The 241,890-nt window shown below is 50.8% G+C and overlaps 6 protein-coding genes and 1 long non-coding RNA gene across 36 annotated transcripts; 5 read left to right on the top strand and 2 right to left on the bottom strand.

The window, feature by feature from the left end:
* Positions 1 to 8,685: 8,685 nt before the first annotated feature.
* Positions 8,686 to 31,866, top strand: LOC125329279 (prosaposin). 9 transcript variants are annotated; one of them, XM_048310998.1, is made up of 17 exons: positions 8,686 to 8,841; positions 18,364 to 18,497; positions 19,509 to 19,583; positions 20,274 to 20,399; positions 20,655 to 20,849; positions 21,568 to 21,711; positions 22,231 to 22,287; positions 23,387 to 23,395; positions 24,470 to 24,538; positions 24,999 to 25,112; positions 25,877 to 25,972; positions 26,171 to 26,357; positions 26,507 to 26,658; positions 26,822 to 26,863; positions 28,307 to 28,387; positions 28,927 to 29,034; positions 29,566 to 31,866. In XM_048310998.1, exons 1-17 carry the CDS (start codon positions 8,787 to 8,789, stop codon positions 29,599 to 29,601), a joined length of 1,680 nt encoding a protein of 559 aa, XP_048166955.1. In that variant the 5' UTR covers positions 8,686 to 8,786; the 3' UTR covers positions 29,602 to 31,866. The 9 variants fall into 9 exon arrangements, with proteins under 9 accessions (XP_048166955.1, XP_048166956.1, XP_048166958.1 ...); XM_048310999.1 differs by having other exon boundaries at positions 23,390 to 23,395; XM_048311001.1 differs by lacking the exon at positions 26,822 to 26,863.
* A 618-nt stretch (positions 31,867 to 32,484) lies between these two features.
* Positions 32,485 to 40,262, top strand: LOC125329280 (prosaposin-like). Of its 4 annotated transcripts, none has more exons than XM_048311008.1 (15): positions 32,485 to 32,619; positions 35,765 to 35,889; positions 36,159 to 36,236; positions 36,323 to 36,448; positions 36,650 to 36,844; positions 37,351 to 37,494; positions 37,748 to 37,804; positions 38,041 to 38,049; positions 38,135 to 38,242; positions 38,453 to 38,539; positions 38,636 to 38,819; positions 38,897 to 39,066; positions 39,146 to 39,226; positions 39,372 to 39,479; positions 39,568 to 40,262. In XM_048311008.1, the coding sequence occupies exons 1-15, from the start codon at positions 32,559 to 32,561 to the stop codon at positions 39,601 to 39,603; spliced, it is 1,569 nt and encodes a 522-aa protein (XP_048166965.1). In that variant the 5' UTR covers positions 32,485 to 32,558; the 3' UTR covers positions 39,604 to 40,262. The 4 variants fall into 4 exon arrangements, with proteins under 4 accessions (XP_048166965.1, XP_048166967.1, XP_048166968.1 ...); XM_048311010.1 differs by having other exon boundaries at positions 38,044 to 38,049; XM_048311009.1 differs by having other exon boundaries at positions 32,486 to 32,619; positions 36,162 to 36,236.
* Positions 40,263 to 40,476: 214 nt separating this feature from the next.
* Positions 40,477 to 222,782, bottom strand: CDH23 (cadherin related 23). 14 transcript variants are annotated; one of them, XM_048310997.1, is made up of 69 exons: positions 222,254 to 222,414; positions 212,884 to 212,958; positions 209,521 to 209,598; positions 182,955 to 183,097; positions 180,046 to 180,093; positions 179,757 to 179,849; positions 147,185 to 147,379; positions 143,733 to 143,861; positions 137,031 to 137,109; positions 127,973 to 128,085; positions 125,835 to 126,023; positions 117,369 to 117,518; positions 116,412 to 116,570; positions 101,905 to 101,969; positions 101,143 to 101,380; positions 100,504 to 100,609; positions 100,275 to 100,402; positions 97,213 to 97,285; positions 96,841 to 96,957; positions 96,386 to 96,498; positions 94,233 to 94,340; positions 92,866 to 93,055; positions 91,924 to 92,069; positions 91,391 to 91,610; positions 90,392 to 90,544; positions 89,253 to 89,366; positions 87,915 to 88,063; positions 80,555 to 80,615; positions 79,538 to 79,686; positions 78,400 to 78,535; positions 77,827 to 78,215; positions 77,633 to 77,734; positions 77,082 to 77,084; positions 75,881 to 76,030; positions 75,004 to 75,132; positions 74,766 to 74,894; positions 73,592 to 73,819; positions 57,978 to 58,199; positions 57,776 to 57,895; positions 55,802 to 55,982; positions 54,838 to 54,971; positions 54,397 to 54,606; positions 54,145 to 54,252; positions 53,583 to 53,685; positions 52,620 to 52,745; positions 52,332 to 52,535; positions 51,652 to 52,110; positions 50,711 to 50,827; positions 49,928 to 50,152; positions 49,675 to 49,844; positions 49,263 to 49,400; positions 48,988 to 49,107; positions 48,395 to 48,572; positions 47,456 to 47,667; positions 46,730 to 46,924; positions 46,315 to 46,425; positions 46,002 to 46,131; positions 45,579 to 45,842; positions 45,293 to 45,454; positions 44,925 to 45,181; positions 44,569 to 44,666; positions 44,363 to 44,483; positions 44,111 to 44,190; positions 43,884 to 43,924; positions 43,519 to 43,579; positions 43,009 to 43,138; positions 42,804 to 42,926; positions 42,517 to 42,630; positions 40,477 to 41,604 (listed from the first exon to the last, which is right to left on the bottom strand). In XM_048310997.1, exons 2-69 carry the CDS (start codon positions 212,951 to 212,953, stop codon positions 41,278 to 41,280), a joined length of 10,083 nt encoding a protein of 3,360 aa, XP_048166954.1. In that variant the 5' UTR covers positions 212,954 to 212,958; positions 222,254 to 222,414; the 3' UTR covers positions 40,477 to 41,277. The 14 variants fall into 14 exon arrangements, with proteins under 14 accessions (XP_048166954.1, XP_048166941.1, XP_048166942.1 ...); XM_048310984.1 differs by lacking the exons at positions 42,517 to 42,630; positions 222,254 to 222,414 and adding an exon at positions 222,646 to 222,782 and having other exon boundaries at positions 52,620 to 52,955; XM_048310985.1 differs by lacking the exons at positions 42,517 to 42,630; positions 222,254 to 222,414 and adding an exon at positions 222,528 to 222,581 and having other exon boundaries at positions 52,620 to 52,955.
* VSIR (V-set immunoregulatory receptor) lies at positions 59,858 to 70,306 on the top strand. Of its 2 annotated transcripts, none has more exons than XM_048311012.1 (7): positions 59,858 to 59,941; positions 64,563 to 65,021; positions 65,722 to 65,769; positions 67,051 to 67,158; positions 68,674 to 68,701; positions 69,160 to 69,347; positions 69,592 to 70,306. In XM_048311012.1, exons 1-7 carry the CDS (start codon positions 59,878 to 59,880, stop codon positions 69,627 to 69,629), a joined length of 933 nt encoding a protein of 310 aa, XP_048166969.1. In that variant the 5' UTR covers positions 59,858 to 59,877; the 3' UTR covers positions 69,630 to 70,306. The 2 variants fall into 2 exon arrangements, with proteins under 2 accessions (XP_048166969.1, XP_048166970.1); XM_048311013.1 differs by having other exon boundaries at positions 69,163 to 69,347.
* Positions 80,266 to 104,820, top strand: LOC125329284. Its single transcript, XR_007205119.1, has 4 exons — positions 80,266 to 80,357; positions 92,374 to 92,381; positions 95,734 to 95,743; positions 104,810 to 104,820. It is a non-coding gene; the product is annotated as an uncharacterized LOC125329284 (long non-coding RNA).
* Positions 82,781 to 125,840, top strand: C8H10orf105 (chromosome 8 C10orf105 homolog). Of its 5 annotated transcripts, XR_007205117.1 has the most exons (5): positions 82,793 to 82,957; positions 99,578 to 99,691; positions 108,497 to 108,633; positions 117,264 to 117,491; positions 124,037 to 125,840. XR_007205117.1 is itself a non-coding variant. In XM_048311016.1 (2 exons), the coding sequence occupies exon 2, from the start codon at positions 85,762 to 85,764 to the stop codon at positions 86,176 to 86,178; it is 417 nt and encodes a 138-aa protein (XP_048166973.1). In that variant the 5' UTR covers positions 82,781 to 82,957; positions 85,551 to 85,761; the 3' UTR covers positions 86,179 to 86,863. The 5 variants fall into 5 exon arrangements, 3 of the variants coding, with proteins under 3 accessions (XP_048166973.1, XP_048166972.1, XP_048166974.1); XR_007205118.1 differs by lacking the exon at positions 108,497 to 108,633; XM_048311016.1 differs by lacking the exons at positions 99,578 to 99,691; positions 108,497 to 108,633; positions 117,264 to 117,491; positions 124,037 to 125,840 and adding an exon at positions 85,551 to 86,863 and having other exon boundaries at positions 82,781 to 82,957.
* An 8,685-nt stretch (positions 222,783 to 231,467) lies between the features above and the next one.
* Positions 231,468 to 239,290, bottom strand: SLC29A3 (solute carrier family 29 member 3). Its single transcript, XM_048311850.1, has 6 exons — positions 239,259 to 239,290; positions 238,039 to 238,299; positions 235,123 to 235,205; positions 234,400 to 234,626; positions 233,287 to 233,449; positions 231,468 to 232,729 (listed from the first exon to the last, which is right to left on the bottom strand). Exons 2-6 carry the CDS (start codon positions 238,285 to 238,287, stop codon positions 232,060 to 232,062), a joined length of 1,392 nt encoding a protein of 463 aa, XP_048167807.1. The 5' UTR covers positions 238,288 to 238,299; positions 239,259 to 239,290; the 3' UTR covers positions 231,468 to 232,059.
* Between the last annotated feature and the right edge of the window lie 2,600 nt (positions 239,291 to 241,890).

Here is a 241,890-nt window from a genome sequence, read left to right on the forward strand (position 1 = left end):
GTGCAGCTTATTTCCTTGCCCTAATGTGTTATTTGTATCTCATCTTTTTGTTGCCCTGCAATTTCATGAGGTGCTTAAATCCACCTAATGCAGGGGAAGCACCATCCTGTGCTCTCTTTCTGTCCCTGACACATGTTCTCTCTCCCTCCCTTTGTGTCACCTGCAGTAATACGAGCCTGTAATCTTATATTTTATTGTCTTTCCTTTGCAAAGGGAGAGTTTGGAGTTGGATCCCCCTGATCCTCCTGATCTAGCTGGATCAGGAGCTGATCAGGGCTACTCAGGGTCAGTCTGTCCCTCGGCAGGGAAGCAGTAGGAGCGCGTGGCCAGGGCGTGACAGACAGCAGAGGAGCCCCTTCCAGCATCAGCTCAGGCATGCTCAGTTCCACTGTGAACACCACACAGAAGCCCCTGGGTGGCTTCTGACGATCCCCTAACAGTCATGCTGTGGCCTTGTGGGTCTGTTTACAAAGGGAAGATAACATCTCTGCCTGGAGACCTTTCTGGCTTGTCGATAACCAAACCCGAACTCCTTTACACACAATGAGGGCACCAGGATCTTTGGAGCCTTACTCATAACAGAGAAGGGCCTTTCCAAAGAAGAATCTGAAACAAAAACACCGAGCAGATAAAGAACAGAGAACCAGTATCTGCCCAGAAGCCTGGGGAGTTCAGTGGGACGTCCAGAGGGTCAGCCAAGCCCTGCAGCTGGACCTCTGGAAGATCCACCTCTAGGAAATGGCACTGCTACATCCTGGCAGCCTGGAAAAATGGAACATGCTTCTCCACCTCTTGGCTGCTCTAGTCATGGTGGGCCTCATTTGAAAGGTGTGTTGTGGAAGCAGAGACGGTGTGTGACACAGGGCAGGACCCTCCTGGTATAGAACCCATAGGTCTCAGGGAGAGAGCAGGATGAGGTCCACCGAGGAGATAATCTGCTTTGTGTGACACCTGCAGGAGGAACCACTGCTGCCAGCAGGGAGGCTGTCACTGGAACAGCTGTTCAGAGAAAGCTAGGGAAACCCAGACACTTCTACTAGCAGTCACTACAAATTCCACACATCTTCTGGTTGCCCCAGGCAGCAACAGGAAAACTAAAGAAGAGCAAAACCTATTTGCTTTCTAAGCTTCCCTGTGAAACAGGAGCAGCTCAAACCTGGTTTTTTAATGGAAAAAGCAGTTTCCAAATCTCTTGGGGATAATTAAATCCCATTTGCAGATCTGTTAGCAAGGTCAGAACATGGCTCTGGGCCTTGTCCCACTAAAGCAGCATAGAGAGAGATCAGCTGCAGCTGAGCATGAGAAGTACAACCTGAGGGGAAGCAGCTGCTGGGTAAGTTTTAAAAGGCAGTTGCAATAGCCTAGTGAGGGGAAATGGGGATGGTTTTTTTTCAGCAGGTTTGTGGTAGGTGCCTGAGATGTCTTGGGTCAGTTTCTCTCCCTGCCCTTACACAAGTGCTGGGTGTGACCCAGTGTGTTAGACCAGGAATGCCATTTCCTGCTCTTGATAAGAGTGGGTTTTTGCCTTTTTTTTCCTCCTCTCTGTTCCATGGGCTCAGCCATCCTTTTGCTCTGCAGCTGATTGAGTTGCAGTGCCAAAGGCTGAATGCTAACTCCTACGCCTCTCTGCCCTTCCCCAGGGAAGGATAAGAAGGGTTTTGTTTCTCTTTTGACATTCACCATGGCAAACAAGGCTCGGCAGAATAGTGAGTTTTGCTCCAGCTGTTTCCTGGCAGTAGCTGAGTTTGTGTGGGTACATGATGCTGACTTTCTCAAGGCCAGGATTTACAAACTGAGGGTTAAAATAAGCCTCTATTGAACTTTTTTTTTTTTTTTTCTGTGAAGAGCAAGTGTAAAGACACACATCAGGCAATAATCATGGAAATTGTGATTACCATGGAAAACCAGGCTGCAGGCTGCCACTGTGATTGCCATGGAAAACCAGGCTGCCAATACCATACTGCCCATGGAATTCATAAAGCATCTCTATTACCTGTTTTGAGGAGATGTTCCAATGTTTCCCCAGCTGCTGCTGGGTGAACAGTGGGAAGGACACAGGAAAGGAGGCTGCTGGCAGGGAATCTTCTTGTGAAATCCACAGGTGTTGAATTGTAGCCGTTTGCCTTCCTCGTGCCACTATCCTGGTGGTTTTTTTCCCTGGAGTGAAACATGCTTTTGCTTTATGAAGTTGGAAGGTGAGGAAACCCTAGAAGAGGCTCAGGAAGTTTGCTGTGGGATGCCTGTCAGACTTGGAGCAAGCAAGGGATGAACACCACACTGGGCAACTTGCTCCCAGCTGTTAAAATCCCAGGCTTAGCTGGGACAGTGGAAGAGAGAGGTTAAGTCTCTGGCTGTATTTTTACCCTTTTGTAAAAGAGGGCAGATATTCAGATGCCCACGACTCTGGGCATGGGTTGTGCCTACTGGTATGATGAAGAAAGACCTTGTGGTGAGAGCCACAGTAGCTGTACTTGCCACTTCCCCCTGTGGTCTTGTGACTTTGATTAATCCCAACCCGTGCCACTTTTGGCCACAGTGGTTGGCTGCTGCTGCAAGCCTCATTGAAATCCACAGCCTGGCTTAGAAATCCTGGGCCATGAGTGTGCAGTTGAGGCGAGATCATGTGTGACGAGGTGCTTGCCTGGTGCTTTTTGTGACCCAAAAAAAGAATTGTAGACCTTGCAATAGCACAGAAAGCAGTAATCCCTGCCTGACTTCGCAGGCTGTTTTTTAAGATTTTGGACTACGTGATCTTCCTGTCCTATTCCTTCTCTCTTTCCTACACATCAGCTATCAGCTCACAGATTTTTGAGGACAGTTTACTTGGGCTTTTATTTCCAGTCCAAACTCTTCTGTTTTGTACCTTCTTCCCCAAATAATAGGTTCTATTTAGTGCCTTCCTTTTTGTTTTGGATAATGAAGGAAGAGAAAGCAAATATTTCAACAGAGAAAGAAACTGAAGAAAGTCTGGGGGGTGGGTGTGTTTCCTCAGCCTGGTTCCTTACAGCAGCTCTTGTAGCTGTTCTCTGCCAGCTCTTATTTCTCCTGCAAAATCTGTAATTCTTTGTGCTTTTCCTTGAAGCCGTAGCTCCTGGAGTCCTGTGATTATCTAATCACTTCTGTGTGAGCCCAAATGAGTCACAGCAGATGGAAAACACTGGATGGCAATAACCTCCACTGCTGAAAAAGCCCTTAGAGCTTCCAAGTGTAATCCTCAAAAACCTGCAAAGCAGAGAGCAAATAAAAGGAACTCAGCCCCATATTTTGTAAACGTTTTTTGGTTCTGGCAGGCAAGTTTTGCCCATTTCTGTCTGGCAATGCTAAAAGCAAAGCTTTGGTGTTTGGAGCTGCCAGTCCTGTGTTGAGAGCTGAGCCTAAAGGCAATGGACAGGTTAAGGAGGAAATGGAAGATGAGGATATTCTCCACTCCACACCAAAAGTAACAGTGAAAGAGAGACCCTACACACACGGGGTCCCCACCCATGCACTCGCCATCCCCATTTGGGTTAAGGGCAAGGCCTGGCTGTGCCGTTTGGTATTTGTTTTGGAAAATGCCTGCCCTGCCTGGCATCTTGGATAGAGATGAAACACTAAATACACCTTCTGGAAAGCAGCTCTTCCATGGATAGACGAGCTGCAAAGACCTGGCTGCTCTATGAAATGGTGGTGAGCTTCAATGCAATGGCACAATGTGACGGAGGGAGGGAGGGCAGCACCAGGCAGGAATAGATATAGGCACTCTTCTGTTCCTCCCTATTTTTTTAAATGCAGAAATCCTATAAAACATCAAGCCTGCTCCTCTTATTGGAGAGGATCTCAGTTCCCAGTAAGAAGCCCAAGTCATCAGCTTTGGATCTTTATGGGCAAACCAGGAACCAAAAGAAGTACTGCTTCCTGGGAGCTGCTGGGGAGCTGCTTCTCTGCTGTAGTATGAATGGGAACTAAAGACATCCTAAAATCTTCTTTTTCTTGGTCAGGCTTTATATTTTTGGTATTTCTGAAGTATGTTTTAAAATCTGTTATACATTTTCCTTTGTTTTCTTCCTGGATAACCTAGATGTGTAGTTCCAATTTTTTTTTTTGGGGGGGGGGGGGGGTTGGGTAAATAGGATTTACAGAAACATATTACTTTACATTTATAAAAAGAAACCCTCCTTCAAAGGTTGTGGCAGAGATTTATCTGGCTGCAATCTTACTGCTTATGACCCTGACAAGATGACACAATGGGAGCAGTAATGGAATTCTGCATCTTGGTGCATATCCTTTAAAACATTGATGAGGTGGTGCTGCACTGTTGATTCCCTTGTATTTAGGCGGAATCATCTGCCTTTCTGGCAACTCTGTTGTTATTCCAGATCTTGCTAGAGCTGGTCAGTAATCCTGGTTCATGAGGGCAAAGCATTTATGGCTGCTGACACTCTTTGTGTTGATCTACTTGGTTTGAAGTACCAGTTGCGGTTTGCCTTGAAATAGGAGTTTAATCCCAGTAAGTAGTACCTAAAATGCTGAGGAAACCTGGAAACAAACCACAGCTTATAACTAAAATGCACAACTTGTATTGGCTGACAAAGGAAATACTGAAATGAGAATTAGCTGCAGTGATTTGGGGTTTTATGTTATGCTTTGCTTGGAAAATCCAGTGTACTTGATGGGAGCCCTTTAGATAATTAAGTTGTGGCTGAGCTGAACATGGGAAGGAATGCGGCCTGTGACTGTGCCAGTGTTAATTGAGAGCTCTGCTGTGGCACAGCTGCCAAAGGGGGATGGTCCTCGATGCTTTCACCCCACGCTGTGCCACGGGCCTTCAGACAGTGAACTGGATCCAGGCCAAAAACTGCCTCGAGAGAGGAAGGGATCACTCCTAAAGGCAGATCAATCACTGGGCCCAGCAGTGTGTGGTTGTTTTTTGGCTGATGCCAGGGGCCCAGAGGCTGGAAATGTGTAGGGTCATAGACTCACAGCATGGTTTGGGTTGGAAGGGACCTGGAAGGCCATTTTGTTCCATCCCTGCCATGGGCAGGGACATCTTCCACTGGACCAGGTTGCTCCAAGCCCTGTCCAGCCTGGCCTGGGACACTTCCAGGGATGGGGCAGCCACAGCTTCCCTGGGCAGCCCCTTACCAGGGCCTCACACCTTCACAGGGAAGAATTTCTTCCTCATATCTCACCCAAACCTACTGTCTTTAAGTTTGAAGCTGCTGTAGTCCTGCTCTTATAGCCCAGCTGTCTCATCACATGATGCTCTCTGCATCCTGGGATGATTCAGGCCCTGATCCAGTCAAGCACCATCTGTTTCTGTGGGCCAGGGTGGTGTTTTTTGGTAGTTTCTTTTTTGTGTGTGTGCCAGGAGGAGTGGGACGTGTCCCACCTGCCCTGGCTGCTGCTGGTGTTGCCAAGCTGCAGCTCTGCCCTTGGATGCAGTCCCTGCAGCACTGCCATCCCATTTGGAAAATGCTCTGATGCTTTCTGCTCTGGGAAGAATGTCAGAGCAGGAGCTATTTCTCTGCAGCCTGTTAGTGATGAGGAAGGGTGGGTGAGTGTGTGGGTGCCTGTCTCCACTCCAGCGGGACCCACAAGCCAAACTATCTGGTGAATCACCGGGAGGCTGGTCTTGGGCTGGAATAAACTTCAAACATGTCCAAAGATCTGCATGAGGCTGTCAGGCTGTAATTTGTGGCTGGCTTTGCTTCTCTTCCTCCTCCTGCTGCAGTCGGAAATGCAAAATCGTTTGAAAGCCAGGCTGCTGCGGAAAATGCCTCTCTTTATTTATTTCACTTGTTTTGGTTTTTTTCTTTTGCAAAGAGAACACTTCTGCAGAGCTGGCTGCAGCTGCAAAACCAGAGCCTGCAGGGGCCTCTGGCTGGCCTCCCGGGATTGCCAAACAGAGATTCCTCATGTGCCCCACTTATGCAAAGCACAGAATTGGGCGCCAGGAGGGCAAGGTGACGTGGAAGGAATTAGTGTGCTGTAGGCACGACAAAACTGAGCATCAAAACCAGCCCAGGCTCTGGTGCCAGCCCGGTCCAACTGGTTGGTAGGGAAGGCAGCTGGAAAGTGAGTCATGTTTTTAGCTACAGGAAAGTCCCTCACTTGGCTGCAACTTTCCGAGCCCTTCCTACTCACTTTCTCTATGCAGAGCATGTGCCTCCCAGAAAATGGGACTAAAAATCAAGTTTAGGCTGGGGAAGGCCTTCTCCCTCAGCCACAGCCAAGTGACTCAACTGTGTGTCACTACAGACAAGCCATGATCCTTCCTGAGAAGCCTCATCTGGCACCTCATCTGGGGGGGTTTATCTTCAGGAAAACCCCCAAATCTCAGCAGAAGCTCAGCAAAAGAAGAAGGTGGTAGGCAGACGGTGGCTGCAGCTCACGCCCTCAGTGCCAGGTCTTGGCTCACATCTGTGAGCTGGACCTGGTCCAACAGGCTGAGATATCCTTGGGAGTTTCCCACTCTTCCAAACATCCATGGCAGACAGCTAGTGCTTGAACTCTTGATGCCATTTTATTTTGTTTAATCCCATTTTTAAGTGAGGAAACTAACAGGCACTATGGCTAGACCGGGAAAGCTAAGTCATGAAGACAATTTGTTATTGCCAAATATTATATTCTGTGTGCTCGAGAGAGAAAAAAAGGCCCCAAATCAATGGGAATTGGCAAAGCTCCAGGAAAACCTGAGCTAGCCTGAAATTATAACAGATTGGGGGTAGAACTTGCTAGCTCTACGCTAGTTCTTCCTTCCCCCTGTCCTTCAGCTCTCAGAAGAAAAACACTCTGCCTGCTGAAATAGCTCTTCTGTTCCAGACAGTCTTACTTAACCTCCTTTTAAATATTCTTCACAAAGCTCTTTTTTTCGGTGTGTGTTTTCCTAGGTTAGTAGCTGACTGCTGGTTGGAAAGTTGAGGTGCCTCGTCAACACTTTATGTGCACTCCTGAGATAAGGGCAGCACACAGAGCCCTGCCTAGACAAGGTGGCTTTAGAGCCAGAGTAAAGGTTGCTTGTTTAGTCTGGCCAAAATTGGGGGTGGCTTTCTGCCTCATTGATTCAGTCTGGGTGCACCTGGCTCCAGTTTGGGAATTACCTAAGAACCTGGCACCCGATGGCAGCGATAGCAGAGGCTCTGGAGGTTCCAAATGAAGCTGTGCTGACTTGTGGAGGGGCAAAGGCCTGCGTAAGCATCAAGTTCTCCTGATGTGGTTTGTGAAGAAAATCACGGTAACTGTGAATTCTTAGCCTGGCTTTTAAAGGGTCCTTATAAGAAAAGGAGAAATGTGCATTACGCTGTTTGGAATAGCCTGGCAAAGTGAAACAGAACAGATCCACTTCCTCCTAATCCTCATGCTGCAAGTAAACCTTAAATATTATCAAAATGCTATCAAGTCTGGTCCTTGAAAAATGAACATGTAGGTAAGGACCTAACAAGGTAATAACGTGTGTGCCCTCAGATGAAGGGCTGTACCTGGAAGATCCCCAATGAACCAGGCAGGATAAGCCTGGCAGAGGGCAAGCTCTTTGGATGGGATAAGTTTGTGCTGTGCTCAGGCCACAGGGGATGCCCAATCCCCCAGGCTGTGGGAAGCGTTATCGAGGACCCTTCTTCCAGCTACAGCAAGCCTTGAGTGTGGGTTTAGAAGAAGAGGGGAGCTGGTCTGGCAGCTCTGCCTAGTCGTGGGGAGCCCATGAGGGATCTGCTCTGTCCCTTGGCTGAGTTGGTTCAGTTTGCTGATTCAGTCAGGAAAACGCTGCCTTTTTTTTTTTTTTTTTTCCTTTCTCCTTTCTGGGTTAGTTTGTTTTTCCATTTAGCTGTATCAGTGCAAGGGGCACAGCAGGAGTAAGAGGCTGGGAGATAGCAAGTGAGTGAATTCAGGCTGTTGTTCTTAATTGTGCTTTTAATTGCTGTTCATTTGGACCACAGGGATGCCTGGCTGCCCTGTGACAATGGGGAGCCTTCCCTGCAGGACAATGAAATGAACAGCATTCCCATTGCCTCCCAAGCAAGATGGGACGCCCGTGAGTTGGAAGTGCTGTGGTGGCAGATGCCCAGCAGGATGTTTGGTTGTGTGGAGACCTCACAGCACATCCTGCTATCTGAAGGAGGCCACAGGGAAGCTGGGGAGGGACTCTTCATCAGCAATTGTAGTGACAGGACAAGGCGGAATGGGTACAATTTGAATGAGAGGTAATTTAGGTTGGATATTAGGAAGAAACTTTATTACTGTAGGGGCAGTGAGGCACTGGCAGAGGCTGCACAGGGAGGTTGTGGATGTGCCATCCCTGGAACTGTTCAAGCCCAGGTGGGATACAGCCTTGACCAACCTGGTCCAGTGGGAGGCCCACGGCAGGGGGTTGGAAAAGGTCCATTCCAACCCCTTAACACTACGTCTCCATGTTGGTGTGTGCCTCAATGAGATGCTGCCAGCCTGGCAGGTCTATGTGCGGGGACTCCTGCCTTGGGGACTTCCACTGCCTCAGGGCAGAGCCCGTGGAGGCAAAAATCGCCTTGAAGGCTTTTCTTTTTTCCGGCCTAACACCGCCGTCTCCAGTAGCGGGGGCTCGCAGAGGGCTCCGGGGAGCCGCAGCTCCGGCCTTCAGAACACAGACCCAACGCCGCCATTTTGCGCTCCCCCGAGACGCCCCCACACGCCCCCGCCCCTCGCCGCTGTCCCGCCAGTGCGCGTGCGCGGGAGGCGGGGCGGTGTGCGCGCGTGCGCGCCCCCGCCCCTATATAAGGGTGGGAGCGGCCGGCGCCGGCGGCGCCGCATTGCAGACGGATAACGAAGCGGTGATTATGGCGCGGCCGCTGATCCTCGGGCTCCTCAGCCTCCTTGGGCTCCTGGCCGCCGGTGAGCACTGCCCTCCGCCTTCCGAGCTCCTTCCCCGTCAGCTGAGCCCCGGCGGGCTCGAGGAGAGGTTCTCTGAGCGCCCAGCGGGACGAGGGCAGCGCGGAGGGGGGAAGGCCGATCCTAATGCTGTTTGTATTCCCTCAACAGGACCCGCTCCCAGATCCGAAACAGAGGAAGCAGCGATGAGGGAGGGTGGTGGGAGTGGGGCTTTCAAGGGCGCCTTCGGGATGGCTGTGGTGGAAATGCTGTGTTTGGGGGGGGCGGGTCGCCCAAAAATAGCCCCAGGGAGAAGCGGGGAGTCCCCTTGAGGATCCGGCCATTCCCGCTGCTGGTAGGGAAATGACTTCCCGATGGCACGAATCGGGCAGCTCAGACCCCAGGTTGGTGGGGACAATTGGGAGGGACTGTTTTTCCTGCCAGCAGCGGTGTTTATCTCCGTCACTTCAGGGATAGATGGCTGCTAATCCTCTTGCAGATGGTGGGAGGTTGCCTTTGCTGTTGTGTTTTTGCATTAGGAGCTCCTGCTCCATATGGAAAATTCCACTGATTCTGCTGCTCGCTGCCTCGGTACCTGTTGTTGCTGAGGTGAAAATGATGGGAAGAATAGATGATACTCTCCCTTTAGCTGTAGGATTAGAGGTTAGAACATGCGATGCTTGTGTTTTGTACATTGCAGAAACTTGACAGAGGTATGGAAATGGTTCATAGTCTGATGAGTGGTAATACACCTTTAGGTTGTGGGGTGGAATAGCCAGAACCCCCAAAATGTAAGGATGTGATGTACACAGTTACTTGGCGAATTTTCTTCTAAATAAGATTATTTTAATCTTAGAGCTTATTTGCTTACAAGTTTAACCTGCGGCATTTCTAAAAGCAACCAAGAGAAAAAGCCCAACTGGCTGTTTAAAGGCCACAGGAGTAACCAGCTGGCATAGCACAGTAAATGACCCTATGAAATTTTTCATGATTGTACTTTACCGTAGTTTTAATGTCATGAAATCATAGAATGGCCTGGGTTGGAAGGGATCTTAAAGGTCATGTAGTTCCAACTGCCTGCTGAGGACAGGGACACTTTCCCCTAGATACACTGATAATATTTAATATGCTGATACGTGGGCTGTTTAATGGATTATCTCAGACTTTTCAGTCAGGAAGCAAGAAAGCAAATGCCAGCTTTCAATCTGCATGGGTATCTGCTTTAATAGTGTCTTTTGAGTCTGCTCTACACTGGGTTAGCTGCCATCAGTTACCACTCCTGGGACTGTTTCTAAATCGCTGAAATCATTGCAGTTTCTTGTGCTTTGGAAATGAAAAGGCTTCACCTTGAAGTATCCACCAGCTTTCCCTTTAGTGTATTTAGGGAAATTGTAATGAGAAACCAGTTCAGCAATGAGAGTTTGCTTGGCCTACATGTTAAAGGCATGGTATGCAGCTGAGGGTAGCAGGAGACTAGTCAGGCCTGTTTTTCCTTAGGAAGTCGCTCTTTTAACACAAATAAACAGCTGTCTTTTTTCACCAGGGTTCTGTTATGAGTGCTAATTGCCTCACCTACCATGCAGATTTTCCTGAAGATTTTGCTGTGACTACCCGAAACACCGTTTTCGTCTGCTGAGCTCGCTAATTAGCTGTATAAAAATTCAGCCACCCTTGTCAGATCCTAATGGAGTCACTTGGCTGCCTTACAGGCCGTGAGGGTTTTTGGTTGACCTACTTACAGAGCTTCTGTGCATCTTCCCTTTAAGGGAGATACAGAGGAATTAAAGCAGGCTGTACAGGTCCTGGCACCTCCGGACTACTGATGCGCACTCTGATTATTCCGTGTCTTTGAGGCCAGGGAAGGAGGAGGAAGGCTGGCTGTGCTGTTAAAGTGGGACTCAGTTTCTCTTTAACTGAATATTTCCCCCCTTTTCCTAAATTAAGTTAAGCTGGGAGTGGAAAGTAAAAACTTTGAGGATATGATTTTTTCCACATCCACCCTCCCCTAAAATAGTAGACTTAAAACCTTGTAAGGAAGGAAGATTCAAGTTAATGTGTATGTTCTCTAGGAAACACTGGTCAGAACATCTGGGGACAGGAAATTTGTAGGCTGAGTTAGCCTGTCTTGGATTTTCTTGAGGGTGTGAATGAAGCAGATAATTGGACTGTGTTCTGTAGTTTGCAGGCTTGTTCTGCTATCAGTGTGGTTTCTAACAAAGAAAGCCAGGCTGCAGCCCACTGCTGCAGATTAAATTAGAAGAGTGGAGGGTGTCTTGTATCAGCAGTGGTGTGTCCAGCAGGACCAGGGCAGTGACTGTCCCCCTGTGCTGGACACTGCTGAGGCTTCACCTCAAATCTTGTGTCCAGTTCTGGGTCTTCACTACAAGGACACTGAGGTGCTGGAGCATGTCCAGAGAAGGGAACGGAGCTGGGGAAGGGTCTGGAGGGTAAGTCCAGTGAGGAGCAGCTGAGGGAGCTGGGAAAGGGGCTCAGCCTGGAGAAAAGGAGGCTCGGGGGGCCCTTCTCACTCTCTGCAACTCCCTGACAGGAGCAGGGAGCCAGGTGGGGGTCAGGCTCTGCTCCCAAGGAACAAGTGACAAGCTGTGCCCAGGGGAGGTTAAGGTTGGAAATAAGGAGAAATTCCTTCTTGGAAAGGGTTGTCAGGCCCTGAAATGGGCTACCCAGGGAGGTGGTGGTGTCACCATCTTTGGAGGTATTCAAGAAACATCTGGACCTGGCACTCAGTGCTCTGGTTTGGATGGCAAGGTGGTGACTGGTCACAGGTCGAACTTGATGATTTTAGAGGTATTTTCCAACCTAAATGGGGCTGTGATTATATAAAAATAAAACCTGTGTTTTGTTGGAGGAGTAACTGGATACGAGGCACTGTCAGGCCATCACATACCGTAGCAGGTGCTTTGATAGCACACCAGTCATGTGCCCTGTGCAAACCTGCCCTTGCACAATCCCCTCCTTGTTTGCTGGGGAGGTATAAATAGAAAGGGTTGCTGTTGGTTGTGTCTGGAGGAGCTGCGCCAGCCGTTCTGCCTGCTCCCAGTCACGCTGGGCTGAGTGCTCCATTGGAGCCGCAGAGCTGCCTGAGCCCAGTGCGGCCTTTCTGCACTCCTGATTTGTGCTGTTTGTGCACCAGAAAGGAGCTGTTCTGGGAGCCTCCGAACACTGAGATGATGTGGAGGCTGGAGCAAGAGAGAGGGAGCTTGTCAGCAAAACTGGATCTGTCACCTGATGTCAGCTGAAGCTTCCCAGGAGGCTGGACTGTGGCTATTTCAGGGAAGGCTTTTCTGGTATAAAGTGCAGGGACATTTTGATTTTGTATCTGTGGGGGAAGCAGGACCAATTACTGCTGCTTGCCATGGGTTTTTGTTTCAGTATCTCATGTAGATCTGATTCTTCGGAGCAGGTTGGGGCAATGCCTTAGAACTCTGTGACATAAAAAGAGAGAATTTATTTTTTCTGAAAGGATTTACTCACTTTGTTTTATTTTTTTTCTTTATGGAGCAGCTTTTAAATGCAATTCATTTGCTGCTATTAAAATATCAGAGTTGCTTTTGCAATTTAAAAAGGCTACGTTGACGTGTGTGTATATATTTCAGGGCAGTGCCTCTATGTATATGGTCATGGGGCAGTGTTTGGTTTCAGCTGCTAGATAGCAGATTTTCCCAGTCTTTGTGCTGTGGATATGTTTGTCTGGTGAAAAGGGGCTGTTAAATACAGGATTGCTGCAGAGACTCACATGAAATCTGTCCCCTGCATCCCTGCAAAAAAACCCTCAGAACAAAAGCAGAAAGAATGGAGATGGACAACAAGTATGCCCAAAACATTTTTGTGTATTTCTTCAGGGATCTGCTGCTACTCATAACTTTGGGAATATCTTAGCATACTGTATGGGACCACTTACTCCTGATGACTACCAGGTGCCCTAGAACATCCACTTCTCTTCTGGATTCTGCCGTAGAAAATCTCAGGCAGAAGTCAGGCCTTGCTTGGCAACATACGGCCAACTTGGAGATTATTCTCTTGCAACCTTTGTAGTTACCTGGGACAATTCACTGGGCCAGTAGAGGTGATTTTACTGTCCCACCTCATCCAGTTCTCTGCTCTCTGTAACTTCATTGTGATTGCTTGTACCTACACAAACTGCTTCTCTTGCCATGCTTCTGGTGAGGGAAGCAAGGGAGCACCTGAGGTAGAGGCAGTGTCCCAAAATGAGAATGAGCTCCCCACTTTGGGGAGGACCCTGGTTGTGGTGTTAACTCCAAATTAATTTCTTGCCCATCACTCTAGTTAGAAATGTTTCAGGCTTGGTTTTTTGTCAGTAGATACTGGACAGGAAGACTCATTTTTAACTGGAATGCTGGTAACACTAGCCACATTTCCTCCAGTTTTCCTTCAAATTGCCTGTAATCCCTCAAATGTTATGGTCACTTTTACTGCCTCATTAATCCAGACGCATAGAGTAGCCCTTTGGCAAGAGTCACTGGTGTGTGATGCAGTTATGACTTCTGAAGTTTTACTATTAACTGACCAGAGAGGCTGTGAAGTATTGGGCCCTTCAGATAACTTTAGGTTGGGGTCACTCCTTCACTTCTTGACACTTTGTAAGCTTCAGTGAAGAGAGGTTGATCCCTCTTGACTTCTTTAACTTAAACACGCTTTGCTTTTGCAAGTATCAAAGGACGTGGGGAAAAGTCAGTAACTAACAGAGCCCAGATGGCAGAGGCTGATGCATTCACTTGGTGTTTGGTGTCTCTGGGAGATAATGAACGACTTTTTTTAACATTGCAAGTAGGACAGCCTGAGAATAACATCCCTCCTGATGAATAGGTTAATACACTTGGACAAGTTGGACTGTCACAAAAGCGTAAGAGTTGACAGCACCCCAAATGATCTTCACATTTTACTTCAATCCATTGAGTTGAACAGCAGCTCAGCACTTTCCTTGAGGTTTTTTTTTCCAAATTACAGGTTAATTTGTCTGTAACCAAGGGTTTTTCTAGCAGTTTGGTTTGGAGGAGGCTGGAGTCTTCAGGTTGAATTTCTCTGTGTTCTGGATGGTAGTTTTCTAGTTCATCCTTTGGCTCTTTAAGGTATCTGGTCTGGGTCCTTAGAATCCCTGTTCACTGATGCTTATATAAGGTGTTAACTTTAAGTCTCATTTGTAGCTTCAGGGCAGCTTTGGAGGGGATTTCTTGGGATGTTTTTCTGAGAATCTAAGGGAAAACGTTCTGACTGGCTCTCCGTGGAAGAAGAGTGACACAAATGCTTGAGGGAAGGGAAGGTGATTTCCAAGAAAGGTAATTGCCTAGCAGTTTTCCTGTAGCTGTCCTTGCAGAATGATAATCCAGACATTATAAGCTTCCTTTTAGGTCCCTGTTTCCTGGAGAGGAGTGGAGAACTGAGCTGTGCTTTCACATGCAAGGCTCTATAAGCCAAGTGGAAAAGGTGATATTTTCTGAGGGTCCATCACCTCTACTTCTCAAATTTGTGTCTGTGTGTTAGGATAAACTTGGTAAAGCAAAGGCTGTTTTTCCTTAAATTGAAGAAGCTACATCTGAAGTGGTTCAAGCAGGGAGAAACCAGTGAAAAGGACAAGTAAAGAAACACCTTGGCCTTCACAGATAAACTTGTTTGATGCTCTAAAAATAGTGGCTTGCAAGAACTTCAGGAAACAGGGGGGACAGGTCTTGGTGGGCATGACATGTGACTGTTGAGAGCTAATCTACAGAGAAAGGAGAAATCTATTAAAAAATAGATGACCTTAGATAAGGAAGAATATATAAAATAGAGATGCTAGAGATAACAAAGGAAGTAATTCTCTTGGGTTTTTCCATCAAGCATTGAGAACTCTGTGAGGTAACTGATGGTGCTTTGCTTTCTCTTGGGTTACTGCTGTGCTGGGGATGTGACGTACCATGTTAAAGTATTGCTCCTTTTGTAGCTAAGGCTATTTGGAGGGAAGAGTTAAAACTCAAAACTATTTGTTCTGAGGCAGCACAAGGTCTTAACACACTTCACTGGCATGTTTGCTTTTGTTGTAATATAAGTTAATATAGGAGGGAAAAATTCTGTTTCACAGTTAAATAGGAGAACAAGCTAAAAGGGAAAAAATGGTAAAGAGTAAAGAGTTTCCATCTATTCTTTTCTGAACCTGCAAGATCTGAATTAATGCTGCCTTTTTTTAGCTTTGTTTTTGTTTTTCCCAGAATGTTCAGAAAAGGAGGGTGGATTTTGTTGCAATGAAGGTGCATCCTTTCATATTAGATACAATATTTCAAACAAAAGTACTTCCACATATTACAGAACAAACTAATAAAAGTTTAACTGACTTTGAAGTAACTGTGGAAGGTGTCAGAAAAGAAGCCGTGATTAGTGTGCATCATCTTTATTCTGTAGTTGCTCTAAAATGTGCCAACCATGTGTGGCCTTAACAAGCAGATTTGCTTAGTCACTGTGTGACTGGAAAGTTCTGTACTGAAAACATAAAATTTAGAGTTGTCTTTTCAGAAGAAAAGAACTTTGCCATGTCCTTTGCAGCAGAAAGGGCACTGCTGTTCCATCATTTTCTGTTTTCTCTAGGTAAGTTCATCTTGTAGGTTCATCCTGTGGTGTAGCTGATTCAGGTTTCTTGAATCTGTTGGCTTTTTTGACAGAAAGGTCAGGAGGTATAGTGGCATTTCCTCTTGCTCTGATGTTGTGCAGGAGTGAGGACTTTAAATAATACCAGTGGGAAAGTGTTTGGAGTGCGCACTTCCATCCTAAAACAGTTTTTAGTCACTGGCTTACTTCTTCTGCCTCTTAATCCCTGTTATTTTCAAGTTCTTGTAAGATTGTCTTTGGTCCTCTCTAGAGGATGGCAGATAGAATTAGTGTCCTTATTGTCAAATTTGAGGTGACTGTGTGTCCAGTGGCACTGCTTTGAGCAGAATCTGAACAAAGTGTTGCTGTTTACACCCCTTCTGAGAAAATACTTCTTTTTCAGGGTGGTGAGATGTAGTGCAGGGAAACAGTGCAGTCAGAGGCATGAATAGTCAATGCACTGTCAAAAATCAATCTAATTTTAAGACTTTTTCTTTTCCTTCTTGTGAACAAGTTGGAGCATTGTGACTGTGTGAGCATCTGATACAGAAGCCATGCAACAGGAAATTTGTGAAAGACACACAGCCAACAAAGCTGATAAGTAAAAATAAATCTGAAGCACAGTATTTTTTAAATGCACTTAATAATGACCTGTTGCTAAGGCTGTGAGGAAGAAGGAACAATACATTGTTCTGAAGCTGGTACAGATCTGAAAAGTCATACAGTGACAGGATCTTAAAAGTAAAAAAGCAAACAAAACCAGAGAGCTCACTAAGAGCCTGATCAAACCAGTGCAAGTGACAGCATGAATGCCTCCATTTGGCTTTTAACACTCTCCTAAATCAAGAGTTTGATAAACTGCTTGGAATAACTATTACTGGAGTTGTATAGTTCAGTTTTGTAGTCTATAGTATGCTTCAATGTAGGGGGGGGGGGGGGTAATTGTCTTTTGATAAAGGCATACGTTAAAAGCTGTACTTGTAAACAGTTGGGAACCCTTAATTCCACTGTTTAAAGTCCAAGTCTTGATTGACTTTATTCAGAGCTCGGCTCTGCCTTCCAGAGCCTTCCTACCACTGTTCAATGCCAGTATCTGAAAGGGAAGAATAACTTTCCCTCAACCAAGTGTATTCTTGTTAATTGTCACTCTGCCAGAGCTGACAGCTCTTTGGCTGGCCAGTCTGACTTTGAAAATTAACTATTCTTAGTGCTTGCAGATCAATAATGCTGGAGTTTAGAATAGACTGTAAATACTTTGCTAACCATACATTATTAAAAGCTTTGAAGTCTTACTCGTGCATTCTCCCAAGCAATACCAGTGTACTGTACTGCTCAAGAATAATATGCAATGAAGGCTTTTGGCTGGGAAGAGAGGGTGGCAAGCATCAAGCTCTTGTGTAAAAGATTAGGCGTGCAAAGCACATTTTTCTTAAAATGAATGGGTCATTCCTCTGAAATCCAGTATAAACAGGCTTTATAAATCAACAGCTGAGAAGGCTACAGAATGCCACCTATAAAGCAGTGTTTCTCTGGCTGTTTGATGAGTGGTGGCCATGTACCTTCTAGATGCACTGGTAATTCAGCTTTAAATCAATCCTCTAACTGCCTAGAACAAGACATGAGAAATGGAAAAGTGATTATTCATCTGTTGTAACCTTATTAGAAGCTTCACAGGAATGAAACAGCTTAAATCCTGCCTCGTGGTGGACAGTGTAATTTGCCAGGGTTTTGTAATGTGTGTTGATGTAAAGATAACAACACCTGTACAGCTAATAGGTTTGAACAGGTTCGGTTTATATTTTGTTTTGGGTTTTTTTTTTTTTATTTTTATAAACTTTGGCAGCAGTGCCTTGTAGGCTTGGATCATGGTGGGTTTCTTTGGAGCCTGTCTGCTGGAGCCTTTCAGGAGTTGTTTCTTGATTGGTTAGTACAATGTAGGGCATTGTCTCCTGAAGATACAGAGCTTACTGACAGATAGGATGGTTTCAGAAACTGGTAGAAATTGGGTGTCAGGTCCAGACAGCATAATTAAAAAAAAGAAGCTTGGAAAGTCAGTGAAAATGTGCATTTGATTCACTTGTCCTACTGATTACTCATAGTGCAGATATTTTACAATTCTTTACCAGGACTGTCCAGTAAAGGTGTGCTGTGTCTTACTTGAAAACTTTATAGGTTGCAGGGCAGTCCCACATGGGATGGGAGGTAATGTCCAAAAAAGGACTGGTACATTTTTTCACCCCCACAGATTTTTCTGTACACAGTTGAAGGCCTGACCAAGAGAAAAAAAGGAAGTGTAAGTAGGTTTAGTAGGTTTGATAACTATGATAGAACATTCCTTAAGAGCATTCTTAAAGCTTTCTGTTTATGGTCAGTGTTTTGGTCTGTACCTGCTCTTAAGTCTTCCATGCAATATGCACATTGTTGTGGCTCCTAATCTAATTTCTGCCCTCACTCTCTAACTTGCTGTGTGAGAACAGGATGGTTCATGTGGGAGGAGGAATGCAGACAGCAATTGCAAGCTGGTTCAGAGTTGAAGTGACAGTAGGACAGGAGAACAGGGAGGTTGTAGCTTTGGGAATCAGCTGAGGAATAGATTTCTGTAATGAGCAGTTTTTCTGTTTCAAGTCATCTGGTAGTTCTTGTGTGCTAAGCAAAGTGAGGTTTTCTATTTTCGGGATTTTAAAAATTTTTTTTACAAAAGGTGGATGATGGGGGAAGGGACTGCTGAGGTGCTGAGACTTGGGCACTTCATGAAGGAAGTTCAACTGTTGTGGCTTTTCTAGTTTTTTTTTCTTTGAATCTCTAATCAGAGTTTGGGATGCGTAAAAAATTGCTGGATTGAAATGTGCTTAAAAAGATTAATAAACAGGTGGTTGTACTGCTTACTTTGCAGTGGGAATCATCCAAGCACGCAGCTGGAAAGGTTGATTCTGTTTCTCTCTCTGGCAGCCGTGGCAAGCCCTGTCCTGTGGCAGAAGGAATGTGTGAAGGGGCCGGAGGTGTGGTGCCAGAGCATTCGCACCGCGTCGCAGTGCGGGGCGGTGAAACACTGCCAGCAGAATGTCTGGAACAAGCCTGCCGTGGTAAGTGTCAACCTCTGAGACCTCCCAGGCCCACCTGGGGCTGAGGTGGCTGGTTTCCATATGCTGAGGAAGATTTCTCAAAGCCTCTGATTGGAGTTAAGTGCTACATCTGACTCTGTCATTTGGGTGCTAGATAAACGTTGCTTTTCACTGCTCTGTCTTGCACAACTTGTCTGCTGACTTCTCCCGTGACCTGTTGTACAATCACCCAGCAATGTATGGAATGGAGCTTGTGGATTTCACTTGTTCCTCTTTATTACTGGCTCCTAATTCATAGGAATCTTTTCCGAACTTGAGCAATTACTATGAAAAAAGCTGTGGATTTCTTTAGGTCTTTCTCAAAGGTCACAATTCCCAGAAAGATGCAGCATATGCTAAATTATGAAAGTCATGACAGTAAATAGTAGTACCAATATTACATTTAGTGCAGCTTTTCAAGTTGCATTTGCACTAAATGTGAGGGCTGCTTTACTAGATGTAGCTGTAGTTTGGGTATTGTTTCACAGTTTTCTAGGGGAGAAAAAGGTGTTTTACTCACAGATGCATTCAGTCCACATTGGCTGTGTCTGTGCAGAGGTACTTCAGTTTAAGGAAAAACAGGGGAAGGGAGGAATGTCAGAGCACCATTACAATGATTGAAGCTGCCTGAAATGTTCTAAGATTACTAGCAAGTATGAATGCACTGAAGAAAATGGTAAAAGAAGAAGGTGTCTTGGGGCAATCAACTATATTATACTTCAAGGGACTGGGACAAGGTGAAATGAGCAAGTGGTAGCATGCCAGCTTTTTCATACAGTGTTGGTTTACTGAAGAAACTGGAGCTAGACATGCTTGAAATAGCCTCACTCTTTGTTTAAAAATACCTTTTCCCACCCTGGCCTCAACCAGTATTTCTTCCTTAACTTAATTCCAAATCTGTTTGTTCTTTTTGTTGTTCTTTAGAGTTGTTCACACACTTCTCTTACAGGCAGTTAATTCTTTCTCCAAGTAACTTTCTGCTTTGCTCTCCAGAGCAGTATTCCCTGTGACTTGTGTAAGGAGCTTGTGACGGTGGCTGGCAAGGTTTTGAAGGATAATGGCACTGAGGTAAGCAGAGCTCCTTTTCTCCTCACCCCAAAACACTATTTGGTTTCAAGATCTCGTGGTGAGGGGGTGGAAGAGTAGTCTGTTTTCCTAACATAAGCAGCAGATGTTGAAAGTGCATGAGGAAAAGGCTTTTAAACAGCCTTTATTGGTTTAGAAATTAGCACATTCTAGAGCCTCCCATGCCTTAACACATCTGTGATTGACTGTAGATGCTTAATAAAATTGTTCTTGTGCCAGTGGGGCAGCAGTCTTAAAAGATAGGGCACTGCAGTCTGTAGGAGTGAGTGGTTAACCAAGTGAGTAAACCAAGCGGCCTTCATTTTGTTTTCTGAGCACTGCTTCCCTTTTTCTTTTGTCAACCTGTGAGTTCTTTGGATAAACAAGTCATGGTCCCACGAGCCCATAAGTTCACTTTCTGCTCTTAAATGTAAATGTTTGGTTCTGGTGAGGCTGGACTGTGCAGGCCACACAAGCAGTGTTACATGTTTTTTCTGTGGCAGGGTCTCATTGAAGGTCCAGAACTGGGGAAAATATGTCTATAGTGTAGAACCTGATTCTAGTTTTGCTTGTTCCTACCTGGACCTACCTGAGTCTGAGGAACTAGTTTCAGGCTTTGTATTGAGCATTTTGGGAATGGAAGGAGCATTTGAGAGAGAGATAATCTATCTATGCTCACCGCATCTTTCATAGGACGAGATCCGCTCTTACTTGGAAAAGACGTGCGAGTTTCTTCCTGACCCAGGCCTGGTCTCTGAGTGCAAAGAAATTGTGGATTCCTACCTTCCAGTTATCATGGATATGATCAAGGAAGAGCTTGTAAGTAGATAACAATTTTCAGCTGTTGGTATTAAAAGTTGTGCTCCTGTTGATGCCCAAATTTCTCTTCTGCGTAAGATTGTGCATAGGATCTTTCAATCCTGTGTGGATCACTGGTAGTATTAGTTTGAAGCCTGCTTCCTTGCTGTGAAATGTTTTCCCTGTCTTACCATGTTTCAGCTGAATGACTCTCTACTCTGAGCTTTAAAAGTGGCATCAGTTTGGAGCTTTATGTGTGTATCTTGTCTCCCCTAGGATAAACCTGAGGTTGTGTGCAGTGCCCTCGCTCTGTGCCAGTCCCTTCAGAAGCACCTTGCAGCAATGAAGCTCCAGAAGCAGCTCCAGACCAATAAGATCCCAGAGCTGGATTTCTCTGAACTGGCATCCCCGTTCATGGCTAACGTGCCTCTTCTCCTTTACCCTCAGGACAAGCCCAAGCAGAAGCTTAAGGTAAGGGTGCCAGGGCTGTTCCAGTGTGGACCATATGTATAATCTCGGATTAAGTTCTACAGTCTGTAAAGGCAAGTCTTGTGCTGTGCTGTTGCCATCCAGGACTGTGGTAATCAAGCAGGTCTTGCTGGAAACAATTTCTTCTGAGAGAAAGCTTGGCACCAGGGTTCAAAGGAAGAACAACTCTTCTCATATTTTGAGCAACCTGCTAGCTGTGCCCCTCAGGGGATGCATTTGTCTCTGAATGTAGAGGTGACAGACTGGATTGGAAAAGAGCAAATAGTTGACAAAGGGGGAATAGATGAGGCAATGAACTTGGGTGCAGAGGCTGAGTGTTGACAGCAAGCCGGGGTGTGGGAGTTGAGCAGTGACTGGATTGAGAACAAGCTGCTGTGGGTGGAGCAGATAAGAACTGTGCTGGATTTAGAAACCTCCCCACTGTGGTCTGTAACAAAACCAAGAGATTTGAAGATTGGGTATCTTAACTGTTACCTCTACTTTGAAGCCAGGTAGGTACCTAATCTCCATCTAGTGGCTGGTGCACACACCAGCAGTAGCTTGTCTCCCTACTAGCTCAAGCTTCAAAGTATTCTACAGGGTGTTTATTAAGGTTTGCATATTGCTCAGAATAGCTTGTAAAACTTGGTAGTAACAGAAGCATCTAAAACATGTCATGTGAAGTTATGTCAACTTCAGTTTCCTTTCACTCTTTGTCCAGGCGAGTGGGGATGTGTGCCAAGATTGCATTCAGCTGGTCACTGATGTTCAGGAAGCTGTGAAGACAAACTCCTCTTTTGTAAAGTCTTTGGTTGCTCATGCCAAGGAGGAGTGTGACCGTTTGGGACCAGGGATGTCCGATATGGTAAACTGTCCTTTTTTGTTGAACAATTCTGTTCCGGTAAGCAAACATAAAATAGTTTGCTCAGTGCCTTAATCCCCTGATCATATTCTCTATTTAATATCACAAAGGAGACTCTGATGCATGTGTTAACACAGTAGAACAATAACACTAAAATTGTAAACTTAATGGTCAGGAAAGTTGGGTGGGGTGTGTGGGACTGGAGAGGAGGAGGAAGACTCCAGATTGCTTTTAGCCATTAAAGGCCTTTTTCACAAAAATGGTCTGGCTGGGTAATGTGGTCGTATCAATGAGGGGGAGGGCTCTTTGACCTGAGAGGAAGAGAAAAGGCTAAGCAGTTAACTGTGCAGCAGTTTAGTAACCTGCAATGCCATTTTGTATTTGGGACAAGCTCTGAAAGACCTGTTGTTATGAAGTAGAACAGGTAAATTAATACCTTGAGATGTATTAGAAAATTCCAGATGAACTCTACAGCATGAGTGGTTTGATAGTCACAAGACTTTCTTTTCCCAATTCCTGCAGTGCAAGACCTACATCTCTGAGTATTCTGACTTGGCCATCCAGATGATGATGCACATGGTAAGATCAGCAGAGTGTAATATTTGCTCTCAATTAATTTTTCTGGCTTATGTAGCTGGCTTCTTTGGGAACAGGAAATATGCACTGCAATAAAACTTTGGGGAGAGCCCTTGCTCTGTAAGTCTTGGTGTTAATGCTTTGAACTTGGTGTTTGAATAATAATTTCAGTTTCAAGATGCTTTCTTCAGCACTTTTCTTTCCATTTTATAACCACTTCTGCACTGCAAAAGGCACTTTAATCCTTTGAAATGTGAAGATACATTACACATGTTCCTTTATATTCTTTTATCTCAGTCCTGTACTTACATCACTTCCCCCTCCCCCAAATACTGTGTTAAGGATATTAGAGTTGTCTTTGTCACAGTTTTGCAAAATTGGCTCACGTGTTAGAGATAAGGTGTCTCCTGGAAGCAAGGCTAAACATCCTTCTGGAATTGCTGTCTCTGGGCTCTTGGCAGGAGCCATGCAAAGTGAGTGGTACCTTCTGCAGCAACATGCATTTACCTCTGACCACCTCGATAGCACCTCTTTATCCAGAGAGCTGAGGGCCTTTAAAAAAAGAGCTTAGCCTTTCCTTAGAGAATGCAGTCCCTAGATGCCACAGGTGACACAACAAATTACAGGTGAGTTTCTGAGTAGAATATGTGGCTGACTTGAACCTGAAGTTGGCAACATAGTGGCCTATTTTGTTTCCAGTTGCTAAAGGCTACTTAGAAGCTCATTGTGTTTCTTAAACATTCTGGGGGGAAGTCAATCTTTGTTCCAGCAGCACTAAGTTTCTCATTTTAAGCATTGCAGTGCAGTGTGTTGTTAATGCCTGAAATTGGAATATGACTACACCTTGTATGCATCTAAGTGTTGTCCGGCCTCTTCGGAGGTAGTCTTGCATTAATAACTGCAAATGAATAATGCTGGTTAGCACTGTGCAATTAAATGTGAGTTGCTCTAGCTGAGGATCTTTGGGGTGGGGACTGTGTCATATTCCATTATCTTCGTGGAAAGAATTTATGCAGTTCCAAGTGCTTGACATGTTTTTTTCTCTTAACTGTTATCTTAATTTCTCCTTTCTTCCTCTGTCTCCAATCTCCCCTGTCAACAGAAGGATCAGGTAGGTGAGCAACTTGCCTGTGGTGGTAGCCTGCTTGTAGTTCACCCTTTGCTCTTAAAGAGCTTGTGGTTCACTTCTTGCTCTCTTAGCTGTACACATGGTGTGATTGTACTCAGTGCTGACAGATACAAGGGATATTTATGTGATTAAAACAGAGAAAGACTGTAGGCTTCATCCGGTGCATCAGTCCTACTTCCAGCTCCAGATACCACTTTGTGCTACTAAGATTTCAACTTGATTATGCCTTGGCCAGTAGACCAGAAAATATCCTCCCTGTTATAGAAGAAGGATAGATGTGGAAAAAGCATGCCAGTGGCTCCTGTCAGCTGCTGGTTTGAAGTCTGGGCTCAAAAGGGCTTGGAGCAAAGCTGTCCCCAGGTCTTTCCTTGGTTAACCTTTAAATCCAGAACAGTGGTATAGATGTTTGAAGTATATGAATTGAAAAGATGAAGGCTTCCTGGAGCAATTTGGGCTTTTAATTTAACCTGTCCTGTGAGACCTTGTGTCTGTCATGTCTCTGTGAGAGAACATGTGTGTATGTGGGTGTTGCTGTAACATTAATACCTGGAACTGCTTCTGACAATGCATGAACCAAAGGGCTTGATTTAGGGGTGCTGCCTGGAGTAGTCTGAAGCAGCACAGTATCTCTGGTGTGCTGCTTTTGCCTGTGCATGAGATTGTGGCATGATTTATTAATATTAACTCTAGGATAAGCCTCTGCTGTAAGAAGCTTGTGACAGGTGAGATGTGATCTTCTGATTACCTATAGGACCAAGGGTGTCTTTTTCTAGCTTAAGTAGACTTTAGGTGGGAAAATTCAAGTTTTGTGTCTCTCTCACTTTGCGTATCCTCCTCAGAGCAGTTTGCCTCGTATCTGGCATTTCTTTGTGCATTTAGCAATGTATGTTTCAAAAAAGAAGTGCATGAGGAGTGTGTTTCTTTGAGAAAGACTTAGCCTTTCTAATGACTGATACTGTTTGCTCTTTTACTGTGAGAAGAACATGTGAAGTTCAGTTGTTGCAGTACAAATGGTTAGGCTTGAGTTTTAACAAGCTCAACTTTTGTTTCTTGTAGGCTGTGTTCAGTAATGCAAGAAACTGTTTCTGTTTGCAGAATGTGATGTTTCTGGCAGCTTTAAAGAAGGTAGTTTGTGGATGAGGAAAGAGGTTCTTTCTTCTTAGGCATTTCTTTCAGCTTTTGGGTGAACTCTGAAGTCAGGATAATTGACGTCTCCTGTGATTACTTAAAGCTGGGGAGCAGCTTTGTGGATGCAGGTCTGATGTGATGCTGCTGGTGGCTTGTTTTGGTGTTGGTAGCTCTTAAGTCAGCTCCTTTCAAAGGGCGTGGGTAGTGTGGCTCATGGGACGTGGTTTTTTAAATGGGGGTTTTAACCTCTTCCTCTTTAACAGGAACTGCTAAATTTCATCCAGTAGCTGTCCTGCCTATAACCTTACCAAATGCTTTGGCAATACTTGAAGTAGAAGTAGTCATGAAACTTCTAGTTGTGTTGGAGCCTTTTAAAATTTAGAGCCCTGCTCACAGGCTCTGTAGAAAGGGCAGAGACTTCTAGACTTTTAAAAATTCCTTGTACATCTCTTTTCAGCAACCAAAGGACATTTGTGCCATGGTTGGGTTCTGTTCTTCTGTGGAATCTGTTCCCCTTCAGCCTCTGGTGCCAGCTCACGTGGTTCATGAGGTGAAAATGGAAACTGTGGAGGTAAGATGGGGTTTTTGTACTTTGCTTTCCTTTTTGCTTTAGTGTAACAAACTCAGTGAAACAGAAAAAGATGAGCTTTTATGCACAGAATAATCCAAGTCTTCCTGCATATAAATTCCTGGCCTTTTCTTGTTTCTGATGCTGATTTTTGAAGTAGGAAAGCTGATGATTTGTTTCAAAACCAAAGCTACAAGGTAATGCTTCAGGATTGAAAGGGGAACTCTTGTTCCAGCAGTTCTGAGTGACACCTTAAATGTAAATTCTTAGTTTGAGTTTTGCTCTTTGTTTGGAGTAATACTTTGATCACTTTTAAAAATGGGGCAGCACTCTCTATATGCAGATGGGTGATCAGGGTCAGAATGCTGAAGCTCTTGAGTTTGAAGAAGCACCTTGTCTTCTCCAAAGTTTTTTTTGTGAACAGGAGGATGTCTCAATTCTAGGAAATGTTGTCCTCCATTAAGGTATTGTAAAAACCACTATATATTTCCCTTGATTTCTGTCTCTGTGGGATTGCTTATTTCTTTGTGTCTACTAAATTCAACTCCTTATGTAGCCTGGGGGTTGTAGTCTTGAAATTGGTCATACAAAAGGCCTGTTCATTCAGACAGGCTTTTTGCTGAGACCTTTGAGGTTGGCTTTGGGTTCTGTGTGACCTTTTGAATACAGCCCAAACTGAGCAGTTAGGTGAATGCTGTTAGGAATTGTCCCTGTCAAGTGGGGTCCATTGCTGCTGTATTGTTTGTGTATTTCTTCTGTGTACTCAGAAAGCCGTAGTTCAAGAGAAGACTTTTTCTCTGTGTGAAATCTGTGAGACCATGGTGAAAGAAGTGACTGGCCTCTTGGAGAGCAACAAGACAGAGGTGTGTGAGTTGGTGGGCATGGTACCCCTTCCTAGGCTTTGGCTGAGATGGGGCCGTACTGAAGGGGGAAGGAAAGTTAATTTTATTGCCTGTTTTCACAACAGCAAAATTTCTGTCCTGGGTGGGACAAAAAAAGATACGCTTATGAACTGAGTCAAATTTCTCTCCCTCATTTACTCCTCCTCCCCTGTACTTCAGGAGGAGATTGTGCATGAGATGGAGGTGGTCTGCCGCCTGTTCCCGGGAAGTGTCAAGGACCAGTGCAAGGACTTCATCGAGGTCTATGGCCAGGCTGTGATTGACATGCTCTTGGAGGCAACAAATCCTGAAGCTGTGTGTGCCATGCTGAAATGCTGTGCAGCTGGCAAGCTTCCCCAGCAGCCAGGTGGGTGATGAGGGGTCTGTGGTGTTCAGAATGAGCTGGTTCAGCTATGATGAGCTCTCTCTTGAGGACACTGCAGATACTGCCTCTTTTCTTCTCTTTGGGGGAACTACCCAAGCACTGATGTTTGGTTTGGTTTTTATTTTTCTCAGTTGTAGTGAAACCTGCAGGTGGCTTCTGTGATATTTGTAAGATGGTGGTGGCTTATGCAGACAAAGAGCTAGAGAAGAATGCCACGACAGCTGAAATCGAAGCGTTGCTGGAAAAAGTCTGTCACTTCCTGCCAGAGTCTGTCAGTGATCAGGTAAGGTGTTTGTGCAGGAGGCAGACTAAAAAGCCATGGTCTTGGTGGTTGGGAACTGTCTCTGTTGAGTTGTTTGGTTTGCATAGGTCCTAACAGTGACAATTATGCTTAACTTCATTTTCTGAGTGTTTTACCTGACAGTCTGTCTACATGCTAATTTTAGGTTCGTCTCTCAAGTGTGTCTGCTTCTGCTATAAATGTCCAGGTATCCTAACAGAGGTCTCTGTGTTTGGCCAAATGCCTTGTCCGTGGCTAGAGACAAACTGTCCACAGGTGCAGCTGGGACTGGCTTGTGTCCGGCAACCTGACCCTTCACAGATTTTTCCCTTTACTAGTTAGCACCAAAGCATAACAACTTCTCCTGTGCTATAGAGCAAATAAAAAAGGGGGAAAAGGCTTGATCTGAGGCAGCTGAATGACCTTGCTGTGTGGCAGTCTGCCTTCCAGTCAGGAAAAGGCAGATGGAAATAAACAGAAGGATGAAACACAGAATCCTGGAATGGTTTGGGTTGGAAGGGACCTTAAAGACTAATTCCAACCCCCCTGCCATAGGCAGGGACATCTTGCAGAGTATTTGGGAAAACTAGAGAGCAGCTTCTCTTGCTGGTTTTTTAACAGCCTTCTCTGCTAAAGACTGGGAGGAGTTTGGGGTGCAGGGGGTTAGGTTTGCTCAGTTCTCATCCTTGGGAGTTGGCAGTCCTTTGAATAGATGTCTGCTTTTAAGGGCCTGAATTGACTGGCTGGATTGTTGGACTAATTTGCAGTCAGGAAAAGTTTGCCTGGAAATCCTCTGAGGACAGTGGGTGGGAACAGTTGAAGGTTTGTTGTTTTTTTTTTCTCAACACTCTTCCTGTTCAGGGGATTAATGAAGTAATTGGAAGTAGGCTGCTGTAATTTCAGTGGGACACCTGTTAGACCACTGATACCAAGATTTACCTGAAAATCTTATTATGTGGCTGCTGAGTGTCAGCAAGTGGCAACTGCTTGTAAGTTTACTGGGGATAGAATATAGAGGCTTGAAGCAGCTGTGGAACAGCTCTTCCTGCTGTGAGGCTGTTTAATAGCTGTGGTTGGTTTATTAATTGATGCCATTCGTCTCTGCTGAGAGTGGCAGCATCTTCCTTAGCTCTGACGGTGGCCTTTCCACTAGAGGGAGAGAGGCTGTTCCTGGCAGAAAGTGCTCCTGGTGCTGCCTGGTCTGAGGGAATGAATAGCTTGAGTCCAAGTGCTTAGGAGTCCTTGCTACTGTCCTGCTCAGGATGTTTGTCTCCAGCTGGTTCCGTGTGCTTTCCTCTTGAGACAGGAGTGATCTCATGATCAGAGATGAAGCTTTGCAGTCAAAGCTTCTCCTGCTTGGTTCTTTTCCCAAAGCCTGTCCTGTTTGGTTCTTTTCCTTGTGATCCCTTCTCTCCTCATAACCTGTCTGCAGGCAGCTGCAGGCAGGTAGGAGCTAGCAAAAAACAATGTAGTTGTGTGATTAGTGCCTGACTCCTTTGCTGTCTGCAGAGCTCAAGCCTCTGCTGTATCCTTGTGGAGTGTGTCCTTGGGGTGTTCGGGGTAGCATGCAGGCATGCCTGCTGCAGACCACGTATTCCTCTGCTTTCAGAGGCTCCAACGGAAGAATCTCTCACCCTGTGTTTTGTTACAGTGTGTGCAGTTTGTGGAACAGTATGAACCCGTGGTTGTGCAACTCTTGGCAGAGGTGATGGATCCCACTTTTGTTTGCACTGTGAGTATTGCATTTGGTTTTATTGAGTGCAGGCTCTGATACAGTCCTGCCTACTGTCCTGGGTGCCTTTCAGTGCCCAGCATGCAGAAACTCCGCTGGAATCAAAATCAGCACGCTGAATGCTTAGAGCAAGCCCCTTGAGCAAGGCCTGGGGCGTACTGCCTGGCCTGACTGCCAGCCTAGCACAAGGAAGGGCAGAAGGAGAGAGCTGCCAGTGGTTATCCACTGCTGAGGTTCAGTGACAGGGTGTTGTGATGTGCCCTAAGTGTGGTGGGAGGTAAAGTGACATTTCCTGAGAAAGGTCCCTCTCTGTAAGACCTGTTTTTCAAAACTTGATATGAAGAAGTTGCAGTAACTTAATTCTCCCCTGCTTTGTGGCTGCCGGTTCAGCTGCAGGTGTGACCTCAGTGAGAGCTCTGGCAGCTCCTGCTCCTGTGCAGCTTCCACACTCACTCTCAGGTGGAAGCTCATACATAAGGCTGGACTGGAGATCTCTTGGTGCAATTAGAAAGATGCTGACTGTGCTGCTCTTTTCCCAGAAACTCGGAGTCTGTGAGTCAACTAAAGAGCCTCTCCTGGGGAATGATGCCTGTGTCTGGGGTCCAGGCTACTGGTGTAAGAACATGGACACTGCTGCTCAGTGCAACGTACGTAAAGCAGGGTTCTGCCTCCAGTTTCCTATTGATCTTTGACAGCTCCTTCTGAGCTTCTTTTGGCTTCTACCACACTTTGAAGTGGATGAATTCCAGTTGAAAAAATAACCAAATGGGTACTAGTTTGATTAAAAGGTGTTTCATAGCTCTTAGCTTTCCTCTTCTTTTTGTATCCCCCACCTGTCTGCTAGTATTTCAGAATCTATAGTAAGGCACAGTGTCAGCTTTATATTTAGTTAGTGTTCCTGCAGCCAACAGACCATGTCACAATCTCTCATCAGGCTCTAAAAATTGGCTTCCAGTATTGCTTTTTCTGCCAGGCCTTAATGGCTAAGGGTCATCAGCCTTTTCTGAAAGCTCCTGGCTGGTGGGACCAAGGATGTTATTTATTCTAATCCTCTTTGAAATCACTTACTTTAAGAAAAACATATTTACTCCCAAGATCTTGGCTCAGGATAAGGTGTTGAACTGCTTGTTTGCAAACTGGCTTTTTTCCACTAATATCAGCTGTTTCTTCCCCTTTAGGCTGTTGATCACTGCAAACGTCATGTGTGGAACTAGAAGAAGAATTTCCAGTTCTGAAGGTTTGCCATGGCTCTTAGGAAATGTGGGCTGAGGTTGGCGGAGAGCTGTATCTCACCTGTCCCTCCTCTCTGCCTCATTAACAATTTGACCTTCAAGTTCCTTTGTTGTAACTCTTCTGTAGCAGTGCTGCTGTTGAAGGATCAGATCTTCATCGTTGACTTAACAAAGATATTCCCGATTGTACAGTTTAACTCATTATGCTCCTAAAAATAGTCAGTGTGTTGTAGATTTTTTTTTTTTTAAATCAGTAGGCTGACGTGGTTTTTTTATGTGCTGGGAACAATGACAGAGATGATGACATGAGACAAGGCTCTTATATTTTAATTTTAAAAAAAGAACAAGGTAGCAACTAAACTTTCAAATGTCTTTCTGTAGGCAGCATTGGGAAGATTTTATATGCTTTGCATTTTTAACATCTGGCTGGAATGTTTCTTTTCTATGTATGGGAACTCTAAGGGATAATGTTGAATCTGGAAATCCTTTCAGCTGGAATTTTCAAAGCTCTACAGATGCAGAGGAGGGGGCTTTGTGTGCCCAGCTAGCTTTCAAAGTAACTGGTACTTTAAAAGATGCATTTGAGTGATCACGCTTGTGGCTCATGGTGTTGTTATAGCTAAGGAAAACCCTCCCTCAGCCTTTGATCACATCCTTCTGATTTCCTTGGACTACTTGGTCTCAGCATGGGTGTTCTGCTGCCAAGCCCTGTCCAGCGGGATGTCAGTCTCCTGAAGCATGCTGGCATACCTGAGGAATGACTCTGTTTTTTCTTATCCTAGTTGCTCAATTCTGCTTAGTCTTGCAGCTTCCCACAGGCAGCCAGCTGGGTGCTGAGGAGGAAGCGTGAGCTGTCACTGGAAGATGGAGGAGGATCAAGTCAGCAGGAGCTGGGAATATGTCAAAGGGAGTTCAGCATTGAGGGCAGAATTTTTGGAAAAACGGGTTTTATTGTAAACTGTTCGTTCCTTGATGTGCTTTTTTTCTCACAGCATATTTCAGTCATCTGAAACTTGTGAGGTGCTGTGAGGTCTGGGGGCACCTCCCCCTGCTACCCACCCACTCTCACTGACACCCTTCTGAGTAACTGGAGGTATGAGTTGTTATCCAGAGTTCCCATTTCTGTTGGGAAGTGCAGCAAGCAGAGATGGCAGGTGGTAGGAGCACTAAAGTAGGTATTTGAAGCTCTGCTGGCACACCTGACAGCCTGCCTTTCAGACCTCTCTGAAATTCCACTGAAATGGCCTGAAATCCCAAAAAACAGCCTTCAAGGCAGACTGCTACCCTGGGAACATGGCAGGCCCTTGATGTGAAGGGTCCTTGGGAGTGAGAATCCTGCTTGTATTCCTTGGGATGGGCCTTGCATTGGGTGTGCACACTGATCACATTAATCCCCACAACAGAGGCACCGAAGTAGCTCTGAGGAGACCTTGGGAAGGAGCAGCTGGGCAGATGTGGAGCTTTGAAAATTCCAGTCCTGTTCAGAAAGATGCTGGTAACTCCTGCTGTTCCTGTGGTGTGTGGGGCATGCAGGAGCTTCCCTAACAACGCTGTAGCAGCAAGTAGAGTATTTTTCCTTGGAAAACCACGGGACTGCTGGTTTTTGGTTGATCTGTGTACATACTAAAAGCCTGGGCAGTGCTAACACATGGCAGCAGAGGTTGGTCTCTCCTGTTTCCTGAATGCTGAAGCACTCATGGCTTTAAACAAGAGGAGAAAAAAGGAAAATTTCTGCTAAAGACATAAAATACCTGCAGCTTTCTGTCCTGACAGGCTTGTGCAGTGGTTCTGGTGGTGTATCCCAGCTGGGGTAGATAGAGCAGATAGGAAATGGGCTCTGTTCTTTTGGCATCACTGCCCTGGAGGGACGGGCTGTGTTACACCACGGTACAGAGGGTGGCATGTGGTGTTTTAAACTGGATGGCGTGGATCTTTCTTGGGGGCAGGTGGAGCTGCACTGACAACTTGGCAGGGTGGGAAGGTTTTATTTTCTTGGGGTTTTTAGCAGGATTCATGCTGGTGACCTGCTGGGCAAGGCAAACCAGGGGAAGTCCTGTGCTGCTGCTTGGGAGTCCCTTTAGTTTTTTCCCTTCCTGTGGACTGTGGCACCTGACCTGCTTGAGTCATGCTGGGGGGACACGTGCAGTTGCTTTCTAAAGAACATTGTCTTGATTTTTTCTTTTTTTTTTTTTTTTTTTTGCACAAAAGCTTCCTTAATGAACAATAAAAACTTCTGTAAACCGGTAAGTTCTTGTGTTTCATTTTTTTCATTGGCAAAGGATCTTGTTGATGTTCCCTGTGGCTGCAGGGCCAAGAGAAGGCACATCCCAAGGTGTCACTGGGAATCTGGGACTGAATGGATTTAGGTTCCAATTAAGCTGCGTGTCCCATCAAGCCTTTGTTCTGCTCAGCATGGTTGCAGGTGGAAGAGGCTTGTCTGGGATTGCTGCTGCTCTCTTCCCTGGACAAACACAACGCCTGGTGTGAGGCAACAGCCCTGTGTTGCAATTGCTGCCTTGCGCAGGCCAGAGGGACTTCTTGATACCGGCCTTCCCTGCTGACTTGCATTTAACGTGGCTTCCCTTGTGTCCTCATTCCTTGCTTGATTTCAAATAAAACATAAAAATGTCTTTTAAAGGCAGGGCACGTGGTGATGTCACATGGCTCCAGCACAGTTTTCCCTGTCCCTGCCTGCCCTCTGCAGCCAGGTTAGTGTTGAGCAGCAGGTTCTGGGCTGCTTCTGACCTCCTGGGAATACCTGCCTGGCTCAGGTCCCTCCCTCCCTGGTGCTGATTTTATAATCAAGGCATAAAGTGAGGGGTGTGGTAATTGCCCTGCGTAGGTGTGGGTTCTCACTGCTGCTCCCAGCCCATCCAAGATTCCTCAGTCTGGGAGCAGCATAGGAGAGGAACCAGCCACTGAGGACTCTTAGGAGCGGCATGGAGAGCAAATGGAGTGGCTTGGTGCTGATCATTTCTGTGTGCCTGGGCTCCTACCAAGGTAAGGCCAGGCCTGGGGGTAGGTAGGATGTGGAGAGCCCAGAAAACCCTGCTGAATCCCAAAACTATTCTCAGCTTTGGTGTCTTATGCTCCATAATGTGCTTCCTCATTCCTCTGGTGTTGGAGTTGGGCAGAGGAGAGCTTGGGGGAAGGTGGCACCAATGGCTGCTTTACCACCTGGATATGAGTGTTGGAACTTAGGCCCTTAAAGGTGATCTCAGGGCAAAAAGGGGTTTGCTCCCTCCCTTCTCTGGGATTCAGGCACAGCTGGTGCTGTGCTGGGGCATGGAAGGAGGAAGCCAGTTGCTGGGGGTGTCTGCAGTGGTGCAGGAGAGGGGCTGCTCTCTCTGCTGCCCTTGGTACTGGGGCCTGGCTGCCAACGTGTGAGCTTGGGGAAGCCACTTGGTTGTCACAACAGAGTGACGACGCTGCCACCTGAAGCTGCCCTTTTCCTGATGGTCCTCAGAGGAGATGCAGGAGCAGGAAGTTGCCTCTGCTGTGGTTTGCTGAGCTCTGGGAAGGGTGATGGGGTGATGTGCTCTACTCACCTCAGGAGCCCTCTTCAAAATCGGGACTTGGGTCTCTGTGAGCGAATCCTGCTGCAGGCAAAGCTCTGCTGCTGTCCCTTAGTCATGCCCCTGCCCATCCCCAGGAAACAAGCTGGGAAAGGCCTGTTTCTAACCTCTGGTCCTCCCTTGAGGCCAAATCGCTGTGTTTTGAGGAAATCTTCCCCAGAATAAGTGGAGCCCTGCTGTTGTAAGGATATCCCCCATGTTTAAGAGTGAAGAGCCCCCCTTGCACCCCAGTTACCCCAGGCTTGGTTCACTGGGTTCCTCTGACGTGACCTGCCCAGGCTTTGTGGTGGAGGACTTGTGAGTGCGCACGCGTGGCCCGGGGTGGGGGGACGTGTCCAGGTGTTGCAGCCAGCAGCAGGCAGAGCAGGAAAGTTCACCTGCGCTCGGCACGTCCAGCCTGGGGTGACGCCTGCCCTGGGAGCCGGCAAGGGCTTGGCTGCACGGCACGGGGGTGCTGCGGGACGGGGGACCCTGCAAGCCTTGGAGAAGGATTTGGGAGCTGGGAAGAGTGTATTTATGGTTCTTGCTGTAACAAGGGGTTTGCGCCAGGCCGGGAATTGGGGCGCTGGGGCCCACGCTGCCACCCCCGGGGTTTACGTCACAACCGGCTCGCCAGGCTCTGCCGGCTCGGCCGGGGCGCTCCGAGACTCCATGGAATGCCAGCAGAGCCCTGCCAGAGCTGGAGCTCGGTGCTGGATCCCCCCTGAGCAAAGCCCACCCCATCCCCCGGGCCTGGCAGACCGGAATAGGGCAGTTGTGGCTGGCCTGGGACCACAGTGGCACGGGAGCATCCCTGCCTCGCTCCTTTTGCTAAAAATGGCATCATCTAATAACCCTGCTGCCTGTGTGCCTGACAGCATGAGGTGGCTCCGGCACGGCTTTGAAACGTGTAGGAGAGCTCACGAGACACCAGTTGCCGCAGTTGCTTGCCCCGTGGCAGTGGTTTCCATTGGGGGAAGCTCCCCCTGCTCTCAGCTGTTGGGAGTTATGATTAGTCCTAATTACCTTCTGGCCCAGCACTTGATGCGTGAGTTTCAGCTTGAGCAGGGCGAGGAGCAAGCGCTGAGCTGAGGAGTTCTGTGAGCCAGGAAAGTTCAGGACCAAACCACCCGTGTCTTCTAGATCCCCCGATCCCCCTCTGGGGTCCGGGCTCCAACACAGGGCTGTGAGAAATGCTGGGGGACCGGCTCAGAAAAAAAAAAATGCTGTGGGGTTGTTGTCTCCCATCTCCTTGGTTTTGGTGCTGCCCCTTAGTGTCTCTTCTGACTTGCCATTCCTGTTTGCCCTGATGCTGGGGCCAGGGTTGAAAACATAAATATATACCTCTCAGCTGATGTGGCGAGCTCGGCATCGCGCAGCTGGGGAGGTGTGTGGGAAGCCTGGGAAAGCGGGGGGACTCGCCCTGCCCCGCGGCTCACCTGTCCCAGTGCTGCCGTCAGCTCGATGGGGAAATCGGGGCTGAAACACGACCCGGCACCCTCCGAGCTGCGCCAGCGCTTTTGGGGGCAGCCGGGACTGGTGAGGGGCTTGGGACCCCTCTCCCCACAACCTCCGGCTCAGGGGACTTTCCAGGGTGGCCCTGGGCACCTCACGCTGCCGTCTCATGGATGAGCTGGAGGCGTTGCCAAAATCCAGCATGCAGGGAAAGCAGCTTTTGGGGAGAAACCTGATAAGGGCAGGGTTGGGTGGAAGGAGCAGTTTCTACCTTTGGCTTTATTCCTGCTCTGCAAAATCATAGACAGGGCTGGGGGATAAAAGCTGGATGCAAACGCTTGGAGCGGGGAGGGTTGTGGTTTGCTTAGAAACGCCTCTTGCAAGAGGGTCTGCAGCAGGGTCTGCCTGTCCCTCTGCTCGGGTGCTGCTCCCTATATACCCCCAAATTCCCGGAGCGCCTCCCAGCCAAAGCAAGGCAGCGAAGGGCTTGGGTTGTGTCCTCTCCCCGCCTCCTCCCCATCCGCATCCTGGGTGGGCACAGTTCCCGGTGGAAACGAACACTCGCCCCAGCAAAAACGAGTCCTGACACACCAAGGTGACAATTAAAGCGCTGCTCTTGCGCCACGCCACCGCGCTGCCGGGGCGGGCCATGCCGCGGCTGCCGTGCCGGGGATTTACAGTCAGGAGAAAATGCTGTCGTGGGGAGGAAATAAAACCAAAAGAACCCCACCAAAAGTGGGGTTGCTCAATCGTTGCCGGGAGCCGTGGCGTGACTATCCGGCTGCCGTGCGGGGCTGAGCGCCGGCGCCCCGGGTTTGCAAGATTTATTGCTGCTTTTATAAGCAGCCGCCTCTGCAGCGTGTCAGAGGGTGCCGTGAGGTTGAGGATGAGACCCAAATTCCCTCTTTGCTTCTGACCCTGTGACATCCCATTGAAAAAGCTGGCTGCCTGGCAAAGCCAGCCTTAAAAAATCATTTATAAACGAAACAACCTCCGCCACCACTTTGGGAGCTGAGGTGGAATCACAGCGGGAGGGTGAGGAGCATCACCCCTAGCTCACTGCGGTGCAGATAGGGAGGTTAGTTTGGTGTCTTGGGGTGCCTCGTGGGCTGACCGTCTCCTCTCCCCTCTCACAGCCGGGGCCAGCCCCCTCCACGAGTGTGGCAAGCGGCCGGAGGACTGGTGCCGCGACGTGGCGACCGCGGCTAAGTGCGGGGCACTGGAGCTCTGCCAGCTCACCGTGTGGGACCGGGCCCTGGGGGTAACAGTGCTGGGAGCAGGGAATGCGGGGGGCTGCGGGAGAAGTGCCCATCTGCCCCAGAACATGGAGATGGCAGGAGAATCCCAGCCTGCCCACCCCAGCATCTGGCGCCCTCAGGCAGCGACATATCTGCAGAGTAAATGGCAAAAATCAATTGGGTGCCCCGGGACGTTCCCAAGTGCCCCGTGGTGGGGTGGAGGATTGGGATCTCGAGAGCAAGTGGTGGGTCTGGGTGCTGTGACAGCATCCCCACATGTCCCCTCTCTCAGCAGAAGGGGATCCCCTGTCACCTGTGCCAGGTGGCGGTCTCTGTGGTGGGCAAGATCCTGCAGGACAACTGCACCGAGGTGGGTCTCAGTAGGAAGGGGATGTGGGGCTGGTGTTCCTCCCCACCAACACCACTGAGGCCCTGAACACTCTCTCTGTCACCCAGGAAAAGCTGCGGCTCTTCTTGGATAAGAAATGCCAGTACCTGCCCTTCCAGGACTGGTCTGTCAAGTGCAAGAGGATGGTGGACACTGGCATCCTCGTGCTCGTCCAGCTGGGCAAGCAAGTGCTGGTAATGCAGGGGAAGCCCCTAGGTTTGCATTTCTCCGTGGTTTGGGATGTCTTAGGGGCTTGCAGAGCAAAGGATGCTCCTGGAGCCTGGGACAAAGCATCTGAAGGATGTGATGGAGATGGAAATGACCTGGGGCGGGTGGAGGTGGTGGGTGTGATGGGGCAGATGCAGCCTCAAGCCCCCACCCCTCTGCTCCCCCAGTCGGAACCAAAGGTGGTGTGTGGGACCATCAAGTTGTGCCAGCCCCGGAACAGACCCACGGAGAGCTTGAAGTATGAGAAGCTACCACCAGCTGCCACAGGCCCCACCCAGGACTTCGCCGACCTGATCGCCCCCTTCATGGCCAACGTGCCCCTCCTGCTCCATCCCCAGGACCTGCCTCACGGCGAGGCCCAGGTACTGTGGCACGGACAGGAATGGTGCTGATCATGGAATCATGGAACGCTTTGGGTGGGAAGGGACCTTACAGATCATCTCATTCCAAACCCCTGCCACAGACAGGGAATGTGCCCAGGTTGCCCCAAGCTCCATCCGAGCTGGCCTTGGACACTTCCAGGGATGGGTCAGGCATAGCTTCTCTGGGCAACCTGTGCCAGTGTCTTAATGCTGCTCAGGGATGAAAATCCCCTAAAAGCATCGCCTACTTAATAACAATTAAAGAAAGCCCCGAGAATTTCTGTGGAGCTGAAATAACTTCTGGTTTTGGGGGTGTCACCAGTTTGGGGGGATATTCCAGGATGCAGGAGGGAACCAGAGAGATGCTGGTCAAAGTGCTGCCCCAAATTGCAGCCAGTATTTAAATCCCAGCCCTGCAAATGCAGGTATTGGGGAGGGGGGGAGGGGGGCAGTGTTTGATTTTATTTTGAGGGTACCAATGTGTCCCTGCCCTTGTTATCCTGCAGGAGATGGAAGAGGTGTGTGGGCACTGCCTGCAGCTGGTGACAGCCGTGCAGCTGGAGCTGAGGGCCAACACTGCCTTCACCTGGGCACTGGTGGGCCATGCCAAGCGGGTGTGCGAGACCCTGACACCCGACCTGGCACAGCGGGTGAGGGGGCCAGCAGGGAATCACACAAGGGTTTGGGCTGGAAGGGGCCTTAAAGACAATGTCATTCCACCCCCTGCCATGGGCAGGGACACCTTCCACTGGACCAGGTTGCTCCAAGCCCTGTCCAGTCTGGCCTTGAACACTTCCTGGCATGGGCCCTCTTCTCCTCCTCGATGGGAGCATCTTTTGCAGATGCCTGCCCAGGTGGGGGGCGTCCACTGTCGGGCACTGAGGCCGTGTCTCCCTCCCGCAGTGCAAGCGCTCCCTGGCCGAGTACACAGACACGGCTGCCCAGCTGCTGCGCTACATGGTAAGAGGGTGGGGGCTCCCCGGGGGTGCCAGGGGAGAGTGGGTGCTAGCTGGGGGGCTGAATGGCACAGCCAAGGGGCCTCATCAGCAAATGCTCCTTTTTTTTAAAGTTAAACTCACTGCATTATATTCCTACAAAATTTAAATGTTTTTCCCTCCTTCTCTCTGGCTTGCAACTGCTGTAATTATATTTTATGTTGATTTTTTCTTGCCATTTTCTGGTCCCTCCACTGGTAGCAGGCTGAGGTAAGTGAGACCCATGCCCTGACGGGCTGAAATTCCCCTCCATGGGGGACAATGCCCACCTTATTCGGGATGTTTCTCTCCCCAGGACCCGATGGAGCTGTGTGGCCAGCTGGGACTCTGCGCCTCCACCTCGGCACTGCCCCTCCACACGCTGCTCACAGAGAAGGTGACGCAGGTCCTGAGCATGCTGGGGGTAAGTGGGCCCCCCCCCCGCCCCCCCTCCAGTTCTGCTGTGATCCTTAAAATCCAAATCTTGTGAAGAGGGAGCCTTATTTTGTATTTTATTTCCTCAAGCATCTCCATTTATCCAAGGGGGAATGCCTTACATGGGGGGTGATGGTGGAATAGGATGAGGGTGGCTCTGGGGGGGCTCGGCATGCATCCCACCACCTTGTCCCGACAGGACAGGGTGGGGAGCACTCCACTGTGTGACGTGTGCCAGTTCACCGTGAAGACAGTCGAGAGCCTCCTGGAGAACAACGTGACAGAGGTGACCACTGCTGCAGTCTGGGGCTGGGGGGGCTGGGACAGGGGACAAAGGGGCAGCAAGGAGCCAGCGTTTCCCTCTTCTGCTTTGTGCCGGCAGGAGCAACTGGTGAATGACATCGAGAAGGTGTGTTACATGCTGCCCCACAGCGTCATCGGGCAGTGCAAGGACTTCGTCAACTCCTACGGCAAAGCCGTGGTGATCATGCTGCTGGAGGCCACCGACCCCGCGGCCGTCTGCACCATGCTGCGCTGCTGCCCCCGCAGCGGGGACGCCCAGCCCGGTGAGCTGGCACCCAGCACGGGGCCCCGGGGAGCAGGGTGTCCCCTCCGCTGGGTGCTGACAGCCCGTGTCCTCCAGGGGCTGCCTCGCTGGAGCAGCTGGCGGTGAGCGCGGGCGCCTTCTGCAACGTCTGCCAGATCGTCGTCACCTACTTCGACAACGAGCTGCTGAAGAACGAGACGCTGGAGGAGCTGGGCGAGGTGCTGGAGAAGGGCTGCGCGATGCTGCCCACGCCGCTCACCAGCAAGGTGAGCTGAGGGGGCACACCCAGCCCGGCGGGGACACCCCCGACACCCCCGCCGGGCTCACCCCCTCTCTCCCTCCCAGTGCGAGGCGCTCGTGTTGCAGTACGAGCCGGCGGCCGTGCGGCTCTTCGTGCAGATGATGGACCCCACCTTCGTCTGCACCGTAAGTGTCCTCGTCCCTGGGGCGGCCTGGACCAAGATGGGCATCTTTTGTCCAAGCCTCGGGGCTGGGGGAGGGGCAGGGTGACCAGAGGCTGCTCATGGAGGTTTTCTTCCTCCTCCTCCCACCCTTTTCCTTCACAATGCAGAAAATCAGAGCCTGCGACTCAGGCAAGGAGGATCTCCTGGGCTCGGCCCCCTGTGTCTGGGGCCCGCAATACTGGTGCAAGAACATGGCCACGGCGGTCGAGTGTAATGTAAGTGCCGGTCGTGTCCCCTCCCTGGGCCGGCAGGGTGCCGGGGGTCCCTGTGTCCCACCGCCACCCCGCCCCGTTCCTCCTGCAGGCCGTCGCACACTGCCGGCGTCACGTGTGGAACTAGGAGCCATCTCCTCTGCTGGCTGGACTTGCTCTGCCGTTTGGTTCGGGATCCTGGCTCCCTTCCCTTGGGATATGCCTGCACTCACAGACGGCAATGGCAGGAGCCAACCGGCCTCATCGCGCCGGCAGGGCTGCAGGGAACCCCAGCGCCCTCGGCCACTTACTCTTCCACTCCTGGGGCTTGGATTTCCAAATCAGGTTAAGGGACTCGTTAGTATTTTCAGGACTGGGGATTCAGCCCTGACATCTCTCAGGGTAACTGCAAAATCCCCATGCCCACCTCTGTCCCCATCTCTATCCCCATCCCCATCCCCAATACCATCTCGACCTTTCCATCCCACCCTGAACCACTCGTAAGGCCCAGATCCAGCAACGTGGATCTGTCCCTGTGGGCTGGGCTGGGTTCTGCTGCCCAAACGCCGGCCCCCCACTCCTGGCTGGTGGCAGCCTCACCTGAACAGAAAATGAATGAGTTTGGGTGCAAGGATTTCCTTTCACACCCCCCTCCCTGCTGGAGGTCCTGTGCTGATCCAGCCGTGGTGGTGAGGGCAGCGGGGTGCTGGGTCATCACCCCCGCCCTATCAGGGGGATGCCTGCAGTGCCTGGTCCTGAGTGTGCACGGGAGCATCCCATCACAAATAAACTCTTCCCGTGAGCCTGGCTGGCTATGTCCTTCCTCCTTGTGCTCGGGCTGCAATGGGGGTGCGGGCAAACCAGGAGGACATTTAATGCTTCCCCCAAAATCCAAGGGGCAGCAACACCCAGGGTGGCATCTCGTGAAGGTGATGGGGTTGAAGGATGAATTAAAAGAGAGTTTTCTCTTCCGAAGGGGGTTTGGGTGTGATGGATCCGGGGAGGAAGGACAACAGACAGGTTACCCAAAGCCATAGACAGTGTATTTCTGAGTCCCGTAACAGACCGTGCCCAACACTCTCCACAAGGTTACGACTGGAAACAAACCCCCGAACAAACAAACCCAAATGCAAGAGAGAAGGGGAAAGAAAAGGGCAACAAAAGACACACACGAGCACTCCACATCCAGAAGCCCCAGTTATTGTTAGTCTCTTTCAACATCGCAAGTAGTTTTGGTAAAGCCAGTGAAATGGAGGAATGTCTTTGGGTTGTTTTTTTTTTCTTTTTAATTTGTTGGGTCTTTCCTTACTGGAAAGGTGACGTTAATGCCAAAAGGACTCGGTCTCTCCCCATGCTTCTCCGGCTGTCCCCATGCCCGTGGTTGAGGTGTGACAGCTGCTTGTCCCCAGCCTGTGCCCAGGGATGCTGTGGCAGCACATCATCCGCATCCTCACTGCACCTTCCCCCGTCCAGTCTGGACTCATCAGATTCATTTAGCTTTTCTTTTCCTTTTTTTTTTTTTTAGAAAAAAAAACTTTTTTTTTTTTTTTAATAAGAAAAATAAAAAAAAATTTAATGGTTTCATGGATAAATGACAGGTGAGTAAAAGCATTCCGGTCCTGAGAGCCCTCTCCCGGGGCCAAGCTCTCCAAGGCTGCCAGAGTGATCTGCACCAGGTAGCCTGGACTCCTTCTGCAGGGGAAGAGGGGGCCAAGCACCAGTCTCGGGCTGCCCCTGGCCCCCACCACGGCCCCCCCGGTCTGTGCTTCATCCCCGCCGGCCCTGGCTTGCCTAGAGGAGCACCAGCAAGCACCACCGCTCGTCATAACTCGGTGATCTCCAGAGGGCTCTCCATGATCACCTCCCGCATCTTGTGCAGGGGGGTGGACTTGGCCGACTCGGTGCGGGCATTGTGGTCGCTGTAGCCCCCGCAGTCGGCGGTCAGAGTCTCCAGCGAGCGACCCAGCACCTTCTGGTCGTCCTCGGGCAGGCTGTTGAGGTCGGAGGCGAGCAGCGTGCCCGTGCTGCCATGCACCATGTGGATGCCATCGGGACCTTTCAGCTCCACCGGTTGCTTGTGTCGGAAGCGCAGGCTGCCCTGGCTGGGACTACGCTCCTCCTCCTCGTCCTCCAGCTCCTTCTGGATCAGCTGCAAAAGAGCCATGGAGTAAGGAATTACCACTGTGGCCATAGCAGCTCCTGGCTTCCGTGACTCCTGCAATGCTGGAGTCCAGTGGAGGGAAGGACTCTCCTCTTCTGAAGCACTCTCAGAGCGTGGTGATGAGGATCACCAAGAGATGACCTCCAGCTGGATCACTCTATTTTTGGGTGGATGCCCTGGCTCAGGCACCAGCTACCAGCTAGGTGATGGGTCCTGCAGCTGCCCCCAGAGTGGCCAAGGAGGAGTTTGGACCCGGGCTGGAATTTGGGGTTGTGTGAGGGTGGAGGAGCAGGAGGCAGACAGGGACAGAAGATGAAGAAAGGCTGGATGGGGCTGGAGGGGAATAAGGGCATAGACAGATGGAGGGCAGAAGGGTTGAAAGGCATCTCCTATCCCACTGCTCTCCTCTGCTCTCTTTGCCCCTTGTTTTGCCCCCTATGAAGGGTAGAAAGCCACAGGAGGAATCACTTCTCCCCATACCAGCCCTTCTGCACCAACACCCTCCAATCAGAGGAGCAGAAGGAAGGAAAGATGATCCCTCACAGCTTTGGCCAGCCTTGGCAGAAATGGGAGCTGATGAAGAGAGTCCACCCTACAAAGAGGGATGTCCTCCCCTGGGGTCAGAAAGACCAAGGGAGAAAGTGCTGCTGATGCTCAGAGGAAACACGGAGAGTCACTGTGGGGCATCAGCAGCCTGGAAAACCAGTGAAAAAACAGCAGTGGGAACCAGTGGAAAACCAACATTGGCTCATTTTGACCAAGCAGAGAGTGGAGGGAGCACCGTGTGAGAGGGACCAAGAGTGGCCACAGGGAGCGACCACAGCCTGTGGGGCCAGGAAGACACACTGCATCCCAGAGGGCACGGCAAGCATCTCCCCACGCCCATGCACACCCCTCTACCTCCGAGACTGAGGAGCGGTCCCCCTGACTGGCGGTGGCCTTATGCACCATCCGCTGGGCAAAGAGCTTTTTCAAGCGCATGTAATCATCCAGGACCACCTTCAGGAGAGTGCCCTGGGTGGAGGGGGAGAGACTGTGGGTTAACCAAGGGAGATGGTTTGATTAGAGGGAGGCCAGCCTCGTCCTGGCATTTTGTGAAGCGACATCACCCTCTGGCACTGTGAACTTGGAAGGTGTACCTGTAAGAGAAGACCCCTTGGTGGAGGATGCCTGCCCTCAAAACTCACCTTGATGGGTCCCTCCCGCATGATCTGCCCCAGCTTGGCAATGTTGTCGTACTCCTGGATGGCTGCCCGCAGGTAGCGGTCATCCTCGGGCTTGGCGGCGGAGGGCTCTCTCCCGAAGGTGCCCTGCAGGAGGAGAGAGCGGCTCAGGAGGTGCTGTGGGTGACAGGTGCGGGGACACGATGTCCTGGCGGGGGCCGTGTCTCACGTGGGTGCGGGCAGGGCTGTTCCAGAGGTCGGTGATCTCGCTCAGGTTCTCTGGCAGGTCGTCCTCGTGCTCCGCCTGTGCCGCCAGCTCCATATTCCTGCAGAAGGGGTCCAGCCACACCGGGTTGGCCCTGCCCAGGGGGAGGAACTGCCATCAGCGCAGGCAAAGAGTGGCATTATCCCTAACGCCATCTGGAGCCTGGATGCTGAGGTTGCACTGCCTCCTCCTGCCCTGTGCAGGTATGAATTTGGCTGCTCTGGATCCAGATACGTGTCAAAACATGCCCGTCATCTCTGCTTACCCCAAACCTGGCCAGGATTGGCACAGATGGAGTCACAGGAGAAAGACCAAGATTTTTTAGCTTAGAAAGCTCTCAGAGCAAGCACGTGTCCCAGGGCCAGTCATGCTCCATGCAGAGCAGAGCAGAGCAGAGCAGAGAGACATCACGGCTCCACAACACAGGCATCCCTCTCTCGGGAGCAGCCTCCAACCCCAGGGGGTGGCACTCACCCATCAAAAGAGTACTTGTTGGTGTTTGGCATGTCCATAATGTCCATGAAGCCTCTGTTCCCTGCAAAAGGCAGGGATGGGAGTTACAGGGGGACACGTTGGTGGGCTGAGCAGCAAACCATGGGGTGACACTTCTTTATCAGGGAGGGATAAAGAGCAACCAGAAAGAGAGTGACAAACATGCTGGGATGTGGCTGATCATGCAGCGCCTGATGCTGCGAAAAGCCTCCCACCACCACACCTTGCTGGGCAGGATCACTTCTGATATACACCCCACGATATCCCCCATGTCTCCCTGTGACCCTCCTCTGTGCTCTCCATGCACCCCACTCTCCCACACAGCTGGGACACCCCAAACTGCTCACCAGTGGAGCCAGCCACGATGGCTTTCAATTTCCTTTTGTGCCTGCAAAAGAAACAGCCACTCAGGGAGGGAAATAAGGAAGATGCTGGAAAGGAGGACACACAGATTTGCAATAACCCTTCATAGGTATACCCCCGTGTTAAATAAGGCTGGGAGCTTGGAGGGGAGAGGTACTATCAGTATTAAAACCATGCATTTTGGAGGGGATAGGCAGAGAGAGTTACTCACACTGTCCGATAGTACCAGTTCATGAGGATGAAGAGCATGGCAGCCAGGAAGAGCAGGACGGCCAGCACGATGATTGCCATCTAGGAGAGACAGAGGCGTGGTGGAAACCTCGGGCATGGAGCCAGCACCCACTGGTGGGCACATGCCCAAAGTTATGTGGGTGGAACATCTCGCCAGTTACTGACCAGTCCCCATGGGAAGGAACACCACCCCACCTGCGAGCAGCACCTCCAACCCCAGATGGACCCATACCTGCAGAGCTGAGAGGTCATCTGGTGCCCGGGCAGTAATGGCAGGCTGCACATCCAGCACGTTGTAGTTCCTGAAGAGATTCCTCAGCTGCTCCTTGTTCTCGTCTATCATCTGAATAACCCTGGGAAGAGAAGGGTTGCTTGGGCACCTTGACATTATTGAGGGTCCTGAGGGAGCTGGGCCGGGTGGGGGGCCAGGGGACGTACCGCTCCACATCCAGGATGCGGTTGGTCTCCCTGTTTACCACATGGATCAGCAGCTCTGTCTGGGCAAAGTTCACCCGGCCTTTCTTGTCAACATGGAACTGGGGAGAGACAGCAAGGTCTCCAGTGTGGGAGAGGAGTCTCCTCCTGAGCATGCTCCAAGGTGTACTTGCGTGGCAAGAGACCCTCAAGCACCAATCTGGACCCCTTCAGTACACCCCAACCTGGAGTGTATTCGTCACCTTCTGAGCCCAGGAGTGTCTACGGTTATCCAGGCAGGATTCCCCCAAAAGAGACTTCCCAAGTAGCATCTGGAAGGTTGCCTACCCCTCAAAGCAACGTCCAAAGAGGATGGTTACCTGCACATCATCTGTGTTGACGATGGCACCTGTGATGTTGGAGAGCAGGCTGATGAACTCCTCCTCAAACTGCCTGACCTTGTCAGGGATCTCATTGATGATGATTTTGACCCTCTGGTCATCCCGCAGGATGTAAATCCCCACAATGGCCGTGTCGTTGTGGCCCACCAGGTCAGAGGCCATAATGTCCACCACAAAGTAGCCGGGGTTATAGGCCGTGAAGAGGTCGAAGGTTCGCAGGATGCCATCAAGAGTTCCTGGGGAATGGATGGTCACATGCCTGGGATTAGTGACCCCAGCCATGGGGACAGCTTTGGCCGTATCTCTGCCCAAGACGCCATGCTCCCGGCAGCAGGCTGGGCACTCACCGATGCTGAAGATGTTGGCCACCTCCTCGGAGTCGTTGGAGTGCTGCTTGATGTAGCGAATGCCCAGGATGTTGTACAGGACCAGGCTGTTATTGCCCACATCGGCGTCCACTGCGACCACTCTGATCAGCTCCGACCCCACCTTGGCATCAGTGGCAACCCCTTTGAGGGAGAGATGGGAAAGGGACCTGGGGCGAGGCTGGCTCTCGCTGCCCCATCATCCTGCTGGATTTTCCTGGAAGTATCTCTGTCTCCTGGTGCCCCCCCAGCCCCTGGCACCCCTTACCCGCTGTGTACTCCGACTTGGTGAACTGGGGGGACTGGTCATTGATGTCATCCAGGAAGATCCGCACCTCCTGAAGTGTCAGGTCCCCACTGAGGTCCCAGAACTGGGCTCTCCCCGCCTGCTGGTCCCGGGGAGGGGACCAGTTCCTCTGGCTGGATGCTTTTACAATGATTGAGTGGTACGGCTCCTTCTCCCGGTCCAGGTCCCGCAAGACCTTCAGCTTCCCCTCTCGGCTCAGCTGAAAATTGCTCTCCTGGTTCCCAGCTGGGTGCAGAAGGGGGTCCCCAGTTAGGCCCCTTTGGGCTTGGCACTTCCGAAATGCCACCTTGCCCATTGAGAAGGGCAGAGGGGCAGTGAGGAGATGAAGAAAATCCTGGGTGAGGGGTGTGTGGAGGGACACAGAGCTGCCATCTCCACACCCACCTGCTATGAAGTAGTAGACAATGGCGTTGGAGCCCTCATCCGCGTCCACTGCACCAGTGACATTCCCCACCACAGTGCCTGGCCGCGAGTGCTCGGGGACAGAGAGTGCCTGGTACTGGGGACTATCCCTCTGCCAGAGACCCCAGAGAAAGGAATGTTAGGAGCACTGAGGTTGCTTTAAATAAAAGCAGACAGATCCCATGGTGCTGCCCACCATGGTGATGCCCAGGGCTGCATGCTCCATCACATGTGCTCACTGGCATACCCATCCCTGCATCCCCTGCATCCCACCCCCTTCACTCTGGTGCCTTACAGGTGGCCTGAGGAAGATGGGTTCATTGTCATCGATGTCATCGAGTGCTACCTGCAGGGGCTGCATGGTCTCGTAGGGTGGCTGGCCCTGGTCACAAGCCACGATGATCAGCTGGGGAGAGAGGCAAAAGGGCTGTCCTGGGCAAAACCACACACACTGGGAGACATCACTGAGGCAGGGACAGAGAGGACAGCTGGATGGTGGACGATTTTGGGGGGATTTAACAGGGAATTGGGTGTTGGCTTACCAGGATGCAACCCCCCTATAACACTTGATAACCACCCAGTTCCTGCTAAGGTGTGGTACCTCCACAACTGTGTCAGCCGACCCCATCCTCACCACATCACTTGCATCCCACCAGCCCCATGCTGGACCCACAGCCTCAAGGCCTGCCCCGGCCCCCTGCCCAGCTCACGTTGTACACTGCCTGCTTCTCCCGGTCCAGCCGCATGGCCGTCTGGATCAGCCCACTGACAGAATCGATGCTGAAATACTCCCAGTCCTTGTTCCCTGCCCCAGTTTTCAGCAGGTTGTAGAGCACCACTCCGTTGAGACCCTCGTCTTTGTCTGTGGCATAGACCTCGTAGACGTTGGACCGCAGGGGGATCTCCTGCTTGCACACACACAGCCCTTCAGCCTTGGCACTGCATGCAAACCCCTGCTCCCCCTGCCCCTCCAGACCCCTTGGTCCAAAATCCCTTGGGTTTGGAGGTCAGCAAGCTCCCACTACCCAAACCCAACATGGGGCTGGCAACATTGAGCCATGATTCCCTTTGGCCTGGTGGCTGGGGACTGGCTGAATCAAGCCTGGCTTCCCAGAAAGAGGAAACATCTTAAATGTCAGCATTTCCAGCCCATGTTTATAAACATGCTCTGCACGCACCACACACGGATTGTTTACTAACTCTGAGTGCTGCTGGGGTTTCTGTTCCCCAAATCTGCCCCACCACCCTGCTCGCATGTATGGAGAGAAGCTGTTTTTGAGTGTCCAGCCCCATGAACCAAACCTTGCCAAATGCTAAATCAAGGCCTTGTTCCATCCCCAGTGGAGATGGAGTTTGGATTTTGCTGCTGATAGGCAGGAGTGCTCCTGAATACACTTTCAACATGCCATGACCCTGCTTGCTCCCAAGGGATTTACCTCCTTGATGTGCAGGATAGTGCCATTGGGTGGGCGGATGAAGACGGGGCGGTTGTCATTGATGTCGATGACCTCGATGTGAAGCATGGTGGTCCCCCAAAGAGGGGGATGCCCCTTGTCTGTGGCCACCACAGTCAGGTTGAACCTCTCATAGGACTGCAGGCGCCGCCGGGATGTGACAAGCCCGGAGTCTTTATTGATCTTGAAAGCCTCTGGGGACAGAAAAAAAACCCCAGATCTCTGGCTCAGGACACTTCGCGCCAGATAAATTATAATTAAAAATGAGTATACCAGCTGAAGTGCACCCCTCACTGGTGGGAAATCCCTGTCAAGGATGATGGAGTGGAGCTGGTGCCTGAGGCCAGGAGTGTGGATGGTCTCAGGGTTTTCATGCCATCCCAGCCCACTGCCACATCCTTGTCTCTGGGCTCTACTCCCTGGTTACCCCTGTCTGTGTTTCACTCCTGCCCAGGCTGGCATAGTGGAGCCAGAGGAGTCCATGTGTCTCAGGAAAATGAATGTTCTGCCATTCCCCTCTATATGCTGGCTTTTGCCTGATTTCCATGATTTCTCCATGTGCAGATATACTGGATTTCAGGCACTATCACTACCCACCCACACCTTTGCCCTTCAAAGCCTTCACCTAAAGCAGGCAGTGAGCTTGCTGCAAGACACACCGGTGTACATAGAAAGTCCTGCTGCGGTGGGGAAGACAAGAGCATAAGCCAAGGCTGGGCTTCAGGATGAAGTCAGGCAAAGTCCTAACACCCCATGAGGAACTGGGAACTGCAGAGCAATAGCAAAAGCTCCACGCTTTCAGTATTGCTCCCAGGAGCCGAAACCAGCCGCCCGAGATGGGCTGTAGGCTTGGTGCCTGCCTACTCCTCCCTCTTCATAACCTTCCTCCCTGGGGAAGAGCCCCCTGCCCCCAGCACCTACCTGCTCCAGGACCCTCGATGCTGTAGGTCACCACGCCATTGTCCCCTTCGTCCAGGTCGGTGGCACTCATGGTGATCACTGACGTCCCCGCTGGCTCATTCTCATAGACGCTGGTGCTGAACTGGCTCTTGCTGAACTGGGGCCTTACATCGTTGATGTCCAGGACTGTGATCAGCACCTTCGACAAAGCACAGCCAGCTGGGTGGTGTGGGGCTGGGGAAGGCTGGGCAGGCCCTGGGGCCTCACCCCTGCTGTGACCTTCAGCTCTGTTGCTGGAGCAACTTCCTGCTATTTGTTTCAGCTCCACCAGCTGAATTCCTGCCTCCAACAATGGGGGCCGCCGTGGCTGGGGCACCCATTGATGCCACAGCACTTGCAGACAACAGCATCACCCTTCCCTGCCCCTCCTGCTGACGTGCTGCCCCTGTGGCACAAAGTACCCTGCACCATTCACCCCACAGCTCCTGGCATCATCTGCTCTTCCTTCTGCCTAATTGCCCCCCAGTCCAGCCACTGGGGAGGAAAGGTGGAGCTTTAACACCTTCTTGCTGGTGACCAGCACACAAGGGGTGGTGGGAGGAGGAGAGCCCTACCTGCACCGAGTTCTCCCGACGGTTGCTGGAGACATCTCCAGGGTTGTCTCTGGCCACGGCTGTCAGTGTGTAGCGATCCTTCTTTTCCCGGTCCAGGGCTGACAGGATGTAGATGTCACCCTGCAGCACACAGAGACCTTCAGGTGGACCTCGTCTGGAAGAGCTGGTACTCAAGAAGGGGCAGAAGGTGAGGTGTGGGAGCAAGGCACAATCTGGGACCATTTCAGCCTCCCCTCTCTTTCCCTGCTCTGTTCCAGCCTTGGTTGGCTCCTTACCGTGTTGGGATTTATACCAAACTTGCCCTCTCCATCGCTCAGGCTGTACTGGATGAGAGCAAACTGCCCGGAATCTGCATCGGTGGCCATGACCCTCACGATGACCGTACCCAATGGCACATCCTCAAAGACAGCTTTCTGCAACAAAGGGAGCAAGCAGGACTGGTTCATCCTGTGCTGTTTCAGTGGGCAGTAACCAAGGGCACAGGGTGGCACCCAGGGCTGGGCACAGCCAGACCCCCAATAAGGTTCTGGCACAGAGCGCATGGCAGGGTTGACTACCTTCAAATGGTTCAAGCACAGGCAGAGGGAAGAGAAGGTGTCCCTGGAGAACCCCCAGCTCTGTGCCTGTCCTCACCAGGCAGGTACTGCCCAGCCCCACAGAGAGAGTGTATTTAACAGCCCAGTTCACCTGGTAGGATGGTTGACTGAAAACAGGGTTGTTGTCATTGATGTCCACGATCTGGAGGTACACGGGGATCTCAGCCGATCTGCGGGGAGAGCCATTGTCGGAGGCTCGGATGGTGAAGTTCAGCCACTGCACCTCCTCATAGTCCACTGTCCTGTTGGCCACAACCTTCCCTAGAGGATGGCAGACCCTGAAATGAGAAACCTGCCCCAGGTCACCAACCTGCCCCAGATACCCACCTCCCCAGGCCACCAACCTGCCGATGGGTCTTCCAGACAGGCGTAACCTTCTGGAGAGAGGTTCAGCAGCTCATAGGTGATCTGCCCATTGGCACCTTTGTCTGGGTCCACCGCTGAGATGGAGATGAGTGTGGTGCCCTGCGTGGCTCCCTCCAGGATCCTCTCAGTGAAATAGGTGACCCCGAAGGGGCGGAAGCGGGGTGTGTTGTCATTGACGTCCAAGACGTTGACTGTCAGCTTGGCTGTGGCCATGGTAGAGACCACAGGGGGAGAGAAGAGAAGGAGAACAAGTGACAGATGAGAAGGAAGGTTGGGAAGAAGGAGGGCTGTAAAGACACAATTGTGAAACTCCAGGAGAGCCAACTGGTGCTAGTTCATCACAAAAAATTGCAATATTCCCCAAAGCCACTATGCCTGGAGCATGCTACGGGTGTCCCTATGCCGCTGTGGGACACCTACTCCTGTTCTTTGTGTGTCTTCTCACACAGGAGCCTGAATTTACCCATAGCAGGGTGGCAAGATATGATAGGAATGGTAATGAAGAAATGAGTGTAAGGTTATGGGCACACAGCCCTTTTCACACACACTGTAGCCCTGGGATGTCTGGGACATTCTCTAAAGCTCAGGGGAGAACCTGAACCTGATGGGAGCTGGTCTAGGACTGGTCCCACTGGAAATGCTGCTGGTCAGGATGGAGAGGAACGTGGGAGAGCTGCTGATTATCCAGAAGCTGCAGTGGTGCCTGGGAAGGGCTGTGCCAGTCCCTGTCCCCACACTGCCTGGGCAGAGCCCACCCTTACCGTTGGGCACGCTGACTGAGCGGTCGATGACTTCGCTGGCATTGTCATGGACAGAGATGGTGACCTCGTAGGTGGCCACTAGTTCACGGTTGAGGGGAGTTTTGATCTTCACAGCTCCTGTGAACCCCAAAATACGGATGTCACAGGCTGCCCCCTTCGAGGACCCTGGGCAGGGCCGTGTGTACCAGCCAACTGCTGCACCCTGTGCCATGCTTGTTCTTCTGCCTCTCCAAAGGCTGACTGAGGAAAACACTCAAGAGCTATAGGAAGAAACAACTGTTCTCCCCCCGCTCTCCATCTCCTGCCTTCCTGCCTGTTCCACACAGCCTCAGCTGGGTAAGGGTTCTGGTTGTGCATCCAAGAGGGGTCTGGAAGCTGCTGTTGCTGTTCCCTTGCACAACCCCATCCACCTGAGCTCAGCATCTCTAATAACCTTGTCCTGTATACTTTCCAACAAGGGCCTTTTTCTTTCCTGGATCAGCTTTCTGCTTCCAAAAGAGATGCAGAGAGCTCCTGGCCCTCCTTCCCCAAAGGAGCCCACCACCTACCCCAGAGTGCCTGCCTTGCTCCCCCAGTGAGGGTGCTTGGGTCCAGTCTGCCAAGGCTGAGCAGCCCCTGGCCCGCAACAGAGGCCATCTCTGCCAATGGAGATGGGTGAGATGGAGGGAGATGACGGGTGGCACGGAGAGAGAAATGAGCACAGACACAGAGACAAACCTGGCAGGCTGAGAGCCAGAGAAGAAAGCAAAGGTAAGTCAGTCAGACAGGTAAGAGAAGACAGGGCAGGGTGAGACAGGGCAGCTGGAGGAGGACAGTGGGGAGGCAGGAAAGGAGCATCACCTCCCTATACCTTGGTCACCTACCTCCAGGCAGAGAAGAAGCAGAAGCAGAAATGAGGAGAGGGGTCCACACGGCCTGTGCCACCCTTCCTGCTCTCCTACCTGTCCTAAAATCCACAGTGAACGCTCCTTGCTGTTCGGGCACCAGCGCATCCGTGTCATCGCGGGCCACGATCCCCAGCAAGTAGTACTCCAGGCGAGGGTGGAGGTCCCTGTCAATGGCGGTCACCTCGGCCACCACGGTGCCAGGGGGAGCCGACTCGGGGATGCTGACAGTCTGGATGGGGTTGATGAACTCGGGCCGGCAGTCATTGATGTCGTCGATGACGATGCTGATGGTGGCGGTGCCCGAGAGTGCCGGGGTGCCCTGGTCCACGGCCACCACCGTCAGCCGGTAGGCATCGCGCTCCTCCCGGTCGATGGTGATGTTGGCCACGCGGATCACCCCTGTGGTGGCATCAATCAGGAACCTGTCCTGGCCACCACCCTCAATACGGTAATCCAGCTGCTGGTTGAGGCCACTGTCAGCATCTGTGGCTGTCACCTGGAGGACGGAGAAGCCTGGAAAGGTGGGACACAGCCCTCTCAAGCGAGGGTTGGACGGCAGCAGTAACAAGCCCTCGGTCCCAAGGCAAATACCATGAAGCAACATGGGCAGCCTCAATTCCCAGATTTTCCCTTTGACCCCATCCTGGTCAACTGTGTCATTGGGAGCTGGATCTTCACAGTCCCAAGGGGACACCCAGGTCACCCCATTTCCCACTCTCACATCCAGTCCTGACCTGGGGGGCTGTTCTCCAACAGCCGTGCCGTGATGGATGCCGGCTGGAAGATAGGGCGGTTGTCATTGTCATCCAGGATGGTCACTGCCAGGCTGGCAGTGCTATTCAGCCCTCCCACATCACAAGCCACCAGCGTGAACTCCAGATGAGGGTCCAGCAAAGCCTCTCGGTCTATTGCACCACCAGGCTTCACCGAAACCACACCTGGAGAAGGAGAAAAGCCTGGTGGCAGAACACATCGAGACCTGGTGGCCCTGAGCTGGAGACAGAGCAGCTGAGCAACCCCACCTGTCTTGTTGTTGATAACAAAGAGGTTCAGGGATGCCTTCAGGAGCTGGTAGGTCACCACGGCATTGCTGCCCTGGTCAGCATCCAGAGCTAGGATGGGTCCATTGAGCATTGTGACCGGTGTCCCTGGATGAGATGACAAAAGCATTAGGGAGGGTGGCAGTCCCCTGTGGGGCCTCCCGTTCCCCTCCCACCCTGGTGACACATGAGGGACAGCAATGAATGGATGGAGGAGGTGACAGAGTGGGGCCTTGCGGGGTACGAGGCACTGGGGGGTGGCTGCTGCAGCCTTGCAGACGGACTCGCGAGGCCCAGGAGAGGTGGTGGGACATCCAGCTAAAAGCAAACAGACACATCCATCAGATGGGTGGCACCGGCATCCTGCCACCGAGGGTGTCACCTGGAGACACCCAAACCCTTTTCTTGAGATGTTGCTCAATGGCAGGACGGGATACCTAAGGTCTTGGAGCAGGGAGCAATTTAAATGGCAGGAAGGCAAACAAAATAAAAAGAATAGTGTTTTTAGCTCTTTGTGTGGGAAATGTCTACCTGACCAAGCTGGATGTTTTTAAAAATCTCTAAGCCCGGAGCAAGGCAGTTCCAGGTGATGGAGAGATGGCAGTCCCTCCTCTTCAGGGATATTGGGCAGGTGGGTGCCCTCAAGGCTGCCCCCAGGGCTCCACACAGCCCACGGGCACCTGTTGCAGCTGAGCAATTCCCAAATGGGGCCGATTTCTGTCCTGTGCCAGGAATGATTTCCACAAGCAGCATGGACCAAAGCTACAGTCTCCTTAAGGCTGATCAAGGCACAAACTCCTCAAACTCAGTGTCCCTGTCCCACTGAACTGCAGCCCTGTCCTGCTCAACGTCCTGTCTCCTTCACCATGGCCAGGAAACACCTCCCCTCATCCAGCCCTGAAGGCAGCCTCCAGGAGCCACATAAGGGAGTGAAGAGAGACCTACCAGGGGGTGAATTCTCCATCACCTCAGCCTGGTAGGAGCTCTGGGTGAAGAGGGGGCGGTTGTCGTTCTCATCTGCTATGGAAATGACCAGCAGGTCAAAATCCTAAAGGAAAATTGGGACAAGAGGGTGATGACCATAATGTCCTTTCCTTGAGCTCACCTTCCCCCTCTCCCATCTCTAGTCAAAGCTGCATTCCCTGGACCACCCTTGAAGGTGTGCAGGGACCCTCACCCTGAGGCAGTCAGCCAAAGGATGCTCCACTATCACTGTGGTTGTCCAGCTCCCCAGCCCAACATTGTCCCACCTTCCATGACATCCACTGCTGTTGCATGGAGTCAACAAATGACTTTGGGCTTGCCCTAGACCCTACTGAGCCTGTTCTCTGCTGGGGATGGGGCTGAAGCCCCCTCCTTGTGATCCCCAGGTCCCTTCCGGGGACGGGGTTGCTATCGGAAACACTGTGGGTAAAGGCACTGCTTGTTTTTGGCCATGGCAGGAACCCCCTTTTCCACCTGCCCTCCTGTCTGCACCACTGGAGGTCCCGGCAGTGTCCGTAATTACCCGCCTGGCATTGCGTATGTTCTCGGGGTTGTCCTTCACCGTGATGGTCAGCCTGTACTCGGCCACCCGCTCCCTGTCCAGCGGGTGGTTCACGTACACAGTGCCACTCTACCAGGAAAAACAAGGGAGAAAACACCACATGGGATGTGAGGAATGCTTCCCCTAGGGCATCTCCTGCCAGGGCAAGGATGCCAGACAGCACACCTGCGTTCCCACCCTCCTTATCCCAGCATCCCACCCCCCAGGCCGTACGGTGCTGTTGATGTAGAAGGCATTCTCTGTGTTCCCTGCTGTTATGTCGAAGGTCAGGAGGGCGTTGGGGCCCTGGTCCGCGTCCCGGGCAAGGACACGGGTGACAAAGCTGGAGACAGCGGCGTTCTCACTGAGGGTGAGGTTCATTGGAAGGTTCAGGAGCACAGGGTCGTTGTCATTGATGTCCAGCACACGGACACCCACAAGGATCTGCCAGGGGAACAAGCAGGGCAGGCATGTGGCACTTATTTACACCCCTCCCATCCTTTCCTCGCACTCCCCAGGCAAGAGGTGGGCTTTCCCACTCAGCCCAGTATGGAAAGGCCTAGGGACAAGGAGAAGGAGGTGGAGGAGAGGAGAATGAAGCCAGAGACCAGAGGGAAGGAACTGAGCATGGGGGACGGCAGGTCACAGCCCCCCGCGCCAGCCTGGGGGACTCACCGTGGAGCTGAGGGGAGGCACTCCCCGGTCCCGGGCGGCGATGGTGAGGTTGTAGAAGGGGATGTTCTCACGATCCAGCTCGGCATCCTTCCGCACTCGCAGCTCTCCTTCCACCGGGGAGATGACAAATTCCCCTGCCGGAGACAGCAGGGCCCTGGCTCTCACTGTGCCTTGGCTCCCCAAGGGAGTGGCTTGTCTGGGAGCTAGGGCACCGTGCCAGGTCTGGAGACAAACTCATGTCCTGTTACTGCAGATATAGGAGGATTGTGACAGCTGGGGACTGTGCTGGATGCACCCCCAGGAACCAGAAGGAGCAGGGGATGGAGTGAGTGGCCAATTAAGAGGTGTCTGTCCTCGTTTTCTGGGCCTTTCTGGAAGATGCCAACAGCCCCTCCATGCCCTGGGATGGCATGGACACAGCATAGACCCCCCACGAGCTGAAGGGCCTCGTCCTGCTTGTTCTGGCAAAGCTTTGCAGTGGGGTCAGCTGGGAGATGTGATCGGGCTCTGCCTTCCAGATTCCCACCACCCCCTTCACAGGGGGACGGCCAGATGTTCCCACGGTTAGGGATGGCCCCCGCTCCTCTGCCATCTGCACCAGGGTGCTGGTGGAGCTGTGAGTGCTGGTGAGCAACTTGGTCCCCAAACACCCTTCAAACCCCACAGGGACTCAGGGACAGGGCTCAGTTTCTCTTTCTGTGCTTTGGTTTTTTTGCCTTTTTGATTTCTTTTTGCCTTTATTGTTTAGCAGATTTCCCCCTTCCCTCCACAAGTCCCAGCCGCCCCCTGTCCAGGCATGAACAGGTTAAGTTTCCTGTTGCTCAAAACAGGATTTCCTGGTGTCGACAGGCTGAGCAGGAAGGGAGGATGGCTTTTCTAAAGCGCTTCCTCCTTGCGCTCCTGCAAGCCAGGCTCTTCCATGGGGCGGCCAGTGGGAGAGGCAATGCCCTGTGTCCCCACTCACCGAGGGGGTCCCCGGCAATGATGCTGTATTCCACTTGTCCACTGGGTCCTGAGTCCCCGTCATGGGCCAGGAAAGTCCAGACACGAGGGCCGGGCTGCCCCTCGGTGACATCGAAGGGACCCTCGTAGGGCCGTGGGAAGGTGGGACAGTTGTCGTTGATGTCATTGAGGTTCACCAGCACCTGAGGTCAGGGTGAGAAGGATGAGAGTTGTGAGAGGAGAGGGATGGAAGGGGAAGACCACCCCGCTGGCCATGAGCATGGGAAGCCATGGATGGGTGACATTGGCAAAATACCTCCTGTATTTCTAGCTTTTCTGGGTTCACCAGACATCCAACTCACAGCTCAGAGATTCAAACTCGGTTATTCCTGACCACAGCCATCCTACAGCCACACTACAGAGCTCCAGCTGCACACTGCTAAACCCCTGAGCCATACACCATGGTGGGGAACTCAGTGCAAAAAGCCCACTGTCCTCCACATTCATGTCCAAGCAGGACAGACAAAACCACAGACATGAGTTAGGAGACACCTGATCTCTGCAGCACCTGCACACTTGCTCACTCCTTTTCCTCCAACAAATAATTCCTAATGCTGAGCAAACTTCAAAAAATTGGCATGTTGCATCCTTGTTCCAACAAAACCACTGCCACCAATGGTGGTACTGATGGTTTTGAGAAGGACACTGGAAATGAGGAATTTTCTGACCTCCTGGCTTAAAGAATAGTGAAATCCATGAGATGGGCATTTGTTGCTGGTTAAATCTAATCTTTACAGAGAGTTTATCCAAATTTCTGTTTCCTAGCAGTAGAGAAAACAAACACTGGCACGTCTTATCAGGATGATGGACTTGCCATCACTGGGGATCTCAAATAATCCCTCAACCTCCTCCTAAAAGCTGTGTTTTCATACATTGCTGGCACAAACTCCTTGGGCAGTGGAGGGAGGGTGTTTCCTATCTTTTCTGGCTTTGGTGCTTGTTGCTGAAGGGGTTTCCAAGTTCATGTCTCTGCTTGAGCCAAGTGCAGGGGAAGCTCTGCCTTCACCTGCAGCACATGGCAGCTGCTGCCTTCGCTGCCTGCAGTTGAACCCCGGGTCTGTCCTGGGCCGGGAAGTCATCACCAGTAGTATCAGATGCCCAAATCTGAAGGCTTCACCTTTTCCCAAGCATGAGTCCCACTGCCAGGCTTGTGAGGACAGATTTATCCATAGAAATCTCCCACACTGGTAATCCCACTTTCCTTCAGTTTTTCTTTTTTTTCCCCTTCACACACAAGAACTTATCTCCTTTTGGGGGATTACAGAACCTGTGGCTCAATATCAGGGTGAGGTACAATGGTCCACGGCAACCGAGACAGAAGATTTAACCCATCCCTGACACCTGCAGACCACCAAATCAATCTCGGCATGTGGCACAATTTATCAAGTCACAAAAATAATCAGTGTACTCAATTTCTGCAAAATATTTTCTTTGGAGCTGCTCGCCTGCCCTCCCCAGTCTTTGAGCAGTGCACTAAGTTCAGGTCAATGAGGCCCAGGGAGAAGAGAAAGAGCTTTAAATAACCTCCTTACAAGAAGGGAAAAAGGAATTTTAAAAGCACATAAATAACCACAGAAGATAAAGATTAAGCTGAAATTAATGCTATAGCAATGCTTTACTACCTGCTGTCCCTTCAAGCAAGAAGAACCGAGGCCATCTCAAGAAAACATAATGCAACTTAAAAGGAGTTCCAGGAATTTCTCTATGTCTTTGCAGGACCTAACAACTGGGCTGATTAACCCGTAAGTGTCCATTGTGCATGACCCTGTTTTGAAACCCCCCTGAGGGAGCAAAGTGACAGCAACTGGGCAAACCGGCCACAGCTGGGAAAAGCAACTGGTGACCACTGGGAAGGAGATGTGAAACTGCTCACAGAGCAAGAACTCCTTGACCCTAAAAAGGCCACAGTGTCGCAACCCCCCCATCAGCTCCTTACTGTGGTGGTCGACGTCAGCCGGCGCGAGACAATGGGGCACTGGTCGGTGGCGGTGACGATCAAGGTGTAGCGCCCGTGGCTGATCTCGTAGTCCAGCTCCTTCATCGTGCGGATCTCCCCCTGCAAGGACAGGGGAGAGCAGCTGGGAGTGAAGGGAGCAGGACAGGGACACGTCTGGAATGGGGCCGGTATCTGTACTGACCGTGGTGTTGTCAATGTGGAAGGTACCCAAGATGTTGCCTTCGGTGATGCCATAGGCCACCGTGCCATTGGGTCCCTCATCCTGATCCAGGGCGTGCACAGTGACCAGGGTGGCGTTGAGTGTGGAGGGACCTTCATCGAGGGTCACCTCGTACAGCTGCTGCCGGAAGGTGGGAGCACTGTCGTTCTCATCCAGGATGGTGACATACACCGTGGTGGTGGCCTGTGGGACATGGGACATCACGTTAGACACTGTGGAGGCATTTGCTGGGCAGTCTCTGGAGCTGGCTGGGGAAGGCTGGATCTGTCAAGGCCAATGACCAACACAGGCTCAACAGTGCCAAGAGACAAAAACAGAGTGCAGGGTTCCAAATGAAATGAGCCGCGGCAGCAAACACACTTCCAGGTAACGGCTGGGTACAGAGATAAACGTACTGAGATTAAATCACACCCTTGTTCCCAAGCAAATCATGTCTCTATGGGGTCCCTCCTCTTTTCACAGTTTACTATTGCTGGCAACACCAGGGAGCAGCCCATGGCACAGGGAAAACCAGAGGCTGAACCCCACTGTGCCTCCCTGCCTTTGGAGGAGGCACGTGTGAGTCCTTGCCTAGCCACTGGGAACACTGTGGCTGCTATTAACAAGTGTGGCAATATGGATGGAAAATACCTGGAGATGACGCTGCCACAGCTCAGGGGAGGAACAAAACCGAGCACCTTGGACAACTGGACTGACCTCCCACAGTCCCACCATCTCCCTGCTCACCACAATGTCACTGCTGGTCAGGCTCAGCCAGATCTGAGCCTCTTCCAGCTGTCCCTGGCTCTGCACAGGCACCTGGATGTCCTGGCTGTCTTCTGCAGGTGTCACCCCACCTGGGGATGGGGAGGTGACAATGGCACAGCACTCTGCCTAAGGGCTCAGCACAGACGTGGGGGCTTGGGACAATAAACCATTTTCTTGGAGTCTCTGGACTTCATCCTACACCTTCCCCAAGCAACACACTTCTTCCAGCCAGCCAAGGGTTACATTTTTGGCAGGAGCATCACAGCCTTGTTTGCTGTAAAACCACAATGCCACACGGTAATTAGGTACTTTTCAATTTCCCTGCACGCTCCAGATTCAGAGCAGGCAAGCAGCAAAGTTTCCTGTGGTTTGCAAAAACTCCCCGTGTCTGCGGGCTCCACTTTCCAGGGAACGCTGACTGGAAATGAGGCAGCTCTCAGCTGCAGCCAGAGATTTTGTTGATGCCTTAGGAATTTGAAGAGAAGCTCCCAGAGGAGTTATGTGTCAGACCATGGGGCTGCTTTGCTATTTCAGGGCAGAGTGTAAATGGGCTGTGGGAGGAGATGTTTTGCTCCCATTTTTTGGGGGAAAGCTCCGTTTCCTTTTCCAAGCCAGCATTGTTCTGAGTTACGCTTCCCTGTACCTGCCTCCCGTTCATCCCAGGAGAGGTTCTGCCTCCTTAATCCTCACAAACACGGGAAAAACAGTCCTTGCAAGTAAAGTAATTACAACCAGGCCCAAGGAATCAGCTCCTGCTGGGAAAGGGATGGAGACCAGCACCCGCAAGTCCCTTGGCACGGCGAGCATCCCGCTAAGCACCCCAAAAATGCAGGCAGGAGGACCAGCTGGTTCTACGTGAGGCTGTAAGGGAAGAAACCCAGCAAACGCAACCACTGCCCGAAGAGGTGGGGTCCGAAGTGATTCCCACCCGCGGGTGCTCCCGCCCGCAGCTCCCTGCAGCCTCTCACCTCCGGGGGGTGCTCGCCGTTCTCTCCAGCGCTGCGCGACATCGCAATGAAATTTCCTGTGTGTGCAAGTCCGGCTGTCGCTGCGGGGCTGCTCAGAGCGTGCAGTGGCTCCGCAGAGGCCACCTCTCCGCGGTCACCCCGCCACCATGGGGGCAGCGTCCCCCCGAACCGGGCTGCTCCTGGCTGCCCTCTGCCTGCTCGCTTCCCACGGTAAGCTCCAGGTCGCTTTCCTCTCCTCCCTGAGCGGAGAAACTCTCCTCACTGGGGCACCGTGTTCGCCTGCCCGGGGCTGTGTCGCGGCACAAGGAATTAGGGGTGTTTGGGGCGTTATTTATTCTCTTCCCCTGTGATTCTGGTGTGTGGGGGATCAAGCCAGTGTTTCACACGGTGCTAGTTGTGCTGGGGTAAAGGGACCACAGGGGAACTGCTGTTCTAAAACTCTGAGACTGTTTTTTTCTTTCTTCCTCTGCTTTGATCTAACATGCGTGGAAGGAAAGCAGCCCCCTGTCCCCGCCAGCCTCCCGCTGGAGACCCCCGGCTGGAAAAGCTGCTCCGTTCCCGCACGGCACTTTTCCCTGGCACTGCGGGGGTCCCCGGCTGTGCCACGGCGAGAAGATCCTTCCAACAGCCCTGGGGGAGCGGAGAGAGGGGATTTGTGCGAGCGGGGCTGGGATGCCCTCTCTAAGGATGCTGCGCTCCGCCGGGATGTGCCTGGCAGCTTCTCCGGGTGGGCAACCAGCCGTGGCCAGGGCCACTGTGAGTGGCTGCCGAGTTCCCCTTCCTCGGAGTGAGCGCTTCCCAGTGCTGGAAGCTCGCTGGCTGCTTATCAGGGGGATGCTTTGGGAGGGGGCTGCTTCGGGAGGGGGCTGCTTCATGCCTGACTCCGCACCAGCCCTGGCAGGCAGCGTTTCCGTTCGGGGCTCCGGGGCCAGGCGGTGAAACAGGGGCGGTGGCATTAAAACCGCGGTTCGGCTCTGGACGACTCAGAAAAGGAAGCTGGGACGGACCATGATCCCTCCCTGCCCTGCGCAGGCAGAAGGTGGGCATCGGGCTTGGCTTCACCCTCTCTCCCGGGACAAAGTGACTGCCTCCATGATTTCTGCCAGCGCATCTCCAGGAAGAAAAGATGCCCAAAGATGCCCCACTGCAATGGGGCCGGAGGTCCCTTCTCTCCTATGGGACAGCAAGGCTGGTGTGGATTGAACCACGTTTTGCTTCTCCTCTGAGTCTCGGCATCAGGGAGCAATTCCCAGCATCTCTACTGGGATTTCAGTTATTTCATTTATGCATCTGGGGTGCTGGGACTGAACTTCAGGCCTTCTGCAATGCAACAAGCTTGGATGCTGATGTTCAACGTGAGACTGGTGCCAGAGGAACCAAGCTTTGTGCAACCCTGTGCCTGCCAAAACTTTCTGAAGCCCTGGCTAATTTTGGCAGGGACTGATGGAGAAGTAGCCCTTGGAGACATCCAGCTTGGGGATGCTGGCAGCAAGGTGGATGAGGAAGTGGCTCCTCTTCACCCAAAGGATGGCAGCTCAGCTGGGCTTTCCAAAATCACATCCCAGGTGCTGTCCCTGGGCCAGGGCTGTGCTGGAAGACGAGCAAGGCAGGACCCTTCCAGTGGGAGCAGCGGCTCCCAGCTGCTCCCTCCACTGCCGGGATGATGGGTACCCCCACTGCTGGAAAGCCATTTGGCTCCTGGGGTGCAGGAGATGAGGGCTATTAACATGTCTCAGGCATCTTCAGCAAGTTTTTCGCTCCTCTTTCTCTTGTGCTTGAAGTACTCCTGCAGAGCTGTGGATGGCCCTGCACATCTCACCTGGATGATAACGCTGAAGCATAATGACAGCACAGTGATGATGGGGCTTGTGGCACTTTGATGTGAGCCTGTTACAAGAACTCCCAGAAGAGGAAAAAAGCAGAGCTCCTTGCTCCACCTCTATCCAGCAGCCCCTCCTCTGCAACAGGTGAGCCCCTCCAAAGGCTCCATCCCCTGCTCCCTGCTGACTTCCTTGGAGTGGAAAGAGGTGGCCTGATGTGGAAGCCATTTCTGTCAAGCACAGGAGTGCAGATCAAACATCTGCTTGCTAGGGTGAGGGACTAAACTTAAGAGAAGCAGCCAGCAGAGGCTTTTGGACACTGACCCAGAATTCGGTGTAAATCCTGATTTATTTAAGCTGCTGGTCGGCGAAGTAGCACAGGTTTCTGCACTTTCTTGTGTTTCTGTTTTGTCTGAAAGCAGAGTTCCCAGGTGTCAAGAGAGGCAGTGATGCCAGCGCTGGGATGTACCGACACTGCACTGGGCTCTGCGCCACACTGATGCAACACCACTGGCTGAAGTTACTGAGGTGCCAAAGAGGAAAAGGGGCACTTTTGGCACCTGCTTGAGACCTCCTCTGTCTTGACCAGATGGTGACAAGACAACAGCTCTCAGCTCAGCCCTCAACTGGTCCAACCAGCTGGAGATGTGCAGAGATGGGCATCTGGCTTTATTCTGGCATTTGCCAGCAGCTCTGACTTCAAAGGGAAGTCCTTCAGTTGGGGTGTGGATGGAGCCAAGCCTGGGCTGTGGGCATTGAAGAAACCCAGGAGATTAGGATCCATGGGCTTTAGTATAAAGACACCACCAGAAGATGTTTCCTCTGGGCTCCATCTGGCATTCAGCATGCATTTGAAGCCTCGGTAATCTTGGGGAGGGAGCACCAGCTGCCCTGGCACTGCTCTGGGTTGTACCGTGCCTTGCCAGCTGCTTTCTCCTCCAATCAATGGCTTTTGAGAGCCTTCCCCCGCTCCAGAGAAGGAAGGGAAGCCTGTACTGCCAAAGGCTGCACACATGTTAACCTCTGCCCCTCCCCGAAAGCGTGGGCTGTGCTGACTTTCCATCCAGACGGTTCCCATCAAGCTCCGGAGGTGGAGGCTGGATGGTGTAGCAAGGCAGAGCTTTGCAAACTGCGCGGGGATGAGTGGGACGGCCCTACTTCTTTTGAGGGGGGTGCATGGAAAACAAAAGACTCCTGAAGACACTTTTGGAAGGTGTTGGAAGTGTGGCTTCCTCCAATAGAGCCCTGGCTTCCCTTCCTCTGGCTCCCAGGAGACCCCCGATGTGAATGGGGCACTTCCCCTTGCAGCAGGTATTGAGAAACACATCTGAGGTGCCTTTTGTGTTCAGTGCTTTGGCAAGGAGGTGGGGGATCTACTCTGCTGCCTGCAGAACCCATGCAGGCTGGCCATGCATCCTGGCCCCAGCAGCACCCAAGGAGAGGAAGAAGCCAGGGCTCGAAAACAAGACTGAAAGAGGCAGTGCTGAGCTCAGGCCCTGCAAACCTATGCCGCAGAGCAGCTCCGGGGACGTGCTGCTGCACGTGCTGTGGGGAGCAGGAAGCAATTAGCTGGAGTGGTCAGGCAAAGGTCACGCCATCCCTGACTCTGGGGACTCCTTGGCACTGTGGGCTCCAGAGCAGGGAGTGCAATGGGGCAGATCTCCTTCCCAAAGCCTCCCTCTCCCTGCAGAGCACCCTCAGGCAGGGACTCAGGGGCTTCATGGCTGCTCTTGCACCATCATGTAAGAGACAGAGATAACCACGAGGGGTGCAAGGCACGTTTTTGGTTTCACTCTCTCCAGCAGAGCCCCGTGCCAGGGAGGTGACACAGTGACTCTACTCCCGGGAGGAGGATGCTCTCCGGGTGGCCCAGCAATGGGGAGCCTCTGGCCCGGCTGCATGCTTGCGGGCAGCCACATCACTCCGTGCCTGTGATTGACACCCTCTTGATACAGCAAGTGAAAAACCTCAAAGTGAAACGTGGCGGAGCTAATGGCACAACAGGATGTTACCAAAATAAAAAAGCATCTTGTCCTTACAACATCTTCTCTGCTGCAAACCAGCCCCAGAAACCTCTTTTCCACAGTAATTTAAAGTAAATAAACCCAGAATCTGCTTTTTCTCCAGCTTTTGAAGTGACGTTTGCACTTCGGCAAAAATGAAGGAGTGGCAGGGCCAGAGCACCAAAACCTCTCCTGTCTTTGCACTTTTCCCTCCCCTCAGGCACAGCTCCCCTCACCCACCAGTGCCCCTCACCCGTGTGCTGGGAAAAGACCAGCAATGCTGCTGTGTGCCCCTTGCTCCCACTTCTGCCAGGGCTCCTGTCCACATTCCAGAATTTCTTTCTGAAAATTGTTTTCATTTCCAGCAGCTCCTAACTGTCAGCATCAGCCAGTTCCCCCTTCTCCTCCCCGGGGGCTGAAGAACAAGGAGGGTGGGACCTGCTCCCTGCCTCATCTGTGGGAGAAGGGGGGGGGCACTGCTCCTCCTAGAACTTTTCTGTTTGTTTTTGCTCCTTTTATTTTTTTGCAGCTGCCTCAGCAGTGCTTGTGTTTCCTCCTTCCTCATGAAGGAGGAAACAGAACCTGCTACCTTGCTTCTCCTCATCCTCTGCATGCTTTGCCTCCCTGCCCCACACCTCTGCTGGCCCCAGAGAAGCTTCTGCCTCCCTGCTGCTGATATTTAAAGCATGTCTCTCCTCCAGAGTTGATTTCTAGGGTGAAGTTGTGCTCCCAGCCCCGCTACAGAACCCTGGAATGATTTGGGTTAGAAGGGACATAAAGACCGTCTAGTTTCAACACCTTCCACTAGAGCAGGTTGTTCAGAGCACCATCCAAGCTGGCCTTGTACACTTCCAGGAATGGGGCAGCCACAGTTTTTCAGGGCACCCTGTGCCAGGGCCTCACCACCCTTTGCCGACATCGGTGGTGGGTTTGCAGTGCTTGTTTGGGGAGTTTTGCTACAAACTCAGGGTAAACATAGGCTCTGACTCAGTGCCTTCTCCCCGGCAGGAGGGGCAGCAGCTTTCCTGATCACCACCCCGTACTCGCTCTGCGTCTGCCCCGAGGGCCAGAACGTCACCCTGACCTGCCGGATCAGCGGCCCCCTGGCCGAGCGCCACGACCTGCTGTACAAAACCTGGTACTTCAGCAGCACGGGGGACCAGAGCTGCTCCGACAAGCGGCACATCCGCAACGTCACCGAGAAGGAGCTGCACCACGACCTCAGCAGGCACCACGAACTGCCGGGCAACAGCTCCCAAAAATCCCCCCTCAGGCGGCAAAGCAGCCACCACGGTGTGGAGTTTGTCCCTGACCACCACGGCGCCTTCCACATCGTGGTGATGAACCTGACGCTGCAGGACAGTGGGAATTACTGCTGTTACGCCGTGGAGCTCAGGCGGGAAGGTCACAGCAAGCCCCACACCAGGCAGGTGGCTCACGGCTTCGTGGAGCTGCAGATCCAGCAAGGTGAGGGGGACAAGGGGAGCCCCTGCCAGCCCTGCATCCATGGCAGGGCAAAGTGCCAGAGAAAGGGTGGTGGGGGATGCAGCACTGGGGCTGGGGAGGCAGCGTGTGCTGATGCTGGAAGTGCAGGGCATGTTCCAGAAGGCAAAGAGCAGCAGATGTTGAAGGTTTGGATTGGAGCTAGAGAGCAATGAAACATTAAAAAAAAAAAAAAGAAAAAGCTTAGCAACTCAAGGGGCTGGAATGCAATAAAATCCATGGTACATAGTTTCACTGATCTTCATCAACCTTTTACTGGCAGAGAGGAAAACAAGCCTCAACTTAAAAGGAGCTGGCTGGTGGTGCAAGCCTGAGTGAGGGCTCACAGATAACCTTGGGACAGCAGCCCAGTGGGAGAGGCATGAGGGAGGGGAAGGCGTCTCCTGGCCTTGATTTGCAGCATTAGATAGCTTTTCTTTTAAAAAAAACTATAAAAAAATAGAGGCTGCATGGCCAGGGATGGGCCCTGCTGCCATGGGGAAAAGGGGCTTGCAGCAGGGATCTCAGTGAACACTTCCCAGGATTAAACTCCTGCTTTGGGGTGCTCTGGGATGATATTCTCAATACCAGGGAGAAAAGGCAAGGACATCGAGCAGGTTGGGAGTTCTGTGGGACCTGAGGGAACCCCCCAAGGTGTAAGACGCTTTTCTGTTCTCTTCTGCAGGCAAAGGGGAACTTCAAAACTGCACATTTCATACTGCCACCAGCAAAGGTAAAGGGAAAAAACCCTCTTTCCAATGTCCTGCTCACCATCCTGGCCCAAGCATTCCCTAGGGATCACAGCAAACACACCAGTGTCCAGATGCAACCTCACAGACAGGTGTTGGGAGGGTGGTTTCCAGTGCTGTTCCAACAGGGTGTGCATCACAGGTGCCTCCTCAGGCTAAGGAGAGCCTTCTTCAGCCCATCACCTGGACATGACTGTCCTGAAGCCCATGGAGATCATTCACCCTGTTGTTCTAAAGCACCTGAACTCCGTCCCAAAACAGAGTCAGGGAATTAGCGGCCGCTGCCACGAGAAGATGGGAAGGGACAGAAAGATAAAGAGTTGCAGGCACCTCTTGCTACACCCCAAGCCTAGGCCACCTCTGCCTCGAGCAGGGGAAACCCAAATCTTGCTTGAGTGCTCAGACAATGTGGGGCTCCCCCAGAGCTGTGTCTAGACATGGAGATGCCCACACTTCACTTTGCAGCTGGTTTCTTGCTGGGTCGCTCTGTCTACCCCCCTTTGCTGGCTGCTAAATGGGCAGATTTGGCTAAAATTATTTTGCAGCTTGCCCAGACAAGGGAAACAGTTCCTGGTCCCCATGAGCTGTGCTTCCTGTCCCTAACCCTCAGTCTCAAGTGCTGGGACACCCTGCCCTGTCAGGAAAAAAGGAGAAAAAAAGCCCCCTCCTAAAATGCAGACACATGGGGCAAGAAGCTGCTTCCTCAGATGTGCAGGAGAGGAGCTGAACCTGCCCTTGATTTAAGAAGCTCTCAACCTCACCATGAGCCATCCCACAGGGACCTTGATGGCCATAGATGTGCCTGCAGACTGCCAGCCTTTCTGGGAGCCTCTGTGGGTGACATTCTCCAGGGACACATTAATCAGCAGAGGCTGTGGGTACCAAGCCCTTTGATGCCCGAGCACCTGGAGGCTGGCAGTGGGTCAGAGTCAGTGCTCCAAAGTTGCTGGGAGCCTTTATCAGGGCTTCTCTCCTCATATTTAGAAGACCAAAGACCTTGGGATGTCCTGCAGCAATGAAGGACTTTGGTCTAGGTTCTAAAAGGATGCCTCAGAGCTTATCTCCACAGCTGGCAGTGCACCCCAGTGTGAATCCCGTGTGTGTGGGAGCCACATGCATCGTCTCTGAGGCAACATGGGGCTGCCCTGTGCTGGACTTGATCTTTAAGGTCTCTTCCGTCCTAAACAATCCTGTGATTTTGGCTTGGGGAAGCCAAGGAAAGGGAAGGTGAACGGAGGGTTCATCTCTGCCCTCTTCTGTTGCAGATATCACGGCTGCCACACTGGCCACAGGCACCTGCATCGTGGGCATCCTCTGCCTGCCCCTCATCCTGCTCCTCATTTACAAGCAGCGACAAGCTGTCAGCAGCAGACGTATGTACCAGGACACCCACCTCATCTCCTGGCCTGTACTAGCCTTGCAAGGCTGGGATGGGATGTGCCCCACTAGGATCAGCTGCTTCAGCTGCCCTAAGTCCCATGGGTGTGCTGTAAGGTGGCCCCCAAAGACAGGTCCCTGCCAGGTGCTTCCTAGAGAGCTGTCCTGGGAAGGACCAGGCATGCCTGCAGGCTGCTGGTGAGGAGTGTGGGATATGAGGGGACACCAGCAGCGTGCTGGAGGCACTGAGACTGTGAAGATGCTCCCTGCTGAACCCTTCCCTCCACATCCACTGTGAGAGCCATCTCATTTACTCATCTCTCCCTTCACTGCACACCTGAAGTAGAAGCTTTGCCTTCTAAGTGATTGAAAAGCATTTTTAGCACTTTTTCTCCCCCTCATCTTTAAAAAGACCCCTGACATGTCCATGGCCACAGAACTGCAGCAAGCCAGGTCTCCCCTCCGCTGCCCCAGCTCTGGAATATCAGGCTGTGCTGAGGCATAGCAGGCTGACAGCTCCTGCCCATGCTTGGCTCCCAGAGACTTCGGTAATTAAGCGGAAAGGGGCACCACCTTAACTGGCAGAGCCATTTCATCAGCCCTTGGGCAAGCGGGGGCCCTGCGGTTTCCCTCTCCCAGCCTGGTGGGCAGCTGTGCGGCTCTGAGGAAACCTTTGGAGAAGTGGTTTTTGCAGCAGCAGCAGGCACAGTGCCAGCCACAAGAATGGGAACTGTGCTTTCGACAGCCATCCCCTTCACGCACCCATTTAGCAGTGGCTGGGCTGCAGCTCCCACCTCCATTGCAAAGAATCACCTGGAGGCTGCTTCACCCCAGAGGGGAGTCAAAATCCAGGGCGGGGTTGCCTCTCAGTTACCATGGACCAGGTTATTTCCACAAAGCACTTTTCTTTGGCACAGTTTGGGCCAAAATTCGAGCACCTCAGCTCAGGGTGATTGCCATACAGGTGTCCAGCAGAGCCCAGTAACACTCCATTACTGTTACTGGGCTGTGGGATCTGCTGCGGCTAAGGGCATGAGGGAATACCTACCACGGTGCTGCTCAGCCAAACGCAGGGGCAGCCAAGTGCCCAGTGGTGTTTTGCAGAGCCCCAGGAGGGTGCCACAGGTGGGTGGTGGGTGCATCCAGGCACGAGTGGGCCCAGACTGCAGCCTGGGTGCTGCAGCTGCACCTCACTTCACCCCATGCCTGCAGAAGTATCTCTTCCCCTTCTTTGGAGGGTAAGAGACACTCAATGGTCTCTTGAGTGAGAGACCACAATTGGTCTCAATGTGGGAGGAAGCTGGGCTGGGGAGTGAACAAGGTGGGAGAGGGCAGGGATGCAGAGAAGGAGGTTTGGGAGCGAAGCAGAGAGCTGAAGAAGTGGATGAGGAAGGGAGGAATGCAGAGAGAGAGGAGGAAGTGCAGGTGGATAAGACACCAGAACACAGCACTGGGCCTGACGCTAGGCCTTGTGCTGCCGGCACTCACCCCAAACGTTTTGTCTTTGGCAGGTGCCCATGAGCTTGTCAGGATGGATAGGTAAGGAAACACACGTGCTCCCAGCTGCCCCTGCCTCCTCACCTGCTCTCTCTGCCTGCATCTCAGACCCTACAAGGGTCTTGCCCTTTCCTCCTTCCCTTTAAAGCTGGCACATATCCTCAGCCCGGCAGAGCGAAAGGGGTGCTGGTGTCACCCATGCCCTGAGTCCTTTCCCTTTCTGGGAAATCGCTTTTTCTCTTCCCTCTCTCCAAGTCGGAAGTGCCTCCTTCTGTTTTGCCTGTGTCAAGGGCCTGCATCTCCCTGCACCCCCGGAGAGCCTGAAACCACTTTGGCTGAACTTTCCCTGCTGCACTGGGCTCCCTGTTTGCTCTCAGCTGAGGTGCCACCACCTGAACCTGCTCCCCGCCCTGCTTGGCTGTTCCCAGTGCTCAGCCAAACCCCTGGGGATAAAAAAAGGCTCCTGAGATAAAAGTGCAAATGCCTCTCCTGTCCCACAGCAGCGCCCAGGGCATTGAAAACCCCGTGTTCGAGGCGGTGCCGTCGGCGAGTGTGGAGCCCCGGCCCCGGCCCCAGCTCTCCTATGTGGCCAGCAGGCTGCCCTCTGAGTCCGGCCGGCATCTGCTCTCGGAGCCCAACACCCCCCTGTCACCCCCTGGTCCCGGGGACTGCTTCTTCCCGACCCTGGGTGAGTGATGGGCAATGCTGAGCCCCTGTGAGACCGCAGGAGAGGTGGGGAGGAAAGGGGAAGGTGAGGGGTTAAATATCAGTGACACACTTTGTGTTGTGTGGGACATCAAGTCCCATGGCTTAAAAGAGGAGAAGGACCTAAACTCTCTGTTTTCCATGCAAAAGTAGCGTTTGGCCACTTCCTGAAATAATATCCCTTCAGCTGTAGGCTGGACTAATACCCCTGGTCTGCCCTTTTCCAGATCCTGTTCCCGACTCACCAAATTCCTTGAAAGCCTAAAGACCCCAGAGGAAGCCACATCCTGCAGACCACACCATGCTCACCAAGACAATACACCCCAGAGGGTGGCAGGGCCAGGGGCAGCAAAGCCTTAAGAAATGAAGCTGTGTGCAGGATCCCTGCCCTTGTCTCCCATCCTGCCACTGCCCTGGGACTGGAAGTGAACCTCTCTTCCTCGGATTTCAATTTTTAACTACCTGTTTCCTTGGATAAGTGCATGGCTCTGTACTGCTCACATTTTACAGACTAGCTGAAAAGTTGAGGATGTGGAGATGGAAGGATGTTGTGCACCTGCAGACTTCCCTGAGGATTAACTTATTGCCAGGGTTTAAGCTCTGCAACATCAACACATTTCTGGATCCTTGACTGAACATCCTCTCTGGGAGTGGATGGTAAAATATTTTATTCAGCATGGAACAAAACAGGATCACCAGCCAACCTTGTACTACCTTTCTCTTTGCAAAACAGGAAGGGGAGAGGCTCCCTGCTGCCACCAGAGCCTTCTTTCCTTACCAGCCTTTTAAAATGGCCATGGACTTGTGATGCTGCTGCCTTTTCAGCAGGACACATGTTGGGAGGAGCCTTATTTCTGCTGCAGTTTTATCCTTGGCTTGGGATCAGGGCACTTTATCTTTCTGTTTGTTTCACTATCAGTGCTGATTAAAAGGAAAAAAGGATGTTTATGGTTTTAGTTTGTTTTTTGGTTTTTTTTAAATGCCTGTCATTTAGGAAGTTCATCTGGAGGATTTTGGAGGATGTTCCTGTGAGGTGGCCAAGAACTCCTGTGGAGAGGTGGAGGCACAGGGGGCACAGTGGGAAATGCTACAGATGGCTTCTCCTGGCCCTCCTGGGGCCAGCACAGCCAGAGCAGCCAGCGCTGGGGCCACTGTGAGAGGACTCTCTGATGCCCTGGGGGACGTGGGTGCTCTTGCAGCATCTGAACACAGCACCTGGCATTGCTTATCCAAAAGAAGCTACAGCTCCAGCGTGACTCAGCCCCAGTGATGATATCAAAACTTGTGGCAGACGCTGTTACTCATTGTTTTGGGTTTTTTTCTTGTTTCTCTTTTTGTTGTAAAGTGGGCAAAAAAATGGCCACGAGACAAACATAAACATTTGTCATAGCAAAACAGTGAGCAGTGTCAGACCTGAGCTTTAGCTGTACCAGGCAGCGCGGCCAGACAGAGCATCCCCGGCAGCACATGAATTTCCACACGGCATGGCTGGATGAAACAGCATTTGCCTCTGGAATGGGGTGGGGACGCCCTGGGCTGCTGCAGGGTATTTTTAATCCAGTGCTGGCTTTAGCAGGAGCAACCTCAAGGTGGTTCAGGGATGAAGGAGAAGCCAGCACCCACACCCCCATGTACCACAGCTGTAACTTCCTGAGCGCAGGACTCGTGCTTTATTGCCATCCATGGCTCAGCCCCTTCCCGGCTTTGCTGGGGAATCTCACCCGGTGCCTCCAGCACTTCCTTCTCCCTGTCCCAGCAGCTCCAGCTGGAAAGGCACGCCAGGGTTTTTCCTGCCTGCAGGTCTTAACGGCTTTGAAACCCTGTCCAAGTCCCTCTGTTCCCTAACAAATGCACTGTTTGAGGACAGAACGAAGCTTTGTTGGAAACAGGTTTTTCTCTGTGCAGCAGGAATCCCATTTTTCGGGATGGCTGGCACTGCAGGCAGAGCTAAGCTGAGCAGCCACGCTCTCTGCCAGAGGCTCTGGTGTGGCATGCTGGGGCACTGAGTGGCATCAGTTTTCCCACCAGAAGGAAAACTAAAGATTCTAGGAGACAGAAGAAATGGCTTCCCAGGCTTCCACACATTCTGGAGTAGGGAGTCCTGGCGTGGGGTGCTGGCACCCCACCCTGGCCCCCACTACCATGGAGAAGGTGACACAGATGCTCGTGGTGAAGGTGACCCACCTGCAAGACCAACATCTGGGCAGTGAGGATCCACGCTGCCTTGCTGGAGCCACCAGTGCCTGGGGCTGCGGGTGCCAGGAGGATCCCTGTCCCAGTTCATTGGGGTACTGCAGCTTCCTTGGGCAGACCTTCCTGCTGCTGCAGGAAGCATCCCGACCACTCTGGAGCAGGGCAAACCCTTGGAGAGGTGCAGCTGCTGGCTTGCACCAGGGTCAGACAGCTCCCAGGTGACTCCTGCAATTCCCACACACCTTCCAGTTGTAGCTCACCACCCTGTGAAGGTTTTTTCTCCTGTGATGCTTTTTTATGAAAATATTTTCCTTTTAGCAGCAGCATTTTGTCCTTTTGTTCCTGCATTTCCAGCTCCCAGGAGAATCCTCTCAGCCAGTCTTCCCTGCTCCCTTGCTGTCGTGGGTATCCCAGATCACCATTTCCAAGTGAGGACTTCATAGTCCTCTCAGCTCTGTCTCCTCTGCCTCTCCCACACAGAGAAGGCCAAATCTTGAAGCCCATGGATGGATGTACAAATTACAAACAATCATCCCCTTTTGTGCATGGTTGCATCAGCCTGGACCTACTTGTGAAAGCAGAGTTTCTGGCAGGCAGCAAGCCCCTGACAGACATAATTTCCCCACCCAGGCATGAGGCCAGCAGGCACCCAGTGATATGCCGGACAGCCTTTCACAAGACCTGAGTGTCCTCCAGCTCTGAAAAGGGCCAAAGCTCTTCTCTGCACTCAGGAATTGGGTCACTGGGCACTTTGTGTCGCTGGGATTTGGATTGTTGCTGCTGGCATAATGTGTGCTTGTGACATGGTGGGCACACAGCAGAGCCTCTGGGGACAGGCAGGGCTGCTGGGACACCGCCTTGGCAGCGTGAAGCGATAAGCTGTGCCATTTGTCCTCACTGGCACCAGGAAGGGAAGAGGGCATTGCCATGGCAATGGGATTTGCCAGCTCAGCACACGGCATTCCTCAGCACACCAGGATCGGTGATGGGGACTAGGAGAAGCTGGTGGCATCATGTGCTGCAGTCACATGAAGCTGCCTTCTCTCATTTTGGGGTAAGAGACTTATCTTGGTTTAAGCTTCAGTGACAATACAACTAATGGAAAAGATGGTGTGCAGAAGCTGGAGTGTGAACTAACCAGGAGGGAGGAGCTGAGAGTGCAAAGCCTGAAGTGAGAATCACAGTTTGCACTGCTGGCTGTGACCTGTTTCATCACAATGTAGAGCAGGGCTTTGCAGACAGAGCTCCGTTGGCAGAGCAGAGAGATAGTGACAGATAGCAGGTGGAGGTGGGGGACAGGAAGGATGGCAGTGTCATGAAAGGCATCAGCCCACTCACCATTTGTGCACGTGGGTGCTGACTCACCTCTCTACAGAGACGTGGGGTTAGAAGGGACTCAGAGCTGGAAAATGCCCCACATGGTATTTGCTCTTTTGACTCTCCCATGCCAGAGTCATCCTCAGGGGCACAAATAATGAGCCAAACAAGACAGTCACTTCCCCAGGTCATGGGACAATGGGTGGGGCCTCATATCAACCCCCTTTCAGTCTGAAGCCATTCCCCCCCTTGTCCTGTCACTCCAGGCCCTTGTCAAAATCACCAGAGCTCTTCTCACTGACCACATAAGGACCACAGCAGACACATGTGTCAATGGTGAATGGAACTGTGGTTGAGCTGCTGCTCCAGCCACTCCCCGTGCTGAGGTGGGTGGGCAATGTCTGGAGACCTTCCAGACCCAGCACCTGCAGAGCCTGTGAGCAGGGCAGCAGCAGCCAGCACACTTCCCCATATTTTTGGCATTTGGAGGTGGGAGATAAGGCCTGCTGAACGACTGCAAGGGAGGGTCCTGCAAGACCAGGCACTGAAGTAGCCTCTGAACCAAATCTGTGCACAGCAGGTTTGGACCCCGAGTCACAGAAACATCACACCCTGTGCCTTTTCTCCCCTTTCACGTTCCACACTCGATGCCAAGTTCACTCCCACAGGGCTACCCAGCCCCTTCTTGCCCCTGAAAGGACCATTTTGGTGGCTCACCGACAGGGAGGGGGTGCCCTCGTCCTCCACAGTGACCACAAGGCTGTAGAAGCTCTGGCGCTCGCGGTCCGGCGGGGAGGGCCGGGTGGCGATTTCGCCGGTAACACGGTCCATGCGGAACGTCAGGTCCTCATTCCCATGGGTGATGTAGTAGGAGAGGACACTGTTGAGGCCGATGTCCCGGTCGGTGGCACGCACCTGGGCCACCGCCGTGCCACCGCCGACATTCTGCGGGGTGAGCAGCAGAGATACGTGACGTAAATCCCACAAGCCTCATCACATATAAAATACCTAATTAATAATGTAATTTTAATATAGAGAGGGCACTGAGGTGCTTGAGGCTCCAAACTCACTGTTCCAACACCCAGCAGCTCAGCAGAAACCTGCACATTAGGTCTTATCTAGTCTGGCACAGCCTGGAAGAGCATCAAACCCAGAGTGTGTGCAAAGGTGAAGGCTGTGTAATGGACCTGGAGCTCAGCTAATTATTTTTGGATAGTCCCATTATGGGGGAAATCAAAACAGAAATTCTGTTCTTCAACCTGCTCTGAACATGTATTAAATAGATAAGAAAACCCTAACAGGGCAATATCCTTAATGCTAAGCTATAAATTATGAGCAGCAGTTCCTCACAGCTAAGTGGCACTGGCTATTACTCATATTTCATTTTTCATCACCAAATTGAGAATCCCCCCCTGCCTCAGTCCAGGAATTAAACTGTCAGGAAATAAGTCGTCGTTTTTCATGCCTGATTGTGTTTTATTGCTTTATTATCTAGCCCTTGCTAAGCTGCTTCCTGAAAGCCATTCCTATTCTGCACTGCGCCGTCTCTTTTGTCACTTTGGTGGCATTTCCATGGGTGTGTAGCCACTTCTCCTTCCGGCTGGTCCCTGCAGCCTCACAGGCTTAAGTTGCTTGTAGAGCTTTTTTCTACCCCAAAACTAGGAGTACATCACCAGTGTGGGCTTTCAAGGGGTTGCCAAGCCTTACAACACCCAAGGTGAGGATGGCAAGGGGCCATCAACCATCAAATGACCAAAGATGAGGTTTGCAAGGGGTCACTAATGCTTAAATGACCCAAAGTGATGTTTTCAAGGGACACTCCGTTGTCCCCACCTGGCTTGTGGTCAGACTTCACCCTGGGAGGACAGAAGGAGAGGAGCTGGGTGCTCACCTCGCTTACGCTCACGTTGTAGCCGAAAGGGCTGTCGATGACAGGGGGGTTGTCATTGACATCAAGGATGTTCACTTGCAGAGTGTGCTCCTTCCTCCGGGGAGGAACGCCGCCATCTGACGCTTGGATCTGCAGTTGGGGGGCGAAAAAAGCTATTTTGAAGCTCACACATCCACGAAAACAGCCTCGGTGCTCAAACCAGAAGCCCAAGGGGTGAGAGGGCTGGTTTGGTGCTGACCCGTAAGGTGTAGTGATCCAGCAGCTCCCGGTCCAGCGGCCGTGCCACGAACACCTCGCCGTATGTGTTGTTGGTGGTACGGATCTCAAAGGCCCGGCCGATATTCCCTGATGTCAGCAAGAAAGTCACCTGGAAACATCACAGGGAAAGAAAAACAGGCAGGCAGAGTGATGCTGAGGAGGAAGGAGAGAAAGGAGACTGTACAAAAATAAATCCAGCATCCCCTCAAGATGTCTCAGCTTTTGAAAAGGCCCAATGTAGTGGGATCCACAGGTGTGCTGTCTTACTGCAGCCACCCCAAAGCTAACAGGGCCAACCCCCGTCGCAGCCACAGCTCCTATGCTGCCAGCAATTTTTGTTATTGGGGTGATAGGACTTCATTAATGCTCATCTGCAGGGTAATGAAAATAACAAATGCCAGAGAGCTTCCTGCTCAGCCTGCCAAGGACTTTGCTGCTGGCCCCCACGGTGGGAGAGGCCACAGCTGGTTTTCAGATTGCCGGGCTCCTTTTGACACTTGTCCCACAGAGCTCTTTGCCCCAGACAGCCCAAGGACAATGTTTTTCTTCTGCTGCTGCACGCCTTGACTGAGGATTGCTGGTACTCACTGCACAACCCCCCACAAAACCACTGGCATTAATGACCAGAGTTTGCTCTCACGGGGGTGCAGAGGAGAAGGGGTTGGGAGGATGCTGGCAGGGGTATTTCTGTGTCAGTGAAACACTACCATGGGCAGCTCTAAGACTGCTGTGCCAACCTCATGGAAGTTGGAAGGGACCCACAAGGATCGTCGAGTCCATCTCCTGGCCCTGCATAGGAAAACCCCAGGAATCATACCATGTGCCTGAGAGCATCGTCCAAATGTCTCCCTCCCTACCTGCCCGTTCCTGCCTGCATCTGGATCTCGGGCCAGGACCAGGGCCACCCTCTTGCCCACGGCGCTGTCTTCAGCCACGCTGACGGACGAGTCAGAGGTGATGTCGAACTGGGGGCTGTTGTCGTTCTCATCCAGGACTGTGATGGTCACCTGTGGAGGAGGCATGGGGCTCAGGGCATGGACAGGAGCAAGACCCCTGCCCACCTGGCATTGACACCCCAGCACCCCGGCATGCCATCAACACACCACACCCCTCCGAGGTGCCAACAGTGTGTCATGCATCCCCTGTGGGAATGATGCAGCTGTTTGAGCCCAGGAGCTGAAGTTACATCCCTGCCTGCGAAGGAGAATGAGGAGGAGGAGGGATGCTTTGAGGCTAGAGAAACAGCACAAGGCTGTAGTTCTCAAGCAGTGTATTTTTTTGTGGAACATCCTCTGGTTTCTATCCTCCAAATAGCCGGGCACAGAGCAGCTCAGGCTGCTGCAGGGTGACCCTTTCCTGCTAAACTTTTCACAAGCAGTGATTTCATCCATGCTCACAGCAACTGGGTGAGGCAGGATTTGCTTTAAAGCTCAATGGGCACAAAGATGGCAGAGCTGAGGGTGTTTAACTCAGACAAGGGAAGCTGGGTGTGGAGGAGGCCTGAGCTCCCTCCTGGAAAAAGACTCACGAGCACGAGATACTCGAAGGGGACCTGGCTACCTTGGCCACAATTAGGCAGAGGAAATGCTCTCATCGAGTTTGTAATCAAAGTGCTGCAAGGGAACGCAGAAATGAGAGAGGAAGAGCCTTTCTGTTCCCAGGGATTTATTTATGGGTGCTCCAAGCTCCCAGGTGCGGCCAGGCTGAATGTGACAACATCCCGGGAGGAAGCTGGGGAGCGAGTTGTGCACCCTGGGGTGATGCAGTTATTGTTGCTGCTGAATTAAAAACAGAGAGCCAGGAGCAGGGAGAGCTCATTCAGCCACTGCAGCAGATCCGGCAGCTGCTGTCCCAAATGCCAGATAAGGGAGCCGGGATTCTGCTTGCCAGCAGCAGGGTGGCTCACGGGGCTGTCCCACGTCCTGGAGGGTGGCAGGGAGGCTGGTGCTGGTGGGACAGGGCTTCAGACCTCCACCCCAGTCTCTCCCTGCAGCTCAGTGTGGAACTTGGGATGGGTTCCGGTCCCCAAGGTGACACCAGCACAACGAACATGCTTACCTTCTGTTGGAGGAAAGCAGAGGAAGAAACAGAACACAAACAATGAGGAGTTAGTGGGGGATGAGGAAATGTGGGTTAACCCTGCATCCTACCACAGCAGCACCAAGGGTCATGGGTACCCCTGTGCAGCAATTTGGAGGCTCCTCTGTTGGGGCATCCCTTTGTTTTTTTCTAGATAAGGTTGGCATATCTGCCCCTTACCCTGGGAGAGGTTCAGACAAGAGCACAGCGCTGTGTGGAGAGCAGAGCCACTGGCACCCATGGGGTGGCCCTGCACCCGGCACAGAAATGCAAATCACCCCCTGCCCAGCTGCCTGTGAAACTGCTAAATATAACCCTCTTAAACACAAGTCACAGTGAAGTATTTCAAGGCCCCTAAATTTACCTCCCTCGAAACTGTTTATCAGGCTTTCCCCCAAATCAGGGTTTCTGGACCCTGGAAACTGGAGCAGAGAGCTCAGCTAGGACACGCTGTCCCATGCCAGAGGTGGGAGAGGTGGGTGATCTGAGGTTGACAGTGGATGGTGAGGAAGCTGGGATAATCTACTCACCACTGTGGAGTCAATCTTTGGTCCTCCATCATCAGCCACCACTGTCAAGGTGTAGAAATCCCCTTTCTCTCGATCCACCTGGCCTTTGACTGTGATCACACCCTGACAAGGATGAACAACAGCTGTGCTGGCCACCAAAACCAGAGCTCACAGTGCACAACCAAGCCAGGAGGGACCATGCTGAGGCTACTTACGGTGATCCCATTGATTTTGAAGAGGGAGAGTGCTTGGGGGTTGGTGTTGGGGTCGAACTTGTAGGTGATCTGATTGAGGTTGTCGATGGAACGAGCCTGGACACGGAGAACCTCAGAGCCCAGGGGGATGTTCTCCATGATCACGGCCTCATAGCTGCTGTTGGAGAACTGAACAGCCTCATCCAGCTCGTTCAGCAGGCTGACGTACACGCTGCAGAAGCCCTGGTTGTTGGGGGGCGCTTGGTCTGTGGCAGAGACATTCATCAGGTAGCTGGTTTTGGTCTCATAGTCCAGGTAGTCTATGGTTGTGATGAGGCCCGTGCTCTCGTCGATCTCAAACTTCCCTTCTGCGCCTGACACGATTTTGTAGTTCACCAGGCCCCCGTTCCCTGGGGAGGGAGCAGGAACCGTGATGCTGGCTGGACCAAGCACCCTGAAGAGGCAGGCACCACTGATGCCTACCCCCAGCAGAGCCCATCCCACTGGGTTTCAGCCCAGCCAAGCCAGAATCCGCGCAGTGGCTGATCTCGCCAATCTCCCCCACACCGGGTGTTTCTCACCCCCCCTTCCCACCTGTGTCTCGGTCAGTGGCACGGACCACTGCCACCGAGGTCCCTATTCCTGCTGTCTCTCGCAGCCCCAGGCGGTTGTACTGGCGCTGGGTGAACACCGGCACCTCGTCATTGACGTCTTCCACGTACACAATCACCTGGGAAGGCCCGGAGAAACCATGCGTGAGCTGGGCAAGCTTGGGAAACATACCCGTCATGGTACTCATGGAGAAACACTGCAGGGTGTTCAAAGCCAGGCTGGACAGGGCTTGGAGCAACCTGGGGTAGTGGAAGGTGTCCCTGACAACGGCAGGGAGTTGGGACTAGGGGAGCTTTAAGGTCCCTTCCAACCCAACCCATTCCATGGTCCTGTGATAATCTCTTCTTCAAACACCATGTGATGGAGAGTGAACACAAACAGTTTAACATCACAGATTTAAACAAGCTCTGTGGTCGGAGTGAGTCAGTCTTCCCTGGTGGGAGGGAGGTACACTGGGTACATTAATTCCTCCATCCTCTGGGATCCCCTGATCAAATCCTTGGAGACCTCACAACACAGAAACGCTGGCGACTTGGTGGGAAATTTTGCTCTAAGTTCAGTGGGTCGAGCTGCTGTTTCCCCAGGGAGCACACTTCCTTCTCCTGGGTTACTGCTTGCTGCTGGTGCTGGGGGCACTTTGCACTCAGCCAGAGCCCACCCCACCACTGGGTCTAAAAATAGACGTAGCTGGAGGGCTGGGCTTGCGGAAACCGTGAGAAGCTGGTGTGCCGCAGCTAAAGACTGTCACCACTGGGTCCTGGATAATTTAAATAGTGCCTGGACAGGACACATGGTTTTCAACAGGCTGAGGCTCAGCTCTTCTTCCCAGCAGCAGAGCCAAATCTCACCAAGTGAGCAGGACTCCCTCTGAGTGACTGCTGCACCACTTAGCAGCCTAATGGCACCAAAATGTCACAGAAAAAAAGAAAAATTAACCAACCCCCCCACCAACAAGCTCTTCTCTACCCATGAGCAGCCCCCAGAGATTTCCCATCAGCATTTCCATGCCAGATCTTTCTAATTTCCTGTACAACTTCAAGGGCTGGAAAGGACCAAACATCCCAAATATTTTGCACTAACTGCTCTGCTGTGCAGCCCGTGGTGGCTGTGAGGTCCTTACCCGCACGGAGCTCCTCATGGGTCCCTGCTCCGTGTTGTAGGCCTCCACCTCCAGCACGTGGGAGGAGTTCTGCTCCCTGTCGAGGTGCCGCACACCTCGCATCACCAGCCCCGTGCTGGGATTGATGCGGAAGTGGTTGTGCTCATTTCCTGGTGGAGGGGAGAAAATGAGAGGGATGTGCCCGCTGCCTGTACATCCATCCTGGTGACACACTGAGCCCTCCCTGGGGAGGGTTTTTAGAGGGAGATTATTGAGCAAAACTTCAGCCCCATCACTGCTGGCTACATCAGTCTCAGCTACATCAGTGTTTGGCCCTGGGTCAGGCCAGGAGGAACTATGGAATCTCATCAAATAAGAAAAATGTGGACGTGTTGGAGTGAGTCCAGAGGAGGCCACAAAGATGCTCTGAGAGCTGGAGCAATTCTGCTCTGGATCCAGGCTGGGAGAGCTGGGAGTGTTCAGCCTGGAGAAGGTTCTGGGGAAACCTTAGAGCCTCTTCCAGTGCCTAAAGGGGATCCAGGAGAGCTGGAGAGGGACTTGGGACAAAAGCCTGGAGGGACAGGACAAGGGGAAATGGCTTCAAACAGAAAGAGGGCAGGGTTAGATGGGATACTGGAAAGAAATTCTTCCCTGTGAGGGTGGGGAGGCCCTGGCACAGGGTGCCCAGAGAAGCTGTGGCTGCCCCTGGATCCCTGGAAGTGTCCCAGGCCAGGTTGGAGGGACTTGGAGCACCCTGGTCTAGTGGAAGGTGTCCCTGCCCATGGTAGGAGGATGGAACAAGGTGAGCTTTAAAGTCACTTCCAACCCAAACAATTCTGTGGTTTTAGGATTCTATCTAGTTGTCCATCAATGACAAATCATCCCCTGTCAATGAGCCCTAAAGGTGAAATTTTGCTTAGGTCTGGGAGAAATGGTTCTGTGGGCTGAAAAGTGCAAAATGATGGAGAGCACAACCTGCTGGGGCTGGGCAGAGCCTGGGACAAACTCCCCGATGCATGAAGGGGCACCCGGACTTACCCTTGACAATCCTGTACCACACTCTCCCATTAATGCCTTCGTCCGCATCAGTGGCTTTCACCTTCATGAGAAAAGCAGAGGAGGAGAGGTGAAGGGCAGAGAATTCCAGACTAGGACTAGTCCTCCCGCCCTGCCAAAGCTGGACATCCTGCTCCTCCAGCTGAGCTGAGGAGCTTACCAAATACAATCCCAAGTAAGTTACTCTCCCCTCATCACCCGACAGCAGGGATAGCGGGCTTTGGAGTGCTCGGCTGCCACCTTAGCTGCTAAATTGAGGTGGGAGCTGAGCCTGAGGACCACACCACAAATCCCACGGGTCTGTGTGCTGGAGGAATGCCTCCATCAACCCTGCATTCCAACGCTTGTCCCAGTGGCAATGCCACCAGGGATGGAGCCTTGCCGGGATAATTCGAGCTGGGCAGGGGGAGCTGCTCCCGTGTCTGGTGGGCACGAAGCATCCTGGTGAGTCACCCAAGCAGCAGCACATGGAAAAATTAGCAAAGGAAACGTGAATGCAACCAGCTTAGTGTGGTGCACTCAGCACTGAGCTGAGTCCTCCTGAGCCCCCGAGCAGGGGTGGGAGCACCCCTTGGTTGCGATGCACTGCAGAGTTCTGGCATGGACTATGTCTGCCATTCGCCCCAGGAAAACCAAGGCACGGGTCCCCTCTGGTGTCACTGAACAAGACTGCAGTGCTTGCCCTAAAGCCCCAGCCAGCAGTTGGCAGCTGGGAAGCAGGACCTGGCGGTGACCAGCAGGGCCAGGGCTTCCAGTCCAGCTGGCACCGAGCCGCTGCATCTTCTCTCAGCAAAACCCACTCCCCACAAAGCGCCCAAAGCTCGACTGCAGCGTGGCCGCTCGCGAGTCACCAGGGTGAGGGTGTGGGGAATGCCTGAGCCTTTATTCACTGCCTGCTTCCCTCTGCAAGGCATCTTCTGCCTCATCTTCTTCCTACAATTTTATCCAGCAGGTTTTTTTTCTGCAGAAAACTTGTGCTGGAAGGAGGAGAGGTTGCTGCAAAGGATGCACGTGCAGTGGGAAGAGTGAGGGCTTTCACCCCCGCCCCACACAACACTCACAGGAGTCAGAGATGCTCCTCTGCGGTTTTGAGATACCTTGAACTGCTCTTGCTCCCCTCCACCAAGCCCCCCTGCATCAGCAGAAAACCTGGAAAATACTGACTTCTATCTGGATTTCTCATTCCTGTGCCCACACATGCTGTTTTCCTCTGCCCCAGACCAGTTCCTATCTTGCTTGTGGCTTACTCCACGTTTCACCATGGACCCAGGCACCTCCCTTTCACAGTGCGGAGCTCTCCCTCCCAAACCATCTCTTTCACCCGCTGGGCTCCCTGAGGCAGAGCTGGGCTGTCTCCTCTCCTGTGGGATGGATGGACCCCACAGCAGCAGGCAAGCGATGCCCAGGCAGACCAGCTGCCTTGGCATGGCACAGGAAAAAGCTATCATGTAGCCAGAGGAGGAAAAACAAAGGGATGGGAGGCAAACCTCTGCAGCTTTTTGTGACATTCCTTGCCCCACTATGCCCAGGAGAATGCATTTCAGGATGAGCCAATTGCACCTTGCAAACACCCCTTGGGCCATCCTCTTCCCAGCTCACCCCAAGCATGAAGCTCTGGTCCATAAACTAGGTGATATGAGTCAGCCCAGGCATTTGTTTTTTATTAAAAATCAGTAGTTTGCATTAAAGCAACATGTGCTCCTGCCACCCTGCAGCCTAAGGAAAGCACGGCTGCTGCTGGTTTGACCCGCTGTGGTCCCAAAGGAAAGGTGGTACTTTGACAGACTGTCCCAAAGTCGGGACAACAATGGCACTGGAGTGCAAGCAGTGGGAGAAAAGCTCTTTCTGCTGCAGGTGGAAGGCACCATGTGCAGCTGAGCTGAGCTCCAGCCTATTTTATCCCTCTGCTATAGAGTGGGCTGCAGGCACAGCCAGCCTGTCACAGCCCCCTTTCAACCCCCCTCCAAGCTACTGGAAAGGTGTCAGAAAAGGATGAGGAGGGGCAATAAAACAATGGGGGGAAAGTAGATTTTCTGGGAAAAGGGGGGGCAGGCATGTGGAGGGCAGGTGCCACCCCTCCCATCACAGGGGGCTCAGCCCACGACCATTCAGTCATCCTACAGGGACAAATCCTGGGGAAACACATCCCAGGGGGCTCAACCCCCAGCAAGGGACACAGCTCTGGGGCACCGCAGCGCTGGCAAAGCCCGGGAAGGGGCTCAGGGCCCCTCGGCTTTGGTCGCTCAGGCTGTCCCCAGCCTGGTGCCACCTCTGTCCCACCCTCCCCAAAGGGAGGAGGGGGCTGGCAGCCGGCAGAGCGCCGAGGGAGAGGCGGCAAGGCGGGAGTGCGGGAGGCAGAGCCCGGGCTCGGCCGGCTGGTGAGAGGTAGGGAGCCCAAACCCCGCGGCAAAGCCGCTGTCGGCCCCTTAGGTCACCCCAAGGGGTGAGACGGAGCCCCCCGGCTGCAGAGCTGCTGCCCTCAGCCTGGGGAAAGGGCTGAAAGTGGGTGGGGATGCAAAGTTTGCGTGGGCGTGAGGTCAGGCATCCATTCCCAGTCGCGTTGCTCTGTCTCTCCCAAGGAAGGGAGAGAGGGAAAGCCCTGTGGATGCAGCTCCGCCATTTAACAGTGAGGGTGACAGGGAGCAGCAGCACTCGGAGCCCTCTGCTCCTGGAACCCAACCATCTGGGTCAGGAAGCCGGGTGTTTCGTACTGTCCAGCATTTCCTCCTCCTGCAGGTGGGTGGAAAGACTTAGTACTTTGGGAAAAGCTAGGGAGCTTCAGGAAAAGTGTTGCTAAGCAAGATAGGGAGGGGTATGAGAGCTGCTTTTCATGGGAGCTGTGTCACAGGCAGTGCCTGAAAACAGCCTTTTCTATGCGGGAGTTTGAAGAAAGGGAGGGAGAGCATATGGAAAAACTCCTGCCAAACTAGGCAGCCGGGCCAGGCCAGGGAGCAGTGCCTGGTTCTGGGCAGAATAACCTTCTCTGCTGCTTATGCATGAGAATCATTTTTTCTTCTTCCTTTCCACCTTTCTCAGGGACATTTTACCTTTTGCAATTTCTCTTTTTCCCCTCTGATCCTCATCTGCTTCGTGGCCAGTGCTGGGTCCCAAGTGCTCATGGGGATGTGTCATGTTTGGAGCTGATCAGGCACGGATGTCCCTTCTGGAGGGCATTTCCAGGGTGGGCAAATCTCTTATTAACCCGCCAGGGTGAAGAATATGGGGCCTGGGTGGGAGAGTGATGCTGGGATGGGGCAATGCTGTGAAAGCCCAGACCTTCCCTGAACGCCCAGCTCTGCCAGCTGAGCTGGGTGTGAGGAGAAGCTGGATGGGAAGCAAGAGGAGAACAGAGCATGGCTGGAAAAGCCTGGGAAAACACCAGTGTGATCCCTCCTGATGGGTTTCTACGGAACACTGTCAAGTGAATTTAAAAGACAAACTCTGCAGCCATGACCGAGGGAGCAAGAACAGCCTGAAGGAATTGTCCACGCCTCTTGGCTGGCTCTTAAGGAACAACATAAAGTCACCAAGCTGAACACACGCAGTCCGTAAATGCCAGCATTAAGGTAGCCGTGGAAACCTTGATTCAGGCTGCCTTTGGTGTGGAACACACTGCAGCCCTGCCTGCTGGTTTCTGTGCCTGGACAGCACAGAGGAGCTTGTCCATGGAGCAGGGGGTCCTTGGGATTGCTGCTTTGCTCCCAAAGCTGAGGGGAAGGGATGGAGCTAGTTAAGGATAAAAAAATACTTTTGAGGTGAAGAGAGGGGAAAACCTCACTTTGGAGGAGGTGACAAGAAGCCCAGTCCCTGGGACTGCCTGCAATACACACAGGGATTCACCCTCTCAAACACTGACCCAGTTGTTTTTGCACTTCCCATTTTCCAGGCACAGACCTGGCTCAGACCCATGGAAACAGCACCATCTCCCCAAAGACTCCCAAGCTATGAGCAGGTTAATACAACCTTAGTGATTAAAACCATGCCACTGATGTCTTTTCTCCACTTTTTGGAATGTTTTATGGTGACTGTTTGGCTGCTGCCTTACACACACCTTGTGTGTGTGACTTTGGCATGGCGGCTGCAAGAGCAGACCCAGAGACCCTGGCAGTCCCTGCAGCCCTCCCTTTCCCCTCCTAAGATCTTAGTTTTAGATTGGCTCAATCCAAATCCAAGTTTACCAGGAGATTGCCCAGCCACAGAGAAGTTACACAGCTCTCCCACATCTCTGCAGGAAAGTCACCATAATAAAGCTTTACCTCCAGCGTACGGAGTGGAGCACCAAGGGCATTGCAGAGGGTTGGCACAAACAGGATTTCCCCAGCCTTCATCTCTTTATCTCCATCTGGAGAGATGCCAGCCTCTGGCACAGCCTGTCTGTGCCTGGGGGGGTGCATGTGAGCAAAAAAATGGGTGCAAGCTGCTCTTGGGAGGATTGACCCAGCAGTGAAAGGAGAGGACAGTCTCCACCAGGTGTTAGGTTAGAGCTCTCACTGCTGACACTTTGGGAAGCTGGTTTGCATCACCTGTGACATGTCTGAGCCTGAAAGCAGGTCAGCAAAACGCCTGACATGAGGATTTTTGGCACAAGCAGGGTGAGGGTGTTACACTTCACCCCTGCAAAACAATAAAGACAGTGCTAGTACAATACCACAGCTTGTACAATACTACAGCTTATCGGGGTACAGGCTCAACCAACTATCCAATTTCTTTGGGGGAATAATCACAAAACCCCCAAATGACAGCCAATTCAACAAGCCCACATTTCTGGGGAATAGAGAAGAACCAAACCTCAGCAGCCTGGGGGGAGGATTTTGAACTTTCTGTAGTACATGAATATTTATTTCTTCCAGAAAATCTTCATGCAACATGTGTGTGCTCCCTGAAGGTGTCCTCCCAGGGGCCATGGTACCACATGTAAATAGCGGTAGATTTCTTTGCCAGGTGGTTTTGCACTTCACTTCAGGGTGATACTTTGCAGGTGTCAATGCCACCACCTCTGTGCTTTGCCTCCTGGCAAAGCAGATGGAGACCTCCTGTCCCCCTGTGTCACTGAAAACATGGCTGGGAGAATCCTGGACATCAAGGCATGACAAGCATCCATCAGTTTAACCAGAGGGTGGCTGGCTGTCCAGCTTCCACGGGGTAATCACCTGTGCCACTTCTCTGTATCACCTTGCACTGCAGGGAAGATGAGCACAGCGGACGCTGGCAACGGGACCTCTCCCACCCGGCCTCTCCTTAGGCTTCTGGTTTCCACCACGGAGCCGGTCCCACCCAGTGCTGCATCCCCTGAGGTGACAGACTGGATGCCCATCATCGTCGGGCTCACCTGCATCTTCCTTGTCCTGGCCACCTTCCTCATCTTTGTCACCCTCTGCAAGCCAGCGGCTCTGGGCCGGTCCCTCTCTGGCCCCCAGGAGTGCCTGCCCCACCACCCCATGGATGCCAGCGAGCCCCAGCTGAGGCTCTGGAAGCATCTGGGCTCCCGGAGGTGCTCCATCAGCAGCTTCAGGAGGAGCCAGCTAGTGTCTCAGAGCCAGCTTGCCTGTCCCAGAAGCTTCTCCACCAGCCAGGACTGGGACATCATGGAGTCCACCAAAATGTGATCTTGCCCTGCTACTCATTCCCAAGCTTTTGGCTCAGTTCCCTTCTCAAGCATCCCTTGGTATCCTGGGCAATGCGGCAGAGACCCTTTGAGCAACTCATTTCCAGGCAGTGGCTCTGTGAGGAGACAGGAGGTTTTGCAATGTCAGGTTCCCAAATGCTTTCCAGGTTACTGCTTCCTGCCAGGGAAAGTGGAGGCATCCAAACTACACCCAGGCACACCCACCACCGGGCAGTCCAAAAAGATCCTGCTGCTTCATTTTTTTTGGAAAACATTATGCAAGTTGTGCTCCACCTGAACAAACAGCCTGCAAGGGAGCGGGAGAAACCTGGCTACCTAAAGAGAGGCATCCCAGAGCAAACCTGCTCCATAAAAAGCAATCCTCAGTGGAGACTTCCCCACAAGCTGTACTCCAGAGCAGGTGGAAGGAGGCTCGTGTCCCCACGTGCTGCCTGGTCCCTGTCACGCCCCTCCCCACACAGTCAGCTGTGGGTTGCTGTGGTCAGTGCATTCCCATTCCTGCTGTCTGGCCCTGGTCTGCCTGGTTGAGGGAGAAAGGGATGGGGAAACATACAGAAATCCTCCTGCTGCCCTGGGGATGTGGGGATGCACTTGAAGGGAGAGACCTTCTGTACAAATGGTTCACACTGAAGGTGTAAATTAAACTAAAGCCAAGTGATGGCTCATTTCTGTTTCTCTTTGATGTTGTTCTGTGCAAAACCAACTTCCTCCAAATACCTCCCCTCCTTTGCCACGGACTTCCAAGGACATCCCCCTCTTTTGGGAAGGTTCTAAGAACAGGCACTTTGATGCCACTCAGACTCAAGTTCCCTCCATCCTTCGATTTGCCAAATCGGCTCAGTTTTAGGAGTCCCATGCAAGGGACACACCTCCATCCTGGGATTGCAGGCTGATGCCTGATCCCAGAGACATCATGTACACCGTGCCACGGCACAACAGGTGATGGATGAGGAACCACAGGATTCCTTGGGGACCGGCTGCCCCAGCAGACACAGGGCTCCCCGCAAACCTTTGTTGCAGGAGGCAAAAGGCTCCTTTCTTCTCTGCCGGTGACTCATCCTGCCTGCCACAGCCAGGGACAAAGCCGCCCCTTTCCCTGTGCCGGGAGAGGTATTGAAGGCAGGAGGAGCCTTCCCAGGGCCCTCTGCAAAGAGCCTTTGGTGCCCGCTCCAGAAGAGCCCTGGGTTTGAAGGGATGCTGGAAGGCCCCAGAGCCCGTGTGAATGCCCACATTCATTCGGAGCTCACTGAGCCATTCAGCTCTGCCCACTGCTCCCTCAAAGAGGAACAAAAATGAAAGCAAAGTCCAAATGCTTTTCTCCCTCTCCAAGGGTTTTCCCCCCCTCGCCGAGCATCTCTTTGCAGGCACTCTTCTCCCTCCCTATGGAGATCTCTGTTTGGGAGGAGGGAGAACGCAGAGAGGTAGCCAAAGTGGCCTCGCCAGCACAGGGTTTGGCTCTTCTCCTCTCACCCCCTGCAGAAAAGGGGTGAATTCCTTAATTTTTCCTTGTTCTTTGCTGCCTTCTCCCTGGCACTCACAGCCTGGACTAGCAGAGGAGTGGATGAGCGAGAGCACATCTCTCCCTGCCCCGGGGGAACAGACCACTGACAGAGAGAGACAATCTCTGTCCTGGGCTTCCAGCAGCTCACGGTCAGGGCACAGTTAGTGGGGGACTCCAATCTCCCAGCCCAGGGTCCCAGGGGAAGAGCCACATGCCTGCACTATGCTGCTGGCAGCTGGGATGTCCTCGGGAACACTGACTTCATAGCTGCTCTGCAGGAAGATGGGTCTGTTGTCGTTGACATCCAGGACAGTCACGTACACGGTGGCAGTCCCGGTGCGCCGGTTCCCGGTGGGGCCATTGTCTGCAGGGAGAGAAAGGTGAGGGAGGGAGGTTCAGTCACCTCCTCCTTGCACAGGTGGTGCTCAGCCCATGGCTGCTGAAATAACAGGATCAAGATTTCTAAACCAAAACACTTCATCTTTTTGCAGCTTTCAAATCCTACATTGAACCATGGGTTTTTAGGGGTTTTTTTCCCTTCCTATTCCAAAAGAAAAAGGAAAAGCCAAACCACCCCAAGCTCTCCCATGGAGCCAAGTGAGGCTGGAAGTGCAACTAGTCATTATAGAGGATTTGCAATTCCATATACCAAGTGAAGGGACTGCTGGAGGCCAAGGATTTGGGAGATGAAGACAGCCTGATGAGTTTTCCGTAGCTGCAGCTCAGCTCACAGTCAAAGAGCACCCGGATGGGTTGATGTTCAGTTGACAAGGACATGGCAGCACAGCTCTTGGATTTGCCAGGAAGGATGAGGCACTGGGAAGCATGGATTTTTCAACACGCCTGTTTTGCAGGGAGCGCTAAACCCACCCATCTGGAGGCTGTGGGATCTGGGAAAACACAGGCAGTGTGATCCCCATTGGAGGGGCAGAACAGACCCTGTGGCCCTTGGGATCCAGTCCTGTGTGCCTAGGCAGTGCGGCATCCCTGCACAGCCCCTGTGGCACCTGCAATGCTGTGCCCCCAACATTTCTGTCCAGGCCACTTATTTCTCCTTTCAAAAGGGATATCCAAGTCATCTGTGAACAGGCACATCATTATAAAGCTCTGGGGATGACAGCCAAGCTGAGTTTGGCACACGGGCCCTCTGCCTGTGCCAGGAGGCTCAGGGTCAATCAGCAGCCACAGAGCCAAGGGCTGGCATGGCATGAGGGGAACAATGCTGTGGCATTGGCATTTTTGGGTGGAGGGCTGCCCTGGACAGTGTGGAGCCTCTCAGGAACAGGAGGCCTTGCCTTCCCCAGGTGAAAGGGAGAGCCCTGGGGCTGGGCAAACTTGAGAGGTGAATATCCCATCTGCAAGAGTCATGACGGAACCAGGACATATTAATTCACGTGGGCTGTGTAATGTTAACACCAAGCACAGGCTCAGGTTTGTAGAGTACCTTGGAGGTTGCTGCCCCTCTGACACACCTGCAAGGGAGCTTGACACGTGCACGGCCACCACATGTGGCTGTGTGGCACTTTCCCACAGGATCCCTGGGAAATCCTTACCGATGGCCTCTAGGATCAGTGTGTAGGATGCCACGGTCTCCCTGTCCAGACTCACGACTGTCCTGACCACCCCGTCCCTGAAGCCGACGCTGAATTTGCCATCCTGGTTCCCACCTGCAGCAAAGGACAAATAGAATAGAAACTTGGAATGGTTTGGGTTGGGAGGGACCTTAAAGGTCATCTTGTTCCAACACCCTGCCATGGGCAGGGACACCTTTCACTAGACCAGGTTGCTCCAAGCCCTATCTAACCTGACCTTTAACACTTCCAGGGATGAAGCATCCACAACTTCCCTGGGCAGCTTGTTCCACCCTTTCAGTGAAGAAATTTTTCCCAATATCTAATCTGAACGTTCCCTGGTGCAACTTGAGACCATTTCCTTGGATTCTGCAGCCTGGGCATGGCATCAGCCCAGCTGTGCAAGGATAGTTTTGTGTCTTATCCCGGGCAGAGCACCTTTCCCTCTGCCTCACGGCACAGGAAAAATCCAATGGCCCTAGGAAAAGCTGAATCATGTAAGAGCCAGACAATTTTCTGAATGCTTTGGAAGCAAACTGGGGTATCTTTGCATGTGAGCTGTGGTACCTGTGGGACAACATACCCCGTTTCACATGGGGAGAGGTCGGAGGGGCCATGACATGAAACACCAGGCTGCTATTGTGGGAAAAATTACTTTCTGGTGACCCTTCTGTTTTTACCCTCTTCCTGAGGGCTCAATGTGCAGTTTGCAAGTCAAACAGTGGCCAGGGGATTCCCCAGCCTCCTGCTGCAGGTGCTGCAGCTGCGGAGTGAGCTGGACACTGCCCAGGTGGCACTGCTGCCCACCCAACCCCACCTGCCCATGGGGATACAAAAATGCCCCAAAATTCCATTTATGGCTTCCAACCATAAACACTCGTGAATGCCACCCCAGCCCTTGCTCCCTAGCTGTGTTCTGCACATCCTCATGCTTTTATAGGGATGCTGGGCGTCAGCAGAGTGGTCAGCACGGTGGGGAGCCAAGCGGGGTTGTTCAGCAGAGGGCGATGCCAGACAAGGTTTGGAGGGGCTGGGAAAGGCAGCGCTGACACCCTGCCCAAGGTCTGGGGCAGCCTGTGCCTTCCTGCACCCAAAGCTCCCGTTCTGCATGGGGCTCTCACCTGTGATGAAGTAGCTGAGCTCAGCGTTCAGCCCGACGTCGGCATCCGTGCAGTTGAGCCGGACCACTTTGAAATCCCGGGCCACGTTCTCGGGCAGGGACACGTTGTAGATGGCTGGGAAGAAGGTGGGGTTCTCGTCGTTCACGTCCAGAACTGAAAAGGAGGAGCAGAGCTAAGTGTCCTGCCAGGGCTGCCCCTCCTGCAGACGCCAGGCTGATTCTGCTGTGCTCCCAAACCTCCTGCCTCCTGCTCTCAGCATCCCAGGGAATGCTCTGCCTGACTCTCCCTGCCATTTGTGCAGTGAGGGTGCCACCAGAGTGGCTGTAGGCTGTATTTTGTTGTCTCTGATACACACAGATCACACTCCTCACAGCCAAAAAACCATTACATCACTGAAAATTCAAGTTAGTATTTTCACCAAGCCTGTTTCCATCCCTATTCAAAGGAAAATCTGGGGCTTAAATATAAGCTCAGTATTTCCTGGGGCATGGCAGAGAGCTCTGAAGGTATAGGACCAAGAACTTCTTTTCCAAACTCAGGCCTGAGGACAATCCAGGGTCAGTTTATTTCCAGATGACACTTATCCTTTTTCAGCACTAGGCTTGCATGAAGCCAGTAAATAGCAAGGCATTAAATTAAAGACAGGCCATGCAATAAGGCTCCAGCTCTGAACTGGGATTGCGTGGGCTGTCCAGACACGCAGCTGATGGGAATCACATGCTGAAGCAAAAGAAAAAGCAACACTGGGGATGGGGGAATGCAGAAAAAACAACAGAGAATTTGGGGGCCCTGCCAGAAACACCACGTTTTCCCCATCTCTGCAGTGTGTTGATAGCAGACACAAAGCCTGTGGGGATGGGAGCCATCCCTATGTCCTGTTGTTCACAAAGCCAGACAGGATCCTGTTTTCAGGCCTCAGTGTGTCTCTCACAGAAACTGCATTTCCTGCAGTGAGGTGTCCTTGTCACTGAGGGACCGGAGGGCTCTCGGTGCACCCACCTTTGACAGTGAGGGTGCTGGTGGAGCTCTTGGCGGGCGCGCCGGTATCGCTGGCCACCACCCGCAGGTAATACTCAGGGATCCTCTCCCTGTCCAGCACGGCCGTGGAGGTGACCAGCCCACTGGTGCTGTTGATGAGGAAATCCATGCGGGGCATCCCCACCTGCATGCGGTATGACACCTGCCCGTTGGGGCCCTCGTCCAGGTCGATGGCCACTACCTGGTGGGGAGAGCACCCTGATCATCTCCTGGCAATGGAAGTCACGGTACATAAACCCCAAGTGCCTTTGTCCCCAGGGATGCTGGGATGAAATGGCCCTCCCTGCTGGGAGTGAGCCCATGGAGTAAAGATGCACAACCCCTTCTGCATCCCCCCAGTTCCATTGCTAGAGGATGGCAAAGAGGAGGAGATGGAGAGGATGGAGAAGAGGGAGAGGAGGGAGAGGATGCACGGCTAGCCCGCTTTGCAGAAGCAATGGCAGTGACAGCAGCAGCTCCCAGCGTGAGGAATGGCAGCAACGGGACACGCTCACCTGGAAGACAGAGGAGCCTGCGGGAAGGCCCTCGGCAATCTCAGCAACAAAGGGCAGGTTCTGGAAAGTGGGGTCATTGTCATTCAGGTCCAGCAGGTTGACAAAAACTGTGGCACTGCTGGTGGCTCTCAGGGGTGGCCTCCCACCTGCAGAGGAATGGGGTCTCAAGGTTAACACTTGAGGTGCTTCCACCCGTTTCTCCTAAAAAGGAGCCCTCACCCCCTATGCAGACAGTAGTGCAGGATGGGGTGATGGCCCTGATTTGTCATGGATGATCTGCCAGTAATGGACAATTAGACAGAATCCTGGAATGGTTTGGGTTGGAAGGGACCTTACAGATAATCTACTTCCAACCCTCTGCCATGGGCAGGGACACCTTCCACTGGACCAGGTTGCTCAGGGCCCCGTCCAACCTGGGCTGGGACACTTTCAGGGATGGGGCAGACACAGCTTCTCTGGTCTGGGCACCCTGTTCCACCACCTTCTGAGTAAAGAATTTCCTCCCAACATCTAATCTCAAGCTCTCCTCTTTTGGTTTAAAACCGTTCCCCTTTGTCCTACCACTATCTGAAAATAAAAAACTATCTTCATATATCTACCTTTTTTCCTAAGAAGTTCCCCTGGTGTACTATTTCCAGAGAAAAACCCATCAGCTCTGCTTCCCTCACCTGCTCAATTGATTTTCTGGGATGCCAATGGAGCAAGGCTGATGGGAGGGAGAGTTCCTGCCTCCCAGACTTATTGTCAGGGTTGCTACATGAATGACTGCACTCACGTTTTGAGGGGTTTCTGGTTTGTTTTAACAGCAGGTTTAAAGCTACTCCCATTTGTTAACGTCAGAAACACGCTCAAAACAGGAGAACAGAAAATAGAAGAGACACTGTCATAAAGGCAAAATCAGGCTGGGGAAGTGAAAACAATCAGTGTGGGATGGAAGCTTACAGTCAGTGACAGACACCACGATCCTGCGCATGAGCTGGGCCTCCTGGGCATTGGGATTCTCCCGGTCCAGCAGCACGCCCGTGGTGCGGATCTTGCCCGTGGTGCTGTTGAGGCTGTAGAACTTGTTGGGGGGCCGGATGCTGTACACCACCGTGCCATTCTCCCCCAGGTCCGGGTCAACAGCCACCACCTGCCAAGGGGGAACAGCACAAAATTACAGCAGAGTGCTGGGAATTAATTCCTGCGGGCAGTCCCTCCAGAGATTCGCCCGTGTTAAGCTTGGCCTCCCTGCACCAGCAGAAGCAAGAAGTTCTCCCTCCATCCAGTTCTGTATTTCCATGATATTTGTAGGGATTTTGCACCCTCAAGACCTCTGCTGTGATGTTAAATCTCCCCAAAACTGGCCTGTGAGCACAGGAGGTAATGGCATGGCAAGACACAAACATGCAGCAATCAAACTGGATTTTCCTTCTTTTGAATAAAACCAGCTAAGAAACGAGGACCCTTCAGAAAAATAAAATAAATAGGACAAAGAGGCCAACTGAGGAACTTGTGCTGCCACATCAGGGATGCTGAGAATAATTCCTTGGTGGAGTTCTCCTCCATGCCAGATATTCTGTGCTTTATTGTTCTCCCTGTGATGTTTTTAATTACAGGGGACATTTACATTAAAAAAACACCCCGATTTCATTGCCCTCATAACTTCCCCAGCTCCCGCTGCTTGTCCTGCAGCTGAATTTACATCAGATCGGTGACAAAATAATTATTTTCCCAGCAACTAATTGGGATGACAAAGGCAAGATGACTTCAAGCTGGCGCTGAGCAGCAGGGCTGAAGTAGACAAAACCACTGTGCTCTGGCTCAGGCAGCACTGCCAGACCCTTCTCCTCCTTCAAAAATCTCTCTTTTTTTTTTGCAGCCTTCCTTCTTATATGATTTTGTGGATTCTCTTCACTTTTCCCTCATTTATTTTCCATTTTGTTCCCATCATTTTTCTCTCGGTGTGATGGAATAGAAGCCTCCCCCCCTCCTTCTCTTTTATTTCACCAGAGGGACTTGAAAGGCTGTAAATCAAAGTCTTTCAGAGAGGTCCTTGAAGGAGGTCGCAGGCGAGGCTAAGAAAAGGAGGATTTGGCCAAAATCCACACAATTTGGAGAGGAAAAAAAATATCCCAGCAGGGAGAAGGAACACAGGGGATGGTCAGCAGCAGGGAGGCTCAGGAGTAAGCTTGTAAATGGAATTCTGCAAGGTGGTGCTGGACTGAAGGTGACACAGGTGACACCAGTTAGGAGGTGACACCCATCTGGAGGTGACCCCCTGCTCCAGCCAATCCTTTCGTACAGCCATCACCTTGCCTCACACATACCGTGGTGACGTCTGAGTTGGGGGGAGTCATTTCCACCAGGTTAATGAAGTATGGCTCATCCTTCCAGGTGGGGTAGTTGTCATTGATGTCCAGCAGTGTGATGTTCACCTGTGAGAGTGCAAGGAAGCAAAGCTGCTTCAGGAGGTACAGCTTCCTGAGGTGTGGAATGTCCCCTGGATGTACCCAACACGTGTTTCAGGCCATGCCCGAGTCACCATCCCTCAAGGGATTTAAAAGATGTGAAGCTGTGGCACTTGGGGACACAGGTTAGTGCTGGGCTTGGCAGCGCTGAGGGAATGGCTGGACCTGATCATCTTAGAAACCTTTTCCAACCTAAATTATTCCAGGGTTTTGTGATTCTGTGTTCACCCTCCAGAGAGAAACCTTGCAAAAAATCAACATCCTGAAACTTCACAGCCAAGGCTCCCTGGCATAGCCAAACTGGGTTTTGCTCCTGTGTACCTATCAGAGTTAAGAACTACCACATGGCACAAGGTGTGTCTTCAAGCAGCTCCTTCACGGGAAGGGGAATGAAAATCAGTGGGAATGTGGCAGGAAAGGAAGGAAAAATCTGACTGACTGGCAAAAAGCAACAGAAAAAAAAAGAATAAATGAGAAAGCAGGAGAGAGTATGGTAACAGGGAGTGGGAGGTGTGAAGACAAGAGCAGGGGCAAGGATGGTGCCCTGAAGTGTTACCTGTCTTCATTTCCAGTGTGACAAATGGCACCTCAGTGACAGCAGTGAGCCTGTGGGATGCATTCTGCTACCTGGGAGTCTCTCACCTCCTCACAGCACTCGTTTCACCCCAGCCTGCAGGTGTCTGAGGGAAGCAGGGGGTCCCAGTGGAGCTTTTCCTGGGATCTTCTCTGCTCCCAAGCCACTGTGTCCCGCTGTCACACCAGGCTGAGCTGCTGGTGCCACCCCGTGGTAGAAGAGGCCACTCTGGACACCACAGTCTCCAGGGACAAGCCAAGGCAGCACGGTGGTCCCTGAGGAAGGTTGCTGACCCCCGCTACTCTGAGCAGCCCAGGTGCTTTACATCACCTGGGGACCTTGCAAGGTCCCTGAATGGATGTTTACTCCCGATCAAAAATGATTATTTTGAGTGCCAGGTGTATATCCCAAGGACAAACTTACTCAGCTCCCCTCATCTCACTGAGTTTTAATATTCTTTAACATTTTAGGAATCAGGAGTCATTTTTTTCTCCCCTTGTTTTGCCTTTTAACAAGGCTGTTAGGAGAACATAATCCCATCTGGAGCCCCAGAGGAGATGTCAGCATTCCACAGGCCATGCTGGTGCCCGGCCAAGGCCATCACATGTCTCTGGGAGGCTCCATAGGGAGCTTCCAGTCTGCTACCACAGACCGCCTGATGGTCCTTGGCAGGAGAGACAATTACTTTAGGGATATTCCTCAGCACAACCACAAATTTTTCTGCATCGCCCTGTGTTGTGTGGGACATCTCTCCTGCAACCCAACCAAGCATCCCAGGAGCAGGAGAACCCAAATGGTATGAAATGTCCAAAGAAATGTGATGCCATGAATGGTGAGAGAATCATGGAATAGTTAAGGTTGGAAAAGACCTTTAAGATCATCAAGTCCATCAGGGATGGATCCTTGGCTTTTGACCTCCTGATACTTCTGAAGAGTTTTACAAATGCTTTGCCAACAATGGGGTTCCCTGAGGCCTACAAAGGGCAAGGCAAAGCACGAGGCTTCAACCTGCAGCTCCACCAGAACCTTCCCAGGAGCACAGGCATTCCAGACCGGCTGGAAACCCCTGACCCAGGCAGCACGTGAACAGACTAAGAAATAACTAAGCGTACTGGCAGGCTCTCCAAGTAAGCCCCTTCTCAAAAGGAACAAAGGGAGCTGAACAAAGAGAGCTGTTCTGCAGGTGAAATAGGACTCATTACCACATCCACAGGCTCTGGAAAGTCAAGTGGCTCCTGTGTGACTGGTTTTCCAGGAAAGCAAGCTGATTTCAAGGTCTACACCACCTTGAAATTGTTGGTCCTTGTGAGCAGCAACGGGGGTAGCGCAGAGGGCAGGGACCATTGTGTGCTCTTCGCACAGGGAAAATGAAACACTGCAGCTCTCCACAATCCCGGCACCAGTGGCTTGAGGAGATGGAAATTCCTCCCACACTCACCATAGCAATGCCTGTCTTCTGATGGTGCCCCACGCCTCCATCCACTGCCCGGACTATGAGGATGTACTCAGATTTGGCCTCCCGGTCTAGCAAAGATGTTGTTGTGATTTCTCCTGCAGCCACAGGAGATGACAAGGTTAAAAAAGAAACACTTAAAACCAATGTCAGGACAGTCCACAAATGGGCCCTTTTTTAAATTCAAATAGATGGACCTTGGCAGCTTCTTAACTAACAGGAACCTTCATGGCCAAGCCTTTTCTTAGGCTCGAGAGCTGAGTTGCCATGGATGCCTCTGCTGAAGCTCCCAGGGTGACTGAGCAAGTGGTGGTGGCTGAAATCTGGTGAACCGCCTAAATCGTGGGTCTCCTAAGTAGGCTGACTGGAGGAGACGAGGGAAGGGTGGGGGTGGAAAAGGGAGCTGAAAGGAAAAGGGCAGAGCATGTCCAGAGGCTCACCTGAGCGAGCATTGATCCGAAAGTGCGAGGAGCCTTCCAGGGAGTAGATGATCGACTCCTGCCCGTACTCCCTGGACCGGTCCATGTCCGTGGCATTGAGAAACAGCACTGTGGCTCCTTGGGGAAGGCAGAAATGACAACTGGGATGAGCCAGAACTGCCCTGTGCCCCCACAGTGCTCCTGCAGATCTCCCAGCCAAGGGGTCCCTTCTCCTGCACACGCACAGTGTGGCCAAACTCCCAGACTCCACAGCTATGAGACTTTATCAGGCTTTATTGGCCCAAAAAGGGCCAATCACCCACCCCACTCTGGCTGTAAAATACCCAGGGCCCTCCTGGGAGCCCAGAAAAGGCGAAGGGGTGTGCCCTGTACCTGCCATAATGTCCTCCATGATGGTTATCACATAGGAGGCCTTGCTGAACATGGGGGGATTGTCATTTTCATCCTGAAGCAAAGAGAAGGTCGAGAGGCTGGTTGGGAAAAAGGCAAAATGGTCAAGTAGCTGCAAAAGTCTGGTATGGGGATGGTCCTGGGCATCTGCATCTTAAGGTGTGACCAGTTCATGATGCCAGTGAGGGGAAGGTGGCCCTGGGGGGAAGGCACGGGGCACTGAGCACAGGGTTTCGCTGTAGAGGCAGCTGAGGTTGAGGTGAGATGATTGATTGTCAGTGACTCTGCTGAGCCCTGCAGCGGGGATGGTACCGACTACTCCACCACCTCATCACCCAGCACAGGGCTGAGGAACCACTACCACTGACAGAGGAGCATCTTCTGAGCTGCTCCTGACTCTACCACAAGCCTGGGAAGCCTCAGGCACCACATGAAGCACCACAGCATCATGCATAGATCTGTTCCTCCCTCCCTGCAGTACAGGGGTGGCTTAGTGTTCCAGGTCATCCTGGCCACAAGGCCATGAGACAAATTGGACCAGGGGAGCTGCTGAGCTTTGGATGCCTTCCCTCCAGAGGAGGAATGCTGTGGGTGTTTGCAGAGAGGGCAGCCGCAGCATTTTTGAGGGGGAAGCTGCATCCTGATGTTCTCCCTCCAAGCCTGTCTCTGCCAGTGACCATGGCCATCTTGGAGAAACCAAGTAGGAGCAATTGCTTGAAACATCCCTCAAAACAGATTTTGGACTGGTTTAAAGCTCCCTCCAGGGGGCTTTAAATGCTGTTTAAACATTGTTAAGAATCTTCCCTAAATGAACCAAACCCAACTGCCTATGGAGGGAAGAACAGAGCTGCCAGGCCATCAAAACACTGTTACGGACCTTCCCATTTCCCTGGGGCTGCTCTGGAAACGTTTTCTACCTTGAGACCACTGATGGACCTCAGCTGCTCCTGCTGCCACCGAACTTGAGATTTGAAGCAATTTCACGTGCCAACGATGCCCATCGTGCTGCAATTAAATTGCCAGCCCCTCCTTTCCCTTCTGGAAGCAGGTGGTCTTTAATCAGCTTTTGCGTCACTCAGCTTTCCCAGCGCCTCCTCTGAGGGTAATGAGGAAATTGCTGCCTGTCCCAGTGATGTCCTCACCATCCCTCCTCCTCCTCCTCCTCCCAGGGATGGGTGGGGGTCATCCAGGGCAAACCGAGGAGGCCTGGGCAGGTTAGAGGCAATGGAGAGGTTGAGTGTGCATCCACATGCAGCTGGATGGGGCTGAGCTGTGCTGTGCTCCAGCTGGGTGGACACGAGCCAGAGCAGATGCTGTGTTGTGTCATTAATGTTCCTGAGATCATCAGGCCATGCTCAGCAAGGCCACGGCCCGGCAAGCATGGTCCCAAGGACCCGGGGTTTGCTTCTGGCTGGCTCTCCATCTGGCCTGAGCTGGACTGCACCTGCCTTCTACTTGAGAAGGACATTTCCCACTTCAGCAACAGGAGCTCCAAAGCTCCCCAGGGCACCTGCAGCAATGTCAGACAGAATCCAGCACTCTTCCACTCCCACAAAAGAGGTTACTCACCTAACCAGCTAAAACCAGCTTCCTGTGTCCTCCTGACCCTCAGCCTTCCTCCCTACAACCTCACCCTCAGACAGCCATTGTATCATAGAATTTTAGAATGGACTGGGTTGGACGGGACCTTAAATCTCACCTTGTTCCAACCCTCTGCCGTGGGCAGGGACACCTTCCACTATCCCAGGGTGCTCAGGGTCCCATCCAACCTGGCCTTGAACACTTCCAGGGACGGGGCAGCCACAGCTTCTCTGGGCACCCTGTGCCAGGGCCTCCCCACACTCCAGGGAAGACTTTCTTCCTAATATCCAACCTAAACCTCCCCTCTCCTCCAGTTTGAAGCTGATTCCCCTTGTCCTATCACTCCCCGCCGTCTCCAAGGATGCTGAGAGTGGCAGATGCTCACACTAAGCACACAACCCCTCTCCTCCAGGCACAGGCATGCCGTGAGTTGCCGGCTCATCGCTCTGAGCAGGGCGTCAGTGGCAGGGAGTGAGGCAGAAACTTATTAGCGGTGCTATTTCCTGGGATCCTGGCGCGGCGCGCACTATTAGTTCTGACTCGGCGACTCCCTCTACAAAAGCGTATTGTCCCCTAATGGGAAATCTACAAGGCGAGTTTGACTTCTTTATTAAAAACCAACAACCAAAGGATGAAAAAAAATTACCTCCCTCCACACTCGCTCTGGTTCTGCCTTCTCACAGCTCTTGTTCCTCAAGTGCTGTCACAAAACACTTCCCCCTCATTTTCTTCCTAGTCTTTGGCTTTTATTTCTTTTCTTTTGCAGCTGAGAGAAATTCCCTTTGGTTGAGAGTGGGAAAAGTGACAGCTGCTTAAACCCTGCCAGCATACAGACCCAACACGGGGAGATGACCCACTGAAGTGTGGTCTTGAAAAAGAGGTTATTTATGCTGTCAAAAGCACAGTGTGGAAAGGATGTATTTAACCACCACTAATTCCCTGGGCATTACCCTGTTCCCCCTCTCTTGAGCACAGTGAGGGATCTGAAGGAGAGACATGCTCATGGGACTTCATTCCCATCCTAGAGTATCGTTGGCTTTATCTCCTTCACCTTCCCAGACTGACACTGCCATCAGCCCAGCATAGATCCCACAGCTGCGAGACTGACATGTTATCAACCAAACTGTCTCCATCACTGATACCTCCCTCCAGACTTCCTCAAACCACAATGTGCCTCAAAGTGACATGCCGATCTGATCTTCCTGAGGAATGCTGTGATGCTTTGTGTCTCCCAGCAGGAACCCCTCCTCCAGAGGGATTTCCACACCAGTCCTGCTCTGCTCCTCGCCCCGTGGTTAGCTGTGGCATGACACATGCATGACACATATACGAGACATGTGCAATCCACACATCCACATCCATGGGGTGGGATAGTCTTGCTGGGCTATTGAAGAATTAATAGCACTGCTATGGAGCAATTCCAGGGAAACACAAGAGAAATGTCAGGCACTGACTGTACTTACAAACACCTCGATGGTGACGGGGACGGTGCTGTTGAGCGGTGGGTTGCCGGCATCCTTGGCCATCACTGTCAGGTAGATGACCCCGTTGGCTACTTGCTCATAGTCCAGGGGGTGGTTCACGCTGATCACTGGAAGGATGCACAGTGGGGGGGTCAGGGGAGCACTCATGCACTGAGCAGGATGCGGGCATGCTCAGGGGCAGCCCTGTGGTGCCAGGATCAGCACTTACCTCCGTACCCTTCCGACACCATGATGTCGAAGTAGTCACGGAAGGCAGACGCCTGTACGATGCTGTAGGAGATCTGGTTGTTTGGAGGGGAGTCCTCATCAGATGCCTAGGGTGTGAGCAGAGGGAATACATGGGCATGGGAGCTGTGCCAGGGAAAGAGCTGAGGGGATGGGAGCTGCAGGAGACTGGAAAAGTGATGGAGGGAGGTGTGCCCATCAGGGGCCCCGAGGGGGTCTGTACACCAGCCTGCTCTCACCTGCTTCTCTCGTGCAAGAAGGAAACTGATGTGACCTGCTTTGGAAGATATTTGTTAAACCCATCAGAGGCACTGATCATTTTAAATGGACAGAGGGAGGTTTAGATTGGATACTAGGTAGAAATTCTCCCCTGTGAGGGTGGTGAGGCCGTGGCATAGGGTGCCCAAAGAAGCTGTGGCTGCCCCATCCCTGGAAGTGTCCAAGGCCAGGTTGGATGGAGATTGGAGATACCTGATCTTGTGGAAGGTGTTCCTGGCCATGGCAAGGGGTTGGAACTGGCTGAGCTCTAAGGTACCTTGCAACCCAAACCATTCTGTGATTCTATCCCACTCCTGTCTCCCTGCTGCACACCCCAAGCCGAGGAGTCACTCCAGTCCCTCACCCGGAGCCGGACCACCTGGGTGACAGAAGGCTCATTCTCCCGCAGGGCCCCCAGATAGGCCTCCTTCTGGAAGGTGGGGACATTGTCATTGATGTCAAGGATGTTGATCCTGACACGCCCTGTTGTCTCCTCCCCGCCGCCGTCCCGGGCAATGACGGTCAGGGTGTAGCGCTGTGTGGTCTCGAAGTCCAGCCGAGCTGTTAGGAGGATCACACCCGTGTCCTTGTCCAGGGAGAAACTGAGGGGACAGCAAAGGAAGGGCAAAAAGCCTTGGTGACCACACAGTGGAGATGGAGAGGCAGCAGCCTGACAGCGTGAAGTTCACGATGCTTTTCTGAGGGATATTAGGTCCCAGAACACTTTGAAGAGCTCTGCACAGCTGAGCAGTGAGAAACCCTCAGTGCTGCTCCACAGGCAGAGGAAATGGGTGCAGAGGCCCCCAGATCTGTTCTTCTGGGCAGCCCAGGTATATTCCCCAACTTTCCACGACAGGTGTGGCTCCAGGGCTGGCAACTCACTGCGAAACCATTTACTGGTCTCAAGCAATGCTGGCACCTGCAGGTCCCAACTCAGCAAAACAATTAAACATGCTGAGCATCAGGCACGTGCTGAACACACCCCTCTGGGAGACAGCATAGACAGGGGTTCATAGGGCATCTCACAGATAGGACATAACCAGTGCCTTTAAGTGCCCTGTGACTGCCTAGTGAGGTTAGAAGAGGATTTTGGAGGATCAAACTCCTGCCAGTCAGTCACACTTACCGGTCAGGGTCATCACTGAAGAAATAACTGACTTTCCCATATGAGCCCACATCATTGTCAGTTGCCTGGAAAATATAAAAGCTAATTAATAAATGAAGGTATTTATGGAAATGTTGCATTGAACACACGACTGCAGACCTTGTGTGCTGCCATTTATCCCCCAAGAGCCGCAGGGCTGGGGCTGTTTGCGCTCCCCTGCTCATCGCTGACTCCCAGCCTGCTCTAGCTAACAGCCCTCCACCAACATTCCTCAGCATTGCTCCCAAAACCTTTGGCACTGGGAAACATTACACCTACTCATTTTCCTGACACATTAAGCTAACCTGGGAAGCACACCTGAAATAAAGTCTCCATGGATAATTCTTGAGGGCCACCCATCCTGTCCCCATGAAGGCAGAAAGCTGGGACTCCACAGCCACAGCTTGTATCCTTCCCTGTGCATTCTAGAGCTGAGCTGGTTTTGCATGGCCTGGTTTTTGGTAGCGGAGGGGGGGGGGGGGCACAGAGGTGGCTCCTGTGGGAAGCTGCTGGAAGCTTCCACCATGTCCAGCAGAGCCAATACTCTCATCCAGAGATGGCTCTGAAGATGGACACGCTGCTGGCCAAAGCTGGGCCAATTAGAGAGGTTGGTAACGCTTCGGTGATAACAGATTTAAGACTTGACTTCTCTCTCTTCTCTCATTTCTGAGAAGAAAACCTCGGGTGATGAACTGACCAAACCCCCACCCCCTGTTCCCCTGTGCTGTCAGTGGGAAGGAGGGAGGAGTTGGGGGAAAAGGTGTTTTTATGGGCTTTACTTCTCATTACCCTCCTCTGATTTTGTACTCACTTGGTACTTCTAAGTTGAGCCTGTTTTGCCCTAGGAGTGTTTTCTTCCAGTCTTTATCTCACTAATCCTTCATTAATTTTTTTTTTCCCCTTCTCTGCCCAGCTGTAGCAGGGGAGGGTAGGTGAGCAGGTGTCGTGGGTGCCTGGTGTTCAGCCAGTGTCAAACCATGACAAGAGTAGAGAAATAAAAACCTACTGCATTTCAGAATGGCCCCCCAGGCTAAAATACAGATCTGGAAAAGCAAGGAAAGTGATTTCAATCTTGCTTTCCACAAGGACAACCCTTCTGGGGGTGCAGTCTGCTGCATTCCCGTGGATGGAGTGGCTCAGGATGCTGTGGGATGCACCTACTCCACCGGCAGCTGCCAGAGCTGCAGCAGGCTGGTCATGGCTAAATGACCAGCACCTTCTGGGGAAGGTGTTCACAACTCACTGTGTCAGCTCTGGATGAGCAAGGCAAGATTTATTTGTGTTTTAAAGTCTTTGCTCTAATGAATATATGAAATATGCATCAGTGGCGGCAGGAAAAAGGAGCAGAAAATTTTATTTTTAGGTGAGGAAAGTGGAATGCAATACCCAAAATATCCTTTTTCTCCCCCAGTATATTTTCTAAATTGAGTCCTGTCTGGATTAGTTAGAGACCAACAGGTCTGTGAAGAAGCAGGGTCAAAGACACATTTTATGTCCAGATACTGGCAAAAGGCTGTATTTTAGGAGTGGCATGGAACACAGCCTGTTCCTGAAACCTTCCTGATTTATTGATGGCCTTGATTACCCTTGACAGTGGAGTAGGAGCTTGAGCACAGCTTTGCCCCCATGTGCTGCTCACCTGCCACACCACGGGGTGACAGAGAGCAAAAGGCATGAAAAACACATAGGATTATTTAAGTTTTTCTCCCCAAACATTTTCCCAGCCTGAGCAGTGAACTCCTGCTGCTTGACGCCAGCCGAAGGGTGCTCTGGTGGATCCAGCCTTCCAGACCTACTGATTTTGCTGATTTTCCTCTCCACTGCTATGATGTGATTTCCTTTCCGTGGGCATTGGAATTGCATTCAGTAAAATGGAATAAACCTGTGGAAATCTGCCTGGAGAGGTGCCCAGAGACCGAGCAGCACCCACTCCTGGGGGACAAGTCCCTCTGGGGTATGTCTTCCCCCTCAGAGGACATCCATGGAGGTGTTCCGCCCCAGGCAGAGCCTGGCAACTTTTCCGTATGGAAACACCTGGAGAGAAGGGGGGGTCAACCCACCATCTGCCCACCCCAGCCAATTCATACTGGGTTTAATCCCCCATCCTAGCACCTGCCACCAGCTCCTTTTTTGGGTCCTCTCTTCCCAAAATCCTTGAGCGCTTTGAGCACCCTCAGCACTGCCAGCCCTCAACCTCCAGCCAGGATGTCTCCTATCCCTTATTTCTGTGCCCACAACTGCTGTGAATCCCTTGGTCCCATTAATTCCGAAGTGGCTGGTGCGAGAGCAGAGCCCAGAAAAGCATTTTCCATGCACCTGGATGGGCTGGTGATGAGATAATGATTTACAGGGGGTCTGACAGTACCAGAAAGCACGGGCAAAATGAATTCACTTCATTTGGCCCCATACAATTGCACTCCTAAGTGCTTATTGCAGTGACAGACAACACTGGGAAAGTGTAATTTTCTTCTGACGAGAAAAAAAAAAAAAGATAGTGAAGGAGGAAGGTTAAAAGAAGGTTAGTGAGGAGGGAATGGGAGCCCTGGGGAGAGGGGAGCCAGGAGGGTGGCTGGACCACAAGCTGTGAAGACATCGAAAGTGCCAGTGAGGCAAAAAGCCCTTCTCCCAAGGAGCCAGGAGGATGACAGCCTGACTCTGCCCCATCCACCACCTCGCCAGCCGGGCTAATTAATGCCCCTGATTTATACCAGGGGAGGTGGAAGGTGAGGCCGGCTGGATGGCTTTGCTGGCAACTGAACATCATGGAGATAATGCTGGGCAATGGAGCAGGTTAGTTGAGCGTGACAGAGAACATGCAAAAAAAAGCCAAACCATGCACGCTCAGCATATTTAATTTGGGATCTTTGCCTGCTTCTGAATTACCAAGCTTTTTCCCCTCTAAGGGTAAAAAGGATGCTCAGCTGCTCAAGCCCCTGGGGAGGCGACACACACTCGCTTTGCAGAGCGACGCCACGGGCTCCCAGGGAGCACACGCCTGCAGAACACCCCAAGTCCCCCCGAGCTGTCAGCAATCCCTGGGTACCAGCTGTTTTCCTGTGGCTTTTCCCCACCACTGACTGGTTTTCCCTGCCAGCATGCAAGCATCCATTCCCACAGCCCGGGGAGGAAAGGCATCTGGCTGGAAGTTTCTTGGGGTTCCACCTGGAGAAGCAATCAAATGGCTTTTACGGCTCTCCTCTCCTGCCCAGAATATTAAAGCGGGATTTGCCCACTGGAGCCTGCAAAAGGGCAGGATGAAAACGCAGGTCCACATCTGTACTTTTATGAGCTGTCACCACCGCAGACCATTTCTAAAAAATCCCACATTTGTGCAGTTAAACTCTGGGAGAGTGGCAAGAAGAGGAAGCCTGGATAACCCAAAGGATTAATTTACTGAGCTGCAGCACGGCGTGGGCACCCAGCACATGAATCACACAAAAATACCCACAGCCCAGCTCTCCATCCATCTGCATCCCCCAAGCACAAATATTTGGGGTGTCTCCTTTTGTCCCACCAAGGGCCATCACATTCACCCTTCCCCACCCGCAGGCCGGCAGAGCCGGAGACAAAAGCAAGGAGCTGGCGAGCGGTTCTGCTCTCGTGGGCAAATCTGCAGGAAAGGGCATGTCGTCCAATTTGTTCGGGAAACAATAGCAATGTTTGACATGTCATCAGGATTGATGGAGCAGAAATTTACATGGGAGAATTCCGTTTTAAACAGCTCCATGGAGCTTCACCCGGTAATGGTTTAGACATTCATCATCCGCCAGACCCACTCAACGACTCCTTAAACTGCCGGAGATTAACTCTACTCACAGCAGCTTCAGGGAGCACGGCAGGAGGAGTCGGCAAGGGCTTAAAGAACCAAGAAGAGCCCTTCGAGGTGGCTCAGATCCCCCACGGAGCCCCTGGGATGGCAGTCCTCCCCCCAAAACTGTCAGACGGGGATGAACAGCTAGAAGTTGGTTGCAGGGGTGAGCAGAGTGCATTGGAATGATGATCAGGGCTGCCAGGTCCTGCCTGGCTGAATAGCCAAACCCTTCCCACCTTTCCCTCAGCACGGTGCTGCCGGAGCAGGTCCCAGCTCTGTTTGTTCTCCTTTGCCCTCTTTGTTTTCCCTCCCTCACATGCACAAAGCAGGAAATAAAAATTGATGGGGAACAAATTGCTTTGGCCAGGAGCTCTCTGCTTAAAAGAGTCGTGGCAGGAAAGCAATTACAGGACGTCAAAAAGCTGTCAGGGTACCAGAGTGACCGGGCAGAGCCTCGTCCCTGCCTGCTCCTCTGGCTTGCTCCAACAAGATGCCTAGGGCTTGGGAAAGCAAACAGAAGGAGGATTCCCATATGCTTCCTAGCTTTTTTCGGTTTTCTAGGAAAGTGAGGCAGATGCAGTTGCTGCTTGGGGCTGACTGGGCAGCCACGGGCTGCTCAGACTGGTACAAGAATTCCAAGGTGGGGAGCCATGCCCTGGCATCCTACTGATTTTTGGAGCCACCAAAACCTGCATGTGTTAACTAGGCAGCCATCCAAACATCCCTTCCTCAAGGCAACCTTCAGGTCCCAGGGGAATAACAGCTAATTGCTGGGAGCCCTGGGATTGGGATTTGATTTGCGATTTGGGGGAGACAAATGTGAAGGACCAAAGGCTTCCATGAGATGCAATCACTGGGCCGCGAAAGTGGAATGCAAAACCAATGGAAAAACCTATTTAAAGTTATTATTGAATGACTTTAGTCGGAAAACAGCTCTATTGTCGGCATTGCCCGGCCCGGCCGCGTTCTTTCCCAGGCTTTTAAAGAGGCGGCCCGGTGGGAGGCGGCAATCAGGCGCGAGCAGAGCCGGTGGCTGGCCGGCCCTGGAGCCCAGCGGCTCCGGTGATTAGCTGGGAGAGAGCGGGGCGGGAGCGGGAGCGGGGAATCCGCCGCTGCCACCACTTCCCCAGCAGCTCCAAACCCTGCCCGGAGCCAAGGAGCTCAATCGGCGCTAATGACCCCAGAGGGCTGCACTGAACCTGGCTGGGGGGGAAAAAATAGTCAATCAACCCCCCTGGGAATGGCAGAGCTTTTCCCCACCTCTTCTGCCAGCCACCAGGGAAAACAAGAGCCTCCCTGATTGTGTTTTATAACAGCAGCCCCTGCAACACCAGCTCCAATCCAGCAAGGTTAACACTTGCCTAGGCAGCCATGATTTAGCGGGCAGTGATTTACTGTAGCCAGGCTGTTGGAATGACTGGAGACAGGGCTTTAAAACACCAGGTGACAGAAGATGGGCCCAAAAGTGAAATAAACAGGCTTTACCAGCGTGGGTTTTCACTGGTGACACCCAAGACCATTTAAATGCCCACCTCGGTGGGTTTTACTGGAGCTGGGTGCAAGTCCTCCACTAATGAACTGCAGTGATTTCATATTCTCCTGTTGTCCCCCTAAACGGCAAGTGGCACATCTGAGCGATTAAATAACCCCACAACTGCCTGGCTTGACATCTCAATCACTTTGCTGTTGGGTCTCTAATGAATTTTACAGCCCAGCAAAATGGAAGAAATCATGGTCAAAGTCTGGTGGAAGAAATATAAATCCTCAATGATCTCTAAAGTGTTTGCAAGAGCTCTGGGAAGCCAGTCATGCCACCCACCATCTGCAACTCCACCTCATCCAGGAGAGAGGCCCAGCAGGCAGAGGGGGGATAAAAACAAAGGAGGAGGGATGAGCTGTACAAGTCCTTGCCAGGAGATGGACATGAACATGTTGCATCCCAGCCTGGAGAAAGGGAATGGCAAAGCCCAGCTGATTTGCACATCTAATGGCTCCCGAATGCCCAGCTCAGGTAAATTACCCTCCCCTTCACACCCAAGGTCAGCCTGTCAGCAGCACCAGGGGCAGCTCAAGGTCATCTGTCCAGGGGTGACATCGTAACAGCGTCACTCAGCCAACAGCATCCGCTGGGTGCTGATTCCCATGGGAGCCTTTTGCTCGAGGAAACACAGCCTTGGATGCTTTGGGAGAGATGTGGGGGCTGAGGGCAGCTTCAAAAACAGATTAAAATCCCAGAAGTGTTGGCTCTATTGGAACTTCGCAGGTGTAAAAGCATGAGGAGTCTGGGAGAGGATGTATCAAGGTGAAGACAGCGATGGCCCTAAAGAACTGTTGAGAAGGAAGTGTGAGGACAGGGTGTTCACATGGCAAAGAGCATCACCTTGGAAAAATTCTCCCTTGAACTCCCAGCCACATCCCAAATCGCCAGGCAAAGCCAGCAGCAAAGGAAAACCACCCAACCCTGTCTCCTGCTGGGAACACTGGGAGGCATGGGGGGGAATCCTGCTGCCTGGTTTGTGCTTCACATGATGCAATTTGGACAGGAGCAGGTCTGCATTTGCTCCCTGATTTTCTTTCCCATCTCACGGGCTGAATTGTTGGGGTTTTCTTCTTTTTTTTTGGTTGGGCAGGGGGAAGGGGCCTGGCTGTGATTTTGTTTTGTTTTCCTGCCTCCTGCTCTCACTTTGCATTTTTCCTGACAGCTCCATCAGGACAGCGAGCGGCTGCACAAGCTGCAATAAGTGTCTCTCTCTCTCTCCACAGCGCTTGGGCTGTCATGATTCCCATTCCACCCCATTTCGGTCTCACGGATTGATATTTAGATTAAAGAGATAAACACAGCCAAAGAGCACTGGGCCCTGACAGAAAGATGAGGACTTCAGATCTGTCAATCATGCCTGGTAACTCCCTCCTCCCCTTCCCTTTATTTACAGAGCTAGCTTGATAAGAATATTTAATGGGAACAAGGAGTGCAAGCATATTTTTATACTTGTAAAAACCCAAGGAGCATGCAGGAAGAAGCCAAGCCATTCATGTTTAACTTTCCAGGCAATTTGGAATCGTCTGCTTTGATTATTTAACTCTTTACTGTTTCATGTGTTTGCAGTTTTCCTCTCCTCTTGCAGATAAAGGACTCAATTTTCTTTTAAGCGGTAGGGAAATTGGAAGAGATTTTGTTCTGCTTAAGCACAGCTGGAGACAGAGCACTGGGGAGGGGGGGATTGAGACCAACAAGATCAATTAAGATGCTGACAGGGAGGGAGAGCTGTGTGGGCCACGGGTGGGAAGAAGGGCTGGAAGGAGGTACGAAATCCAGGCTTGAAGGACATCAGAAATGTCCAACTGAGAGTTCTCCAGCCTCCATGAGCTGCTGCTGAGCCATGCTTTCATATTCCCACCAGTGCCCTCTGAATGCCCTCCTGCTTTCTTAGATCCTCTCCCCATGTGTGAGCCTCTGCAACACCCAGGTTGCCCCAGACATTTGGCTGGTAGTCCCCAGTTACCACCACCCTGTCCATTCCTCCTCTGCAGCAAGGACTTTCCCAGACATCTTCCATTCACTTAAAGCAGATGGAAAGGATGGGGCTGGCCTGGGAGTCCTCCCAATGTTTCCCCATCCCGTACTTCCCCAACGCATGCAAGAAGGTAGAGGAGGTGCAAGTTACTCCTAAAGTAGGTGGGGTGGGTAACTCCCTGCAGAGCAGGACATAAACTCAACCCCCTGAGCAAAATATAGAGGGTCAGTCAGCTGAACAAGGTTGAGAAGTCCTGTGCTGTCCTCAAGGTAGCATCAGGGAAAGCTGTCCTGCTGACCACCATGAGATGATGGGCTGCACCATTCTCTGCTCCTAATGCTGGGAGAGCACCCCAGGTGCCACCAAAGGGACAGGGGATGGTTTATCCCACACTGATTCCCCATGGAAGATCCCTTGGTGCCTTTCTATCCATCCATTGATTTGCAAGGTACTTCCCCACCTTGCTCCCTGCCCTCAATGGCTGTGTCCTTCTTCCATGCAACCTTCCCAAAATCAGGAGCAGTGTAGGTTTTCCCTTGATGCTGGTCCACATAGTCACCATCACCATGGGAGAGAGAAACACAGCTCAGGCTGGGTCCCTCACCCACCAGCATCTCAGAGCTGCAGCCTCTACTACTGCCTTTGATCTCCGACTGCTTCTGCCCCTCTGTGTTCATTTCTTCTCCAAGAAAAAGGGGAAGGAAAAGCTTTGGAGATCCCCAAGAAACAACAGACAGTGACAGCTCCACAGCTGTTGGGGGATAGTGAGTGCCCTTGGCCAAGGGGATGGCAGGATGTAGGGTGGGGTGAATGCTGAAGGCAACCAAAGGAACCCCCAAAGGCTTGCAAAGCCTCATCCCACCCTCCTCAGGACTTGGAGTTGGACAAACCCAGAGGGATGCAACTCTCTGGGCATCCCACAGTTGCTCTGGGCTAGCTGCAAAGCAGCGTGATGGGATGCGGGAGCCCACAGACCACGGCATCATCCCTCCCAAACTCAAAGGCTGATGGCTGATTGGGAAAGTGATTTGCATCCTAAATAGCTGTTTATTGATGTCTGCAACTCTCCTTGCCAGGGTGGGGAAAGTACATTATTACTTTCTTGTTGACTGGCGTTTACAGCTGGCTGGAAAGAAGGGGAAAGAAAATCAGGCCGGGATTGATTTTCCCATCCCTGACACGAGGCCAAAGAGAGATCGAAGCAGCAGAAGAAAACTGACAGCTGGGTGGTAAAGGAGAGGAACTTTGCCAACCAAATTAAAGGTTGATTTAATGAGGAGAGTAATGGAAGGTTAATTAGTGCATTTACTTCATTAGGTTCTTACTAACAAGGCTTCTCCTGAGGAAGTGCAGTGGCAGGGAGGGTGAGGATGAGAATCCAGGTGAATGGATATGTTGGGGACGATGTTCAGGGAGGGGACAACCCATGGAGGGTAGGAGAAAGGGACTCCGTAGGAGTGGGAGCCCTTATGTATATATATATACTGAATCCACACACATATGTAAGAATACACAGGCTAATGCATTTGCCAAAAAGACAGGGAGACCATCTCTTCACCTCCTCCATCAAATAATCTGAAAATTTTAATCCAGATTTCATTAAAAAACAGGGAAAATAGTGGGGTTTTTTACACACAAGATCGCCTTAGAGATTCAGGTTATCAAGCCCCAAGGGAACACAGTGCTTATTTTACCTGCCTTGCCACATATCACAAGATACAGAAAATCATTCCTGTGCCAAAATCAATGCCTGTTGGTTGATTCAGGCACCACAGTTTATAATCTGAGGGCTGTTGGAGATGCTCACACTATTCCTGAGGGTCTCCAAAAGATAACTCTGGAAAGCCCGCTAGCAGCTTGCCCGAAAGTATAGAGAGTGTGTGTGTGTGTGTGTGTGTGTGTGTGTGTGTGTGTGTGTGTGTGTGTGTGAATACTTAGAGCTCTGAAAAGTCTCCACATCCCTTTCAGACTTCTTGAGGGTGGTTGTTGTGAGGAGAAACCCAACCCCATTTCAGAGGTGTTTCAGGGTAAGACAAGGCAGAGAGCATAACCTCACAGGGATGTGGGAGGAGGAGATCCCACAGAGAAGGAAGTCATTAACTCAGAGAGGATTTGGGACAAATAGTTACACAAACCATCCCAGAGAGGTGTTGAAGTGATTTCCAAAGCATGGCTCATCTGATCCATACCTGATCTGGCTGGAGTCAGGAAGAGCTGGCAGGAGAGGATCAGGAACAGCAGAGGCTAATGCCTGCTGGGAGATGCTTGTGTGGGGCCTGAAGGAGGGCAAGTGGGCAATTCATTCCCTGCAAGCCCCTCTGTGTCTCCCTGTCTTCATCCCAGCCATTTTCCAGGGCAGGAGAGCAGGAAGGGGGCAGGCAGCACCTCCCAGCTCACTGCTGCTTGCCAGCCAGTTGATGAGCCCACAGCCACTGATCCCAGCCTGTGCAGCCAAGCCAGACCAGGGCAAATAAAGCAGAGAGGAGGGATCACGGAGCTAGGATTACTTTCCACACTTCCCTGGAGAACCATTTTTCTCCAGACCCTTCAAGGCAAATCAAATGCATTGTTGTGTTAAAAACAAGTTACTCTTGGTTTGTTTGGGCTTTAATGATTTTGGTTATCGGAGCTTTTCAGGAGGACTTTGCTGTGCAGATCTGTAGTGTACGAGGAGCTTAAGGAGATCTCCCGCCCCTTAATTCCCGCCTCCTGCTGCGTTGTCTTAGGCCCCTTCCCCATTCTCCAGGTCTAGCACATACATCAGCAACTGGAGCATGGCTTTTGGAGGCCCTTGGCAGCTGCTGGCAAAGCAGCAGTGTCGGAAGGCAGGTCTGGAGGGACATTGTGCTCTCTGCTGTCACACCCTGCAGCTTTGCAGTGAGGCAGAAGCCTGAGATGGCACAGGCTCAGTGTGACAGGCGTGAACACAGGTTGGCACCTGAGCTTCCCAGCCAAGCATCACCCAAGGGACAGGAGGGGATGCTGGGCTGAACTCCCCCTCCTCTCCCTGTTGGAGGGAGCTCACTGGAAGCTGGGCTGGGTCTTGATGACCCCAGAAACAAGGCCATGTTTATGTAGCTTCTTCCACCCAAAAAAAGCTTCCCAGCTGAAAGCTCCATCCTGCTCTCTCTGTGGGGCAAGGTGTCACAGAAGAGCTCCTCAGGGGAGCCCCACCAGAGCAAGCCCGGGGGACTGCTTCCAAACGCTCCAGGCATAGGAGAGGAAGGAGCAGAGACCTGGGCAACAACGTCTGATGCCAGACCAGCATCAGTCCCCTTCACAGCCCCTAGGCATGGGGCCCTCAGACTTCCCTTTCTTCTCCTGTTCCAGCTGAGGTGCTAAAGGAGGGCTTGTCAAGCAGTGACACTACAGCTGCTGGCAATGAGGCGGCCTGGAGCAGGATGGAGAGTAACAGGTTTTCCTGCCTCTGGACTCAAGGACCTGAGGATTAGCAGAAGGTGTCCCTGCCCACAGCACTGGAGCTGGAATTAGATGATCTTTAAGGTGCCTGCAAACCCAAAGCATTCTATGGCTCTGATCACAGCTACAGCTGGACACAGCCACTCATCCCCCCTAGCAGGGTCCTTCCCCAGAGCTTCCTACCACAGAGCCCCGAGTCCCCTGCCCCGAGCCACAGCAGGCACCACACCTCACCGCACCTCTGCAGGGTCTATCCTTCAGCCTGCTCCCGCTATTAGGAAAGCCAGCACCCACCAAAAGCCACCAGGCAGGCAGGACCTGGTGGGAGTATCAGATCTCCAGTTAATTCAGGGTGCAGTGTATGTTCTTGCTGCCTCGTTCCTGGAAGGCATGAAGTTATACTGGCTGCCTGGTTGCTCAAGAAGTGTGAAATTCTTTCTCTGACCTTTTCTGTTATGTTATTAAAAGGCTTCATGGCCAGTTGTTTCAGTAAAAAAAATAGTATTTCAATATCTGCTAGTAGCTGGGGCAGAACTGGCCCATCTCTTCAGGCTGAGCTCTGCTCACCTCCCTGCTTTGCTCCAGCCTCACAGAAGCTGTTTGCTGCTGTGTGGGACCTCCAAGCCTTTCCAGCCTGCCTTTCCTGGCACAGCAGTCTGGGGCATGGAAAAAATGAAGTTTGCATGGAGAGAGGTCTCTAACAACTGCAGAGCCCTGGACAGGCTGCTTGTTCTTCAGTCATCATGGACATGCGATGGACACGTAACTCCAAACAACCACAATTTATGTGACCTGGAAACTTTGGCTGGAGTAAGGAGCCTTTCACACTGGTCTCTGCAAAAGCAGGAATCTCTGGCCTAAGGGGATTATCACATGTATAAACAATCATGGAATCATTAAGGCCGGAAAAGGCCTCTGAGATCATCAAGTCCAACCATGAACCCAGCACTGCCAAGCTCACCATGCACCCACGGCCCTAAACACCATGTCTATGTGTTTTTTGAACACTTCCAAGGATGGTGTCCCCACCACTTCCCTGGGCAGCCTGTTCCAATGCCTGACCACCCTTTTCACTGAAGAAGTTTTTCCTAATATCCAATGTAAACCTCCCCTGGCACAACTTGAAGCTGTTTCCTCTTGTCCTGTCACTGTCTAACTGAGAAGAGAGCCCAACCCCCACCTGGGTGCCCCCTCCTGTCAGGGAGTTGTGCAGAGCCAGAAGGTCCCCCTGAGCATCCTTTTCTCCAGGCTGAGCCTCCCCAGTTCCCTCAGTTGGTCCTCATGTTCCAAGAGCATGGAGGCAGGAGAGTGCCTTGGGGTACATTATGGGCCCCCTGTACAGGGCAGGAGCTGTTCCCACAGAGCCTGGACTCTCCAGATGTTCTTGTGCAAGCAAATGACCACCTGAGTCTAAACAATAAATGCCTTTCAGGGACAGAATTAAACAGACAGATGGATGGATAGGGAGATGGAGGGAATGCTAAGCAGAGAGCAAACAAAATCTTAGAGGGTGAACAAGGTTGTGCCATGCGAGGGAAGAGGCTGAGGTTTGACCAGGAATCCACGGATCCGAGCCCACGCATCCCTGGGCAAAGGGAAAGAGGCAGGGAGTGGAGAGCAGGCAGCAGCTCTGGGTCCCCGCTGGGTGCCTGCACTTGGGGTTGTTTTACAGTTGATTTATACGTGTAACAGGCAATGCTTCTCTGCTCTCACTGACATTAGGAGCTGAAATGCTGTAGAAACAAATGGCCATTTGTCACTGCAAATGAAGTCTACTTGCTCCTTCCTTTTGCCTTTCCCTTTCAGCTGGCCAAGCTGAGGGCAGCCTGGAGAGGGTGGCATTGAGGAGAGCCTTTCCCCTCGCCTACACACACCCCATCAGGCACAGCCAAGGGGGGACAGCCAGGATGCACTCACTGGAAGATGGGCAAACAGCCCAGGGACTTTTGGGCTGTTGGGAGCAACTTGTCCTCCTTCCCCAGAACATTGGGCTAGGCAGAAGATCAGCGACCTCCCCTTGCCTCAGCTCCCGTGGTTTTAGCTGCTTGTCTTCCTGCCAGGAAGGTGCTGCAGGCACTGCTCTGTCCTGCCAGCTGTGCCTGGCCATCTCCAGCAGCAGCTGGCACGAAGCCTCCTGCCACCCTTCAGCAACCACTCACCCAGCCCACGCACTCCCCTGTTCATCCCAATCCCACAAGCCACCTGAGTTATCCTTAGCACCCTGAACCCCACTGTCTCTCCAAACGTGCACTTATTTGCGCAAAGAAGCACAAAAAGGGCAGCCAGCAGAAGTCTCCTTTCATGAGGATGTCATCCAGCAGCCATCAAAGAAGTGGGCATGCCATGTGGCTGGCCAGGCTTTCTCCAAAACCCCATCCCTAATGCCTATGCATCAACATCCAGGAAGACTTCTCGAGCAAGTGGAAAAGAAGGAAGAAAAGAAAAGGAGGAATTTATTAGCAAGGAAACCAGGCTTTTTTTCTGCAGTATGTGGGACAGGTGGAGAGACATGGCGCAGACGGGCAGCGACCAGAGGGCTGCAGCTCAAAGGCAAGCGGCCGCAGCAGGAGGAGCTGGTACTTTATGAGGGTTGTTAAAAGTTTGGGATCAGCTGGGAGGGCAATTTGGATTTCAGTGCTAATTGCATCCATTCTGATTTATCATAGAAGATTCAACTCCTGGCATTTTGCGTTCGCTCTGAAATGCTGGCATAGCTGGAAGTTGGGGAAAGAGGAGACGCAGTAACAATCTCATTGTTTAGTGTCTGACGGCCTGACTAGCTAAGCATCTGCTTGAAATATTAATAACTGTCAGATGGGAACAGCTCGGGGGCTCTATACAGTTTCACACCATCTGTTTGTAAAGTAAACACACTTACACATAGGCACATACACCCAACTCCTTTGTCCAGGCTTTTATCCTCTGAGTGGGCATTCCTGCACAGATGGGAGACCAGGGGCTGTGCCTCGGGAGAGCAGGGGGACAAGGAGGGGGCAGGAGGGCAGCTGGAGGAAATTCATTGGAGAGGGAGCCAAGCAAACTCATTGATGACTAATGGTAGTGGTAGTGACACACCCAAAGTGTAGTGGGGGTTTGGTGCTCCCTGCTGTGATGTTCCCTGTCCCAAAGGGGCTTTGATGGCTATTCCAATCGTATTTCAGCACAGGGTTTTGTTGTGGTTCTTGCTCCGCCCCACACTGGCACTGACATCGCTCTCATGCACCAGGAAATGTGTCTTCTCCATGAGGATTCCAACCAACCCACAGAGGAGGAAACGAGCCCTATGGAAATGCCCCTTGCTATCACCACCACCTCTGCCTGCCTCTGTTCAGCTGCCAGCCATGTAATACCATGCTCTGCTAAACAGAGCCATTCCCCTCCTTTTCCATCCTTCGCCCTTTTAATGGCTTGACCGACCTCGGTTTGGTTGAGGAAGATGATGCTTCCAAAGAGAGCAGTGAGAAAAGCCACACCAGGGGGATCGTGACCACTGGGATCAGTATCTGCAGATGAAATGCAGTGCAGGACTCTCTTTGAATTCCTGGTAAGGTAGGAAACACATGCACATCTCCCAGAGAACAGGAAAGGTCAAGGCATCTGCTCCAAAAGCCCGTGAGAAGGCTACACCCCACCACCAGCATCTCCTAATGCTCCCTTCCCAGGCTACCGCTTGGTGAGGGACACCACAGAGCCAACACATGTGCCAAGGACTCAGCAAAGGGAGCTGGGATGCTCCTACTCACGTGGACCTGGAGGACAGTGGTGCCCACGGTGGCGTTCTCGAAGAGGCTGACATTGTAGAGGACCTTGCTGAACACGGGCCGGTTGTCGTTCTCATTGATGAGGTTGATTTTCACCCGCGCAAAGCCGACGTGGTCCGGGATGCTCTCATTTGCGAAGAGCTGAGCAAAATGGGAAGGCAAGGGGAGGGTTGGAGACACTGGGAAGCTTGGGAGAGTTGCCTATCCTTCTTTAGTGGAGAAAACAAGGCTCTCCTCAGCTCCCTCACCAGCTGAGCCAGCTCAAGACAAACCACCAACAAAGCTGGAGCAGGAGGATGCGGAGGGTTTTGGCACCTGATAGGTGCTCTTACAACGAAGTTTTATGCTCTGTGAAGCTTTTATGGCCCTTCTCTGCTTAAGCTCTTGCAGCTGAGCCTTTGGATGTTGGAAAGAGAAAGTGCAGAGCAGATCTCTTCCCCACCTCCTTCTTTATTATAATTTCCCATTTTTTGGCTGTTTTGTAGTGTTCTGCTGTTTCATAGTGGGGATTATCATAGAATGGCTTGGGTTGGGAGGGACCTTTAACGGCCAGCTAGTCCAACCCCCTGCCATGGGCAGGGACATCTTCCACTAGACCAAGTTGCTCAGAGCCCCATCCAACTTGACCCTGAGTATTTCCAGCAATGGGACATCCACTGCCTCTATGGGTAACCATAGAGGTAACCATATGGGTTATGCTGTTCCAGCGTTTCACCACCCCCATGGAAAAAACCTTCTTCCTTACACCTAATTTAAATCAACCATCAAAAGCCATCCCCCCTTGTCCTATTTCAACAGGCCTGGCTGAAAAATTTGTCCCCATCTTTCTCCTAGGCCCTCTTCAAATACTGGACGAGAGAGAGGAAGATGGTTAATGGTCACTCCTAAGTCACATTGAAAACCATGGCCGTCCCACAGAGCCCAGGGGTGCAACCTTACCGAAAATTCATAGCGAGGAATGGTCTCGAAGTCCAGCGGCACTGCCACGCGGACACGGATGTCTGCCTTCCCCTGGATGGAGGTCGGCGAGATGATGAAGTGGTTGGAGTTGTTGCCCACCAGGTAAACCTCAAAAACACTGTTGGGTCCCTGGGAAGAGAAAGAGCTAGGCTGGTGTTTTATACAAAATCCACATGCACATGAGAGGATCATCCCAGGTCATCTCTGGGATGACCCCGCACGGCACACAGAGGAGAAGTCCCTTTTGCTGGTTGAAGGTTCACACACCACACAGGGTGTCACACACTGGGATTTCACTGCCTCGGGGGGGGCACAGCGTGGGTGCCTCTCTCATGCAGAAGGCTCTTTCCAGTAAGGCAGCTCAAACTGGGAACTGGAAAAACTCCTCCTCTTCCAAGCTCCTCCTCTTGCAAAGCAGCAAGGCCACCAACACACCGGTAACTTTCAGAGCCGTGCCCTGATCACGGCCCTCTTGCCAGAGCACGGCCCAGCAGAGCACATGAAAAGCAAGCTCAGAAGCTGCCAGAGATGAATTTCCAATTTTCCCTGGATGACCTCCCTCCTATCAGAAAAAGTGGCCAATTAAATGCACGAAGGGGCGCTAATAGCAAAAGCTGCCTAAGTGTGACCGCTGAGAGTGGGTGACATGAGCAGAATCTCTGCCTTGCCCTTCTCCTCGCACACCTCCATGCAATTGGTGGAGCTGAGGACACACTGAGCATCTCCCAGTGGAGCCCCACAGCAGGAGCAAGCCCCAAGGGTACCCACAGAACCACACAAGGGCACCCAGTGTCTCAAGAGCCCAGCAGTGCTCTGCTGGTGGATGGTGGGAGCATCTCAGGGTAGACTGGCACCTTCCACGAGCTGTTTTAGTGCCAAACTAGGAAGTGAGGGATGCCCCCGACACCTCAGACACACCCCTGGGAGGGAGGGAGCAGAGGATACAGAGAATGGCAGAAGGAAGCATTACTTCCCAAGCTGTTTTGTACCCTATCCTCAAGGATGTTGATTTACAACAAATGACCATTTTCCACTAGTGACAAAAAGCTGCTTCATTGAGGAATTTCTGCCTGTCTCTGCTGCCGAGCCCTCAGGATCTCTCCCAGGGCCTGTGCCATCCCTGCAGTACACGAAAGCACCTTTTGTGGCAGCGAGATGCGAGGGATTTTCTTGGAAGCCAGAGAAGAGCGAGTTTGTTGGAGGCATGAGATAAAAGTTGAAACATCAAAAGAAATCCAAGTATTTGCAGGAAGAGAGTCAGGTGGATTAATTCCCCTCTAGCTGGGGAAGGAGATCAGCTCCAGATACCCACTATCCCTAATTAGCAGCCCCTCAAGTGCCTTAGTCTCCCCATGTGAGGTCTGGAGAAGGGGGATACAGCTGCCTCTCGGGAGGGCTGCTGCGAGCTGCCATTTATATATTTATTCAGTTATTTATTTTTTTGCCTCGGCCCCCATGCTGCTTTCCTTGCTCCTGGTTCCCGGAGCTTGCGAGCCCCCTGCAGATGCCTGAAAGCAAATCTGAATATTTAAATTGTTATCAGCTGCCCAGCAGAAGGGCCTGGCTAAGCCCAGCTCACAGCAAGGACCCCCCACTCCAGAGGAAGCCACAGGGAGCTGCTTACATTTCCCTCACCCCTCCCTACCTGCTCTTGCCACCCAGAGCAAACAATGGATTTGAAATGTGATTGGGAAGAGGAAAAACAAGCTGCATCTCCGGGCTCTCAAAGGTCCTGGTGTGCAGTGATCACAGCCAAGCATCATTTCCTTGCAGTGCCAAGGATGAGGATGAGGATGTTATCAGCGACCTGCTTTACGTGCTCATTCCCCTCTCCATCCCCTGACCTCCCAGCTCCTGCACAGCTCGAGTTTTTCCCCCGCCACTGCAAAAAAACTGAGTCCTTTGCCTTCCTTTAGAGCCACAAATTAAGGAGCAGCCTGCCAAAGCTCAGCAACCTTACAGTAATAAACCTGTCTCCTTCCAAAACAAACCGATCCATAAAAAACAGGTATTGGAGGGAAGTTTGCTATTGCCCAATGCTGGGATGCAGCCACACATTTTCCAGCTCCTCTCATCCCACGCCAGCACTCGGAGCTCGCCCTCGCTGTGGCTCGAGGCTGCTGCCTGCTGCCTCCTTCCCGGCAATCAAAACTGTCAGCCAGTGCCGCAACCAACAGAAATTTCATGTCAATTCAGCTAAAAGACAATTGGAGCTGCAGTTGGGCATAATTACAGCTTTGTTCTCCACGTGTGTATTCCTCGGAGCGTGTAATCAGAGCTGCGCTGCGGCCCCGCTGCCACATCAACCGCACACCCATACCCTGCTTCCAAAAAAGCCACCACTGGCTGATCACGTGGCATTTTTGGACAATTTGTGACAGGCCCGTTTGCCAGCCCCATGTGCCTGATATCCCTCTGAAATTCCAGGGGGAGAACCCTAGGCACAGGTGGGACTGGCAGGTAAGGGCAAAAGCTCAGGTGTGAGTTGCCAGCAGGTGGGTACAGGTATCACTCCAGAGGTCTGAAGCTTCGGGTTGGACGCACTCATGCACCTGCTGTGAATCATGCCCAAAAATCTGCTCTCCCAGCTTGCAATCCACACTTGCATGGCAGAGCTCACCAAGAATCAGGAAACTCCTTCTCCCATCAGGAGGCTGAGGCAGCCACATCAGCTGTTTCAGCTGAGACTGAGGATGGATCATCATTTTTATTGCTGCTTTTTCACCCACTTTCACCTGCTGGCTTCATCCATCACTTCTGCTCCCACCCAGCCCCTTCTTCATGGGAGCACACCCGGAAATGTTTCAGGAATTATTCCACCTTCCAGCAGTCACAGCAAATATTTAGCATCACTTACCAAGGGCTACAGAAGAAAACAAATTAAAAAAATATAATCCAAATCCCTAGACAAGCAGACAACCCTTCCTCAACCACACTATTCCCTGAGGTGCGTGGGTAGGTTGATTTCCTGCAGTCATTTTCAGCACAAAGTGAACTAGATTTGGAAAAAGCAGCCTGGGAATCCTCAGTTTTGTTCTTTTCACGCTGCCTCAGTACAGGTCTGCCTTTGGGTCCCTCGGTGCAATTTGCTTTCCCTGCCTTCCTGAAGCACAAAATCCAGTGCAACTCCAGCTTTCCTCCCAGTCACTTTCTAGGCATGGGCTATTACCTACAACAAGCTATGGAGGTTTTAATATTCCTCATTCTGGGAAGTCTACAAAGAAAGGAAAGAGGTGAGAGTTCAGGAGTGGAGGTGAAGGAAGGGGGAAGAAGAAATTGGTGGTTTTTTGAGAGCAATTAGTGCCTTTTTGTTGGGCTTGGATAACTTACACCTGGTTCTAGTGAGTCACACACAAATAACGCTTAATCCCTGCTTTGAGAAGACAAGACATGAAGGGGGTTATTCCCTATGCCCATTTCAAAGCATTTAACTTAGAACAGCCCTCTGGGTGTTGCCTGCCTCTCTCCCACGGCCCAGCCAGCTTGGACTCCCAGCACCCCTCTCCCACCCAGTGCCAGTAACCCTTTTGAGGGCTCACTGGGCACTGGCGCTTGTCCCCTGCATCCCTAAGGAACTCACCGGGCTGGCGGGCAATGCAGGATGCCTGGAGCAAAATGCTCCCCGACCCTTCTGATCCTCCTCCCCATGCCAGCAGCCCTATTCTCCCATCTTTTTGTCCATCCTAAGTGTCAGTCCTTGCCCGTTCCCTCCCTCCTGGAGGAGTTTTCTCCTTCCCCGCTCTCCCCAGGTTATCTGCTGAATTCCACACACGCCTGCACAGACGGGATCAATCCGAGGCTGCCTCGCCTTCAGCTTATCTCTGCTCCAAATGATTGATTTTCCCTCTTTAAGGGTAATTTGCTGGTGAATTCCATGTATTGCAAAAACCCCTGTGAAATCTAATTCAGCCCGACTGGCAGCTGGCACTTTTGGGAGAGAATACTTGTGCGCCGTCAATTCCCCTTTACAGTTTCTTGCCATGTAGATCATATTTATAGTGCTTGTGCCTGTCATATGCATATATATGCCCTGGATGATTCATATATTGCCACCTGCACATGCATGGGCACACAGGATATCCTGATGGGGGTCACTGGTGGAGCTCTGTGCAACAAAGAGAGCGTATTCCCATGGCCCAGATTTTCCTTGTTTTAAATTCCCCATTTACCTTCCTCGATATGCTTATTTTAGAGAATTGTTTCAAAATGATTTTGAAATGTCAGGCCATCATAGTGGTGCTTCAGACAGCCTCTGCCCTTTTCTTCCTCTTCACTCAACTGTGTCGAGGAAAATGAAGTGGAAGTCATGGTGAGAGAGCTGGTTTCCCTGGCATGCCCTGGGAGAGCAGGCTGCTGCTTCCCTTAACATGCATCCATGGATCTTGGAGCCACAGGAAGTGGGGGATGACCGGAAGGATACCCTGCCCCTTTTCCTGGATGGCCAAACCCTTGCCTTCTCCCTGTGACCAAGCCACCAGGTATAGTGTTGGGGTCCCTCCCCCGCCATGGAGCCCTGGGAGAGGGGCCCTGAGGGCACAGACACGGGGTTTCCCTGTCCCTGCTCAGCCTCGTTCCCATTGGTTGGTTTGTGTTCCCTGCGCGGGCAGAAGGACCCTTGGTCCCGTGACTGGAACAGTTCCTGGGCAGAGCTCCGGTCATGCGGCTGGAGAAATAAACATCTCTGAAACATCTAGCAAGAATCTGTCTGTCCATATATATTTCCTTTCCACGGGACACCTGGTTTGGTATATGCGTGTTGCAGTATCCCCACTGCAACAGTATAGAACACCAGCATATCCAAAAAGGACAGCCATGTCCCCCAAATCAGCCAGCCCAGGAGCAGATGAGCCCTCTGAATTATCACCAACCTGTTCCACAGCTCAGGGCTCCAGTTCTCAACCTGGAAACAAACTTTGCTGTAAAAGCAGGTAAGTCAATGCTTTAATCTTCTGCCTCATACACAGGATTTATTCCTCCCTGCTGAACTACCACAATGTGAATGAGAGGAGAACCCAACCACAGCGCGGGGGTGACCAGTTGAGTGTAGGCTCAGTCTAAACACTGGGGAACTTCAATGGATTTTCATAAACAGCTCTTGAATGGCTTGGGAAAGCTGTTCAAGTGTCTGCTCTCTATCTGGCAGGGAGAGGAACTCAGCTGCACAGCAATTAATGCTTTTTTCTCTTCCACTAAGTCCTAGAGAATGCAGAAAGGAAAACCAGCACACCTGGTTGAACACCTCTTGGCTGCACCCCAAATCCACATGTGGGGCCACCTCAGCTCAACCCGGTTGCATCCCTCTTGAGAAGCTCCCCATTCCACCTTGCACCCCCAGCCAGCTCCTCCTGGAGCAAGACCATGGCCACATCTGGGGGATGGAAGCTGGGAGTTTGCAGGGGCTAGACTCCAAGGAAGGGCTTCTCCTTGGAGACACTCACTTGGGTACCTTGTCTGAGAGATTAATGCCAGCCAAGCTGCAGAAAGGCACTTACAACACAGAGGGAAATCCAAGCACAGGCTTTCAGTGTGGTCTTGTGTGCCTCGGAAATGCATTTTTAAGTGCTTTGCTGAATTGTTTAATCTGACTCCTTCCAAAAGCCATCATTTCAGTTTGTGCAAAACACACCAGAAGAAAGAAAGACCAAAAACCCCACAGTTAAAAAAGGCTGTGTGGGCCTTATTATGAAAAACCCTGTTTAACAGCCTTGGCAGCCCACACGGTGTGTTTTAAAGGCCCAGCTCTACAAAGGCACAATGACAGGAAGGCTCCCCAAAACCACCCAGCGCCACAGGACTCCTGCACAGAGTAAGGTCCAGGCGTGGGCTACTCCATCCAAGCAGGACCTCAACAAGCTGGAGCGCTGAAGGAGCAGTGCCTGAATTTTCTGGAGGGGCCAGAACAAGGCTGGGGGGCTTGGCTCAGGAAAGAAACCAATCTGCCAAGGGACTCTCCCAGGACTTCATGACATAAGTTGGGAGGCAGGAGACAAACTCGAGCAAAGTGATCTTCCCAAAGACTCCAGTTTTGATCTCCCATGTCTCAACCCATCTGCTCTCATTTATTTCTCTCTTTGCTTTCCCTGGAGATGTGCATAATTCTCTTCTTGTTTCCCTCTGCCCCTTACACAAATGAGTCGTGTCATCTCCAGCATGAAGCTAGTGCTGCCAGAATAGCTTCTGTCAGCCACGTCCTCAGTCACATCCCTGCCTGAAGACCTAGGTCCTTGCCAAGACATCCTCCCACCCCTGCATCCACGGAAAGATGAGAGAGCCCAGTGCCACCTCAGCTACCTCAAATCCAGATGGTTTGTAAAACCCTCACAGCTCTCACGGGGTACTTGAGCATCCAAAATATCACTGTCAGGCAACTATCTAACCTTTCTTTAGTTTTTTCACTGAAAGTTGATGGGTCTTCAGAGTTCTAGAAATACTTCTCTGGGAAGCAGTGCTGGCTGTAGGTGCAGTCCTACTTCTATCTCACACACATCTTTTTCACAACCCGGGCATCTTCTCCCCATTTTTCCCCCCAAAGTGCTACCGTGATGGTTAACCCAGTTGCAAGCACCCATGAGAGGAAATAAGGAAGATCCATTGCAGGATAATGCAGAAAAAAAGTAACCAATTGCTTGTAACTTTTCTCTCTCCAGATATTCCAAGAATCAGCTCTCCTCTGCTTCTTATCAGTGAAAATAATGCCATGGTCAAAGCAATCTGTGCTAATATGATGGTCTCTGAAGACGTGTACAGTAAAACTCCTTCAGACTCCCTCAGCACAAGAGATCCTCTCTCAGCAGTTTTAAAAATCTCAGCCAATTCTTTTGGGGAAATCTCAGGAAGTTAAAGAAATACATCAAAAGAACAGCATCTATTTTTTGCTGGTGCGATGTGGAAGGCAAGGCTATTTTTTATTCTCCCATTTTAAAATTAGCAAGGCTGAAAAGTGAATTCTTGAATGGGAGTCACTCCAATAAAATGAGCTTTTAACCAGAAATAATGACAGATCCTTCATCCTGGTGGCACAAACAGAAGTGTTACAATGCCCTTCAAGAATGGATCTGCTGACATCTCTCATAAAGCATGACAGCATCTCTATTCAGAAACTATCCTAAGCATCTGTCATATTCATATCTTCTTTATTAGCAATTGACATTTTCAAGAAAAAACAGTCTCTTTATCTGCTTAATAGCTCATCTGCACCTCTTCAGGCTGAACTCATAACTCCTGTATGGTGACATCATGTCACCAGTAGATTATTAGTTCTGTGTCATAATCACTTCAGATGAAAAAAAATGGGATTTCTGGGTGGCTTGATGAGACGGGGTGAACTCCACCCCGGGCTAGGAAACAGCAAGTATATCTTCTGAGTCACAAAAGGCATCTGAAAAGATGCACATTTTAACTGACCCACTGGGATTTTGGGGGCCAGGGGAGGATGTTTTGTTTCCCATTACCTGAAGCATCAGGAAAACACCCTGATGATGTTTTGCCATGATGCTGGATGGAGCTCTGAACCACCTGGTCTAATGGAAGGTGTCCCTGCCTGTGGCAGGGGGGTTGGAACGAGATGATCTTTCAGGTCCTTTCCAACCCAAACCATTCTACGATGCCATTTATTCTGACAAATCCTCTCCCCTCATCTCCTGCTCAGCCTGAAGAAGAATGGGAACAGCAGGAGCCTGCAGGCAGAGCCTTTCCAAGGGATTTTGGACAGCTCACCATGAGGTGTCAGCACTGGTTTGGAGCAGACACCCGGCAGCATGGCAGGGCTCGGGGGGGACCAGCACACAGGAGCAGCCAGACGTGAACTGCACAAGTCAAATAATCAGAGTAATTGAAGGCTGGGAGCCCAAGGCTGGAAAACAGGCTGCAATCCCTAACACGGCACGGATCGGTGCGTGACAAATAGGAGCTCCACTGACACGTGGGAGGAACAAGCCTCCAACGCTCCTGGCTTGTTTGCAGTGATGAACTGGTATCCCAGTCCTCCCCATGCTGATGGGCATCCCTTACCTCCTCTGTGACAGCAGCAGCACCTCTCCCTCAGCAGCCGGGGCAGAGAGCTTGGGGCTCCTGTCTTCCCTGTCCCTGGCAGGTCCCCTGGGGGCCCAGAAGAAAAACTCCTTTGCTAGACCAGACTGGCAATGCACTGCCTGAGAAGAGCCCTCAGAAGCAGGCGGGGATCAGCCTCCCAGACAATCCTATTTTCTGGCTCTCAGGGGCTGTATAGTCCTGGCTGCATTAGAGCTTGTGCCATGCCTGCACCCTGGGGAGGGAAACTGGACTTGGGGTACACAAGCAAACAGAGCAATGGCAGCAGTAAGAACTGAAAAAGTGGATGTTGGGACAGAACCATGCACTTCATCACAGGTTCCTCGGCGACTTCTCCCCTGCACAGCCCAAAACCAAACCAGTGCTAGCCCGCAAAGGAGGGACAGGATACCTCACCTCATCCTTGTCCTGCACCTGGATGAAGAGGGGAAGGGCAAAGCCCACCTGGGCCAGCTCTGGGATGGCCACACTGTACTCAGAGCTGTTGAACTCGGGAGCATTGTCGTTGACATCAATGACCAGGATGTTGAAGGTGGTGGTGACGCTGGCGTTGGAGGGAGTGCGGTCATCGTTCAGCTCCGTCCCCTGCAAGGAGAGAAAGCAGGGGAGCCTTTATTTTTCAGAAAGAATAAATGTAAAAGAAAGTGTGTATGGTGCATGGTGTGGTGAGAGACACTTGCAGCTTTCTCTTCCTCCACTTTGCCATGGAAGAGTGCCCAGCTGGCTCTGCCATTGTCCCATTAACACATAGAGATGTTGGCCCAGCTCTCCCATCACCCATGCTTTGGTCCCACAATACTCTCACAAAACTTCCCAGGGGTTTAACATTTCCCTTGGGATGGCTGTGGATGGCTGTGGCCAAGTTCTCACTTGCCTCTATCACGCCACAGGTTGGCAGGATCCGGAGTCACAGAAGAACAAGTAGGAGTTTTCTCTGCCACAAGCATTTAAACAAAAATAAATATCCCTTGTGAGATGCAGGGGACAGTCCGCAAAATAAAGGAAGGCTCAATGATCTCTCCTCAGCCATCCCTGGGGATGGGAGCTGACAGTGAACCACACAGGATGCTAAAAAACATAGGGATGGAAAACTAGGGCACCAGAGGAAAAGAAGATTTAGACCTTAAAATAGGTTTGGCAACATGTGTCTAAATACAGAGCTGAGTCATGAGTCCACATCACACCTCTGTCTCAAGAAGGACTTTAGTTCTGCCTTCCCAAAAGGAAAGAGTGCAGATTTTAATGCCAGAGAAGCAAGACTCGTGGAACAGCCTTTTCAAGCTGAGTCCCTCCTCTTGTCCTTTGGATAATCTTGCTTTGCTGTGGGCATGGAAAAGCAACGCTATCACGACCCACATGGCTCATTGCTATTCACTGCTTCTGCACACAACAGCAGAACAGGCTGATCCCAGCGAGGAGCAATCCAGCTGTATTTTCACTGTGTGCTCCAGGATGAGAGCAGCAGAGAACATTCTGGGTCCTGGGGATGCGGGACACAGAGAGCTGGCATTTGCGGGAGGATGCGAAGTTTGTGGGGATAGGACATAGAAATCTATCAGATCAACAGAATATGGTTGGAACTTCATTATCATGCAGGGAGGAAAACGGGCAAGTTTTCAGGCTCACAAACCTTTCCAAGATTAAACAGATATTTTTGTCCCTATTAAAATCAGACAATCCTCCCTGTCTTGATTTTTGAAACTACAAAACCTGAATGAAAAGATACCACGGATGGGTGAGGATCTCTTCCTCACACACAAAGCCCCATGGTATGAACTGTGTCTGGGACCTAGAGGGGTGATTTCTTGTCTCTTTGCCCCCCTCCAAAAAGCATGACACTTGCCAAAACAAGAAGGCGGTGTGCTGGCTGCCTCCCTCACAATCAATGACCCTTCCTACACCGCTGATTTTTCCCTACCCTGGCCCAGCAGAATCTATACTTCTAAATGTGTTTCCAACCAGCTGCCCAGCTTAGTATTGATTTTAATTACAGGGCTGTGAGCAGAGCCAGGGAGCCACTCTCAGGTGGGGCTGGTGGGGCTGGAAAGCCACGCTCCAGTGCCTTTTCTTGAGAAGGCAACTTCCAGCATCACTCCCTCCCCGTGCTGGGCAGGCACAGATGATGCCCTGTTACACCACTGCCTGCTGACGAGACAAAATGTCATGTTTATCCAGGGTTTTGGTGGGGAGAAAGAGGGGAAACAGGCAAAAGCAGGCACAATTCAGGTGCCTGAATATGTGTCTGGTGCTATATGCAACCTCGGGGTATCTGCATGCTGCCAGAAGACACGGCCACAGGCAGGACACCAAAAATGCCCTTATACATCCATATTGAGTGAATGATGTTTTGGGCCACCAGACAAGACGGCTGTGCTTAACATCTCACCTGCCTTGGCCAGCACATCATGGCTCTGCATGCCCAAAAGAACAACATATCCCAGGTTTGCAGCGCTACCTGGAAGAGGCTGTCCCCAGGCAGGATGCCCTCTGCATCCTGCTCTATCAATGTGCTTCCTGGCTGGAGGAGGGCTCACCTTCACTGTGAGGATGAATCCAGCACTGTAGAAGGGATTTTCACGGTCCAGGGGCCCATTCAGGGTTAAGGCTCCGCTGATGTAGTCCAGTGCAAAGATGCTGTTGGTGTTACCTGAGAAAAATAACAGGAATGTGAGCGCAAGCAGCTGGCACAGCTGATCCCAAAAAGTGCTGGGGTTAACAGAGGGAGAGAAGCAGGAGGACATGAGCTCCAAGCTGGGCACAGGCTGCACTGGGCTCTGGGAACCTGGCATACCATTCCAATGTGCTTTAAAATGTCATGGCTCTAACACTCCTCTCCTCCTCTCATCTGCCCCGGCTTAGGGCTCAAAATGGGGCTCTTCCTCCACAGTCAAAAGTTGCCAATGCTGGAAGCAGCTGAAGAATTTCAAAGGGGTTTAGTTATTAAAACGTCCAACAGCAAAGCTGAAAGCAGGACCAAATCCAGCTGCTTCCCTCTGAGTGACCACCTGCATTCGCAGGGTACCATGTTCCCAGGGTGGGCATGGCCTGTCTCCTAAAATACAGGAGTTAAGGGACACCAGTCCAGGATAATCACAGGGAAGCACAGATGAACCAAGCTCACAAGGAATTCTCCACATTACAGGTGGTGGTTTAGCTGTGGGACCTCTTGCCAGAGGGTGCTGAGGGGGATACAAGTCCACATGTATTCAAGGAGAGGCTGAAGAGCTTAAAGAAAGAAAAAAATTCTATCAAGTAATAGAGAAGCCTCAAAAAGCTCAGGAATTTCTTAGCTGGATGTATTTGAAGCCAGGGAAAGTATCAGCAAAGTAGTGCAGGCTCTTGCCCTGCTTTTATGCTCTTGCCAGATACGTTGACCTTGTGCAGCTGCCTGGTTTTTCCTCTACTGGAACCAAATTTGGCCCCTGTCCCTACATACAAGCAACCAGCCAGGATGCCACAGAGGGCTGGGCTGCCTCCATGGACCATCCCATCCCCAGCTTGAATTCTCCTCTGGAATTAGACACCCAGAGAGGATTAAGACAACACTCGAGTCTCATGGCCAGCAGATACTAAAAGGACAATGTCCTCCTCTGGGAATGCACTTGTGACAACTCCAGGTGCTCTCCCTGTGAGCCAGACAAAAGCAAGCAATTGGTGTGTGGAGCCTGGGACACCTGACACCAGCCTGACACCAGCCTGACACAAAACCAGAGCAGTCTGCTAAATTAGTGATGACCAAGGAGGTTATATCCTGGCATATGGTCACCCACACAGCTCCCCTCAGCATCTCAAGGCATGCAGAAACCCCTGATCCAGACCCAGACGGGAGCCAGGAAACCCTGCAGGTACATTCCAGTCATCCCAGTCAAAAGGAAGTAAAAAATAAATCCTGTCTTCTCAATACATCTCAGCATGAACGAAACACACACAGCATTTGTCATTTCCCTGGAAGGGAGCTGCAAGACAGATCTTCTGCCGCAGAAAGTTGTTTCCCATCACTCAGCATCCACCTCATTCCCTTCCAACCTCTGTTTGATCACAGCTGCACCTTTCTCAGGATGGCCAAAGTCTCCAGGTCTGGCCATTCCCTCCCTCCCACCCCAGGAGCCACCTGGCCTCTCCTCTCTCTCCCAGAGCCCTAACTGCCTTAATACCTTTCTCCCCATTACTGAGCCATTCTATCTTCCTCCTGGACCAAATTCCTCCCATTCCTGTCCTTGGTCCTCTCTTCTCTCCATCCGAAATGCCCCACTGACCTCTCACCAGCTTAATGAGCTGATGCCAGGCTACTTAAAATATTAGAAGCAGCCTTGTTGGTTTTTTTCCTAATCTTTTGCCACTGTACATGAAGATCTCCAGTTTCCTCCCTTGGACAATTCCCCTCTTTCCATCCTGACTTCCCACTCCTGCACTGTAATTTATGGCTGACTCCTTAGGAAGCTTCTTCCGATCCCAGCTCTGAAGGGCACTCCACAAGATGGATTGGACTGTGCTGTGAGGCATTTAAATGCTCCAGGATACCAGGGTGCCATGGTCAAGTTTACACCTCGGGGTCACCTCCCCCTAATATAAAGTGTAATAAAATGCAGGAACAATGGAATTTAGTGGAATTAGGTCAATAGGACAGGAATTTGACCGAACACAGCGCTGTGTTCCGTGCCCTAAAAATGGTTATGCATTTCATATTTGACCACAGTCACTTTTTGAAGGATGAGCAACTAAATTGGGGACCCAAAGGCCTCCCAGGCTGCACACCAGAGGCTTTTCTTTATCTCAGCCTCCCCAACAGCATCAGATACTCATCCTATGCCCACTGGGGCTTCCTTTCTGCTAGCAGAGAATTCCTGACTTTGTGAATTTGCAAATTTAAGGAAAGAGGTGTCTCCAAACTTATCCCCCAGAGGCCTTTCATGATTTCCTCTACAATACCTCTCCAACCACCACTTCCTCACTGCTCTGACCAGTGATCCTAATGCCCATTTCCCGAGACATTTTCCTTGCAAAATCTCTCTAATCATCTTCACATGCCTTCACTTTCCTGAGAACAAGGGGAAAAAAAATAAGGTGGGGGGAAATTAGCCAATTGCGTCTTTCTGGAGAGACCAGAGGGACACACAGGGACCTGGCAGAAATTAAAGGACAGGAAGGGAAAGGCTGGGCAGCAAAATGCGAAGAAGAGCAGAGAGAAGGAAAACAAAGGACAAATGTTTTAAATATCAAAAAGAGTGAAGGGGAGAATGACAACAACAAAAAAATTGAGACCTTTGGGACAGCAGTATGAATCCACTTCTGACAGACCTGTTGCTCCCACCCGGCAAGGACCAGGCTTGCTCAGGGCCTATAAACCCAGCTTTTTGTTGTGACATGGGTCAAGTAGAAGGAAAAGTTTCCCATCCGCCTGTCCATGCACAGGTACAGGGACAGCAGCACCTCCTGCATACACTGCAGCCGAGAAGGCAGGGACTGACGGGATGCTGGGTTGGGAGCAATGGGATGGATCACAGAAGCCCATTCCGAATGTTTTTCCAGGCTCATTGAGGAACGGATGGTGGCATAGGCGTCATTTTGGAGGAACACTGCTATAACGAGGGGTTTTATAGATGAGAGCCATAATGTTTAATTGCCCTCAGCCAAGCTCTCAGTTTAAAAAGGCCATTAAAAGTACTGGCTCAAACCCAGAGAAGGGGGGGAAGAAAAAGGAAAAAAAAAAGGGGGAAAAATAAAGAAGACATCAATATCTCCTCCTTCCTCCCTACCCCTTTAGCCTTTGAGCATGTTCAAATTGTTCGGAGGGAGAGATGCAGCTACTGTCCTGCTCTAGTGAAGAGCTACCTGTCAGTCAGGGCAAGCTGCTTTCCCTGGGCAGGATAATTTTCCCACCCCCTCTGCAGGAAGGGCTGCTCATGTTGGGAAGCCGCCACTGAACTTGGAGCGGGTGACTTTCATGAGATGTGAAAGGGGAACCCATCACACACCTTGCTCCGGATAATTTATTAATCGAAATGTGCTCCGTCAGGGCTCCTCGGCACCGAAATAGATGCTGTTGGATGTGGTTCATGGAGTCAGCAACAGACACAGTTATTAGCGTATAAATAGTCCATCAGCTGCCGTGAGCACCCTGCTGCTCTTCACCTTGAGTTTCTGCCCCCTGGCCACAGGCAGAGAAGCACTGCCAGGGCAGGGACCTTGCCCTGTGCTTAAATTCAAAGGCAACAAGTCATTTCCAAAGGAAAAGGGGTTATTACAGTCTGAGCTTTCCGGGAAATCGAGTTGCTGTACAGAACAGTGAAACAGTGCCCCTTTCTCCTGCTCGGGACTTTGGTTTGCTGCTCTTCTGGGAAGACGCAGCTCTTAGGGGTAACAGATCCGAGCCCAAAGCTGTGTGCCAGTGCTCCTTCTCACATGCCTGCTCTGCAAACAGGCCTTTTTAGTATCTTTCCCAAAGGATTTGTCCATTCTAGCACAACCAGCAGAACTCCTGATCTTCCAGATCACATGCTTGCATAGTTCCCTTTTTTAGAATGGAATGTACAGTACAAGGAAATAAAAGGAGATATTTATCACCCAAGGTGCAATCTTCTCCCTCCCAAATTTCCTGGGAGCTGTGGCCAAGTACCAGAGAGAACAGAGCCCGCAGAGTTTCTGCTCTGAGTGTAATTCTTCACACAAAAGGATGCTGAGTCTTGGACCACAACCATCATTCCCCCACATCATCTAAAATGGGCTTTTTGATGTAAACCTCACATCTCCAGGCTCCACAGCTTTCTGAAATTCCTTCATTGAAAATCATCTCAGAACCAGTTGCTTTTTATAGCCACAACATGAACAGAGGTGGTCCTGGTTCATCTTTCTCCACCGGTTGTCAACATTGAATCCTAGACTGGTTTGGGTTGGAAAGGATCTTAAAGATCATCTCATTCCAAGCCCCTGCCACAGGCAGGGACACCTTCCACTAGACCAGGTTGCTCAGCCTTGAATACACATTAAATACCACAAGTTAAATAGGAAGTCTCAGAAATTAAACAGAAAATATGCTTTTTTTTCCTATTTACACATAAAAGGGAATGTATAGTTTTAATTACCAAGGGCCATTTGCTGGGGGACCACCTGCCATGCAAACCATTATCCCAATCATATCTCTTTCCAATGATTCCTGGATTGCCAGGGAGCCGAAGCCAGATGCCAATGTGACAACAAAACATCATTAACAGCGTGGAGAAAGATGGGGAGCAACTGAGCCAAGGAAAGAGGGGCTGTGACCACAGCCACCATCTTTGCTTTGTGCTGTCTCATCCTCTTGCATTGGCAGGGTGGGAAAAACAGCTTTTGATGGATAACGTGGCGCAAAGCACTTTTCCACCCATCAGCGTGTCCTCCTACAGAAATGTTCTGCTATGATGGCTGCCTTTAAATCACACTGGAAGGCCCTCCCAGCAGGTGTAATTTATGAGAGCTTTAAGACCCCGGTAGCTCACCGAGCGAGTCGAATGTGGGGAAAAGCTGGCGCGATGTAGGGAATAGTAAAATGAGCAGGTCCCCACTTCCAAGGGTTCCACCTGATGCCTGGTTTAAGGGTTTTAGGGAAGTGGTTGCTTTGCTCTGCCTTCTTTATTAAGTCAGGTCAAGCTACGCAGGGCAATGTCAGCAGCTGAGGGCATGGAGACCTCTTTGGCCACTTGACCTTTCCTCAAGGATTCATGCTGCACTTTCTTAAGGAAGGCAGTGGGGCACACTGGCTCTGTTAAGAGCATGGGAAACATGTTCTGAGCTACTGCACTGATTTTTACTCATATATATATATTTTTTTTTTTTAATACAGAAAAAAATATTTATATATATGACATTTTATTCTTTAGCAGGAAATCCAGGAGATGGAGAACAATTCTTTTCAGCTTCCCTTGCACTTTTGTAAGTCACACTTCTATAACATTGTGCAAATAATGTTTTTTAATTCATGTTTCCCTCAGGATGGACCACCTTAAGGAAGAGAGGCTTTGCTAGAAACTGCATCAGTCCCATAAAACAATCCACTTGGAGGGGGAGGGAACCCCCAACCCTAAGGATTTGTGAATAGCCCTAAGGACCAGCTCTCTGACTGAAAGAAAGCTCACTCCCCTCTCTCCTGAAGGACTTTCCAAGCCCCAGGAAGGACGTATGGATTGCCCTTGTGCAATCTCCCATTGCCCATCCATCACTGCACCTGAAATGTGTCAGGCAGTCAGAGACTGACATTTGGGACCCTTTCCCCTGGGTTAACCCTTCCGTGCCTGCCCAAGCAGCACAGGTCACCTTCACATACTCCTGCCTGGAGACTCCAAGTCTCCTGACTATCCTGGAAATAAATGAAGCCCAAAGTTTACTGCTAGCCAGCAACATGTGAGTCAATATGTTTTCGTAGTAAAAGCTTGCGGGCCAAAGTCTCCTCCCGCCTATTAATTAAATTGCCATTTAATTCACGCTAAAAATCCTTCCCTTAAAGAGCCAGAGGATTCCCCATGCCCCAGGCGATGTGCAGCAGCAGCAAATGTGAAAACACACTGCCGTCTGCAGGGCTGATCCTGCCCAAAACGCCAGGGCCCTCCCGATTTCTGCCGGGAAAATCAATCTCTGTTAGCCCAGAGAGTTCCCCTAAATGAAAAGCCTTATCTAGAACAGGTCGTGTTATACAACAAGTCACTCGCTTTGCCTGGGAAATGAAAGATGATGAGGCAGAGTCCCCAGTACAGAGGCTATCTCCATAAATCTGCCAAAAAGGAGCTGTGGATTACTTTGCTGGATTAATTATCTGTCCTTCAAACAGAGTCCTGACCTCAGTGGCTGAGCATCTCCAACCCGTCACTGCAGCCGGGGAGGGAGGGCTTTCACAGGGCTCTGGCCACAGGAAAAGCAGCAGGAACACCCTTTGCAGCAATGGGAGCCCTGGCACTGACCAGCCTGTTGGCACGAGGGGCTTGAACTGTGAGGTCTCAATCTGGATTTCTTTTTTAACTAGGCAGTGAGCCTAGTGAAGCCTTGTGAAGTGTGAAGCGAAAAAGTACATTTTCCTGGAGTTAAAACACTCTGATGGGAAGGAAGGGGGAATAACAACTGAATGGCATTTCCCTGTTAGATATGGAAATTATTCCCAATGCAGGCAGGACAAGTAGCCAAAGCCATGGCACAGCTACACCTGTGCTCCTCCATCATCTCAGCCTTAACAGCTTTGTAAGCTGGCAGCATAAAGTTAGATCTCCAGTCGTATTTTATGTGGTTATGGTTAATCTTTTAGTTTTATTGTGTTCCTGTCACGGGAGGACCTTGTGCTGGAGATAGCTGTATAAATAAGAGCTGCTGCAGTACATCCCTGGCCGTGGCTGCCCGAGGGATGGAGCTGAACAGGACAGCAGCAATTCCAAATTAATTTTTAAACTCCACCTCCAAATCATACCAATGCTTTAGGTGTTAACACTGAAGGTATGATGGACGGCCAGGTTGCTTCTCAGCTCTCTACTGCTGTATATACAAGCCCAAAAGGCAAAATCAGACCAGCCACATGCTAACTCTGTGCCCAAAAAACTGTGAGAGCCGGGAAAAGGCATCACCCATCCCTGCAGGGAAATGGGAGCAGCATCACTGCCACCTCCCCTCCTGGAAGGGAGCTGAAGAGCCAGGTATAATTACTACTTCCACCAGCCACTTTCACTTTTGCTTATGGTCGGTTTCTAATTTAATTTGCTTCCCCGTTCCCATATGTTAGGCTTTTTTTTTTTGCAAAATTGCCATAAAAATTTTCCAGCTCAGGCAAAAAATCTGCTCGCTGACCTTTACCATCATGATTGAGGATAATGAGAAATTAATTAGGCTTTACCTGCCTGCCAAAAAAAAAAGGTTTGCCTTGGGTGAGCAGGATTTTGGAAGTGCATTAGATGCCAGTCCTGCGTCTGGACTCTCAGACATGAGAAAGTCACATCAGCTCTGTCTATAGGCTGATCATTCCCATCCAACCCCTTTTCCATGAGACCCTGGTGACAACAGGAGGATTCCTGGCCAGTTAGAAAACACTTTGTAATTCTCATGTTTGGGAAAAAAAATAATAGTGCAAAGTAGTTTAATCACTCTTTGATCTGTTCTGCTGGATCCTCTGACAGGAGAGCTGTCCCCACTAGGCAGGACTGCGGGCAAGGGTTAAGCTCTTGGCATACACAAGCAGATGCAAGGCTGTGTGCAGTGATCTTCCTATAGGTCTCTCCATATTCCACCACCACCTGAATCCCAGAGCATCCTGGTTCCCCTTCCACCATCCCACTGCCCACCCAGGCCAGGATGGCCAGGCTGACAGCTATTTTACCATCCTCACCGTAATTCAGCAACCTCTGCAAAATTAGATTGATGTTTCAGTCCAGTCTCCAGTGAAAAAGATCCCATATCAGCCAAAAGACAGTCCCTGCTGCACCTTGGCCAGCTGCTACCCACAATCTGGGTGAACCTCTCAAATAAACTGCAGAGGGAATTAGAGGAATAAATAATCCTCGCATCTTCAAAGTCTGGATACTTGCAGTCAGGATCAGTGCGCTTGAAAGTCAGGGTGAAATCACCTTGACCCTCGAGGCTGATTAAAAGAGGGTTTGAAAAGGCTGGGCTTTAAGGAGAAGAAACTGGGAAATTATTTCTGCACGTGTAGGCAGCACCGGGAGCATGTGGCACAGTGGGGAGGGGAGGCACTGCTGCCATTTCTTGCTGGGAAGAAGCCCCCCCCAAAAGTGATGCCAGGAATAGGGTTACAACCCACACCCACCAAGCTGGTCCCTCATGCCTGGGTCACCTCGAGCAGTCTGTCTGTCCTCACCAAAGCAGCATCTGAGTGCAGCCCTGTGAGCATCAAAGTCTGCTGGGGTATGGCAGAGATTGCTGAGCTCAAGGCATCTTAAATGAACGGGCCCAAGCCCCCAAAACTGGCCTTTCCATAAGGAAGCTGTGTTTTATCTGGAAACACCTTCCCAGCCTGCCCTGCCCCTGTTGCCATTGGAAGGGATCCGCAGGCTGCGCAGCCAAAGAGGCCAAGCATTGCCCAGCAATGATCCGCTCATCCACACCAAGAAGGGTTCCCAGCCTTCAGAGCCCGACAGCAAAGGCAGGCTCAATCCATGTGCCTGTCAGAAGGCAGAAAGCCACCACCACTTTAATTAAGCTTCATTCTCTAGCTCTGTACCCTCACGGGCCCAGCCCTTGCATCCCAGCTTCCGAAGCTTTTGGGAAACACCACAGAAACCACCAGGAGCCATTCAGTCCACCATCACTCGCGTTCCCTTCCTGAACAGAAAATCCCCTCCGTGGTATTGTGTGAAGCCGAGCTGTTTGTGGTTCATCGTCAGGAATGAAAGGTTTCAGTGTGAGATATTGTCAAATCTGCTTGGAGCAACCTGGTCTAGTGGAAGGTGTCCCTGCTCATGGTAGGGGGGTTGGAACAATCATCTTTAAGGCCCCTTCCATCCTAAGTCATTCTGTCTATTCTATTCCATGATTTCCCAGGGATGGGATGTACAAAGACTTATTGCAGGGCTATCCCCTCCATCCATCCCTTCTGGAGTCACCTCCATGTCCCCCAAGACTCACCCGAGACGATGGTGTAGCCGATGCCCCGGGGACGTCCCTTGTCCTGGTCGATGGCCGTTATCATCCGCACAGTGGTACCCTGGGGAGGGACAGGGGACAGGTGTCACAGCACTGCTGGGGCTCCCAGAATGGCCTGCACCTATCGCCGTGGGCCAGGTGCTGAGGGATAACCTGCCCTAGGACATGGCAGGCCATGGAAAAGTCCCATCACCTGCCCTTGGAGCAGTTCAGGCTCACCACTCATCACTCTGGTGTGAGCTGCAGAATTCTGCTAACCCACGCCAGGATGTAGCTGGGAATGCTGAGGGCGTGACCAGGAGGACATGTCCTCTAAGGAAAGCCCCGAGCAGGATGAGCTTCACTGTGCAGAAGGTTTGTGCCAGGGCAAGTCTCCGTAGTGTCTGGAGAGAGCCCCACCACACTCTGTCCCTGTGCTGCTCCTCCCCTGCCCACAGGAGCAGTATTTGAAGTGAGGTCACTGTGACAAGCACAGCTATTGCTGTTCAAGGAAGAAGAGGAAGGAAGAACTGAAGGTGCAGCCTTGGGAAAGCCAGGAGAAGCCTCCTCACAGAGTCACAGCTGACAGGCAACAGCATGTGCTCCTCTGCCTCAGGGATTTTCACTCTGCAGTCCCTCAAGAACCAAAGGCAATGATTCCCTTTCACTATGACCTTCAGCTTGGTCACTACACCAGTTTAATATTCCACTGGCTTCCCAATTTCAGCCTTTCCTCTTCTCCCACTGCGTTCCTCAAATGAGGCACCCCAAGCCATAAGGGATGCTCACACTGACCATCAGCATCCAGCTGCACAACTAAGTGAGCTGCAGAGATTTTAACTGAAACCCTTGAGGAGGAGGGTTGGACAGATGCTGAGAACCAGGCATTGCCCACAGGCAGGAGCTTCTGCAACTGCCAGCTCACCCACCTCATCCTCCATCCTGCAGGACACACTGTTCCTATAGCCCAGCAGAAAGATCCAAGAGTCCCCCAGAACTGACAAGAAGAACATAAGAGGGACCCAAAATTCTTGTTTAGCTCTTGAAATAAAAATATCCTGCTCCATAAGTCAACTTCCACCGCCGCAGTGCAGTGAGCCCCTGTGAATACCAACACATGCACATGCCCGTAATTAATGTAGTGTGAAAAAATTTACAACTCAGCTGTTCTTGTTTTCATTGGCTTATTAACAGTGGGGAAAGCAGCAAATTTTTTAATTTTTTTTCCCCTCAAAGGAAATGTCAGCAGAGGCGTTTGCATATCTAATGAGGGAGCAGAGCGGGTCGGCAGCCTTGTGCTTGCCCTGCAATCCATCATTTGAAGACCAAAGGGAAAGCTGTGGCAGAAACATCACCGGTGGAAAGCAGGGACTTGCCATCTTCCCTGGCTTCCAGATCCGTGTCCCTGTGGGCTCAATGCCGCTGCTGGCCATAAAGAAGGCTCCCAGGGCCAGGCAGGCTGCGGTTCCCTGATCTCCGAGGGCATTTCAATGGACTCCTTAAGTAAATCCATGTTATTAACCGAGAACATTAGCCATAAATCCCAGGTCACTGGCCTCTGAGCAGCACTCGGCTGGTGAGGCTCAGCAGCCGCTCAGAGAGCCTCTAAATTACTGACAATAACTGTGCTTTCCCAAGGAGTACAGAGAGAGAAAAACCACTGGAAAAGTGGGGAAGGAGCAGGTAGGAAAGCAGAACAGGGGATGTGGAAAGGAGGGCAGGGCAAAGTGGGGGAGAAAAAAGGGTGATGCATTTCAGTGTGCTCTGTCCCAGCATAGTTTTGCCTAAATTATAATATATTATACCTTATACTATACATATACATATAATTGTATTATATATATAATATATGTATTATTTACTGTATGTTGTATTATATGTATTAATATATCTTATGTCTTGTATTATACATTATACTCATATTCAGCAGAATCAAAGTCCACACAATCTTTAATCTGTCCCACAGGACAGATGTGAGCCCCCTCCCCTCCCCAGCGCAGCAGGAGCTCCCCCATGGAAGGGGCAGTGGGTGAAGGCACCAGATCTGTCTGACAGCTCGCTCGTCACCTGTCACACAGCTCGGGAGCAGCACGGAATGGGAATTGTCTCCTGCAGAGGGAAGGCAGCTGCGGGAGAAGGCAGGGCCCTGCGATGGCTGGGGAATAGCAATGGGCCGCTTTATCTGAGGGAGAGGCCCCTCCTGGAGGAGCCAAGAGGAAGGGCTGGAGGGAGAGATAAAAGGATGAGCGTGGATGTGGCAGCAGGGGAACTTTGGGAGGGGTGGATGGGGAATCTCATTCGGGTATCTCAGCAGCGTGTGCCACAGAGATGCCCACAGGAAAGAAATTATCCAGACATTTGATTACAGGAATGAGGGCTGAGAGGGACCATGCTGCAATTCACCCTGTCCTTGGCAGGCCCGTGATGATGATATCATGCTGCTGGGTTTTGGTGTTGGGGCTCCCCCTGCTCTCCTTGCAGCTCCATGTTCCTCTTCCCGCTCCACAAGCCTCTCCTGGGGACAAGCCACGTTTCACCAGTGTCCAAGGAACACGTGATGGAGTGGTGCTCGGCTCCCTACCATCCATGGATGCCGTCTCCTGGAACCACAGCAAGATCCTTCACATCCCACCTGGTTTCCATCCTTCCTGACAGGTCCTTCACAAGACTCTTCCAATGTCCACGAGACTGGCAGACGCCACCTCCTGGGGATGGACAGTCCCTTCCTGAGCATCCAGAGTGTTTGGGAGCAATCTTGAGCCTTCCAGGAAGGGGCTGAGCAAGTGGCACAGGGTAGGAATAACATCCATGCCGTAAGGATTGGCTTTGTAGTGAGGGTACCAAGTGTTGGAGCCACACCGCAATGGCAAAGATCACCGTCCATGAACCACATCTCAACAATTCCCAATTGGAACACAACACCATTCCTTTCACAATCCATCTTAGTGCAGCAAGGGCAGCCAACTGCAACCCTAAATTGGAGGGGACCCTCTCACCGCCTCCAGCTAAACACACCTGGCAAGGATCCACTTACTCACAGAAACCACAGGCTGACTTCCAGCACCAAGAGCCCTGCCCTGGGTATCTGTGGCAAGACCCTGCAGCTCTTAGAAACTCTGAAATATTCCTGACTTTTCTTTTAAAACAAGTCACACCTTGCCTGCCTACTGCAGACAGCAGTGGCTGCAAGGAGACGGCTCGGCTGCTGGATACAGAGAGAACAGAATAACTTTTCCCCTCTGGGGAAGGAGGAAGGAGGTTTAGAAAAGTAATAATCTGGGAAAGCCTATGCTTAAAAAAAGGGAAAGAAAATAAAGAATGGCACATTATCCAAACAAAATCTCAGGGTTTTTTGAAGAGGGGCAGGGGTAAATCAATCCTTTTTTAATAAAACCCTGAGCTTTTAATAAAGTGTTCACACTGATGGGCTGAAAATATTGTAAGAAAGAATTAACTCGGAGCTATTGAGACTCTAGGGCAAAACCAGCACTGATTCTACATTATTTCTTCAACTCAAGGAGTTTCTGAGGAGGAGGGGGATGGTGCTGAAGAATTAAAACTGTTTTAATGATGTTTGACATGTATCTGTACCATTCTACTGCAAGGAAGTACAACTGCTGGTCTTGGGGCCATGTGCCAGTGGGGTTTGGCCTCACTCTTGCCTTCACGTGGCTCCCTGTGGGATGAAGCACAGGTTCAGAGCCTTCAGCTGGTCTCCTGGAGAGTGGATTTCTCCTCCTTCACCCGCAAAGCGAAGCTGCAGCACTGCCTGCACCACGCACCAGATGAGGTGCAGAAGCAGGCGCTCATCAGAACCACAGCAGCTCTGCAAGTGGAAATAGCCTGTCTCCTCCAGCTCCTATCAACTTGTCTGGAGGACATGGAATCCCAGAATCATTTAGGTTGGAAAAGCCTTCTAAGATCATCCAGTCCAACCATTCCCCCAGCACTGCCAAGGCCACCACTAACCCATGTCCCCAAGTGCCACATCCACATGGCTTTTAAATCCCTCCAGGGATGGTGATTCCACTACTACCCTGGCAGCCTGCGCCAGTCCTTACAACCCCTCCTTTCCATGACATTCAACATCAACCATGGCACCCAGTCTACAGCTGCTGTGAGGACACACATCCAAAAACCCTCTTGAGGATGAAAACCACACCGCCGAGCTTTGCCACAGCTGCAGGTACACTCGGGTGCCCTGGGAGAGATGTCTGAGCCATGCTGGGATGATAAACAACATCAAGAAAGAAGATACAACACCTCCAGGGACAGCAGAGTCTCTCCCTGCTGTGTCCTCTTCCTTTGCCTGATAAGAAATTGCTTTCTTCTCAGTGTCACAATAAGCACCTGCCCAAAATGCTTCTCAATTATGCTCCCAGATCCCAGCCTAAGAGAAATAAGAGCTACAACTGCACTTCTGTCTCCTCTCATGCCCCTCCACCCCTTTTTCTTCTTCTTCTCTTACAGGATTAGGGACTTGAAAGGTGAAGTGCGGCCCAGCGTTGCAGCAGGAGGAGGGGGGGAGAGTGCTTCAGAAAGCTGCCACGGCAAAAAAAAATCCCATTTCTCACTTCTTAATTCCAGTCAATTCCAGTCAAAGGGCTGATAGAGATCTGTTTGCGGTAATTTGCTGCAGTTTATCCACTCTTTTTACCTTCTATCGGCTCTCCACTGACGGGCTGGATGACATGCTGTTACTCGAGTGAGGAAATTAAAATTTGATGCAATAATCCCAAATAAGAAGGATTTTATTAGGTAATGTATACACTTTAGATGAGGTATTCTTGCCTGATACATTGATAGGGGAACACAGGCATGCTGTGCACCCCAGATAAAAAGAGGGAAGAGAGACGGAGAGTGGACGCATGGAGCAGCGGCTCTGTGGATTTAGGGCTGGGATGAGATGCCTTGAGCACATATTGATCTGCTGAGTCCAACGTCGGGGCAAACATCACCCAAAAATGCACTGAAGCATCTGGGTTTGACCTGCAAGCCTGGTTTTGGATGGGAGCCGGCCAAGCCCAGACTCGCTACCCAAATTTGCGGTTATCATTTTGATAACCAAGACATTCACTCTACACATGGCTCCACTCAGGGGGGAGGGCAGAACTGATGAGAAGATTTCAACTGGGAGGCAAAAAATGCACATATTTAATGGCTGGACTTGATGATCTTTGAGGTCTTTTCCAACCAAATGACTCTGTGTTAAACCCCAGGCTTGCCAAAGCAAATCACATCCTTGTTTCAGCAGTGGAATTTCTCCCAGGAAGGCTGGGAATTTGGGTCCAAACCAGAGAGTGACACCACTCAAAGCAGTCCCCACCTCCAGCAATCTTCCTCTTCACCATGTCTCTGGTGGCACCTATCCATCTTGGATCTCTCAATGCCTTTGGAGATGTTGCACATGGCCAAGAGAAATTAAAATCTCTAAACCTGGTGAGAATTCCTTCTTCCACTTCCTGTATCACGTTACACAGTGGTTATTTGCTGCTTTCCCGACTGCTAACAGTGAATGTTCCAGGAATAACTGTGGTGCGTGTCAGTGTATTGACACAAAGGGATCCTTGAGCCTTAATATATATCATTATTTGAAAGACATTCCCTTTCCTGGATGCCAGATCACTCCATGAAGGTGATGCAGTCTATGATTTTTAATACTTATGGGGCTTCCTTTAATTTCATTTATAGCTTTTTTCCTCCTAGTTAAGTGTGATCTAATTTGGGAAGTTTTATTTCCCTGCAGCTCACTCTGCCCATCCCAGAAATACTCCTTAATATCAACAAAACTTTTACCTTGTAATTCATGAATAAGCCGCTTTTTTGGCCACCTCTGGGCCAGCAGAGAGGTAATGTGCTGTGTCACCACGGGGATTTGTGACAGGCAACTCAGCCCTATTGATCCAGCACTCTCCATGTCAGGGCTTTGCTTCAAAGTGAATAAAAAGGCATAAACTGAAGAACACAGGAGTTCCCTCTTTCTCTGAACTGAGCCACCAGGCGTTTGGGACCCAGAGCACCAGAGAACTTATGGGATGCACATGTGGTGTGGATGCCCACCATGCCATGATTTCAAGGCAGAAGGTTTTTCCTTCCACACACAAAAATGTTTCCCTGTAGACAAAGTGATGGGATGCACAGCTGTGGATGCTGCAGAGAAGGGCTGGTGCTTGGATTAAAATCCTTGGTGGGAGCAGAGCAAACAGCTCCCAAAGCCCAAGCTGCCCTCCACACTCCCTGGCATCTGTGGGAGAAAAAAACCCTCATCCCTGCTGTATTTAGAGACGGGGAGACATTTTTCCACAAACAGCGAGTTTGCTGACAAACTGAGTTTCAGAAGAACTAAAATGATTGGATCAATTTGGCAAAACCTGGGGGAAAAGACTCAAAGTGCTGAAATGGCTGATGATTCTGGCATTTTCAAAACTGCCTCATTTCAGGAACATTTAGATTTTTCCTTCAAGTTCTCTATTGGAAATGGCATGCAGATAGACCATGCGGAGGAGACAGGGTGACTGTCTGCTCAGAATAACACAAAGCCTTTGTAGAACTTAAGAAAAAACACTCAGGAAAGTATTTTATTTGGGGTCCAGGCTTCCCGAACCCCCATGCTTAGGCTGTCTATTTGAAAAAGGGGCTGAATATTTTGGATCTGGCTGGAAATGTGCTGTTTCAGAAGGAAACCCCAGGAAGCACAGCCCTTACCGGAGGTGAGTTCTCATAGATGTTTGTGCTGTAGGGCAGGTTGATGAAGATGGGGTCCATGTCCTGCACGTCTGTGATGGTGATTGCCAGGTTGGCCAGAGTAGACAGCGGCTTGTTTTTATCTTGGTCCTTGAAAAAACAAGGAGCAGGGAGGGGAGAGAAAGGATTTCTATCAGAAAAACAGAGTTATTCAGCAGTGTTAAGTCTCTTGCGGTTGTAGCTGGGGCAGGATTTCTGAATAGTGGAGGTAATCATCTCTTTTTCAAGCTACCTGCTGGAATTATTGTCCACTGCACCTCCCTCTAAGCTGAAATACAATATGCATTTCATTGCAGCATAAGCCCTTTCAAATGAAGCAAACACCAATTTAGTTTTCACCACAATTTGAGTGAAAATGCAGCAATGCTGTTCAACATCTACTTCAAAATGCAAATTCCTTCCTAATGCAGACACAGCCTAAGGTACCTCTGCATGGTCAGACCCAGAGGTGGGTGCCAGCAGCCTCTCTCATACCCACAGTGCTGATGCCTCAACACAGTTTGGGCTCCATCACCTGAAGGGGAGGCTCTGGGAGACCTCAAAGCCCTTTCCAGTGCCTAAAGGGGCTCCAAGAGAGCTGGAGAGGGACTTGGGACAAGGGCATGGAGGGACAGGACAAGGGGAATGGCTTTAAATGGAAAGATGGCAGGGCTAGATTAGGTATTAGGAAGGAATTCTTGGCTCTGAGGGTGGCAAGACCCTGGCACAAGTTGCCCAGAGAAGCTGTGGCTGCCCCTGGATCCCTGGAAGTGTCCAAGGCCAGGTGGGGCTTGGAGCAACCTGGGATAGTGGGAGGGTGTCCCTGCCCATGGCAGGGGGATGGACTAAATATCTTTAAATATCCCTTCCCACCTGAACCACTCTATGATTCTATGATCACCTCCCTTTCACTCCATCACATCCCACCAGGACAGAGCCTTGGGCTCTTTTCTAAGCATGACCCTTCTCCAGCAGCCAAAGCCACAGCAGTAGGCACTGCCACCAGCTTCTCCTGGCAGTGCCCTGCTGCCACTGGTTTTCTTGCTGAAGCCTTATCCTGTGGGTGCTCAAAAGTGACCCCAACACTCAATGCCCTTTGCCAAGGGCAGGAGTAAAGAGAGCACACGGAGGGAAGGGAATCAATGTCTCCTTACCCCCAATCAGGCACTGTGCTGGAAGGTGACCATTAGAGGTTACCACACACTCCTCCAAAGCAGCTTTGAGCAGAGGTAAAGACTGATTGCCAGAAGATTAATGTTAATTTAAACTGTATTCCACAACACAGCTTGTACATTATCCTCTTAACCTGCAGGGCTCTGTGTTTATGGCCTGGGTGGATGCTTATTCTGACTCTGCTGTTAGTGCCATCAGGTTGAAGTCCTCTGTTTCTTCAGATAATGTTCATTCCTCTCCCCTTCACCTCTTAAATTTTGTTTAAGCCATCACAGATAGTACTGAAAAATCAAGAGCGCTTCCAGTTTCCTCACTGGACTGTCTCTCCTGCTGTTCTTTCCAGCCTCTTTCTGTGCTTGCTGCCTTCAGCCCTGGGATGGAACGACTCCTGCCTGGCACCTGTGCACTTCAGCAATCTCTGCAGCCACCCATCACCCCATTTCCCACCCAGGACCATGCAAACTCTTCATCAGGCAGGCAGAAAATCGGCATTTGCTCTTCCAGCTCCTGCTACACTGGTGCAACTCTCATCCTTATTTCCTGGCACAACTTTGCCCTGGGGTTTCTCATCACTTTTCTTCTAGGAATTACTAGCACTGACTGAGCCAAGGAGATATTCCCACAACTGCCATCCAGCCCAGTTCAGAGACAACATTTAAGTCCTTGGATTCCCTAAGCTGGAAATTACCAGGTGCCAGGGGTGTATCGAGCAAGTAACAGGGTGACCAGAGAAGTTGTGGCTGCCCCTGGATCCCTGGAAGTGTTCAAGGCCAGACTGCACAGGCCTTGGAGCAACCTGGGATAGTGGAAGGTGTGCCTGCCTGTGGCAGGGGGTTGGGATGAGCTGGGCTTTACAGTCCCTTCCAACCCCAAACATTCTGGGATTCTGTGAAGTACCAGATATGCCCCCATGTTATCTTTTCTGGGATACAGGGCCAGATGGAGCTGGGTGGACCACATTGACACCCTTGCGTCCTTGAGGAAATCAGAATCCTGGAAGAAAGTTACATTTCCATCAGGAACTCTGTTTGGTCCCACATTTTCCAACCTGCTAGGCAGTTCAATAACACATCCCAGGAAAGCGTGTCAGCGACAGACACTGGCAAGGAAGCAAACAACAGAGTTGTTAATACTCTTCCCACTGGAGTATAAAAAATAAAATGAGGTATGTTTTAAAAAAAAAAAAAAAAAAACCACCAAGTTTCTGGGGAAAATTCCACAGCCTGGAACATGCAGGGCTTGGGCTGAAAGGTTGTGGTGTTTGCCCTGCAGTCTGTGAGTGCCCGGGCTTGGTGCTGTGAAGAGCGAAGCACAGCCCTCTGCGTCCTCCTGACATTTGTGGTTCTGCATCAAGACAATGATCTTGATTAAATCACATGCTTCAAGAGTTCTAGCCAGCTGCCTGGAGGGGGCAGAGAGGGTTCCTCCCCCTCCTGAGCATGGGGTTGGTCAGATGTATTGTAGGGCTGAATCTCACCTTCCTCTGTTTCGTCTGAGGTGGGGAAGAAGCCACCATCCAGAGCTCCTGCCTGTATGGTCCTCCACATTCTCCAGCTCTCTCTAGACTGAACACCAGGGACTGAACACCCATTCATATGGGGCATGAATTTGCCATGGTGGACACATCTCCCAAGGGTCTCCTCCCAGTGTGATGGCGTTGACTGTAATTAAGACCTTGGTTTCTCCTCTGTCCACCAAAACTTTAACTCTTGGTGTCTGAACTTAATACAGGTGAGTCCACTTGTAATAAACCACAATGTATAAGGAATGAGTCTGGAGGATCCAATATACCAAAGACATTCTTTACGTGGGGGGTGGTGAGACACTGGCACAGGTTGCCCAGGAAAGTTGTGGATGTAGTTCCATCTCTGGAAGTGTTCCAGGCCAGGCTGGATGGGGCTTGGGGCAATCTGGTCTAGTGGAAGGTGCCCCTGCCCATGATAGGGGGTTGGAATGGGATGGTCTTTAAGTTGCTGAACCCAAACCATTCTGTGATTCTCTGAATGGTCTGTATGCCCTGTACTGGGTTTCATCACCCAGGAGCTGGTCCCCTTCCTGCACAAGCTCCTGACACATATGAGATGCTGTTGGAGAGGTGCAGCTGTTCTCCACAGCAACTTGAAACCACCCAGAGACTGCATTGCTGTAATACCTCATTAAGCAGAAAATGCTGGATGTGCCCAAGAAGATTTGCCAGAGCAGGGCAATGAAATAAACCCCAGACAACACCTCCAGCCTGCAGCTGCCAGGGTAAGACTCACCGTGGCGTTCACCTGGAGCTGGTAGGCCTGAGTGACTTCATAGTCCAGCTCCCGGATCACTGTCACGATGCCACGGCCGCTGTCAATAGCAAAGAAGTTGGAAGGGGGCTGGAAGGAGTAAAGCACGCTGCCTCCTGCCCCCTGGTCTGGGTCTGTGGCGTTCACAATGAAAATCGGAGTGCCCACGGGGGTATTCTAGAGATAAAAAATAAATATCAGTAACATTGTGCACTATTTTCACATCAAACATGCACCAGCAATTTCATTTGCCCACCACGAGTGATATCCAGAGACCCAGCAACTTCAGTCCTGTATTTCCAGGACACTTTTAAGTTACACAGCTGTATTCTTTATCATAGCAGTGCAGGGCCTATAATAGTTGTTACACACTTATAATAATAGTTACACAGCTGTGGTCAAGACGGCACTCTATCACAAACCCTTACTTTCCCAGACATCCCAACTCTCCAGAAAAATTGCTCTCTTTCCTGAAACTTGTTTTCTGCCCAAAGGCGCTTTTATTTTTGACGCTGATTCCCTAACTGTTTTCACCACAAAGTATTAAATATAGGAGAGCTTTAAAAAAATAAGGGGAAAAAGAAAAAAAAGCATTAAATGCAACACAGAACTTAACGTAAAAGTCAAAGTTGTAGTTTCCACAGCAACTACAACCTGGCCCGATTAACGCAGGCATGAACAGTTCCATCGTCATAAATCTGGAACTAATCTACATGCATAAAATATGCAGCTGAGTGCACAAAATCAGCAATGGCAAGTGCAGTTTGGCACTTCTTATTGTTTAACTTCACAGCGGGGAGAACAATTATCCATTTTTGGTGGAACAGCTGCATGTTCCTATGCAAATCTTAAAATGCATATTCTTGTCTCTCCCTAAAGGCACGAGCACAGACTGCCAGCAAAAAGGCTCTGCCGGGGCTCCAGGTACACACGGATCACGACACCTTGGGAATGTCCCTCTGCCTGTGACAGGATCAAAAGGGCTGACAAAGAGCTAAACCTCGAAAGGGGACACAGCAAAGGTCAGAAGTGGGTTATGGCCAGCTGGGATAATACAGATTATTCCTGCAAACCTCTCCCCAAGTCTCTGCATTTTATTGTTAACTCCTTTCATATTAATTCTTCACCCTCAGCTTACAGAGAAGTATCGTGAAGCGCTGAGAAGATGGAAAGGAGGCTTGAGGAGAGGCAGAGCTTAGAAGATGGGATACTGCTTCCAAGAAAACTGAGAAACAAACTGAGCCATTTTCAGGTTTTTTGGGAACCACAGGGCTTGCAGGGAACCAAAAGCTGTCCTAGTCAACACTTCCACTAGAAAATACAGGAAAACAGGGCTCCACACTAGGAGATCTTATTTAACCAGCTTAATACCGGGTGATGGCACCAGCAAAGAACCAAAGCATCTGCATGTCCTCTGTCAAAGCTCAGGCCAGCAGAAATTTGCCCTCAAGGCAGCTGGCAGTATTTTGTACAACAGAGCAGGGAACCCAGGGCACACTCTGCAACTCACACTGATGAATCCAGGCTCAGGACACTCATACCACACACATCTCTCCTGCCCCCTGCCCTTGTATCCAGACATGTGGCATTGCAGGGACACTGACACCCAAGCTCACCTCAGACTCCAGCAAAATTCTGCTTCCCTTACATCAGTGTCACTTCTGCCAAGGTGTGAGAGGTTGCAGCTCCCACTTAGGTTTTTCATTTCCTTTCTTTTTTTTCCCTCCTCTAAATCAAACTGCTCTAGAAAGCCTCGCAGGGCATGGCCTGAGGATTATTTTTTAAAGGGCCTTCAAGTTTTGGTGATCAGCAGTCACAAAAGCATAAAAGATATAGCTGGAAGGGACCTCAGAAGAGAAACCTGTCCCCGTGCTCCACCTAAATCATTCCCATCCTGAAAGCCTTCTAGCAATGGAGACACCACATCCTCCCCAGCCCATCTGTCCCAGAATTTTGCTGCCCTTTGCCTTACAGCTCCTCATTTTCTGCAAGGCTTAGCCCAGCCCTGCCCTGCTGACGTGTAAACCCTTGACTTTGTGCCACGCACTCAGCACCTTAATCCTGGCTAGGGCATTTAAACTGCTCAGGAACCAGGATTTTGTCAGCTGGGGGGTTGCACTGGGTGAAGAGACCTTCATGGGGGCCTGTGGTGGGTGTTTGCTTTCTGAGCACTCCTAAAACACCTTTTCAGACAGGACTAGAGCAGCTCCCCAGTCCGTCTTTTGGGCTACCTGCCTCCCCCAAGCCATCACCACTGGGAGCAGCTCCAGAGCATCCCACAGCCCTTCTCTTGCTGCTGCCAGGGCACTGCTTCCACCACCTCACTCCACCTGCTCCAACAACTCAACTTCCTTCCCAGAGCCACCGGGTACCAATGTCACAACACAGAGCATCACAAATTAACTATTCATAGGGAGAGGCAGAGCAAGAGTAGATTCGGGGTTGCACTGAAGGGTCTGGGCGATATTGCACTGGGAATAATAATATTCATAAGGATAAAGCTGGCCTTGATGAATATGTTTTCTCTTCTTTTTAAGTACCCCTAGCCACTGCTCTTAACATGCAAATCCGCTCTGGTCACCCGTGATTACGGGGCTGCTCTCAGCTGGCTGTGAAAGAGGAGGGCTTGAATTCCCCCGCATTGTACTCCATACAATAGCCCCAAAGCAGGCTTTGAAGGGAGTTCATCTCCTTGTCTTTCCAAAGGAGAAGCTGCCTGGAGGGGACACAGAGGTCACCAGCTTTGGTGCTGTCAGCTCCAGCCCCTGCAGACACCACCGGGTGACTTCCATGGCTTTATCCCTGTTTTACAGCTTCGCTCACCAGCTCCCTTCCTTGGCCAAGACAGCAAGAGCCATACAAGCAGGGGATCAGTTCTGGACAAAGATCTGGCCCTGGGAATCAGTCATGGACATCAACACCAAAGCATCTGAGGGGCTGTGAGCGACCCCAGGGCCAGATCACAAGCGTGGGCGCACGAGCAAAGCACAGCCCGAGTGAATTTAGGAGGGGAGCAGAAGGGCTTTCAGGCAGCAGGAAGAGTGTTACAGGAAGCAGAACAGCACGGATGCAGAGAGGGAAATCTCTGATACTGCCCAAAATGCACAGGTCAGCGTGAATATTTCACTACAAAACACATGTCCTTATTCCCAACAGCGCACGGGTGAGAGGACGCAGACCCATATGGAGTGCTCTGGGTAATGCATCTATTTTTCCACAGCTCAAATTCAAGCAAAAAAAGAGAAAATCCCCCCGAACCAGCAAAACCAGCTGTGGGGTGCCAACAACCCGTGTCAACAGTCCTCCAGGGAAAAAGGTCTCATCAGTGCTTGTGCCCAGGAAGGCACAGTCAGGACTCAGAGGAATTTTCAGGCCATCTGCCTTAAAAAGCATAAAAAGTATGTCTTTAAAAGCTTCTTGCCATTTTTGGGTCAAATAGGCTCAAGATATTCCTCAGTAGGAAGCTGACGTCTTTATTTCCCAAAAGCTGCGGCCCATCATCTGAACAAAGAAGCAAAACATCTGGATAAACAGAAGAGCCTGGGGCTTGTGTTTGATGGTAAACACCGAGCAGAGGACACAACCCAGGGAGATACCTTTGGAAAGCCCCGTGCTGGACCGTGTTTCTGCCTTTTCAGCATTTGACCATTTATAGGACTCTTCTGCATATCCCTCATGGCTTTTCTTCATTAACAAAGACTAATGGTGGTTATGCTTATCTCACCAACAGGCAAAAATAACAAATCCTCTCTTTTTTTATCCAGGCAGACAACAGCCTACAGGTGCTCATGGCAAACAGGTGAGCTTTCTACACGAGTTGCCACATTCCGTCATCTTTTAAAGCTTTCTGCTCTCTGCAGCAGCCTGTGATGGAGGCTTCATTCACTACAGAAAAAAGAACTGGTGACAAAACTGTGTCATGTCATTAAATCTTTGTTACGACGCCAGCAGATGTGAGATTAAAAATAAACATGCAGACAGATGCTGCCTGTTGGGGGGGAGGAGGAGGGCAAACAGGATGGGACCTGCTCCCGACCTGTCTCCAGCACCCCATCCTTCATCTGGCAGCTCAGCAGGAGCAGCTCCAGCACGCAGGTCCCCCCACAGCAGCTCCAGGAATTAAGGAGCTCTGGGATGCCTCTGGAGTAGTGAGGCCATTTGTGCCTCCCTTAATTTGCAATAAATGAGTAAGAAAAGTTCAAACTGTTAAAAAAAAAAAAGTATTGGAAGAGGCTGGGGATGGTCCAAAAGAAATACTGAACAGTAATGCAAGAGCCCCTAACTCTAATCATAAGGAGACTGCTCTGTTCCAGTGGATCCCCAGCAGCAAGGATATGTTTGTGTTAAAATAAGGACTGAGCAACCCTAAAATCCCTGTTCAAACATGGAAGGATGCTGCTGCACAAGGGGGAGGCAGAGGAGAGACCAAGACCTTGCTTCTCTCTGAGCAGCACAGAGGTGAGTGATCACAAATAATCACAGGATCCCAGAATGAGTCAGACCGCAGTGGGTGTTCTGATCTCACCTTCCTGCTCTAGCAGGGACATCCCAGAGTATGTGGCACAGGATTGTGTCCCGGGGGTTCTGGGATATCCCCAGAGAGGGAGATTCCACAGCCTCTCTGGACAATCTGTTCAAGTGCTCAGTGACCGCATAAGAAAGAAGTTCTTTCTCATGTTCAGGTGGAACTCCCTGTGCCTGAATTTTTCCCTGTTGCCTCTTGCCCCATTGCTGGGCCCCACAGCTCTACCCTCTTGATATCCTCACAGGAAGTTGTGTTTCCATCCCAAAGATGTCATAGGATGGCCCAAGCACAGCCCACCACAACAAACAGCTCCCCTGGGCTGTCACCTCCCATGTGACCTCAGCATGAATTACCAGACACAGATGTGCCCCATTAATCCTGACAGCTGGGACACCAAAGCCTTATGCAACATTCTCTGCAAGGGGGCAGTTAAGGCTGAAGAAGAGGTTACTAACAAGGGACTTCTAAAAATATTTACACCTCACTCTCTGGCCACACCAGTAGTCTTTAATATCTTATTATGAATCCTGCTATAATACGCATTAGTAATAAAATTGTGGGTGGATGCTGCTCCAATGCAACGTGGCAACACAAGGTAGATGACAATGCAGAGGAGATGCCCTCTCTGGGGTCACAATGTGAGCAACCTGGGATAGTGGAGATTGTCCCTACCCATAGCACAGGGTTGGAACTAGATGCCTTTAAGGTCCCTTCCAACCCAAACCATTCCACGATGTGTCCTGCCAGGCAGGTTACATGGCTGCAGCTGAACATGAGGGACACCTGAAAAATGTCAGAGCACCACCTCCTCTTGTCTGCCACCAAATGTTCCCCTCAAGCTGTGCCAGGGGAAGTTCAGATTGAATAGCAGGAAAATTTTTTCATAGAACAGTGTCATGGTTTGACACTGGCCTAACACCAGGCACCCATGAAAGCTGCTCGCTCACCCTCCCCTGCCACAGCTGGGCAGAGGAGAGAAAAATTAATGAAGGGTTCATGAGTTGAGATAAGGACCAGAAGAAAACACTCCAAGGGCACAACAGGCTCAACTTAGAGGTACAAAGTGAATTTATTACTAACAAAATCAAAGGAGGATAACAAGAAGTAAAATAAGTCCTTAAAAACACGGCCTGTAGAGGAATCTCAGCTCCGGTGCCTGGAGCACCTCCACCCCCCTCCTTCTTCACTGACCTTGGTGTCTCCATGTCGTTTCCCTCACATATTCTCACCTTCTCCTCTTCTCTAGCTGGAATTAAAACTGTGCCCACTACCTTTGTTGTGATTTCTTCTTAAATCTGTTATCACAGAGGTGTTACCAACCTCTCTAACTGGCCCAGCTTTGGCCAGCAGCGTGTCCATCTTCAGAGCCATCAGGGATTGGTTCTGCCAGACAGGGTGGAAGTTTCCAGCAGCTTCCCACAGAAGCCACCTCTGTGGCCACCCCACTACCAAAAACCAGGCCATGAAAAACGAACAATAAAGGATTGTCAGCACTGGCTCAGGCTGCCCAAGGAAGTGGTGGAGTCACTGCCCCTGGAGAGATTTCAGATGTGTGACTGTAGCACTTGGGGACATGGCTGTGTAACCTGGCAGTGCTAGGTTAGGGGTTCAAGGTGATGATCTTAGAGGTCCTTTCCAACCCAAAATGATTCTTGTGAACAGGCTCTCCTTTCACATAGGGCTAACAGAAAAAGGCTGAAGAAAACCCAGCTCCACTCCCTTTTCTTGAGGTCCATGGCACCTGCTCCCACAGCATTAAGTCCCTCTGACTGTGAGACCACTCACCCTGCTCAGGGAGCAGATTTTCTCGGTCCCTTTGAGAGTTTCCCACCACAGCAAAACCATTTCACGGGCCACAGGCCACCAACACCCCAGACGTATTTTGATCCATCAGTCTTGTCCAACTGGCCTGACACCAGGTGCCCTGTGGGCAAAGGGCTGAGAGGGGGAATATGGAGCGCTGAGTTTTTTACAGCAGGGTCAGAGTCTGAGAGAAGCAAAGGTGGGAGATGAAGCAGAGGAGATCTGGGAGCTCATTTTCCAGATACTCCCTTCAATGCATCCACTTTTCCAACACACAGAGTGAGCAGCTGGTGGCTCTGAGCTGGTGGCTGGGGTTAAACCACAACAACCTTCTGACAAGAAGGCTGGGCACCCAAAATGTCTATTTTGGTTTATTTGGGGCTGGTCCCTCCATGCCAGCTCCCCCTCTCCAGTGGCTGGCCATGTAGAGAACCTCCATCTGACCTCCCAGGGCAAAGTCACCCGGCAGAAGCTGGTGGGGATGATTAGGATGCCGATGCATGCTGTAGCCATGCAAATAATGTGGAAAAACGGCAGGCAATCTGGCCGAGCAGCTGTCGGAAGGTCGGTGAGATGAGGCGACACAAACGGACTGGGGGGCACATGGCACCGGGCACGAGGGCTCAAGCAGCAGGCAGCTCTGATCTCCTCACTGAAACAGCCTCGCCAGCCTCGTTCCTGCTTCCCCCTCTCCGCTGCCCCTGCATCAAGGCGGGAGCTGACCGTTCCCATCAGGAGATGCTTCGCTGCTCCGTGCTCCTGTTACAACTCAGGTCAACCTATTACTCTTAAATAATTCCCTGCTGCTGTTCCTGGCAGCTCTTTTCCCTCTCCCTGCCTCTGCACCATGCAGTGGGGCGGATGAAAGGAGCTTCGCACTCTGCTAAAAGCTGGCTCAACATCCCTGTGCTCCAGGCAAAGACACTCCTGCTGATCCCAAATCATTGCAGGTGGGAAGGAGGGCTCAGTGCCTCTTGCTGAAGGCAGGGCATCTCAGGGTGCTGTGGAACAGAGCTGACATGGATTCCAAGTATTCTCCTAATACAGCTGGGACCCTGTCTCCCTCATCCTGGGCTGCTTTGGACAGATTTAAGTCACCTATTCCTGCCCAGGACTTGTTTGCTGCAGGAAATAACTGCAGAAGCAGAGTCACAGCAAATGCCAGACCCTCTTCCAGCCCCTGCCAAGAGGAAAAAACCAGCCCCATGTGTTGGTTTCTGTCCCCATGCTCCATCCTGGGAGCGATCCGGCTGCCAGACTGGGTCCCTCATATGCCAGCTCCGAACGCTCACATGGATGTGCACAGACTTCCAATTCCTGTGTTCTTAATTGCACTTTTAATTACATTTATTAATTGCATTACTGCTCGTCCGAGCCAGGCAATTTCCAATTTCAAAGTTTGATTTTAAAACCTGGTAATTTCCCTTTTTAAATTTTTTTTTTTTTTGGTGGAAATCCACCCCACCTTTCAATCAGCTCTCATTAATATGTACCTCTTGTTGCTATCTCTATTAAGTGACCTCCCTCATTATTGGGTGACACTGGCAAACGGCCACCGCAGAGCTATAATTCAATTGAGGGGCTTTTGAAAACACCATAAACACAGCTGGAATGGATGCTTTATAGGAGCTGGAGAGGAATTAGCTACTGGATAACCACACTGAGAGCTGAGAGCACTTGTTCACAGCAGACACGGCCGGGCCCAACGTATGGTGCTGGAGGAAGGGACATCACAACCACCCAGCCCACAGGGGAACTTGCCATGCTGGGAGGACAATGGCACTCAGCAGGCAGAGGACAAACAGCCACACAGAGCAGAGGACGCTCTGGTACCCCATGGGATAAACCAACTTGCTTTTTCCAGCCCAGAGATCCCCTGTTTCCCTCCAAAGATAACCCTGTCCTCACCAACACGGCTGATGCATAGCACAGCATCCCCAAGAGCTGGGGCTCCTGGTGGCACCAGTAACTTCTGCAGCACGGGTCTTGAGGGGAAAGCCCAGGAGAGGTGGATGGAAGAAATCAGGGAATCCTAAAATGGTTACGGGGTTGGGTAGGGAGGGACCTTAGAGATCATCCAGTTCAAACTAGCAAAAGCCAGCAGCTTCCCGCTGCTCTGGGAGAGGGCAGAAGAAAAGGGTGGTGACGCAAACACCACTTCACTAACTCAGCATCCACAGCCAAATTTCATCACAAAAGCCACATTTCTCTCCCGTTCCCCAGCGCCAGCCTTCAAGGAGCAGGAAGGGGCAAGGCAAGGGCTGGGAGGCAGTCTGTGCTTCCCTCCTCGGCTGCTGGTAGGTCAGCCCCAGTTTTGGAGACAGCAGATGGGAAGCCAAGATGGTCTAACGAGACATTTGAAAGTCAGACACAAGTGCCAAGAATGTGAAAACCTGTCAGTCAGAGAGCCCCTGGCTCCAGCAGCACCGCATCTCTCCTGCTGGTGTGATTCTCCTGCTGGAAAAGGGCGTTTGGAGCAATCTCCCCCTCTGCAAGGACATCCACGGCAGATGGCCTGGCACCCCTTTGGCTCTCATCTTCCTGGAGATAGTGGGCACAGATCAGGTGGATCCAGGTGGCCACAATCAAGGTCTGCACTCCTCCAGTGGCTGCTTTTGTTTAGGGAAGCAAAGGCAGTCCTGACCTGCAGAATCCAGTGGGGTTTTCCACCATCCCTTCCCTCAATATCAAAATTCAGTAGCAAAGTCAAACCACCAGAGATTTACTTCTACCAGCCAGCATTCATTGTGGGGTGAGACAAGAAATCCATTTTCCAATTCCTGCTTGGGGGTGATGCCATAAACCGGATGGATCCTATTTTTTAATATCCCTTTTTTTTTTTTTCCAGTTGCCACTAACTTTCACTTTCTGGCACCCCATGGCATCTGGTGATGCTCTGGATGGCAAATGACTTCCATTAAGGCAGAGCGTTCACACAATGCATTACAAATGAAACCCTAATGACAGGACACCGGCAGTACCGCTCCCACTTGATATTAATTGGGTGCCACTTTCTTTTAATGGTACATTAATTAATGTGGGATATCAACAGAAGTCCACGACACCCCCATTAATACAAATGAATTCATTATCATCGGTGTTACTATAAGAAATGACAAATAAATCTGTAACAGTGGGACACTTCAAATAATAGCCACGAATCATTAGGTATTGTCTTCATTTATACAATGTACTGCAAATATACACATGAAATCTATGGATGCTTATCTAGCCACATGTCCCTCTCCATGCCTCTTCCTGAGCCACCCTGGAGGGCAACCAAGCTGGCCAAGGAGAACTGGGACTTGCTTTGTCACCTCACTGCCTTCTTGCTATCTCCTCTTATCCCAGAACTTCTCACCATCCCCTTCTCTTGAATCTTCAAAAGACCCTCTGATCTAGCACATGTAATCCTGGAAGGAGGATCACCTTTCCTGCCTCCATCTCTTGCACTCCCATTTTAGCCAGGCAGAAAGAAACCTGCTTGCTTTTCTACCGTATTTATTTATTTTACTGGTTATTTATCCCTGTTCTGTAGAGAAGATAAAAGCACCCTTCCCAGCACAGAGCAGCCCACCTCTGACCATGGGAGGAGTGAGTAACGCGTCCTCAGAAAACTAAGGAAAAATTCCCACAACTCCCTTTGAAATCTGGGATTTGTAAGTCCCAAAGATCCATCAAAAAGAAACTCCTGGAAAAGCCTCTGCAGAAGCCTGAGAGCAGGTACCACCCTCAACACAAGTGAACACAAAATCCATACAGCTGGGCTGATTCAAAAAATACTTCCCTGTCTTCCTGTGGATGGGGAAGGATCGATACGGGTTCAGCTGGGGTCTCCTCATCGGGCTTTGCTCATGCTGAGACAGCAAACTCTGGCAGGAAGCGTTCCTGTCGGAGCCACGGCATGGGCACCACTCTCCTGTGGGAGGTGACACCCCAATTTCCTGTCTCCCACTGCCCCGGGGGTGCTCATGGGCAGAGAGAGCAGCTACCAGCCTGGGACAGTGGAATGTGCAAGGAACAGCCTTTTAAAATATAATACATGGAGGCTGACTTGCCCTTGAGCCGCAGGAAAACGCAGGCAGGAGCTAGTCTGAGCGAGTTAGATGCATGATAAAGACAGGGAAGCTAGCAATCCAAAGGAGGAACAAATGGGAAGAAAAGCATGATGCTCATCTTTAAACTGAAAGAGGAGAGATTTAGATTAGATGTTAGAAAGAGATTGGTTACTCAGAGTGTGGTGAGGCCTTGGCACAGGGTGCCCAGAGAAGCTGTGGCTGCCCCTGGATCCCTGCAAGTGTTCAAGGCCAGGTTGGAGGGGCTTGGAGCAGCCTGGGATAGTGGAAGGGTGTCCCTGCCCATGGCAGGGGGTTGGAATGAGATGGTCTTTAAGGTTCCTTCCTACCCAAACCATTCCATGATTCCTGGTGGTTTTGGGTGTCTTGCATTGCTCTTGGGGATGAGACATTTAGGAAACACGAGAAAAGGAAAAAGTTGTTATTTTTAATGTGATGATGTGTCTAAGCCATGTCCAATATGATTTATTTTGTGGGTCTACTTGAGAAGCTGTGCTTTTCAGAACTGTCATTAGAAATAGGGTGTTTGTGCTGTGATTTAACCGATGAGGGGACAAGCCCTGAGCCTGTCCCTCGCTGATCTGTGCTGTACCCTCTGTACCTCACGCTGTCTCCGCTGCCTGGGCAGCCTGCTGCTTATGCTGTTGCTTGGGGATTTAGAAGCACAGGGAAGGATTTCTTCCTAGTATCTAATCCAAGCCTACTCTCTGTCAGAGTGAAACCAGTCCTCAACAGTCAGACTTTATAACCCTCTCCTCAAACTTGAGCTCCCTTTTAAACTCCCCCCTAACCTTGATTTGGGGAAGGATGGCAGCAAGAACTTCCAGCAACCTTGTTTTTTTTTTTCTGCAATTCCATGCATCTGCCCAAGGTCTCATAAACTCTATGTTGAGGCAAACAAATTTTCCCTTTAATTTCTCCTCATGTTGCCAGAGGAACCAGCCTTTACAATCCAGCCCAAAGAACTGGTCAAGCACACTGAGAAGAAGAGGTGTCAAAGCAATCAACTGGTGACACCAGTTGTGACAAGCAGATTTTAAAAATACCTTGAGTGTTTTATCACAAAAGTGCTCAGCTGGTGTGTTGGGGTTTGTTTCTAAAGGGGCCCCAGTCTCTGAGGGCCTTTGGGAACATCACACGAACTAAGGCAATGGGGTCCTAAAACCCTTCCACAACATCTTCTGCAGGGATAATACACCAGGAAAAGGCTTACAAAGCACTAGCATGGAAAGCACATTCCAGCATGGGATGTCTGTGTTAAAGAACAGGAACAGGGTGGGAAAGGAGGAGAGAGAAAACAACAGAGAAGGAAAAAACCAGCTTCTGTCCTGGTTTTTCTAGAAACAGAGGGACGACTCCCTCCTTCCCTCTCCCAGCTCACCACATCTTCTTGCAACCAGCAGAAGAGATCCCAGCTCTGCCAGCATCCTTGCCAGGTCCAAGGAATTAACATGACTTAAACCCTTGGCATTACCTGAGTGGGGGGAAAAACCCCAAACCCAGACAGACCTAAATCCACATAACCCTGGCAAAGCTTTCCTTGCTGAAACCATTCCCTTTGAGGCACTGTCTTCAGTCACAGCCTTTTCCCAAGTGCTGACATCCCCCTGGCAGGATCAGACCAAGCCTGATCACCTGTGGCTGTGGAGCAGGAGAGAGTCAAGATCATTTGCCAGGGCAGGGAAAAACTAACCCTGCATCCTGCCCGCCCCCCTCAGCCCTCCTGCCACGACTCCCGCTCCCCTTCCTGTGCTGATTGGAGAAGCTCATTCTTCTGCTGATTGCAGCTGATGGTCCTGGCTGGGTTTTGCCCTTCCAGACCAGACCCTCAATTATCAAGGGTCTGGTTTTTATAAAAGGCTTGGGTTTTTGACTGTTTTGGTTTTTTTTTCCAGTTCAGCTAGCGAGTTTGTTTTTTGCTTGGGCTCTTTCCTGCACTGTCTGGATGTGCTGATAGATTTTGGGGCTTGCCAGAATCCAGCAAAACCAGGCTCACTGGGTAGTATTAACTTCTAACCCCCGCATAAAAATAGCTGCAATAAAGCAGAGTGAATAATATCAGCTTCACTTAATGTAACTTTGATTAAAAAGTGCTGCGCCCTTCATCACTCCTGGATGGTAACTCCAGAGAAATGTCCTTCCCAAGGGATGGAAAGCCAGGAAGGTCTGGGGAGAGAACTGCCAGTATGACACAGGCACATTCCAGGGTTGTTGCTGAGCCTAACAGGGAAGGTGGAGGGACCAAACTCAGAGGAAAAGTCAACAAAAAAGGGAATAATGGCAGATTCCTGCCCATCCGGGTAGCAAGGCAGCCCACAGATCCTTCCAACTTAAGTCCAGTTGCAGGACCAAAACACTGAGGTCCATGGCACAAAAGCCTCATCCTTTCCTTTCCCTCAGATGCAAAAACCTCCACGTATTTAATTATTCTCCTCTTCACTCCTGGTGCCGACAGACTGTGTCAGGAGCTGTTTTGTTACAGCATGCAGGAGGAGGCAGAAAAGGTTTTAATTTCACGCCATGCACCAGGCGCTGCAATTTTGGACACTGTTTGTTATCTGACTTCTGGCCCTATCTCTGGTCCCGGCACTCCTCAGGCAGCTGCGGCCAGTTGGCTTTTTAATTTATTCTCTGCTAGAATGGGGATTCTGTTCAAGTGAGAGCCCTCACTGCCCAGGCATGCTGGTTTAATAACAAAATGCCTTCGAGTTTGGAGGTGTGACTTTGTGCCAAATTCAGTGCCACTCCTGGGGGGTTGCAGTTCCTGTGCCACAGCAGACAGGGTTGAAGGAAACCCCACTGCTGCAAATCATCCTTTCCTTCAACTTTTGTTCACCCAGAAAGAAAAAAAAATCACCTAAAATGGGATTAAAACCAATTCCCAAATCTTCTCCTCATCAGATGGGTGAATCGTAACCTCAAATCAAATGATGACCTTCTAGAGAGTGAGAGGAATCATGGAATAGGTTGGGTTGGAAGGGACCTTAAAGCTCATCTCATTCCAACCCTCTGCCATGGGCAGGGACACCTTCCACTATCCCATGCTGCTCCAAGCCCTGTCCAACCAGGCCTTGGACACATCCAGGGATCCAGGGGCAGCCACAGCTTCTCTGGGCACCCTGTGCCAAGGCCTCCCCACCCTCACAGGGAAGAATTCCTTCCCAATACCCCATCTAGCCCTGCCCTATGGCAGTGGGAAGCCATTCCCCCTTGTCATGTCACTCCATGCCCCCGTAAAAAGCTCCTCTCCAGCTCTCTTGGAGCCCCTCTAGGTGCTGGAATCCCCAGCAGAGGATTGAGGATGACTTGGAAAGCAGCTGCCCTCATCTCTCCAGGCTGATCCTTTGCCCAGAAGCCAGGTGAAGAATTTCCTACATTTTTGGCATGTGCATAAAGCAAGGCATAAAGTCACATTTGGAGGCTGGGAAGCCACAGCATCCCTCTTGTGTTGGATGTCCAAAAAACCCCCAAAAACTGGCTGAGCGCCTTTGAGACAATCACACCCCAGGGAAACTCCCCAAAGTTTTTGTTGTGTGAGCCTTCTTCCCAAAGCCTGACCCGTGTCTTTCTTCCAGGGTGGTTTGTCAATACAGAGTTCAGATCTCCAGGAAAGGACTGGGGATGAAAGGAATCAAGAGCAGGTAATTGCTGCATGAAAATGACAGCGCTGCAATTTCCATGGACTAACACAGACTGTGGAATACCAAGAGGCAGCCGACAGTGGAGAATCAATACGTCCCAAGAGGTGGGATTATTAGGGAGAGAAAGGGGCTTGAAAGATCCATAAGTGCCTGATGAGTGACTATTTCCAAACGACTGCTGGCTGAATGAGAATTGCCTTCAGAAGGATGCCGGGCCCATTCCCAGGGTGTGCCTTCAACCTGGGGATGCTTTGGCAGGAATGGCGAAGCCTGGCATCAAAACACGGCTGTGCCATCATCCCCCACCTTCCCGAGCCCCCCTGCTGCAAAAGGGAGCTCTCCGCTTTCCTTGGTGCCCCCTGGAAGTGCCAGGTAACATCCCAACAGGGATTTTAGGGAAAGCCAACTCTGGCATTTTGGCCTCTGCACTGGCATTTCCTTCAGAAAGGCAGGAAAGAGAGGCCACAGGAGAACACATAGGGTTGTAATTCCTCTTACCCAAAGCACCTCTGCAGTCATTAACAAACCACATCTGTCAATTCCCTGCAGTCATGTTCCACCAGCACTTTTAAAATCACAATTTCCATGCTTTGCTCAACTCTTCCACACTGTAGCCACACATAAGGTCCATCCTACAGAACCACTGACATTCCCCCAAAATGATGAGTGTATCTGTTTTACACCTCTCCACAAAGCCATGAGAAGCCACCAGGATCTCCTCCAGCACTCCCAAGTGATGATGACTTCAGTTCTCAGCCCCAGGAGAGCTGATTACCCACAGCAGCCATCCCATTCCCCAGGGACAACCGAGCACCCAAGCAGCCAAGACAACATCACAGGACAACAACATCACTTTGCTTCTCCCTGATACATCAGGTGTACACCTGCCAAACTATCCTTAGGATCAGTCTCTTGGAAAACACAAATTCAGGCACCTCCAGATGAAGACTGCCCTCTGGACACGAAGAGGGAGCTCATTTTAAACAAGGATGCCTCTGGGCATTCCAGATTTCCACAGGTTTCATGCAACCAGCAAGAACAGGCTGCTGAAAATACAGCCTGGAAGCTGCTTTCAGTGACTTGGGGGAAATTCATGTTCAGCTTAGTGCTAAGCATGTTTAAATACAAAAGTTCCTCCTGGATGAGAGCAGCCAGGAGGCTTGGGAGTCTCATTTTCCCAAGGGAGAACCAATTGCTCACAGCATATCTGGGTAGGAAAAAGGAGTGAAAACCAGAAGAGCTCTTTCCTCTCTGACTCCTGTGCAGCTCCAGCCTGTGCACAGTTATTTATTTATTTAAAGTCTTCTTTTTTTTTCAAATGTGAAAATATAGATAGGATTTTCTTTTAGGAGGAGAGAGAAGCACAAGCAAGGATGGAGTGCGGAGGAACCTAAAAGAGCAATTTTTGAAATGTCAGCAGGCAAGAGTTTGCCCAGGGACAGTTCGGATGAACCATTTCTTTCTCAAAGGAAGGTAAAATGGTGTTACATGCCTTGGTTTGCACACTTTAGGTCATCAGGCGGACTCCACAGCAGGAAAAGGCACAAGACATGCTCTCCAAAACCTTCATCTTCTATTGATGTTTATTTTCTATTAAGAGTAAGAAGAATGAAAAGCTTTTGTGTTTAACTGGAGGAGTTATTTGCTAGTACTTGGCTCGGGTCAAAAACTAAGGATGTATTACCCTTCTTGGACAGGAGCAGAGATGGAGCTGCACGTGCAGCCCCCAGCTCAGAGAAGCTCTGGCACACCTGGCTCAGCACCAGCAGTGCCACAGCCAGCCCTTGGAGCTCCTCCAGCATCTGGAAGGATGGGGAAGCCCAGGGATAAGGGGCAGAGGAAAGGAAGAGCTGAGAAATGGCGGCAGCAAGGGAAAACTGCTTCCTCTCTGCTCCTGCCATGCTACAGAGCCTTTTGCACTACTAAATCTTGCCTCCTCCAGCATCCCACCCCTGTCTGTGATGGGAAGGTGGGTGTTGTGTCCACATACCTTTGTTGTGACTCTGAAAGCAGAAAAATCAACAAAAGGAGTCATCTAATTGAAAAACCAATTAATGAGACCTGTAAGGAAGCCCAACAGTCCCAGTAAAGCACGAGATAGGAGCTGTTACCAAAATCCTATCCCTCCCCTGACGCCTGGATAAGAGGCAGTGAATAAACGTCCAGCAGCAACAAATGTGGGATATTTCAGGTACTGCCAAGCCCACTACTCACCCATGTCCCCAAGTGCCACATCCACACATCTTGTGAATCCCTTCAGGGATGGCGACTCCAGCACTGCCCTGGGCAGCCTATTCCAGAACCTGACAACCCTTTCAGTGAAGAATTTTTTCCTAATATCCAATCTAGACACCCACTGGAGCAAAACACTGAAGTCAAAGAAAAAGTCACCTGGCTGAGGATAACCCAGAAGCGAGTGCTAAGGCTGCAGCCCAAAGTGCACACACAGCTATAAATAAAAGCTAAAATGAGCACTTTTGATATCTGGATGTGGTTCTTGTTGTCAACACATTCTGTGTACTCAGTTCAAGACTTAAGCAGAAAATTTAAACAAAAGCACCTTGTCAAAGCTGTGGTAAGGAGGAGGATTTTTTTGGAGGTGGGGGAAGAATGAAGCCTGTTAATCACCCATTGCAGCCAACCCCAAGGGGTGAAAGCAGCAACGCCAGCTTGGCACGGGTGCAGTACCCAACCCAAGTGCAGACCTGCTCCCATGCCTCAGCGGTGCCCACCTGCTCCGCCAAAAAAACCCCATTGAAATGCAACAAGCAAAAATAATGTTCCAAGAATGCATCTCCTTCAAAACAGCTGCACCCGGCAAACATTCTGTGGCCTAAGACTCAAACGCTGCTCTTCTTTGCATCCTTCAGGCTCGGTGAAGGATTTGCTGTGTGGGTTTTGTTTTGTTTATTACTTCTAATGACTTTCTCATTATCATTTCGCTGTGAAACATAAATGATGGTTATGGGAGAAATCATATTATTCGGATGGCTTTATTAAATTAGAGAGCAAATCTGTGTATATTTCTAGCTCAGGATAAATGTTTGAACTTTGAGAGGCCAAAATTCATTTTCAGACAAAGCCATTTTTGGAAGCTTTGGAATCAGCGGTTAAATTTGCCCTCAGCTGCAAGGGAGATGTATGGGGGTATTTCTCAATTTAATCCCGCCTAGTGATTTAACCAAATCCCTGCTTCTAGTTCTGCTTATGAGAAACCCGAGACTTGTGGAACATAATGGAGAAATAAAGGGAAAATAGCACTGAAAGGAAATACAATAAAATAATAAAATCATCCTAGCTCCATGCCCCCATTCCCCTAGTCCTCACAGAGGGACTTCAACCATCTCACACATTTTCTGTGAATAAAATCACTGTCTTCACACCTTCACAACAAGAACAAGTACTTATTCCTACAGGTACTACTATAACTGAGAACACCAGCACAGCTCAACCAGGAATAGTAACATCAGCGAGCAGACCTTCCGTGCAGGTGGAAAACTGTGCCAAACATGGGACACCTGCAAGGATTAGGGATGTGCCACTTAAAATATACAAGGAGAGGTCTGGCACCTTCTCTGCATCAGGTTTCTGCAGGACCCAACTTTTGGTGACAGCAGCAGACAAGCAAGCATGACACAGACACACAGGATGAGAAAGCTGTTGCTGAACAGGCAGAAGTTTCCGTTTCCTCCTCTTTTCCATCCCTTCCTCCCAGTTCAAGGAAGGGAATAGAAGCCAAATGCATTTTCCATGCAACAAATCAAAGCCCGCTCCCCCGCCGCCCCCAGCCTTTTAGAACCAATACCTGACACTGGAATAAACCTGTTAAAAAGAATAAATTCCCCCAAGCACACCCAAAAGGAGAAAGCAATAGAAAATCAAGCCTGATAAAAGATGTATTAAATGAAAGCACTTTCAGTGTGCCAACTCAAAATGTATGGCCCACAACAAGCTTGGTGAGAGAAATCCCTGCTGGAAAAACACAGTAAGGAAGAGTGGAGGGAAAATACTTGGTGTCCTCCACCATTAGGGCAGAGAATATACAACCTACAAGGAATAGGCTCTGAAGCACTGGGACAGGTCTGTAGTCTACAGGATCCCAAAGACAGGGGGTCTTTGGGGACAGGCCTGACCATTTTGTGGGAGCACAGGATTGGAAGGGACACAGCAGGAATATGCCAAGCTGGAAACAAGCAAGATCTACTCTGCTAATGATTCGGCAATCAGTATCAAAGGAACTTGGGGGAAAAACAGGGAAAGGAGCAGTTTTTGAAGCAGGGACGCTCCATGGAATTGGGCATGAGCAGCTGGTACTCACAGCCTCTGGAGGATGGAAATCAGGAGTCAGTGCTGCCTCTCCACTGCCCAGAATGAAACACACCTGGCCATCCCTCCTGCACCTCGACAAGCTGCAGCTGAGCAGAAATGCTGCCGGGGCACCCCAGCAGTCTTGGACGTGCCTAACCCTCCCTGCCCTGGTGGCACATGGTGGGTGGGCAGCAGGAGCAGCTCCCTCAACTCCAGAGCCAAGGGATTCCCACCCGTTGCCCAAGGAAAAAGGAGAGGAAAAAGCAGATGTCTAAGTAAACTGAAATAAATGAACTTTAGATGTGAGAAGAATGAGTTAATTAAAACCTTGTCTCAGACTGTCTGGGAGCTCCAGGCAACCACCACGTGTCAGCACTACCGCTTCCTCTCCAAGGACTCCCACTGGATCACTAAAATCCCCCAAAACACTCAAGAGCATGTTTCTCTTCCTTCCCTGTAAGTGAGGTCCTTTGGTCCTTGCAGGCAGATTTATTTCCATGAAAGCCATGCAGCTCCTCTCTTTCCTTCCTGCTCCTCCTCCTCACCCCCTGCCAGGGCGCCTGGCAGCTCTCTGGGTTTCTGACACCAACCAGTCCCACTAAGGCCATGACACCACCTGTGCCTACAAATGGGAGGAAAATCCTTGTGAATCCTCCCCACAGCCCTGATGCAGAAGGACCTGAACCAGGAGACCTCTCTGCATCAAGGCTGACACCCACCAGCCCACTTCCTGGCATCTCCCATCCTCCTGGATGGAGAGGGGAGAGCTCACATTCCCGAGCTTACACAAAAACACTGGTTGTGACAAGCGCTTACCTTCCCCACAAATGCTTTAAGACAACTCTTGAGCTGAGACTGAAGGGAGGCAAAAAACCCTGCAATCCCATCAGCTCTGACAACCCTTTTTAACTCTGTACACGTCCGGTTGTGTCGTATTTCTAAACCCACAGCCAGGCAGATGTTTCAGACGCTCAGATGGAAGCCATGGATATGTCTGGGAGCACACAAAGCGAGGGATGGGGTCTGAAACCAGCTTCCCAGTGCCTGTCCAGAGCCTGCACTGAGTAAAAGGCTGAGTTGCAGCAGACAGCAAGGAGCAACACCATGTTTCACACACCACCTGCACCTCGGAATGGGGCTGCAACACCAAACACAGTGATGAAGAACTGATGTGACACTCTTTTAGCAAACTCCTGTATCTGGGAATGGCACCCTACTTCTTACAACAAAAGGATAGAAATCCTATAAACACATTTATCCTTTGCAAAACATCTCAACACCAAATCGATGGCAATAACCTGCATCCTTTCCCCATGAGAAGCTGGTGGAGCACCTGCTTCAAGCACAAGGAGGGCTCCATGTTCCAGTCCCCCTCTCCCCCAGTGTTGCCACCCCCTTCATTCCTGGCCACACCATTTTCCAGAAGCAAGAGCACCCCATGGGATCCAACACCCCACCAAATGGATGGGGAGGCAGATTGAAAAAGAGAAGAGCAACTTTTGCCAATCGTCTTTTTCCAAACTCATAGAAAGGGAGACAGGAAAGAGCCAAGCCTCACTGGGAGGCAAAGCCCTCAAAAGTTAAATGTATCATGAAAAATAAAAGTTCTGTCACTGCTTAAAAAGGTTTTTGACAGGTCTTCATTCGTAACCCACAAACAAATGCAGTCTCTCATGCTCCATAGACTCTAATATCACTTCAGAGCAGAACCTGAACCCAACTCTCCGTTGAAAAGCTGGAGAAGCAAGCACATTAAAATAGCTCTCTTCACTGCCTTTGGGCACACCAGAAATCTTTCATTTCAGGAGCTGCACCTAAAGTGCCTGGGAGCACAGCCTGAGCAGGCAGAAACTGCAGCTCAGAATCATTTCAATGGCTTTGGGTGGGCCAGTCGCAGTTAAGTCAAGCCTAACAAACAAGGCATTATTATACAAGACAGAAAGAAAAAGTGCTTTGCCCTATTTAAGCAAGTTTCAGAAATCCCTTTCAATGTCTGAGTTGATGAGAGAAACTGGTCATAACCCTACAATTCAGTCCATGTGCCTGTTGTGTGTTGCCTGGGAAAAGGGGGCAGAAGGTAAATGGAAGAGTCATCAGCCCACAGTGGGGTTAGGGATGGAGGAGAGAAATAAGAACACAGATCACCTAGAAAGACAGAGGCAGTGGAACAGCCTGCCCACAGCAGCTGTGGCTGCCCCATCCCTGGAAGCGTCCAAGGCCAGGCTGGATGGGACTTGGAGCCACCTGGGATAGTGGGAGGTGTCCCTGCCCAGGGCAGGGGATTGGAACAAGACGAGCTTTAAGGTCCCTTCCAGTCCAAACTATGAACATGTCCACTGGCCACAGCCTCCGCTCTCAATCTGAAACCTCAAAACCAGCTCCATGAGCACTGAGAAGCAGTCCCCGGCTGCCTGCTCCACATCCCACCATTCCTCCTTACTCATTCATTTCAAAGTTTGGTCAGCACACCTACTTGCCCAGAGCATCCCTTGTAAGACATTTACAAAGACAGGTGAGTCTAGAATTCCATATTTCATCTGGACGATGTGAGCAGAGCATTTTTACCCCTTAATTTTGTGCTAATTTTGCCTCCTTGCTTTGTTTCTGCAGAGTTCCCAAGATTTTGTGTCAGCTACTAACTCATCCCTCATCCCGAGGGCTACAGAGCCCAGGTTTGTCACCAGCCAGAGGAATCCTCTAGAAAGAAAACCTGCAGGAGAGAGATAAGCAGCATCTCCTCCACTCATCGGAATTCAGGGAAAATACCAAAACAAATATTAATGAGAGGCACTTAACTGTGCCTGTTCAGCAATCAATAATACATGACAGGGTACACAACTGGGCTGAGCATCCCACACCATTGTTGTGCTGGGGTCCAAACTGGAGGGGTCTTCTCTAATCCCCTACTTGGGGCTGCACCAGCAGCTCTCCAAGCCCCTGTCCCTTCCACAAACTCCCAGGACTAGAGAGACAAGGGACAGTGACTAAAACCTCACTTTTGTGTTTAAAGATTACATCCACCCTGACTAGCCACACTCCTCTTTTTGTTAAGTTTTTTATTAATCTACTTCTTCTGATTATTCCAAAATATGACCCATTTGGCCATCCCAGTGAGTGCTCTGGAGCATCTCTCTGTGTGTGGGTGGCATTTTCCTAATGGGCATCACAAGCAGAAAGCACAGGGCTGCTTGGTGGAGCTCTGAGTGGTGAAGGGGGACAGCTAGAGGATGTGACCACAGAAGGACACAGGGCACCTGAGCTGCAGGGACGCACTCAGAGTGGGCCAGTACCTGCAAGGAAGGAGACTGCAACTCAGGAACCTCTTTACCTTTCTGTAAAATAGAAAAACCTGCATCTTCATCTATCACTAGTGTGGCTTCTCCTCTGCAACACCCCTTTAACGCCCACCTCCTGCTCAGAGGGTGCACCCCCGGCTCCCACTCTTCCAGCAGGATTCCAGGCTGGCATTCGAGGACGCCTGAGCGGGTCCCGCTGCGCGGGCTGCGGGAGGAGAATGGCTTTCAGCTCAATTACCCTTCAACATTCCAATTCCATAACGCTCCGGTGAGGCTTTTTAAGCCGATCCCCCCCAAATAAAGCCTGCCTGCTGAAGCCCAGCCTCAAGCTCAAACGTGCAGAAGGGAGGTGAGGCTCTGCTCCCCTGTCCCTGCTGCCTGCCTTTCCCAAAGATCTCCTTGAGGTTGCTTCTCCTCTCCTCACCAGCTAACATTTATGTGGCTCCTCCTTGCTCTTCTTCCAGCCTCTGCTTGCCACTCCCAAGCCCAAAACATATGGGGATCAGGCTCCTTGGTGTTAGGTGCAAGCATCTGGGCCACCAAACACCCCATCCACCCCACAGACATGGGCCAGCAAAGTGCAGACACTCTTTTTCAGAGGTGCCATCGTAAGAAAAGAAGGTGGTGAAGCACTCACCGCTTTGTACAACCAGGTGAGAAATAGGTTTGCTGCCTGCTGGAGGAGAGCTGACCTCCTCCCGACATCGGGCAGATCAATGGTGACGTGTGAGCACACAGCGAGACATCGAGGTGGTAACAAGGGACAGATGATGGAGCACACGCTCTGGAGGTACAACCTTGCTGGGAAAACTGCCCTTCAGACAGGGCAGGTCTTGTGTTCGAGGCCCTCAGAAAGGAGGCGGCCAAGGGAAAGCCTTGCAGTGAAGCCCTGTGACATGGTGGGACACCAGGCTGGTGGTGATCCCTATCACTGGAGGAGGATCCAGGCTTCCAGCATTCTCCCAGCCCTCCTCCTGAAGCTCAGGCAGTCCTCAGGCCCCAGCAGGACCTTGCAGGTGTGCTCAGAGGCAATGCCACGACTGTGTCCCACAGGGCAGAGATCCCCACCTGCACAACTCCTGGCCTTTCTCCCCGACACCCGTTTCCCTGATGACTGCAAGGACTGGGGCGATTTGCAGTGCCACAATCCTCGTGGGGCTCACACCAGCAGGCACAGCCTCTTTGCAGAATTTCTTTCCCCACAGGCATGAGTTATACACAGGAAAACAAAACATCCACATGTCCTGCTATTTCCCCAACCAGCCAAAAACCCCTCGATGTTACACAGGCCATCAGCTGTTCACTGCAGTGGAACAACACTGTGCTTTAACCCTCTCAGCCCCCCTAAGGCAAGGCATGGGCAGCAGATCCTGGGGCGTTTTCTCCTGGGAGGCTGAGGAATCTGCAGACACACATCTGGCTGTGCATTTCCACCACATTTAATAAAGTGATTTTCCAAGCACTGGCACAGTAGCTCCTGACCCAGGTAGATTTGGGGTCATCCAAATCACATAGGCAGTAAAAATTATTCCCCTTTCAGTGTGTTCATCCAACTCTGGTTATGGGATGGAGCATGGGTACATCCCTCTTTTTCCACAGGTCGGAAAAACAGGCTCTCAACTTACCTCTAAATAAAGATTTACTAACTAGGGAAAGATCATCTTCCTCATGGTAATGAACAGAGAAGTGCTAAGAAAGCATCCCCTGATGAGCATACCAGCCTATCAGTTACAAACTCCTGTTTTCCTTCTGAAGCACCAGTTTGAAGGTAGTGTTGGTGGCCATCCCGGCACATCCAGCCAGACTCCAGGTCAGGAGGTGCCTCCAAACATGTGCGAGTGACTGAGATTAATCACACACAGGCTGGGCAAGAGGTGGCTGACTTCACCAATACCTCCTCTTCTCCCTTCACTCCTTCCCATTACCCTTTCCAGTTTAGAATTGCAGGACAAGCCTAAGGAAGCAACATATCACCACAATGAAAGGCAAGGCAAGGTTTGAAAAACAAGGCAGTTGTTGGTATAACCATTCACCTGAGCCCAGAGATGTGGCCAAACCCAGCACACAGCTCAATTTCCTGGAAAAAGAGGGACAAGCAACCATCAACCTACACAATGTGACAGCCGTGACCACCTCTCCTTTTTCACCCCCACTGGGTTTGCATCCTGTCTCAGAAAAACAAATAAATGTTTTACAAATCTCCCATAAAGCAAATCCCCAAAACTAAAACCTCCCCATTTTTTTCTCCTTGAACCAAAATTGCCTTGAACCCTCTATGCACCCTCCCTGCTCTCTCCATTATTTGTGCTGACAAAATAAATCAACCACATTTTAAGTTCCCACAGCAATTAACGGTTGAAATTAAGTAATGGCTGCCTAATTCTGATTGAAACTTCTACTTAGATCAAAATCCCTCCATTTGTAATGAAAATAGTTTGAAAGTGATACAAACAGTTTAGTTCACACATAAATATTTTAAAAACTTATAGAGAGACTGATTTAGTCTATTATTTTACCACGAAGTTTGACCAGCAGTAGAAAGCTTATTATACATGACTGTCACTGACACATTACAAACTAATAAAACACAAAATGCAATTCTCAAGAAGAAATTGGAATGAATCTATTGCAAGAGCGATTTTTATGGTTCTTTTGAAATGCATTTCTCCCCAGCTTTGCTGTCAAAATGGCAACATTTTCCCTAAATATTTCCATCTTAATTAAAAATGGTGTTTTTATTGAAAAAAGTGCCTCTTGTGCCAGCTGCAGCTTCACATTCCCGTGCTGCACAGAGTGAGGATGCTAATGTGCACCCACCTCATAGATCTGCTGCTGATCTTGGTTACTGCAGGTGGAAAAGAGCCTGGACCCCAAAATTCCTGCGTCCCTCACACAGCGCCTTTCAGCACAACCTTAATCATCCCTTAATTTAGGTGCTGTGACTGAAAAAGGAGCCTAAACCAACAAACTGCATGATTTAATGGGTAAAAAACATTAAATATACTTTCAGTGATGGGTTTTTTGCTTCCTGGCATGGAGCAGTTGCCACTCAGACGGCGCCTTCACTGCCTGAACAAGTTAAAAACCATTCCTACATCCAGGCACGGTCCTGCTGCCAACTCCAAAGGTGAAGTACAGAGAGGGCGGTAAACAAAACAGGGATGTGAGGGGAGAGAATGCAGCTTTTGCTGGCTGGCATGAGATAATAAGTTACATCCCAGGCTTCTGGGAGAAGATGGTGACCAGAGGAAAGGGAGATAAAACACAACTAATTGCCAGCAGGTCACATTCATTCCCTCCTCACTTCTCTGTTCCCGGCAGCACAGAGCCCTTCCTCCTGCCAGGGACAGGGAAGAGACCTTGAAGCCATCTGCTACCCAGATGTGTAAGTGTAATTACACTGAAAGGGCTGGGCTGGAACGTCCCCTGGAAAAGAGACCTTCCAGCCCAGGCCTAAGCTGCTCCTGCAGCAGGAAGTGCAGTGGGACCACAAACCACTCTTTCTGCTCCAGAGGAACATGCGTGGTCTCAGCAACTCACTGCCAGCAGGATCCTGAGGAGCCACCATCGCTTGGCAGTAGCCATTCTAAGCTCAGACATTGTCCTGACCTCCAGGATGACACTGAGACAGACCCATCAGAGCTATGAAATCAGCAGATACGTGCCCTCAGCACCCATGCGAAGGAGCTTGGGGAGTGAGGATGTTTTCCTTGTTCCCCTTTCTTCCACAAGGAATGATTACTGATTTCTCCAAGTTACCTTGCCCCCCTTTGCCTGTGTTCTCCTCACTCAGAATGTTGCTGTACACTTTCCCTTCCTCAAGATAATTTCCTAATTTCCCAGCATGACAGCTCCTCCACAGAGGCACTGAATTACTTGCTGCCCCACACAGGCTTCCCTTTCCTCTCAAAATCTGCTGTTTTCCCCCCTTTCTGCTTTTCCCCATCCCCCATGTCCTGCCCAGCACTACACTGGCCAGAACAGGACGACTATTTCTACTTTTCAGGCTGCCCCCTGCTTTGCTGCAGTACCCTTCCAGAAAGAGCCCAAGTTTTGCCTGGTGGAAATGACTGTTATCTCCAGGACACTTTACACATTACTTCCACGCCATTTGGAGTTTTCCGCCCCAGTAGTTTCTGTTGCATCTCTCATTTCACTCCTCAGTCACGTGTATTAAAGGACCAGGGTCTCCTGTTCACTGGTGAATCCAGACAAGGGACAGTGGATGCTTTCTTTCTCCTAGGACATCACTCGAGCCCCTCTGATGTCACAGCAAACACATCAGCAGTAACAACAAAAACTTGCACCCAGATGACCTTCAGAGGGAATGATGCTTGAGGTCTGAGCACCTACTTGGTCACAGCTTCAAAGGAAAAAGTTGTTTAAAATGAGGGTGGGCAGGCACAGAGTGCCCAGAGAAGCTGTGGCTGTCCCATCCCTGGCAGTGTTCCAGGCCAGGTTGGACAGGGCTTGGAGCAACCTGGTCTAGTGGAAGGTGTCCCTGCCCATGGCAGAGGGATGGACTAAATGACCTTTAAATATTCCTTCCAACACAAACCATTCTAGGATTCTGACATCTACAACATCAGCTGTGCAAACCCTTCAGCCCCAACCCCGTGTTTTATTCTATGCACTGCAGTCTGTTTTAAGTGCTTTTCTCCAGTCATGGTGGAAAAAAGCAGGGAGAAGATGACAGCTGGTGCCTGCTGTGCTTCCAAGCTCTTTCCTGAAGACACTGCTAGCATCCCAAAGCCAGAAGGAAAGCCCAAGACAGGGCCTGCACTTCCTGGCCCATTTATGTTTTGCTTGTACGTGGGAAGCAACAATAAACACCATTAAAACTGAGGGTGTCCAGGAAGTTTGGGAGGTGTTTCACCCACTGCAGATTATCACCAAATACCTGTGCAACAGAGACTCTCTTGCTACAGCAAACACCAGTCATATCCCCACTTCCTATTTCTCCAACAGGCACTGGAGGTGAGAGATCACCAGCACCGGGCATGCCAATGGGATGCCAGGTTGGAGGAGAGATGGAAGTGCTTGATCAACCCAGGAACGAGAACCAGCTTTTCTGTCCAACAGTGCTTAATGAACACAGCTTCAATAACTCACTACGTCACTTGCTGCCTTTCCAGGAAGTTTCAAAAACAACAAAAACACAAGAAATAAATAATTTTTTTAAACTGCATCCAATTCGCTGAGGAGAAGTTCAAGAAGACACTTGCAAATTTTGCACGCTCAAAGTGGCAGAAGGAAGGGAAGGCTGGATTTGGGGGATAATTTATTCACTGTAAATTATTTGTTCAGTTCTAAACTCCACATGGAAACACAGGGATAAGGAGAGAAGGAAAACAATGAGTGAAAGGAAAAAGAAAAAAGCAATGAGGAAGGAAAGCAGCCAGCAATGATTATAGAACATTTTTGTAATGTGGTAGGAACATCTTCCTTATCAGCTCTGTTATCATCACTTCCCATGTAAAGGCTCTTTATTTAAAGGAGGGGAGGAAAAAAAGCCCCAGAAGGTGTCTGGGAGCGTGCAAGGGAATAGCTAATGCAGCTGAGGGGGAGCTCAGCTCGTGGCAGCTGCTTTGTATGCGCAGCATCAGGCCTCGAGCCATGGCAATAGAATTATACGAGCCCCTGAAGACTCCCCGGCAGGATGGCAGGGAAACTGATGTAATTACCGACATTATTACCCTTAAAGCAAAATAATAATTTTAATTACAGCAAGGGCTTTTGGGCCTTTCTCTGCTCCTCCCTGCCCCTGCTCACTGTGTAGCACAGTCTGGTTCCAGGCTGTGCAATGGGACAGGGCAGCAACGCTACCCTCCTTCCTCTTCCCCTTCCCTGCCAAATACCTTTCTGCACAATTAAGAAAAAGACATCATAAAAGCCACAATTTCAGCTACCCCCCCATACTAAGGATGGAAATGGTGTCCAGCAGCTTGTGAAGGCTCAATCCCAAAGGCTGCTCCCAGAGCAGAAGGGACTGCTGCTGATGGCGAGTGCCTGCCTGCCTCCCAATTAAAATAAATTGGCATATCAGGGGTAAGCTCAGGAGATAAGACACCTGCAAGCTGGACTGTGGTTGCTTCAACACTGCTGCGTGCAGACCAGAAACTTTCCTTTCCATGTTTAAACTCCTTTCCCACAGCCCTGCCTCTTTACTAGTGCTTGCTTGAATTCAGGACGAGATGAGCACATTCCCAAGGCAGAGGGCTTTGGTTACAAATCTGAGAGCAGAACTCTTTATAAGTCCTGTGTCCTTGTGAAGTTACAGGTACTTTTCTTGTGATGCAGCTGTGATTTCATGAATGACTGAGGTGCTGCATTGCAATCTCTGGCCCAGTACCGAGCATTTTGCTGGAAGATCATAGAATCATGGAATGGTTTGGGTTGAAAGGTCCATTAAAGACCATCTAGTTCCAACCCCCTGCCACTGACACCTTCCACTAGACCAGGTTGCACTTCCAACCCTGCCCCTGAACACTTCCAGGGATGAGGGGGTGTAACCTCAAGATATAATACATATCACTTCATAAATCACTTGGTGTGCTATAAATATAATAGAAGGAATGAGGTGGGGAGAGCACAAAAGGAGAGAAAACTCCAGTGGAAACCATCAGCAAAGAAACCAACAATTAAATGACCTTTCTGAGAGCGTGGCAGAACTGCTGATGCTCCAAGGCCAAGAGAAGGCCACAGATGGTTTGAACTTGATCAGCAAGCTCAGGATATTGAGGGCTTATAGGGGAAAACAGCTTTTCCCAAGGAGGTACTAGACTTGAAGTTTGTTCACTTCATAGTATAGCTTAGGTTGGAAAAGCCCTCTAGGATCACTGAGTTCAACCATTCTCCCAGCATTGCCAGGGCCACCACTGAACCACGTCCCCAAGTGCCCATTCTCTCCAGGGATGGTGACTCCACCACTGCCCCCAGAGTTGAAGGCAAACAGAAAGCTGTGTGGAAGCCCCAGAAGGGCTCCTGCTTGGAACTGGGACAGAACACCCAGCAGGCACCCCGGGGGAACACTCCACCCTGACCTCACCATCACACCAGGTACCACAAAACCACAAAGAGGGGCTTGGCTCCTCTCCACTTGCTTACTTCACCTAAAAGCATTGAACCATGACAATCCAACAACTCTGAGTTCCCTACGGATCCAGCCAAACAGAAAAAAGGTCAGATAAAGCAGATTGGACTTGTCAGAAACTGAGGCATGGCCACAAGAGCCTGCCACAGGCTTGGCAATAGATTTCTCCTTGTTTAAAAGCCAAAACCCTGAGATTCCCAGAAAAGTGGTACCCTGGGGTTGGGTGAGGGGGGTAAAAAAGAGGCTGTGAGCAGGAGATGAAGTGCAAGGGATGCATCCAAGAGGATGCATCCAACAAACCCTGAAGGTCAGAGTAGCAAGCACACGAGCAGCTAACTAATGTACTACAGCAGCACCACGGGGCACAGCCACGGGCATGCACGTCTTCGCAAACTGGAAAGCCATAAAAGTCTATTACGGCAAATCAAACAGCAGCCAGCATGACAGCCATTAGCCTGAAATGAATACACGGGAACTTAATGAGCTCTGTCGGGGCCAGCTTGGTGAATTAAGTTGCCAATTCTAGCAGGATTCCCCTTTTCTTTGCAGAATTGAGAGCGCCTGCCCCGCCTCGTTGCTTTTTGACAAGCAAAGCACGGGGTGCCCTTGCCCAGACGGGACGGACGATTACGCTGGAGCAACATCCCTCTCCCGGCACGGGGCCCCCTGCAGCTATTCCAGGGATGAGATTAACACACAGCGAGCACAGAGGACCAGTGCCACTCCAACAGCCCCCGGTCTGGGCATTCAGAGCTGCTGTGGTGCATCTTCTCCCTCCCTTCCCACATCAGAGAGGGAACACAGTCCACAGCCCATGCCCAAATAAATTCCCATTCTCACACCAAGCAGACCGCGTATAACACCAGGATGGGTATTTAGAGGCAGTATTGCTTTTAAAGGTCAGTTTACTTCATGTTCCATTTATTTATGCACACTCTTCTTTTGACTTTCCAAGTGCCACACAATAGCAGCGAGGTTTAAATAGCCCTTCGGTTGCTGCTCCATTAGCTACGACAACTGCAAATCCATACATCCATTTATCTCAAAATTAAAAAGAGAAAAACCCTCATTAGCTGCCAAATCTGCACAGAGCCAGTCTATTGAAAACCACACTAGCCTCTTCTCTTTCTCCAAGCTCCAGCCCCTCTTCATTCATTATCCACAGGCCCTTTGATTTGTGCTGGGTGCTCTTTGAGGTGGATTTTGGTACCTGTGCCCTCGCTGCTCACCCTCAAGCTGTCTGGAGCATGGGGTGACCCGACATCCCTCACCACGGCTGGTTCCCCAGCCTCAGCAGCTCCCTGTGTCCCCTGCCACATTTCCATGCCACATCACCTCCAGCTTTGAGTACTCATGAACAAGCAACAGGGAAAACCTGTGGCTCAGCACAGGTCTCAAAGCCAAGTGCACATCTCCTCCTTGAGAGCCGTGCCACCACGCACAGAAAATGTCTATTGCTGACATCTCCAACACGCTGTAGCCCTTGGAGGGTCCTCTTTAGGTGGTGAGACCCCATCCCCTGCTGTCACAGTGCCTGGCAAAGCAAGGCTCTCTCTTCCCTGGCAAAAGAACAGGAGTGCCTTCAGGATGCTGGCAGAGCAACACGTTTGTGCCTCATTACCTCTGATCAGTGCCCTTGGTTAAAGATCATGGATAGAAACTGGAAGCTGGCACACGCTGCCTTATAATTAGATTAGGCCAACCTCCAGAAGAGCACAGATCCAAAGGCCAAGTGCTCAGTGGCTGCACTGGGGGAACACCGGGCTTGCTGCACCCCAAACAACCAGGCAGTCCTGGAAATCCTTCCCAGCAGAACCGAATCTCACATGCAAAACACTGTGATATGGCACAGAGGGGCTCTAAGGTTCAGCCTCTTCTTCTTTTAAATACTTTTTTGTCCAGATCACCTGCCTGCAGTTCCCCTTCCTCAGCCAGACCTAATTTTCTACGTATGAGGGCATGGAGTAATCGGATACAGGGGAATGGGTTTCAACTGCAAGAGAGGAGGCTTAAATGAGGTATTAGGAAGAAATTCTTCCCTGTGAGGGTGGTGAGGCCCTGGCAGAGGCTGCCCAGAGAAGCTATGGCCGCTCCATCCCTGGAAGTGTTCAAAGCTGGTTTGGACAGGGCTTGGAGCAACCAGTGGAAGGTGTCCCTGCCATGGCAGGAGCTGAACTAGTGGAGCTTTTAAGGTCCTTTCCAGCCCAAACCATTCTGTGACTGTAAGGTTCTATGATTCCAAACCAGGACCCCAAGCTGGGCACAGGTTAATATTGGAAATGGGGAAGACCACTTTGCAAATTGGCTCTCAGGACAGAAGCCATCAGCAAGAAGAGATGTGGCACAGATACTCCAGGTACATAAAAAACTGTTACTTAACAGTCCCGATTCCCAGGGGAGTCATGGAAACCCATTTCCATCTCTTCACATGAAGGGCAGATAATAGCAAAACCAGAGGTAAATCTGAGGGCAGGGGAGAGGAGACTGTTCTCCTCCCATCCCACTGCCATTGCTTTTGCTTTACAGACCTCTGCAGGCAGAGCATGACCGGGAGCAGCAGCAGCAAGGCACGACAGCCACCCGCCAGCTCCAGAGTCCTGAGCAGAAGGCAGGAGCACCTCGTGTGGGTTTTGCTACCACTCATGCTCTCAAGAGCAGCAGAAGTGCCTCTGACCCAGTGTCATTCTCACAGGGAGGTTTCAGATGACTTGGTGCAAAGATGAGACTCCAACTCCCCACTCGTACATCACAAGCAGCTGTAATGAAGAAACCTCATCCTCGCAGCAGAGGGACGGGAAGGGATCAAAGCCCAGCACGGCAGGCAGCAGCAGCAGGAATATTAAATACACCCTGGTAACACAATCGTTTGCACCTCTCAGTTACCAAAGCTGCTTCATTTCACACACACAGTGCACACAGGACCTCACCCACACCCCAAGGAACAGTCTGGGAAAAACTGCTCTGCCCTGGCACTGTGGTGCAAGAGGAAGAGGTTTCCTCCACTGGAAGATGTCAAATGCCCTACTGACTCCCTGTTTCAAATTAAATACCCTGACCTTCTCCTCCTGGCACCAGAAGCCACAGCTTTAATGCCTAAATTCACATCAGACCTGTAAATTCCTGGCCAAGTCAGGCTGCAGGTGCAGAAGCTCTCCCTGACGGATGAGTAGATGTCACCTCCCTTGCAGTGGCCAGCACAGAGAGCAGCAGAAGGTTGTGGAAACTCTGTCCTTGGGGATATTCAACACTTGGCTGGATAAAGCCCTAAGCAATCTGATCTAACATGAAAATTCTCGCTGGATAAGTGGGAGCTTGAGCCACATGAACTCCTGGGGTCCTTTCCCACCTATTCTATTCCAGGGACATCACGGGACAAGTCCTGCTATGGAGCTGTTAAAGGAAATCACCAGCCAGGGCAGAAGCCTTTGCTGGAATTCAGGCATTTAGAGAAATATTTGGTCCTGCCTCAGGTCAGCACTGTGACAAGAGCTGCACATCCCCCCAGCTCCAAGGAAGAGAACAAGACACAGACTCTCATCTACGCTCATTTGCAAACTTCCCATTTGTCATGGGAAAGATGCCACCAAAGCTCCACATCTCCTCTTCCTCCTCCTTCCCCCAACACCCAAAACACTTAGCTTCTGCTGATTTTCAGGCAGTAGCTTCCAGAATTCTCATCCTCCTGCAACCTCATGAGGGTCCAGGGCAGGAGGACAACCCCTGTACACCAGTGGCCAGCTCTGTGGTGGCAACCAAAGAGCACAAATGGCCACCGAGGGAAGAGCCAGAAGCCAGGCAGAGATGATCCCTACCTCTGGGATGCGGACGCTGTAGGGCTGGTTGTGGAACTGTGGGGCGTTGTCGTTCACGTCTCCGACTTGGATGTTGACTGTCCCTTTGATCACCTGTGGGCCCAAGGACAACAGCAGGGTGTCAGCTTTATGTGTGGATTTAGAGCCTAAAGCCAGATTGTGGCCGTGGTTTTGGGCTTTGGGCCAAGGGGTGACCCCTCTCCCCTGGTGCAGAAGGGCCCGCAGTGACCCACACCCCCTGCTCCCCTCAGTCCATGCCACAGACCATGAAATGAGAAGTCACACTCACCCCTTGGCTGTCACTGACAGAAAATTCAACCGTGAATTCTGACTTAGTCTGAAAGGGAAAGAGAAGAAAAAAACCTATAATTAAAGATACTGTAGTGTTTATCTGCAGATGGCAGGCTGGGGACTTTTAGCCAATGTTATTACACGCAAAATGCTTTCAGGACCTTCCAGAAGAGGAGAGCTGCTTGAGTGCCATTACCTACACCGGGCAGAAAATGCTGGGGAATCTGAATGCCAGCAGGGCTCCCATGTATTCCACAGGCACAGGAGATGTCCTGCCCCAGGTCAGGGGGATGCAGGGACTAAGGAATTGACTTCCTGATTGGCAGCTGAGCACTTAAAACACAGTAAGATTTATGACTCATGGCAATGCAACACAGTCTCAGTGAGGACATCTAAATCCTGCTGCTGCTTTCCCAACTTACCTATCACACAAGCTGGGAATACTGGGATAAATCCATGGTCTGTAGTAAGAACTGGCTGAAATTCCATGAAAGTGCCCACACAGTCCTCTCTGCCCCTTATTGCTTTAACTAAATTCGCAACTTGAAATAGGGATCTATTCAAGTCACTGATGCTGGGATGAGCAATGAGGGGGAAAGAGCAAATGTTTTTGGGATCAGGGCAGGGGAATATTGCTAGTGGAGGCAGACCTTCTCTTCCTGACCCTTTCCTTCCCACCAGCAATTGTTCTGCTCATGTTTTATCAAGGCATCATGTAAAGATGGACAGCAGGACTCAGGCCACCACATCTATCTGGTACCTGACCACCAGCTGCTGTTTTGTTCCCCTCCAGTCCTGGCAATCCCTTCCCACCTCTGGTGTCCCTTCCCTGCCTGAGCTGCTGGAGCACAGCAACTTGATGTTTCCAAAGCATCACGCAGGAAAGGCTGGAAAAGCCAGCTTGAAATGGCTCTTCGTGTTCCAGCTCTGGTTGATTTATTCCTAATGAGATCGGCTCAGGGACAGGCAGCAGCCAGCAGTGCCTGGAGCAGGAGCTCTGCTTGCACCATAGTCGAAGCTCATCTTGGAGAAGGGTTTGGGGAACTGCCCCCCACAGGGTCCCCCCCTGCTCCCACATCTCCATCCAAATAGCCGGGAAGTACAACGGGAAAAAACCCTTCCTAACTCCTGCCTCGGGGCAATGCTTGTAGGCAGAAGGAAGAGCTGAAATCCTGAGGGAGAGGAGATACTCTGCTCCCTGTGCCATCCCACCCTGCTGCATCAGTGCCTTTCAGCCCTTTTTTCCCCTTACTCGGAAGAAAGGAAAAACAGGAGATAAGAAACAACCTGTTGAGCATTTAAATTTTAAAAACGCAATAAAATAATCAGAGAAAGCTTCCACATACCAACCGCTGTCTCTAAAATTATTTTAGCACAATTCTTTAGCCTCAGGGTCTGCCATGTTTTAAAAAATCCGTTTTCTTTCTAATCTTCATAGGAAAAAAAACAACTTTAAAAATTCATTTTGGCTCTATACATTTGCTCCTTCCTCTTTTTCTCTGTTTCATCTTTTCCTGCATCATTTACCTTACTATGACTCTTTCTCCCTTCTTCCTCCTCTCTTGTACAAGAATTCACCTCTTCCTTTTTCTTTCCCACCACTTCTCCTGCGTGGCTTTCTCTCCCCTGACTTTTTGACCATGTGCATCCAGGCCAGTGTTCTCTGCTCCCAACCACCTGCCCACCTCCATCCCTTCCCTCCTACTGCTTCCTCCACCAAAAATTCTCATTTACACCTCTCCCATATCCATTCCCAGCACTGGTCTGTCTTCACTGTCTTCCATGTACGGCTGACTTTGAGGTCCTGGGATCACTGATGGGTGTAGGCTCCTCTCCCAGCTGAGCCCATCCATGCATCCAAGCTCTGCCCAGCTCCTTCCCTTCCCACCTTCCACACCACAAGACACCTAAAATCTATTGATCACCCTCCCGGGCTTCAGGCTGATATGGGAAGTATCAGAGAGCAGAAGGAATTTGAATGAGGGAAGATTTATGACACACCAGCAGCTGTTGGCACGGGGAGGTAGAGGGGAGAGGGGCGAAGAAAAGCACTTTATTTTTCCAAAGTCTCGCTCTTAACACTGTGAAATTGGGTTTGGCCTCCCCCCTACCCCAGCCTGAGCAGCATCCACCACCCTGCTCCTCTGCATCCCAATGCCTGGCTGGCTCCGACCAGGAACGCCAGCGCCGGAGGTGTGTTAATGGGTTTGATCTTCCCAACGCTGCTGCCAGCCACAGCAGCACTAAATACAGGCAGCAGGAGCACAGGGCAAATTAAGTATGTTGCCCAAATCACACAGTATTTCCCCAATCTTCCCACCATCCCTTCCTCCTTGCTCCAGGAATGTGGCAAGGGCCAAGGTTTTAGTAAAGCAGGCACCTGGATGGGATTCCAGCCTTGCACACCAAAGCTGCCATTGAAAATAGGGGTGTGAAACGGCTTCGAGGCGAGAATCTTGCCAAATTTAGCATCCAGCAGCCTGAATCCACAAGAGGATGAAAAGTCTTGATGAGATTGAATAAGCAGGGATACCTCACATCTCTTCACACGCTGTTCTAAATAGTAAAGGATTTAATTGGCATAGAGATTTAAAGAGGAAGTTTGTAGATTTCCCTGACTGTATGAGCACCCTGGCTCCTTGGTAGATCATCTCCACTTATTAATTCCTTTACTTCCAGACCCACAGATGTTATTCTGGCATCCAGGAAAACCAGCAAGTCAGATCAAACCAGAGCATGCTGTTTATTCCCCGTGTCCCCACTGAACTGGAGACACTGATGGGGTGGCTAGGGAACGTGAACACACCCAGATTCCCAACTCCATGAGGTGCAACACCCATCTCAGCTGCCACAGACGGTGGAGAGCCACCATTTATCTGAGCAGAGGTGTTTTTTCCCCAGCTTTACCTCTCTGTCCAGGGGCTGCCTGAGCCACACGACACCAGTGACGCTCTCCACGGCAAAGAACCGACTGGCCTCTTCCCCGACCACCCCGAAGACCAGCGGGTCATTGTCCAGGTCCCGGGCCAGCAGCTGAGTCACTGAGGAACCTGGGAGAGACAGAGAGGAAAGAAATCCTGAGCAAAACAAGGCAGAGAAGAAGAAATCCTGAAAACATCCAGCTTGTCAGAGATCAGAGGTCTGCGGAAGACCTGGAATCACGCCCATGACGCTCCAGTGTCTCAAGAGGAGTCAGGCTGTGCATGGTCTGACTGTTCTGCCTAGCACAGATCGTCTCCCTCCTTGCCTTCATAAAAAGAGAAAGTCAGCCCAGTTCAGCCCTGGCACTAGAGATGGAGGATCCCATACCTCCTCTGGGTAAGCCCTAACCAGCCTCCCTCACACTCTCACCTGCCAAGGGGCACCACCAGCAGGTACAACAACAGAAGCAGGGGACAGCCACCACCCCTGGAGCCTCATTTCAGCCGCACAAGAACCTCCTCAGATCATTCTGGGCCTCTCCATGACACCTCTGTGTGCACTCACAGTCTGCCATGGCTGGCTGACCATGGGTGGCTGCCTATTGTCCCACCCAGCTGCTCTCTGTGCCTTCCCCAGCAGGATGGGGGAGAAAACAGGAGGAAAAAAGCTGGTGGGCAGAGATAAGGATGGGAGATTCCCTAGGATGCCTGGCCTTGAGGATGCGATTTCTCCTTGGCCACGTGGATTTGGGGATGGGGGACACAGTCTGTGTGAGCCACCTTTGGCAGTACCAGAGCACTCCACACCCCCAGGTCACCTGGCCAAGGAGAACAGATGCCCAAATTTCATCCAGCTGGGAAGGGAAGTTCAGCTCCAGCAGACCAGAGGGCAAAAGCAGCAGCAGAGTTTGGAGAGCAGAGTGAGCCGGGCAATTCCCGATCAATTGGTGCGACATCAATCACAGCAGAAATAATGGAAAAATCCGATATGAGATTCCATTAATAAAGAATTAAACTATAGGAACATAATTAATGCCAGACGTGATTTTGTGGAAAATAGAGCTTGTCAAACAAACCTGATTTTACTCTTTGATGAGATTTCAACCTTGGCAGATAAAGAAGAAATAATAGAATTCTGTAAGGCATTTGGCTTTGCCCTGTGTGACTTTGTGATTAAAAATTTAGTGCCCTACGACATCGATGAAGCACATTTTGAGTGAGGACCCAGCTGGCCTGGCAGGTCCCAAGGCCACCAACCTCACTGGGGACATACCAGTGTGATGTAAAACTGCTGTTGGTACAAACTCGGGTGACAGCATGGCAGATAACTGGGAGGACCCAGCAGCCAGGTGAAGCCCTCGGAAATTTGGGCTCGTTTGGTAAAAAATTATTTTTACAACCCTGCTCCAAGCGTCCTCAAAAGGCTGGAGGGCCACAGCTGCAGAGGAGAACATCCCAAAGCCAGCCCTTCTGGCAGGACTGGGGATCCAAGCATGCAAGGAGCCATTCCACGCCCTGCCTGGAGAGCCACAGTGCTCTTGCAGAAGTCAGGAATGGTTTTTAGGTTAAAAAGCTGGTTCTGCCAAGGCTGCAAATCTACAAGCTGCTTGCCTGGCTGCATCGCCTTCAGGACTGGACGCAAGAGGAAGCCATAAAATTTCAAGAGCTAGCAAAAATGCTTTTCCCTTAAAAAAAGGCTTTAAAATCTTGAACTGCCTCATCTATGACTAAGAAGAGTGAGATGACTCAGGCCATCTCGAGCACATCCATGGAGAGGACAAAATGTGATACTAAGCAATGAGTGCGAAAGCACGGCAGGATTCAGTGCCCAAACCGGACAAATTCCTATTTGGAGGAGGAATAGCAGATGTTTTAAAAAGAGCAGCTAGAATTAACCACTGGGAAAAAAACATTCCTTCCACCAACAGGTGCAAGTTGAGTGATGGGTCACAACCAAAGACACTTTGGATAAAGACAAAAACAAGTGGTTTTATCCCAGCCTGCGATCAGAGTGTTCATCTGCAATGTTCTCACCTCTTCAGTGCAGCCAACCCCATAGATACAAAGATCCTAAGCTTTCTCAAACCCTGTAGCCCTGATATAAAACAAGGCAGCAGCTTGATTTTATGCTGGAGGATGTTCAAAGCCATCCTTAGCAAAGGTTTCTTTGCCCCAAGGAAAAAGGAAGACACTCAGTCTCCATGGCAGTGAAAGCCAGTAACCAGGGCAAAATAAATCCAGGATCGTGCCTCTTTATTCTGCCCAGTCTAACAGGAGAACAGACTTCCACCCTTTACATCCCATTCAAAAAACCCAGATCAACAAGCCACCTGCATTTCCCTCCAGGATGGCAAATATTTCAAACTCCAAAAGGTCTTGGTTGCATCTTTGGAAGGGAAAGGATCTTAAAATTCCTGCTGAATAGGAAAACCATGTGCCACCCAGTTTTAATCATATTTGTGGTTTGCGTGTTGCAAACCCAGTCGTACCAATAAATAAATAAATAAATCAACAAGCAAACATTTAACTCTTCTCTCTTTGCACTGCAACGGCCTCCAATGGTCAGGGAATTCAGCTCCTAAATTCAGGACAACCTGGACAAGGAGGCAAGGCATTTCTGGGCAGAGCACATCATCGCACCTCCATTTCTTGCTCCTGCCAGTCTCTGGAGTCAGATCCTTGGGAAATAAGGATCCTCAGGGCTCGACCACCCTCTGCTCTGAAAAGAGTGAAACCAAGGACAGATTCCTCAACTTCTCTGTGCTTTTGTTAGTCAAGAAGCTTCATTAGAATGTAGATAGGGACAGCTCAGAACCAGTATGAGCTGTGCTATAGCAGAGGAAAATTCCATCTTAAATAGACCCTCCCAAATGAGGCACCAAAACCTAAGAGCTCTTTCACCCTTTGCCTTACCTCCCCGTCAGGCAGTAATCACCATGCTACCTTCAGAGCACCAGAAAAAAAGAAGTATCACAAATGTATAAAATACAGATCAAAAATAACAAATTAAATAGAAGATAATAAGAAACAGCCCTGAAATGAGAAATGAGCCTTCACAATTGTTTTGCCCCAAGTTTTTTCCAAGTTTTACCCCAAGGGAATGCTAAGTTTAGGAGTGTGGTATTAAACCTTCACCACTTTCACCACCACGACAAAAGTTTGTACAAGTTACCTTCCACCAATTTCTTCAGCACCAATTTATTGTATTTACTGATTTTATCCCACTTTCTTCCACCCCTCATCAGGGAGCAGAGGGTCCTGCCTGCACAGGGCACGCAGAGCCAAAACTGCAGCACATCTGCCAGAAGCCCCTCTCAGGGCTCTCACAAAGAAAAGCACCTTCCCATCTGTCCCCGGGGTCGTGCTGGAGATGCTGCCCAAGCCTCCTTGAGCCCAAGCACCAACCTGGCTCCAGCAAGGGCTGAGGAAACAGGGACAAATTATCTTTCTGCAGTACAAAGTTACAGGCTCCATTTGTTTCCTCTCAGGAATCAGACAGGGCAGTTAAGTGTCTTGATTTCACCAGATAATCAGAATTTATCTTGTCTCCTTTTGCCTCCTTTTTCTCCATCACAGCTACTTCTCCCTCTTTCTCACACATACACAGATTTTCTTCTTTCTCCAAGTCTTGAACTTTGATTGACCTCGGGAGCTTTTCTTTTTTTTTGGCTGTTGTTTTCTTCCTGATTGGATTTTATTATATTTTTTTTAGGTTTAGCTGTTTTATGGGGGCTACTTTTGCATCCCATTGAGGAGCCCTTGTCACAGCACCTTGCTCGCAGCTGGAAACCTCTGTATTTTTCTTTGCCCTTCCACTTCGCCAAAGAGGAAAGGGGGAAAAGGGGTCGCACCCCACTGATCCATCTCCATTGGTTTTGCTTTCAACAGGAGGACGAGAAGGGAGAAGAAATAAACTCTCTGGAACTATTCTAGAGCTCCTGGAAGGTTTTGGAAGTGCAGAGCCCCAGGGGCAGGGAAAGAGCTGGTGGATGAAGAAGCTGCCTGAGCAGGATGCTGACCCAGACCAGCAGGAATGGGCTGGGGTGGGATAGAGGGCACTGGGATCCAACAGAAGGGGCAGGTTTCTAATTAATTGCTTAATAAGCTTCTCTCTTAAAAGGTCTGATTCATACCCAAGTGGAGTTAATAGGAATGTCTGCAATGGCTTTTGGCCTCAAGACTTCAGGCATCAGCTACACTTTAATATAAAAAGTATTTTAATCCTGATTTTAACAACCATTGCCAGTCTCCCCCCTCCTGAGCTCTGGCTCATATGTGTGAGCATAGTCACTGCATTTTGGCTCCTCCATCAAGGTCACAAACTGGCACAGGGAGCCCTCAGCTATTCTTCAACTCCTTAAACCAGCAGAAAGTTAGTTAAAAATCATTTTAGTAACCCCACCCTTACACAAAGGCCATCACCACACTTTACTTCCACAGGTAGCTGCCACCACATTTCCTTGGCTCCCCTTCTTCCCTGTGAGGGAGATGGGACAAACAAGTCCCACCCCTTCTCCCAGCAGCCCTGCTTCCCCACCTCAGCCACCCCAACACCAGCATCTCCAGTTAGCCCAGTTAATCTCAGCAGCCTGGCCTCTGACATGCTCAGAGGCAGCATTTGATGGATTTGATCTTGAAATTCCAAACCTGTTTTTCTCATTTGTCACCTGCTCCCTTTTTTTTTCTTTGCCTCTATTTCATTTTCTCTTTCACCTTTCAGGGGAAAAAAAAAAAAAAAGAAAGAAAGAAAGAAAAAAAAGAGGAATAGAAAGCCCTTCTGTAGATATTTTCCCAAAGATTTTGAAAAGCAGGAGGACACAGGAAATGGGAGCTGTTCCCATGTTGGGAATGAGGCTTCATTAATTTCCTGGAGGGGACAAAGCCAGAGCTGGGGACAGTGTGCCCAGAAGACCTGATGTGGAAGGGACAACTCCAGCACAGGAGGGCAACCAAAGCACATGAGGGCTCAGGAAATCTCTTGCCAGCACCAGGGTCTCTCCACCTCCATTCCTGCATTCCCTGGGTGAACCACATTAGCAAAACTCCTGCCACACAACCCATGCTGAGTGTAAACCCTTGCCAATACCACCCAGCTATGCTCAGGGGCACCTAAAGGCACATCACAGATCCCCAGGTGAGCCACTCATCCCAAAGCAGGTGTCTGGTAGCTCATTCCATAAGCACAGCCTCAACAGATACTCTCTGACCTCCTTCTTAGAATGGGTGCAACCACTTGAGCCAAAACTTTCCAGAAGGACTCAGCCAGGAAAGTTTCCATTCCTAAAATTCAAGCCGAGCTCAATGTTACACATTCCTCTTTCCAGGTGCTGATGGGAAGCATCAGCTCCTCCGCCACGGCTGCCTCCACTCCAATCACTGCACCGCAAGCCAAAAAGGGCAGGGAGACACCAGCACCTTGTTAAAAGGCTCTCATAATAAATAACCGAGAAAAGAACAATTTCTGCCATCAGAAAAAGAGGGGTTTTTCACTAATGGTGTGAGGAAAAAGCCTTGGACCAGCTGGTCCAGGAACCACAAGCTGCTGTCATGTGTAGAAGGGAAAGGAGCCAAACACAGAGGTGACAGGAAAGAGGGAAAACAAATCTGTGCAGTCAAAATCATTTCTGATGGAGTTTGTCAAGCTGGGAAGTGAAAGGCACAGCAGAAGAGTTTTTCCTGGTTCCTCAGATGCTCCAAGACAGAGCCTGTAATTTCTCTGCTGCGTTTAGTTATTTAAGTGTGGAGTCAGTGTGGAGGCAGAATCCATAAGCAGAGCTGACAGCCAGTGGTAAACCTCAGAGAGAGGCACTGCCTGCCTTCCACCCCCAAGCTCTCACAGAGGTGTGTTTAAAGCTGTTTAAGAGAGAGCAGCAGCAAAGAAGAGCCAAGCATTCACATTTACAGAGGGCTTCTTTGGTTTGCTCAGAACTGAGCACTTTGGTTAACTTTATAACACAAATAAGAAGAGGAAAAATACAAAAATATCAATGGCATGTTGAAATTTCTTAACACTATCATTAAAATAAACAGAATTCCCGAGGCTCTCCAGGCAGATGCTGTGTGTGCAGTCCCTGGCTGCTGGCATACACCCAGGCAGAGAAGTGGCACCCTCCCAGCTGAAGTCAACATCTACCCTGACACGACAGAGTAATTGCCCTCCATCAGCCTTCAAACAGGTCTTACAGCAGCACAGGTATCACACAAGCTCTCCAAACCCACTTTAAATGCATGGCTTCATGCTGGTGCTGTGTCTCTGCAGTGCCTGGAAAGGCTGAGGGAGATGGGGCTATTCAATTTGAAGACCAGAATCTGAAGAAGAGAACCTTCAAGAACCTTCCAATGCCTGAATAGGCTCCAAGAGATCTGGAGAGGGAGTTTGGACAAGGGATGGAGTGACAGGACAAGGGGGAATGGCTTCACACAGACAGAGGGTGATTTAGATTGGATATTAGGAAGTTCTTCCCTGTGAGGGTGATGAGGCCCTGGCACAGGTTCCCCAGAGAAGCTGTGGCTGCCCCTGAATCCCTGGAAGTGTCCAAGGCCAGGCTGGACGGGGCTGGGAGCAACCTGGTTTAGTGGAAGGTGTCCCTGCCCGTGGCAGGGGCTGGAACGAGGTGATCTTTAAGGTCTCTTCCAACCCAAACCACTCCAGGATTCTATGGATGGAGATGACATCCCTTGCTCACTCACTGGCACCTCTTTGGGGTGGAGACAGGGGTTTATTAACCAAAACTCTCCAACCAGGCTGGGGTATTGCTGCCAAAATCACTGATGCACCTTAGTATTGCTGTGGTATATCCAAACCTGCCTGGAAAAAAGGGAATAAAAAAAATGCTTGTCCCTGGGCAATCCCCTGAGCAGCAGCATTCCAGGTCCTTTCTCCCTGCCTGCTCCAGCTGGGATCCAGCAATTCTTGCCTTCCCTGTCACTACAAAACCCACAGGCCTTCCCTGGGACGAGGGAGAACATGGAGAATTTTCAGAAACTGAAAGGGCTTTTGTTTCCTTTTGTCTGGGAAGGAATAGACTGCTTCAGTATAAAAGAGGGAAGTAAATAAAATCGCATCAAATAAAACACCAGAACACCCAGGAGATAAAATAAGAAAAGAAACGTGTAAAAGGAGGAGTTTGGGTCTGTTAAGATATTTCCGGTGAAAAAAGGGTTCCAGCACTTAAAAAAACCCCTTAAAAATAATTTCCTCTCCAAACTGCCTGGGAGCCTCATAATTACCAGCAATGATCACAGACCCATTCATTTGATCCTAAAATTAATACATCATGTTTGGAATGATATAGCATTAATTTATCACAAGATTTATGAAACTTGTACTTTTTTTCTAATGAGTTTTATGCAAATTCTGCTCCATCCATTGTTTGCACCCTTAAAAAAAAAAAAAATTCCCTCACAGAAGCTGCTCTGTCAAAAAGCCTCATTCACTTTTATTGATATCTGTCCTTCTCTCCTCATCCCCACAACAGGAGGGGGAAGGAGAGGAGCTGGCTCCAGCCTGGATGTGGTCCTGTTCCCAAGGCACAAGCCATGAGCTCTGCATGTGAACCAACCATTCAAGGCACTTGGTTTTAAACTATTTTTAAAGGAAATTAACTGGTGGTTCACTCACACCTTTGTCTGAGAAGGGTCAGAGAAGAAAAAGAGCAGCAGGGAACTGGGAAATTGAAGTATTTAGACTTCCCACAGTGGAAAGTCCATGTTTGGTAAACTTTGAGAATAAATACAAAAGGTGGGAGGGAGGGAAGCATCAGCACTGAGCATCATGGAGTCATAAAGGGGGGAATCCCACAAGATTCATTTAATATTTTATGGCAGAGCTGTAAATGCACAAGATGCCCCATCACCTCAGTAAAGCACTCAATGTAGTGCCTTACAAATCCTGAATTTTCCCAAAGATCAGGGCAATTCTTCGGAGCACTGGGAAGATGGTACAAAACAGACAGGACCATTTCCAATTCAAGCACAGCAGGAATATTTATTTCATTCTTGAGCACTGCCAACTGGAAATCAGACTGTGATCTTCATCAATACCCACACACCTCCCAGGAGGCCGGGGAAAGGGAATTCTGGAAAAAACCTAAATATCAGGCGCAGCCTTACTCCTCGGAGCTGCCTCCAGTGACTACTGACAACTATTCGTAGAGGGGTGTGAGAAGGCAGAATGAACTGGAAAAGCAAAGAAAAATACAAATCTGGGGTCAGCAGAAATATCCCAGCATCACCTGGGGGCTTTTAAAACTGGCCTGGAAAAGCTGTTAGCAAACCAACCCTGGCATAGCCCCAGCAGCACTGGCTGGAGGAGACCCAAACCCCAATTTTGGCAGCTCTGGGAGAGGAGGGTGCTCCCCACCTCTGAAGGCAAAATCCATTCCCTCTGCATGGCCAAAGACTTCCATGAGCACTGCTCCACATCCATGCCTGTCTCCAAACAACCTGAACACTTGGTACACTCTCCCCACTGACTCCTCAAGGAAAGCCTGGCTAATGCAGCCTTGATTAACATATCTGACACAAAGTTTAAACCCTAAATCCATAGAATATCCTTTTCTAATTAACTTTTGAAATCAGAAACAGCCCAGAAAGAACAAGGAGTATTTCCTGTGTTCCTTCCTGCCTTCTACCCAACTCCCTCCAAAATGTTCATTTTTTAACTAGCTCTTAGATCAAAGGAAGCCCTGTCACAGGTCCCAGTGTGCAGGGAAACAACATCCAGCCTCCCTGGCAAGTTAGAGCCAAACGTGGGAGAAGGATTTGTACCACAGAAAACACAGCAATCCTACAAGTTTCGTGAAAATACTGGCTACGTTAAGGAAAACTCAGAGTTCCTCCTTAGGAATATATGCAACACTTTTTTTTTTTTTTTTTTAAAGGCATGGTTGACAGCTGTCCCATCCGCATGGAATTATTATAGAATGGAAAGACCTTGTTCCATCTCCCTGCCATGGGCAGGGACACCTTCCACTATCCCAGGCTGCTCCAAGCCCCATCCAACCTGGCCATGGACATTTCCAGGAATCCAGGGGCAGCCACAGCTTCTCTGGGCACCCTGTGCCAGGGCCTGCCCACCTTCTCAGGGAAAAATATCATAGTATCATATAAACTGAGCCACAGTGTGCCATCAAGGCAGACAAGATGCTGCCATCCCGCCCATAAAAGGGGGCCCAGAGAAGGTGGAAGCCAGAGTGTTACAGTGTCCAGAGACTACCAACCAGCTCTGCTGACGGAAACCAAATCCTGGCTCCAGGGATTAATTTCTACTTAGTGGATGCAATAAACCAACAGGAGTTCCACTGAGATCCTTGAGATGGGGGTGAGCTCTCCTCAGCTTGGGAAAACAGGGGTACACACCCACTGCCATCTCCCCCATCAGTACAGAAAGCAGGAGGGCAGAGACCAGAAGATGCAGCTGACCCACAGCCCTTGAGTTCAGTGCTTCTCTTTGGCCTTATCTCACTTTCTAGAAAGGCACCAGGGCAAACAGGAGAAGAGCAGAACCCCAGAAATCTATTTAATGAGGTGCTTTGCTACTTGGTGTAAATAAATTATTTATGAGTAAGGTGACACATGCAGTATTTTGCATTTTAGCCAGGCTAGGTAACACAGCTTTGTGTTAATTAGAAAAGAGAAGCTGTTCTGCAATTAATATGAGGTCGGAGATAAAGCTCATTGGGTTGCAATGCCCATGGAGCAGGTCTCCCAGGACTGCAGGACACCTGTGGGGTGAAGACACCCCCAGAACTGTAAGGCAGGGACATTAGCAATGCTAATGGAGAAGTCATGGGATGCTCTGAGTTTCTAGGGACTTTTAAAGGCCTTCTAGTCCAAACCTCCTGCCATGGGCAGGGACATCTTCAGCTAGACCAGGTTGCTCAGAGCCTTGTCCAACCTGACCTAGGAATAAAGCACTGAAACAAGGTGCCCTGGCCCTGCTAAAAGTCCCACTGCTGAACTGCTTCCTCTACCAGCAGCCCTGTCAAGCTGAGGAGCTGATCAATATGAATGGGGGAAAGAGGGGAAAAAAAGCCAACAACAAAACAAACCCGTCAGCAAATTACACTTGCACAAGTGAAGGGATTCATTCACGTCTTGTTTGAAATTCATCTGCGCCTCACAAAAGCTGAAACATCCCCGAGGCTCTCAGTCTCACAGGGAATACAAACCCTTTCGTGCTACAGCTTTTGCCTGTGGCCCAGCTGCTCTACTCTCTGAATGGTTCAGGGGAACAAAAATATAGCCATCCTCAGCCCAAATATCAGAGGGTGCTTTGCTCCAAAACAGGATTTGGTACAGGCATCCAAGTCCCAAAGCCACAGGAAATGGTACCAGCGGTCAGGTTTTTGCCTGCAGATCTCAGATCCATGAGTGAACTGGCCTTGGACTGTCACCATAACTCTCTGAGGTTTCAAAACATGTGCTGGGTGATGAATTCTGCCTCGTTATAATGAAGACACAGTGAATCCCTTCCTGATTTACCTCTCCAGAGTTGAGTTAGCACCTCCTGATCTCCAAGATACAGCTGCAGTAAAAGCAGGACTTGAACAAGAGAGCAGGAATTAGAAACCCAAGGCAGACAGTTTTGGAAAGGTTACATTTCCTGCTTCTCTTCCTCCTTGGATCATAGAGTTGTGGTAGGGTTTGGGTTGGAAGGGACCTTAAAGGCCACTTCATTCCAACCTCCCTGACATGGGCAAGGAGGCCTTCCACTATCTCAAGTTGCTCCAAGCCCCATCCAGCTTGGCCTTGGACACTTCCAGAGATCCAGGGGCATCCAAAATGAAAGCAAACAAAACTTTTAAGAGAACCAAGAGAAACAACCAGAGACTTAGAAGTCTCTCCTCAAAGGTGACGGCCTGAGAAATACACACAGCCCATCAACCCAACTCCTCCAGGCACAACCCAGCTCCTCAGGGCTGGCAACGACTGTCACAACTCAGACAGAGCATTTCCTCCCCTGCCTCCCTCTTTGTCCCTCTGAAATGCCAAAGAGGAGGTGGGGGGAGACTTGGCAGGTGGTGCCTGGATATGTGAGGCAGGAGCTTATCTGCGTCCCCACCACGGCACCGCAGTAAATTGCTTGTTGATAAATGAGGCTATTTAGGAGCCGGTGGTGCCAGCACTGAGGTTATTAATGATGCCGACGTGGAGAGACATTTAAGAGTGGCCCCACGTCCCATTGTCCCCTCGCCTGTGAGTAATGGGGCACTTCTGCCACAGGGCTTCACAACCAGCTTGGGCTGTTTAGCAACAGAAACAAAACAAGGCCTAGGGAAACGGATGGAGAGCGCTGGACTGATGACTCCAGTGTGCTGACAAAGCCAAGCTCCTCAGAGAGAAGTTGGGCAAAACTCCAGTCTTTAGATGGAATTAAACTGAACCCGGCGACCAAGGCTCTTCTACTCATCCCTATGTGCTCTCACCAGCCACACACAGAACCTTGTTCTCTCAATCTATGGTCCTGTGCAGCAAGCCCACCCCAAAACCAGGGAAAAGCCAAATCACAACAGCCTCAACTGGAAGCAGCAGCGGTCCAGCTGTACTTGGCAACACATGGCACACCCTGGAGCACTGCGAGGGTGATATTTGCTGAAGCCTGGGAGGCTTTCACAGGGCCATTGCCTCACTTTGGACATCACAGATGTTTAAACATGGTCACGAGGACAATGAGTGAGAAATAAAGAGGCTGTTTATTGCAAGAGGAAACCTTGGAACAGAGCTCCACAGTGGCTGCTGGGAGAGCGAGGCAGAGCGTGCAAGCACACAGCTGTAAACTTGTTTCTGAGTTAATATACCCACGAGTGTTTTTCTTTTCCTATGAAAGCATACTCTTCTGCAAACAAACATCTGGAGAGCTCTGTTACAGCTGGACCATTATCCCCAGTGACTGGAGCATTCAATTAATTTAGCCTTTCTCATTTGCGAGTTATCTGCAAATAGACTTGGGTTTGCAGGAATTTATTTGTTATTTGAATATATTCAGTGAATGGTTTATTAAAAGCATATTTCAGGCAAAGGATTTCTCGCTAATTGCTCCTACAACTGTTGCTCTGAGTGCTGGCAACTGGCAGCTCACCCCACATAAATGGTCACTGTGGTCAGGTGGGAATGCCTTTGCATGTTGATGGAATGTAATCTACCTCTGGAAAGAGCTTTCCAAGGGTTTGTGGAAACACCTGCACAAAAACATATCCTCATGCAAAGGCATAGCATCCAGCCTGCCTCAATTTCCTGAAAAAGCACAGAAGAGCTTCTCCTGAAGCTATCACAAAGAGAACAAGAGCGGGGTTGAACACCAGAATTGATTGACTTTAGGCAAAAAAACACCAAAAGCATCTCTCAGTCACTTCCACAGCACCTTGCAAGAATCCACGGGGCTCCTGATTCAGGATCCCCCCTGCCCAGGTGCCCTTTGTCTCAGAACTCCAGGAAACACTTGCTGCAGGAGATTCATCACAGCCGCATGAGAGAACAGGGTGAGAAGGGAAGCAGTGAAGGGCTATTTCCAAGACTGATGTAATCCCTTGGGCATGCAATGAGCCCAGGCTCCCCCTTGACAGTGTACTACAAACTGTAGCTTATACAGTACCTGTGACATGTCTGAAACCACAAATCCTCCTGCAGGAGCAGTTCTAGTCTTCTACTAGACAGGACAAGGGGAAATGACTTTAAACTGCCAGAGGGCAGGGTTAGATGAGATATTGGGAAGAAGTTCTTCCCTAGGAGGGTGGAGAGGCCCTGGCACAGGGTGCCCAGAGCAGCTCTGGCTGCCCCTGGATCCCTGGGAAGTGTCCAAGGCCAGGAGAGATGGGGCTGGAAGCAGCCTGGGATAGTGGAAGTTGTCCCTGCCCATGGCAAGGGGTTGGAATGAGATGGTCTAACCCAAACCATTCCAGGATTCTATGATTCTCCTGGCCAAGGTGACCAGTGAGAGCCTGGCTTCTCTTTCTGCAGGCTGGGTCAGAGCTGCAAGGGGTGGCTGAGCCTACACACCCCTCATCCAGTGTCCAGATCAGCCAGCGCTCAAAAGAACCTCCCCCAGTCACATGTAAAACCAAATAACATTTTCAAATCCAAACTGAACACAAAACTTCATGCTAAATCCCAGCTGCTGGATTGTTTGAAAGCAAAAAGAAAGCAATCACTGAGGTTTCACAGACTGTTCTAAAAGTGGAAATTTATGAAGAGAAAAGTGATCCAATAAGTCACAGTTTTAGGCTTTTTTCTTTCAATTGCTCAGAGTGAACACTTTGAAAGCTTCTCTTTCCCCTGAAGCCCTGATTGAGGGAGAAATGGGGATTGACCACCAAATTCAGCATCTCCCTGCTACCTGTACACATCAGAGACTCCTGTTACCCAACAGCTGTCCCATACATTCATTTTTCCAGCCTCTTGGGACCAGCAGCCTCCACCTTCCATGCAAACCCAGCCTCTTGCACATTCGCAAGAGCTGAACCCTTCCTGTGCTATTTGACCATTTCTTGGACAAAGAAAACCCACCCTACTCTTTCCACTGATTTCCAGACTGAATCCACATCAGCCACTTGGCCCCTTGGCTCTGCTGAAGGACCTTATGGGTCTCCATAAGTGAGTCTTGGTGCATCACAGCAGAGATGAGCAATCCCACAGCCCTGGGGACACTGTCCCAGAGGCTGGCAATCCCCACAGCATGAGACACATCTAAAAACCTCAAAGAAAACTCCCAAATGAACTCAATCCACCAATCCAACCACACCACAGGCACTCCCTTGCAGTGTTCCTTTGTGAGCAGTGAGCTGCCATCAGCAAGAAATGCACCTCTTTTCCCCCTTCCCATTAAAAGAGAGCCATTCTTTTTTGGCTGTCCTTTATTCTAGCCCTTGTCCTTGGCAGGATGCAGACATGCTGGCCTAGGTAACTCCCATAAATTCCTCAAATTTGAGCTGAGATTATATCTGTGGTTATTAAAGAGTGATAATAAACCTTATCAATCAAGATTGAATGCAAAAGGAATAAGGGAAGGATTTTCCTAAGACTGAAAGTGCAAGAAATTCGTAACTAACTTAATACCTGTACCAATAACAGATCCTCATGATGAATCTACTTTAAAATCAGTTTGACTCTTTCCACAAGAAAAAAAGAGAAGAAAAGAGAGACCCTGGGGGTCTCAGCCCTGGCCCTGCATCTCTTCATCCCAGATAATTCTCATGCAAAACTCCTGCTTCTCTTTCAACTCCACCTCTTGCCCACAACATAATCCCAGGCTCCTCAGGTTTTGGGATGCCTGTGTGTGCCCTCAGATGAGGATGTTGCCCCATCTGTCCCTCGTGTCCCCTCACAGATATGTCCACGGGCTCCCTGCAGCCTCCCTTCTGCCGTGCCTCCCAAATGACTGATGAGCCTGCATGTTGTTTTTGAACAGCTCACGTGCCAGGCAGGATGACAGACCTTGGGAACCTGGGCATTAATCTGGAGATTTATAGTCAAATCCGTCATGCTTGGGGAAGCTTTTTCCCCCCAAGAACCCTGCCTGAAGGTCTCTTTCCCTGGGCAATAAGCTCCAAGAAACTTTCTCAGCCACCTTGGCCCCCCGCAAAGGGAGAGCAGGGGAGAGGGACAGCCACCAGGTAATGTGCCCAGCCTCAGGGCACAAATTTCTTCAGTATATTATATATATTATCTATGTTTATATATTCTCCTCTCCCCACTGAGGCTGATGACATTCACAGGAGGAGCTGGTGAAGAACAAGAAGTCCAGATTTTAAGGGTGCAGTGAGTCTTGGAGCAGGCAGAGGGAAAACACCTTCTGGGAGCTGCCGTGGGCTGGGTGGCAATTTCAGGCCAAGAGCTAAAAAAAAAAGGCAAATAAACCTGCCCAAGTCAGGATTGGCTGGGCAGCTGGATAACAAAACTGGAGGCAAAGCTCACTGTGCAAATGGATGGGAGCCAGGACTACCAGCAGTTCTGACCTGAAGCTCCCCGGACGCCCCAAAAGGATACTCTGGCTGAGACAGTTTCCAAGAGAGGCTCTTCTCTGCACATCACTTTCCTGTGGGAGTTTCCCAGGACACGCCTAAAAGCCAAACCCCTTTCTCAAGGCCCCAGACACCCCAAACAGGAGGGCGTCTGTTACGTAAGATGCCTTGGGCAAGGCAAGAGCTCTTGTGTTCTCCTACAACGTGTCAGGATGGGCTGGTGGTGCACGTGCTGCTTGCGGCTTTGCTGGCAGAACAGATCAATTCCGACAAGGAAGACTCCTGAGGTTTACAGTCAGGGCAGTGCAAATAAAACCAATGAATCACCTATTCAGTCAATTTTAGCTATCCCTAACAATGAGCTGTCTGACAGCAGACCACAAATTTCTCTAGTGTATTCTCATTTAAAGCAGTAATCCCTGTGGATAATTCTTAGACTCTGGCTTGTTTAGAAAGCACAGATTATAAAGATGTTTCAGAGGAATACAATGTTCACCCTTTCTTCCCTTGTCTGAGCCGTCAGATCAAGTTTACAAGCCAAAGAGGGATAATTCCAAATCAGAAATTCGCTTTCTGTTAGCACTGCTGGCAACATCCGTGGAATGCTCCTGCCTGCGACCTGTGTGGGAAGCTGACCCGCACAGCACCCAAGATATCTTCTTACAAAAATTCACTCCCCACAAATGTTTGCAACACTTGTCCAGCTTGTCACAGAATCAAAGACAAGAGAAAGACTCCCTAGAGCAAGTCACAAGACTATGGATGGTGACAGACTCACTGCTTCACTGATGCTTTCCAGGCTGGCTCGTGAGGATAAAAGGTATGGAAGGGAACAGGGATAAAACACACAATAAAGGCTTTTGAAATTCAAGAGTTTCAAGAGCAAACACTCCACTACACCTTTCCCTTCAGGACAATAGGCATCCTTTTCTTTCCCAAAGATTCCCCTTGCACATCCTTCCAAGCTCTTTTTCCACCTGCTGCACAGTACATCTCCCCATCCAGCTCCTTCCCTGCCTTCCCATAGCATTCCCGTGTTCCAAGGAAGGCAGCAGAAGACCACACACACATTCCCACATCCCTGCAGACAGAAGCCACCCAGGTGACAAACACATGTTGGGCCAGGAACAAAGGGGGAGCAGAGAGGAGGCAGATTTGCAGGCTCTGATCCCAGGCACTTGACCCCCTCCTCTCCCGCGTTATGGATGAGGTAAATTAGCTGTGACACCCATTAGGTGCAGCTCCTAATTAGTGAAAATTAATATTGGTTTTGATAGAAGTGTGGGCTGAAGCTCTCCCATGCAAAGGCATTATTGACCTTGTGTCCTGTTTAATATCAAGTTGCACCACAGAAACTACTTTTCGTGGAGTCAACAGACTGCAGCCAACTCCCCCCCTCCCTCCTCCAGCTCCCTTTCCCTTCCCTATCAGCTCCAAGGGACAGATCCAGCCCCTGTCAGAGCACCCTCAGCCCCATGGGTACCTACACCCATCCCTGGCAGCACCCCAGAATCCCAAGCCCCATCTGACTGATGCCCCCCATCCCATTCCAACACCCATTGTCCCAAGAAACTCCAGACTCACCAGAGGAATTGCTTGCCACCACCTCTACTCACAGGTAAAAAGGAAAAATAAAGGGGAATAGCTGCAATGCAATGGCAGAGACCATTTAATACGAAACAAAATAGGAGCAGCATTCCTTGACCTCTGAGATCCCCGCCCTTGGAGCCTGGAAATACCACAGTGGCAAAGTAACAGACACCAGTAAAAACAAAAGGAAAACATTTGCTACCAAAGTTATGCCTAAAAACCCCACCACAGTGCATTATTCACACATTAATAACAATAAAGATGTCAGACTGTCAGATTAGAAGTTAATCTCACTCAGAGCACAATTAAGGATGCCATTATCCAACCACCTGGGGCCACTTGCACAAGGCAGGGGGTTTCATGGAAAACAGGGATGAGCCCATGCCTGGTGGAGCAGCTGGCCCAGCCCCACCTTGTCACTGCCCTCCAGCCAGGGCAGCATCTGACGCTGCATCTTGTTCAAAAGAGGCTGCATGCAGATCCATGACAGAGAAACTGCTTTTAAAGAGCACTCCTCCACTCCTGGGAGCAACACCCCAATGAAAACTGTCCCTCTGCCCGCCTGGGTAATACCAGTGGATACAGGATGCAGGATACACAAAGAGCAAACCCAGACCACCTACAGTATTTGCTGATCCTGGGGTGAACTTCTGCTTCTGGGGGCTGGAGGGGGGAATATCACCACTGGAAAACAGCTTCTCCAACAGATTCCAGTTGATTTTACAGTGGGATGCTCATCAAGTACAGCAATTTTGGTTTTTGAAATGAACTAACCAGCAAAATAAAAAATACACCTTCAACTTACAACCTGGAATGCAAAAATCAAGCTCCTGGTTTAAAATCCATGGAGGCAGCAGCCTCCCCTCTCTCCTAGGGGACACCTTTTCCACCTATATCTGCCAGAAACTGACTGTGGATCATCCCAGCACCAGTGAAACTCATTCTCCTGCCAGTGCTGTGTGAACTTTGAGGATGCTGCCCATTTTTACGGCTCTGTGAGACCATCCTGTTGCAGTGTGATCAAACCAGCTTGGATTTTTTTTCCCCCCCAATACAGAGCCTTAATTTCTGTTTCCCCCACCCCACCAAAGCAGGTGGGCAATGACTTCTGGCTGATGCTCTCTGCAAGCCCTCACTCCCCACTCTGCACCTGATGGGAGTGCAAACAATTTTTTCCAAGACAAAGAGCAACTTGCAAATCCAGGGAGATTATTTTTCCCCACCCTTTATGCCCCTTGGAAAGCTGCTGGGAGAGATGAGGAGGCAGGACGATGCTTTCTGTGTGGTCCCCTCACCTCTTGCCTCACCATCCCACTACACATCAGTGCTCCTTTGCAGAGAAATGCTGTTTTATCCAGCAGGATGTGTTTAATTTGATGCTGCTGCCGTACGGGAAAAGGTGCATTTCCAGAGTCAGGGTTTTCTGCAGTGCTGTTACTTATTTTACAGTCCTCTGCCGCATCTTGTTCCTTCCCCTCTATTTCCCAAAATCATTAGTAACAACCATTAATCTCTGCCTGGGAGGATGCTCCGCGCTTCTCTCCATACCCCAAATTGTTCGTCTCCCTTGGACTTTCTATATTTCAAAATCTTTTTCCCCCTCTTATTTTCAAATTAACTGCTTGAAACCAAAATAGCAGAGCAAGTAAAGCCACCACATCACTGTTTATGAAAGGATATTACGTTCCATGACACCAGCTCTCACCTCAAAGCTAATAATCAATTAGAAAGGAAAAAGAAACAGGTTTCTCTGTATTCAGGTACCAAATCACCCTCCTAATTGCTCACAGGCAGTAAGACAACCTCCGTGATACAATACCAGAGCCTCGACAGAGCAGGCACCTGACAAAGCCATGCAGATGAATGGAATAAAATTGAGTTACTAACCATTAAATGTCAAGTGTTTGAAATCTTTCCCCCTCGTGTACCCAGCAATATTAATAAATCTTTAAGAGAGGGAGCACACAGAGCTTTTTCACTGCTCTGACCAGCGCTACAAATGGAACAGATGTTTTCATGGAGTTGTCCAACAACGCTTTCTTCCCCCCCCCCAAGTGGTTACAGTTAATTTAAAAGGCATCAATGTACCCGAGCAGTTTGACAGGAGGAACCTATTTATTAACTCCCCCTGCCAATCAAGCACATTAAGCCATTCAAAGGCAGGAGGGTGCATCAGCACACGCCAGCAATAAATCAGTTTAAAAGCTAGAAGACCGGGAGGGGATGGAGTCATGCAACAACACTGAGGTGACCCACGCTCCCCAAAACCATGGAACACATGATAAAACAAGCTTCCCAAGAGGTGGCCCTGCCACCCAGGCAATCAACACAGCACACCATGTACCAACAGCCCGGCCCCACACAGAGGATGCTCACCGGGACAGCGGCAGGCTCCTGCCCAGGCGCTTCCCAACAGCAGGAGCTGCATTCCTCAGTCTCAGCACCATGGCATGTATCTACATTGCCAGAAGGGCTCTCTTCTGCCTGCCTATTCCCATACTGGAATGCGGCAGCTTTCCATAATGGGGACTCAACTAAGTAAATTCTTCACGTTTTAATTGCTCGGATGACTTTGATGAGCGTAAAAAGAAGCTGGACCTTTCTGAACTCTTTGTTGTTTGTGGTTTTTTTTTTCCCTTGGCGTTTTTTCGGCTTGTTTTACACCAGTAAGCAACAACCACCAGCTGGTGGTGGTGGTGGCATATAGTCTGAATTCTTTTTTCTTAAAGGACTTCCACAGTGCCCAATTATAGAAAGTTTTAACTGAAAGGGTAATTTTTTTACTAGTCTGGAAATTCTGTAGAAAGAGACATTTCTCTATAGAAGATGGTATTATGGAATGATTTGGGTTGAAAGGGATCTTGAAGACTGTCTTGTTCCACCCCCTGCCATGGGCAGGGACACCTTCCACTATCCCAGGTTGCTCCAAGCCCTGTCCAACCTGGCCTTGAACACTTCCAGGGATGGGGCAGATCCAGACTGCAGAGATCTCAGATGTGCCACCGTTAGAAGTAGGGGGTAAAGGAGTTAGGGTTTTTTCCTTCTTTTTTAAGCTTACACAACCCAAATACATCAAGTTTCTGATCTGGCCAAACACACAAGCATGTTCATCACTGTTTGCAACCAGAGTATTTTTTTTCTGGTAGTGAAATCACAGCTCACCCTTCTCCACCAAAAATAAAATTATGAGTGTATGTAAATGCAAGTATTTCTCTCCAGTACAGGGAAATACCCTTGGCTCATAATATTCCCTTAGAACATGAATACCTCCACAAAGGTGTGTGTGTATATATATGTATGTGTGTATATATATATATGTCTCTTAACTTGAATATATACACACATATCCATACATGTGTACTTTTCCCCTCCTGTGTTTTTTTCTTTTTAAGCCTGACTTGCGTTATTATCTCTGCTCTATATCAGTTTTGTCACCCATGTTAATGCCTCCAAATCAGCCTGGCAGGCCCAATTTGACTGAGCTGGGATGGTGTTGACATCCAAGCCTGGGCATTCCAGAGTAACGAGGAACAGGGCATATCCAGCAAGAAGCCAGCCTGCAAATGAAGCTCCTACAGACAGCACTGTACAGATAATTAATGCTGCTAAAGCCATCCCAGACATTAAAAAAATCACCCCAGACCTCATTACCGAACTCACACATCTATCTCCCTCTCTCTGGAAAGGGCTTGGCCCCCATGCCAGGGCTCAAAAGGTGGCAAGATCAAACCTTCAGATGGTTTGATGAGGCGCTTGCCAGGAGCAAGGTTACCCTGGCATGTTAATGAGTCCATATTGCAAATATACTTTCCTCTTTCTCCTTCTTCCCCTTCTTAAACATAAGCACTAATGTTACTGCCTATTAGCAAAGCAGATACGAAAGTTTAAGTGATTGATGAAGTGATTAATTTAATGACGCAGAGTTAAGGGTTTGGGTGGGAGTGGGGCTTTTTCTTTAACCTTAAGTTTCCTGATGTTGGGAATAACTAATTTTCTAGCCTTAAGTTTTCATTATAGATGCTGTACTTTCTGCAGCTCAACAAGTAATTTCATCAATGGGCCTTCAAATGACAGAAAAAGGGCTTGAGTTGGGAGAGCTGAGATCTCCTTTTTAAGCTCTCCTCAAATATTGCTGTTCATTAGGGTTGTCAGCACACTCAGAAACAAGGCTGCTCCTCTGAAGAGCACTCAAGAACCCTGAGAATTCAGTTTTAGGCAGTAAACAGCCATTGGGTGATAGATAAACACTGAAGAGGAAGGTGAGGTGGCCACAGCCTCCCCTTGTGAAGGAGAATCTCAGCAATGGCCAGAACGAAGCTTGTAAGGCAGGTTCAAAAACATGCAATCTCTGTCACAGCCAGAGTCTGTCACAGCATATTCCTCTGGAATTACCCTTCCTAAAAGGCCAAATCAATTCTGCCTGCTGCACATACACACCCCATGGGTGTTTGCTTCCTGGGCAGCCCACCCAGCAAGCAAACCAAGGAGTTTAAGATCTTCCAGTACTTACCAAGTCACCTTATTTCTGTCAGATAAACAACAAAAGCAGCTTTGTGGGGTTTTTTATCATTATGAACCCCATGCTCCCATGTCAGTGCTAACACACATAGTCCCCAAGTTCTGTAACCAGCCACAGACCAAGTGCCACCATGCACTTGCCCACTTGTTTTACTCTGTTTGCCCTCCCAGCTGGGGATTTTTTTATATGCAGCAGCCTGGTTCCACCATCAGCTAAAGCTTATCAGAGGCAACAGCACAGCAGGGATGGGCAGCCTCTCTTGGCCTCTCACAGAATGCTTTGGGTGGGAAGGGACCCTTGAAAAGATCTCATTCCAACCCGCTGCTACAGGCAGGGACACCTTGCACTACACCAGGCTGCTCCAAGCCCTAGCCAACCTGGCCTTGGACATTTGCAGGGATGGTGCAGCCACAGCTTCTCTGGGTACCTTGTGCCAGGGCTCACCACTCTCCCAGGGAACAATTCCTTCCCAATATCCCATCTAACCCTGCCCTCTGGCAGTGCGAAGCCATTCCCCCTTGTCTTGCCCCCCCACCCCTTGTCCAAAGTCCCTCTGCAGCTCTCCTGGAGCCCCTTTAGGCCCTGGAGGGGGCTCTGAGCTCTCCCTGAAGCCTTCTCTTCTCCAGGTGAACACCCCCAGCTCTGCCAGCCTGGCTCCAGAGCAGAGGGGTTCCAGTCCTTGGAGCATCTCCATGGCCTCCTCTGGACTCACTCCAGCAGGTCTGTGTCCTTCCTGTGCTGTTCTGGAGAATCTTCCCACTAAGAGCTCAGCCCTGGCTGTGAAGAGGACAGTGACTCCTGGCTGAAGCTGGTGAAGCTGGATGGAGGCTTATCCAACCAAACAGCAAATTTGGACAGAGCATCTCTAAAGAGAAGGGGGTGTCTTTGATTAGACCAAACACAGGCACAGAGGCCCCATTCCACGGATTCAACCAGGCGTGAAGAGGGCACAGTCACTGCTTTAACACATATTTCATGGAGGCTTTTCCAAGCTCTCCATCCACTCTATTACCACTGCCACCGCCTTTTCCAAAAGCACTTCCCAATTTACCAAACTTTGCTAAAAGCCAGCCTGCCTCGCATCATTCACAGAGGCTCCCGGTGTTCCCCCTGCTGCCCTGCTCCTAGGGCTCTCAAACTTTAAAGCCATCCTGAGCCCCACCTCCTTGTTAACCAATTAGCACCTCATTAACAGTGTGCCTCCAGGGTACTTTCTGGTCTTGCCACTGTGATTTGTAACCCCGTGGTGCACCGAGATTAATTCATCGTTTTCTCTGTAGCTTTAACTCCTTAGTTTGAGTAAGAGGGACAAAGAGCAGTACATCCCCCCTCTCCGTCAACAGCAGCACGCTCCTGCAAGTGAGGGGGCAGACCCGGAGACACCAAAGGGAAAAGGGTCTGGTGGCTGTGCTGTGCTCAGATGACCACAGTCCTCCATCCAAAGCTGTCCCCATCAGATGCGCCCTCCCCGCCCCCAAGCCTCGTGCATGGATATCTGAGCTCTGAAACGATTTAATCAGTCCAGAAGGATGCAGGGATCAGAGGGCCAGCGCTGGTTTTGTTTTTTTCCTTCCAGTGATGCATTTGGAGGAGCCCGGGCACCGCAGTGGCCGGCACATGCTGACAGCTGTGGGATCAAACAGGTTTAGCCCGTGTTCAATCCCACACTGACAACCGTATCTTCAGCAGCAGCTTGAGTGGCCCAGCACCCCCAGGGACCTTTCCTGGGTGCCAAAGCATCTCCCTATCCAGGACCAGAGCACAGCAGCAAAAAGCTGTGTTGGAAGAGATCATTGCCTTGGAAAGGACAGATACAGAGTGTGGAGGATGGAAGTCTTCCCTGCCTGGAGAAAAAAAGCCCTCTGGCCTGGTCCTTGTCTAGGACGGAGAATTAAATCAAATCATCCACAAATATTAGAGGGATGTGCTGCCCTAGCTCCACATGAGGATCCTGCAGAACACCCTGCCCGTGAAATACCATGTTCCTCTTTAGTTTTCTTGCGAAATAATTCTGTGTCTCAGCAGGCACGAGGTGTCACACACCAACCTAAACCCTTTAATCGTCACCAGCCAGCAAAGTACACCCACACCTCAGTGGCACTCCACTATCCCTGGCTCCTCTTAGGCTGCAGCAGCCTCAGGGGCACAACTGTGAGAGCCACAACTCCATGGGCAGTGCCTGCTACAGCCCATTCTGAAGTAGATGTTATAAAGAGCAAGGTTTAGCTCTGCCTATTCAAATTTAGTGAAGAAATATCCATGGTCACAGCATTTGCCAGCTCAGCAAAAGCTGCACAGAGCAAAAAGAGGGCAGAGCAACCTGTGAAATTCCCTGTCAGCTATCCATCCATCAATCCATCCATCCACCTAGCTCTCTGGGCACGGTGGACCCCGGGATGGAGAGCACAGCCTGTGCCTCCTGGGAGAGCCATGGAGCAGGAGGGAAGGAAAAGGGGGCTTTGAGCAGCAAACACAGCCCGGGTCACTGGACATGGCGCTGAGCGGGCACTGCCTGGGGCTGTCACTCTGCAGTGCTCCTGACCCTGGGACTTGCTGACTTGGGGGTTCTCCTTGGCCCCACGCTGTCCCAGGTTAATACGTGGGAGGAGGTGCTGAGGCAGCTGAATTTGGGGGACCCAGGGCTGAGCATCTCACCAGTCACAGGAAGCATCCCGGTGAGCTGGTGGGGTGGAGAGCCGAGAGCCTCAGCTGTAGACGTTCCTACCCAGGAATAAGTATGGGAACCAAACAGCCGGCAGCCCTGGCAGAAGTCCTGAGGGAGCCCAGCCTCCCCACCTGCCAGCTGTCCCAGGTGCTGTCACCAGCTTGAGCAGCACCTCCTCACACTCGCATTGCCCAGGGAATGGTCATCCCAGCAGGTTTCCCTGCGCCATGCACTGCTCACCTGAGCAGGCTCTGCAGGGGACACCAGTCCTTCACAAAATGGTTTGCATCGCAAGAGACCTTAAAGATCATCTTGTTACAACCCCCTGCCAGGCACCTCCCACCAGACCAAGGGCTCACAGCCCCATCCAACCTGGCCTAAGATCCAGACTTAATCCCTCTCCTGGTTTTAAGCAAGGCAGGAGTTACCAAGGTCTGATAGGCAGGAGGGGACACATTGATCCCCACCCGGGTGACCGTGCTCCCTGACACAACATGGCCTGAGGGCAAGGCCAAGTGCATGTTATCACCTCAAGTGCAGTGGTTGAAGTGTTTCCCACTCTTTTAAGACAACATTATTCCAGTGACGCTAAAATGTTATTGCTAGGATGAAGGGGAAGTGGAATTACACTCGTCTGAATGGCCTCTTTTGTCATGCATTTTGCAAGGCATTGAGGCATGAAAGCTTTCAGAGAAACCTGGGTGAATCCAAGCTAGGTGGTTATAAGGCTACTTACAGACCTGACATGATGGATCATCTTCATTTTCCCATTCCTGTCCTGCTCACAGCAAATCCATTTGCTGGGCAATTAGACTCCAGTCATTACATTATGCTAAGAAGACGTTCCTTTGGCAGCAGCAGGGACCCCGACCAAGAGGAGCCAGGAATGCTGCCTGCCCATTCCCACCTGCTGACACATCCAGGGCTGCAGTCACCCCAGTGGCATCAATGCCACCCTCCCAGCTCACATCATGCCTTGCCAGGGTCCTCCAGCAACTCACCTGGTGTCCATAGCATCCCTTATCCACAGCCCTCCAAAAGGTCTGGGATTAAGCAAAATGGCCCTTGGAATAATTTTGCTTAAGACAAACAGCAGCAGGATAAAGATGGACAGTCCCTCTCCTGCACACTCTTCTCCCAAGGGGTGTTATCCAGCCAGTACTCCCATTTTCCAAGTAAAACACAGGGTGATACAGCTGCTGGCAGCTGGCACAGGCTCTCCTGGGGACCTGTCTTGCCCATGCCACCAACAGCCCAACCAACACCATCCTCCCTCCTCATCCTGCTCTCCAAGTATCCCCCCCCTCTCCTACAATTCCCTTCCCAGAACCTTCCTGGAGTTCCCATCTCTGACTCCCTCTGCATGTGTGTGTGTGTTTCCATTACTTCTGGGTGAAGTAACTGACTACAGGGTCAGTCCACCTGAAAATTGCTCTCCCCAGACCTAAATGAAACAGATGGGCATTGATGATGTTTTGGGAGAAATTAATCAGCCTGGACCAGCGGCAGTGCCAGCAGCTCCCTCAGCCCAATCTCACCTAATGAGTTCCAAGCTCTCTGTCTTAATAGCTCCTGACAAAACTAATTTACTCTTGTAAGTGATTAGAGGGGGAATGATCTCTTAATTGTTGCTTAAGATCCCTTTTGACATGGCAGGCAGCAGGCAGGGAACGGCTGGGTTTGGAGGGAAGGGATGTCATGGGAATGGGCACTCAGACCTCAAAAAGGGACACTTTTTTTTCCAGGAAACAGGTGCCACACACTGTTCTGCTCCTCACACTCAGGATCTCGGAAAGGTGTTTCCAGATGCTGCTTTTTTTTAAAGTTAGTAAACCTGAACTCAGAAAACACCTGCCAAAAGCAGGAAACACAGAAACAACTGTGTGTGTCAACACTTCCCAGGCTGACATTTCCCTCCGGTGCATCTGGAAACAAAATCCCACCGTGCCAATATTCTTAAGAGTCAATTATACATAGACACAGTGTAATACAAAGTTAAAAAAAAAAAAAAAGAAATTCAACTGCGAAAGTAATTCCAAGAACAACTTGACTCATATAATGTCTCACTAGAAAGCAGGCTGTAGGAAATCTTCCCCTATTTTCAGGCAAAATAGAAGTTCAGTCCAATTCCCATAAGGTATTTCAAGCTCAAGTGCTTGGAGAGCAAGGTGCTCTGTGAGGAAGCATTTCCATTAAGCTGTTCCCAAGCAGCTCTCACTCCTGCTCCCTTCCCAGGGCTTCTCCTGAGGATGCGTCTCTGTGCAGAGCTCAGCTACCACACAGGAGCCTCCACCATCCATCCAAACCAAGACTCCACATCCTGCCTGCTTGCTCAGACACCACCCTAAATCCCACAGGGGCTGCAAATGCGTGACCAAGGGGACCCAGGAAGGGACAGAAGGCTCAGCTGGAAGCACTGGTTGAGTCCTGGAGGAGACCTCTCCAGACTCTTCCAACCCTTGACAGCTCTGCTAATGATGTGGGTGCAGCAAGAGCCCTTTCTTAAGGAAGGTGCTGCTTGGGCTGCACGGCTGGAGGTGGGAGAAGGGATCTCCACAGGCTCCACCCCAGCCTCCCAATCGATTCCTCCCGCATTAAAAGCCAGTCACGAGCCCTGATTGAAGACCACAAGTTTAATGGACTGAGAGCCTGGGAAGGCGCCAAGAATGACCAGGTCGATTTCTGCATTTACTAAAAACTGATCCCCAGCTAAATAAAGAAAGAAAAGCTCCATCTGTCAGTCAAAAGAAAAGCGTTCCTTTTCCGTACTTTTCCATAGTGTGGTGGCAGCTGCTGCCCACAGGCCCATCCCACTTACCCACAGGTGTGTCCTCGTTGATCAGCAGGTAGGTGTCAAAGAAGTAGTTGATGAAGTATGGCAGGCGATTGCCTTGACCTGGGAAGAGGACAAAAACAAGGAGTTATTTCCCTGGCACGGGCCAGCACGGCTGGGAAAGGCTCAGGAATGCTCACAGGGCACTGGGTTCATGCTGGCAAGGGGTAACCCCCAAGATGAGAGCTAGCAGAAGGACAGAAAGCAGCATGAGGTCCCCCATAAAAGCTGGCAGGGGAGCCACTTCCCTCTACCAATCTTTCTGGATTTGATATTTTCCAAAAGGCTTAGGGGAAGAGGGAAGCCAACAGCACAGGGACCAGGAGCATCAATTATTGGTTTAGCCCATGACTAATACCTTCGCTTTGTTCCCATGGCTGAGAGCCTTTCGCCTTGTCAGCCACCCCAGCAAACCCCCGTGCTCCTTCCTTCTCCCATCACCCGGCTGCCTTTCCCTCTAATTGCCTCCTTTCACCTTTAATAACCAGGCTCACTCCTTTCCACTCCCGTTTTTACGGCGCTGGAAGCTCGTGAGCCTGCCCCTGGCCCGCAGCCTCATTAGGGGACAGCGTCAAGTGCAGAGCACGTAGGAGAGTGACAAAGGCAGCCTGAGCCAGGGAAAGAGTCAACCAGGAAAGACCTACTGTACCAGGGCTGCAGGGAAAGAGGTGGCGGGAGAGGCACATAATGATTTCCCAAGAAGGTTTGGCAGAGCGTGTTCAGCATCCCACCTCGAGAAACAGGAACCAGACCAAGCTTCAGAATCCTCTTTGCCTGCCCAAGCACCCAAAGGAGAGAGATGCTCCTGAGACCTTTCAAACGCAGGTCTCAGGTGTGCATCCCAACAAACCTGCTCCTGGGGACATGGGCACAGGATGGGAGAGCAGCTCCCCCAGGGCTACCTCCATGACAAGATGGGGATTTTTCAGCGCTGCCCTCTTTCCTGAGGCACCAGGTTGGTTAGACACCCTGAGAAATGGGAAAGCACTGGAGGCAGCACTGTTGCAAAGGCACATTTAAATCCCAACCTCTGGAGTTAAGTACCTGGAAAGAAAATAAAAAGGAACCTGACAAAGGGGGTTATTTGAGGGCTAGGAGCATCTCCAGAGGCTTGGCAGCACACTTGTCACTGCCTGCCACGCTGGGGCCAGCAGGCTCTGGGAGGGGCAAATGAGGCTAGAACACCCCAAGCAGCCCTTAGCACACAAGACTCACTTCTGCAAAACCTTTCTGTTGCAAAATACATTTCTTAATATCATCAGCATGCTAAAAATAAGTTGCACTGTCCAAATCCAGCTGCAGCAGGTGCTGGGAGGCTTTCAAACCACCCAGCACACAGGATCTGTGTGTTCAGGGAGGAGGGAGACCAGCACCTGAGAGCTTGGAATTGCTGAGGGAGGGTCTAAAGGCAGGACACTGCTTTGAGCTGCAAATCCCAGGATAAACGCTGGCATTTCCTTCTGAGAGATTGCCACAACCACCCAGTTATACCCTGGGATGCACCTTCCCTGTAACCCTCAACACAAGAAGGGGTCCCCCCAGCACAGGAGGGACATGGACCTGCTGGATAGAGTCCAGAGGAGGCCATGGAGACACTAAGAGAATTGGAGCCCCTCTGTTCTGAAGCCAGGCTGAGAAAGCTGGGGGCGTTCAGCCTGGAGAAGAGAAGGTTCCAGGGCTCACCTCCTGCAGCAGTAGCCAGGCAGGAGCAGGGAGACTCCACTGCCATGCCAGAGCTAAACCATCCTCTTCCAAACACTCCAAGCCCACTCAGGCTCCACTTGTCCATTATATCCCAGCTCATTGCTTCACCAGGAGCTTTACAAACCTTCTGGGAAGAGTTGCTCCGTCACCTGCAGTGCCCAGGGTGTGTGGGAGGGCATCCATGCACTTATGGCTATGGCAGGCACAGGAGCTGTGCCAGCACTTGCTTATCACGGAGATGACAACCCAAGCCCTGGGCAGGGCTTAGGAGAGAAGGGCTGGAACGCTGCTGAGCTGCAAAACCTCCAAATCTCCATTTCCATGTGCTGCCTGTCCAAGGCTTTGCAGTTTCTCACTGCAATGAGGGAGCAAGTCCCCAGCTGGGCAGGCAAATCCCGCCATCCCACCTCCAATGGGATACCCTGGCAAGTGACCTCTCGGGGGGAGGAGGGGAGGGGGGGAGGTAAAGGACTTGCTAGATTGTCTTTTTTCCTTATTTTTCCCCTTCCCAGAGGAGCACCAGGGCAGTGCTCCCAGTGAGGCTCTCCTTGATCCAACACGACACCAGAGGGAGATTGACTGCGCCTGTCACTCACAGCTAATGTCATCCACTGACTGCTTAATCAGGCTGCCAATCTGGGCAAGCCATCTCGAGGTTTCAGGAGGGGGGAAAAAAGGGGGAAAAAAAGCCTTTATTCCAAAGGGCACAGTGCTATCAAATAGACACACACTGGCTATTGTTTATCAGCAAGAGCCACACAGGCACCCCCTCCCTACGCCAGCACCCAGGGGGTTTAGGCCGGTCATGCAACAATCCCAGTTTTCACGGGGCTTTGCTGTACATTTACAGCTCCTATGCACCTTGTGATATGCCAGAACCTGTCCCAAAAGGCACATTTTCTACACCAAAAGGCCATTGTCCCACCAGCTCCCTGCCAGAAGCCCCTGTGCCAGGAAAGACCCACAGCATCAGTGGGAAGGGCTTACTGTGGAGGCTCTTCTGGCCCACAGCCCTGCCTTTCCCGCCATGGGAAATTAGAAAAGAGGTTTTGCAGCTCAGATAGGAGTTATTTTCCCCCCAGCATATATTAAAGCACAGTTCAGGTAACGACTTTACTGCTGAAAGCATGGGGAAAGCCCTGTCAGCAATATTCTGCTGCTGAACAGCTAACAAGCTTCTGCTTTACATCCCTGCCTGTGATCTCTGCCTCCAGTTTTCTTTAGGTTTTGTTTACGTAAATTGACCTCATGTCAGGTCCAGCACCAGCTTTGCCTTGGTGAATCCACACCTGGAAGTTGCCAAGGGCTTTTCACCAAGATACACCAGGAGCATCTACCACTGTCGGGTTCACCAGCACATCCATCCTCCTCCAAGGCTTTTTCCAGTCCCACCGGCTCTCTCACAAGAAGGGCCATCTGATGCCACATGCGCAGCCAGTAAGGACTACAAGAAGAGTGGGAGCACAATGTGCAGGTCCCCAGGACTTCACGGGATGGAGACAGGAGATCGCTCACCTGTAGCAGCCACATCACCCCAGCAGTGCTGCTTTGTATATCCATCAGAAGATGACAAACACAGCAATTATTGCCTTTACACCTTGCAAACACGAGCACTGAGCAGGGAGAGAGCAGAGACAGACTTACCTGGAGAGACCAGCCCCAGGAGCAAGAGGAGAGGCAGGAAGGTGCTGGCAGCAGCCACACAACGCTTCATGGTTCCTGTCAAAGAAGAGAGGCAGTGTCAAGTCCAGCACTTGACAGATACGATCTTGTCTCCCTAAATCAGGCTCAGGGTACAGCCCTGCCCCAGGTTCCCTGATGCCACAGGGGAACCCTCAGGACATCAACACTCTGTTTCTCAGTTCATGTAGCCCCCAAACATCCTCTTAGCAATAGAAACCACGATTAACCTGGTGGAGGTGCTCCATTTTTTTCTTTCCTCTTCCCAAAGATCCTCTCATGTGAGGGGACAAGCCACAGTGACCGCCGTGACCAGGAGAGGAGCAGCCCCAGCTGGGATGAGCCGCTCCAGCACCAGAGCAAAGGAAGAGCTGCTGTGACCTGGGAGTGACACAGCAGTGAGCTGTCAGCAGCCGGATCTGAGATGATTTGGCAGAGTTGTGCGGGAAGCTTGACCCAGAATCACTGGAGAGGCACCAAGATTTGGGAACAGAGCCCCTCGAACCTCTCACAGCACCTGGGTGGCTGCAGAGCAGGCACTGCAGGAGCACAGGAGGCAGGGAGGCTGCCGAGCATGTCCTCAACCCTCTCTGCCTCCCAAATTTTCAACACAGCACAGGGCTACTCACTCTAAGGAAACAGAATAAAACAGCACCAGAGAGCTGCCAGCACAGCCACATCCTCACCTGGTGTTCAGACCATCAACCCCAAAGCTTTTTCCAAACCAACCCCACAAAACCTCAGCCAAGTCTCGCTTTGCAAGGAAATTTGCACACAAGGATTTTAAAACATTCCAACCCTGGAGGCAAATATAAATCACATGTATTACACAGAGTGTAAAGGCACAAGGAGACCTCCAGAAGCTTCCTCAGGCAGAGCCTGAGACCAACAGGACACCCCAGTGACGCATCTCTGAAGCTCTCCATGTTTCCCTGAGTGCTCTGCAAGCTGTGGGGCAGTGGAATGTTTTCCCACCAGATCCAGCTGGGACAGCAGCAGCCCCAAGGACAGAGAAAGGAGGTGACACTCCAGGGAGAGGAGCTGTCACCCAGCTAAACCTTCCCTTCACAGCATCCTGCTCTACCCACATCAGTGGGTAGAGTTATCCCAACCCAGCTAAGGGTGAAGGGCTCTGCCCCCCTTAAGAGATTCATGGGAATCCTCAGGGAGGCTCCTAAAGGAGCTCCAAAGCAATAGCTACACCTATTTTATTGTTACTGATGGATGTGTCAAAGCAGACAGCTCATAACAACTCTGTCACTGCAGAAAGGGCCTGAAATTCTAATTTCTCCCGCTATTTTGCTACAGAGAGTCTCTGGGATGAAGAGGTCTGTGCCTAGACAAGAAAAATGGTGCTGTGGTGCATTTTGTGCATCTTCAGGTATCTCAGTGCAAGCCTGAGAAGACAGGTGTAATCATGCCCATCGCCTCAGAAAACACAGTCAGGGCAGGAGAGTTTAAACCTCTACCCCATGACAAGCTTCTGACTTCTGAGTGCTCAGTGTCAGCAGAGCATCCATAAGGCCCAGTTTCTAAACAAAAATGACCACTTTCCCAGGAACCAGGCATCCTGACAATCCCTTTAAATACTTATGTTCGGCCAGCAAAAGCAGAATAGATTCTTGTAATAAAGAAAAAACACCAAACATCTCAATTTTCCCCTTGCTTTAATAGGTTTTGGGGAGGAGGAAATCTCAGACAGCACTGTTGTTCCAGACCCCTGCATCCAGCATGGAATGCAGAGCCCAAGCTCTTGGTGCTGCAGCCAGAGAGGATGCGATGGAAATGGGTTCCTCTGCCTTCTGCAATGCCAAAATGCCACTGAGGAAAACACTAACTTTCTTCTCAAACAGCACCACTATCAGCCCAAGTGAGCGTGAACATTTTCCATCTTCACAGCCCATGTTTAAAAGGCAACAGGGCAGTGGAAAAACAATTTATGTGATGTAGAAATAAAGGCGGTTGACAGCATCCCCTTTTGAGTGTCATGATAAATCTAAATATTGGATATTCCAAGTCAGTCACTTCATTATGTAAGTAATTGCCTGAAATGTCATTTTGATTTTCTCTGTCTTCATTAATATTGCAGCTCTTCACTGGTTCTTCGAGATGGTTCACTCAGATATTGCAAATTTAAGGAACGGGATCAAGAAGTCTCTGGGGAGAACTTAAAAAATTGTGACTAAGAGCAGACTAAATTGCACCTTGTGCCTGAATGAGGGTCTTCAGAGGAAGCATTTGGTGCAGTTTCCAGCATGATAATGTCTCTGGGCAAGGCATCCCCAGGAGCTCAACTGTTGTCTCCTCCTGGCTGCCAAAGCACTAATGTTAAACCAGAGGTTTCCCCATCCGCTGGCAGCTGCTCCCAAGGCACACAGAGCAGCAGACAGAGCGTCAGGGAATGGGAAGCTGAGGAAACACCACAGTGCAAACAAATCTGGGGCTTGAAAGTTTAGGAATCAACTCAGGTCAAGCAAAGGCTTTTCAGCCTGCTTTCTCCAAATGCCTCCTCCTTTCCCAAGCCTGAGAAGCGGCTTTTTCACTGCTTCAACAGCATTGCTGCATCCCTAAACGTGGCAAATCCCACCTGCTCCAGCCCTTGGCACGCACCCACCCCAGCCATGCTCCAGGAGCCTCCTCCTGGCACCTCACCTCCATGGAACGCTGGAGCAGGGACGCTCCCAGTGCTCCAGCCCGGGCCATGGACTGCTCTCGGGGTGCTTTAACAGCAGTTCCAGGCTCTGCACCCGGGCTGGTTTATTTTTAAATGCACTGCTGGGGCGCTTGCCTACGGGAGCGGCTCTGCGCACACACAAAACATTCCGCTGCCTCCGCCGGAGCTGCCGTTCCGGAGCCCGGCTGGCAGAGCTGCTCCACGCTGGCATCTTTAATCATCCCCAGAACCCCTGTCCCTTCTTCCCCTCGCCTGGTCTTCCCTTCCCCAAACAGCACCGCGATGCTCGAGCCTCAAAATTTACAGCTCCAACCTCTCTGTTTGCTCCGCGCTGCGCCAGGGGCACAGAGAGGAAATGAAAGTGTAAATCAGAGCATCTCCCGAACGGCCACCGCAGGAGGAAACTCTGTGCCTTCCCAAAAAAGCCCCTTTTCTGGCAACAAAACACCAATGATGGCCCCCAAAGAGGGACAGCATTGCCCACCCACAGGATTTGATGTGGGAGGTGGGGTGGAAGTACCTGAGATGTCACCAGGATGCCACCACACCCACAGCATCCATCCAGCTGCTGGAGGACCCCTCTCTGCCAAGCTTCCTCTGTCACTGTGGCCACCTTGGAAGAGCAGCCAGGAGATCCAGCATGGACCACCACCAAACACGCATCCAAAAAACCACCCCTGGGATCCCCTTTGGCCAAGCACATCGCTTAACACCACCCCTCACACCAAAAGAACAGCCTCTCCTGCTTTCCCAGCTTCCTCATCCCTCTGCTGCTTAAAAAAAGCACTGCTAGAAATTCACCTTTTCTTCTTATTACTGCCTCTTGGCCAGGACTTTACAATAAGTAGGATTCAAAAGGAAAAAAAATTACAACTTAATTCCGATTTTTTTTTTTTATTCCCACCCCCATATTGGCATGAGCCATATCCAAGTCATAATTCCCAAAAATAACAAATTGCAGAACAGGGTAATCAGAAGTAAATTGATATTGATAAATAAGCTTTTCTCCCGTGCAGTAGGTGGTTTATTTTAATCTAATGAGTTTTATATTTTCTGAGCTTTCGGATTCCGTGATGAAGAGCCGTCCGCACTAGAATTACAAAGCACTTTGAAATATTGTAATTTTATGGCTCATTTTGTCAGGACTCTTGAAAATGAGATTTGTTCCCAGTGAAAAAATTTGCCCCCTTTTTTTTTTTTCTTGCTTTCTATTCCCTGCAGCGAAAGAAAATAAAATTTCCCGGTTAAATAAATACAGGCCAGGATATTGGTATGCACATGGGAGCAGGGATATGGATGCCCACAGGGAATAAGGGGCACAGCTGCTGGCACCTGCCACAACCCACCTGAGATGGTGTATGTAGGAGAAAAGAGCATGAAAATCCTCTCTCTCCTTCCTTCACCCCAAAATCAAAATGAAGGCTGGAGAGAGGGGTGTTTTCTCCCCACAAATCTCTGCACTTCCCAACTGGGGTATTCAAACCTTTCTTCTTCCAGGGAAAAAGCTCGAGGTGCTCCTTACTAACAACTACTAACACCCAAAGGTTTCCCACGCTTCCAGCAGTTTACTTCCATTTTAAAACAAGGACAGGAGTGAAAGTATGTTGGTTGGGGCTTCCAGACATTTGCTTTCCCACAGGAATCAAACATTAGCTGCAAAATTACATTAACACATCATTTAACCAAAAACCCAGATTCAGAAGGAAATGCCATCTTTAAACATTCCTGTCCATGCAGGAAGGCTGTGCCTGGGTTGGAAATGACATTGGTTTTCCAAGTCACTGCCACAAGACAATCCCAATAACTACCCCACTCTGCATAAGCAACATCAAACCCTACACCATAACTGTGGCATCTCCAAGGAAAAGTCAAATAATGCATCCAACTCAACTTCTGCATCCATGGAATATTAAAATAACACCCCGGGAGCTTTGGGAAGAGGGCTCCTATTCCCTGCTGCATCAGTCACTGGCACCCATCCCTCCATGGCAAGGGCAACTTCTCTTTTGGGGAGACAGAAATGGAGATTCCTGATTTATATCCTTTTAAGTGGGACAGCACTGGCTCTTCAGAGTCTCCAGCACTGGTTGCTAGTCACCATAGGCCTCATAGCAACCATTTTCCATCACAAAACCTCCGTTCAGCTGGAACAGCAGCTCCTAAGCTGGGAGGAAGGCTGGGATGGGGCATAGAGACCAAGCCAACAGGCTCCTGGGCTGCACCAACACATGGAAGCAACACAGCAAAGCTATGGAGCAGATGATGCTAACGTGGGATGAAAAGGTGGAAAAGCAGCCAACAGCAACAGAGCTTGGCTTAAAGGAAAAAAAGAGGGAGGAAAAAAGGAGGAGGGGAAGAAGGGTGGGAATCCTTGCTTTAGGAGAAAGTGGAAAGCTGAATGCAGAGAAGTGACACACACAGTCTGGTCTCACAAGACAGGACCCTCTCTCCAGGCTCTTAGAAAATATACAGGAATGGACAAAGTGGCAAATGTAAGAATGCTGAAGGCCTGACTCCAAGCCTGCTCAGGAATGGGATGCCAGACACTTTCTTCTTGCGCCCTGCCTGGAAGAGGAAGGCCTCCCCCTCACCCAGAGCAGGCAGCAGCCTGGCTGGACTTCCAAGCACTGCATCAAAACTATGCAGGAGAAGTGTCCAACATCCTCGGGCTCCCACACACGATCCCTGAGTAGTCTGTACTGCTGCCACCCAGCCTGTGCCTACAGACCCTGGGGGTTCCCACCCGTGCCGCTCCAGAGCTGGGCACACGAGCTGTGCTTGGTTTGGGGGAAAGAAGAGGACAAGATATGTGTGAAGTGGGATTAAAGGGGAAAAAAGCATCTGCTGGTAGGGACTGCCTTGGCACCTCCCTCCTTGCCATGTCCAGGTACAGTTTTCAAGGTGAAGATCCCCTTTTTGCAGCAGGAGGGAGCAGGGCACAGGCTTTGCCCCAAGATGTCCCCCCACAACAGCAATAAAGGATTCAGCATCAGCCTCAAGGGCAAGTCACCAGCCTCAGAACCACCAGCTCCTCCCATTCAGTCACCAAGCTGCATTTTAAAGCCCTGCCAAAGGAGATGGGTGAGTTACTTAACTCCATCTCCCTTGGTAAACACCACTGCAAGTCCAGGACCCCGGGTGTGTGTGCACCTGGGATTTCATCCCATCTCCCTGCCCCCAGCTGCCCCTAAGCTCCAGGCTGGGTGTTTGCAACACTAAAAAGAAGCAACAAGGCTACTTTGCTCAGGCCTCTGGTGACTGGAATGGTAGATCTTAAAAACAGAGGGAAAAAGGGATGCTTCAGAAGAAAGGGAAAAAAATAAAACAACTATAAGAAAACCCACAAAAAACCTTCACACTGGTGAACTGGAGCTGCAAAGGCTCTCAGGCCATTTCTTGCCTCATCCAAATCAAGAGGGAAGTGTCCTTGCTGCTTTCACACAAAGCTCACTTAACTTCCAGAGAGAGGCACTTTGCTGCTCCAGACCTTTCCAAGGCCCGCTGGCTGTTCCAGCTAATAAAAGGGAAGCTTCACCTGGCGGAGCAGCACCATGGGCACACTGGGGTAATCACTCGCTGGCTGGAATTGTAGGAGCAGGAAAAAAAGATAGAGACAGCACACGGCAAGGAAGATGGGGATACTTACGAGGAACCCCCTCAAAATCCCTCAATCCCAAACAGCAGCCCTGGGGAGCAGGGATTGAACAGAAAGACAAAGGCATGCAGCAGGGATGAAATTATTTGGATTAATGACAGCAGTCCATCACCAGTGACAGGCTTGTTCATGCGAACCCTCCTGAGACCCCAGATGTGGCTGAGGGCCCTTGAAGCTGTCCAGTCCCTCTCCTACATGCCCTTTCCAAAGGTGCAGCATGCCCAGCCTCCAGCACATTGCTCTATTTCCATCACAAGTTTGCCCCCAGTGACTCTCTCTCCCCAGCTCACTCCAAGCAGGACCTCTTTCTTCCCGGGAGAGCAGCTGTTTTATCAAACCCACAGATCAGGGCAAAGCAATCCAGGCTCTGGCAGAGGCTCTGAAGGGACAGCACAGCCTTCCCACACCCAGAGCAGTTTCCATTGCAAGCCAGGTCCTTGGCCCCAGGACACGGGTTGAAATGGACGCTTCCAGGAGGCTGCAAAAGTGACATTGTGTGCCAGGATTGCCCCGCTGGTCAGAAGGGACTTTAAAGACCACCCAGTTCCAGCCCCTGCCGTGGGCAGGGACACCTTCCACTATCCCAGCTTGCTCTAAGCCCCATCCAACCTGGCCTTGGGCACGTCCAGGTATGGGGCAGCCACAGCTTCTCTGGGCACCCTGTGCCAGGAGCTCCCCACCCTCACAGCAAGGAATTCCTTCCTAATATGCCATCTAATCTTCACCTTCATGGACTGAAAGGCACCAGGCCCCTGGACTAACATCTCCTGCCCACACTGAAACCTCAAGCTGAGCACAGCCCACGGATAAATGCTACTCCAGCCCCTGCCATAGCATCCTGGTCTTTACCAAACCACTGGCAAGATCCAGGACATCTGCAAGATTTGGGTCTTAACCATTGGAATTCCCAATTTCTCCCCATTTCAGCTGCAGAATCTACACACTGAAATACAGTCAGATAACATCAGCACAAAGGCAGGAATTTTCACAATTGTAGGCCTTAGGCCACAAAAGCCCCAAAATAACTATATTTATCCTGCAACATTATTAGAAGTCTTATTGGAGGAAGAAGGATACTATAGTGGGGAAAAAAACATGGAAGTTTTAGGTTGCACATGGAACTGTTCATGCTCCCAAAGCAAAGCTCCAGCTCAATTAGCCTGGCTGCGAGCAGCTGGGATATTTTACACCCTAACAAGAGGCCACAGGCCAGCCCCCTCATCAAGCCAATCCCATATCCTAAAGCTTCTTAAATTCAAAACTAATCTGTGCTCCAGACCATCCGCACAGAACATCTAAGAAACTTCATAAATGGAATCCTTTTTAAGAGGTCCTTTCCCCCCAGCTGCTCCGGGGTGTGCTCAGAAGAGGATTGCAGGGCCTTTTTCCTTGCACCAGGTCAGCAGAGGAGCTGCCATGCCATGGGCATCACTCTGGAGATTACTGCAGCTGGGCAGCAGGAATGGTTCTGGTGCTGCCTCCCTCCCTGCTGTACCCAGGTGATGCTCCTGGCAGAGGGACACAGTCCCTTTGGACATGGGCTGGGGGCCCTTCCCAGGCTCAGCCACAGCAGCCAGCCAAGCTCCACGGCTCCCGCCTCTTCCAGACATTGTTGCTCCCAATTATCACAAAAAAAAGTTAAAAATTAAAAGAAGGGACAACATCAATTTTTACAGTTTCCCACAAAGATGGTGTTTTACAACCTGATCTTAAAACAAAACATTGTGTTTTTCACTACACCATCCCAACTCCTTCCGAAACAAGAAAGCTTTGTGCTGGGGAGGGACAGAAGTAGTGAAGGAAAATGGAATTGCACAGCAATTTCTCTTCCCCTCCTTTGACAGGACAGGGGAGAAGAAGAGACAAAGGTAAAACTCACTCTGCCAAAATAACCACCTGGATTTTCACAAATGCAAGTATTCCATGGGAATACTTTATTCCCAGCCCCCACTCTCCAAAAAAATAAATTTAAAACATCTCAATGCACCGCTCTATCCCACATGCACGAGGCAGCCCAGGCTCCCGCAGGATGCACCGGGAAGATCTCGGGAAGAAGACAGGCTTGTTGCATGCAGCCCCAGCAGAGCGAGCCCCGGCAGCTCTGCCAGCCCTCCTGCCCAAGGAATCCGCTGCCAGACGCGGCTTTTCCCCCAGCACAGGCTAAAAAACCCAAAGCAACTACAAAGAAAACACACATCAGCGTAAGAAATGTCCCATTCCAGCATCCCTCTCCTCCTGGAAAACGCTGATGGATAAAAGAGGCAGCTTGGGGAAGCGATAGTGGCCGGCAAGGTGGCCAGAACACGGATTTAAAGGAAAGAGGGTCTGCAGGTTCTGGAGGAGACGAAAGAAAGCAGCAGCAAGTAAAGAATCAGAGGAGGAAAAGTAATCTAAAATAAAGTGTTTTCTCAAAACGTTCAGGGAAAGCGTGACATTTTAAAGCGCTGTCCTGCTATTTTAATAGTGTTTGGAGGGGATTTAAAAATCCCACCGCTTCCACTGCGGCTCAGCCCCCACGCGCGGCTGCGGCGTGGCATTCCCACGTCTGGGAAGAAGTTCAACCCTGGCTTATCCCAGAAACTTTGGAGCTTCTGAGCAGCCCGAACTCCAAATTAGAGCCGGGGATAGGGGGAGGAGGGGGCAGCGTGCCCGCTCCCTCGGGGCAGGACAGCGGATGCCACCGTACGTTTATAGTGTTATTTTAGGGAAAAGGGAGAAAGGTTGGGCTCCCCCTCTACTGCCACGGAAACCACCGCGCTAAGCGCGTCCCCCCGCCCAAAAGAATAACAATAATAATAATAATAGCAGGGCTCGGCCCCCCAAAAAATCTGTTCGCTCGGTGAAAGCAAACAAAGTAGGTTCTGGAAGGGAGACCCCGCGCAAAGCCGCCCCCCGGGAAATGGAGGGGGTGATGCCCTCGCCTCCGCACATCCTCCTCGCCCCCCATCCCACCCCTCCCAAATGAATAAACCCACGAGGAATAAGGAAAAGCGGTGGGCCATTACCTGTGGTGGATATCTCGAAGCCCGGTGTCAGCGGCGACCCCCCATGCCCCCCCCCCCGCCGCCCTGCGAGCCGCGTGAGCCGCCGCGGGAGGAGGAGGAGGAGGAAGGGGAGGGAAAGGGAAGGAGCGCAGGAGACACTGACGCGGGCGGCGCAGCGCCCCTCGCCCAGGTACCCGGGATTTCAGCGCCGGCTCCACCTTCCCCCGCTCCTGACCCCTCCCGGGGGACTCCCAACCGCCCCAAATCCAGGGCTCGCCCCCCAAACAGCAGTCACCTCCTCAAATCCAACTTCAGCCCGAGCAGGCACTGGGTGCTGGTTACTGAAAGTTTAACTCAGCCTCGGTAGGTTTAATTATTTTTTTTTTTCTTGCTAATGTTGTTATTTCTCTGACCTGCACGCAGGAGCAGCTGGCAGGGCCCGGAGCACGTAAATCATACATGAGTAGGAAAGCGATCCGGGCACGGGGTACCAGGAGAGCCGCACGGATATTCCTGCCGAGCTGCTCTCCCCGGGCACCCGGAGCCTCGCTCTCCATGGGCATGGGCTCCTATCTACCGTGCTGCCAAGCCACACTTCCGACCAAACCCTCCTTGCCCTCAACGCTGTGTCCTCCCGGCATTCCTAAGCCTGGCAGGACATTCCTGCCTCCGGTCCAAGACCTCCCCACAAGCAGCTTTTGGGAAAACGGCCAAATGCCACTGCTTCACCCCATTTCTTGCCTTCTTGGAAGCAATAAAGCCATAAAAAGCCACTTGCAGTGACACCAATCCTCTCACCGAGGGGGTGACTCCCTGTCCCTGGATCAGGCAGGGCTTTGGGTCCTGCGCTGCTGCACACACCGGCCTCCCACCACCACATGGGGCCCGTGGAACTGTACCATTGCACCCAACCCCATCACGACCAGCTTTGATTAGAACGCTAAACAAGCACGGTTTGTGCTGCTAAAGCCCACCCTGGAGCCTTGCCTAGGAATCACAGAATCCCAGAATAGTTTGGGTTGGAGAGAACATCAAAAATCATCTCATTCTGTTCCCCTGCCATGGCCAGGAACACCTTCCACTAGACCAGGACGTTCCAAGCCTCATCCAATTCGGCTTCAAACATTTCCAGGGATGTGAGGACCCTTCCCCTCCACTCACCTCCACTCCCCTCATCCTGGAGCACCCGTAGGAAAATGCTCTTGCAGGCATAGGTGAGGGTAATTAAGCCTTTGCCTCTCTTGAGCCGCTCCTTCTAATTATGCCATTAACACAGCTCCCGGGCTGATTGGTTGGAATTGGGCACAGGTCTGCTCCTGGTACTCCCTGGGGATGGGGGGATTCCTCCACCAAACCTGGCTAAGCCTCAAGCACTTCGCACCCCAGAGCCAGCCCTGGCACACGTGCAGCTGCTTTGGGCTGAACCCAAAGTCCCTGGCAAACAGGTGAATGCAATAAGCTCTCTGCAGCTGACTAAGGCACCGGCAGATAATTTCCTCACATCACACCTTGGCTGTGTTAGGTTCCTTAAGGAATTGGCGTTGGTAGCTGGCACTGACCTTGGGGGTCACCAGGAGTACAAAGGGTGCAGGTGTTACCTGTTTGGGGTTCTGAGCACCCCGCTGAGCTGAGCCACCTGCTCTGGGGAGTTTCTCTCTCCCGGGGCCTTCATCCCCTCCTTGCCTTCTTCATCACCATGCAGCGTGTACACAGCCAGGATCCTCACGCTGTGTTCATCCCAGCAACATCCACAAAGTCAGGGAGCTAATGAGGGGAAGAAATGACAAAAAAAGAGAGGAACCAAAGCAAAACCATAGGTGAAGACATGTCTCAGGCCTGGGTGCCTGTACCTGCTCTGGCTTTGCACAGGTGATGTCTCACTTAATGACTCTCCTGATAAATTCAGGTCAGTGTTTCTACTTAAACAGGAGCATGTCTCTCCTTTGCTAGGTTCCTATGCCTTGGCTTCACACCATGGATTTCTGCTCACATCCTGACTGGTTTGAAGATGTGTCACCTGTTTTACATAAGTCAGTTCTAACAAGGCCGAGTTCCTCCTGGCCTGGGGGTCTGGCTTGGACTCCCAGTCCCACTCCCAGTGGAGTACAGGCTGCAGCCTTTCCCATTGAAGAGGAGAGGGAGGACTGGGAGGATTTCAGTGCCTAGGTTCACAAAACACACAGGAATTCAGTATCTTGTGATCTGTACCTCCCTGTCAAGCCCAGTTTAAATCAGGCAGGGACAGCAATAGCTGTGTGTAGGCTGGACACTGAGCTGATGTTCCCAAGCTCCTGTTTGGAGAAATCGATGGTACTCCAAGACCCAGCCTGTGGGAGATGTGCCTTTTAACAGGTTCAGGGCTGGGGAAAAGAAGGAAATAGAAGAAAGTGATACATTGTGAGCAGAGAGATGCTCCCAGTTGCTACTGGGATCATAATTAACACCAAGCCAAAAGCAGGGAGCTGGAGAGCTGGACTAACCTCCCTGCTATCCCAGCCTTTCCCCACAGACTTATTACAGCGAAACCTGATTTTTTTTTGAGGCAGATCCCCTCTCCATCCTGTCTGTGAACATAGAGCAGCTCAGCAGAGCCTTTCACAGCCTCCTGGCACCACTCACTCAACCTTGAAATTGTACTGCAGGGCTTCTCCCCCTCTCATTTTCCATCCAGTCACAGAACATTCCTGCATCCAGCTCTCCCCACAATGTCTCACTCCTCTGCCTGCCTTCCACTGCAAGAGCTGGGATCACCGTTTGTCTCTAAATAGATGAAATATCACATGGAAAGCAGGTAAACCACGGACACATGCAAAATCCTGCCCCACTCAGATACTGAATTATCTCTGCTTGCCAGGGACCACGTTCTGCCACGGACTCCAGGGTCTGCACAGACATCACTGCCTGACAACCAGCCCGTGCAATATTGTGCCATCCGTCATTTCTTCACGCCTCCTTTTCCCCAGGAGTCTCCCACAAGGGTCCCTGGAAGTGCTTCCCCAAAGTACTATCCTTTTTTTTTTTTTCCTCAGTAAATAAAACCTGTGTAAAAATGCAGGGCAGCTTTTATGCTCGGGAAAAAGCAGCCCATGCCCCCTGCTTCCACTTTTCTGGGGGGAAACATGGTGATTTTGTCCCCCCAGACCACAAGCCCCAGGGGAGTGGTGGTATCCTCCCTCTCCCACAGCTTTCTAGCACCCCATGGTGCTGCGTGGGTTGGGATGGCGGTGTGAGGGAAGCAGCTCCCCACCTGCTACCTTCTCACCCGAGTCACAATTAATTTGTAGAGCCATCTTGGAGTTTTCTTTTCAACCACCTGTGCTGTGGCTGACAGTGAGCCGGCTTTTCCGGTGTGAAATTAATTTCCAGGTCCATTTCACACAGAATTTTAAGGCCAATATTAGGATCACACTGTTTGTTTAGGAATTTATGAGTGAAGGAGGCTGGTGAGAAAGCTGAGCAAAGTTAAGGGATTGCTGGAATTCTCTCTCTGGAGAATAAAAGCACTGAAAGAGCAGCTGGTTTTGTTGTTTGTTTTTTTTTTTTCCCCTTTAGAAGTACAGAAGTACTGGGTTTCAAATTGCATCTTTGGAAGGTGATAGTCCCTGTGGAGGCAGCAGGAGGGGCAGAAACTGGGCTCACCTTTGAATACCTAATTCTGTGGGAATTCCTCAGGGATCTTCCAGCTTGTGTTTACAGGTGGGTCCATGCAAGCTACCCCTGGACCAAGCATTCCTGTGGTGATAACACATAGCAAGAAGGGTCAAGGTGATTTTGGTGAGCCTCAAAAAGCCTTGCCAGGACCTGGCTGAAGCCCTCTGCACTCTGCAGACCCCAAAGCAGCCTGTTTGCAGAATTGTCTCAAGTTGGGGCCAGCAGGGCACATCCCCTGCTAGGGGCACTGAGAGCACCCTGCAGCCCCAGGCTGGGCTTGTTAGATCCACAATGGGTTGATGAGGGTAAAAAAAACCCTTTGGAGCAACTCTCTTTGCAGCTGGAAGCACTTTTCACTCAGCCCTTGTGATTTCTTACTGCTGGGGAATGTTAGTAAACTGGAGAGGGTTCAGTGACGATCCAGGTGATCTGGATCAAGAGCAGTGGCAGTGACAGGAGACAACTTTGCAACTACCCTGAGTCACTTCATGCCACACATGTGAAGCACCTTTCTCTTAGCTTTGAGCCCTACCTCACCAGCTTGTTTTTTTTCCTTCCCCTCGGTTTATTCTTTCTTCCTCAGCAAAGGAAAAGGTGCCATCTACAGGCACAGCGAATCCATGAACAGGCACAGAGAATCCACCCCACAGCCCTTCCCATCTCCCCTGTCCCCTGCCATCATACCCTCGGCTGGGCCATCTTCCCTGCAAGGTGGTCTCCAAGCTGCTTGTTCCCTGTTTGGGGTCAGGGAACACCAGAGGGCTGTGCCACGCAGAAGATGGCCTCGCTCCTGGCCAGCCCTGGGGCACACCTGTGTTTGACCTCGCTGGTAACTCAGTGGAGCAGCAAGATAAAAACCCAAGGGAAGGTGACCACTCATCTCCACAGCCTGGAGGAACCAGCAAAGGGGACACAAAGGAACTTTGGTCACGCTGTTTCCTCAAGGGAATCCTGGAAGGCTCCTGTGCTGCTCACCCAGGGTCACAACTTCCAGCCCCGTGAGGTCTCAAAGTGCTGTCGTGCTCCTCTTCTGCCTTGCTCTGCTCTGCCAGTTGCCTCTCATTAACCCATTTTGATCAGGTTCACACGTTTGTGATTTAAGGAGGTCAGCGAGGAAAATAAGAAACTGTAGGAAGAAGTGCAAATAACAGCGGATAGATAAATTGTCCCCTGTGTGAGTACAGTGGGGTGTCTATAGCAAGGGGGACTCCTGGGCAGTTGGAAGGTGAGTGCAGGGGACCAGTGACGAGCTTGTGGTGCTGTTTAAGGTTCAAGTTTGCCCTCAGGAGAGGAGGAAATCTCTCCCCTTCTCGCCAAGCCAAGGGTGGCAAAAAGAGTGGAACTGAGGCCAGGCAGGTGGGATCGCTCCTCCTAAACAGCTACAAGCCTGGAGCTTGCTCCTGCTTTAAAAACCCTTCTCACCTCCCAGCTCCTGCTTCATATTGAAGGCATTTGTCAGAGCAGACACTCCATCCTGCGCTGGCAGGTGTTCCAAGCTGTGCAGCAAGGCAGGGTCACAAAACCTGGGATGGAAGAGGAGCTGGCAGGGGGGTCCAGGCAGCCCATCCACCAGCAGGCAGGGATGGCAGAGGGACGGCTCGCTGAGCTCTGTCCAGCCTTCTCCAGGCGTGCTGGAATTCACACTCAGGCAGCCCCAGCTCCTGCACTCCCCCGCCCTGGCATGATAAATTAGGAGGAAAAGTTTCTCATCTCAGTTTGTTCTCGCAGCGCCGTCCAACAGAGCACAAGCCTGTCTAATCAGGAGCTACAGTCCTTCACCATCTGTTTGGAGCCTAATTACAAATGCAGAAAAATAATGTGCTTTACAATTGCACCAGTAAATGCTGTAAATGATTTAAATGCATGCATATGTTCCCTGCAGAATTCAGCATGCATCTGCGACTTCTTCTGCTCACATTAGGCACACAAATCAAGGGAAAAAAATACCCAGATCTGACGAACAGCATGTCCCTAGGATGGTGATTTTTATCCCTTTTTTCCCCCTGCTGGAATGGCAAACAGGGCTTTTTTGTAACAATTCATCCAGCAGCGTTTTCTTTGCTTCCATTTTAAAAACTGTTTATCACTGCTGTGTAAATATAGTACAAATTACTCCATAAAACATGTAAAAGGAGAACAGCAGCCGGGCAAGCCTGCAGCTGGCTGGCAAGGTTTCAAAGCCAAGGTTTGTTTTTTCCTGTGGGGCACCCGTGGAGGGGCGGGTTCAGCTCAGCTCATCTGCTGTGGATGGTGGCCCTTCCCAAGCCCCCAGTGACTGCTTGTGTTTCATAGAATCATGGAATGGTTTGGGGTTGGAAGGGGCCTTAAAGACCATCTTGTTCCTGCTGCTCTTTGGCCACCACCAAGGCAATGCTGAAGGATAACGAGGTGGCTTCAGAGGTGCCTCCCGGGGGGTAACAGCACTGCACCAAAGCCTCTGTAACACAAAGGCTGGTGCCACAGATGGAGAGGTGCCAGCATTCCTACCCTGTGAGGCACTCCACTGAGGGAGGACAGCCTGGACAAGGCTTTGGAGATCAGAGAGAAAGAGAAGTCACTTGCAACTGATGGGGGGTGAGTATTGCTTCACAGCAAAAATTCCCTTTCCTCCTCCAGCATATTTGTTTGTTTTCAAGCCCCCAATACTAACACTGAACCTGGTCCAGCTCTGAAGCAGGGAGGGGGAGCTGGCACCACAGAGCTGAGAGAGGACAAAACCAGCTCAGGCATAAGCTCAGTTGGTCTCCTTTGAGCAGAAGCTGCAGCAGATGCATCCCCTCCACTTTGTGCCCTTTCATCCCTTCCCCTCCTGCTCCCGGCACCCCGCTGCCTTGCTGCTTCTGCTTTGCCAGATCCCAGCTTTCTTTTCCCCTTGGCCAGTAGGATTTAACTCCAAAGGCTGCTGGAAAAGGCAGCATGGGACAGGCACAGCAACCCCTCTGTGCTGGGCTGCTAGGCCCAGCAGGACTGGGACTCTCTGTACCCTGGGTCACAGAGCCAGCACTGCTGGGCACCACCTCGAGTGCTGGGCACCACCTCGAGTGCTGGGCACCACACCAGGATTTGTGTGACTCCATTTCACATCGTGGGCTCTCCCTCAGGAATTTTGCAATGCCTGCATGGCTCGTTTTACACCCACAGAGGAGAGGGGCCAAGCCCTGAGCAGAGCATGTGGTCCTTCCCGTGGCAGCCGGATCAACACCTGCCTTCCTCGGCTGGGAGATGGGAAAACATGCACAGCCCTGCTGGCTGAGAGGAGGGTGGTAGTTACAGAGACAAAATCTGGGAATGCATTTTTAGGAAGGTGAGGAAGACACATGGATGCAGCTCAGCTCCAGCCCTGCCCACAGCCATGGTCTTCCTCTGGACCTCAGGTATCCCAGTTCTGGGAAGCAACTCCCTCTTGTAAGCTCTTGAAGAACTAGAAAAAAGGCAGTATAGTCTCCCAGCTAAATGTGAAGTAGGTTTGATCCCTGCAGTGTTCCTCCTGGCTAGAGCATCCTTCCAGGCCTGTGAACTGGGGTTCATGGCTGCTTTTGTTGTCAAAGATGCATTAATCATAGGATCATGAAATAGTTTGGATTGGAAGGAAATGTGATGATCATCTAGTTCCAAACCCCTGCCATGGGCAGGGACACCAACTCAACCCACCCAGGCAGGTAGCAAGATATAGCTGCACTTTGGTGCATCCCAGATCCAGCATCCTTCATTCTGTCTTGCCACCACCATTTCCCTCCTCGTCCCACTTTTCCTTACCTTGAACTCCTCAGTATGGCCCACGCTGAGCAGCAGATGTGACTTCTCCCAGGCACTGTAATTACTTCCCTGCCATTAAATGCAATTCCCTATAAATTATCCATCCCCTTTTGCAGGGGGATCACCCACAGCTCATGGCTCAGACACCTGGCAGCATCCACCCCCATACCATGGCATTCCCACCAGCATTCCCTGCTTTATACCCAGACCTGGTTCTTGCCCAATTTGCATCTGTATTGATTTTTTCCCCTCATTTATTAACCTTCCTTAGCTGAATGCCACTGAAACCAAAGGATAAATCCCCTTTTTGCTCACTCCCCCTGCCACAGGAGCACTCTCCACACCTACCTGCATGTCCCCTGCATGGGGATATTCCATCAGAATAACTGTGCTCTCAAAGCAGTGCTCTCAGGGCTCCTTCACCCAGCCCTTGCCTGGGATTTCTCTGAGTTTACAGTCCAAGCTGGGAGAGAAGGATGACCAGAAGGAAAAATGCAAGCTAAAACTGCATGCATCAGTGCATCTCCAAGAGAAATTATTTCAGACACCAGCAGTTGCACAGCATCAAGAATCATCTTTATTAGCAATGGTAGCAGATAAGAATTTGGTCTATAACAGGAAGGAGAGGAGGAGCAGAGATGCAAAGCAGTAAAAAAACAAGCTGAATCTCATAATTCCTTGGATTGGGGTAAAATGCACAAACTGAAGACAGGCCCACTGAAGCCCACAAAGGGACTTTTTGGTTGCCAGCACCAAGTTGGGTTGGGCTTTTTGACCAACTGCTGCATTTTTCCAGCACCAGAGAGGCGATGGGAGCACTGACCCCCATGAGGGGCAGCCAGCATCCTGACCCTCAGCCCCTGGGTGGGCCTTCACCTGGGTCAAGGCAGTCCCTGGCTGAGTGCTGGAGGCCAAAGGGCTCCAAACCCACCAAAGGGACAGGATCAAGAGCCCACATGTTCCATAAAGCTGCTCCTCACTACTGCACACCCAACAAATTTTCCACTTGTGTCTGGATTTTATGTTGAAATAAAAAGCGGCTGTAAAGCAAAGCTCGGTGCGTGTATTGCCAAGGGGCCCAAACTAAACACTGGAAAAGATGTAAAAAACCCAAATGTCCACCACACCCAAATGGCACCCCAGGGCAGTGACCACCATGATCCTGTTGTTCTCCCAGCAAAGCCCCACATCCAGCAGCTCCACCATGACTTGGGCAAGCAGGAGGTGCTGAGAGAGCATCCCAGTAATGGAGCAGCTGCTCCGAACCCAGTCCTAAAGGAATTAAATTTCCACAGACAGCATCTCTGAGGCATCACTGCACTGCCAAGCCTCTGCCATTACATCCCTGATTACCAGTTCACCTCTTCAGACCATAAATCCAGCCAATCTTAGAAAATAAATACAGTAATCAGATTTAGTCCAGGCTGTGCTGGCATATGGGAGTCTAAATGACTTTAAAAGCCAGTCCTCTTTGGGTGGGCCATATTTTCGGGTGTCACAGTAGCTCACCCCTCTGAAAACATCTGGAGGCCATATGCTGCCTGTCTATATAAATTAACCAGATTTCTGCTGTGAACCTCACACCATGGCCTCTCTCATACCTCCCCCTGGTTTTCACAGAGCTCTCTGAACACAGACTAAAGACACCTTAAAAACCTCAGGTTAGGACCACTCAGCATTTCACTTTCCTTGGGGATCACACCACAGTCACAGCTCTCAGCTCCTCTCAGCTTGGCCAGGAAATAGTCCCAAACATTAGTGGCACCATGCTAGGAGGTAGATGATTCCTCAATTCAATTTTACATGGAAAAAGTAAAGCAAGCAAAAGTCCAAGTGGAACAGTTTCCCTTTATTTTTCTTTTTGTGGAATGATTGTATGAAATCTGTGCAAAACAGTGCCCTGATTCCTGGGGCAGCTGCTACTCACTCCCTAAGTTGTGTGAAAATGCTCCAGGGCTCAAATCCTTTTTAGTTCAACACCACCATCACAGCTCAGTGAGGGGGGATCCCCCAAAGACCACCCAACCTGAATTCATAACAGTGTGGCAGCAAAACCCAAGGTGCCCCCAAAAGCCCTGGGTTCAGCTTAAAACCACTGGCATAGGGGCAAGGGACAGTATCCCTGTGTCCCTGGTGCTTCCCTGAGCTCCCTGGGGAGGATGAGGCTGTTTTGGTTCCTGCTCCATTAAACTGGGGAGCAAAAATGTCTGACAGAACCTTCCCAAGCACAGGGGATGCCCCTTCCCAGAAGGGAGACTTTCCCTCTGCATCCCCCTGGATGCAACTACCCCCCTCCCAAGACAGGCAGCCTGCCTCAAAACCACAGCATACCTGACTCTTTTGGGAAAAAAACCCAAACTCTAAAATACCCAACAGCAGCACCACAAACCAAGGGCATCCTCCTCCTCTGGTTACCCCTTCTACATGAAGTGCACCACAAAAATAGCACAGGCAGATCCCAGAGCCAGTCCCAGCACGAGGTAAAATGTCATCACCACCCCTGCTGCCTCAGCCAGCTCTTTTGGCACAATTTTGGGGCCATAGACCATGACCAGTGTGCCCAGGTAGCCATTGCTGAGCCCCAGCAGTGCCGTGAAAACCACAGGGTAGATGTCCTGGTTGAACACCACGGTTTGGATATGAGCCCGGGGCTGGTAGTTGCTGAGGATGAAGAGAGGGAGGAAGATGGATCTGAGGAGGACGAGGGCAGGCAGCAGTTTGCTCCTGGGGCCGGGCACCTGGATCCAGGCAGTGACCTGCCTCCCACACCAGTCAGCAAAATTGTATAGGAGGAAACACGTGAGTGGTGTGAAATACTTGGTGCTCCATGGGCTTCCTGAGGACTTGCTGACAGACTCGATGTTGGAGGAGAGGGAAGGGAAGATGATGATGGAGATGAAGAAGACATAGAAGAGGCAGAAGCCGAGGAGGGCAGTCTTCTGCAGGATGGGGCGGAGTGGGGGGATGCCAGCGCTTCTTGTGAGGAAGGAGGAATTCACGGTGCCTCCTGGCACTGCTTCATCCTCCACAGAGCTGTCGGGGGGCACAGAGACCAGAGAGGGGCTCTCCTTCTGGCGGCTCAGGTAATACCTGGAGAAAGAGGGAAGCATGGGGGCAATACAACTGAGATTTGGAGAGAGGGCAGGAGAGAAGTTGGCAACAAAGGGATGCCCACTGGACCCAGCAAGCCCACCACACCTCCAGCTCCCACTTCGTAGAGAGAGATGACCTCTGGAGACCCACCATCCCCTCTCCTCATCTCTCTGCACCCTCTGTGTTCACAGAAGGGACCTAGTGCATGCAGGCACATGGAGGCGGGGACTCTGGGGGCTACACGCACCAACCAGACCAATGGGTCACACACATCCGAGTGGCAGACACAATATGGAGACACTCCTGGCTGCCTGCCTCCAGATTATGGCTCTCTACTGACTCTGCACATTTTGGGAGCGCTGGCATCAGCAGCCCTGGGAAAGCTTGGCAGAAACTTAGCACATGCCCAGTTTCAGCCTGTGGTTTCGGTGAAAGGGGAAGCCTGGCTGGTGGCGGTGACGGGGCAGGGACCGGCACAGCGAGCATCCCGTGGATCCCCCCAGCAATCCCACTGCAAACCCTCTGCGGGAGGCCCCTGGCAGACTGGCACACACCTGGAGTACTCCAGCCTGGGGAGGAGCAGGTACACCATGATGCAGATGACGATGAAGATGTCGGCAGTGAGGAAATAGGCCAAGGCGCTGTCGGTGACATCGGCCGCGGCTGCCAGGTCTATCACAGAGGCCACGGCACTGACGGTGCCACCCATGGCCTGGCCTGCGTGTGGGAACGGAGATGGGCACAGTGAGGGACAGAGAATGAGAGGAGGAGCCCAGAAGCTCCTCTTCTGACATGCACAGCTCCCCCACGGGACACAGCTCAGGCCCTGCCCCACACGCTCAGCCCCAAACTCTGCTCAGGGTGCAGCTGCACAAACCACCTCCTCTCAATTTCCACACCTCAGGTATTTGTGGGGTTGCACCACAGCCCAGGTGCCATTCTGCATCCCCTTCCAACACAGCACAGCACACACAAGGGTCAGGATGGGACTTGACCTGCTGGGCTTGCAGGTCCCAAGTCCTGCAGAAAAAGTCCAAACCTTTTCCAAAGCCTAAATATGGCTTTCCACCAGCACACATATAATCAACCTCTCTTCTGCACTCCTCCAGATGGGAATCCAAGCCACCAGCAGCAGGAATGCCATCTCAGGGATGTGGTGCTTTTCCCCTCTGAGATAAACTCATTAAAACACTCCTCTCTTGGCCCCAGGAAAAACGGAAAAACTTCTCCATCCTGATTTTTCTCCCCCTTTCCTCTTGGTTTGTCAACCATTCCACAATATATTTATAATGTTATCAAAGCTCCAGGGAGCTCATCACTCACAGCTCCCAACCTGCCCCTCATCACTCACAGAAACGCTGAACAGAAAGGACACAAGGCAAAGCTGCAGAACCCTCAGCTGGAAATGGCAGGGCAGGGGGAAGTCATCTCCTTCCCCCCTTCTCCCTGCACCCAGCAACTCTCCAAGGTCAGTTTATGGGTATTTACAGAAACCAAAGCTCATGTGACTGAGCAAGTTTCTCCTTCAGCAACTTCCCGTTATCATTAAGGCAAAGTTAGGCTTCTAAAACAAACCCCACATGACGAAACCCCAGGTGCAGGAGAGAGAAAACCACAGAGCTGAGCAGGGAAAGTCCAAGAGCACGATCCCAGTGGGATCACCCAACCTGAGATCAGAGCCTGCAGGTTCCTCATGGGGAAGCAGCTGCTCAGGCCAAAGATGCTGCTGGAAAAGATGGTGGAGGCACTGCTGACCACAGCCACACAGCCGATGGTGAGGGCGAAGAAACACGTCGTCCAGGCAGACGTATCCACCTTCACCAGCACCGTGATCACCAGGAAAACAGCCAGCATGACAAAGAGGGAGGACAGGATCCGGACACTGGCAGGAACCCTAGGGACAAGGGGAAGGAGTCCTGCGTTTCAAACCACAACATGAAGGTCAGACGTGGGAGGACAACAAGTCCTGTGCTGGCAGAAGGGATGAAGAAAATAAAGACGGGGGGACACAAGGAAACAGCGAGGCAAGGGAGAGAGGTAGGGAGCTGGAATCTGGAGATTAGGCACACAAACCCATGCCTGCAAACATGCAGGAGTTTGATGTGGGATTAAGAAGGGTTCAAATGAAGGGATGAGGCTGTTTGAGATTTAAGCCAAGCTTGCAACAAGGTGCAGCTAGTCCATTTCTTAACCCAGTTCAAGTGCTGGTAAAACCAGGGCAAGGTGTTGCTCCTACCTGGATGAGCTTTGCTTTTGTCAACCAGTCCCCTGGTGACAATAAAAGTATTTTTAAGAGGGAAGATTGTTTCCAAGCAATTAACCAAGGAATTAATTAGGAATTTATTTACTCAAGCCAACTGCAGGCATGTGTGGATCAGAGCAACACTCACTTGTTGACAAGCAAGAAGTTTCCAATCAGGCACAGCACTGACGGCACGGTGGAAGCAATGGAGATGTAACTCTCAAAATAGTCCTGCCAAGGAAAAACAAAACCAAAACAAAGTAAAAAAGGTTGTAGGGGGAACAGCATATGAATTTCAGGTCCTGAATATGACACAACAGGGAGTTATGGTGTAGGTATCCACCTTGTTGTGTTGTAGCACATGTTGCAAACTGCTCAGGACAATGGGAATTCTGGGATTTGCCTTCCCATAGCCCCAGGCTATTTCAGAAAATCAGGGACATAAATTCAGAAGGAAAAAATAAACAGTGAAGGAAATAGCTGCCATACTGCTGTGCACCATCAAAGCGTGTCTGCTCCCTCTCCTCCCCTCGAGGGGCTTAATCCCATTTTTTTGCTGCAGCAATCTCAGCCAGCAGGTAGGATGATGCTCACAAAGCAGAGATGACCTACATGTCCACCCCTATCATGACAGGTTTTCATTTTCTGCACTTAGCCAGCTACAGAGATGGGGCCACATCATGTCCAAGCAGGAGATGGCACTTGGCAGGTTTTCTCTGCACAATACATTATTTTTTAGCACTTTGCATCATTTTTTATCAGTTTACAAGCACGTTCATCTCTTCTTCCCTAACAGAAGCTTCACTGGAAGCAACAGGAAATCTAATAATCATTCCTAGAGGGTCCAGATAGGCAGAGACTTAAATGCCTGTGCTGATGGCATTGGCTCAGCCAAGCAGGAGGCTCAAAGTTCTGTGGCCACACGATGAATTATAGCAGAAAAGACAAAGCAAAATGCAAACCTGGCAGCTAAAACTCCAACTTATTTACCCATCTACTTAAAACAAACCTCCAAACCATCCTGGGGATACTCAATAAACTTCCAAGTTAATCTTCTTCGGCTTTTGGGGAGGAAAAATGACTTTCTAATGCTTTGCACCAAGCACAAGTGTACTCAAAGTAATCCAGCAGAGATGCTGCATTTTGAGCATCCCAGGGAAATATTCATTCCTTCCCAGCAAATGGGCTCACACCAGCAGTGAGAAGAGAATTGGGCAAGTATTTAAGAGCCCTTGCACCACATTTTTAATGCAGCAGCAGAATGGTGGGTGTCAAATTAAATCCATGCCTGGACCAGTGGAAAATATCAGGTTCCATACTCCTCTCTCCTGCTTGTTAGGTTTTAATCCATCTCCAAAGGCAACTCTTCTCCCTCCATGGGTAATCCCACCCTTCACAGATATGCTTTCATTTTTGGCACTGCAGGATATACCTTGTTCTTCTCCCTTTCTGCTGAGCCCTTAAAATAAACTGCAGAGTAAACCTGACATCTTCTTCCCACATCCAGGTCTAATGGGGGAAGGTGGCATCCCTCAGCCACGGAGCTGAGGCACATAATGGAAGTGTTTAACCCCATATTAACTTCAAACGCGCTGCCTTGAAAAAACCCAAACCAGAACAAAGCATTGTGGTGGCAAGTCCAACGCAAGATGCTTTTGCAAAGTAGTTTCTATTCTGCTCCAGCCTGGACTTGGCAGCTGGGCTCCTGCCAGGCTGGAAAAGGAATACAGGTCCATGACAGTGGCTGAAGGCACTGGAGTGTTACCTGGAGCATGAGGCATGAAATTAGCAGCAGTGAAAAGGCTGGAGCCAGGAGCAGACTGTCAGTCAGAGATGCATCCTTCCAGAGTCGAGTTCCGTGTGCAGGTAAACCCTCCTGCTGCAGCAGATGGGCAGAAACTGGGCTGAATGGTTTAATGTCGATCATTCTCAACTGCCACAGAAAAGCCATGTAGCTTTTCCTTGGAGAAAGGAAAAAGCATCCCTCCACAGCCACAAAGGAAGAGGAGAAACACCTTTTCAGCAAAGAAATGGCTGATCCCGCCAGGAACACAGCTGTGCAAGGAAACACCTAGTGATACTCTACGTAAACCCAGGTTTTTTCAGGAGGATCAGCATGATGTAGAGGCAGTGAGGAACATGTGGGATGCAGGGAATATGAGAGAACACCACACCATGTGGTGACCGAGCACCTTTCACCCCTCTCTGAGCACATTCCCTAGCACAGAAGGTCTTCAGGCAGTGCAGGAGCTTGGGCACCATCAGTTTAATTCACTTTCTTGCTCTACAGCAGCACACCTGTAGCATCCTGGTATAAGCACTTCCTTTCCTCCCCATCGAAAAAGCAGCTGACTTAACAACTATGAAAATTAAAAGAGCTGTGGGTGTACTGGAGTGAGACATCTGAGGGGAAACGTGGGCGTCACACCTGGCTCTGTGTTTATATAAAAACAAAAAGTGCCCAAACCACCTGAACAAGCTCTGCCACTGGAGGAGGCTGTGATGCAGCTTCATTGCTCCAACACTTTTTCCAGCCACAAAGAAACAAACCCACGGCTTTGTCAGGGAGGCACAGGGAAATAATCCTGCTGTGGCAGGAGCAGCAAGAGAAAGCAGCCTTTCTGGGGAGAGAAAGAGGCCATAAAGGTTGGCTCATCCATCACCCTGTGACAAGCCCCTCGCCCCATATGCCACAAGCCAGATGTTGAGCACTGCAAGGAGATACTCATGTCACACCTGCCAGATCATGAAGGACAAAAAAAGAGACCACCACAAAGACACCTCGCACTGGTAGAAACTGCCCTATGAAATGTTAAGCCCTATTTTTTTAGATTCACCTTAAAACTTAGTAGTCCAAATACAGGTAAAAGGCAGACCACAAAATGATTTGAAGCATCTTCCCTGTAGATATTTGTAAATAAATACCAAATAAACCTTTCCCTCTGGTTTGCAGCAGGTGAGACCCTAGAGAATGTTCACTTACCTTCTGGGGAAGTGGAGGGGGAAAAACAGCAAGTTAGGAGGGAAAACAGGTTATTTTTTCTGCCTTGAAAGCAACACTCACCTGCAGGTCTGAGGCTGCCTCCCCCACTGGGCCCGGCTCATCTGAGCAGTTCTGCAGCTTATACCTCCAGTAGTGTTTGGCCGTGATGAAGAAATTCCAGGGCAGGAGGGACCCAATGCCCAGGAGGAAAAATATAAGGTAGGCCCCATGCCAGCGGTCACTTGGCTTCTGCTGGCTGTACCTGCTCCCCACGGGATCCTCCAGCAGGGGCTCCTGGTCCGAGGCAAAGCTGCCAGCTACCGGGTGCATCGTGCTGGAACACCGGGAAAAACAACCGCCCACAAGGATATTGTCACACCAGGGTTCCAAACTGCTGCTCACAAGCTGTGGCTCCCTCCCCCTTTGGCCCTTGCAAATCACGGAATCACGGAATTGTTTGGGTTGGAATGGACCTTGAAGCCCATATCACTCCAATGCCCCTACCATGGGCAGGGACACCTTTCACTAGACCAAGTGGCTTCAAGTCCTGTCCAACCTGGCCTTGAACACTTCCAGGGATCCAGGGGCAGCCACAGCTTCTCTGGGCACCCTGTGGCAGGGCCTCAGCAGCCAAATACTGGAGGAGTGAGCTGAACCAGGGATGGAAAGGCATGGGAAAAGGGACTGAGACTCAGCAGAGTCCACCCATATTTCTGTCCATCATTAATACTTAACCTGCCCCCTTGGACTTGCAGGAGTAAGAAACCTCACTTAGCTCACGGGAGGCTCCAAAAAAACCCAACGGCTGCCAAACCAACAGCGCCGTCGGGCTCTGCAGAACAAGGTGTAAACTCATAGTAACACGGACGGGCTTTCCGAAACGACTTGTAAACTACTACAACATCACTCGGGCTTGGCGGAGCGGCTCCTAAACCAAACGCGACGTCACCCGGCTGTGTGTAAAATGACTCACAAAGACACACAGCATCACGTGGCGCAGGAAAAGAACTTGGGAACGCCGCAGGAGGCTGGCCAGGGGCACCGGGATCCACCGCAACCGCGCCGGGCTTGGCCGGGAGCCTCGGAGCCGACCCCAAGCAGCGCCGGCCGAACCCCCGCCCAGAGGGGCAGGGCAGAGCGCGGGGGAGGCGGAAATGCCGGAAACCGGGCTTTTTGCAAACAAACCAGGGGATTTCGGGAGCGGGGAGTGTCGCCTCCCTCCCTGCAGCCTCCCACTCTATCCATGCGTTCCCCTCCTCCGCCCGGCCCGGCCCCACTCGCCCCGACAGCGCAGCACTTACGAGGGTCCCACGCGGCCCCGCCGCCACCGCCTGAGGGCTCCCGGCCCCGCCCCGCCCCGCCGTTAATGGCCAGGCCACGCCCGCTCACCGCAGCGCCACGCCCCCAGCGGGCCTGGCCGCGCCCCGCAGCAGGAGGCGGGCGGGCCCGGGCTGGCCGCGCCCCCGATGTTGGCCACGCCCCTCTCGGCGAAGCCCCTCCCCCCCAAATTCTGCCCCGCTCCGGTGGTATCGGGCGTGCGGCCAGCTCCGGCATCCCCAGCACGGGAAGGGCCTGGAGCTGCTAGAGCGAGTCCAGAGGCGGCCACGGAGCTGCTCTGAGGACTGGAAACCCCCTGTATGGAGCCAGGCTGGGAGAGCTGGGGGTGTTCACCTGGAGAAGAGGAGGCTCCAGGGAGAACTCAGAGCCCCTTCCGGTGCCTGAAGAGGCTCCAACAGAGCTGGAGAGAGACTTGGGACAAGGGGATGGAGTGACAGGACAAGGGGAATGGCTTCTCACTGACAGAGAACAGGAATAAATGAGATATTGGGAAGAAATTCTTCCTTGTGAGGGTTGTGGGGCCCTGGCACAGGTTGCCCAGAGAAGCTGTGCCTGCCCCATCCCTGGAAGTGTCCAAGCCCAAGCTGGATGGGTCTCTGAGCACCCTGGTCTGGTGGCAGGTGTCCCTGCCCATGGCACAGGGAAGAAACAAGATGATCCTAAAGGCCCCTTCTAATCCAAATCATTCCATGATTCTATGAAAATCAGTGTTAATCACAGCCTGGCTTATAGCACAGCAGGAATAAAAGCTTTTGCCTGGGCTTCATTTTTTTCAGAAGTCACCAAAACACCACTTCCTGAAGATAGGAGGGTGGGGAATGGGGAGCATCTTCTGCAGGATGAGATACAAGCTCCTCCTTTACTCCCTGTGCTTCCTGCAATGCCCCATCAGGAAGAATTCCACTGTGAAGTCCTCAATTCCCTCCAAACTACACTTTGACACTCACCTTGAGGGCACAGTGTGACTGTAAAGGAAAACATCATTACCTCTTTCTACACAGGGACATGCACACATATCCAACCCTTCGTCAAAGCAAAATACTCTCTTTTTTTTTTGTGGAAGGCCCCAAAATCTAGTCTGGATTTTTTTCACCTGTGGGAGAAACACAGAGGGACCCAGACACCTCCCAGTAGCCCCAGTGCACACACAGCTGGCCACCACCCATCTCCAGCCTCTGAGCCTTGGAGCAGAGTAGGTCAGATGGCCTCGGCCACCCAGATGTCACAACAACCCAAGACACGCTCCAATGTTTTTTCCTCTTTTGTGAGCAAAGCAAGCAGCAGCACGCAACTGACCCACCAGCGATGTGCTGAAATGGAAAGGCTGGAGAGCAGCACATGGATTTCTCTCCAAAGGTTTCTCCTTGGGATTTTCATCCACATTGACATGCCAGGCTGGGAAAGCACCTGAGGAGATGGCACAGCCTATTCGAGTCAGTAACCCGTCAGCTCTGAGGGATTCGCCTGATATTTCTGACCTGCTGCCATCTATCATGTCAAAAAACCCACTGCTGGAGAAGAGCCTCGGATCACATCAGCACAGGGGACCGTGACAGCCCAGCAGGGGGGACAGAGCCAGGCCACGCTGGGCCAAAGCCACGACAGCCCCTCCTGACAACATTACCCACACTCCAGAGGCCCTCTGCAACAACACAACCTCCACAAGGGCGGGGGGCAGGTTTAGGGACACCCCTGTGCTGCTCCTGGGTGTCCTCTCTCATGCAGAATAAATCTGTCAGCTCTTCATGGGACAGCTGCTGTTTTTGAGCCTGTCATGGGGGCTGAGTTCAATATGTCACTGCAGGGATTTGGGGCAGCTGAATTCTAAGGGGAATTAGCAAACTGGGTGTTTCAACAGAACAAAAGGGGAAACTGGGCACCAGCTGGTCAAAGTTATCCATAGATTTGGGCCCTTGGAAAGATGGTTTAGTGCAAAAAGTGCCCAGGGAAAGCAGCATGGGAGGGAGAGGTTATAGGAATTGAGATGCAAAGAAAGGGACAAGTAGCAATAGCTTTAAACTGACAAGAGGGCAGGTTTATACTGGATATTAGGAAGAAATTCTTCCCTGTGAGGGTGGTGAGGCAAGGGCACAGGTTGCCCAGAGAAGCTGTGGCTGCCCCTGGATCCCTGGAAGTGTTCAAGGCCAGGTTGGAGCAACCTGGTCTAATGGAAGGTGTCCCTGTCCATGGCAGGGGGGTGGAAAAAGACTCTATAACATCCCTTCCAAACCAAACCATTCCAGGGCTCTGAAAAGGTTATCCCTTTTGAGAAGGCATCTGCCTCAGCAGCGTGTCCAGAGCTGGAAAGCCCAGCTGGGAGGGTTGGGCATATTTGTGTGGCTACGTTATAATCGCTGTGGTGGCAGGGCAGCAATTTCCTCCCCCTTTTTCTCACTGGTTACAGAACTCCCACACCTGCCCAGAGCACGGACAATGTTGCCATCACCTGGTGGCAACTGGTCTCCATGAACTAGACGAGGTGAGTGGACCAGGCAGGGACAGTGAGATCCTCAAACCTCCCTGCAAACCCTTCTGGCTTTGTTTCCTTGCTGGGACTGAAGCAGGGGTGCAGCAGAAATCCCCAAGCAGAGGAGG

The sequence above is a fragment of the Corvus hawaiiensis genome, chromosome 8 (genome assembly GCF_020740725.1).
Source record: "Corvus hawaiiensis isolate bCorHaw1 chromosome 8, bCorHaw1.pri.cur, whole genome shotgun sequence".
NCBI classification, from domain to species: Eukaryota; Metazoa; Chordata; class Aves; order Passeriformes; family Corvidae; genus Corvus; species Corvus hawaiiensis.

Bases quoted from the DNA above. Each gene is read 5' to 3' on its own strand.
- LOC125329279 (XM_048310998.1), top strand. From the start codon at position 8,787: ATGGCGCGGCCGCTGATCCTCGGGCTCCTCAGCCTCCTTGGGCTCCTG. The intron at 19,584-20,273 runs GTAAGCAGAGCT...CATCTTTCATAG, and splicing joins TGAAGGATAATGGCACTGAG to GACGAGATCCGCTCTTACTT. The intron at 25,973-26,170 runs GTGTGTGAGTTG...CCTGTACTTCAG, and splicing joins TGGAGAGCAACAAGACAGAG to GAGGAGATTGTGCATGAGAT.
- LOC125329280 (XM_048311008.1), top strand. From the start codon at position 32,559: ATGGAGAGCAAATGGAGTGGCTTGGTGCTGATCATTTCTGTGTGCCTG. The intron at 36,237-36,322 runs GTGGGTCTCAGT...TCTGTCACCCAG, and splicing joins TGCAGGACAACTGCACCGAG to GAAAAGCTGCGGCTCTTCTT. The intron at 38,540-38,635 runs GTGACCACTGCT...TTGTGCCGGCAG, and splicing joins TGGAGAACAACGTGACAGAG to GAGCAACTGGTGAATGACAT.
- VSIR (XM_048311012.1), top strand. From the start codon at position 59,878: ATGGGGGCAGCGTCCCCCCGAACCGGGCTGCTCCTGGCTGCCCTCTGC. The intron at 59,942-64,562 runs GTAAGCTCCAGG...TCTCCCCGGCAG, and splicing joins CTGCCTGCTCGCTTCCCACG to GAGGGGCAGCAGCTTTCCTG. The intron at 68,702-69,159 runs GTAAGGAAACAC...CCTGTCCCACAG, and splicing joins GAGCTTGTCAGGATGGATAG to CAGCGCCCAGGGCATTGAAA.
- C8H10orf105 (XM_048311016.1), top strand. From the start codon at position 85,762: ATGAGCACAGCGGACGCTGGCAACGGGACCTCTCCCACCCGGCCTCTC.
- CDH23 (XM_048310984.1), bottom strand. From the start codon at position 212,953: ATGAAGCGTTGTGTGGCTGCTGCCAGCACCTTCCTGCCTCTCCTCTTG. The intron at 100,610-101,142 runs GTGAGGGACTGG...CTCACACCCTAG, and splicing joins CCCAGGTGGTCCGGCTCCGG to GCATCTGATGAGGACTCCCC. The intron at 52,536-52,619 runs GTGGGGTTGCTC...CTCCTTCTCCAG, and splicing joins TGTTATCAACAACAAGACAG to GTGTGGTTTCGGTGAAGCCT.
- SLC29A3 (XM_048311850.1), bottom strand. From the start codon at position 238,287: ATGCACCCGGTAGCTGGCAGCTTTGCCTCGGACCAGGAGCCCCTGCTG. The intron at 235,206-238,038 runs GTGAGTGTTGCT...TTTCCTTGGCAG, and splicing joins AGGCAGCCTCAGACCTGCAG to GACTATTTTGAGAGTTACAT. The intron at 232,730-233,286 runs GTGTGTGCCAGT...CTCTTTCTCCAG, and splicing joins CCCAGGCTGGAGTACTCCAG to GTATTACCTGAGCCGCCAGA.